At 38.1% G+C, this 234,543-nt stretch overlaps 10 protein-coding genes, 1 long non-coding RNA gene and 1 pseudogene across 25 annotated transcripts; 6 read left to right on the top strand and 6 right to left on the bottom strand.

Annotated features, from left to right (window-relative positions):
* Nucleotides 1-9,743: 9,743 nt before the first annotated feature.
* On the bottom strand, nt 9,744-23,580 carry LOC108699547 (ovarian cancer G-protein coupled receptor 1). Of its 2 annotated transcripts, none has more exons than XM_041573040.1 (2): nt 23,288-23,580; nt 9,744-10,971 (listed from the first exon to the last, which is right to left on the bottom strand). In XM_041573040.1, exon 2 carries the CDS (start codon nt 10,907-10,909, stop codon nt 9,791-9,793), a length of 1,119 nt encoding a protein of 372 aa, XP_041428974.1. In that variant the 5' UTR covers nt 10,910-10,971; nt 23,288-23,580; the 3' UTR covers nt 9,744-9,790. The 2 variants fall into 2 exon arrangements, with proteins under 2 accessions (XP_041428974.1, XP_018087131.1); XM_018231642.2 differs by lacking the exon at nt 23,288-23,580 and adding an exon at nt 13,436-13,763.
* A 5,922-nt stretch (nt 23,581-29,502) lies between these two features.
* Nucleotides 29,503-31,055, top strand: LOC121397087 (protein ALP1-like). Its single transcript, XM_041573039.1, has 2 exons — nt 29,503-29,545; nt 29,897-31,055. Exon 2 carries the CDS (start codon nt 29,988-29,990, stop codon nt 30,774-30,776), a length of 789 nt encoding a protein of 262 aa, XP_041428973.1. The 5' UTR covers nt 29,503-29,545; nt 29,897-29,987; the 3' UTR covers nt 30,777-31,055.
* Nucleotides 31,056-32,585: 1,530 nt separating this feature from the next.
* Nucleotides 32,586-34,820, bottom strand: LOC121397086. The gene is made up of 2 exons (XM_041573038.1): nt 33,777-34,820; nt 32,586-33,515 (listed from the first exon to the last, which is right to left on the bottom strand). Exons 1-2 carry the CDS (start codon nt 34,025-34,027, stop codon nt 32,948-32,950), a joined length of 819 nt encoding a protein of 272 aa, XP_041428972.1. The 5' UTR covers nt 34,028-34,820; the 3' UTR covers nt 32,586-32,947.
* A 5,508-nt stretch (nt 34,821-40,328) lies between these two features.
* Nucleotides 40,329-46,475, bottom strand: LOC108698749. Its single transcript, XR_005963435.1, has 2 exons — nt 46,370-46,475; nt 40,329-40,791 (listed from the first exon to the last, which is right to left on the bottom strand). It is a non-coding gene; the product is annotated as an uncharacterized LOC108698749 (long non-coding RNA).
* Nucleotides 41,925-45,303, bottom strand: LOC121393130 (annotated as a pseudogene).
* On the top strand, nt 46,444-68,579 carry mis18bp1a (MIS18 binding protein 1 a). Of its 8 annotated transcripts, none has more exons than XM_041571883.1 (17): nt 46,444-46,583; nt 48,402-49,099; nt 50,153-50,281; nt 51,044-51,546; nt 52,703-52,776; nt 55,237-55,370; nt 56,168-56,258; nt 58,111-58,817; nt 59,427-59,578; nt 62,162-62,282; nt 63,271-64,186; nt 64,554-64,726; nt 65,787-65,938; nt 67,047-67,192; nt 67,272-67,356; nt 68,035-68,089; nt 68,182-68,579. In XM_041571883.1, the coding sequence occupies exons 2-17, from the start codon at nt 48,427-48,429 to the stop codon at nt 68,304-68,306; spliced, it is 4,236 nt and encodes a 1,411-aa protein (XP_041427817.1). In that variant the 5' UTR covers nt 46,444-46,583; nt 48,402-48,426; the 3' UTR covers nt 68,307-68,579.
* A 3,201-nt stretch (nt 68,580-71,780) lies between these two features.
* On the bottom strand, nt 71,781-152,654 carry fancm.L (FA complementation group M L homeolog). 2 transcript variants are annotated; one of them, NM_001177680.1, is given in 23 exon segments: nt 71,930-72,065; nt 72,147-72,438; nt 73,263-73,641; nt 74,360-74,905; nt 75,634-75,743; nt 76,507-76,663; nt 78,070-78,207; nt 81,842-81,913; nt 82,007-82,089; nt 84,839-86,771; nt 91,456-91,608; nt 92,624-92,769; nt 93,463-93,703; nt 95,390-95,596; nt 96,236-96,423; nt 101,709-101,804; nt 104,494-104,625; nt 105,602-105,734; nt 108,641-108,772; nt 148,376-148,534; nt 150,912-150,989; nt 151,227-151,399; nt 151,555-152,368. In NM_001177680.1, coding segments are annotated over 23 exon segments (6,498 nt in total).
* LOC100189574 (uncharacterized) lies at nt 117,566-144,350 on the top strand. Of its 2 annotated transcripts, none has more exons than XM_018228553.2 (5): nt 117,566-118,220; nt 134,630-134,721; nt 136,348-136,489; nt 137,280-137,463; nt 141,589-142,426. In XM_018228553.2, the coding sequence occupies exons 1-5, from the start codon at nt 117,989-117,991 to the stop codon at nt 141,758-141,760; spliced, it is 822 nt and encodes a 273-aa protein (XP_018084042.1). In that variant the 5' UTR covers nt 117,566-117,988; the 3' UTR covers nt 141,761-142,426.
* Nucleotides 152,655-152,824: 170 nt separating the features above from the next.
* Nucleotides 152,825-159,343, top strand: fkbp3.L (FKBP prolyl isomerase 3 L homeolog). The gene is made up of 7 exons (NM_001135035.1): nt 152,825-152,966; nt 154,904-155,005; nt 156,561-156,668; nt 157,199-157,334; nt 157,484-157,551; nt 157,890-157,987; nt 158,934-159,343. Exons 1-7 carry the CDS (start codon nt 152,856-152,858, stop codon nt 158,986-158,988), a joined length of 678 nt encoding a protein of 225 aa, NP_001128507.1. The 5' UTR covers nt 152,825-152,855; the 3' UTR covers nt 158,989-159,343.
* Nucleotides 159,344-162,008: 2,665 nt separating this feature from the next.
* On the top strand, nt 162,009-176,052 carry klhl28.L (kelch like family member 28 L homeolog). The gene is made up of 5 exons (XM_018230505.2): nt 162,009-163,592; nt 163,674-164,668; nt 168,279-168,722; nt 169,484-169,692; nt 170,810-176,052. Exons 2-5 carry the CDS (start codon nt 163,770-163,772, stop codon nt 170,971-170,973), a joined length of 1,716 nt encoding a protein of 571 aa, XP_018085994.1. The 5' UTR covers nt 162,009-163,592; nt 163,674-163,769; the 3' UTR covers nt 170,974-176,052.
* Nucleotides 176,053-182,527: 6,475 nt separating this feature from the next.
* c14orf28.L (chromosome 14 open reading frame 28 L homeolog) lies at nt 182,528-195,983 on the bottom strand. 2 transcript variants are annotated; one of them, XM_018230503.2, is made up of 5 exons: nt 195,295-195,983; nt 191,110-191,634; nt 185,985-186,074; nt 185,308-185,442; nt 182,528-182,940 (listed from the first exon to the last, which is right to left on the bottom strand). In XM_018230503.2, the coding sequence occupies exons 1-5, from the start codon at nt 195,570-195,572 to the stop codon at nt 182,757-182,759; spliced, it is 1,212 nt and encodes a 403-aa protein (XP_018085992.2). In that variant the 5' UTR covers nt 195,573-195,983; the 3' UTR covers nt 182,528-182,756. The 2 variants fall into 2 exon arrangements, with proteins under 2 accessions (XP_018085992.2, XP_018085991.1); XM_018230502.2 differs by lacking the exon at nt 195,295-195,983 and adding an exon at nt 195,154-195,284.
* Nucleotides 195,396-220,373, top strand: prpf39.1.L (pre-mRNA processing factor 39 L homeolog). Of its 4 annotated transcripts, none has more exon segments than NM_001096111.1 (14): nt 195,396-195,548; nt 199,002-199,313; nt 200,011-200,136; nt 200,753-200,871; nt 201,380-201,547; nt 204,378-204,531; nt 205,545-205,652; nt 208,319-208,483; nt 208,792-208,918; nt 210,028-210,296; nt 210,521-210,705; nt 215,586-215,660; nt 216,391-216,514; nt 219,747-220,373. In NM_001096111.1, coding segments are annotated over 13 exon segments (1,926 nt in total). In that variant the 5' UTR covers nt 195,396-195,548; nt 199,002-199,064; the 3' UTR covers nt 219,804-220,373.
* The last annotated feature ends 14,170 nt before the right edge of the window (nt 220,374-234,543 follow it).

Raw genomic sequence — 234,543 nt, 5'->3', positions numbered from 1 at the left:
ATTCGTAATGGCAATTAAACATTTTTTTCAGCCAAAAAAAGAGACAATGCGATAAGAAAAAAAAAAAAAAAGCCACAATGCCATGTATGTGTGTGTGCGTGTGTACAATTGGTAAATTACATGTTATGTGCGCGTGTGTGCATGTGTGTGTGAGTGCAGTGAGTGTAAGTGACCCCCCCAATCCCCAAAAATGTATGTGTAAGTGTGTGTAAGTGTGAATCTAAGTGTGTATTACTGTAATAAGTGTGTGTTGGTGTGTTTGTGTGTGTAATTGTTGCACTAACCTGAAAAAGTCGCTGGAGACTGTTGCAGGCGATCTGGAAGGGCCCCAGGAAGAGATCTGCGTTGTTATCCGTGTCTCTGTGCTGTGGGGGGCGGAGCTGGATGGCGCAGTGCAGGCTGCAGCAGCAGGACAGGTAAGTAACACGTGCCTGCTACTGCTTTGGGGCCCCTGGGCGATCGCGCCCCAGGGGCCACTTAATCCCCTGCTCTGCTCGTTGCCTAGGGGCAGGGGATCGAAGAGGAATGGAGTGAGCGGCTCTAACAGCCGCTCCTCCGCTACAGAACCCGGAAGTGCTGCAGAACGTAGAATCTACGTTCTGTGGCATTTCAAGTTACTTTTCCACAGAACGTAGGTTCTACGTTCTGTGGCACTTAAAGGGTTAAGGATACAATGTATTACATTGCTTCCTGGCAGATCTGTAGTTGGCCTGGGGTATCAGGTCTCCCTACTCTTTAAAAGGGGAAGTCACCATGTACTCAATCTCTTTGCACCCTGCTTGCTGGAGGGGTGGTTGGTGCCTGAGAAGCTTAATCAGGATGTAGTTCACAGCAGAGGAAGTCAGTGCAGGACCGGATCTACATAGCGGGCACCCCTAGGCCCGCTGACGTGAATCGCCCAGCATCTCCTCCCTTTTAATATGGAAAATGGGGATTGGCGCACTGGAAATTTAAAAAAAAACACTATATCTCCTGCACATCCCAAGTATTTCTGAACCGATGTGGGTGTGGTTGGACAGCATGCTGCCCCCTAAAATCCTGCCACCTTAGGCCCAGCCTTGGTGGCCTTTCCACAAATCTTGGCCTGAGTCAGTGTCAGAAAAGTTCTGATATAGTTCACCCCAAGAGTGAGAAATAGGATCAGGGCAGTTAGAAGATCAGCAAGTGGCTCCAATAAGGAGACCAGAAGAGTTAATAACCTACATATCACCCTCTAGAGCAGTGATCCCCAACCAGTGGCTCGCGATTAACATGTTGCTCACCAACCCCTTGTATGTTGCTCCCAGTGGCCTCAAAGCAGGTGCTTGTTTTTTAATTCCTGGCTTGGAGGCAAGTTTTGGTTGCAAAAAAACAAGGTGTACTGCGAAACAGAGCCTCCTGTAGGCTGCCAGTCCACAAAGGGTCTACTAATAGCCAATCACAGCCCTTAATTGGCACTTCCAGAAATGGTTTTCATGCCTATGTTGCTCCCCCAACTCTTTTCAAATTTGAATGTGGCTCATGGGTAAGAAAGTTTGGGGACCCCTGCTCTAGAGACTCAAGTGATTAGGCTCAGAAATAGAAAACTCCTGGAGTAATTCACCACTGTTATCATCCTTCTAGCACTGGGGTCTTGTTCACCTATAAGTGAGTATTACCTTTGGGTGTTGCTAATTGTATGTTTTTGTTAATACAATGCAGGGGATGAAATGTTTGACATATTTACAAAGTTATTGTGTAATATCTGTGAAGTATCAACCAAGAGGTTGTAAGACCGTTTTTTATTTTTCTCACGTTCCACTGACACCTGAGTTATTTGAAATATCAGTTGTATGTGTGTAAATCTGTTTGTAGTTTATCTTTCCACCACCAGTACAGCAAGGGCCCACCTGAGAGAAAGAATCCCACGAAAATTGAGTTATAGAGGGAGATGCAGAGAATTGCACATTGAGTCCATGTTAGGTAAGGACAAGGAATGTCCTAGGGACCTAGGTGAAGGTGCACCATTTGCTAAAGCTTTTCTAGGCTCTGTTTGTGATTTAATTTATTTATTTGACTTTAACCTCTCTGGGTTTTAGGCTTTTCTTTTTATCCAAAAATACATTTTTGAAACAAGGTGCCTGGGGGGAGCCAAATCATGAAAAAAAAGTAAACTATGTGAGAAAGATAGGAAAGTATTCATTTTTGAATGGAGGTCAGGAAAAGACAGAGGGCAGATTTATTGTCCCAGATAAGCAGGAGAATACAGAGAGCAAGCTAATTATATAGGACTGATTGTTTCTAAAAGATTACAGCAAAGAACAATATAATATGGGTTGATAATAGCAAAGGGATAGAAGGTTTGGCCTGTTTATTGCATACTATTGCAAACTATCTGTCAGTGTGTATCCACTGCATTGCCTTATGCTCTCAAACAGCTTGTTCTAGCAAATGGAGCATAATGTAACAAACAGAACACATAGCTGCTTTAGTCCTCAATCTGTAGCTGTGCAAGGTGTCACGTCACTTACTTTGATATGTGGGTATAATAGATTTCCAATAGATCTTAGTTAAATTACATTCTCTAGTCTAGATGGCAAATTCTAGTAGGGCAGCGAGTGTGCAATACTCTGTAGGTTAATGCACCTTCTTACTGACACTTCTTTCCAGCAGCTGTATTATCACTTTAAATCTATAATGTACACATGACTATATTATTATTATTGCATTTTTAGACAGTTATGCACTACCATATGCCTCAGAAATGTACATAAGTTTATTGAACAACACATTACATATTTCTGTATCAATATATTTGTCACTGGACTTTTCCCTGACCCCCAGGCCATTACAGCATCCTAAATGAACTTGCCCTTTAAAATTTCATTACATCACTTGGTAAATTGGTTGACAACACAAGCATTACAAATGTGATGTATGTGAAACTGTTTCATGGCTAATTACTTGTATGGTGGGGGAGCGTGCAGTAATTAAGTGTTTCTTACATTTTCTTGCCTGAGGAGGTTACTGTGTAATATGCGCATGGTAGGAGATTGTTTACTCTTTACCAATTCATTCAGTAGGCAGGGTGCTGCTTTGGGTTGATAATTAACTCTATATTAAATAACTTAAAATTAATTCTGACTAAATTAATTAAATGTTTTTTTAAAAAAAATATGAGCTCAATGCTCACAACTCATGTAGCACTATTTTTTTATGCATTGTGATATATTAAGAATGGTAGTATTCTTGAGTTAACAATCAAACACTGATTAGCTTTTGAACAAAGCAAATACTCCCTGTATTAAGCAATAAGTACTCCAACACATCAGTATAAATTACATTCTCTGATAATGTTTTACTATTCATAACAAAACCATACAAATAACTTGAGCAGACCCAGATTTCTTTACTTCCTTCTGCTCATGCGAGTACAGAGCAATTCTACCAATTGTTATGTCTCTTCATTCAAAGATGAAGCAAGACTGGCCTCTTGTGGTGGAGCATTGGCATTAGTGAACTCATTCCAGTTTTGTATGTGACTAAAAATGTTAGATTTGCTTTCTGCACTAGATATATTAGGTTTATTCTAAGGATCTTAATCTGAATTTTGAATATGCACTTTAAGGCCAATGATACATAAAGTGGTTTTAACCCATTTTGCCTGCCAATTATTTTTCATTCTTAAAAATAGAACTGAAAAAAGCCTGATGTTGTTTACGGTTGCCCTTGTTCTATACAAGGATTGTGAGGAATGCTTTTGTATCAGCCTTTTTTTTACATAGTTCTCATAGGTTGAACTATAAAGCCTGAAACTTCTTATTGCAGAATGAAAAGCTACAGACTGACCAGCTTGATCCTTTTTTTTTTAAATGAAGTTTAAAGTTTTACCTTCTTATGTCTCCCTGGAGCAGCTCTGGAAAGTGGGTCGCTGACTATTCTAATTTGCTGCATTAGTTGATACATTTTTTATAGTTGGCCCTACTGAACAGAATCCATGAGTTTCATTAAAGGCAGCTGTTAGAATTGATACAATAGTTGCTAATATTTCACAGATACTGCTGAGAAACTAATGTAGAATATTGTAACTGTTAAGAAGCCACACCTCGATTACTGCCAGCCTCAAACACCAAAGACAGGAACATTGAAAACTTGAATTTAATAAACACTGTACTAAAATTAAACATTAAAAATAGAATGCAACTGAAATATGTCTTTATATCCAATCTGAAACCAGCTAAACTAAGGATTGTTTCAGGAGTCAGAGCCAGGAGAGCATAAATGTATTATTCTTATAAATAATTTTTACAAATAACTTTAAGGCCTCATACATGTGTTCTTCCTGCTTTCCCCTGGATTGGATCTTTCACATGTTCTGCAGGAAGAAATGCAGCCTGTACTTTTTAATGAGGTTGTACTCACTCTGCTGCAAGGAAATGCAGAATGCAGGTGGAACCCATCCAGTTGTATTCCACCTATGTTCCATGCGTAAGTGAGTACAACAGTCTGCAGTTCTTCATGCAGTTTCTCACAGTAGAACGTGTGAAAGATTCACCGCAGAGAATCGCATGTAGAAACACCCATGTGTAAGAGGCCTAAAATTACTGAATATTTCTAGTAGATTTTAGGATATTTAGAATTATATTTTCTTGTAAAAAATAAAACACTATTAAAATTGTGTGTACTGCCAGCTGAAATACAATAATTTTTTTAGGCATTTTGTTATCCTGACCACTGCTCTATATGGACCTGTCACACTGCTCTTGTTGTTTTAAATAACAGTAATAATAGTATTGATGGTTTCTTGGCCCAGTTTTATTTTAACTGATCACATATTGTTTGAATGGCTAACTTTATTGGAAACTGGGGTCCAAAAACACACAGAAGTTTGTCCAAATTTACTGGGTGAGTAAGTAGGCTGTATAAAATATTGGCCTGAATGGATGACCAGAATAAAAAAGAGACAGATTATACAGTGAATTATCTGAGCATCTAGTAGCAAATATCTTCCCACCTTATGGACACCTTATTCTATAGATATGAACTCATGTTAAAAGGGTTGTTCACCTTTAGAAGGGTTGTTCACCTTTAAGTTTACTGTAAGTATGATGTAGAGATGGATATTCTGAGACAATTTGCAATTTGTTTTAATTTTTTATTATTTGTAGTTTTTGGGTTATTTAGCTTTTTATTCAGCCGCTTTCCAGTTTGCAGAATCAGCCATCTGATTGTTATGGTTCAAATTACCATAGCAACCATACATTGATTAGTATAAGAGACTGGGATATGATTAGGAGCGGTTTGAATAGACACATGAGTAATAAACTATAGCAATAACAATAAGTTTGTAGCCTTACAGAGAATCTGTTTTTTAGATGGGGTCAATGACCCCCATTTGAAAGCTGTAATGAGTTAGACGAAAAAGGCAAATAATTAAAAAACGGTACGAAATAAATAATGAAGAACTATTGGCGTTAAGAAGAATTTGGCGTTTAACTAACGTAAAAAGTTAAAATTTACAATTTTATATTATACAATGAATTGAAAATTGTCTTGTTTTTTTTACAACACCAACATTTTTTCCTGTCTTAAAGTAGAGTAATGCAATTTTGCCAGTTTAACAGTATCTGTATTTGACATTATTAACTACAGCATAATGCAGATGATAACTCCAAAACTAGAGAGGTACATTTCCTGAAGAAAATGTGAGTGGTGCTTGCCGTGGCAAAACTCAGGCCCCCCATATATGTTGGGTGTCTTGCCCAGTCGCCCCTGGTGCCTAGAGAGTACACAAAGTCGGTAGAATCCGGATTAAACCGGTGAAATTTAAAGCCAACCAAATTTTACCATTGAAATCAATCCAAACAAACTGGCTATTTTTGGCTCCGCCCACTTTTAAAAATTTGCAACCCAGTCACCAAATGGACCAAGTTTGAGCACTCTTACATTAACAGTGTAAGAATGACAGGAATTTAAATATTCCCATTGAATAGCGTTAGGTAAAATTTGATTGGCTGTCTTAAGCTCCGCCCATTTTTCTGAATTTTAACCCCAGTTACCTAGTCATGGTCAGTGCCAAGTTTGGGGCCTCCGGTTTTAAAACTGTGAGAACGGCGGTAATCAAAAATTTTACATTGAAGTCAATAGGTGAAAACGGATTGGCTGTTTATGGCTCCACCCACTTTTCCTAAATTTTGACCGCAGTCACCCAGTGAGTAATTGAGCCAAGTTTGGTACACCTAGCATTTAAACCGTGATAATAGCAGCAGTTTATCATTTTTCATTAAGGTCAAAGGCTGAAATCTGATTGGCTGTTGTTGCCCCGCCCCTTTTTCCCTAATTGTGAACCACAGTCACTCAGTGACTAACATACCAAAGTTTGGGAATGCTGTCATTTAATGTGTAAAAATGGCAGCATTTCTATTTTTTTCTATTGAAAATCAATGAATGAAATTTGATTGGTTGTTGGTGGCTCCGCCCACTTTTTCTAAACTTAAAGTGGAAACCCCCAGCGACCACATTTGTGATATTCAAGGTCCCTGACATCAATACTGAGAGAATGGCAGCCTTCTTAATTTTTCCCATTAAAACCAATCAAAGAAATCTGATTGGTTGGTTTTGGCTCCACCCACTTTTCTTAATTTTAATCCCAGTCCCCCAGTGACCAACTGTGCCAACTTTGAGGAGGCTGCCATTAACCGTCTAAGAGCGGCAGCAGTTTAAAATTTTCCTATTTAATTGAATGGCTGAAATTTGATTGGCTGTTGTAGACTCCGCCCACTTTTTGTAAATTTTGGCCGCAGTCACCCAGTGACCCACGGTGCCAAGTTTGGGAGCTCTGGCTTTATTACTGTGAGAATTACAGCTGTTTACATTTTCTCATTGAAGTCAATAGGGAAAATCTGATTGGTTGTTTGCGGCTCCGCTCACTTTTTTGGGTCCCCAAAATAGGACAGAAAAGTCACAACACCCCATTCCCTAATAAGCTGAACGGTTTGACACCTCATTCATGGGTCTGCGACAAACTAATTATTCGATAAATTCCCCATTATAAGTCAATGGGGCAAATTTGGGGACCTCTCCTGCCCCGGGGGTAAAACTTATACCCTCGTGTGGGGTATCATCTGACACAGGTCGCAAACCTCTTCAAATGTGGTAAATTTAAAGTTTCTACAAGATTCCCCCTCTGCGCTAGAATCCGTCAAAAGTTGGCCTCAATGTTAATCTATGGGACTTTTCGGGGTGGTTAATTGCCCCCGCAAGGGGCAATTAACCACCCACCCCTTAGAAAAGTCATACCACCCCATTCCCGATTAAGCCGCACGATTTGACACCTCATTCATGGGTCTAGGACAAACGGTGCGGGACTAGTTACGCGCCAAACTTTCATACGGAAGAAGAATAAAAATAAGTTTGCAAGATAACAGTAGTGATGCTTTGCTTCGCAAGCACCACTAAAAAAATAAGTTTGCAAGATAACAGTAGTGATGCTTTGCTTCGCAAGCACCACTAATAACTTAACAGTATCACTGGTACTACAGACTCTGTTGACAAGTTGGCATTCTGGGAAGTGTGAAAAAAACTGTATTGATGAAATGGGTTAAGAATTCGAACATGATGTTCTTTTATGTCCAGTTAAATTACAATGCTATTTCTTTTTACATCACTTTTGTAAATACTTTCCTAAGTCTCATGACTCAACAATACATTTTTAAATATGTATGCCATTTATTGAAATGATTTTCTTTTATTGTAGGAGGACATTTAAAATGTCAGTAATGCCAATTTTATATGTAAAGTTTGTATTTGTTCATTGGGCACCTATAAATAAACTATTACTTGGGAACAAATGTCCTAATTTATATCAGAGAACTTTTTATTTTGTAGGTCTGTAAAGAGTCATGAATTACATTTGATACATGCTTTTTAAATGTAAGTTCACACTGATCTGTAAATAACCAAGACATGGTGACATCATGCTGCCTGAAACATTGTGAAATGGGACCCGGCTTCTGTATGTCAATTGTAGGTCTTGGATTGGAAATGCCAGGGTGCACTGTAAATTATGATTTCCACCAGCTCTTGATGTCTTGCCTATCCTTAATCATCCAGTTAGCATTCAAACCTGATCTCTGCTTGAATATTTACGAGACTGTTTGGAGAAGGGAACAGCAGGACTGTTCAGGGAAGCAGTATGTCACTACCAAGCTAGTAGTGACATATAATATAATAATATAATATAGTGGATAATGTACCCCCTACTGTAATTTATAAAGATATTATGTTACCGAGGAGTTATGTGACCATATAAAAGCACGAGGCCGCAGGCCGAGTGCTTTTATACAGGTCACATAACTCCGAGGTGAATATTAATATCTTTATAAATTTTAAGTAGGGGGTACATTATCCATTATAATCTAAAGTTTCTGAGTTCAGCTTTTACTTCCTGAAGATTTCTGTGTTTGCTTTTTACATAATGCCATAATGCCAACTAGTCTATTTTGCTGGTGTCTCCCCTTGTTTATTTTTATCTTTCCCTGCAGCGCTTTGAAAGGGGCTAGGTACCTGTATTATGCTTTCTGCAGGTTCTTTTAAAGTAGCCCGCTCTGTGTGACGTTTCCACTGCATCAGAGATGGCTGAAGGCAAGGGAAGGTGGGGGAAGTTTGATAGTGGGAGGGGGTGGGAGCGGCAGAAGTAACAAGAGTGAATAGTGTCAGGATGTGAAAGCGGCAGAAGGACTGTGACCAGAGAAGGAGGGGGCTTGGGGAGCAGAAGAGGGAGATATACGTAGACGAGCAAGTCTGAAGTTTGTTAGCTGGAGGGTGGTATCGGCAGAACTAACGATCGACCGAAGAGTGACAGGGTGTGGGAGGGGCAGAGGGAGTGGTTGGAGGGAGAGAGAGAGACGCAGACTGAGCGTGATCAGAGGTGGACGGGGGAACAGATGAGGGAGACGGATGCTGAGGGAGGACATGGCAGAGGGTGGGAGAGTGGAAAAAAGTCAGCTAGACTGTAATAGCAGGCACGAGTGAGCATACCACATGATGGAGGAAGTGATAAGTGAGGCGGACAGGAAGGAAGAAAAGCTGCAGGTAGCGTGCGTCAGTGACCACTGCTGACTCATTAAGTTATAAACGGCGCGTTCTGACGCCAGAACGCGCCGTTTATAAGGATATAATTTACAGTCTGGTCCCATAGGGAAATGACCAGACTGTAGATTATAATAATATAATGCATACTATAGGCATGAAATCCATCGTTTGGAAGTATGTCCATCTTCCTAAAGCATTTCTATGGGATAACTAACAATGGTTTATTTGTTTTTGGTATACAAATATGTAACTAGTTTAGTCTTCTCTCCCAGCATGCTAAATGAGGCACAGGCAAACTCATAACATCAAGCCTAAAGTATATATCTGACACATTATATCATCCCCACCACATCCAACTGGACAATAACAGATGTAGCACTTTGTTGCATGTGAAAATTCACCTCTTCTGTGGGCACAATCCATTCATAAATACTTATAAATCTAGAAGAATGGGAATCGAAAACTTTATCATGGAAACATGTGGAAGGAGGCCTTTTGCCAAGATTAAGCCAGAAGGCTGCATGTTAAGTGTTTTACATAAGGTTATCTTTGGAAATGAAAGGTTGTTTCAAATTTTTTTTTGTATGCTTCCCCCTGCAGTAGTTTGGCAATATTAAGTATACTTTTTTCACTTGACAATGTAATCCCCTAAACACAGCACAAAAAAAAAATCTGGTTATAAATAAGCTATTTTTACATCCTTATTTAAGAGGAGAACAGACAGATATTTCTGAAGGTGCTACAGACTGCAGGTAGGGGATTCATCTGCTCCATTTTCAGTACAAGCAATGCTTGAAACCTTCTGTTCATACAATACAACAGCTTCATGCTCTGAAGGGATCTGTTTTGTGTTGATGTCGGTCTGTTCTAGACTGTTTATTGGTTGTTTATTGGCCTTTTTTCCAATCTTGAGATATCTTGTGCATGTAATGCAAGTATCTTTCAACTTTAAGAAGTCTCTGTAGGTGTTTTCACTGGCAAAACAATACAGAACTGGGTCTGCCACACAGTTGAAGCTGGTTAACAGCAAAGAGAAGTGATAGACGTTAAATATTCTGGCAGCAAATACACAGTTTTTCTCAAACATGCTTCGGATGACCACCAAGACATGGTATGGTCCAAAGCAGACCAGGAAAATTATAACAGTGCTTAGAACAAGTTGTCTGACTTGAATTTTTAACTTTCTTTGTGTTCCTTGACTGTGGCGCACTACTTTAAATATACAGCAATAGGAAAAACCAAGCAAAAAGATTGGAAAAAGGAACCCAACAAAGAAGCGATAGTAATTAATGCTGTGCTCCCAGGGTTTCATAGGATAATGTTCAAAGCAGATAATATGGCTTTCAGGATCTTTGGTGAATTCTCCATGTGAGAAGAATAAGTAACTGGTCATTAATTCTTTCAGCCAAATGACTATACTGACCAAAAGTGCAGTCTTCATTGTCCTTAGCTTGTAGAACCTAAACGGGTGCACCAAGGCAAGGTAGCGGTCAACCGAGATGCAGCAGAGGAATGCGATACTAATGTAGATGTTCTCATACAGCAGGATGCCACAGATCTTGCACATCATTTCATTGTAGGTCCAGTTATCATGCTGCAACACATACTGGATCCAGAAAGGCAGAGAGAAAATATAAAGGAGGTCAGCGACAGTAAGGTTGCACAGGTATATGCCAAGTTCATTCTTTGCCTTGATTTGTAAATAGCCATAGTACAAAGACAAGCAGTTTGCAGGAAGACCAACAATTAACACAGTAATATAGACCACAGGGAACAGGGTTTGGTGAATTGTATGGTCTAATGTACAGTTTTCTTCAGTTGAACTGTCATTAAGTGTAAGATTTCCATATCCTGCCATTGCCGATCTGTTTCTCGGAGCTTAACCTGGTTACTGCCGGTTCTTCACAAACAGTAGATGCTCTGTTAACAAAAAAATTAAAAATTAGTCTCTGCTAGAAATTTTGTTATAAAGTCCATTCTTGCAAAACAACTTACTCATGCTCTCCAGCTGGTTTTGCATTACAACTTTCAGATGTTCCAACTCATGTGGCTGCTGAAATAGTTAGCTATCCCTGATTTAAACAAAGTGATTTGTTTGTTAACACTATGTTTGAGAATGAAACCAGGGATACACTAACAAAGTTCATCTATATTCCTTTTTTTTTTTTAAAACTACACACAAATTGCTTATGTACAAATAATTTGGTTATCCTGAATAGCAGAGCTTATGTGATGTGGCTTATACTTACACTGTCCTGCAGAACTACAGTACAGTACTGATAGTTACATGATATCTAAGTAAGGGGTATAGGCAAATTAAGGGGGTTTCAGCTGTACTTACCTGTTTCCATTGCTGGGTATTTCCAGCATTTCCAACATTAGACCACATTCCCTTTACCATTGTGTTATGTGCCACTAATTTATTGGGATAAGGGGAATACAATATAGCTATTGGAAGAAATAAGGAATATTGTGGCCAGACAGCCAATGAGCAGTGGAAACTTGAACAAAGCTCAGGCTATCTACAGAGTCAGTAATAAAGTCATAGAAGTAAAATAAAGCAAACCATGGAAAAATGTATGTATTTTCTTCTCCTAATATTTGTATTAGATAAATATAAAGGGATATTAAAAAAAATCAAAGTAAGTTGGCCCTTCTAGCTATATTATTATGCTCTTAACTCTTTTAGTCCTGCACTTCTCCTGCAACCAATCAGCAGGTACTATTTATCAGTGAGCTGTTTCTATTGAACCCAAGTGAAGTATAATTTAATTGCACATTAAATATATTTTAAAGCAAGCTGAATATGAATTTCTAACTCCATATGTTGCAATGAGCGTGTTCTCATATGGCAAATGCTAGATTGGTAGACTAACATTGGGTGTAAATTCCTGTTCACTACGCTACTAGAATACTATAAAAAATAATGTTCCAGATTTCAGTTCATTGCGTAAAAATGGTTTATCAACCAATGAACACTTCATTGAAGTCTGTGGGGACATGAGGTTATTTTGATCTTTCTGATCAGTCACTTGCTGATGACATCACACCAGTGCACACAATGATGTAATCATGGTGCCAGTGACAGCAAATCTGAAAATAAAAGGGATCCACAGACCCAATTAAAATTCTGACTGTAGGTCTTACTGTGCTAAATTGCTGGTGCTCAATAATTCTTGTAATTTTGGTTTTTGAAGCTCTGCCTGTGTTTGACTATTCTGTTTGCTGCCGACCCTGACCTGTGCCTGAATTCTGATAATGAACTCAACTAAGATACCTCACTACTGAACTTTGGCCTGTTTTTCAGTGTCAAAAGTTTATCACTAATTGAATTTTGCCCATTTATAAGGATTCAATTAAATGAGAAAAATTAAAAATCTTCTAATTCAATTCAAGCTTTTCCCACAACTGTAATGACGAATCATGAGGTTGAAATTGTTTCTTATGAATCTGAATGTGGCCTAATGCCACAGAAGATGGGATAGTCAGTCAGCAGAAGAAAACTGTACTAGTAATACAAGTGGAGGATGCCCAATATCCGCAGCAAGACGGCATCACTATAGGAGGATTCCAATATGTTCACATACAAAGCAGGTTTTTCTAGAAGGTGTGGCTATATTATAAAGAGAAAGGTAAGAAAGGCTGTGCACTATGTAATAAACCTTTACAGTGACATAAAAAATCTATTGCACTATATGGTACATATTATTGTATTTGGTCACTGCTGTTTTTCAACTTTCAAGTTCTTTACATACTTAAATGATATATACAGCTTCTGACTGCAGTTTGTCATGTACATTAGTATCCCAACAATTGGATTCCATAGAGGACATAATAGTAGCCATTGCTTAAACCAGTAAAGAAATGTTTTTCTGCAGTGCTGGTACTTTTGGGTTGGCTTAGTTCATTTAGGTATTCTAACTATAGCTTATTTAATCATAATAATTTCATCAATACTTTGGCTACCACTGAAATTTGCATATTCTTGGCTGAAATGTGAAAACTTTTCACTGGAGGGTATTCACATGTTCAAATGCCTATTGGGGTTATAGTGTTTGTTGTCTAGAAATGCTATTATGTAGATCAATTTGAAATTATTTACTTGGAAATAACTTTTGTTCTCACAAGAATAGTCTGGTAAGCAGTACCCAGTTTTCAAACCATATTTACCAATTTAACACTGTTGTTTTAGACTAGCTACTTGGGGATTCACTGGGAAATCTAAGGCCGGGGATCAACTGCTCTAACCATTTGCTTTTCTTAATTTTTTTCTACTTCTCCTTTGTCTTTCTTTTATATTTTCTTCAGTTTGACCTCTTATTTTTCCTTTTAATGTTGTTCTTCCCCATCCCCACTATAACCCCCTTTTTCTCTCTTCCCTTACCTGTTTTTTCTTCTGTTCTCCTCATGTTCCACAGTGCTTTGCCTTTATTCTTCCAGACATTTGCCTTAAAAGCTGGGAAATGGTAGGAATAGTAGTTTACAAAGCATTCAGACACATGTAATGCTCTCTCTCTCCATTTATCTATGGGGTTACTTTCTAAGATCCGATTTTATCTAATTTTTTTAAATTAAAAAAGCTCAACCAAACTCCCATCCACGATTTTGCTTTATTTATCATTAAAATAATTCGAAAAAATCAGATTGGGAAAAACTCGATAAAATAGAGTGGAAACCCAAACTCCAGCGTATGCTGTAACAAACAGATTGCTTTCTTGCTATTGTCACCACTGTTATTGGGCTTGTATAATTCTATGAATACCACGTAATGTATATGTATAAACATCACTGACGATATGTTTATAAATAAAAATATTTAAAAAAAGAGTGGAAACCCAAACAGTATGATTTTTTTTAGACTTTTCATCCGACTCCCCGTTTTTTTCCTGGTTATTGTTGAAAACCAAATTTGTTGGATTATCTGGCTAAACCCAGTGCAAACCACAATATCTTAATTGGGATAGGGACATCTGCCATTGACTTATACATGACCTAGACAGGTTTGAGATGGCAAATCTTTGGCTTTCGGGCTTTTTGCAGCAGCAACCAGAAAAAAAAACAAAAGCAAATAAGCCCCTGTTGTTGTGATTTTTAAAATTTGAAGAAAGAACTGCTGCTCCTACTACTGGAAACACTGCTATAAATAGTTAAGTAAGCTAAATGGTGATATATGTGTGCAGGGTGTGATGGGGACAAGCTGATATATGAAGGAAGGATGTATTGTTTAAATAAGGAAAGAGTCATTTATAAGACAATATTATTGCCTTTTATAGATACAGTACATGTTGCTATGAGTATAGATTAAGTTAGAGACATACCAGGCAGCAATTTTAAAAACACGTCTTGTTTTCGTAGAAAGCCCTCACACTTCAGAACCATCAGTAACTTTACAAACTTTCTGTATAACAGAACATGTAGACAATGAGCAGATTTATCCTTTCTGTCAATGACACTCTCCTACAAGTCTGGAATTTGTTTCCATTATTCTGTTGTTTCTCCTAACTGATAATTTTTTTCCATTTCAGACTTGTTTAGATATTTCCTATTCTCAATAGCATGGCACCACACCCAACTTATAATAAAATGACTTACATCCTCTGCTTTAAACAAAGAAAAAACTAAAGTTTCTTCCTCTGATTCATCTCAAAACTCTCATTCTGGCATAATCTATGCTCAATAGTAACAATGTAGAAGGGGCATAATGATTGCTGTGTCTGTCCATTAACTCTCTGTTATAATGCTGTCTATAATGATTTTGCAGACTTATATTTTGCAAATTGTGGCTATAAAAACTCTCAGCACCACTAGCTTTAACACTGAGTGTATGTATGCCACCTACCATTTGTGGTATTATCTAGGATCTGGGACATTACATTTTACATATTTCCTAAATGCATATTCATACTGCAGATTCACAAAGAAATAATGAAAGTCACATTGCAAACCCCTGCTCTATTCTCTCACAAAACAAAAATGTCAGGATTCAGATGATGGAAGAAATGTATTACCACTCATACTGATACTGATATAAAATGGAATCGACAAGTAAACTGTGCCAGACCAATTCAGTCAGTTGAGCTAACTACAAGAGGTAGGTAGAACAGAACTCTTAACCAGCTTTTCTAAATTGCAACTCTTTTTGTTGACAGTAAGGTACAGTGTGTTCTAATATTTATATTGACAGTCACACCAGATGCAAGCAAATTGCTTGAATATGACATTATTCACTTGAATTTGGTGTAATTTGTTTTAGACCTAGATATACTGTATGCATTTCAAACTTTTTTTTACCATTTACAATTACATCTCTACTACATCTGTAATATATAGATGTCTAGTGTAAAGTTAGCATATGAGTAAGTGTCCCTGGTGACATGAAACACTTAAGGCTGTTGTCTTTTTTAATCCTAATGTAAAATAGATGTTCCTTTTTTTAAACAACCTTTGCTCCTGGATTCCACATTTTGGTTCGGATTGGTGCCTGCTCGTCACTACGTTTCCAGTAATACACTGCTTGCACTATGATTAAAAGCCCTATTTTTTTTTTGTATACCATGGGGATTACATTACAATGGCTGGGAGGTTATAGCCACTGCTCTGACATAAAATAATAACAAAATTGGAGAGGGTTGTGCAGCGAGGAAGTGACCACTGTTTACAAGCAAACAATAGCATGTTAAAATATCTCAAACTCTCTACATGTCTACGTGTCTGATACCACTCTTCTATCGTTTGTAACTGATATACAACTAATGCACAACCTGCAGGAATGATGGATTCTCACGATAATGGTTATCAAGCAGTCCCCATTTTCTGTGCAGCAGTGAATTTAAGAATATTTACTGTTCCATCCATAGTCTCATTGCTCAAATCCCAACCGTTTCCATGGAAGACTAAATTGTTCTGGGAATCGGGGATAGCTACATAATGGTGAATGGTCATGGGCTGAGTTCTAAGATATCTGACTGATCTTCAATTTGAAAGTATAGGAAACAGACCAGGAACAGGCAGTACTTTAGTCTGCAATCACCCTTTATTGGTGTATTTTCACTCACGACATGTTTCGGGAACCAGTCCCTTTTTCAATCTGACTGATCTTCACCTGTGATAATTGGTCAGAAATTGGGCATATCAGTGTGGATGGCTATCTTGCACTAATTCAGTGGACTCCAAACCACAAGGCAAAAGTATGCAACAGCAGTACTAGGCTTTCTTCCCTAATACATGTCCTGAAATGGGCACATTAGCATACATTTTGTGCTCAGGTGTATCTGTCAAATGAATGATCTTGAAAGACGACATAGACATACAAAACATCGTTTGGAAATGCATAAAGATGTGCATACAATTAGCCAGCTTTAGTAATCACAATACAAAAAAATCAATGCTTGCAATGCAAAGAAAGATCCAAATATCCCTTTAACTAACGTACTTCGTTTTTTTAAAACTGGATCTCACATCTTACCAACAGCACATTTTTTCTGGATATCCTCACAGCTCTAGAGGTGGAAACATCAGTATCATCAGTATATCAAGAAATACAGACTACATATTAATTTAAAGAGATATATACATTATCATCATTAATTTATATAGTGAGAATAAGATACACATTCATTTATAACAAACAGGGGACGTATAATAATTTAACAAACAAGTGTTACAGTATAAACCTAGGATACAGAGAAGCTCCCTCTAGAATTACAGGATTTGCATCAATTGCACATCTGTCAGCTTATTTTTTGCCAGCTCCATCAGGTGTGAAATGTCCAGCTATATATAACATTCATTAAGTGCAGTCTTGGACTGGTCTAGTAATCCTTAGCTACCAAACAGCAATTAGGTCTGGTTGATTCCTTGCAGTAAAATGAATGCAAGCCAAAGCAAACCTCACTGAAAATCAGGTCAACAACACATTCTAAATGCAAAAGACTATATTATTTTATTTATATTATCCCCTACTTTGTTTTTGTTTCATGGAAACTACCACCATTGTCTTAATAATAAAAGTCTCCATAGGAGCCTTATCAGACTACATGCGTCACTATGACAATGGCATCCATGGCAATTGTACCGTCAATGTGCTTTCCTTAACTATCACCATGGGAAAGGTTGTGATGAATGCTTTAAACTGTTGCTATCATACCCATGTAAAGGTTACATGTATCCATAGCAAATATCATAATGCTTTCCGTGGCAACTTTCATTAAAATTTTCATGGCAACTAGCAACTAGAAGTAGATGGGACCATGTCCTCTTTATGATAGAATGATACAATGGCTACTGCTACCACTATCTCTGTGGAAACTGTCACAATGACACTAGTCTCCATGGCATCATTTTGACTTGTTCATAGCAAATTTCCTTGATTTACTTCTAGATAACCTCAACAGTTCAATCAATAACCTTTATGGTAACTGTCCCCTTGGTAACAGTTTCCATGACAAATTTCTCCATGGTAAGAATTTTCCTTCCAATGGTCCTCATTGCAACTGTAACTCTGGCAAGAATTTGCATTGTAATGGTATAAATGTAATTTGCAATGTAATGGCAACTGTCACCATGGTTTCAAACAATCACTATAGCCAAGGTATCCATAGTAACTAACTATAGCAACTATTTTTTTAAGCAACAGACTCAGCGACAAATGTTACTATGCCATGTAGTTAGGGTCTGCATGGCAACTGTCACCATATTATTGGTCTCTGTGTCAACTATCACCATAGAATACATTTCCAGGGGTAATGGTATCCAAGGCAACTGTCACCATGCTGTCAACTATCGCAATTGTATGAGAAACAACATCTTCTCATGCATGACTATGACAACTCAGACTGGCAGGCAGCAGTTGCTATGATAATGGTCACAATGAAATCTAATCCTATGATATCTCGCTGTACAGGGAATGAATACCTTCAGAGACTTCTGTTTGTGGCTGGATTTCACTGCTCCACTCGCAAATAAGCTGGTGGTAACACACACCCCTTAAAATCTCTTGTTAGTGGGCTATAGCCAGCCTCAGGAACAATGGCACCTTAAAGCCTAAAACTGCAAACCAGTAACATGTCCAAGTAAAAAAGCAAAACAAAATGAAAATATTTATATTTACTTCTTTTAATACTCCCATTAAGGGAATATAAACGGTAAAATGGCCCACTTATATGGACAGGACAAATGGAATGAAGATTTAAAATTGACTGTGCCTGAAATGAAACTGTGGTTGATTCAGATACCATTCTCTCCCCACAATATCATAAGTATTACAATATCACTTGTGGTTTTTCCAGTAGGTGAGCCACAGCTGTAGTCAGAGAGTCATTTTGTAGTTCCAGGCATCAATAACTATACATGTTTTGTAAGAAGCATATTCAGCTCCTTATTACTAATCCTTAAACATAAATATTTGTCAACATTTGCTGCAAACTTGTGTAATATAAAGCAGGAGCTATTTATGCCAGAACGATATATTTATTGCATTTAACAAGTAAGAGATTTATTTTCAATTAGCTGCAGCCTGAATTGGGAACATCCAAAGTGTCAGCAAATTCTCCAATGCACCATTAAACATCTGTGATGAATAACTGCACTACATTTGGAAATATGTCAACATTGGCAGCAAGTAAGCACCCTGTACAGATCTGTTATCCAGAATGCTCAGGACCTGGGGCTTTCCAGATAAGGGATCTTGCCCTAAGTCTATTAGAAAATCATGTAAACATTAAATAAAACATTAAATAAACCCAATAGGCTGTTTTTGCTTCCAATAAGGATTAATTACAATATAAATTAGTTGGGCTCAAGTACAAGCTACTGTTTTATTATTACAGAGAAAAAGGAAATCGTTTTTAAAAATCTGGATTATTTGAATAAAATGGAATCTATGGGAGATGGCCTTTTCGTAAATCGGAGCTTTCTGGATAACGGGTTCCCGGATAACGGATCCCTGTAGTACGAGTAAATGAAAAATTGCTGTTTTAATTGTTAACTAGTGAAATATAACATGCTGTTAGAGGTGAGTAATGTTATTCATTCATTGACCTACACATAGGGTAAATCTTACAGATTCCTTTAATAAACAAAGAAAGCCATGATAAATTAAAGGGGTGGTTCACCTTTAAGTTAACTTTAAGTATGTTATAGAATGGCCAATTCTAAATAACTTTTCAGTTGGTCTTCATTTTTTTTATAGGTTTTGCATTATTTGCCTTCTTCTACTGACTCTTTCCAGCTTTCAAATGGGGGTCACCGACTCTAAAAAAACAACTGCTCTGTAAGGCTACACATGTATTGTTAGTCCTTCTTTTTATTACTCATCTTTCTATTCAGGCCTCTCCTATTCATATTCCAGTGCCTTACTGAAATCAATGCATGGTTGCTAGGGTAATTTGGACCCTAAGTGTAAGTGTATGAGTGTAACATATCTGAATCGTGTTCAGTGGGCTCTTCTTTCTATGGATTTCTCAACAAACCTACTACTCTGGATTTACAGGTCCGGACTGGGATTCAAAATAGGCAGTAGCACAGAGGCACAAACAAACCCCATAGGCCCAATAAATAGCAACTGTCTATAGCTTCTTACAGCAGCCCCTTTGGTATTTGCCAGAATCCAAAGATGGAACGTTTCATTAGTCATACATTTTTAATTGCCAGTGCTTCTTGTAACTTTATTTGTGCCTTGCATACAAGGCATGTCAAGTTTATTTTTTAAATTGGAAATTTGCCATTTCTACTGCACAGTACACAACTGCACTCTCTGCTCTGGGGCCCCTCTTGACCCCCTCAAAGCTCTGAAAGGTAAGCATGGGGGTCCTGGAGGAAGCAGAATATTAGCATTACACAAGTAGAAAATGCAATGCATTCACAAATTAGAAACAGTATGGCCATGTGGTTAAATAAGAATTATACTCTGGCCATGTTTATTAAATAAGTATTTAAATATACACGCATTTGTGTAGTTACTAGATGTTTTTGACTATACACAGTTATTGAAACTTTTTAAGGTTTCTGAATGTTATCAATAATAATTCAGAGTGCGGGCACTCTCTGTGACCCGGCATGTTTCAGAAGTGATTCAGTGAGTATGTTATGCAGTTACCTTTATGCATCTAAGATTTCACTAATGTAACTAACATGTTGCAATGTTACTAAAAAGTTCAAAAAAATCATACGATTCGGGTCTTGGCATGGGAGTTTGCTCAAGCTTTTTTATTTTAATTATGAGACTAATTCAAATTTTAGTAAATACCCCCTTAAACTCATCCGTATGGGCTATTAGATAACAACTCAAATCTGGTATTGTTTAGATTGTGTTGAATATAAGCATTTAGCAAAATCTGAATAGTAACTGAAACCTTGTCTCCCTGATGACACGGACTTTGTTGATGTCTTTGTAATATGCATGTCTGCTTTCATAAATTTACTGGAAATGGAAACAGAACAGGGTTTTGGGCATAAAATATTAAATGGCTCCAACAGAATAAATGCTTCTATGCTGCAAATGAATTAATGTGGTAGACTACATATTAATATTTTGTTTGTAAGGTATACATCAGTAGCGTAATTAGATGTTACTAGGCTCCACAGCAAACTCAATTTTGGCCCCAAAATATTGATAAATTTGCATATTCTAGTATGATATACTAAAATTCATTAATTAGGGCCTCAATATACCCCCTATACTCCTGCCCCCTACCCCTGCAACAACCGGGTCTGTGTCCTCTGTATTTATGCCCCTGTATACTATCATGTCGTTAAAGGGATCCTGTCAAACGTGTTTTTTTTCAAAACACATCAGTTAATAGTGCTACTCCAGCAGAATTCTGCACTGAAATCCATTTCTCAAAAGAGCAAACTGATTTTTTTATATTCAATTTTGAAATCTGACATGGGGCTAGACATTTTGTCAATTTCCCAGCTGCCCATGGTCATGTGAATAGAAGAGAAATGCTTTCTGGCAGGCTGCTGTTTTTCCTTCTCAATGTAACTGAATCTGTGGGACATGGGTTTTTACTATTGAGTGCTGTTCTTAGATCTACCAGGCAGCTGTTATCTTGTGTTAGGGAGCTGTTATCTGGTTACCTTCCCATTGTTCTTTTGTTTGGCTGCTGGGGGAAAAAAGGGAGGGTGGTGATATCACTCCAACTTGCAGTACAACAGTAAAGAGTGATTGAAGTTTATCAGAGCACAAGTCACATGACTGGGGGCAGCTGGGAAACTGACAATATGTCTAGCCCCATGTCAGATTTCAAAATTGAATATAAAAAAATCTGTTTGCTCTTTTGAGAAATGGATTTCAGTGTAGAATTCTGCTGGAGCAGCACTATTAACTGATTCATTTTGAAAAAAATGTTTTTTCCCATGACAGTATCCCTTTAACCTTTTCCATGGAAATGCAGTCAGATCAACTGACATTATGCAGCACTTTACAATAGTATTATAACAGCAGGGTACTTACAATAAATTAAAAAGTAAGGGTTACAACATTAAAGACTAGGATTGGAGGGCCCAGTTAAGCTCCCCATAGACGCGAAGATTCTTCTTGCCAAACGACCGATTTTAGGGAAGTCCAACCATTCCTTCAAATTTTTATGATTTTTCGGCCGACATCTGTCAGGAAATTGATCGGCCAGGTCAAGAAATCTTTGTCGGTCCCAGTGCAATCTATCTATGTTTGCAGGGCCAAGTAGGCAGCTCCCCATTGTTTTCCTGGCAAATTGGTCTTTTTAGTTGATGGTCAATTCGTACGATCGTACGATCATTCCGAGAAAATCGTGGTCTCACGATGAGGATCTGATCTTTTAAAAATCTCGACATCTATGGCCAGCTTTACTTACCAATCCGATCTGCTAACTTATATTGGATTTGGATTGCATGCATCACTCATTCACATATTGCACTTGACTAAGGGTAGTGCCACACTGGAAGATTTGTAGCCCGCAATTTTTTTTGTTGCGCGGCTGCAGGAGATAAGTCTCCCAAAAATTTCTCTCGATTGTCAATAATTTATTGGTATCGCTATGCCCAATTTATCACTAAATTTCCCTAAGTTGCCTCTGAAGGAAACTCTGGGCAATTTAGCGATATGTTGGGCATACCACCAGCGATTTAAATTATTCACAATGGAGAGACATTTTTGGGAGACTTGTCTCCCGAAAACGTGCAAATAAAATTTTCCCGTGTGCCACTGCCGTTAAACAGATTTGTAAGCACAATTAAAATCATTCATATCCATGGATAACACATGCCTGACTCTTCCTATTCATGATCAGGAATTAACACTGCCCTGTTTCCACCTTTACATGAATATGAATTTGATTTTCATATGATTAATTCTAATTTTAATCTATAATCAGTGGTGTGGTCTATTGCAAAGTTTGGTACATACAAGTTAAGTCTTCAAAGACTGTAATTCCACCTCCCCTGTCTCTCTTATACTGCATGTGCCTTATGTTTTAACCCCTTCAAACACAGTTTTTGGTTTTCTGAGGTAAAGCACGTGTTCATGGGAGCCCCCTTAAGTCCCACTGTGTGGTTGCAGTCCCCGCAGCTACTGGTGTTTTGTTTCAGACTCTTCATCCCAACTATTCTACATCATGCCCAGGGACAGTTGCCCCACAGATGACAAATAGGTGTATGCCCCCACCAGGGAGGGACTGTGACTGTTGGTGAATATGTGAAGTGGCACATTCGGGTTCTCCAGTCTGCATCATCCAGCTTTTGTTGAACTACAACTCACAGCAGCTGCCACCCGGTAAAGATACAATTTGCATTGCTTACTATAGGTTATCAATCCAAAGCAAAATATAACTGATATCGTTTTTGGTAAATAAGTACAAAGATAATACAAAGATAAATAACAAGATCAGCCATACATTCACATCCTCCCTGTCAGTTTTTCTGCCTGTAACTCCATTGGTTGAGTTTGCTATGGGCTGCATTACACACACAGTGGGGGAAAGGTGGCATGTTAAGAAAGATACACATTCACCATTTCTTTTCCCAAAACTTTATGGCTTTAAAGCACAATATACACTGTTTAGTAGATTGCATTTTCACATTACACACCCAGTTATGAATGTTGGCATAACCAGTGTAACCAGAACACTCTTCGTGTCTATTGAGCCTGCTGGAGCACAGACAATCCGTATGGAAACTATTTATTTATCACCTTGTACTACAGGCACCAAAATTCTCTGTGCTTTCACAAAAATACAAAGGGGAAAACATATTTACAAACCTCAGAGAGTCTGTCATGAAGTGAGCAAGAGTAGACTACTCCTCAGAGTCCAGTTCTCAGCTTCCACTGGCCACAGATATGCTTGCATCTCTTCACACGACACACACTGACAGCTCAGACTGTCCACACACCTCCTTTACTTCTTTTATACTGCCACAGATTTTTCTTAAGCTTTGCACACATCTCCTTCCCTTGTGAACAGATTTCTTTTTGTTGCTTTTAAGGGGATTTCCCTGTAGATCCCAAGACTGAGGAGAAATGTATTCAAACTAACCGTTGCTCTCTCCAGAGCTTCTGTCACTGTCTCAACACTCCCACTCTAGATGAACACTGCTCCTCCCATGGTTAGTCCTTATGTAGATTGTCTGGCAGTCTGTGTTTCTTCTTTTAAACCATCAGTGTGTTTTCCTGAATAAAATCATAGCTTGATGTACTAAAGGGTGAAAAATGTGTGCACCTAGCAAACTAAAATGGACACAATAAGTAACAAATATACCTGTATGGACATCGCAGGAAGGACATGTATTTCACTGCAGGATGTCCTAAAATGCGTTCCGTATACCTGTGTATCTCCCTGTTCATCTTGGCTTCTTTATTTTACCCCTAAATCTGACATGTTGTTTTGTATAAAACAGAACTAGTGGTTCTAAGAGCATCACTGCTATAGTATAAGACAGGCACTAATTCTAGAGCTTTCCTGGGCACTCTGTGGCCTGTGTCGAGTGGCATCAAAGCAGGTACAGATGGCAATTTACTACATTCCACAGGTTTAAAGCAACACACATAGGTACAAGCTGTGGCAGAACTACCTATACAGCAGGGGGGGGGGCAAACTGCGGGGTCTGCTGTATCATAGTCTTCCTCCCCAACCAATGTTTTACTTTTAAAATAGCATCACCAATAGTGTTATTCAGAATGCTTGGGACCTGGTGTTTTCCGGATAAAGGGTCTTTCCATAATTTGGAGTTGTAAACCTTAAGTTTCTCCTGTGGTCTTCCAGAGGCTGGCATCTTCCATCACCCCTTCCCTCGCACAGGGTCTCGCGCATGCCCATCCTTTGTTTGTACGACAGCACTAGAGCCTAGTCCCTAGTGCTGCGGAAGCAACAAACTTCTCGTGTGGCTGGGCACAATGCAGCCCCTTCATTTCTGCCACCCTAGGCCTTTTATGCTCTTGCTCTTGCCACAAATCCGGGCCTGCAGATCAGTAACACAAAAAAATTAAACAGTTTTAAAGTAATGAAAATATCATGTACTGTTGCCCTGCAGTGGTAAAACTAGTTTGTTTGCTTCAGAAAAACTACTATAGTTCATATAAACAAGCTGCTGAGTAGCAATAGCAGAAATTCAAAAGGCTAAATGGCACAGGATAAAAGATAACATTATGTTCAACAGAACGTATCTACTATCTGCTGTGTAACTTGAGCCTTTCCTCCTTTCAATGGCTGCCCCATTGCTACAAAGCAGCTTATTTATTTTAACAATAGTAGTGTTTCTGAAGCAAACACAGCAGTTTTACCAGTGCAGGGCAACACTGCATTACCTTTCTATTACTTTAAAACAAATTAAATTTTTGATGTTACTGTTCCTTTAAGTCTACTAAAATACAATTTAAATATAAATTGAACTCAAAAGGGTTGTTTTGTCACCACAATGGATTAATGATATCTTAGTTAGGATCAAGTACAAGATACTTTTTAAATGTAAAAATATGATTTAATTACAACGGAGTCTATGGGGCAAATTCATTAACCCCCGAAAATTCGCCAGCAACGGCTTCGCTCACAACACAACACTTCTCCAGGCTAGATTTGGCAGGACAACGCTAATTCACTAAAATTCGAAGTTGCGTCCAGGGAGCCAAATGCTGGCGAAGTTGCGCTAGTGTTACTGCGCCAAGTGAAGCGAAATTTGCATACAGCGGGAAGTTAAAGTTCAATGGATGTATATGTTGCAGCTAATACATTACACTACACAAGCTCGGGAAACCTTAATTAAATAAAAACAGTTGTTATATTGCCCTACACATGAGCCCAGTGTATAGTTTATGTGCCATATGTTAGGAAATGTAGGGGGGAAGACGGTTACCCCAAAAAAATCGACTCTCTTTTTCAGCCTATCACCCTGAAAAAGGAAAAGACGCTAGCGTTTTTTTTTAACTATTTTTTTGTAACTCCTAGCTACTATATTGCACTTTGCCTGGTCTGAACTGGCAAAGGCAAGTCTGGTGCAAGAGGTAATGTTCAGTAAAATTTGCATCTTAGTGAATTTTTGTAGTTACATCCATTTGCCAGAGCGCAAATTTGCCAGGCGTTAGGGAGCGATGTACCGATAGAGTCTATCTCTTTCGCTAGCGAAGTTACGCCAGCGACCATTAGTAATTTTCGCCCGCGTTAGTCACTTCACCCTTTAGTAAATTTGCAGGTTGCATGCAAGTTAGCAGGCAGCACATCGTATCAGGGCTGCCATTTGCTGAGAAAAGACATAGAGACTTGTCTGGCAGTTTAGTAAAGTGAAGCAATGTGCCGCTTATAATTTGTTGCCAGTTAACATGTGGTGCAGTATAGATCAAAAAGAAACCCAGAAGTGTAGAATGTACAACACTGGCACGCGGATATTTTTGTGTCAGTGGTATAGATACTAATATGTGCAGCACATAAAGTATTATTGGTGCATATACTCCCATTTAGATTGCAAGCTCTATGGTGTAGGAACCTTCCGTCCTCTTTTATTGTAACTGTACTTTGTATTTACTTGTATTTATTAATGTAATGGCCCTCTGTTTGTTCTATTAACTTATTGTTCTGCTGTATAGCGCTGTGTACATAAGTAATGCTATATAAATAAAAATTATACATACTGTACATTATATCTCAACATAGTTTAGTATGTTTCAAAGAGACACCAAAAACTACAAGGAAAATAATGGTGCCATGTTGCACTTTGCTGAACTAAATGTGCTGCTAAAAGCATCTTTGTGTGTACACCAGCAGCACTTTTTAAATACAAATATACATACCAACATAACCAAGATATTTTTCCCTTTAATGCTAATGCATGCAGTAAGTTGGTACAGCTAACATGTTTACCAAGCATTAGGCTCTCTCCAACACACTTTCCCACTAATGCTCTGCAGACAATAGCCCAGTGGGCTTAGTTATAACGTAATGTATTTCAGAACAGTTCTAAAGAGTAAATAGTAGGGAACCAGAAAGAAAGTCATTGGGTGACTGGACCAGCCATATGCTGTGTAAATGAAACGTGTGCAGTGGCTCTGCTGCCTATTAATTAATATCAGAAAAGACTGACAGACAGACTGACTGAGTTGCTGTGGCTGGTATTAAAAGAAATCAGAATGGAGTGATTTCCAGAACCAGCAGTGCTCTGGGGAATGAACCTGTAAAATGCAATCTGCGGTATATCTTAGGCAGCTATATTTTTCCAGTTTTACAAATGCAGAAGCTTCAACTTATACTGATGATTGTGTTTTGTACTTGTAATCTTTCAATAATATAAACTAACAATCTTAAATGTAATTTCCTTATCCAGTTTGGTGCTTTACACATGGATTTAAAGTGTATGCCATGTGCATCTAAAAGTATGAGCTATATACATTTCTGTGCATTACCTGAAAGCTAACAAAAGGACATTACATAGCATCTGATGCATGCAGCTAGTATTGAGGCATACAGTATATACTTGCATCACCTCCACGTTTAGTATAAGCTAGGCTTTATACCTTATTGCAGACATTTACATTTTGTAAGAAAAGTGAAATTATTGAAATCAATCAAGGGCAACTATATAATTTCGATTTTTTTTTTTAAGCATGATCATAAATGTGTGAAATATACAAATATTTAATTTCTTAACAATGTCCTTTTACCACCAAATATGCCTTACTTGTGATTCCTGGGAAATTTACTCATCTCTAGGGTGGTAGGGCAGGTTGAGCTATATACAATTTGTGCTACATAAATACAAATATAACTAGATGCAAATGCATATTGCTTTACCCACCTGGCTGGAATCCACAGTGCGGCTGCTTTTGTACATTTCTCAACTGTGCAAAGAAATCTGTGCTTCTCAAGTGCCAGAGATCTCTCTGCAGATTGCACAGAGCATTATTTCTGGCTTGAATCATTACTGCTATTGCAAATGCAGAGATACTGCCTTTCTGGCAGTTCATACACCTAGTTTGGAAATCAGGGGGATTTTTTTAAAAAGTTATGTTTCATGTGTATGGCCCAAGCACCCATTAATTTAGCCAGCCCACAAAAAAACAAAATTAAATATTATATATATATATATATATATATATATATATATATATATATATATATATATATACCTGGGGTCTTCCAGATAATGGATCTTTCTGTAATTTGGCTCTTCACACCTCAAGTCTACTATAAAATCCTTTAAACATTAAATAAACACAATAGGCTGGTTTTGCTTCCATTAAGGATTAATTATATCTTCGTTTGGATCAAGTACAAGGTACTGTTTAATCACTAAAAAGAGGAATCGTTTTTTAAAATTTGGATTATTTGGATAAAAATTGAGTCTATGGGAGACGGCCATTCCATAATTCGGAGCTTTCTGGATAACGGGTCTCCGGATAACGGAATATGTATATTTATCTGTCCAAACTAACAAGCATGTGCAAAAACAAAACTTACCAATACAATGTTGTTAAACTGAAAATCTTTGCAGTAACATTGAGTTGAAATCAAAATACAAAACTCCAGATATAGTTGTAAGTCTAGTGACTAATGGGCCATGGAGAAAATCACTGAAAAAATAATAGTAAATCCACTAAAAAGGAAAAATGCCTAGAATGCAGAAATTCCAATGATACTAAGTGGGTTTTTCTTGTAAAGGGCACATCCACATCAAATCAGATCAAATCCAAAGCATCAGATATGGTTGTTTGTCTGTCTTGCTGTTTGGCCATGACAAAGATCCTCTTGCACTGATCAAAATACTGAAAGTGGTAATCTCCTACAGGTATGGGATCCCTTATTTGGAAACCCATTATCCAGAGAGCTGCAAGAATGCCATCTCCCAGAGTCTATTTAAAGCAAATTATTCTAATTTTAAACAATGAATAAATGTAATAATAAAACAGTACCTTGTTCTTAATCCTGACTAAGCTGCATGAATCCTTTTGGTATAACAATCATACTGAGTTTAATGTTAAATGTTGAATGAAATGTGCCCAAAATCTAGAACTTCAGATAGAGATGTCAGTCTCTGGTGCCTCTTATGCCATGGAAGAGAAGAGTCCGTTAATGTGGTTTGATTCCATGTGTAATCCTTACTTTTTGCCAAGAGCTATACATGCAGTTTCCATAGTTAAGACTACAAGCAGATGTTCTCAGATTTAGATCAATGACCCACCCCTAATTTATTTTGGGGGTGGCTGATTACACATGTGCCAGCTGTAAGCAGAACAGAGTTTGTCAAGTAAAATGGGAAACATTGGGGTATATTTATCAAAGAGTGAAGTCAGAGATCTCCACAGTCAACTAGAGTGAAATTCCGACGCTCTCCATTCATTTCTATGGGGTTTTGAAAGGCATAATTATCAATGGGTGAAAGTGAAAATTCATTAGAAAGTAATCAAGTTGCACTCGCACACCCTGGCCTTCTCAAGCAGTGATACCTGGTGCACAGCAATCGAGGAATCGGCTACTCCACTTCCAACGGATCCAAGAAAATTCACTGGCACACAGGTGATACTAGCAGGATAAGGCTAAGGACACACTAGGCGATTTTGCCGCGAAAAGTCGCCCGCGATTTTTAAAAAGAAAGTCGCGGCGACATGGCGATCGTCATTTGCTACAGCGATTTGAAGGAGCGACATTTACAGGAAGCGACTGTTATACCACAATGCCATGCGAAACTAGCACGTCATGTTCACGCAGAAAACGGAAGTCGTCATTGTTCATTCATCGGCGTGTTGTCTCTGCGGCGTGTTGTCTCAGCGGCGTGTTGTCTCCTGCTTCATTATGGAGGATGAGCTGGCAGTATTATTTATGCTTATCTACTTGTATTATTTTTTGCTACAGGAAGAAAGAAAAAAAAGAGCAGCTGCTAGAAAGTATTGGGTACATCCCATAACAAGTCAGCGGCTAAAGAGTGGACAGTTTCATATTTTATACAGTGAACTGCGCCGTTATCCTGAAAAATTCCAAAAATTTTTTTTGATGAGGGATCCGATTTCGCCCGAGGAACGACTATGCTTAACTCTAAGGTTTGTGTGTTGTTTTTATTTATGGTATATGGTATATGATTTGTGACCTGGGGTGATCCGGATAATGGATCTTTTTGTAAGGTAGATCATCATATCTTAAGTGTACTAGAAAGGCATGTAAACATTAAGTCTATTTCGTAATGTGGAACTTTTCTGTATATAAGGTTTCTGGATAACGGGTACCATCCCTTATTGATATTTATAAAAAGGTCAGACAGCTGACCGAAACGTCCGGTTTCCCTGTGTGATATATATATATAGTTATAAATATGGTCATTTATTAATAATACAAGTCTATCATTGTAATATTTTTAATAACTAACCCTTTATCTTTTTCTTTCTTTCTTTCAGATTTTTAGCAACTGGGCAGTCATTTTCCTCTTTATATTTCCAGTTTCTTATTGGTCGATCCACTATTTCCAAAATTGTTAGAGAAACGTGTATGCTTATGTGGTCTGAGCTGAGAAGACTTGTGATGCCAGTCCCAGATGAAAATGCATGGCTGCGCATTGCAGAAGACTTCCAACAAAAAACCAATTTTCCGAATTGTTTGGGGGCCTTGGATGGAAAACACATTCGAGTTACTCTGCCAATCAAAAGTGGTTCAAAATACTTTAATTATAAAAAATACTTTTCCATTGTTCTTATGGCTGTCGTTGACGCAAATTATTGCTTTACACTCATTGATGTTGGAGCCTATGGAAGCACTGGCGATGCTAGTGCTTTCAGGAATTCTTCATTCGGACGCCGACTCTCAGAAGGGGCACTTCAACTACCTCCTCCGAAACCATTGCCTGGGACTGCTGGACCTTGTATGCCTTATGTCTTTGTGGGTGATGAGGCATTTGGCCTTACGGAAAATATAATGCGGCCATACCCAGGGTCACAAAGGGCCATTCAGAAAAGAGTTTTCAATTACAGATTATCAAGAGCAAGGCGTATGGTGGAATGTGCTTTTGGTATTCTGTCCAACAAATGGCGGGTATTCCATACTGCTATACAACTGGAACCTGATTTTGTGGACAATGTGATAAAAGCCGGTTGTGTTTTACATAACTTTGTGCGGCTTCGGGATGGCTACAATTACCAAGACACCCTAACAGATGATATACCAGACATTGATTGGGCCCCTGTTAGAGGTCCTACAGGAGGAATGAGGGTGCGAGATCATTTGGCAAATTATTTTATGTCTCCTGATGGCTCAGTACCGTGGCAGTTAAACCGCATGTAGTCTGTAACCAGGCTAATGTTTTATGCTACCTTTAATAAATTCTGTTTAAAATACTAAGGTTGTTGTGTTGTTTTTCACTCACAGTTTTGTTTATGTTTGTATTGAGAAGGGCTCTTGTTCCTTAAACAAACAGGTTTAAGAAAAGATACAACATTTTTGATACTTAGCACAGTTGAGGGACCCTCCATAAAATACTATAACTTCCCAGTTCCAGGACAAATTTATTGAGCCTCTCACAAACTTTATCTTATCCATCCCTCCCAATATGTATATATACATATACACACACATATATACATACATATACACACATATATACATACTTATACATACACACATATATACATACTTATACATACACACATATATATACACATACTCATTCTGTGCATTCGCATGCGCAAAGACGCATGCGCAAAGACGCACGGCCTCACGCACGGTATTGCGCATGCGTCTTTGCGCATGTAAATGTACTGAACTGCGCAATACGTCGTGTCGTCATGACGTCATTGCGTTATTTAGCCTGCGACATAGAGACATAGAGAGCAAGATGGTGGGCATTAATAGTCTCAATGATGCTCAGGCATGGGAGATTGCAAGCTTTCTTCTTGGGATAATCTCCCAGTTTATGTGACCCGAAAGAGGGCACATAAACAACAAATACTACACCGGCTGAAGCGACGATTACGTCACAGGCATGGCGTCAGCTTTAACCGACGCACCCTCCAAAGGCTCTGGTCAGACCTCAAGTGCAGGGAGCCAGAGTTTATAATGCAAGTTCAGCTGCATGAAAACCGTGAGTAGTTAAGTAACTAAGATACACTACATTATCTATCTCTGGCAATCTCCATATACATATATATACACGCATATATATATACACACACACAGTTGTTTGCAAAAGTATTTGTCCCCCTTAAACTTTTTCAATATTTTGTCACATGACAGCCACAAACATAAATCAATTTTATTGAAATTCCATGTGAAAGAACAAAAATAACTGCAAATTGGGGTGTGCCCCCTTTGGTCTGAGTGCAGTCAGTTGCCCATAGACATTGCCTGATGAGTGCTAATGATTACAGTGCACCAGGTGCTGCTGTCTTGTCAATTATGTAGAATTCCGGTTGTAGTTAACAGCGCACACTGGAATTATTTAAAATATTAATTTATTTATCAAATGTTAAAATTCACATGTATCGACGTTTCGGTCCGGATCTTGGACCGTTTTCAAGATATATATCTGTATATATTAGATTATGTACACATATATATATATATATATACACATATATACATATATTTCGATAGCTAATTTTTTTTTGATATATTGATAAATTTTGATTTTGTACAGGGGCAGATGTAGAGCAGGAGGAGGAGGAACAGCATCTGGAGGCAGAGGAGGAGGAGTCAGTGCAGCAGGAGGAGGAGCTGCAGCCGCTGGAGGCGGAGGAGGAGCAGCAGTCGCTGGAGGCGGAGGAGGAGCAGCAGTCGCTGGAGGCGGAGGAGGAGCAGCAGTGGCTGGAGGCTCAGGAGGAGCTGCATTTAGAGGAGGAGGAGCAGCAGCAACCTGCAGGTAAGTGCAAATTAAATTGCATACCACTTCCCTTCTTTTTCAAAAGTGAAACATAAATAACAATGCAATAAATTTTATATAGGTCGCCAAGAAGATGACTGGGACCACGCTCGACTGGTCGAGGAAATAAGGGAGCTAAAGGCAAGGGTGTTGGCCCTGGAAAACCTGCAGCACCAGCGCCACCCTTAAAAATTTTTTTGTTATTTTATTTTTGTATGTACATATGGCATGTTTTTTGCCTTTTCTTCTAATTTTATATTATAAAAAAATTTTTACTTCTACGATAGTTGTCAGTCCTATTAATAATCATAAACAATAACGTTTCAGTATAAAAAAAGTTTTATTATAATAATTATGGTAAAAAAAAACATTCCTATTCACTTTTCGGACCAAAAGTGCAAAAGTGCAGCCGCCCATCTCCATTCCCGTCAACAAAGGGCAAACATAAAACCACCAAAGTGCATACTTGTCAACAATAGAAAAGAACAACACATAAACATAAAACAATATACAACATGTGCTAAATCTAAATGAAACAGTGTAAGTGTTATATAAATTAAAATTATAAATTAAAGCGCCCTTCTATAGAATTTATAAATTAAAGGTCTGTGTGGGAGTTTTGGGAAGGATGATGATATGGGTCTGAGAGTGTGTTTTGGGATGGATACTGATATTGGTACCAAGAGTTTCCTGTTCCTGGCGTTTGTGGCATGGGGTAATGCTGAGGTGGAATGGGAATGTTCGGTGATTGCACACCACTTGGTGGCACATATCTATAAACAAGTTTTGTCATCTCAACTTGAAGAGATTGTCTTTGTGCCTGCGGAATTGTCATAATTGTGGGCAGTAATCCAGTTAAAAATGAAAATTCTGGAGTCTCCTCATGTTGGTAAGTGTTCTTGGGACCACCTCGGGTAGATAGCGAAGTGCATAGCATAGAGATCATCTCTTTGACATCTCCCGATGCAATTTCAGAGCTGCTCCTTTTTCTTTTCCCTGACTGTTTGTTTGCAGCCTGAGAGAGTCGAAGGGGATGCAAAGTGTTACTGGTACTGGCACTAGGGCTGCCCGATGATGTTCCAGATGATGTTTCTCCAATATTTTCACTTTCACCAACATTTTCCTCATTTTCCTCCTGTTGCTCATTTTCTACATTGCCAGAAGTTCTAAAAGAAAACAATTAAGATAATTTAACATAAAAACAAGAAATTGGTTCCATACATATTTTTGGTATCCTATTAATAGAGAAATAGTGCAAATACGATAATATGTTAGTATAAAGCACAACTGTTCACCCCCCCTTCAAAATCTAAACAAATGGAGGATTTATGTTTGGTTTTAAAAGTGCTGCATGCTAAGCACAACACAACAATAAATTACAGTCTGACATCACAATAATCAAATTATGAAAGTGGATTAACACTTACTGTCTTGTGGTAAAAGTGGGGACCAGGAAAAGCAGCCTGTCAGCATAGATATATTTCTTTCGTCTTGAGGGTGAGGCGCCACTACGTGAATCATTCTTCTGTAAGGAAACTTCCCTACGGAAGCAATCCTTAATATTCTTCCAACGTGTTTGAAGTTCTTTCACTGTAATAAAAATGAGAAAAATATAAATATTTTTACATGGACTAACACAGTTCATGCAGAATGTGTCACATAATTGAAAAATAACCATGACTGGTATGAACTAGGTCTGGACTGGGAATCAACATAGGCCCTGAGATTACCATTCTAGCTACACAAAGGCACAAAAATTTCACACAAAGTCCCCAAAATACATACCTCCCTCCCAACTTTTTTGAAACAAAAAGATGGACAAAAAAAATTTGGCGAGTTACACGACAACAGTGCGGGGATAAGAAGGAATGCACATGGTATGTATACCTAACAAACAGTTACCTTTTTTGTTTTTCTCATCCTCTGCAAGAGATTCCCAGTCTTCTATGAGCAGAAATGCCACCTCCTCCCAAAGTTTCTTCCTGTTTTGCCTATTGTGATATGCACTCATTTCCGTCATATAAAGAGCAGGCCGTTCCTCTACCAGATCAATTAGCCTGTCAGTATCAAAACTATTTTTGAAAAGAAAAGGCATTTTGTCTTGAGTCTTTTCTCAGCGTTTTCTCTCGGCGTCTTGTTTTGTCGGCGTCTCTCGGCGTCTTGTTCTGTCGGCGTCTTGTCTCGTGGTTTTGTGTGGGCGTCTTCTCGTTGCGTCCTCTCGTTGCGTACTTCCGTGTTGACGTAGCGTATTCTCGCGGCGACATTTCATTCCGTGTGTCAGTGTAGAGGCGATTGCCATGTTTGCTAATGTACAGTCTATTTCACCCCTATCGCTCCAAAAAGGGTATGGACGCGATTCGAAGCTATTGGCGATCTGAAATCGCGCTGTGTGTATTTGTCGTGGCGATTTACATTTCTGTTACCGCTACGACAAAACGAACGACTTGTCGCCGCGACCCGCTTTTAAAAGATCGCGGGCGACTTTTCGCCCGGTGTGGCCTTAGCCTAAACCATGCTAATTTATTAAGTGTAGGGGCATATTTATCAAGGATCGAATTTGGAAGTAAAAAAACTTTGAAAATCGACCATCAAATTTGACTACTTCGATAGTCAAAGTATTTTTTCCAGCGAAAACGGCCGTATTCGATCGAAGTAACAAATTTAACCCTTCGAATCGAAGGATTCTAAGGATTTTTTTTAAAAAAAAAAACTTTGACTTCTCAAAACTTGCCCAAAAGCCTCAGATTCTTAGGAGGTCCCCCATAGGCTAAACAGCAATTCTGCAGGTTTAAGGTGGCGAAGTGTCGGAGTTGAAGTTTTTTAAAGAGACAGTACTTCGATTTCAGAGTGGTCAAGTTTTCGAAGGTTTTTCAATTCGAATCGAAGTCGAATTTGGCCGATTCGATGGTCGAAGTGCCCAAAAATTACTTCGACCTTTGATAAATCTGCCCCTTGATAAATTAGCAAGTTTTATCCTGCTAGTATCACCTGTGTGCCAGTGAATTTTCTTGGATCCATTGAAAGTGAAAATTCACCCTTTGATAAATATGCCTTTTTGCACAGGGGCATAGACCGTGCCGAAACCGCTTGCTAAATCTGCATGTGTGTCCGTAGCCTAATAAGAATGGCTTGAATGATTTCTTGGACAGACATAATATCGAAGGCTATTGTGATACTAAACTCTATAGTTATTATAGATATTGGTATATACAGGGACGGAGTGGGCGGAACCCGGGAAAAAAACGTTGGCCTGGCCCCCTCTCCCGAATTGCCGGCCCCACAAAAAAAAAACAATTGTGTGCAGGGGCCCCGGAGGTTTGTAACCCGGTAGGCCCCAATGTCCAGTCCGACCCTGGGTGTGTATATATATATATATATATATATATATATATATATATATATATATATATATATAATTTATGGAAACCTGTTATCCAGAAAGCTTCAATCTAAAGGCCATCTTCTATAGACTCCAATAGTTAAAATTGTAAAAAATTATTTCCTTTTGTGAAAGTATGGAGGGGTGTGTGTATGGATGTTGGGTTTCATTTGGAGGGGTTGAACGTGATGGACTTTGTCTTTTTTCAACCCAATTTAAACTGTGTAACTATGATTTGTTTCTTGGAGAACAAGTTTTATTGCCTGACTTTGACAGAGATGTTGCAAGATGTGTAGAAAAATACACTAATGCTTGGTCAGAAGTGTGTAGTGCCAATAAAATGAGTTATGTAATAAAACATGCCAAAATTGGCTTAGGTGTAGTCAGCCATAGCAACCAGTATCTAGGATTTACTGCCCCCGTTTAAAAGAAAACCTCTTATTGATTGCTATGGGTTACTGCACATGCGCAAACATGCAGCTATTCACATATATCACAGCCTGAATCAAGTGCATTTTATTACATATGGGGAATAGAATCTATCCATCTGTGGATGCTAGAATTGCAGTTTTACCAACCCATTGTGTACTATTAAAGCTGAACACATTGATCAATCCTGTTTTAGCACAGGTATAGGATCCATTATCTGGAAACCTGTTATCCAGAAAGCTTCAATCTAAAGGCCATCTTCTATAGACTCCAATAGTTAAAATTGTAAAAAATTATTTCCTTTTTCTCTGTAATATAAAACAGTATCTTGTACTTGATCCATACTAAGATATAAATAATCCTTATTGGATGCAAAACAGTCCTATTGGGATTATTTAATGTTTAAATCATTTCTTAGTAGATGTAAAATTCTTAGGAGACACCAAATACCGAGAGATTCCTTATTCGGAAAACCACAGGTCCCAAGCATTCTGGATAAGTGGTCCCATACAAGTAATGGGTTAAAGGAGAAGGAAACCCCCTGGGCGCAAAAACCCAGGGGGTTTCCTTCTCCTTTAAAGGGTTGAGGCACTTTAAATTTTAACACAGTGTATGATTTGATTTTTTTTTCATTATTATGCCACTTATTGCACAGCTGGATGTTGTGGAATATTAAATAATTTAAACTTTAGTTGCTATAGTACAGGCACACAAAAAGCCTTTCATTTCTTCGTTTTATTGGTTTTTTTTTTAATTTTTAGAGATAAAAAGAAGAGGCAGCATTAAGAAGGCTTTGAATCTCTTTGGTACACTTTGCACATAATTGAATCCCATTTTGTTGCAGACGAATCCAGTAAACTGGGCAGGCACAAAAACACTGCCCAGTTTACTGGAATGGGATTTACATGGTGTGGCTGCTGGAAGCAATGTGATCACTGACCTGGGATTGGCACATAGTGGCAGACATGCTACATTAGATTTGAATAACTCAAGATAAATGCATTCGAAATTCACATTTTGCCAACTTGGCACTCATCTGAAGCAGAAATACCTGGCCTATATTATGTTTAAAAGCAGAAGGGTTTGCTCTTACAATGTCAATGCTGTTGCCAGTACATTTATTACTGTGGGGGCTGCCTGTTGATTGCGAAAACTCTGTTTGGTTCACTACACTGATCAGCAAAGCCAAAACCAATTTTTCTTGTATGACTGGTACCAACTGGGTGTACATGCTTGAGTGGGATTGGATCTCTGGCTACGCCTGTTTATTGCAGCACAGCTTAAATAGCTTTTTATTAAAAGATAGCTTGAGTCTAGGCACAGACAGCTGCACTGAACTATGTTTATATAAACTCATAAGATAGTGTATAATATGGTTTCCATCTCTAAACAGGATGGCCCAACCCTAAATCCATTACTGACTGCTGCAGCATACATCACTCCTATATACAAGCACAAATGGACAAAAACAAAAATAATTACTGGAAACCTGCAAATAAACTGTGGAAATGCTTGCATTAGTATTTGTTGAACGAATATTTGGGCCTCCTGTGTCTGGCAAAAGATTTTTTTCCAGTTTGTGTCACCTGCAATTACACTGCAATTCTGGGAGAAATGTTGTATTTTGTGTAAAAGAACACATGGTAAATTGTAGTAAACATTAGTAAATGAGTTAAGTTGAAACTGAATATATACAGAGCCGGCACTCAAAAAAGGCAGTCTCCCTACCAGGCGAATAAAATCAAGAAGTTTTTCTTGATTTTTTTTGTAATAAGTTATCCATGGTCCCTGGAATTCCCCTTGAAAAGACTCCCTTGAGTTGCAAAATACAGTACAGACTTGATTTATGTTACATAAAAGCAGCCTTACGTGTTTTGTGTTAAAAACACTTAGGGGCAGATTTATCAAGGGTCGAAGTGAAAATTCGAGATTTTTCTAGTTTTTTTATTGTCAAAACTGTGAAAATCAACTAGGGAATTGTTAAAATTCAATTCGAGTTTTTTTAAAAATTCAAATTTGATTTTTGAGATTTATCATACACTGGCCCTTTAAGAACTCGAATCAGACTATTTGCCACTTTAAACCTATCGAATTGCTGTTTTAGCCTATAGAAGACGTCCCGGGATCAATTTTGTTGCTTGCAGCCTTCCTGACATTCGGAGAAAAAACTCAAATCTAATTCGATTCGAATTCGATTTTCCGGGTCGATCCTATTCATCCAAGTTGAATAGGAGTTTAGAATAACTCCCATGAACTCCAAATTCGAGAATTGATAAATCTGCCCCTAAGAGTAGGACTACACAGATGTTTTCAGCGCGATCCGACGACGCAGCGTATGCATCTGACAGTTGTGTAGCGTCGGATCAACGCTGCGACTTCGTCCAACATTTCTATCGCTTACCTTATTTCCGTTGCATGAGATTTGTTGCAGGCTTTTGGTCGCAGTGCGTCGGATCGCACCGAAAACATCCGTGTAGTCCAACTCTTAGTCATAGGCTCAGCCTCCTCCTTTATTTTTGTGACATAAAGTCTCTACAGTTACACCTGACTTCTTGTCCGCTAACCCAAAAGGTTAACCGCTGTATGGCCAACTATTTAGAATATCTACAAAAAAAGAGCAATTTTTGTCATATTACATTCTACTTCCTGATCCCATTAAGCACAAAATAAATCAACTGCCCAATGAAAAGTCTGTGTATTTAAATGAAAGTCTGCAGGCTGCATCTGGGGTAGGGAAGCAGATTGTATATGTACAGTAAATGGTTTCTCAGTGGACTGTGGATTTATCTTGATTGTGCGCTCTAGAAACATAAAGCAGAAAGTCAGATTACTAAAGGTGCAGAAAGTTTACTTGGCCAGAGAACATAGCTGACATATTTATACATTCCTCATGCATCTGCTGCTGATGGATGAACTTAGTAACAGGGGAAAGCTGGAAAGATATACATAATGAATAATATTTATAATAATATATATAATAATATTTATCTCAAACATGGACAAAGTCTGTCTCTCTCTCTCTCTATATATATATATATATTTATTGAATGTTATTGAAATTTTATTGTACTGTAAATTCAATTACCCACAAATGTAGGTTTATCAAGAACATTAGTGCTGTTTACTGTGCTGTACAGAATAAACCATATCAGACACCTGTTCTCTGAATCAGAACCCTTTCCATGGCTTTTTTTGTTAGAATTTAGTTCACAATGGAGTGTGACCTGGATTTTACTATTGAGTGCTTACCTTGTTTCAGGGAGCTGGGGGGGAGGGTGATATCATTCCAACTCACGGTACAGCAGTAAAGAGTGACTGAAGTTTATCAGAGCACAAGGCACATGACTCGGGGCAACTGTGAATCTGACAAAATATATCTAGCCCCATGTCAAAATTAAATATTAAAAAACCTGTTTGCTCTTTTAAGAAACTTATTTCAGTGTAGAATTCTGCTGGAGCAGCACTATTACCTGATGCGTTTTGACAGTACCCCTTTAAGGTAGCCTTACACAGGCAGATTTAAGATGCCCACTGAGGCCCTTTAGACCAATTCGGCACCTTACCTATATATGGGGTCCTCCGACGGGCCCACTCGACCAAAATCTGGCTGAAAAATAGACAGAAGTTGATCGGGCAGGTTTGATTTTCCCTTTGGATCAAGGACTGCATTGGTATTCCCATGTATGCCCACTGTTATAGGGTATGGCCAGTTTTGGATTGGAACTCCATTGGGGAAGGAGCCAATGTGAATGATGAATAGTCTCAGTAAAGCATCGAGTATATGTGTCAACTAGGAATGGGTGAATTTTTTCGCCTTGTTTTACGTCCATAGACTTGTATGGCGCTGTTTGTGAAAATAAAAAGACGTGGGTCAAAAAAATTTCGTTGCGCAACAAATTTTTTTTGACGCCCATAAACTTTAATGGGCATTGGCGTCAATTCACCGGCAACAAATTTTTGCCAAAACGAAACGGGTCAAATTCGCCCATCCCTAGTGTCAACGCTAACATAATTATACAGAATGCCCTTGGGTGCCTTGAGTATACCCCTTGTTTTGTTAAGCTGGAAGACCTCTGCCACAAATACTGTTTTTTTAATTCAACAGAAAAAAAACTGCTGTAAATATGCAAATGCTTCTTATGCCACTTTAAAAACGCACCAGCGACACAACTTTTTGTAGCTCTTTATTGCTCTTAGCAGATTGCATACAATGACCCTGTTTTATACTTAAATTCTAATTTTATAAATCATGAAAAAAAAAAGATTTTATTTTAAAAATTATAATAAATCCAGGTCTTTGTCCTGATGATTTTGGCTATTGCATAAGATTACAAAATAAATAAAACCAGATTCAAATTCTTTATAAATAGTTTCATAAGCACAGTTTGTCAGCAATCTGAAGTTGTATGTAAAGATGATAGACAAGGAATCCCAACTTTTAGGGAAAATATCTCCATCACCAGCAGCAGTATTTTGCATTCTCACTTGGCTTTTTGAGTATTAAAAAAACTCTGTTGCATGTAATCTTTTTAAAAGCTAGTATAGCTTCTGGAGTCAAATGCTGAGATATCAAGAACTCGCAAAGAGTACAGGTTGTCCAACACCACTAATGCTTCTTCTGTCAGCATGGCATACTGCAATGACAAAGCAAATGTTTGAAAATAACCAAATCACAACAAACGGGAACAAATATGGGAAGCAATTTATGTTCCCAAGTACTTACACAAAGGAAACTATGTCTAATTGTATAGAATTGCAGCGGTTGAAGCTCCACTTTCTGCTCCAACATTTGATAAATGCACAATTTAAGGGGATAAAAGGGAATCCAATTAAAGTAAAACTATATCCCTGAACAATGTAGGTCTCTATTAAAATATATTGCATAAAGCAGCTCATATGTAAAACCCTGCTTCATGTAAATGAACCATTTTCATAATAATATACTTTTTTTAGTAGTATGTGCCATTGGGTAATCATAAATAAAAAACTGCCATTTTAAAAAATAAGGGCAGCCCGCTGGGATCGTATGATTCACGGTGCACACAAACATACCAAACAAACTATACTTGTTAGGTCACATGAGCCAATTAACAGACAGAGTTCTGTCTTTTGCTTCCATACTTCTTCCTGTTACAGTTAGAGCTGCAGTATTTCTGGTCAGCTGATCTCTGAGGCAGCACACAGACCATCATAAAATGGTGGTTCAAGACAAGAGATGTAAAAGGGCAATATTTACTTAAAGGGGAAGGAAACCTCGTCGGCGCTAACCCCCCTCCCCCCCTCCCGTGTATTGCCCCCCCTCCCTCCTGGCCTAACCCTCCCGCTGGGTAAATGCCCCTAACTTGTTACTTACCCTTCTGCGCAGGTCCAGTCCAGGGAGTTCACAGACGACATCTTCTTCCACGCGATCTTCTTCCTCCTTTGACCGGCGTTTTGGCGCATGCGCAGTAGGAGCATTTCGCCGGTACGGATCTACTGCGCATGCGCCAAAAGTCACGCGCATGCGCAGTAGATCGTACCGGCGAAACGATCCTACTGCGCATGCGCCGGTCAAAGGAGGAAGAAGATCGCGTGGAAGAAGATGTCGCCTGTGAACTCCCTGGACTGGACCTGCGCAGAAGGGTAACAAGTTAGGGGCATTTGCCCAGCGGGAGGGGTAGGCCAGGGGGGAGGAGGGAGGGGGGGCAATACACGGGAGGGGGGAGGGGGGTTAGCGCCGACAAGGTTTCCTTCCCCTTTAAATATATATACCAGTTTGGTAAGATTCTTTAATATGCCACTTCATTTGATAGAAACTATCTGTTGCTCAAGTATTCATTTTGGGGGTATAGTTTTCCTTTAAGATTAGGGATTCTTTGAAGTCCTCAAAATAACATATTTTGCTAAATTTTGCTATATTTTAGCGATATCCCCTTCTATACAAGCTCCGATGCTTCTGAAATGAAAGTGGTACCAGCAACTGTTGTGGGAGCTAAATAGAATAAGTATATGTGTGAATTAGCATTCAGAACACTCAAGAGTGATGTTTTATAATTGCATCTAAATAGCTCTTGGTGTGCAAAGGAGACTGTACAGCTGCTAACCAGTTTCATTATAGCAGTTACAAGGGGTAGAGGAGTGCACATCTATTTACATGCAAAATAAAAACAGTCTATCACAAAGTTGCCTATATCTAGCCCCGTGTTAGATTTCAAAATTAAATATAAAAATAATCAGTTTGCTCCAAAATAACATGATTTGAGCAAGGTGTAACTAACTTATCAATAGGGAACAACTGCTGCCAAAGAGCCGCAGCCTCTTTATTATGCAGTTATTATGCCAGTCTTTTAAAACACCCAATTAAAAAATATGATCTTTGAAATGCTTCCCAAATTGAACAATTAACTTTCTTAAATATACAAAAATACATTTGTATACCGTATATACTCAAGTATAAGCCGAGTTTTTCAGCACTCAAAATGAGCTGAAAAAGTCTACCTCGGCATATACTCGAGTCAGTATAAATATATACCTAGCTGATCAACGTGAATGGATGCATGCCCCTGATTGCCAGGTTCTCCATGGCACGTTGCGAGTGATGTCACCGGCTGCGCATTACGTGTGACATCACCGACCAGCACACGCTTGTTTTCCACTTTATTAGCCCCTGCGCCCCACTCTCACACAACAGACTTATATAACAGCCAACCTTTTGCATGTCAACAGTTGCTGAAACAAAACTTCCAGCATCCTGTCGCTGGGTTCTAGGATTCTACTTGTGAAACATTGATATAATATCTGTGGGATATATCAGCTATATCCCACAGTGCTTACCTTAGCTTTTTGGCACAAAACAATGCACATTTTTACCATGTTTTTGAGCATTCACTTGCTCTTTCAGCTAAAAACTGCTGCATTTTTCACCCTAGGTTTATACTCAAGTCAATAAGTTTCCCAGTTTTTGTAGGTAAAATTAGGTACCTCGGTTCGGCTTATACTCGAGTATATACGGTACTACCAGATAACAACTTACCATCAGCTGCTAATGTAAAATTGTCTGGCCAATTAAAGCACAGAGACAGTTTCCATTTATTCATATTGCCAACTGCCAGGGAAAGTTCTTGAAGTTTTGGTAATCTAAAAAGGATATACTGTAAAGCGCTTTCAGGCACAGTGCCATCTTTTGAATGAATGACAAGGAATGGCGGTTTTGAAGTAACACAATGCTAGTTAGTGGGAGGGCATTTGAGAAAAACACGTTGCATAAAGATAAAAAGCTTCTGAAAATGAACAATTTCTGAAAATATATCATGGTCTGACAAATGAGAACAGTCTGTCAAATGCAACTGTTTCAGATTCACAAGTGGTCTTAGCCCCTGGAGGATCTCTCCTTTCAAACAGGAGTCCATTCTGACAGTGGTAAGATCCGGCAATGAAAGGGTCATCTTCTTAAACTGCTTCAGAGTTACTTTGGTCACCTCCACCGAACAGATCTTTCGGCTCTGAAGCATGTCCTAGAATTTAGCATTGAATATTCCTATACTTGTACTGTTTTTCCATAAAGATGAGTGGTCAACCAGAGTCCGTAAATAAGTACACGTAGCCCTAACATTTGCCTTTTCGGATGGTGAAAGGTATGTGAATATGTGCAAAGGGATCTCTTGAGGAAGCTGAAGCCATTGAATGATTGGCATTTTTAAGGGATTGTGCGACATTTTAAGTGCATAATTTTGTCAAAATCCTAAAACACAAAATCAATGAGAAATGTTACAATATTAAAAGCAAAATGGAAGCACGAATTGTGCAATACGTCCCACAAAGGTGTTGCACATCAACAGAGTTTATTATTATTATTATTAATAATGTATATTTATCAAACACCAACATATTTCACAGTGTTCTACAATAAGTCAAAAACATCCAATACATGAGGTAAAGAGGGCCCTGCCCAAAAGAGCTTAAAATTGTGCACAAACACATCATTCAGTACATGCAGTCTCCCACCCCCCTCATGCTGATGTAAGTGTGAAGAAAATATATGTTAATGTTCCTTTAATTTCTTAATGGCAATGCACAAAGATATAACATGTTGTTTTTGGTCAGTTTAGCTATAGTGGCCAACTAAAAGTATTTTACAATTTAAAAAAATATTAAAATATGTATGTTATAATCCCTTTACACCATTTTTTGTATAAAGGTGTTACCAACTCTACCGGCAGATGTTGCATTGGCATGTGGTAACATTGTTTCTGCTTTTTTCCAGATAATCCTTAAAATTTAAGACTAATGTCATTTTCTCGAAAAAGCCTGACTGCTCCAAAAATGTGTATTTTAAGAAAACAGGAAGCTGCTGGGGTTGCCATCTGCCTGGTATTTTACTGGCCTGGCCGGTAAAAATTAAGCTTCATCCCAATGTAATTAATAGGGAAAATGGATAAAAATATAGGAAGGCTGGTATTTTTTTTCAAGAAAAGGTGGCACTGCAGTGTTGGGCTCTTCAATGCCAGTGGACAAACACCATCAGCCTCAAGTCCTACTCTGAAGGTCTATGTCTACACAAACATTGTGATGCCTCTAAACCAAATGCCCTGAACAACCAGCATCCACTTCCTATTCGATTCCCCAAAACACCACTAAATGGGAAGAGGTCCCCTGGTGCTCAGCCTTGTCCAGTTGGAGAAAATCTATCCCTTAAATTGCAGTGTGCGTCAGTCATTAATATTAGCACTGCAGTAGTGACCAGCTTGGGCCTGTAGTACATTATATTGTGCTAATGTATTTTACAGAGAGCTTTAATATCAATACTAACCCCAATGGAGCTTACAATCGAAGGTCTCTATCATAATCACTTATGTTTTGGGAACTGGGCACCTATGCATATACAGTTGAATTTACATTTTTTTTTGTCCCAATGGTTTAAATTAAAGGGGTTGTTCACCTTTAAATTAACTTTTCGTATGATGTAGAGTGTGATATTCTGAGACAATTTGCAATTGATTTTCATTTTTTATTATTTGGGGTTTTTGAGTTATTTGGCTTTTTATGCAGCAACTCTCCAGTTTGCAATTACAGCCATCTGGGTGCTATGATCTAAATGACCCATGCGTTGATTTGAATAAGAGACTGGAACATGATTAGGAGAGACCTGAATAGAAAGACGTAAAATTAATTAAAAGTAGCAATAACTATACGTTCCTAGCCTTACAGAGCATTGGTTTTGTAGATGGGGGTAAGTGACCCCCATTCGAAAGCTGGGAAGAGTCAGAAGAATAAGGCAAATAATTCAGAAACTATAACATATAAATAAAGCTGGCCATAGACGCAAAGATCGGATCGGACGAATCCTCGATTTGTACGATTTTCGGACCGTGTGTGGAGAGTCCCGGCATTTTTCGTCCCACGGATATCGGTCGATTGGACAAGTTTAAAGATTTCTGACGGCTCCCAATAATTTCTCTGCATGTATTGACGATCAGATGATTTTCAGTGGGAAACTGTCACCAGCTTTTGTCGGACATAACTTTCGTACGATTGCCGTCAGGGGCAGAACATCGTCTGATCAGTTCTTTTACTACTTTATTTGATCTAAATGATTAGTGGCAGGTGGGGAGATTGGGAAGTCCGATCGTTCGAGGATTCGAACGATCGGATCTTTGTGACTATGGCCACTTTAACTCTGCTGTAATTACCCTGCAGAAATAGGGGTTGGTAGCACTAGGTAGGTACCGAATACATTCGGTATTTTACCGGCCTCTCGGCCTGGCCAGTAAAAATGATGGTTGATCCCAATGTTATTAATAGGGAAAAAGATAAATATATAGGAAGGCCAGTATTTTTTTCCAGAAAAGGTGGCAACCCAAGGGGTGCCCACACTTTTGTTTTCATCTACACATACAACCGCTTATGCATTTTAACACGGAAATTCATGGGATGAAAAGAAAAAATCTGCAGCTTTGAAGATAAATCATGACTGTACATCCAGACGAGATAGCTACGTCAGTATTCAGCTTTCGCTGGCTTGCTATTTTTCTTCTTTTAAAGTGGATCCAGTTACTTACAGGAAAAGAGCCCAAAAATCAACAGTCGGCCATGTTTGTTTAGGGCACAATAGCCGCACACCTAGTAAACTTCGAGCACAACGTAACAATCTACTTTGGCCAACCTAAACATCATTTAATACGCAGCAAACACACAGCGGTTACTATGTTTCTACTTTGCAGCAAGAAAGGTTACCTAAATAGCAGAAACTACTTTACTTTCCTGCCATCTTCAAATATGGCCGCGACTCTCACAAACCGGATTTTACGAAGCTGTCGAGCGCTCTCCTCTTGTATTCCCGTAGGACGTGACGTTGGGTAATCCGACAGCCAATCGGTGGGAAAGAGGTCAGAGCTTGAAATTGCATTAACCGACGTTTCAAAAAAAAGTGGCGGCAGAGAGCGAGATGGTGAGAGTTGCGGGGATAGAGGGGTGTGGGAAGGAGACACTCTCGGGTATGTTGTCTTGTCCTAACGAGCCCATTTCCGTTCACTTTTCCTCTGCTGAACTCCCAAGTACTCACTGAATAGAACTACTCGGCTACAGCTGCTTCTCCTTATCTGTCCCATTACAGTTCTAGAGTCCAGCCCGGGCAGGATTGAGTATGTTGTCTCCATCTGCCACTTGGATACATTCCACAAGTTACACTCGGTTACCGCTCCCTTAGATATTTACCCCATGAATTGTACAAGTATCTATTATCCGGAAAGTTCCGAATTACGGAAAGGCCGTCTCCAATAGATTCCATGTTATCCTAGTTATTCAATTTTTTAAAAATGATTCCCTTCTGTAATAGTAAAACATTAGTTTGTACTTGATCCAAACTAAGATATAGTTATTCCTTATTGGAAACAAAACCAGCCTATTGGGTTTAATGAATGGCTAACTTATTTTTAGTAGAGTTAAGGTATGAAGATCCAAATTACAGAAAGATCTGTTATCCAGAAAACCGCAAGTCCCGAGCATTCCAGATAACAGATCCTGCACCAATGTCAGTGGTGCTTCCTCCTGTGCCATTTGCAGCTTTACTACTTGTTTGTATCTGAAATTAAGCGACAGATTTAAAAGGTCTGTACTCATCTAAAACACCTTTACATTCTGCCTATTGTTTCTTTTACTTGTATTTCCCCTCATGTATATTTATCACATCACTCACGTTACAAAACAAGTGCCTGGGTGCAGTTATAAAATATAGAATAATTAAACAACAATGTCCGCACTCTCCGGTCTTAAAAAGTGAAAAGGTTATTTATTAAAAAGAATAAATAACCAAGCTGAATCCTTATTTGCGAAATTAAAGGGGAACTCTGGCTTCCAACCCAAAATTTGATAAAGAAACCCCTAATATACTCATCACACTTTTCAAAAAGTATGAATAATGCCATTTTCTATGCTTCAATCCAGCTGGTTAACAGTTCTTCTATTTCTGCATCATTTGAAATCCTGGCAGGGAAGGAGGGACTAAACACTGATGTTACAAATTGTAACAACTTCTCCACAGCTTACAGACAGAATGCAGGAACTACATAACCCACAATGCATTGCACTGAGATGTTCCATTCCTTATTGAAATCACGTGTGCAAGGAATTGTGGGTTTTGGAGGATGCAGGCTGAGGACAGATGGCTGTTGATACAAAGTAACAGTAGTCAGCCAGTTCAACATAGTCAGACAGATCAGGAGGAGAGCAGGGGGCTAGGCTTAGGGAACTGTTCCAAAGCATTAAAATTCAAGAAAAGTCTGCATATTTTTTAATTGATGTATATTGTATATTGCAATGTTGCTTGAAATTGTTTACTGTTTAAAATGCTTAAGTTATGTTTGTGGAGTTCCCCTTTAAATTAGGGTAGAGAAGGAAATTGCGTGACTTCTCATCACAAAACAAGGAAGTAATTTTTTCCACTATTTCCTTTTACGCCCCTAATGTTCATATCCAAATTAGGATTCAGTTCTGTATTCGACCAAATTTTTTATGAACCATTCTGCCGAATCCCAAATAGTGGATTTGGTGCATTCTATCTACCTTTTAGCAAACCCCCCCTCCCTTTGAGCAGCTCATTAATAGGGACTTGCACTACCTTCTGTTATTGGATAATGTAGGTGATAATACACGTCATTGTCTAATATGTGCAGTTGTTTACTGCCTTTTCCATAGCAGTAAGGTGTTAGCCGAGGTTCTTGGATTTGCTAACACATATCCCCCCTTCTCCCCAATGTTTTGTTCCCAGATAGTAATGGAGACATGAGCTTGAAATGAATGCCTATGAAAAGTCTGCACTGTATTGTCTGGTGTTTGACTACGTGAAAAGTAAATCATCTGATATGTTCATAACAACTTCAAACTCTCATCACAATGATCCCCGAGCTTTCAGCAAAGGAGGAATGCATCTGAAGTCTATTCCACTGGACAAAATTCCACCCAATACTTTGACTCCAATCAAAGATCTGGAGAAACTGTGCATAGAAGAGCCATGCTCCTCAAGGACTCAAGCCAAAAAGCCCAATCAGTTGCTTCCCACAACAACAGCTCTTCAGTCAACACTGATTCAAGATGCAACTTGTCCTCTTGAGTTTCCAAATCTCAGTGTTATAAAGCCAAGTGGTGGCCCACAAGAAAATGAATCCTGTAGGAATGATCCAGCACCTCTTGGAACTTTGGGTTATTTTCCTTCCAATGACCATGATTTTGTTCTTGAATCTCCAGCCAAAATCTTTCAGAGGATGAAGGCATTCTCTGCTCAAGAGAAACGGCTTCAAACACCCATTAAAAATAACAGACTCTCTGATCTTATAAACTGCCAACGTGACATGATACTGACGCCTATCACAAATCTATCCGTTTATAGCCGAGAGCGAGGCAGCCGAGAATTTCGTAAGCAATCAATGAATACCAATGGGAAACCTGCCTGTAGTAACATGTATTTAGGTGAGTTGGTTTTTTTTTTTTGCTAGGTTAATAGCTATTTTATTGCAGACATTTTATGCAAATGAAATTAATGTGTGTGTATATTATATTGGTGTTGCTGTATTTAGAAAAACCAAGAGAATGAGGATGCACACAGGCATTTTTAGAAAAATTAAATAATCTTGTTCTTTATTTAATGAACCTCATTCTCTTGGTTTTTCTATCTCGCTATCTATCTATCTATCTATCTATCTATCTATCTATCTATCTATCTATCTATCTATCTATCTATCTATCAAATCACTTTTATTACAAGTATATGGGTTTATTAAAGGGGTTGTTCACCTTCCAAACACTTTTTCAGTTGAGTTGTTTTCAAATTGTTCACCAGCAATAAAGACTTTTTCAATTACTTCCCATTTTTCACTATTTTTCCAAAATCTGATGGTTACTGTCTCTGGTGTTTGAGTCTGGCAGCTCAGTAATTCAGGTGCAGAGTCTAAACTTATAATTTTGCAACATTTAGTTACATTTCTCAGCAGTATCTCTCGAGTATTATCAACTATTGTATCAATTCTAACAGCTGCCTGTAATGAAACTCAAGGGTTCTGCTCAGCAGGGAAAAAGATAATAAATGTATCAACTAATGTTTCAATTTAGAACAGTTAGCGTATGCAACCCCCCCAGAACTGCTTTAGAAAGAAGATAAATTAGACTTTACACTTCAATATTAGAAAAGTGGTCACACATAAAAAAACAAAGTATTTGGAAAAAGCCTTAATTTCTGGTGAAATATCTGAAAGCAACTGAACTGAAAAAAAGTGTTGGAAGGTGAACAACCCCTTTAATTGATATATGAATTGATGTTTTTGATCATTGTGGGATTAATTGCTTCTAATGAATCTGGAGATATTAATAAAGGAAAAAACGATTTACTATTAAACTATAAACTATTTAGTACTAGAGGCTTTATTCTCTTGAAGTACCTGCTCTTTTCGATATAAATAAAGTTTGGCACTCTTGATTAATAAGGCTGCATACATGTATTTACGTTCGTTATTTCTACCTATTTAGACTCGGAAATACCTACCGACATCCTAACTGCATCTCCAGCAAAAATATTCCTCCTAATGAAAGAGAAATCTTTGGAGCGGCAAAAGTTAATCCATAAAGATGCCACACCGAGTCAGAACCCCAAGGGAGGTATGTTGCTTTTCTTGCATAGCTAAAGGGGAATAGCACACTGTATAGTTTTGGGGTCGTAAAGGATGCTGGCATGATGTGTTTTTTTTTTTCTCATTTTATTAATTCCCTCTTGAATTCCGTCAAGATCACAATGACCTCTTGAAGTTCTTGATGAAGCCCTGTGAGAGAATTTTTTCCCAAACAGTTCTGCAACTGTGCATGTTGGTATTACTGGTTGCTGCCCTCTCGGAGTTCCCAAGTTATTGGACTAGAAAAAGCAGCCAAAATAACTGTCTAAAAGATTGAGATTGAGCTAAGGCAGTAAAATAAATCCTGCCTGCAGTTTTAAAGAGTACCATCTAGTTTTCTGTTGGTTAAGTGATCCTGATTTCATTAAGCTGAAAGTTACATGGGATCTTCTGCTTTCACTTGTTTTCATGTATATACAAATGCTGCACAGTTGTCATATAATGGGCATTTAGTCTTTTTTTTTTTTTTTTTTGCTTAGAAGTTTCTCTTTGGTTGCTAGAGCTGGATTGGCATAGCAGCCAAGAAGCAGTTTGGAAATGTATTTAATGATGAATTTTAGATTAGCTTTGCTTACATTATGAGCCTTTTATATGTGATCATAAATGCTGTTATGTTAAAAGAATTGTTGGGAGTAAAGCTTCGAAATCTAATGATAATCTATGATTATCACTGATACTGTGTGTAGGAGAGCCTGTTCAAAGCACATTTTTATTAATGAGAGTCTAAAACTGTTCTTTTCATTTACAGTAGATGTTAATACACCTAACACTGGCTTAAACCTTGTCTCTGCTGCCGAGAACCCTAAGGAACCAGCAAAAAATGCGGATTTCCTGAAAGTTAGTGAAGAGTGTATCGTGAGCAGCACAAATCCCAGCCCAGACATAGCGCTGCGTGAAAAAGGAAATGAGGCAGATGATGAAATGTCTCAACAAAGCCAGTTAAGTTCACTCCAGAATGAAACATTGACTCCAGAAATCTGTAAACTGACAAGTCCAAAAAAGAGCAGGGAGAACATGAAAACCACAAATGAACACTTGAATAACAAAACAGGTTTTATGGTGCAGCCCAAGCTCATGCCAGGAATTGAGACACTGAAGAACCTTGGCATTAAAGGTTCCACCATATGCCCTGAAATGTGCGATATTTTACTAATCTCCCCTAAAATGCATATTCCAAGAAAGCAAAAGTCCAGAGAAGAAGTGCCAGCTGCCGTTCTTTATCCCGATACAAACAGGAGTAATTCAAAAGGAGAGGTAAGAGCATGCGCTGCAAAAGGTTTTGTTTTTTTTGTTGCTGGAGAACTAATAAAGGGTTGCAGGTATATAATGTAGTAACCTAGGCAGTTAGTCACTATGTGGTTCTCAAATCTGCATATTCTTGATTAGCAAGAAGTTGTTTGATGCTTTGTTTTGGCATACTTTTCCAACGGGAGTGGTAACTGCAGAGTTAAACTAAAATCTAGACTATTATACTAGTTTAACCCCTTCACTGGCAGAAGTAATGTCACGCCAAGGCCTTTTTTGGAAAGTACATGTTCTGAAGAATTCAAAATGATCAAATATATATTTCTACTATAAACTACCGAGCTGCAATGTTTTCTTAAATGTAGCTGCTTTTATTAAAAAATTCACAATTTGCACAAACATTAGGATTTGTCTTCATGCACTCTATTTTGTGTATTCCCTATATTATGACAATTGTGAAATGCTTATGTTATTTAGTAAATGTCACACTAATGTTTGACCTTTTATTTATAGTAATATGAATGGTTCTTCAGCCCCCACCAGCTTTGTGCTGCCTTGGGACCAGCATAATGACTGGCAGGGCTGCCATCAGTAATCATGGGGCCACATACTGCTATGCGTGTTCACCATAAAACAGGTTCCGTTGAGCTATGGGCCTGCCCACAAGTAAAATAGGGCCTCTATCCTCACATGGTCATGCCCCTGATAACTCTTTATGGAAAAACCCCACTCATGATCCAACCACCCCCACAAACCCTCTCCTCCTTTGCAACCCACACATAGCACCTTTATCTCTGGGAGATCCACTCTTCCTTTACTTGATTACACTATCAACTCCTGATTGCTGGAGATTAAGGAGAACTGGGAACCAACACAGGCATGTCAATTTTCCCAAGGCAGCAGCAAAAGGCATTAGTATAAGGAAAGAGCAAGAGAAGAACTACTAAGAGAGCCAAGGAATGCACTCTGGCAGAGAAACTCCTGTATATATAATGGAAACAAACTGTCATGGCTGAAACAGATGTTTTTGGGCAATTTCTGCTATAGTATATGAAAGACTGCATGGGCAGATTCTGGACTTTCATTGACAGGGGTGAAGCCACCAGGCCTGACATTAATCTAAATATTTTCTGGAATCCAACTGATCTTTTTCATTTTGACACAGGAAAACATTCTCTTGACTGAGTGGATTGTAACATTTTCCGGTAAAGCTGGTGTGTGCTTAGAGGGGAAGCGAGTGTAAGTATTTTTGTTTATATGTATTCTACTCTTTGCTTCTTCATACTGTTACAAACAAAGCTCTTAGACTTGTGAGATAGATGTTGGTAATTTTTTCCTAACATTATCTGAATAGTTACAAATATATTGATATGGGTATGGGACCTGTTATGCAGAATGCTCTCTGGATAACGGATCTTTCCATAATTTGTATCTTCATACCTTTAAAGAGATGCTGACATCAGAAAATAAACTTTTTTGTTATCTATTATAACATTGTCTTTGAATGCTATTTATAATTTTGCCATAAAAGTATTTGCCTGATGCTTATACATTACCTTTCTTCCTACCCTGTTCCTCTATGAGGGGGCTGCCATATTTGTGCAGCAGGAGTCCATTAGCATTAGAAACTCTAACTGACGTGTTACAAAGGGACAGTCAGGTTTAGAAACTTCAAGTGACAATTACTTACAAAAGCAAGAGTATCCGCAAAAAACAATCAACATGGCCTATAGGTAAATTTTAATGTAGATTAATATTTTGAAAATAACATTTTTGAGTGTCTACTATAAAATAATTTAAACATTAAATAAACCCAATAGGCTGGGTTTGCTCCCAATAGGATTAATTAAATCTTGGTTTGGATCAAGTACAAGGTACTGTTTTATTATTACAGAGAAAAAGAAATCATTTTTTAAAATTTGGATTATTTGGATAAAATGGAATCTATGGGAGAAAGAGAGCCTTTTCGTAATTCGGAACTTGCATGTCGCAAATGCAATATCATAAAATGAAATGCAACCTTGTTTTTGTTTTGTATTTAACTCGCTTAGCAGTTCTGATATTGTTGTTTTGGGTTTGTATATGTGAATATTTAAAAAAACAAATCAATTGAATTGCACAACAAAATACAGAGGAGGAGGACTGTATTGTAATGGTGATAAGTAAATGTACGAATGTAGAAACAGCATATAGAAAAAGGTCCTTTCCCAATGCTCCCTCGTAGGTTCCAAGGTGAAATATACGTTGCTTGAAATAAGAAAGCATGCTTCTTTTTTTTTTTTTTTACTGTATTTATAATAGGAGTATGACAACCCCTCTAGGAAGGTAACTGACATACAAAGCTATTGTGGCAGTTTGGTCGTTTTGCTTTTGAATTTGCCAATCCTAGTCATATGTGAGCAGCTGTTGTTCCTTTAGGATAGGGCTATGTGGAGCTCTTTTTTTTTATTTATTTTTTTGGTAGGTTCATGGGTAGGAGGCAAAACACTCCAAATCCGTCTGGTTCAGTTTTGTGCAGACATTTATGCCCATATTCCTATTTTGTTTCAATAATTGTCTGCATGAATTTTTCCCCAGTGCTTTCTGTTCAGTTTACTGAGGGGCAATTAATTAGGCGCTTTGTACCTTGAAGTTGCTAAACACCAGGGCAAAACACTCTCCAAATCACTGTGTGCCAAGAGCATCAATCATGCAAACATTCTTACTGACGTATGGGCTAATAGAGCTTGCACTCTGGGCTAATAGAGCTTGCACTCTGGGCTAATAGAGCTTGCACTCTGGGCTAATAGAGCTTGCACTCTGGGCTTATAGAGCTTGCACTCTGGGCTAATAGAGCTTGCACTCTGGACTAATAGAGCTTGCACTCTGGGCTAATAGAGCTTGCACTCTGGGCTAATAGAGCTTGCACTCTGGGCTAATAGAGCTTGCACTCTGGGGCTAATAGAGCTTGCACTCTGGGGCTAATAGAGCTTGCACTCTGGGGCTAATAGAGCTTGCACTCTGGGGCTAATAGAGCTTGCACTCTGGGCTAATAGAGCTTGCACTCTGGGCTAATAGAGCTTGCACTCTGGGCTAATAGAGCTTGCACTCTGGGCTAATAGAGCTTGCACTCTGGGCTAATAGAGCTTGCACTCTGGGCTAATAGAGCTTGCACTCTGGGCTAATAGAGCTTGCACTCTGGGCTAATAGAGCGTGCACTCTGCGCTAGTAGAGCGTGCACTCTGCGCTAGTAGAGCGTGCACTCTGGGCTAGTAGAGCGTGCACTCTGGGCTAGTAGAGCGTGCACTCTGGGCTAGTAGAGCGTGCACTCTGGGCTAGTAGAGCGTGCACTCTGGGCTAGTAGAGCGTGCACTCTGGGCTAGTAGAGCGTGCACTCTGGGCTAGTAGAGCGTGCACTCTGGGCTAGTAGAGCGTGCACTCTGGTTGGGGGTAACAATTGTATTTTGTGAAAAATAACCTCCCCCGTTGCACACACTGACAGGGAGGGAGCGCCTGGTGGGGGCAGCCATGTTGGGGCACACATGCACATAATGAATGTGCTGGGTCAAGCAATTTTTGAATGATAGGTGTCCTTTAAATTATCAAAATCAAGTGTTGAAAATTCAGTACTTAGACTAAAAAAAAAGTAGGTTCAGGAAATGTATATCTTTATAATGCCTTATAGAACTGACATGACTACATGAATATACTTCTTTCCAGCAGGGATGCCTCAGGGCTGTATTGGCACAGTAATGTAATAGTAGAACGGATCCAGAGTGATAAAGTGAAGACTTTTTCTGGTCGTGTCTATGAACTGAAAGGGGAGGCTGATAAATCCACTATGCAGTTGGAAGGTAAAAAAAATGGAAGAGTTTTGTATGCTTCAAAATAAAATGTACTGATAATCCTGCACTGGAAATATTTTCTATGAAGATGCTAGTATGTATTTATGGGGCTGTCGTTTCACCTTGATTCGCCTTTGTCCTCCCAGACTACAGAGCAATAGTTGTACCTGTCTGTTTATACAGTGTCTCATAGAGAAAAGGTAGAGCAGGGGCCCACCTGGACACTTGAGTAACATTTATAACATGTATGAAAGAAGCATCATGGGAGTCCTGCACTTAATTCTTTGAGCGTGCTAATAGCGTAGCCCATGTTTTCTAGGCCCCACAAAGTTACTAAAAGGAATAATTAATAAAGCTAAATATATGAAAACATAGCTACATACCTTTTATTAATCTTTTTTTTTTTTGTAACTACCCTACTGAACAACAGAATGGAAACAGCCTCATCTTATAGTTTAAAACAGCGCTGCAAAAAGTGTGCCTGCATGATACAGTTCTTAAACACTGAGCCATTGACAATGTGTTAATCATTTTTATTGACTTTATAGATAACATGGGACAGTCCCAACAGGTTGGTGGTGGGCATGGCTTGTTTTTTTCTGAAACATGGCCTAAAGGTCATAATTCTCTAACTTGAAATATTGTGGGTTGTGTACAGTTATGCCACCTTAGAAAGCCCAAGATGACACTCTAAAAACAATCTGTCTTCTAAATCAACAGCTGGTACTTTGCAGTTAGTAATAAAGAAAACTTAATTTTTTCCCTTCAATATTATCCAAGGTGAATGTTATTTGATCTGATTGCAGGATTCCCCCCTTGGTTTGTGCAAAAGTTTGCTTCAGGCTTTCCAGAGGACTGGAAGACTCATGTGGATCGTGTTCTGAAGGAAAGCCAAAGGTCTGTTGTTAATATAAAGTGACAATTTGCATATCCATTTTTTTATGTTTCTAATGGTCTTATGTAAAGGGATAGTTCACCTTCACATGAGTATTTTTGAAGTTTTTTGTTCTTCAAAAAGTGAGCTTTTTTTCAGTTGCATTATATTATATATTTATATTAACACAGCATTGTCCAACGTTTCGGTCCCACCTGGGGACCTTTATCAAGGATGATGTGCTCTGAGTGAACAATAGTTTAAATACCCTCCCCCTCTTGTGAATTTTGGTGCCCTCATGACATCATCAGTCCTTTTACAGTTGTTTATTTCCACAAATAAAGTTCATGCATTGTCAGTGCAAAGTGTCATTCCCATTTTCCACCATCAGGTGTCAGTGTTGTGTTCCAGTGCCAAGTCTTTCATGTGAATATAGATGCACATACAAGGATACTTTGTTCTTGATTAGAAACAATGTAACAATAAAGATGGAAACATGTTACTTACAGATATTGGAGAACCATCGCACTGTAATAAGATACTTTGTATAAACCCTTCCTGTGGAACAAAAAGTATAAATCAATCTATATAGTTGTTAACTGCAAACATCTTCAGGTTAAGAAGCAATTTAACTGCAGTTGCCTATTCAGTCCCCTGGGCATGACACAATCAAGTTTGTGTATCCAAAAAGCTTCTCGTCTCAACAATATATTATCAAGGTCACCACCCCTGGGCGGTTTAGGTACATGATTGATTGGCATACACTTGAATGTAGATGGATCGTGCCTCGCTTCTTTCCAATGTTTCGCTACAGGTTGTTGTGCTACATCCTGTTTGTTTGCATCAACCTTTCTGTCAGTGTCTAGAGCTGCTCTAATGTTTGCCCTATGCATATTAATCCTCTTTCAATTGCCTGATGGTTTTACCGCAGTAAATCAGGCCACATGGGCATTTGATGACATATATTAACATTGTGGATGTGCACATTAACCTGTGTTTGATTTCATATCTTTTGCCCGTCCTGGGATGTCTGAACTCTTTGCCCACTATTAGAGTATTGCACACTACACAACCTGTGCACTTGTACACACCTGGACGAGAGGATAGAAAATGTTGGACCCTAGGTTGCACATATTTTCCTACTGGGTCGGCGGGGCTTAAGTGTTCTTGGTATTCCTTGAGTAACTTAATTTTGGTTTGTTGGGAATCTTTAGGGTTAGCGCTTCATCTTTGGCCACTATTTCCCAATGTTTAAAGGGATCCTGTCATCGGAAAACATGTTTTTTTTCAAAACACATCAGTTAATAGTGCTACTCCAGCAGAATTCTGCACTGAAATCCATTTCTCAAAAGAGCAAACGGATTTTCTTATATTCACTTTTGAAATCTGACATGGGGCTAGACATTTTGGCAATTTCCCAGCTGCCCCATGTCATGTGACTTGTGCCTGCACTTTAGGAGAGAAATGCTTTCTGGCAGGCTGCTGTTTTTCCTTCTCAATGTAACTGAATGTGTCTCAGTGGGACATGGGTTTTTACTATTGAGTGTTGTTCTTAGACCTACCAGGCAGCTGTTATCTTGTGTTAGGGAGCTGCTATCTGGTTACCTTCCCATTGTTCTGTTGTTTGGCTGCTGGGGGGGGGGGGGTGATATCACGCCAACTTGCAGTAAAGAGTAATTGAAGTTTATCAGTGCACAAGTCACATGACTTGGGGCAGCTGGGAAATTGACAATATGTCTAGCCCCATGTCAGATTTCAAAATTGAATATAAGAAAATCTGTTTGCTCTTTTGAGAAATGGATTTCAGTACAGAATTCTGTGCAGAAATCATTAAAATGTTTTATATGTTTACACTGTCTGTTTTTGAAACTTTAGGGCTGAAGTAAAAGTAAGAATAGTTAACCATATGAAGAGCGCAGATCTTAAACAAAATAGCGTGAAGGACATTCAAGAACGGGCTAAGCATTGCCATTCCAGTTCAAAATCAAAAGAACTTCTGAATCTCCTGCCTAGCTCTCCCACCATGGACTCCAGGTTCAACCTTGGTGATACTGACCAGAGAAAAACCAGGGCCTACAGTGCTTTGCGCACAGAGCCAAAAAGCAATGCATCAAAGACTGTGCAGAGTGGAAGTGCAGATGGCTGGGATTCCAGTAACTCTGATACTGACCGTGAAAATACTAGGAGAAGAAGGAAAATTGTATCAAAGCAGCATACTTCTAAGTTACCCAATAGCCTTTCCACCACCAACGCCCAAACCAATCCTATCCATAGTAACAACTGTACATATGATTTGTCGTCCGAAGAATCACAAGACAATGTATCAACCAACGTTCCAAAAGAAAGGTTGGCACTGGTTAAGAGCAGGAATGCAGTTACAGACCGACAGACTAAGCACCTTTCTGTATCAGAACAATCGCACTCATCACTTCTCCCTAGACCTTTCTCCAAAAGCACAAACCACACTCCCGTTCTAGCAAAAAATTCAACATATGATGTGTCTCCCTCTGAAAGTGATGTCCACATGCATTCGCGCGCCATTAGACGCTCCACTAGAAATTCAGCAAGTGGAAAGCAAAGGGGTATGTATTCCGTGCTTCCTTTATGTAACAAGCACAGCTCTGTTTTAATTTTAGATCTGTTGCTTGTGCCTAGTCTATTTTAAATTAACCAGAGGGTTTGGCAGTCGCAAGGCAAAGCATTCTAGTTTGCAAGCAAAATTAAGGTGGGGCCATCCCCTGGATTCTGGATTGCTTGTTTGGCCACCAAAGATCTGCTTAAACAGACGTTTCCTGTAATATTATTAAATTCCAGTCTGCTTTTTCAAGTCTGAAAATTTAGCTGATGGCTCATTTTAGCTGATTGATGGGGCATTAACCTATCCAGAACTGAAAGGAACTGCATCTTCCAATCAGATTCTTTGAGATAGTCATTTGGGCCATCGGCTTTTATAGGACTAGTTATGTGGACGGCCCAGGCTTTGTTTACCTTAATTTTGCCTTGCAAAAATCTAGAATGCTTTGCCTTGTGACTCGAATGTACAGTGCAACTGTCTGCTTGAATTATTCTAAACTACAGAAGACCTATATATAGGTTTAATGGCTAAGGCAAGCTTGCTAACATTTGTGAACTACCTGTAGCCTTTAGCTGTAACATGATTATGACAATTATATTTTCTATTCACCATTCAGCATCACCGCTGTCTAATGATACCATCGTGAGCCGCAGTGGCCGACTCATTAAACCTGTCCTGAAATACTGGTGTGGAGAAAGAGTGGTGACTGACCGGAACTTAAACTTTGTAATTGATGAAGGATCAACAAATTATCTAGAGGCAGAGACCGTAAGTAACTTTTTGTTATAGAAGATTTGCCTCAAAAATGAATCCACATGTTTTTAGGGTTAGGATGTCTTCACAATTCACACTAAAGAACTGGAATGTTTGCTTGGACTACAACGTTGCTGCACGTAAGGAGAAGTGAACATTTATTAAGAGATTCACAGGAAAAAAGCAGCCATTTTTGATCATGTTATGTATCCTGGGACTCCAGTGTTTTCAAAGCAAGTAATTGAAAACACAACTGGTATATTTAAAAGTATTAAAAACTAATTGCCCTTATAATTTGTAAAGCATTATTTTCCATTTTTAGCAGAGCCAATTTTTAATTCAGACCCATAATTTAAACCTCTTTGTATGGCAGCATTATCAGTTATAACTGCATTAGCAGAGGAACATGAGAATTCATTCTAAGCTTTAACAAATATATGTTTTACCAGGTAAACACTATGTAAATGCATTTTGCAATAACCATAAATGTTTATGGTGAATATCCCAGAGCTATTAACCCCAAGAATGAAGCAAATACGTGACTTGTTCCTCCTTGGAAGCCACATCTGTAAATGATCCGTTTCAGTTTAGTTAAGGTAGAGAAGTCATAATAAGGGGCAGATTTATTATGTGGTGTAATGAAATGGCAGGATAATTTGCAGCACATCACCAGCTTTCAATTGGTTTTCATCTTTTAATATTTGTGGTTTTGGAGTTATATAGCTTTTTATTCAGCAGCTTTCCTGTTTCCTGAGTGTTCTTCTTTCCAGTTGATTTGAGTACCAGACTGGTATATGAACAGAGGGCCTGAATAGAAAGATGAGTAAGCCTTACAGGGCATTTGTTTTTTAGAAGGGGTCAGCAATGCCCATTTCAAAGCTGCAAAGAGTCAGAAAAAAGGCAAATAACTACAAAAAAAAAACATACTAAAAGGTAACTTAAAGTTGAACTACCCCTTTAACAGGCCAGCAGTTCTGGTAGTGCTGCAGCCTTTAAACTGTGTTATGTGAGAGCACTAGTACTACATGGAAATGCTCACTGTTTTCCATTCCAGTAAATGCAGTTACTGGTGCTTGTCTGCTGACAGATACACTCCTGTGTGCCATAGCTTTAACGTTTGAAATAGAAACATTTCAAATTAAAGTGTGATATCTGCTTTTTTTAACTTGATTTAAAGACTGCAATATGTACCTACCTAAATATGCTTAGTATAGAAGAATACAGTGCAAAACATTTATGGTTCACAAAGGCCAGGAGGATATTTGGTAACTTATTGCATAGAGTTGGCCACGAGTTGCAGCCTTCTCCGGGTGTTTTGTCTCGTTTTTAAAGGACCAGTAACGCTTAAAAAAAAAAACATTGTTACCTCCTTCAATAACACCTCCACCCTGCACAAAGTTAAATATTTTAATGCTTTTTTTTTAAAAAAATACCTTGCTAAAATTCTGCTTCTGGTTGTGCAGTGACTTCACAATATGGTGACATGCCCTCTGGTACATTCTACATGCATGCTCCAGGTCTCCTTGCTCCACTTCTTCTAAAATTGGAAGCCAGTTACTGCCACAATTTCAGCATGCCTGTATTATCCTTCAGCATGATTTGTTTCCGTAAGTACTGCGATCAATGAAGGCAGCACCCGGGTCAGCCATAATTCTTCTGAAGACCTCACAAAACCCCCATCATTGTGCTGACTCCTTCACTGCTCACAGTTCTTACAGAAATAAATCATGGCAAGGAGACTGTCAGGCTGGGAGATGATGTAGCCACATGACAACTTTGTTTAGGATTGCAGTATTCGTGGAGAAGACTACAAAGGATTTTTTACTTAAAAACTTTTGGTGTTACTGCTCCTTTAAGTATTATCCGACTAGCAAGAGTTTTAACAAAAGCAGCAGTGTTAAAGGGCCAGTAGGAACTCTTTTCAGCATGAGCTTAAATGAATAGATTTTGTGCTGGACATACTTTTTGCCTATTGTTTTAATAAAGAAGTATCTTTGGTTTCTGATATTTCTGGCACTAAACAAGAGCATGCGGCTGGTTTTACTTTAGTACTTCCTGTCACTTCCACAGAATTCCATGGCTGATTATTTTTATCCGTCCACTAAGAAATCTTTAATAAAGAACTGCTCAAAGACTGCTGATTAGAGAAGGGAGAGGTTTGTTGTGGTAGATTGAGACCTTTGAATAAATTGCCCTGTTTATAAAGAAGGGGGGAAGGTAAATGAAAATAGCCGAAATTAGTGCTTTATAAGAACAAAAAAAAAATAGGAATTTATATTCGGCTTAGTGTTTTAATTTCAAAATTTCCTATTTATTGTGGCTATTTTTATTTTTGTTGCAGGCATATAGTCCCTTCAAGAAAGCAAGAATTAGAGTGCAAGAGAAAGGCATGCCACAGAATATATCTCTTATTATTTTCAGATATTAGGAGCAGCCTTATTCACATTTCACATTGTGGGAATGATGTAAATAAGTTCAATGCATTGCCTGTAGCATAATTATCTATGATTATCTGCAATTATTTGCCCTAGGGGAATATTACTTTTGCATACATTTTTTTAACATAACTTTTTAATTTAACTCTCTTGTACTTTGTAGAGTCTGGTTAAACGAAAGTCTGAAACTAAATGCAAAGAGCCTCTCACTCCCAAGGAGTTGGGCAAAAATTCCCTGAGACTGAACAAATCCAATTTAAACATGGAGCAGCAGCAGAGATCAGGTAAGGTCTTCTGATATATACTGGTTATTCTCTTGTCCATCTCTCTCTCATTTGCAATACTTTTTGATTACTTGATAAAGTTACCTGGCTGTTAAGGGGCAGCTTCACCCACAAGTTTTATTTTGCATAAAATGTAATTGTAAGCAAATTTCAAATAGACACTAAAGGTTTTCAGAAGGTTGAGTTATTTGTAAAGTCAATGGAATTGCTATTTAGTGTTGTTTTTTCTGATTCTCGAAACAAGGGATCAGAAACCAGGTGATTAACAGACCTATAAAGAAGCAAGAAAGGCATTGTGGGAACTGAAGTAGCACTTAAAGGAACAGTAGCACCAAAAAACGAATGTTTTAAAGTAATGAAAATATAATTTACAGGTGCCCTGCACTGGTAAAACTGATGTTTGCTTCAGAAACACTACTATAGTTCATATAAACAAGCTGCGGAAATTGAAAAAAGACTATATGGCTCAGGTTAAATAGTGGATAACGGATAACACTATTAGGTGCTACAGAGTTTATCTGCTATCTGCTGTGTAACCTGAGCCTTTTCTCCTTTGAATGGCTGCCCCCATTGCTACACAGCAGCTTATTTATATAAACAATAGTAGTGTTTCTGAAGCAAACAGCAGTTTTACCAGTGCAGGTCAACACTGCATTATAATTGTATTACTTTAAAACACTTTTATTTTCTGATGTTACTGTTCCTTTAACTTCTGCTACAATGTTTCAAGAGTCCTGAGTACAGAAAGGGACAAACGAATACTGCCGTCAATTGCATTTGTACAGACCATGTACATGTACCATTAACTTTTAAAACTTAAAAACATTGATATTAAAAAAGGGAGAAATTACCAACCATATATCAAAATAAATAAATATACATATATATTCTAGAATTAGAGAATCTTGCAATTGAGTATCTTCTGAATTTTCCTTGGACTCACCGTTTATTGACTTATTATGCTGTGATCTCATTCTTGCTTTTATAGAGACACAACTTAAAAAAACGATTTGGAAAGAGAAGGCTTGCTCAGAATCCCCAAACCCATCACAGACAGAAGAAAGCGACACTGAGGAGCGTCCAAGAAAAGCACAAAAATCTCCTGTGGTATTGCTGACACCAATTCATTCAAAAAGTCAATTACGGGAAAAGTGCGTTAAGCATAATGTCCATTACGAAAGTTTTGAAGAGACTGCCACGGACACAAGTGTCTTTGAAAGTGAAATCGACACACGGACGACACTAGTGAAGAATTCTAATGGGGATGGGATTGCTAAGTCGCCACGTATTGCCCCTGTCATTCTGGGGGATAAATTGTCTGAGACTGAATCATCAGAAGAAGACAGTCCGTCTGCTCATATTTCTGTTAAAAGGAAGCCAAGATCTTTATCCAAAAATAGCATAAATAAATGTAAGCAGGACTTGCACACTGCGGGAGACAAATACGGTTCTGTAGAATTTCTCAATAATTTGAGAAGTTCTCCAAAAGAGTCCCTAAAACAAAAAGACCCTCACCATAAAAGAAGCAGGACATATAAAGCTGCACCACAAAGCAATGATCTTACAAGCTCTGCTGACTCGGATAAGGAGAAAAGACCTAACACACGAAAATCTGCTGTTCAGAAAAATCGGAGATCTCAAAGGAAAGCTAGTCGCTCAGCACGGCGGGCTTGTAGGTCTATCCTTGAGGACTCGGAAGAAACATGCAGTTCAGATAATGATCAGCAGCAGCCAAAGCACCCCACAGCTAGAAGTTCTTTGGGCTCCATAAAAACTCCTGCTTCAAGATTAGTTTTAAGTAAAAAGATAAGGAGTCTACCGAGAAACCAGGGCTCTACTGTGTCCTTTCCAAAAATGAATCATGGGGAGGAATGGACAGAGAAAGAAGTTGAGCGTCTTTACAAGTAAGTGCATTTCATCCAAATTTGGAGGGGCTTTGTTCAACTTGAAATTAACTTTAGTATATTATCTTCAGCTATCGGGCTTGGAATTTAAACGTATCTGGTTAGTAGGGGGTTAATTACAACAGACAACCAGGGAGCAGTTTTGAAGTTAAAGTTGTTGCTGCTTTTGTTGCATTTTCAGTTGCAGCCAGAACAGTAAGGCTAACTATTTAAATCCCTACAATAATTAATAATAGAAAAGTACTTTGATAGGCCCATCTTTAACATAATAAAAGTTAAAGTGAATGTGAACTTCCCATATTAAAATTGTGTTGTGTTAATCCTTAATCTGCATGAGAGGTGTAATCCTTCATTTGTCTCTTTTCAGGGCTGTTTCCTCTCTGCCAAAACATAAAAATGGATTCTGGGTAGACGTGGCTATGTCTGTAGGCAGCCGCTCTGCAGAGGAATGTCAGGAAAAATACCTAGAGAAGCAACAGTCAAAGGCAACCAAAGCCCAATCCAAAAAGAAACCTGGGGCGAGAAACAAAGAAGTAAAGGGTAATAAAATAAATATATAGATCCATTTTACATTGGTATTGGTTTTAAATGCATTTGTAAATGTAGTCCAGTTGAAAGCAGTGTCTTTTTAATCATAACTCTTACAAAAATGAAACCTATTTCTCAAAGAGTAAAATCAGATCTTGCCACAGTCCACCACACACTATCCATTTCTATGGGATTATCGAGGTGTATTTATCACCTGTCTCACCCATTAATAAATATTCTCATAAACTGTAGAAATGGAGAGCAGCAAAATATCATTCTCCCGGACTATGAGGCACTCTCATTTTACTATTTGGTAAATCTGTCCCAGTGTAACAGGAGTCAGGTCTGTTAATCAGATTATTGCAACATTGTTTCAGGAATCTGAGCCAGGAGTTAGTGATGTGCGGGTCGGGTAAAACGTCACAAAAGGGGCGGGGCGAGCAGGTGTGCGGCTATAAAGCTGGAAGCCGGCATTTGCCATTTTGCAACTTGTTTATTATTATTCTTAAACAAGTCAATAATGAAGCAGTACATAAACACAATTACAAAAATTAAATGTAAAAGCGCAAAGCTACAATAGCAAATAAAGCTCTTCATGGACAAACCAAGAGCAATAAGGATCGAACTGAAGCCGGCATTTGAAGGTTGCGGGTGGGGAGAGCAGGAGAAGAGCTCAACCCGTACCACCTGCGAAGAATAGTGCGAGGTCGGCCCATACCCGCCTGACCCACGGCTATCAGGGCCGGCCCACACATCACTACCAGGAGTGGAGAGAAAGTAAACGGACTGTTAATGTAATTCTAACTTTTCCATATACATTCTATCACTCGGTAATATCAGTTTATGGTTAGGGAGTGTAGCAGTAGTTATTAGGTTCTGTTCACTAGCCATTAGAAATAAAAATATATGTTAAACTAAAAATAATAGCTAAGACATATAGTATATGGCATAACGTATGTGGGCCCCCCTTCTAGTTAGTGAAATTGTAGCCACTCGCATTGCTTACCCAGGTGTTAAAGCACACAGGCAGGTAATAAGCATATTAAAATGACATGCCTTTTGTCTATAACAGGGAGTGGCTCAGAGGAGAAGCCAGTGAAAATAACAGCTAAAGTAGGAACTCTCAAAAGAAAGCAGCAAATGAGGCAATTTCTAGAACAAATTCCAAAGGATGACCATGACGACATTTTCACTGCTACACCGTTCCAGACCAAGAGAGTGAAGGTAAGAAAAACACTTTTGTAAGTCAGCAACAGCAATTTGTAAGTTATTTACAATATGGACTCTGATAGTGGAAAGTATGATGGCTACATCCAAATAGACATTACATTGCAACTTTGTTATTGTACTCAAATTTATGTTGGATCCTGTGCCCTTCAAAATATCTTGCTAAATATTTGTAAAACCATGGAATTAATATGCTTACAGATCTGGGGCCTGATTTACAAAGCATCGGTATTCTTTCAGATTTACAAGTTTAATTGTAGTGTGGAAAAATTACTTGCTTCTGAGCTCTAACACCCAATAGAACAGAATAATGCCAAACTGATACATGTGTGTTCTTTCATAGATGTGTCAAAATCAATAAACACTATATGCTGACTGACAATATGTCTATCTGAGCTCTGGTCTCTTATTGCCTGTAATTGTACCTGGCATTTCTCTTGTGCCCTGGGGCTGTTGCAATGCTGTGATCGGCTGCAATATGTAAACATACGCTTTAGCCTTTCAGAGCTTTGTAGAGCCCCAGGCAGCAGTGTATGGCAGAGGAGTAATATAGAGAAGGGCTGCAACTGAAACACCAGAGGTTAGCCTGGGTTATGATATGATTTTTTTTTTTTAGTTTTATTTTGGCCTGAATGATTTTTGTATGTTTAAGCCCTCTTAATTCATAATAAATTGTAAGGAAAGTACTGCATCATTTTGTATAATTATAAAACAGCGATTATTCGTTCATTCTTCTCTTCTTTTTTGGATCTCTGTATCACTAATATTACTTTGTAAGAATAATAAACACTTATTCCTGTCCTATTCCAACCATTTGAAGCATTGCTACCAAAATGACAGTAAAGCTATGAGCACACAGGCTGAAGCATCTGGCTGTTGTCAGCTTGTGTATTTTTCAGGCTGAGAGAAGCAGATCTGCTCAGTTCCCCTGCTCCATTGATTTGAATCTGATCAGCCTGTGTGCACTCACATAGAGTGGAGCTGAAGCTGAGGTCAGCCCAGAGATGCCTTCTTTCAAGTATTTGAACTGTTTGTCCCAGATTATGTGCTGTTTCACCTAATGCTGCCGTTGCTTTATGGTAACGTATGTACTTGTCACGTGCAGTTGCCAACATTTAGAACAAGTCAAGAGGACGATGTCTTCCAGCTGAGCAACACTGACCCAACGACACCTTCTTCAAGTATTTTCCCCTTGGCTTATACTCCCCAGTGTGAGCACATTAGCCCTGGAATGCTGGGCTCCATCAACAGGTAAGTTTATTTCCATCTACCAAATGAATATTCCCCAAATCACTGGGACTTTTCCTCATGTTTTGTGTTCTTTCTACAGATCAAACAATGACAAATATATGTACAGAATGCAGAAAACCACCAAAGGTGCATTATCCGGATGGGGAAAATTAAATAAAAAACCTGTAAGTGTTTACATTTCCCCTTAGGTTCCGCAATTCTTCTTTTGGATGAATTGCATATTCTGGCCTCAATCCATTAGAACACCAGGAAACTGGTTTTCTTTCTTCTTCCCAGAGATCCCATGTGCTGAATGTAGGTGAGGGCATGTACAATACAAAAATCACTAGAGCTTTCGGTTCTGCTGAGGGGGCACAGGGGATCCCTGGGAATAATAAAATATTCCCTTTAGACTAATACTGCACTGGATGATTTCCAAAATGATGAATGTGTGGAATGAAGGAAAAGGGCAGCGTGAAATGAAGGGACAGTTGGGCTAGCAGCCAAATCTAAACTCCTTAGAGAGTTTAGATTTGGCTACTAGCCCAACTGTCACTTCCAGGGTGTGCTCAGCTGACAGACTGATGTGAGCATGAAGGAAGGTTGGGTCTGTTGAGTTAAAGAAAAGAATTAGTTACCCGAGGTGGAAATATCAGCAGAGTAGTAATGTAACGAATTAATTTGCTAAAGATGGGGCACAAGAGTAGGGGTGTAATACTTGTCCTAAACCCTGGGATTCTTTCAACAGACTGTGTGTCAAACACTGAACACAACGTTGGATAGATCTAAGCGACAGAATGGCATAACATATGACAAAACCTATTAACGTGACCGTTTTTGTCTTTTACGTTTTCCATGTTCAGGTTGGTGCTTCATACGCCACTCCAATTTCTCGACGGACAGCAGCACAAGGCAAAGGTATGTGTGAGTTGTGTTATTTGTATCATTGGGTGCACAGTGTGTATATAACTACATTGCTTTTATATTGATCTGCTTATTTTTGTCCCCAGCACACAAAGGCTGCAGAGATACATCGGTCATTGGAAAACTCTTTAAATCTGATGGACCTGCGGCACCAGATGATGATGATGATGATGAAGAAGAGGACTATTATTTTTCTAACCCCTCTCCATAGGCAAAGTAACAACTCGTCTCCTAATTTTCCTGCCTAGAACAAACATTTTATTGCTGATCCTGCCCATTTAAATGCTGTTGATTTCAGTATCTGCAAAAGAAAGAAAAAAAAAAAAGCTTTGTCCCTTTAAAAGCAATATATTGTACATATGTAATCATTCTCCGCTGGGATTCATTTAATAGTGTATATTGTTTCAGGTGGAATTATTGAATAAATTGGCAGCTATTGAATTTATTTCTGTGCTTTGTAGATAAAACATTCATCCATTTTAAATTGTGTTTAGTCACTCGTTTTATTTACCCGTCGGCCCTATGTACTGTATATATTATTGGAAAAGGTCGTCCCATGATATTATGCAGGTCTGGATAAACTTGCACCCATTAAAGGACCAGTAACATCAAAAAAGTTTTAAAAAAGTTAAATACATTGAAAAAAAACCACACACAAATGAAACTTTCAAATTGCAAAGTCTTTATTAAGAAATAACTTGGCGAATCTCTGCTTGCACTCCTCTTAAAAAAACGATTGGCGATCCATCGTGCATCGCTCTATTTCTCCTCCCTGTCTTCCTTATAGGAGATAGCCAGGGAGGAGAAATCGAGCGCTGCACGTTGCAGTGTTGCCTTTTCTGAAGAGCAGCGCAAGCAGATTTTCAGTAAGTTATTTCTTAATAAAGACTCTGCGATTTGAAAATTTGAAGTTTCATTTGTCTTCGTGTTTATTTTTTCAATGTATTCTAATGAATTTTTTTTAAAAATTCATGTTACTGGTCCTTTAATGTACAGGAAAGTTTAAGCATTCCAGATCTGGGAATTCATTGCTAGTGTGTAGCACAGCGGTTTTTATATCATTGATCATGATTTACAATCTATGCATTTGCTTTTATATATGAATCAAATCCTTGATTTAGCTAAAATCAGCAGATTTTGGGGCAGCTCATGTATATTGCTGGGTAAACAGTTGCCCAGCAAATGTCCTTGGAATAAACAAACAAACATACAGCAGATAGACAATAATCTATACAGACAACTTTACATGAGTAGCTTCGCCTCAGACCCATGAGTGGGCGCCAGGATTTGGATCATCACTTGATTATGATGAACCAAAGGTTGTGGCGCTCCCCGATTGTGCTGAATTGATGCAGAATTGGCTATTCTTGTAATTACCATCATTTGATGTTAAGTAAATGTTTTTAAATTGTGTGTGTGTGTGTGTGTGTGTGTAAGTTATTGCTCACAAGCAGTATATCATAAGGTTTAATCATTGATTCTGTATATTTGTATTGATAAAAATGAATAAAATTAATAATATTGATAAGGGTTCACCCCTTTATTACATAGTGAAATGAACAAATGAATTTGCTGCTGTTATACAGGGGCTCCTTTCCCATAGGTAGCGGTTTTCCTCCCTTCATCTTGAAACTTTCTCCTGACAGTTGCAGGACAGTTTGCAGAACTGATCAGCTGGTGCTGCTATTGGTTTCATTGAATTATTATTAATGTGTAACAGTAGAACCCCAGTGTTTACGTTTTCCTGGATAGAAACGTGTACATTTTTGGAATATGTTAAATCCAAGAAAACAAAAATGCAGATTGGCTAAATGCGAGTTTTATGAAACTGTTAAATCTGGGGATGTAAAATCAGCGATTTACTGTATTTATTAAACACCATCATATTCTGCTGTGCTGTACTATATAAATGGGTATTTACATTTAACATACATGATTACATACAAAAAACAATACCTGATGAGGCTCCTGCCCAAAAGAGCTTGCTGTGATTCTATTGATATGAGTGATGGTGGGATGACCATTTTTCAGATGGGTAGATCTGGATCTAAAAAATTGCGTGCAAACATTTATTTATTTATCATATATATATATATATAAAAAAATGAAGCAGCACATGTTGGTTTACACAGGTTTGGAATAATGACAATTTACAACTTTGTCAATTGTGATGTTGCTTCTGGGATACAATGCCATTCTGGCCAATGGCATATTGTGTATTCCATCTCACAGCTTGTATGTGTTTAGATGTTTAAGATTTAATTAGGGGCTTGACATGTAAATGAACCTTAAATTAAAGGGGAGGAGGGGGTCATTCTTCCACTGTACAGCCACATCTAGAATATGTTGTACAGTTTTGGTCTCCAGAACAGGACATTATTGTATTAGAGAGGGTACAGAGAAGGGCAACTAAGCTGGTGAAAGGTATTGAAAATCTTAGCTATGAGGAAAGACTGGCCAAATTGGGGTTGTTCACGCTGGAGAAGAGGCACTTAAAGGAGAACTAAAGCTTAACTAAAGAAGTAGCTAGAAATGTTGTACATTATGTTTTGGGCTTCTGTATCAGCCCAAGGCAGTAAAGATCTGTGTCTCCAAAGATGCCCCAGTAGCTCCCCATCTTCTTTTCTGCTGATTTACTGCACATGCTCTGTGCTGCTGTCACTTACTGAGCTTAGGGACCCACTCACAATATACAGTGCACATAGAATAGAAATGTCACAATATAAGGCTGATTAGTAATTAATACAGATAATTACTACATGGCAGCACAGAAACCAGTGCAACTAGCATCAGAATTTAATAATCAACCCTGTAGCATCAGTTTATTTTACAGGCCAACCGCGTTTTCTGCTTGATAATTAGTGACGACCCCTAAGTTTAGCTTCTCAACAGCTGCTCAGAGCCCACTGAGCATGTGAGTGTCACAGACACTTTCCAAGATGGTGACCCCCTGTGACAAGTTTAAAGTCGTGGATCATTGCTGCTATTGACAAGCTGAAACTTTAGCCTCGTGCAATAAGTTCAATATATTAAACAAAGCATTGTTAGCCATATTCAGTTTTAGGGTTTTCTCCTTTAAGGAGTGATATGATAATATATATAAGGGGATCATATAATAATCTCTCTAATGCTTTATTTGCCAGTAGGTCTTTCCGGCTGATGCATCCATGTTTGGGGCCTTTAGGTGGAGGGGTGAGCAGACCATTATGTAAATAATTGTAGCTGGCCTAGACAGTCTGGCAAATGCAGTGGTGTGTGAAAGTTTGTGACCCCTTGTGATTGTCAGTATCAATAGATTCATGTTTGAAGATCAATGGTATTTGCCCTCCCATATGGATTGCTGATTTACAGTTATCCATGGTTTGTAAAAAGAATGTTTGCCAGGGTTTCAACTCTTTATAATGAATAGAGCTTAAATGTGACCGACATCTGAGGCTGCAGGGCTTAGGGTGAGTAGATGTGGTTTGGGTGGATCATGAGTGTGTTTTAGACAAATGTGCAATTAATTTGGGGCCCAGTTCTATTTAGCTGGTGTTGCCAACTGCCTATGGGTCTCAGGCAGGCAGCATTTTAATAGCTTGTTTCCAATTTTCCCTCAAAGCTGTGTCGCATATACACGGACTGTACTTGTGCTTCAACTGGACATGACTCTTGATGAGCACATGTTTAAAGACGTTCAATCTCATTTCAATGAAATTATCACTTTAATAGAATAAACATGTATTTACATATTTTACAGCAAAATGACAAAGTGCATTTCCTCTGAAGTGGCTTGGAATGAAAAAAACAAAAAAAACACATACAAAAGCACAGTGGAAAAGTCCCTGAATTGTGTTAAGAGACTCTGCTTCGCTTAGTGGGGTTCTCCGGCGGCACCATCTCCTCTTCAAACATGTAATGTACATAGCGATAGAGTTCCTCTGCTTTCTGAGCACTCATGTGGGCCCGGTCAGAGATGACTTGCACAGAGCTGAAACAGGACAACACAGCAGCAATTAATACGACAGATACTCAATACATGATAAAGTGGCAATGGCCATTTCTAATATACCTATTGGCCATCTGTGCGACTGAGTCAAAGTGGTGACACAAGTTGAGTGCGGTGATGTAGCTGACGTTTGGTATTGACAGATAGAACTGCATTGCCTCCTGTTTGTGCCCTTTCACCTCCGTTGGCACATCAATGGCAGTGTTCTTTCTCTGCTCTAATAATGCCAGCTCCTTTAGTAAACTCGCTGTCTCTGCCTGGCTGGAACTGAACAGAACCTGGACACCAGCACTGATTAATGCAGACAATGTGCTGTCGTAATATCTTGTTCTCTGAAATATCCTTGACGTTTCACCTGGAATGCACAATAAACAGATATCATCTATCCATTCACCCCAAAAACAATCCCACCATGTCAGCCTGCACACTCACACCGCTCCAAACACAGTCATCATTCTATCCCATAGTTTCATCCCAGCCTAACAAAACTGGTAAGCAAAAATGTCGACCACTTAGGCTTGGAGTACCCTCGATTCACACAAAACAGCAACCACAAAAGTCTCAGAAATGTGCAGAGTCTCACTGGGGGTCATTTATAAACACTGGGCAAATTTGTACATGGGCAGTAACCCATGACAACTAAAGTTTTTCTCTTAATACAGTAACAAAAACATTTGTTTGTATCCTAGGAAAAAAAAAAACACCAACACATTAAAATCGAAGTCTTTATATAGAAATAACTAACCAAATCTCCGCTTGCACTCCTCTTCAGAAAAGGCGACAGGGTGATGATCCATCATGCGTCGCTCGATTTCTCCTCCCTGCCTTCCTTATAGGAGGTATCCAGGGAGGAGAAACTGAGCGCCGCACGATGGATCACCCTGTCGCCTTTTCTGAAGAGGAGTGCAAGCGGAGATACAGTAAATTATTTCTAAATGTTTCAAAATTTTTAAATGTTGGTGATTTTTTTTCGTAGTATACAAACAATTTTTTTTTTTAAAAATTGGATGTTACTGATCCTTTAATGTTCTATCAGCAACATGCTAATTGCTGATAGGTTGTTATGGGTTATTGTCCAGGTGCAAATTTGGCCAGCTACAATTGTATTTCAGAGACGTTAGTAACACCCAGTCTATAGTTCATTGTAATGTAGCTGCTCCTTTGCTACTAAGGGCTCACCTGGTTTGACTCGGTCCTTCTCTATAACAACACAAACCCTATCGAACAAATGTTGCAAGTGCTGGATCCGATCCACCAGTTTGTTCCTGTTGGCAGCGTTTGCAAATTCAGACTGTGACTTGCGCTCCACTGCTAAGCGATTGCTGACAATATAATCACATCCAGCAAGAGAGCACACCTCCACTTTCACCCCAAGAGCTGTCCTTAGGTAGGAGATGACCTCGGGCCCAGAGGAGATTTCCCGGGTGTCAGCAAGAATGCATGGAGTTGTCCTGATTGGTGTAGGAGCAGATACTTCATCAGTCCTTGGAAAGGAGAGATTTGTTACAGAACTATCCAGGGTCAAGTCAAAGTTAACCACTCCAGTACTGACTTCTCCCTACAAATAGAGCAAAAAAAAAAAGAGAGAGAGAATTAAGAATGTTACATTTGTGTCCCGAGAGTTGGTTTTTCACGCCAAGGCTCCAGTAGCCCCCTCTTCAATGACTTTCTATTAGCTTGTTATAGCAGCTGCACAATGAAAGTGCTTTCAATTTCCCGATTTGCACTCTAGTGGAAGAAAGAAACCTCCTCCTTATATTTCCTAATTCAAAACACAGGCAAAATATAGCTATAATAGAGGTTTAACTAATTTTCAACATGGCAGCAAGGTGCAGGTTTTTCCATGGCTACAAGAGGAAACTGGTCTATCTCAATGGTTATTCGGGGGAATACTGCTGTGAAAATGTTGACAGAACCCTGTTACTTGGTTACCAACAACTCACATATCACATATACTAGTAATACTGATCTGTAAGCTAATGACCAGTATACCGGGTTGTGCAGACCCAATGCTTTTTATGAAGCTCTATATTCTTTGATTTTTCCAGCTCATTGGCGGAGGGTTTTCACATTTGTTGTGCCTGTGATCACTACTGAAACAAAAGGCTCAGTCCTCCCACAGATACAATACAAAATCAGTCCTGTCTCAATAAGCAAGAGATTAAGAACATAGAAGAGACAAAGGGTCATATGCTACTGTGTCTTTTGCACCATTACACAAGTCTAGATAATGTAGGTAAGTGTAATAGGCATAAAGATTAAAGATCATAGGGTACCTTTCTCTCAGAGTGGACAATCCCGCTTGATGTTCTTGATTTAGTGCTACTACTACTTTTACTTGCTGCCTGAAAATCTAGTTCCTCAGAAAGCGAGGCCTTGATATTAATCCTTGCTTGGCATCGGTCCCGCAGAGGTAGATCATATTCATTCCTAATAAGCGTGGGAGCACCTTGGTTCCTAGAAGAAGTGTTACCCAAAGATGGTTTAGAGGAAGGAAAAGTCTTTTGAGGATGAGAAGTATCCTTCAGTTTAGATGTTGCTCCTGTCTCTTCTTCACTAGAGTCATCCTGAATAATAAGCCTTGTTTTCTTTTTGGCAGGTTGTGTATCACTAGGATGTCTTGATTGTGCTTCCTTGAGCTTCAATCTCCTCCTTGTACAGTACTGTTTTTTACCACCAATTATGCTGTCATCTTTTAGGAGGTCAAAGTTAATTTCCACTTCTTCCTCGCTAGATTCCAAGTCATTTGCCTTATCATCATCATCTTCTTCTTCTTGAACACAGAAGCTGTCTTCCATGTAGCTCTCATCTTGCTCTGGTATCTAGGACAAGCCAAAAAACAGAACTGCTTGTAAACAGGGAATGTATGGTCTCATTGTAGATTGTGCTCACTGTAACAGTCATTTCTGCCTATGTCTACGTTATTACAAAATCTGATAAATGCATAACTCAAAAACACCAATTACCAAGAGGAACTGGTTTCCCATATATTTACCCAAGCAATTAACATGATATATCACTTATTAATTTCTCTATTTATTTCTCTACGCCAATAAAAAGTTACAGTTACTTCTGATAATCAAGATGAAAAATGGAGAGTTTTTGACTACAATGGACTGGTGAGTTGTATTGACTACAATGGCCGTTGGGAAATATGACAATAGGTGAGGAGTAAACGTATCAAATGATCTAGGAACAGAGGCAAATGAGTAGAACAATCAGTAAAGAAAAGACAGCAATTCAATTGAGCAGAAGAAAGTTCCAACCCATTCTACACACTCTTCCTCAGCTGGTATGCATTTACAGTAGCCATGCTGTCCATACAGAAGATTCTTACCCCACTGTTAATGTCTGCATTTACATGATGGAGGAGAGGGTTGGTGAGCCCTTTTCGCAGAGATGGAAGCCCAAAAGCACTTTTGAATATTTTGAATTAATCAGTTAAACATTATTGCAATCAAGAATGGATCTTGTTAGGAAGTACTTCAGCTTAGAGTTACTAGGGATAATCATACGATCATCTCTAAATTAAAAAGAGTGCATTTCATACCTGTGAAAAAATAGACATGTTATGTTTCCTCTTCCTGGGTGCCATTTTAAAACGACCACCAAAAGCGGGGCTACGCACGGACTTCAGGTATACTCCCTGCATCTCTGAGTCTACAAAGCAAAGGCAACAGGATCAACTCTCCATACATGTACAAATATTGGTTGATGTATATTGGAAAGAGCATGTTTAAAGCAGTTGTATACATTGTTTATTAAACACAAATGCATGCTGTTGTTCTGCAACAACTGGCATAGAAACATGAATTCCTGTATTGCTCTAGAAAATGTGTAAGAAATGCTTTTTACAGGAAAAATATAGTATAATCAATACTACAACCAAAAATGTGGGGGGGGGGCAATAGATACCTGATTTGTTATAATCACCCAATAAATAATGAAGTAGCGGTTACTCTAATTCATTGCATGATAAAACAACACAATATAGGCATTCTATCATCACTTACATTTAATACATTTTCTGTACAGGAGCAGCTGGAAGTTAAGGGGGTAGAGACAACCCAACTGTGCTACTCTGCTTTTTATCATAAGGTGTGGGGGGGGGGGGGGGAGTGAGAATCTATGGGGTCTGCTAAAGATGTTTTGTTCTCCTTTAACTGTGTATACGAATAGACTAATTTGGCATACCCAGAGTAATGAGTTGATATGTTTAATATAGCACAATATGTATGATTTACAAATGCGTTTAGCTGCTTAAACACTGATTTTGAAGGGGTAGAATCATACATAAGAAGCCTGGTTCAAGTTGGCCAACCTTTGGGCTGCTGCTTTATTTAAAATGACCATTTTGCAGTATAAATGATAGATTGCACCCATCTTTTATGAAAGAAAAGAAAAAGTGCATTTTACTACCCACCATTCAGGACCTGTGAAAGCTGAGTGTCATCATTTAAAAACTCAGCAAGCGACGTGTCCTGTTCATTATCGGAATGAACATTCTCATCGGAGGAAACAAACTCTGCTCCTTCGGAGGAAAGTTCGGCTTCTTCGTCTAGAAAGTGCCTTGCTGTTTGCTACAACATCAGATAAAACCATATGATCACTCAAGGAAAAAACACTGAAAACAGACCACTTATTTTCCTTCTGCTATGAATGAACTTCTTAGCAATTAAAACGTTTTAAACACAATTAAATCAGCTAACGTACAAATTCAGCAAGTGGCCATTTTGTTATGGCTGGAAATATTACTGCTAATACACTAGTAAATGGAATACAGAACCATCAGAATAGCTTCAAAAAGGCACTTAGAGGAACAGTTCAGTATAAAAATAAAAACTGGGTAAATAGGCTATCTAACATAAAAAAGTGTTTCTAAAATATTTAGTTAGCCAAAAATGTATATAAAAGCAAACAGTTATGACCCATATGGCCCCACTCAAGTCACCGATTGGTTGCTGCCTGGTAACCAATCAGTGGAAACCAAGAGAACTGCAAAGCAGGAAGTTAAGTTCTGGCTATTATGTTAGACATCCAGTCACTCCAGCCTTTATACATTACATTTTTGGCTAACTCACTATATTGAAAACGTTTTATTTTGCACAGCCTATCTATTTACCCAGTTTTTATTTTATACTTAACAATTCCTTTAAACCTTTTCAGTAATGTCCCAGTTGAACTTATTTATGGTGTAGGAATGCAGGAATGTACCTTGTACCACATTGAACGAATGAAGTTATATCTTCTTTGCTTATCTGGTCTGTTGCTATCTCACCTGCATGTGGGCAGAGTACTGGCTCATACTGGCTCAAAAAAAAAATCTACCTAGCCTTTTCTCTTTTCAGAAGTTGGCCAATTACAAAAAAGCCTTACATATCTATAGTCTATTTATGAAATAACATAATTGATATAACATATTTGATTTTTTTCTTAAATAACCCCCCAGTTGAATTTTTTAATTAAAAAAACACTATAACCCTCAATTATGGGTTTTAGGCTAGTTCCAGATAAGACAAATCTCAGCCTGCAGAGAAACACAGAGCTACAATCCACTCCAGCACTGCTGCTCTGCTGATGGAAATGCCTGCTCCCGGACACAATACCTCCTCACAGGTGCATGGCGCAGTGGATTTTGGCGAGAATTGCAAAATCTTGCACTACGCACGCAAAGATCTACCTAGTCTGGCCCTAACCTTAGAAGAAAACTGTGATTTCATTAAGTTATACTTGAAATGGTTTTCCCAACAGGAAAAGACGAGGAGAGTGAGAGGGAAAGTGTTAGAACAGAAATTGGGAAATAACAGCATAGATATTACAGAACTGTTTGCAAGATAACAGAGTTTCAGATCATCTAAAAACAAACAGTATTCAAATTTAAAAATTTTCTAATATAGGTCAGATACACAACTAACTATCCTGTGCTGTAGACTAACTGAAGCTAGCTGCAATACAGACAGAGACTGCTCAATACATATCCACTAACCTTTGATCGCTTTCTCTTTTTTGATAGCGCTACTGCTCTGTCCTGATATGATTTTCTAGAAAGGGCAGCAGATTTCTCCTGAACGGTGGAATGTCTTGACTTGAAATCCTTCTCTTCTTCCTCCTCACTTGAGCCAGGCTAATTTATAAAGTAAAAGACAGATACACATGACCCAGAAGAGTGGCTGCACTCATATCTCAGACATATCTCTCATGGCACATATATCTCAGGCATTCACTACTAGCCAAGCAGCTAAAAAAAGACAAATGTGTTATCAATATATGTTAAAGACTGTAAGTTAAAAAAAGCAACAGCAAAACACTGGGAACATATAAAGCTAGTACACGGGCAAAAGAATGGAAAAAAAATGGTAGAACAGAAGCTGCTCAGAGGAGGAGCACAATCCCATAGCAAACCTGCATTTAAAGGAGAACTAAACCCCCCATGATGTTAAGTCCCCTAAATAGAGGAGCATATCATCTGTGTACAGAGATATTTTCTCTACAATTCTCCCGACTGCAAGCCCCTCCACCACTTGGTATCCTCTTAACCGTATTGCCAAGGGCTCTATGGCTAGAGCGAATAGCAAATGGGAGAGAGGACAGCCCTGTCTCGTCCCTCTCTCAAGTTGTATAGTATCTGTGAGTAGGCCATTGACTAGGACTTCTGCTTTAGGGTTATGATATAATGCCCGTATCCAGCCCAGAAACCGCTGTCCAAATCCAAAGGGCCCACAGACGTGTGTGCTTGGATGTAAGCCTTTCCAATTAAATGAGGAAAGACAATAACTTGGAAAGCTGGTTGCAGAGTCATTGATGGTCAGATGGAGTCCCATCCCGATAGTCCACGAAAATCGGGCCTTTAAGAGCAATGTGCTCCAGGGGCTATAGTACTTATTATTTAGCTGTAGTCCAGAACCATATTATCCTGCATAGGAAGAGTCCTTGCTAAGCCCAGAGGCTATGGTTGCCTTTTTGACTCCGATATAGGAGCTTCTATTTTTTTTGCACAGCTGCCGAATGGTCCCTGACTTAGAGATCCGCTCGTTTGCCGATGTCGTATAGATGACTTGGTCTGTCGGCAGCTTTTATCGGCCCGTGTATGGGGGCCTTTATGATAGCAATATTACAAGTTGGCTAATACTATCTTGCCATAAATTTTCTATTGATAGTCACAACAAATCTGTGCAACTATTAATAGCACACGTCCTGCATAATTTAGAGAACCATTTATTTGAGTGCTCTACTCAATGTAATTCCCATTACTTATTAACTAAAGCAGGATGTGTTCTTTATCAGTCCTCAGCACCTAACCTGGTTGGAAAATGTTTTGCAAGAGAAATAAATCACTTGAGTTTTTATATACACAAAAGAGAAGGGATGTCCTGCTTGTTTCAGGTCATCAATATTGTTCTTGGCATGTGGAGCTGTAAATATATACCCTTTTATATAATGTTAACTCACATATCTGCTACAGCCTATACACATAGGTACACGTTGGGCTGGTGGCAGTGACTATGTATTCTCTGTATCTGTTCACAATCTGCAGCAATCAGTTCAAGTGCAGATGATGAGAAAAGGAGTCTCTCATACTGTATATCATTGCAAGGTTTTTTTTTTTTTTTTTCAAGCTCTTTGCAGAGCGTCCAACAGAAAATAAAAATGTAGAAATCCATTTCTGGGAGTGCTGCAGACTGAAGCAAAGTTATAATGATTTGTACAAGGATTATAATATCCCTCTACTCAACAGACGCTAAGTATTCATTTCAGAATGAAATAATCTAAATACTGAAAAAAATGATGTCTAACTGCATAAAAAGAAACAAACATGAATGGGAAGATGTAGCTGCAGTCCTTGAGCTGGGTATGGTTGGTGAGAAGCTTTCTGTTAAGAGTGGCTTGACAATAATAGACGGAGCAGGTCATTGGAGTGGGACAGTTGCAAGGACGCAAGGACTGGAGAGAAGAAAAGGCTTGCCTTTTATCAGAAATGTACAAAGTGGTTGCCTAGGAACGTTCCTACTCTCGTCATCATGCAATCTACTTGCTCAAAAATTCTTTTACTTTATGCTTTTTAAAATCCTCTTCAGCTGTACCATCAGTGTTTGAGGAAACATATTTACATGTTTCAATTAAGTGACCCATCACTACCAAAGAGCAAACTTTATCTCTTAAACAGATGATTAATATTTTTTTAGGGTCGCAGGCAATGAGAAACGCTGGCTGTCAAAGGACTTTGTATTTTATGATAAAGCATAAGGTCATTTGCAATGTGTTCGAAAGGGGGCAACATTAAGAACAGTTTGGCTGGGACATTTCAGTTTATTTTAGGCCTAACTGCCCAAGCCTCTCTTTATGAAGTGCCTCACATTCATTTGATGTAGCCACAATCACAACTCACTCTGAATAAAATGTTATTATAACACATTAGTGCATTTAAATAACCACTATGTGTGGCTAATGCTTTAATGCATCGCAGACTCTCTTTTGGTTGGTTGTGGTCCAGTAATATTCGGGGGTATTTACTGTCGAATTTTCCAAAGCCAGAGAGAGACAACTATTACTGATCGGATGATACCAGTAGAATACGGCCATTTTAGGTACTGATGTGTTTTATGGAACATATCTTCCTACCGTGACAAAATTATGCCTTGTGTGACTGAAAATGATAGTTCCACTAAATAGGAGATAAATTGTCCCACTTGAAAAGCCTAAGCAATCTTCAAGCGTCATCACTTGTGGTATTTTAATTGCAGTCAGAATGTTACCGTGTATGCCATTTACATGAATGGAAAGAACACCCAGGGCGATGGTTTGAGTAATACACTACTAGAGCAGAGATCCCCAACCTTTTTTACCTGTGAGCAACATTCAGATGTAAAAGGAGTTGGGGAGCAACGCAAGCATAATAAATGTTCCTTGGGTGCCAAATAAGGGCTGGAATTGGCTATTTGGCAGCCTCTATGTGAATTACTACCATATAGGAGGGTTTGTTTTGGCAGTACACCTGGTTTTTCTGCAACCAAAATTTACCTCCAAGCTAGGAATCTAAAAATAAGCTCCTGCTTTGAGGCCACTGAGAGCAACATCCAAGGGGTTGGAGAGCAACATGTTGCTCACGAGCTACTGGTTGGTGATCACTGCACTAGAGTGACCAATGGGATATCCCATTCATACTAATGAGAAGCATCTTTGTTGGGCTCAGCATGTGCTAAAACCCTTGATCTGTCTAGTTATTAACACCTCTTCATTGGTATCAGTGAAGGATGCAGTACAGTATCTAATGCCTTAATATGGATTTTATTATAAAATATGGCTAATTACTATAATTAGCTCTCACATTATTATTCTGAACAAAACGTTTATATTTTGCACATTGCACTATTACCAATTGTATAATAAATCCATTACTGGTCAGCAAACGGCTCTTCCATTGAAGACTAATTACAGCTCAGAAGCTGGGCTTATTATATGTTTTGTTGCATGCTTTGATCCAGTACAAAAAGCAGAAAAGAAATGGAAATGTATAATACAGGGGTATAACTACAAAGGAAGCGGGTTAGAGGTATAGAGGGCCCTGTGAGGCCCTAATTAATAAGCAATTTCATTATGTATTGGTAAAACAGGACATCATCTGGATATGTTGGGGGCCCTAAATTAATTTGCTGTGGGGTCCAGTAATATCTAGTTACGCCACTGATATAATATAATGACTTTATATCCCAAACACTACTGTTTGACTAGAGCCCTACAAGCGTAGCCATATAACTTACTGTGTTTAACACGTGTCTGCGCTTCTTGGCATTGGGAATTGGTGAGTCAAAATCACAGTCGCTGCTTGCAGTCTTGAAAACAAATCAGTGGGAAAATGAGAATCAGAAGTGAATTCTTGGTTTCCTACAGAAATGTTGTTTTGATGCTGCATTTCTCTAACTTACCTGTGGCGACATAAGGACGTTGGCCTTTGTCAATTTTCTTTTCCGACAGAAAACAATGTTGTCTTCACTTTCCAGGCTGCTCTCTGTTGAAAGTGGCAAACAAGAGATGCCAAACAATAAAACATAATATGCCAAGAAAACACGGACAGCAAGGCATTGCAATTATATACAAAGCCAGTAATACAAAAAAAAAATGGTGCCAGGACAGGTCTGTGGGCAGCAATTATTTTACAGGATTGCAATAATGGGCGATATTCAGTACTAACGCTCACACATAATAGAAAGTCTCTCCTCTAAGCGGTTGCAGTTTATTTGTTGGATAATAAGAGCAAGGATAAGCTTCTGTCAAAAGCAGTAGGAACTAATCAAGTCAATGAAATAAAAAGCAATCTCACACGGCAGGTAACTGTTTTCTAGCATCGAAAATAAGCAACGTATGTGAACTTTACTCTGCCAAAAAGATTCCAGATACTTGTTCTGACATATAGGTGATTTAACGGCTGTGCACTATAAAATCTGCAGTTTTTTAGACAGATCGCTTCAAACACTCAGGGGCCTGTTTATTAACATTCAAACAAAAAATTTGATATTTATGAAATGTTAAAACCACAAAAAACTCAACAATACAAAATGTTGCCACGTAAAAGCTCTATAAGTCAATGGGAGATGCACTGATGCTTTTTGTTCAATTCGGATTTTCAGATTTTTTTTTGGTAGTAATTGTCCATAAAACTTGAACAATTAGGAGGTTTTCACCATCTTTATATTTTTAATTGGATCGTTAAGCATTTTTTTCATTTCTGGTTTTCGTATGCAGATCTATTAATAAATGACATGGCATTTGTGGTTTTAGGGAAAATTGGTTTATTCTTGGTTTTAAAAACCTCTAAACCCACTAAAATGAGAATGTAGATAAATTGTCATCTCAGTGTTTAACAGCGCAGATTCTGTTTAACGGAGTTCATGGCAGCCATCTTCCGGCTCTTCGGTAATCTTCGGAATGAGAGCGGCAATTCTGCAATTTCCGTGACTTTCGGCACATGCGCAGTTGTCGCAACACAGAAAATTGCTCCAACTGTGCATGCACCGCTACAGCACTTACTTCCGAAGATTACCAAAGAGAAGAAGATGGCTGCCGTGAACTCCAATGGACAGAATTTGCACTGAGGGGTAAGTAAAGTCTTAGGGGCTTTGACCGGGGTAGCAGTTAGGCTGGGGGGGGGGTCTATGTAGGGTAGGGGGGGTAGGGTTTTTTTTACTTGATGGTTGAATTCTCCTTTAAGGTATGAAGATCCAAATTACAGAAAGATCTGTTATCCTGAAAGCCTCAGGTCCCAAGCATTCTGGATAACATGTCCCATACCTGTATATTTAAAAACTGAGTTGTCAAAACCTAAAACTAAATAGCGAATCAGAATATTCATGCATGAGGTCTCTTATACAGAAACCTTATATCCAGAAGCTCTGTATTATGGTAAGGCCCATACAGTCTTCCATTGAGTCTACAACCCCGATTCAAAAAAGTTGAAACACTGTGTAAAATATCAATAAAAAGATAATATGCTGGTCTGGAAATCATAAACTCTATATTTTATTGAAAATATTACAAATACGGGCACCAAATGTTGAAAATGAAAAAATGTATTGTTTTCTAAAAAACAATAAAAAAATGCTCCTTTTGAATTTGAATCCAGCAAAAAAGTTGGGGCATGGGGCATGTTTCCCACTGTATTACATCACCCCATTTTAACAACACTGTAAATATTTAGGAACCGAGGAGACCAATTTCTGTAGTTTTAAAAGTGAAATATTTTCCCATTAGTGCCTGATATAGAATTTTTTGCATTTTGGGGTCTCCTCTGTATTTTTTTCTTTCATAATGCGCCAAATATTTTCACTGGTTGACAGGCCTGGAATGCAGGGCAAATTACTACCCAGAGCCATGCTACTACGGAGCTATGCTGTTGTAATACGTGATGAACGGGAGGAGGGAAAAATATTCCATCAAATGTATTTTTATAGAAATACATTCTCAGTTAATAATTTACGTGCATTTATTATACATGGATGTCTCCATGACAGCTTGTGGTACATAAAGAGTTTCTAAGATAGGCAGGCTGTATTAGTAGATAGGCAGGCTGTATTAGTAGATAGGTGGGCTGTATTAGTAGATAGGCTGCCTGTATTAGTAGATGGGCAGCCTGTTTTAGTAGATAGGCAGTCTGTATTTAGGGTTGCCACCTTTTCTGAAAAAAAATACCGGCCTTCCTATATATTTATCTTTTTTCCCTATTAATAACATTGGGATCAACCATAATTTTTACCGGCCAGGCCGGTAAAATACCGGCCAGGTGGCAAACCTAGCTGTATTAGTCAGCCATGAGCAATTGACTTAAATTTGTAAGTGATGTAAATGCTGAGGCCAACAGTAATCCCTTTTCAATCTTCTCTAAAGGTTTGCTTACACCTCTGGGCAGGTCTGAACGGAGATTCAAAATAGGCCCTGGCATATTATATACAGAGAATTCATATGCGACAGTCTGTGGCATCTTACAGCAGGCACTCTGGCATTAGTTAGAATATACAGATTGCCAATGCTACTGGGTTAAGTGAACATTCTGCTGAAGGCTCACTGCAATGAGATTATTATAAAGTATCTGTCATACCTATATATAATAAAAATGTATAGAATAAAAATGCTTAAATGACCTTTTCTTTGCATTCCATTTACAGAATACATTATAAACATATACCCTTAAAACACAGCTGATAAATATTTTAATTTAGTTACATTTTTAATCTTACTTATCATAGTATAACAACAAAACGTACCTATACATGAGTGCTCTGAACTTGGAGGTGTCTGTCTTCTATTTTCTTGGACAGCACTGCCATCATGAACACTGACATTGGTTGCAGAATATATGCTCTGTTCTCTTGCTTTGGAGGTTTGTGGTCTACCCAAGTCACAGTCATGCTTATTATCTGAAGACATGTGGGGACTTTTGAACTTTTCCTCAAGTGGTGTCAAAAATGATGAGGAGCACAATGACTTTTCAGGCGTTAATGAGAATTTTCCTTTAACTGGTTCCAGTGGTGAAAAGAACTGAATTTGCTTTTCAGCTACTGCTGAAAATGTAGTGTGAATTTTACCAGACATCACAGGTGTTGAAATAGCATTACATCCAATGGCAGTCATGTCATTCCTTTTGAGGGGGTTTGGGACTTTGAAATCCTTAGAAGGGGTCTCAATGATACTATCACTTTCTGAAAGTTCATCATCTTCAATAGAAAACCCTAGATCAAAATTTACAGAAAAGAGTTCCTCAGAGCAATCAAGTTCTTCTTCTAAATTCTCTGATCTAATATCATTGTTTGTTTCTGGTTCTCTCTCAGTTTGTACTTGGTCTTGAAGCAACAGAGATGGATCGAACATGTTGAAGCTTACAGTTGTGTTAGCATCATCAGGTGGCTTATCTTTGCTTTCATGGTTCAAATCAAACTGCCCATAGTCGGCATTATCAGAAAATCCATCCTCTTCAAACAAATCAAAGCTGTCCTCCAAGAAAGAAGGCACAGAATTGATGTTATGGTTCTCATTCTTTGCATATGAACCTTCAGTGTCACCCATGTTAACTTGAGAAGCGAAATTTTCATTTTCTTTATCTTGGCTTTCATAATCAAACATTTCATCCCACTGATCGTCATTTTCTTTCCTACCATCTTGTAAATCTTTGGAGGTACTGGGTTCTGAAGCATCTTCAAATCTTACATTATGATCTGGTGAATGTGCTGCTTCACCATCTACTTTTAGAGCATCAATGTGCTCTTTGTTCTTTATAGCATCAATGTGTTGTGAAAGATTCTCCCTAAAAAGCACGTCATCTTTTTCCCGCTCTCGAAATAGTTTGTCAGCTACGTGGTCAAGCTGTTTCTTGTAATTACTGTCAGCCTGCATTTCCCTTGAATTGATTGTTACAGGTATAGGTGTTAGTGGCCGTAGCAAGAGATCTTCTCTTTTTTCTTTTACAGGACCAGATCGGCAAGAATGATGGGAAAAATCAGAATCTTCCTTATAATCGTCCAAACAATCAAGTTCATTTATTGGGGGTGGGGAATGTAACAAAAATATTTTTATATCTGATAACATTTTCTTTAGCTCACACATCTTATGGTCTACGAATTCTGCAAACACACCATGATTAATAAATGTCTGTGGGGTGTAAAACAAGTTTGATAAAATAGAAGAAGGCTCTTCATTACAACTATGGTAGCCGGAATCCGCTTTGGCAGCTGCATTAATCTGGGATTTTGCTACTGCATTTTCAGAATCACTTAGTAACACATGGTCAGAACCTGATTGATTATTGGTTACAGCATTAGACGTGGAATCATTGCTTTTAGTGCAAATATCACTGAATAAACATTCTTTATCAGGCATATCTTCACCTAAGCAAAACACATGTTCTAACTCTGTACTGCCACTTTCCTCTGTTCCTTGAACATGGATCTTAGAATCTTCTGATGCAAAGTCTGTGGAACGTGATTTTGTGTTCTTCTTAAATGAAGACATAAAATCCTCATCAGGCTCAAGAACTAAAGGTAAAGTTGTAGTTTTACAGCTTTTCCCTCTTTTGCGATGAGTTAACTTATCAGCGACTTTAGTGTTATTGCCTGAAACATTGAGATTAGCTCTTGTGATTGTTGCGTCAACATCTTCTTTGTTCAAGTAAGACATCATTTCCAAATCGTAGTTGCAACCACCCTAATGAATTACAGGAAGAGAGAGTTGTAGATGTAAGATCTGTACAACTATGGATTCTGTTACTTGTACTGAACGTAATACATTTCAGAATTAAAAATCAGAAACATGCCTACAAAAATACAGGTAAAAAAAACTGCACTAATCACATTTAATTTTAATGAATTCGTTTGCAATCAGTGTATACAAGTAACTTGCATTTCCTTCTATGTACAGGCTACTAAAATGGTAACTGGGAACAAACTGTGGCAAACATTCTAGTAGAGCCAAAGGGATCTAGAGTAGGGTTTGCTATAATGATTATGAAGATTTTCATTCATCCAGGTCATGGAATATCTGGTATAGGTAAATCTAAAAACAATTGGACTTGCTGAGTAATTATTGAAGACATTTCACTACTCTTCCGAGCAGCTTCTTCAGTTCAACTGACTGGTGTGGGAAGTTCTCTGCATATAAACTCTTCCACTAATCCAATCACAATGGCACATTGTAACTCTTCACAGAGGTGAAATCTGAAATTCACAGAGGTGTTGCTACAAGGGACTTTGGTAAAATAGGTTTTACTCTTTATGCCTTAATCATAGCACGGACATGAAAGCATGTAATGTTATAAACAAGAAAATGGGTACTCTTATAATGTGCACACATTATTGAACAATGTCTATGTAGAAATGAAAGCCAATTCAGATTATTTAAAGATAGTAGTTCACTAGTCTCATATAACACCCATCGTGCCCTCATTAGTTGCATCTTTGCTCTCATTAGTTGTCATCTATACAAAGGGTTTTCTTTCTTTATGTCTGCTTTTCTCAGAACACTGTGCTAAAGGTTGTTATACAATCGAGTGTAAGAAGAAGCTCAAAACAAATACACAAATACACAATCGAGTGTAAGAAGAAGCTCAAAACAAATACACAAAATAGCATATTAGTTCAGGGTCCATATTCAGATGGAGCTATTTGATAAAAAATTCTAAATGTTTTATACTGTAAAGAGGAGAACAAACACAAAAAAATCAGCAGATCCATTACTGATATAATTCCAGTCAATATTATGCCTCCAGGATACCAAATTATTTGGGGCTGTGAAAAGAAAAATATATGTGGGGAAGTATAGCATTTATATAACTGTTCTTAAACTACAATAAACAGTGTGACACTTGAGAAACCTACTCCTTGCCAATAGAAACGCCAGCTGATTGGAAAAGTAGGTCAATCCACTCTGAAAACAATTTGGTCTCACTCTCAACATCTGGTGATATCGGACTCACTGAGTTGTTCCTAATGTTATTTGCCCAGCTAATGCCTTATTCCAGCTCAACATACCAAGGGATTTCATGCAAGCCTAGGTACGTTTCAGTTGATCACTCTTTGACTAGAAGCTTAGGGGATTTATACACTAAGCCTGGAAGAGGTCAAGGCAAAACTCTGCTAATGAATGCAGCCTTCACTTGCTAGCAAACCACATAACCATTGAAATATTTTCCCCTTGCTCAGGTTCGCTATATGAGCAGACGTATAACGGGAAAAGATCCCAACTATTCTAAAGTTCACAAACAAACAAGGATACACTTGCTGGATACAATTATCCTTTAAGCACTATACTTTGACTGTAATCTTTATTATGTATGTTTTCACTTATTATAATGGCAGTTCCTGCTATATAAGAAAGTACTGAATGAACACAGACAGGTATGCCAGGGATCTAACTTGCTAATATTCTAACTGTTTTAATTATAATTCATAACATACCACCATATTTTGTGAAGCTTTCCAGCTCGGCGCATACAATATTTCACACTAACACTGACAAAAGAGGACCCCTATAAAGACATTTAGCCAAACTGGAGCAAGTCTGATGGAAAACGATGAACAGAAAAGGACCCTATAAAGATACTTAGCCAAACTGGAGCAAGTCTGACTGAGTACAATGAACAACAACTTCTCCATACTAGAAGTTGTAGGTTAGGCCTCACACTTCACTGTGTGCTAAATGCACTATACAAGTAATATAAATCTTAATAAAAACAAATATGTTCAAGATTCATTATTTATACAATGGGAATAATGCTTTTACTGATTTTTACAGACCAGTACTTGGTTGGCCTGGGCACCCTTAGTAGCCTTTCTTTGCACAGTATTTAGAAGTCAGTGGTGGGGAAGGGTCTTAATTTCAGTCTTTCAGAGCCTTTTCAGCAAGATTTGGTTGAATCCAAGAGCCTGGCTAAACTTGCGCCGCAAATTTCCTCCTGCAGCTATGGTTCATATTTTGTTTGCTATTCAAACGAATCCAGAGAGGAGGATTTAGGATTCAGCCAAACCCAGATTAGGGCATCCCTAAATTAAACCCATTACAGCTTAGGCTCTTGAGAAAAATTAGAAGAGCTCCAACTTTAATAGCCTTTACCAAACCAGAAAGTGTAATTAACGACTGACTTATACTCTCCTAAAACTTGCTGTACTGAAAATATTCTTGACCAACTCAATATAGGCCATTTACCAAGTTTGCCAGGTGTTAAACCTATTTAGCAGGCTGAGAGCACCATGCACCATACTCTGTTCTGTCTACCTCCTGTATTGTTGCCTTCCCACATTCACCTCTGCAATCTCTTTATACCCCTCAGCAGCTTTTTCCTGTGAAATCACAACCTGGAATAAAAGATTTGCAGAGATTCTACTGGAGTTCTCCTTCCTTTATTATTTTGGTTTCAGTTCACTTCTATGCATAAATCCTTAATTTCTCAGTAATGTCCTTATTGCAATAAACACCCCTATAATAGTCTGCTATACATAAAATGCTTATTTAAATGTAAGAGGCAGGAGATGGCACATCTATATCATCTATAACCCTATTTATAACACAAGTAAGGATTTTTAATTATTTAAAGGTAGATTTTTCTGCCTGTTTAAATAGTCAAACACAAAGGCTCTCTTTCACTCAGTAATATTTATATCGGGTAATTCAAAGCCACACACTACTAATCATTAAAAACTAGTTAAATCCAAGGGTGGGTAAAAAAAAAATTGTGCTCAGAACAGAAATCTGAAGAATGCCCAAAAGCTTTTGTCTTATTTTTGCACTTTACAGCCACTCTGTTCTATAAATAATCCTCAATGAGTTTTAGGATAAACTGCTCTTCAACTCATTTGCTCATATAAGAACTAGAATAATTTTATTTCTAATAATAACTTACTAGAAGCAACTTTTGTACTGGGTTACATATTCCCTAATATTAATCTGAGCTTAATAACAATGCACTTATTGTGAATTATAAACCTGTATATCTCTATATCTCACCACAGTATGGGTTTGCATGTAATTTATGAACTAGAAAAGGTGACCAAGTAATGATATGGAATCACATAAGAGGGTCACAACCACCCACTAATTCTTCCTTCCTCTCTCCATACCTTCAGGCAGTACAGGGCTTGTCATAAGATCAACATCAGCTATATGCCTTATATTTGGTACTATTTATGAATTTAAGCGGATTCTTATAAAACAGAACAAAGGTCAATATTCAGGCTTTTCTATTTTTACAGATGTGTTTTTCTAGAGCTAAATACACTGAGTGTGAAATCTGTGCTGAAAATGAAAGCTGTGTTTGATGAGTTTTATACAAAATATCTTTATCTTGTGCCTGATTCGTTTCCCATGCTGAATATTGTGCTGGTTTCTTTCCTGGACCGGGACACTACTGCTAGTGAATATCATACACAATATACAAAAATGTTATAACACCCCTACATTTATCAGCTCAAAATGTGAATATCTAGTTAAATTTCACAAGCACAAATTTAGATATTGGGCACAGTAATCCGTGCAGAGCTATAGCAAACAGTATATAGTGCAATAGGGAACAGCCACGCAGCTGATAAAAGCAAGTCCAAAGTGAACCAAAGGGTTAACACAATCCTTATCTTCTATTAATATAGTCACATTCACAGAGCCTTTCTCTGGCTGCATACACGCTCATACAAGGGCTGCTCTGTATTATAAAGAGGCTCTTAAAAAGGCTTCCCTGAAAACCCATTACCAGTCATTCAGCAGAAAGCAGGGTGCATTCATCTATTATTGGTTATGACAAAAAAAGGAGACAAAAAAAAAACAGGCTAATTTGTCATTATAAGTAAAAGCTAGTGACCTGCTACATTATCACAGTTAGTTCTGAATATCCAGAGAGCAAAGGAAATCATCATTTTTATTTTATAAGACAGTCATTTATAGACAATGACAAATTGGTTTGAAGTAAAATGAGGCTTTGAAGGTTTTCTGCAACGGCCAATGGCCTGCCTCAAACAGCACTATTTGTAAGGGAATTATCTTGTTTGTGCAAAGTTAAAAATCAAGGGCAATAAGCAGAGGATTAGCTATCTGGGCTCAAAGCTGTGTGTATATCATACTGTATATACAAGCTCTGCAATCTCAAAATATTTTTGGCCAAAGATCACAAATATTAAACTGTATACAAGCAAAACTACAGACCACAGGCCATATACTAACCAAACTAGCTCAGCAAAGTTAGTAGCTGAAAAGTCATTGATACAAAGGGTTTCATATCATGGAGAATTTACACAGTCGTGCTGTATACCAGCATATCCATTAAGCAAATTAGGTCTTAAAACAAACAAGTAATTTTTTTTACTTGTATAGCAATCACAGTAATCAATAAATATGAAGAACTTACCTCCTCCATTCTCATCAGCTCAATCATCTCCATTACGTCTATGAAGTTTTTGCATCTGTCTGAGTGATCAACTGAGTGGGTAGGGAAGGGTTGGTTTTGCCAGACTCTCCATTCAGTTAGAGAGAGCTCACGTATATTTCCAGATGGGCGTTCCTGATTTATTGTAATTAGGAAATAAAAACAGCAAATTAAGGCAACCCATCTTCCAAGTAAAAGTGGATTTAGTTTACACATTTCCAACAGACAGGATTTTTATTGTATATGCTATTGTGTGGTTTACGTTGGTATCTCATTGATACCTTCATATGATACCAAGCTTATTAATTAGACCTAGAAGCTTCATATAATACAGTTGCAATAAAAGCAAATAACAGTAAGGGGAATGGCATACAAGGAGATGTGTTACCCATGGGAAATACCTTCTGCATTTTTCCCATTCTGCATTTTTTAAGCTGCAAATATACCACTAAGATTTAAGGCATTAACAACAAGGGATCCTCAAACCTTTAGTCATTGTGCTGGTTTTTGAAGGGGTTGTTCACATGAGGCTACCATTTTATTGTTATTTTGTTTTACGTATCTTGCTATTCAGACTGCTTCAGTTCATCTTCCAGAGGCCTTTTTAAACCACTCACTGGTTTCTAGGGTGATTTTGGACCCTAGCTGCTGAAATTATATACTGGAGAGCTGATCTACAAAAAAAAAGCTAAGTACAAGTAAAAGATAAATTATCATGAATGCTTGGGACCTGGGGTTTTCCAGATAAGGGATCTTTCCTAATTTGGAATACCATACATTAGGTCTTCTAAAAAAATATTTAAAAATGAAATGATATATGAAACTGCAAACTATCTGAGAATGTTACAGTCTACAACATACTAAAAGTTAATTTAAATGTGTACTACAAATATCCCTTGTATTCAGACACTTAGGGAGTTCCGAAGCTTTTAGTTCTTAAGCAGGCAGATACATAAGTGCAACCTGTTTAATTCTGCCACATTAGTGCCACATTTCAAGTCTCCTGACCAAAGGTAATGCTTACATTAGAAGCATACTATAGAATGGTTTTGTTATGGTTTAAATAAGATAAACTGCATGTCCTCAGTGAATGTGAATTCAGAAGAAATGAAAAGTAGGGTTACATTAAAAAAGAAGATAAAGTACATACCGTGCTTGGTTCTGCATCTATAAAGTACTCAAATTGAGATTTAGGCAATCTCACATCCATTATTCCATCAGACTCTTGCAGCCGGTACATTCTGTTCCAGGTATCAAATTCAGCATGGGTCAGTTCCCACTCTTCTTTTATGGTATCTGCCAAATAAATGGATCAGTAAGCTTTAATTATATTTACAAAAAGTATCAAGGAAGGCTGCATTGACAAAACCATCTGCTTTCCATATTTCTGATGCCTGCTGATATTTGGAAGATCATTTGCCAGCTAGACTGTTCCTTCCTACAAAGCAAACCCGACACATGTCCCTTGTGAAGATTTGGAGCTGCTTACATGATCCCACCACAGGATGTCAGAACCTGACCAAGGTGAGTATTAGCTAAATGAAGGCACCCTAATCAGCTTGTTGTCACAATATTTTACAGGTCATTAAAGCCCACCAAGATCTGACAAACAAACTTCCCATAAAAAAAGAAACACAGAAAACAAGCTTACTTATAAAACTTCTCCAGATAGGTGTTACTCCAGCCCTATTGGATCTATGAACGAAACTAGTCCCCCAAATTTCTATGCATCGTCCAAACATTAAATCCAAGGTGTTGTGGGACTAGTTTGAAAGTATGAAACTATACTCTCATAGCTGCTGTCCCTCTGCGATGGTACTGCGGCCTTGCAAATTCGTTTTTCTCTGGCTTTAGTACAAGACTACATCCTACAAAATAGTGACCAAAAATGGTTTTTTCATGAGCTTAAACCAAAAATGGTTAAAATAGACTAGCTTTGGGGAACTAGTGTGTTAGGTCAGGTTATGTGACATGATAACCAAAACATACCAGATGCATTAGACAACAATGAGGATTTACGATGCTTTGTACTTGAGCGCCTGTCTTCGTTCATTGGCCGAATGCTCTCTTTGGCTTCATAATTCCCTTGTGTGATGAACATCTTATGCACTTTGGGGTTCAAACCCTCTGGAACCATTCGAGGGCTTTGAGGATGGAGATGTAACATTTTGTTATTGCCTAAAATGGCTTTGTAGATGCTCCGTTTATTGCTTTGGCTCTGGTTATAAGTCTGTTCAAAAAAAATGTAAGATAATTAAAGTCTATAGCACCACATAAGTAACATAAAATCCATAGGGTAAAGAAAGCATACATAAAAAATGCCTTGTAAGGTGGGAAGTAATGTAATGAGGCTGCTAAAAGGCAAGTTATATTAACTGGAGATTTAATATTATTATGAAAGCAAAAATAGACAATAGATAAGTTTTAATTTCTTGATTTAATTTGAACAATTTATCTGCCCAGAATGTATGTGTACAGTACAAAGAAAATGTGTGTATTCATATTTATACAAATTACAAATACTTTGAGTTGCCATACTTTTTCCCTTAGCGGTGGTACGTTTTTCAAAGGGGACTGTATTTCCCAAGGTAATTGAAAAAAGTAATCGTTTTGAAGTAGCGCATCTGTCTTGTGATCCCTCCAGCTATGGCCGATTTATATCCACCAAATCCTTAGGAAGGTACAGTTTAACATCAGAGTTTTAGACTTTCTGCATCATGGTTTATTTAGTCTTTGGCACTCACAACCCGAAGACTGGCCTGCAGAAACTAAATCGATGGCTAAAGTTTATGTGGAGTTTCATAGTTGGGGGGTTTCATTTTTTGTATAAGTCAGTCTATTAAAAGCAGCAGTTAATTGGCTTGCTTTCTATGTCTTTTATTTTGTTTAGCAAAACGCTCCCTCCTCAATTAGTGTCAGCATTGCAACATTTTTACTTTTGCCATTTGAGGAATCTAGCTGTTAAAAATACACAAGATGAATAGTCACTCACTGGGGAAAAACTTACTGCACAATTATGGCAGCCAGAAATAATTCTGCTTTGAACACAAACCAATTTATATAAAAGTGAAGCTGCAATTCAAGCGCTACGTCCCTGATTGAATGCTTCCATTTGGGGTTTCTAGTCTGTCCAGTGGGTAGCTGTGATTAAATGGCATAGCTGTTCACTTCTGCCTGTACATTTATAGTGGTCTTCCATTAATATAAACAACCAAAATGTGGAGGATGCTTACTGATTTTTTTCACACAATGGATTTTTTTTTATCATCAATTTGGTCTATGTATTGTCAGAGCAATCAGTGGTAAATCTGACAGCTGAACCAGTATTTTCTTAATATACTGTATATAAGATTAAGTGTTCTCCAACCACATGTTTGTAAATATATTGCTCTCCATCTTGTATGTTGTTGCTTACAACAAAGTTCCAAGAGTATTTAAATGCAATATGCAAATAAACTCTCCAAAGTGCAAACTCTTGCATTTTGGCAGCAAAACCTGCTGCGTGTGCCTGCACCTGGGCCAGAGTAACGGGTTGGTTCTCGGCCTGCTGGACGACATTTGGGCATGTGTGGCATTAGCCTAAAAACCAAGATAGATCGTTATGGTTCTATAACATAGAATTTCTCACTGCAACATATGTGACACCAGGAAACTTGTTTAGCACCAGGGTATACACACAGAAGGATTCATAACAGATATGTGTTGTCATAAGTTGCATTGTTTCTATAGAGCAAGTTGGCTATCAAGCAAACTACGTGAAATTGAAATTATTTAGTATCTATTTGATGTTAGTCAATGTTTTAGCCATTGTATCTCTGCATGTCTGAAAGAAAGACACTTTTGTGTGAAAAGGCACATTTGTAGGTTTTCTTTGCAAAATAATGGCTTGCCCCTGATATCCTTTCAACCAACATACCCTCTCCTCCCGTCCCTGGCAAAGTATCACAACTATCCGGCCTTGACGTTTCCTCCCAGTGCGGCCCATTCTTTGAACTAGACGAATTGGACTCTTCTGGGCATCAAAACATATGATAAGATCCACTTCTCCTATATCAAGTCCTTCTTCCCCTACACACGTGGAGACCAAAGTGTTAAAACCACCCTCACGAAATCGTTTAACTACCTGTATAAAAAAAACAAAGGAAGACATTAAAAAAACATCCCTGCACAATACGTCATACCTAGGGTTTAAAGACTTGTCTTTCTAGTAATATTAAAAAACTTATAATAAACAAAATGGAATGGTGGTCCTTAATAGTAATTAAGTAATGTTTTAAAAATACTAGCGGATAGGCTTGAAAAACTTCATCACAGAGCAGTGCATTAGAGAGAACTATGTAATTAATACATTAATACTTCCTGCTTTCCTCCAAAGTATTGCCGGAGAATGGTTTGGCCATTGAGAACTAACTATGCTCTCCTGGTTTCTACAAAATATCAGTATACAAGTGTACTAGCTCATATACGGACTAAAAATTTTTTAAATTAAGTTAAATAGAGATTTGGAACAGTCTTAAAACCTGACAAACATACTGCCTAAGAGCTATCACAAAAGATAATGGTTTTAGGTTCTCTGCAACTTTTGACAGTTTATGTTTTAATAAATCTTAGTATTGACAAGCACAGTGGTATTACAGAATACAGAATCAATCTAGAATAAATTGTATGCTTTGAAATACTGTTTTTTTTTCTTGATTGCTTTTAATGACTTTATCAAACACAATGGTGAATATTTACAAGGCCACTTCTGGCTAACAATCACCTCAAGCTGCTCCTTCTGTGTGAAACCCTTGACTCCTTTACCAGCAGATGAATGGCCTACGAATGTCATCACCCTTACAGTAGGGTGGTGATGATTAAGCATTTCTGCAATCTCTTGAACACTGTCTCGAAATGATGAGAAAATCATAATCCGAGTGCCTTCAGGAGTCTGGTTAGAAGAGTTTTGATCTGCAAGGAAGGAAATATTTTCCCCAATGTTACTGGTTCTTAAATATTTATCAGCTTCAAGGTACTCTGATGATAATATTTAATTTAGCTAGTTTAGTGAAAACACATCAATTAACAAAATGCTAATCCTGACTCCCAGTGATAAGCAATCGATAAGAGACTGGACTGAGTGCACTTTTTGAACAATAATAAGTCTCTTAGGGCAAAATAAACAAATCATAGGAATTGATTTTCTTGTAATTTTAGCCATGTGAAATTAGACGCTGTGTGCTGGCCTACATAGCAAAGCCATAGCTCAATAATCATCACAGAAATCATCCAGGACTGAGCTGTTTACCAAGTGTTTTATTTCTCGCTAAACCAATGCTGCACAGATTCAATGCAGTATGAAGAGGTTTTTTCATTACTGAGAGGGTGCAAATTATATTTTTTACTTACAGAATCTTTCTTTGTTGTTTGACTACAGTATAGCATGTCACAAGTTTCACTATTCCAGCAAGAGCATAAAAAAAGCAGTTATACTACAAATACACGAAAAGATTAAAACTTCTAGTTACATTTATTTAATATCCTACATAGAAACTTTTACATAAGCAAAAATAATATAATGATTTATTATTCATTGATGCATTTCCACCACATACATACATTTATTTTTTTAAGTTTCAAGACATGTCCACCAATCAAAGTTAAGTATTCAAAAATGTCTGGATAGCAAGCATATGATAATGTAAGAAAATTCTTTAATATAATTTCGTCTGCCCCTCGATCATCCTATTTGTGGCATTCGATTCAGTAGATTGGGAATATTTATTTGATATATTGTACCATATGGGCTTCCCAATACAGTTTTTAAATTATATCTCTGCTCTCTATAATACACAGACTGCTCAAATTAGAACTCTGGGCCTTCGCTCTCAACCCTTTAAAATACATAGGGGCACGCGCCAGGGCTGCCCATTGTCCCCAACCCTCTTTTTATTGGGCACTTGCAGCTTTAATTAGAGCTTCTTTGGATATATCTGGTATCACTATTGGATCTGTAGGATATAAATGCACCCTATATGTTGACAATTCGGTACTTACCTTGAGAAAGCCTATGACATCTCTTCCTAATTTTACAACTTAATAGGGAAGTTTGGTACAATTTCTGGCTTACATGTTAACTATAAAGCTCTTAATATCAATCTCCCTTCACTATTGCTCAAGTTATTAGAAATTAACTTTGATTTTAATTGAGCGCATCCACATTTAGATTACGTGGGTACTAAACTTATGTCACAATATAATCAAGCTGCTGAAGCAAATTATCTACCTTTGCTTACTAGAGTCAAATCCTCACTTCACAAATGGAAAGGTTTCCCTATATCACTAATTCATGCAGTTAAAATGTGAATCTTACCCCTTGCTGTATACCTATTTCAAACATTACTGGTAGACACTCCCAAGGGCTTTGTCCAGGCACTACAAAAAAAAATATGTATCTGGAAGGATAAACCTCCCTGACTTGCTTATAATGCAGCAATTCGACACAGAACAAAAGGAGGCCTGGGAATCCCTGATTTTACTAAATACTTCCAAGCTGCACGTCTCAGCCAAATAGTTAAATGGCATGTTAACTTAAACTTACAATGGGCAAATATAGAACAAAGCACAATTCCTAATATTCCATTACATAACTTGTTGGGGCTCTCGACAAGGGTCCGCCCCCCCCCCCAATATTGAATCATATTATTGCACATTCCCTAAGGGTTTTATTGCACATTACTTAATGGTCTTTAACATTGTTAAAGACCATTAGGGCTCATATCTGAACACCCCCCACTATTAGCCTAATTGGTAATCCATCCTTTCCCCCCAGGTTCTACACCGAATTCATTTCAATGGTGGATAGAAAGGGGATTAACGACTATCTATAAACTTATTTATGAAGGGAACATCATAGCAATAGCTATGCAATGAGAGAAATATGAATTTCCACAAACAGAATACTATCACTACCTTAAAATCAGAAATTATATCCAATCAATCTCACATATTACAATTTATAGTGCCCCTACCCAATTTGACCTATTTTGTACTAACCAATCTAAGAAACGAATATCCACCTTTTACGATAAATGGACTAATGCTATCCCCGCCCAAAGAACTAAAATATGTAAAAGCTTGGGAAAGGGAACTTAATTTAACTTTAGAGGAAGAGGAATGGAATTCCATCTTCCTTAGAATTGCCCATTGCTCTATTAGCTTGGATATTCAGGAAACCTCATGGTATTTAGTCCCTGCACGAATCGCAAAATGGGTCCATTCCTATAATGCTAACTGCTTTAGAAGATGTCAGGAAGTGCGCACAAAGACTCATATTTGGTGGAGCTGCCCAAACTCAGGTGCCTTTGGTGCAGCGTATATGCTATGTTAGACAGCATACTGGGGGTTACTCCATCTAAAAATCCATGGGAAGCCTTATTGCACAAACCAATAGGTGGTTACGTCTAATTACGTATATATTTAATACTTTGCAATTGTATAAATAAAATACAGATTAACAGGCAGCTTTCTCGTAAAATTAATTAGCAAGTAACCAGGCGCTACAAAATGAAATAGTGGCACAATGTGTATCAGAGAAACTTAATATAAAACCCTTTAATGAAATGTAAAATTCTGGCCTCGGGAACCTGAGGATAGGAAGAGCTTAGTCTTCAATATTCTAAGAACTGCCAAACCGCACAACAGCCGATTAGGTGGCTAGGATTATTGTCAACAAGCAATGGGTATAAAATCTACAGGCAAGAGCAGTAGCTATGAACTCTCACAAATAGCTCAATTCATCCATTCTATAAGAGTTGAAAACACACACACACACACAAAAGCATTTGAAGATTTTACATGTTTTCTAATTATCTGTAGGTATTTATTTAATACTATAAAACAAACAATTGCAGCAGCCTGGTAGACCAACTCCAAACAATTTAACAAAGTTAAAGATAGGTTGATGAGTGCATACTTCTATGAGAAGGAAAATATAAAGAATTTTGTGACATATGGGGTCCTTGGCAAGTCTATTATCAACTAGAGGAGCTCTAAGTCAGAAAACCAATAGATAGCTAAATATACTGTCCAAATGATTTACAGAATTTGACTGTTTTATGAGAGGAATCTCCATTTCTTTTTTCTTTTATTTCTTTTTGGTTTTTCTTTTACAGTTTTTAATTACTTAGTTACATTGTTCCTATTTCAGGATTTGTATGAATAAAAGTATAAATGTAACAGATAGCTTTGATCGGGTATAGCTATAATGTGGTTATATACGTATGTATAAAATGTTGGAATGACCCTGTCTCAGTCTTTTATATGCCATCTTAAAATTTTACTGAAAAACGATTAAAAAAAAAAAAGTCTGATAGGAAAGCCTTTTATATGAATGTTTATACACATGTTCCATTTACACCAAGAATACGCAAAAACGGTGAATATATATATATCTATATATCTATATATATCTGTATATATCTATATATATCTATATATATATATATATATCTATATATAGATATAGATATAGATATATATTCTTCAAAATCAGATTAATTAAAGAAATAGTTCAGAAATAATAAGGAAAATTTGAGAATAAAAGATGAAAATATGTAAATGGGTCAACCAATTTTATAGGGAAAATATACAGGTGTGGGATCCATTATCCAAAAAACTCAGAATTACAGCAAGTCCGTGTCCCATAGACTCCATTTGATCCACATAATCAAAATTTTTAAAAATGATTCCCTTTTTCTCTGTAGTAATAAAACAGTACCTTGTACTTGATCCCAATTTACATATACCGTATATACTCGTGTATAAGCCGAGTTTTTCAGCACTTAAAATGTGCTGAAAAAGTCTACCTCGGCTTATACGCGAGTCACTGGGTGCGCACAGGGGTTTCAAGACTAAGGGACCCGGCGCTAGGACCCTGTGGCAGTGTAGTAGGCGGAAGTGACATGCAGAGCTTGACGAACATGCAATGTTATGCCGGCTGTTTATCTTTGCTTGCCGCAAAGGAAACAAGATCCAGCAGTGCAGAGAGGGAGAAAGCAGCCTGTCAGCAACTGTGAGAAAAAGGGGAAGGTGGAGAGAAGCGGCTTTCAGAGATCGAGCTGTGAGTGAAATGATTCAGAGAGGAGGGGGAGAGAGAAAGACAGCTGTGATAGTAGGGGTGGAGAGGTGGAGAGAACGGACTTTCAGAAGTCGGGCTGTGAGAGGAGAGGTGGACAGAAAATTGGCTTTGATAGAAACGGAGGCAAGAAACAGGGGAAAGAAAACGGATGCAAAACTAACTTTTGTCTTACAGTTTAAAGGCACTGTGACTGGTGCAGAGAGAGGAAGGGAAAGATATGGAAGCAAATGGTTAGAGGAAAGAGTTAAAAAGGGCCCTGTGTGGATACTGTCTCTCCCCGTTGAAATGTAGGAACTTCCCTTTTTAAGTTCAGCATTTATTATTTAGTGTGCCTATAATGTACCCCCTGTTATAAAATATAAGGATATGTTATATCCCAGAGGTTCATGACTATATAAAAGCCTGGGAAGCCAGCACTTATGTGCTCTTACATGCACAGGGACTAGGTTTGCCCGATGCTGCTTGCGCTTCTGCGCTAGGTGACATTTTACCAGTAGCTGCTGCATTTCTCACCCTAGGCTTATATGCGAGTCAATAAGTTTTCCCAGTTTTTGTAGGTAAAATTAGGTACCTCGGCTTATACACGGGTCGGCTTATACACGGTATATACGGTAATTAATCCTTACTGGAAGCAAAACCAACCCATTGGGTTTATTTAATGTTTTAATAATATTCTAGTACATCAGGTATGAAGATCCAAATTATGGAAAGATCTGTTATCCGGAAAACCCCAGGTCCCAGGCATGTCGGATAACAGATCCCATACCTGTACTTTCTTTTTTTAAATAAGCTCATTCAGTTGGGGTTTTCTGGCCAATCACTGTTCTGCTCTGTTTACCTACACTCAGCGCAGATACATGGAGATGCAGAAGAGAGCATCTCATCTCAACAACGCTCTATGTGCCATTGCCCTTAATTGCTATTCATAGGTCCTTACAGCCTAACACCACACCAACAGATAAAAAACAGTTGCTGCAAAGAAATACTGATCATAAGCTTTTTGTCATCTGCAAATAAAATATTTCTTTAAACATTTTCCCTTTACGGTTTTACTTGCAGTTTACAGTAAGTAGTCAACTTTTAAACAGACACCAAATAAAAGCCAAAAAATAATTACCTCCATTTTTCCAAGATTTAAAATGCTGCACAACAACTTCTTCTAGTTTTTTTAACTTTGGGTGGCTATACAAAAATGGCTTTTTGGCATCTGCTCCTAAAAAAAATATTACAGTTATAACAATGTTAAATAATCTAGGATTTTTAAAGAATGACTTCTGAAGGGAAAAAAAGCCTTTCAAAGTGATTGTTATATATTAACAGCAGCAGAGAAGAATCGGAAAGAATTTTTAGAACATGATTCAACATTTTACATGGAAATATCATCTTGATTCAGCATGCTTACCTGATGCCCACATCAAATACACACACAATATGTAAATACGCCTTTTAATAACAGAATGCATTGCTCAAGTTCACAATGCGATCCTCTTCTTTCATTCATTCGTAGGAGAGTGAAAAAGATATATATTTTTTGTTAAAGTTCAGCTTTTTTTTTTGTTAAAGTTTGGCTTTTCATGAGCACCAGCGCAAAGAAGGAAGAAGCAGTAAGAAGTAGAAGAAGTAGTAACTTTTAGCTCCCACCAGTGATTGTGACTTTCATTCCATCATAAATCTTAACACAATTTGCTGGCCTGCTTCTGTGAAAGTCATGGAGTAAACTAATCCGTATCCTGTAATCCGACCCTGTAATCTCATATGGGCCAAAAAGACCTGGGCATTTCATGGGAAAACTACCATTATCTAAAGGATCCATTTACTCAAATAAGTGCTCTACATTGGTTTCTGCATCCACATCTCGACACTTAACTCAAAGCTCTGTGGGACCGCTGCACAGCTGCAAGGGTAAAGATGTTTACCCATATTAGTGGCACTATTGGTAGCAAAATATGAAAGATTCCATAGAATTATAGCAGGCAGATATGGAATATAATCATAATTTCAATATTACTTAATACAAGTGATTATATGAGAAAAGCATGTGAGATTCATAGCGATTGTCCATGCTCAAAAAATACAGTTGGTCTGTAGAAAAATTGTGCTCAGAATACTATAAAAAAAAATGTAATTGTTTTTTTAAATAGTTATAGTAATGTAAGATGGGACAAACCTGATCCCTGTGTTATGATACTTTGCAATATGTATAAATAAAATACAGATTAACAGGCAGCTTTCTCATGAAATTAATTAGCAAGTAACCAGGCGCTACAAAATGAAATAGTGGCACAATGTGTATCAGAGAAACGTAATATAAAACCCTTTAATGAAATGTAAAATCCTGGCCTCGGGAACCTGAGGATAGGAAGAGCTTAGTCTTCAATATTCCAAGAAATGCCAAACCGCACAACAGCCGATTAGGTGGCTAGGATTATTGTCAACAAGCAAAGGGTATAAAATCTACAGGCAAGAGCAGTAGCTATGAACGGTCACAAATAGCTCAATTCAGTCATTCTATAAGAGTTGAAAAAACACACACACACAGGCATGCAAAAGCATTTGAAGATTTTACATTGTTCTCTAATTATCTGTAGATTTAAAAAAAGATGAGTAAATAGTTAGAGAGTTATTATTATACTGGGTTTACCAACCAGTCTGTCAGAATGAAACTAATTTATGGTGAAGAAAAACTTCTTGAGAAATGAGATCCCTGGCGATGCATGTGCAAGCAGGCTGCAGCAAGTCATGCATGAAGGACACAATGTAATAAACTGCAATTTATTCTACCTTTTTTGCCTGATCAAAGAAATGGAGCTTTAAACTGAACAGGTTGCCAAATGTAGTTATTCGTTAAATCTCAACTGTAAAGCTGGCCATAGACGCAAAGATCTTATCGTACGAATCGAGGATTCGTACGATTTTCGAACCGTGTGTGGAGAGTCCCGACATTTTTCGTCCGGCGGAGATCGGTCGTTTGGTCGATCAGACAGGTTAGAAAATTTCTGTCGGCTGCCGATAATATCTCTGCGTGTATTGCCGATCATACGATTTTCAGTGGGAGACTGTCACTAGCTTTGGTTGGACATAGATATCGTACGATTGCTGTCAGGGGCAGAACATTGCTGATCTGTTCTTTAACTAATCTGACTGGTAAGACTTTGATCTGAATGGTTAGTGGCGGGTCGGGAGATGGGAAAGTCCGATCGTACGATGATTCGTACGATCGGATCTTTGCATCTATGGCCAGCTTAACTGTTTAACAGGATTGCTTTCACTACTACTGTACTACAATATATTTAAAAACATAGGACAGGTCTGCTGTAAGGCTTGGGGAGGACAATTCTGCATTTATACAAAAATGATTTACTTTGTATAACTGATGGTGATGATGACCATGATAAATCAAGCATATTCAACAAAACCAACTGAACTATATACAACATATGAAACAGCAAAAACCTTCAGTTAGGAGCGATAGAGTTTTTTCTTTCATAATGCTAGCTGAGGACAAGAAAATAGTGCTCAGTATGGATCTCTACAAAAGATCTGTGAGGTCATTCAGCAACAACAACAGAAAAGCTACATAATAGTAGATTCTTGCATTATATCACTGCATCTGAAAGTTGTAGTTCTGAAGATTATGAGTAAGCAGGCCCGGAATGGCAATCTGTGAGTTCTGGCAAATGCCAGAGGGGCTGCTGTAACATGTCACTGTTTAGTGGGCTGGTAGGGGACTGATTGGGCCTTTGTGCACTTTGAGTGCAAGGGCCTATTTTAAATGCCAGTCCAGACCTGATCCCAAATGAAAAAAAGCTGATCATAAGACATTTTGCAATGTGTAACATTAAGGATTCTAGTGGAAAAGAAAGGTATTAAGCCCTAAAATACAATATGTAAAGGAAACCAACTTAGACTTGAGTTGAAAAGAAGACTTCCATTTCCTTCTGCAACCTTAGTGTCAGAAAACATCTTCTCCAGCTGCTTATATAGTTCCATGAAGTCTCCATTGCGGCTAAGCTCATTCCGTGCACGGGTCATGCCTTTGAGAGACAAGATAAGTCTGGTGGTGAACAAAATATGAGTAGCAGACATATTTTTTACATTTTTATTTAAAGGAACTTTTAGATTTAAAATGTATTATCTTAGGAATAAATTGTTTAGGTGTCTGTATAGCACCTGCCATTAAAATTCCACCACTCAGCAGACATTTAGATGTGCCAGTAAAGAACAGTAACACCAAAAAAATGTAAGTGTTTAAAAGTAAGTGAAAATATTATGTATTGTTGCCCTGCGCTGGTAAAACTGATCTGTTTGCTTCAAAAACACTAGTATAGTTTATATAAACAAGCTGCTGTGTAGCAATGGCAGAAATGGAAAAAAAGGCTATATGGCGGCACAAGTTAAATAATGGATAACAGATAAAACCATTAGATTCTACAGAGTTTATCTGCTATCAGCTGTGTAACCTGAGCGTTTTCTCCTTTGAATGGCTGCCCCCATAGCTACACAGCAGCTTATTTATATAAATAATAGTAGTGTTTCTAAAGCAAACACACCAGTTTTAACAGTGCAGGACAACACTGTATTATATTTTTATTACTTTAAAACACTATTTATTTGATGTTACTGTTCTTTTAAAGTGTCTTCTTAATGATGCAACCCATCAGGATGTGCTACAGAATTCATATCCTCACACTAAAGACCCACATTAAAACTGCAGGCAGCACACCATGCAAACACTTTTTCCTAACATATATCAGTTTAAATATTGGATTGTTGAAAAAAGTTAATAAAAAAACAATTTTAAAATATTGTTTTTTTATTAACAATGAAAGCTTTTTTATGAATATTATGAGATAAATTCAGATTTTTAGTAAATAACCCCTGTAAAAATGTTGCCTTTATGTTTGTTTAAGGGGCAAGAAGGATGCATGGTAGAACATTTCCCACAGCTGCAGCTCAACTGTATATTGCCCCCAGGTGCCCTGGTAGGAAGAATTTGTGAAAAGCACATACCTTTGGAGCCATCGATTATTCCATGAAGATAAGAGTATAAAGAGCGAGTTCCCATTTGTAAGAGCAGTTCATAACCATGGTATAAACTTATACAGAGAGCATAATCTCCTTCTATCACCCCCTGCTGAGCTCCCTAAAAAAGACATATATACACATATAATAAATAACATAATGCATAGGAAATGGATAAAGATATGGCTTATCTTAATAAAATGTTTAAGACCTCTTGCTTTCCATTTAAGGGACATTGACACAGAAGGAGATTAGTGGCCCCCCAATTAATCTTCTCTAGCGCAGACGACTAAGCTCATCCAAATGCTCTCTCACCGGCACAAATGGAAATGAAAAACAAACAAGTCTCGTTGGCCTTCCAAAGTCGCCCGAATTGCCTCACGAGGGGTGACTAATCACGTGGTGTGTCAGTGGCCTAAGGGGTCATAACATAATTTAGAGCATCATTCAGCCAAATCCTGCGTGGCTGATTTTAAATTTGGCCAATCACCAAAAAGTGGGATTCTGTGCATCCCTAACTAAAACCTTACCATATTTTGTGTTACCATCAACATACATTTTTGCATTGAAAAATAACAAAATGATTAACAGTAAAATTAATTTGTTTGAGAAATCTGGATAAGGGGTTCAGCCAATAACAGATGCCATTCCTATGCTTTTAATAAAATACAAGGTTCCTACCCTAAGGTTATCTATCAATCTCTTTCACCTCCCCTTCTGTAAGGTGAAAACACTTAAAGTACTGTATTAAGAGGATAGCAATTAAAAATGTGCATGTTTTTCAGTGCTTCTGGTTCTCTGTACAATGCCAACATTCTACAATATTAATAAAGCAGGAAGATAGCTAGCTTTTTCCCAGTACTGCTGTACTCCAACATAGCATGCCCCATCCTCCAACAGAATCTGATGTAATTCTGCAGTAGAGCGGTACCCAGACTTCATTCAACTTCATTCATTAAAAATTGTTCTTAGAACTTACCATTTGATTTGATAATGGTCTGAATTATTTCATCACATATTGGTCAATTTTAAGATGAATTAGAAATTACACCCTACTAATATTTTCAAAACAATGACTGCTATAATATTTTTACCAATGACTGCTTTTTGCCATGTAATATTATATGGCATGCATTGACTTATATAGCCAGTTGCTTACACCAACTTTGCAAAGCTACATGGTTCAAATGGGAATTTCACCTTTAAATTTAATTTTACTAGGATATGATTCAGAGACAATGGTATTCAATATTTTTTTCTTATATATTTTTGCCTTTTTAAAAAAAAAAAAAAAAAAAATTATACTTTTTTTTTTTAAAATTAGATTTTCATCTTGAAATTTCAGCAGTTATCTGGTTGCTAGGCTCCAACCCTAGAAACCATGTAGTAGTTTGAAGGAAAGACTTCAAGATTAATAGGAGAGGGTCTTAATAGAAGGGTAAATAGTGCACACGTATATTTATTCAAATATCATGCTTTGTTTTATGAACAAAAGGCATTTTCTATTCTAAGGGGGGTTTAGGGTCCAATTGAAAATGCCTTGTGTACAGTTACACAATATGTGGAAGACTCATGATGCCTAGACTTAAATCAGTTGTTATAAAAGATATAATATTTTGATTATTAAGGAGATTAATAGATTTGACCTATTTTCTCTCTCCAATAGAAAGTGGTGGAGCGTTGCTGAAGGAGAGAGGACTCCATTTCTGCATTTAAATATGTAAATGGGGGATGGCATCTTTCTTGCCACAGTAAATTATTTACAGTGTATATCTCCTTAGACTTCATAAGCATATCGCTACCCTAATAAGTCTATGCTTTAAGCTGGTAATATATTAAGGTGGCAATATATTATAAGATCCACTTGTTTGGCAAGGTTGCCAAACGAGTGCATCTTTTCCCTGATATGCCCACCAAAGATGGGCAATATCAGGCTAATCCTATAATTTGGCCCTAGGGATTACAATTACCGCTATATGGGCTGTCGGTATGAGGACCTCATCAACAAGCAGATGCAGCCCTCAATCTGACATCAAAGCGGACAATTAACACCTGCCCGATTCTGACAGATTTTCGGTCATGTAGACCCAATAGGATGGCCCCATACATAGGCAGATAAGCTGCCGACTCAGTCTAAAGGACTTTTATCAGCATCTTAAATCTGCCAGTGTATGGCCACCTTTAGGTCAGACAACTGAACTAAATAGCTCAAGACAGATAAAGGTTTGTTTACATAAATACATTTCTTATCCCACTACTGTTAAACATTATATTATGAATAAGATTCAAAGGCCCCAATACATGAGTAGATATAAACTGGCAACAAATAATTCCCTGATCGATATCTGGCTAAAAGACAGCCAGATGTCGATCAGGCATGGTTAAAATTCCAGTTGGATCAAGGACCGCATCAAGAAACCAATGCGGTATATATATATCTGATCCAACTGCCCGTATGCACAACGTTGTGATCTGATCATTGGGCCTGGAGCTCACGACTGGGTAGGCATATCGCCGAGAGATCCGCTCATTTGGGGAGGTCGGCCTTAAACCCTTAAACAAAGGCATTTATTTATTTGTGCTTTATTTTTCTGAAGTACAGGTTATTCTGTGTCCACTGCCTACCTGCTTCTGTGTTGCAGCGAAGTCTATAATCGAACATGTCTACAAAATATGTCTGCCTGCTCTAAAACATAAGGTTATTCATCACTGGGTGAATGCCACAATGATAACAGAATGGCTTTATACTCCCTAGCACTCTGTGTTAGAGAAAATCAATCATGTGCATCTAAACATAGTTATATGAGTTCCACATTGGCCTCACCACAATGTCACTCCAATGGTCAAATGACCACATGTGCCATAGCCCTAGCAGCACATGTGATGTGTGACCCCCTCCATGAAATGGAATAGAGCAATTGCTCCCTATTATTTCCACTTAATGCAAAAAACAAGAGCCCAGCCTAGCTCAAAGTCAAGAATGTCCCCTCGACAAGAAAGAACTCCAGGAAATACTGAAATACATACAATTATGTTTGCTGGAGGATTCTTCCTGAACTGATCTCGAGACAGAATGATCTGATATTTTGTTAGATTTGGAATATCTCTTCTGGATAGAACGTTGTTTTGAATAAGACGTCCAGCAAATGTATCCAGCAACTACAAAATAAAAACAAAGCATGCCAATTTATCAGATCCAACATTTAGAAATACACATGAAACGAAGCAATGAAATGATGCAGATACAATATCTATAAACCATTAGCAACCTTGTAGAAATAGAACTGGCCTGCACATCTCTACACATTTAACCCTTGTTTAGGGGAATAGATTTGTAAAAAGCATTTCTGAACTGCTTTAAATGTGGAAATCATTTACTTTGATATAAACCCTTAAAGAAACAGTTCAGTGAAATAAAAACAGGGTAAATAGAGAGGCTGTGCGAAATAAAAAATGTTTCCAATATAGTTAGCCAAAAATATAATCTATAAAGGCTGGAGTGACTGGATGTCTAACATAATAGCCAAAAAACTACTTCCTGCTTTGAAGCTCTATAACCTCTTAGTCAGCAGCTTTAAGGGGGCCACATGGGACATAGCTGATCAGTTTGCTTTTGAGCCACAGCATATAGGTCAGATTCAAATCAAACAGTTATGACCCATATGTCCCCCCTAAAGTCACTGATTGGTTAATGACTATTACCAATGAGAGCTGCAAAGTAGGAAGCTGGGCTCTAGCTATTATGTTAGACATCTGGTCACTCCAGTCTTAATACATTACCTTTTTGCCTAACTAACTGTATTTAAAACATTTATTATTTTGCACAGCCTATCTATTTACCCAGTTTTACACTGAACAATTCCTTTAATTCTCTTGTTTCTAGTTAAGGATGGTCTTTCAGTTCTTATCACAGACAAGAACAGAATTTCATTTTCATTATGTACTTTACCGAGACAAGCACACTGCGGGCAAAGGAACACCTGATCCAGTACTCAACAACAAAATAGGTAAGTTATGAAAGAGGCAAGATACATCCACCTGCAGATGAGTAACTTAATCTTTTGGGACAGAAACCATAACTTACTTTAAAGGCTGCTAATCTACTTGCATTTGATACTTTATGGCTGATTTTAGCACAACACGGTAATTAAAACAGGTGTTCTTGGAGGGGGGGGAAGGAATCAAGTTAATGCACACAAACAAATAAAGCACCTGGCAGATAATGTCGCCTTTTAATTAATTTGAATTGATTACCTGGTCTCTGTCCTACCACAGAGCAAATAATCCTGATTTATATTATAAAAAAGGGTCAATCTTTTCAATAAAATATGGCTTAAAATCTCGTGATGCGTATGTCTGTATTAGGGATGCACCAAATCCAGGATTTGGTTCGGGAGTCGGCCTTTTTCAGCAGGATTCAGCCGAATCGAATCCGAATTTGCATATACAAATTTGGGGCGGGAGGAAAATTGTGTGACTTTCTGTCAGAAAACAAGGAAGTAAAAAATGTTTCCCCTTCCCATCCTTAATTTACATATGCAAATTAGGGTTCAGATACGGTTCTTCGAATCGAATTTTCACAAAGGATTCGGGGGTTCGGGCGAATCCAAAAAAGTGGATTCGGTGCATCCCATGTATGTATGTATGTATGTATGTATGTATGTATGTATGTATATATATATATATATATATATTTATATATATATTGATATATATATATTGATATATATGGATATATATATATATATATATATAATGGATTAAAGACATTTTTTTCACGATGAAATGGAGTGTGGTCCTTCTATTACCGGTAAGCTGGATAACAAATTTTGACCATTGCACCCAAAATTATTTATGATTCGAACACAGTATAAAATATATCTATCTATCTATCTATCTATCTATCTATATCTATCAACGAAAAGAGAGCTGAGATACCTGATTATGCAGCAATATTATATATACCTGTATATATATACACACTGTATATATATACAGGTATATATATATATATGTTTGTTTGTATACTCCTGACGAAGATCCCTGTGGGGGATCGAAACGTTGAGATTTAATAAAGAACTTTTTATTTTTGACTAAAAACCCTGTGAGTGCCGCCTTTCTGCATACATATATATATATATATATATATATACATACATACATACATACATACATACATACATATATATATATATATATAATATATATATATAATATATATGTACAGCGGCCACGGTGGCGTAAACGAGTTAAACTCACTCGTCCTTTGAACTCCGTGGATGCTAGTTCAGGGGATTCTGAACCGGAATTAACAACAACGGTAATGTACTTTCTAAACCTAATCTGCGGGAAGCAAGTGACATTCACGATGATCCCCCTTTTTTAGTCAATACTCCGGTAGATTCGGGCAGGCAACCTACGGGAAGGGGCAACACAAGAAGTGCCGCACGCGGAGAGGCCAAAAGGGGAAAAGATCGCAAGACCTAGAAATCCCAATCTTTAACTTGTCCCAACATTCTTTGTCTGAGGGTGAAATGAGTCTTCTAAAGAAGGGACTGACTTTTGTTCCTACTTCTGCCTTGAAACAGTTTGATTGGGACATTGACTTTTTCAAGTTTTGCAGATTGTTATGTCTAAAGGATATTTATAGGGATGGTTCTTCCTCAGCCCCCACTACCAATTTGAAATTAAAGAGTTTATTTAATCCGCCAGTGACCAATCAGGCTATTAAACTGTTTAAGCAAAGTGTTGACAATGAAGTGGGACCCATAATCGGTTCACAGGTATCCTTGAATAATTAAACTAAAGCTGAAACTGCGGCTATTAAATCCTTGTCTAGTGACAGCAATATTGTAATACGCCCCGCCGATAAAGGTGGGGGCATTGTACTGCTTAATTATGTGGATTACCACAACGAAATTGTACGACAACTTTCTGATGTGCATGTTTATAAATTGCTCAAAGGTGATCCTGTGAACCAATTTAAAAAACAGGTGGACCATTATATTAAATTTTCATTTGAGAACGGATATATATCTGATGAATTAAGATCTTTTTTAACCATGGACTTTCCAAAGTGCCCTGTTTTATATACCTTGCCCAAGGTGCATAAAAATCCTTTAGCACCACCTGGACGTCCGATTGTTTCCAGTAGAGATAGCCTTCTTCATCCTGTTGGATTATTCATTGATAATATATTGCAACCTATTGTTCAAGCCACACCCACTTATTTGAGGGACACTCCACATTTACTTAGCCTGATTAAAGACTTTCGGGTCGATCCTGATGAGATAATCACACTAGCCAGTATGGATGTAGTTAATCTATACACCTGTATTCCCCACATACAATATGATCTTTATTCAGGTCCTAACATCGAATGTGTTATGCAATTACTCCATATGTGCCTTACTTTGAATTACTTCAGATTTAAACATGACTACTATATGCAGGTGTCAGGCACCGCGATGGAAGCAGCCATGGCACCTGCATATGCTAATCTTTTTATGCATCAGTTTGAGCAAAATAACATCATGCCTGAATATGGGACTAGTCTTTTATTCTTTAGACGCTACATAGATGACATACTGATAGTGTGGAAGGGCAGTGAAGTGTCCTTCATGTCCATGGTTACCCATCTAAACAATTTGGGGGGTCCCGTGAAATTTACTGCCACTACTAGTTCCGACAGTATACAATTTTTAGATGTGGAAATAAGTCGCAATGGTGACAAATTTGAATATTCTTTGTATAGAAAAGCCACGGATTGAAAACCAAGAAAATTTCTCTTCCTATTTCCCAATTTTGCAGGGTTCTACGAAACAACTCCTCTGAGGACACTAGAGCTATACAACTTAAAGAGATGGAGGATAGATTCCGTGTTAGGGGATACCCACGGAGGTTGCTTAAACAAGCTCTCTATAAGGCCAAAAGGAAGGTAATGGAAAGTGAAAAGAGTGATCGGGCCTTGAATAGGCTTGTTTTTTCCTCACGATTTTCTGGGGTTTCTGGACGAATTAAAAAAAGTCATGCATAAAAACTGGAATATTTTACAGGCTGATAATGGATTGAAATCATTGAAACAGTCCCCCCTTGATGGCTTATAAGAGAGGTGTAAGTTTGCACAATCTTTTAGTTAAGACAGATCCCATTCTGAGTTATCAACAGGTACAGACAGGATGGTTGGCTAACAGGAAGATGGGATGTTTTAGGTGTCCCACCTGTACATCTTGTCGGTATATGAATCCGAGTCAGAGCTTTACACACCCTCATACGGGGAGACGATTTGCCATCAGATCCTACATTACTTGTACTACAATTTATGTCATTTACCTAATTACTTGTCCGTGCGGTCTTTCATATGTGGGAAAGACTGATCTTACTTTGCGGCTCCGGATGGATGCCCACCGCTCGGCTATAAGCACAGCTTTTAGGGACAATCGTACAACTAAACCTGTGGCCAAACATTTTTTGGAGAAGGGACACCGTTTACCCACGTTTAAATATATTGGCATAGACCATATACCACCCCTCCGGAGAGGTGGCGATAGGTCCAAATTGCTTCTGCAGAGAGAATGTTTTTGGATAAAAAAACTTAATACTATGGCGCCTAATGGTCTTAATGAACAGTTGTCCCTTACTTGCTTCCTTAACCAGAGATGATGTCTATATTCTATATTAAATATGATTTTGCCATGTTTTGCTTTTTTGTTCTATAGGACATTAGGATTGACACATAATACCTTACTTGGAGCTGTTTCTGTAACACAAGGGAAGCGCCGATACAAATGTGTAATTATGTTTCTTTAATATATTGGCAAAAGTGGATACAGATGAGCAACATTGTTGCAAATAGTGAATGAACCGCGCTTAGTAAGGTGATAGTCATTTCCTATGTCCGTGTTTGATGTGTGTTGGTGATTTCACTTCCTGTTTGGTGATAAAGGAGGGTATAAAACCTTGGTTTTAAACATATGGTGTATCTTGAGAACGGTCCAAGACCAGGACCGAAACGTCGATACATGTAAAATATTTTTTAAAATTTGATAAATAAATTAAACTTTTAAAAATTCCTGTGTGCGCTGCTTTCTACCAATGGATATCTGAATAATTGACACGGCAGCAGCACCTGGTACTTGATTATCCGAAGGTGTGCGAGAGACTTATTTGGTTTTTTACATATATATATATATATATATATCACTCCGATTTCTTTAAAATTCAGAAGATCTTACAATACAAAGATTGAAGCAAGCGCCTTTATGTTAGGGATATTGTGTGAGCTGCCTTTCAGCTGCCTGGCTCTGAGTTATTGCTCAAAATTGAGGGTCAGCAGCAGCTAGAACATTGTGGGTTGGCCATTCCTCCATAACCTGAGCTACACAAATATAAAAAAAGAAGAAAAAAAAATCATTTGAAATGCTTAGTGTGCCCTCTGAAGGGAAAATAAGGAACACCGATTGCTATTTCAGTACTGGCAACCTTAAAACGCATGTTCATTTTCAAGGTTAGGGCTCCGTGATCTGGTTATGCAGTTCTGTGCCTTGATTATACAAGGGAGAACCTTTGCAGACAGATGACACTGCATGTATTGCAAACAAGGTTTACGTAAGTCCCAAGAGAATGACAAAGTCAAAGATCATTTTGGAAAAAAATTGTGTCTTGGAGAACAATCGCTTTACTTAAAACGGTTGAACAATATTTAATAGGGTTCAATGGGTATGTAAGGTTTATAAAATCAGAGGTATTTGATAACCGTTCAGGGGTAAGATGATCACATTACCTTAAAAATGCCAGGGCTGACACATACATACAATAAATACAAATATTTTACCAAAGGTTCTGGCCCTATTATTGGAATGAGTGCAATGCGCTGATCTTTACAGCTTGGGCTTCGCTACCACAACTGAACATAAATAAGCAGAAGGCAGTCAGGAAATCCAACCTAATGCGGCAAGAAGACCCAACAACAATTGCCCAACTTCTATCCATACGACAACAATGGAACAATAGCCAAATTCGGTTCTACACTAAGCAAAGGACCATTTTATAATAGGAAGCCTAACAAGATTATGGTACCACAGCAAGTAGCAACTGTTCCTTTGTATCTATTTTTGGGCCTGTTTTGACATTATCTCTAAACATGGTTTTGGTGTCTGTGACCAAAGTTCCCTCTAATTTCTTTAGCTGTGTGCACAGAAATTAACTTTCATGCATACTTTTAAAGTCTGAATATGCAGGGAATGGGTGAATAAATATATGGGCTGAATAATGTTTTTTCACATGTTTTACAGTAAATATGTGCACACACAAGGGCATGGCTTAGAGGTATCATTGTTGGCAACCTACTCTATGCTTGAAGGAAACATGAGATCCCCTGTTCTTCTTACAATGGTTTCTTATACTTTTGCATTAAACTTTTTTTGTTTCTTAATTTTTTCCTCTTCTCAAAGAGTGATAACTCCACACACTACCCATGCTCTCATGTTGGCATAATTATTTTCCTTAAGATCATTTTATAAAACCATTTTTTATATATATAACAAGACGGAATGCTGGAAAACAGTAGAAATAATAAATATATCATAAAATACATAATTTTTAATCACTTCAAAGTCAGTATCTAATTCAAGAATATTCGTTTGCGTCGTGGAATTCATATTAAATATTAGATAAACAGATTCGTGTCACATTACATTCATATCATATGAATGTAATGTGACACGAATCTATGTTTATCTAATATTTAATATGAGTTCCACGACGCAAACGAATATTCTTGAATTATATACTGACTTTGAAGCGATTAAAAATTATGTATTTTATGATTTATTTATTATTTCTACTGTTTTCCAGCATTCCGTCTTGTTATATATATAAAAAATGGTTTTATAAAATGATCTTAAGGAAAATTGTCTCAATAATGGTTTTGTAAAATAATTTAGAACTGTGTATAATGATTTGATTTGATTTAAAGAAAATGTATAAGAACAGAGGTTTCGTTTCAGCTGAAAATTTAAATTTTAGGGTTAAAATTTGGGATCACTGATTTGTACGTCATATCCTTTTTACTTGTTTAAATGTCAGTTCACGGCTGTTTTCAATTATGCCTATGACTAAGTATCTTCGGATACGAAACGCGTAAGGTTCATTGTTTTAGCTGTTCCAATAAAGATCTTTTATTATATCTATTGGTCCATGGAGTGCGTGCTTCTTCGCTATCTAAGTAAGCAAATGGCCCCAATCCAAGGTATATTGTCAGACACTACTTGTAGACATGATCAAATCATTAAAGGCAAGAAGTAACTCTTTCCTCATGCCAACAGCTAACTGGGCTGTCAGCAAATGGGATATTGGAGTCTGGAAAAGTCATTCTGTTGCCTGCAAAGCTCCTGGACAAGCTTCCATCAAGGTCAGTAGATAGCTGTGAAAGCTGGAAGGTTGTAAATGCGGGAAATTGCAATCATTTAAAAGCTAAATTAATAAAGTAGTCTGATTAGTTACCATTCCAGGTTGAAGGTAGCCATGACCAACTTACACATGTGAATGCATTCCACTGCATACCGAGCTTTGTTACCTATTATCTGTTTGTCTGTATGTCACTTGTAGTACAGCTCTATTTAAAACACTGCAGAATAAGATGCAGCTCTGCATAAATACATGTAATAATACAAATCTTTTTTTGTTTGAACCTGTCTTTCCACAAAAGTAATAAACTGAATGTAAGCAAGTTGTGTGTTACCCTTTATTTCTTAAAAAAAAATCACATTCCTTAGTCCTGTACAAGACTGTCTCTGCATACAAATGTGAAACTGTGAAATCTTTTTATAGATCCCTATACATGCACTCACATGTGATGATATATACTGTCCAATGATGCATGAAAATCAAAAACAATAATTAGTGTAATGAGCATCACGGCTCAAACTTATAGCTACAGTACAGTATGTTGTAAGGCTGCGTTTCATCAGCATTGACTGGGCTTTTTGTTAAAATAGAAGGATTAATGGATAATGTAAAATAAAGGGAAATAGTGCAAAAGAACCTTTTCTAATCTTCTTAAAACGGAAACCTAAGGGCAATAGCACACCAGGAGATTAGTCGCCAGCGTCTACCACAAGCAACTAATCTCCTGCAAATGCTTTCCTACTGGCAATAATGTAAATCGCTGGTGGGAAAACATATGCAGTGCTTCGTTTTTCCAAAGTCATCCAAAATTTCCTTGTGAGGCAACTTCAGGCAACTATAGAAAAAAACTAAGCACTGCATATGTTTTCACATCGGTGATTTACAAACACCCCTGTCTGATACTGCAAAAGGGATTCAGATTCAAGTAAACAAACCCTAACCTTAATGTTATGTGACTCTAGACAACTGACGGAGTCATTTTTTTCAGATGGTGTAATATTGTTGGATTTTAGGGTCTGATTATGAAAATGGGTTTTGGTCAGATTTCAGAGTATGATGTTATTCAATACATGGAGAGAACTGGGTCGTGCTCTGAATACTTTGCTATGGTCTATACAACATAACATATAACAACACCGACAGCAGTGGTAATATACTTTTACAGCATTTCCATATTAAAATGAAAGACAATGATTGCACTTAAAGAATACGCTTAACTATACACTTAACTATATCGCAATTTTGCTTGCTATCAGCCATCAGCTACACAACGATCTGTTTGATAAAATAGCCTCACAAGCAATCCAGCTAAACTCACAAGGTCTATTTCTTTTCAACGTGAAGCACCAATAGGAATGGGCTGCAGTCTATTTTCTCCTTGTACAGTACTGCAAGAGTTAAAGAGCGGTTTGCACAGCTCTCCTCCCCCTGTCCCTGCCTACATCTCCACCCTCCTATCCAGATTAAGTGAGCATGTGTTTGTATGTATATTTGCCTCTCCCACCCCCTCAAGGTTCCCTCCTCCGAGATGAGCTTTTAAAAGCAGCTGCTGAGAAAACAGAGCAATATCAAAGGCAAACTCAGTTGGGGGAGGCAGCAATACAATAACCATTACTAAACCACTTCTGGTTCGATTTAATGCATCTTTAGTTTTTGCACCCTGAAGACTAAGATTGGGTTGTCTTATCAGCGGATTGCTGGGTAAGTTGCCAGGTTTACAGTTTGACAGATATTCTAATCACTAGATTCAGCAAAAGATTTCAGTTCAACGTTATTTCAGTGACTGAAATTCAGTTGTAGCCTAAGCTGTATTACTCACCAAGGAGCTGAAATTGTGCATGCCAGTTTTAATCAGTTTCTAGGCAGTATGTTCTGAAAGCAAAGGCTGAATGCTTGGCAGAAGCACTTCATTCCTGATACAGCTCTAGACTTCACTTAGGGAGCAAACTTTTGAGTTGTAGTTAAACAATGCAGCGTGAAGGATGTAGGATGAGTGGAGGGGTGCAGGAGCCAGCTGGAGCAGGGATGATAACTTTGGATGATCTGGACAACATGACTGATGAGCTGGGCTCAGACTCTGCATACAACAGCAATGGGAGTATAGAGGAGGAAGCAGAGCCCATGGAGGATGGAGAACAAGACCGACTGCTTAATTACTGGCAAACTATAGGAAGAGGACATCAAGTCGAGGTGCCAAATGGTAAGAACCTCTATGTGTTTTAGTTCATTGTCAGTTGCTTAACCGCTAAAACTTTACTTCCTTAATGAGCGTAATTGTTTACACAGAACACATAATGAGATCTGTCACTTACGGAAAAAAAAAAAAGTTCAGCGAGCTTGCTGATGTCATGGCTGTCTCAAACACACTGCAGGGCATTAAAGGGACAGTAACTTGACAAACAAAGCTTCCCTACATTTTAGAATACTTTATATAGATGCATGTTTATATTAGTATAGATTATATTGCTTTCTTAACCTCAGTTTTAAATCTCCTGACTTTCAATTTTCCCTCATTTTACACTTTTTTGTGGTCCAACTTACAAATTATTCATTTACATTTTCCCAGATTTGACACTACTTTTTTTCTGCTCCATTGAAAAATGTAAAATGGGGGTTCAGTTGTATATGCCTTGGTGTTTGGATAAATCCAAGCATTTTCTGCAGTATTTAGACAAATCCAAAGTGCGCAGCCTGACTTTGAAGCTCTGAAATTTTTTTTCTGACAGCTGTTTGTTCACAACTGATGCAGTTTTTCAATTCTCAAAATGAAATATGTAAATTAGGGTTTGGATTTGACCAAACCCTTTTTTTAGAACACACACTCAAAACCAATAATTATGGATTCAGCGCACCTTAATAAACACTATCCAACTGTAACCCTTTGTTAATTGAAATTAGTTTCATTGCTTGTCTCCCTCTTTATTATATACGTATGGGCATAATAAATATATGGCCTGATGTGTAATGTGTAAAGCATGTGCATTAGTGATGTGCAGGGGAGAGCAAGAAGAAGAGCTCAATCTGGACCCACCTGCCTCCCGCAAATAAGGTTGCCACCTTTTCAGCCAATTTTTACCGACCAGTGGTGGGGGTGATGATGTAAAGGGGCAGGTCATGATGTAAAAGGGGGCGGATCTGCAGGGGGGCGCAACACAAAAGTGGGTGGATCCACTTCACGCAATGGGCAGAAGACAGAGAAAAGTTAAGTTTCCAGCGGAGGGCCAAAGGCTTTTTTAAAGGGTATTACAAATTTAGTGGCAAATATATTGCCGGTAAATTTGTAATACCGGCCCCGGCAGGTGTTTTACCGGTAAAACACCGGCTGGGTTTCAACCCTACCCGCAAATTGGGGTGCGAGGTCGGCCCGAACCCGTGGGTATCGGGCGGCCCGCACATCACTTATGTGCATATAAAATCAGAGCCCAGAGAGAATACATTCATGAACTCTTCTTTCAAACTGACATTTTTTATTTAAAGCTTGGCCATTTTATGCTAGAGTCTCTTTAACTTAACCAATATTGTCCATGCACTTTTCCTTGCTTTCACAACCAATTCATTTGATGGGTTACTAACAGGCCACAGCTCTGAAATACTTCCAGGGGCATTTAAAGATTTCCTTTATATCAATACACAAATGTGTTTATGCGTCACTCTGAAAGCCTGGCCAGAAACCATACTCCAGGGAGATGAGAAAGACCGACAAGATTTTACGATAGCATTTATTAAAGTTACAGCAGCAATTGCAGTCTTCACATCTACATTAGAACGTTTACTTAAGATAATAATAGGATGTTTTGTCTTTGTCTGGGCTGAATAATTTTATTTAATGCAATAATTACTGTATGTCATACTTAAAAAATAACTAAAACAAGTCTGTGATGGATACAAGATACTCAATCGTTTGTGTGTGATTTATGAATGTCCTTTGACCCATCAATAAACGGATTCTGACTTACAGTTTTCTGCTTTATTTGTTAAAGTGACAGCGGCATTCCCCTTTTAACCCCCACAACAAATTTCTATATTATAATATACCATCCCCCAGTTGCATTACAGTAAATTGATGGTGCAGTCACTCAAATTGACTTACCTCCATATATTTTTTTTATTTTGTTGAAAAAAAAAACCAAAAGCATTGAGGAAATATACAGCATGACTATTCTGTACTGATATTCTAGCAAACAATGTATAAATGACTCAGGTCAAGTAATGCACCTTATATTCATTATAACTGCAAACATATATTTCTCTTGAAATTCTACCTTTTAAATGAGTAAAAATAAGTTGTTTGACTTTGTAACCATTGCTGGCTTTTTTATGGAACTCAAAAAATGCTAGTCACTTAGAGGAAACTTTATAAATGGAGAATAAAAGGTTAAATTACTGGGGGGGGTGCCAAAATGTTAGGCACCCCCCAGAGAATATAACTGCTTATATAATACAGGCTGTCCCCAGATTACGGTACGAGATAAGATCTGTAGGTTTGTTGTGAAGTTGATTTTGTATGTAATTTGAAAATATATTTACTTATTAGGGTTAGGCCACACTGGGCGTTTTGGGGAGATTTGGTCGCCTGGCGACTAATCGCCTCGTCTTTGCGGCGACCAGTCTCCCCAAACGCCTTCCCTGACTCTGCGCCGGCTAAAATTAAAAACCGCTGGTGCTAATCACACGCGACGATTCGTTTTCTGAAGTTTCCTCGTGAGGCGACTTCAGAAAACGAATCGCTGCATGTGATTAGCGCCGCCGTTTTTTTCGTTTTAGCGGGCGATTAAATCTCCCCAAAACGCCCAGTGTGGTCTTACCCTAAAATGCAACTTAGACGGAGGTCTGTCTTAACATTTTTACATTTATTTTTACCTTTCTAGGCATATTTATTTTTCCTTTCTGTGCTCTGCAGTAGACAACACACACCAGAGGGGATTGGGGCAGGTGGTTTATTAAAGTTAAATGTTAACAAAAGTCAAGCAAACCATAGTATTGTTACTGTAACAGCCCACGTCTGTAAGTATGAGTTGTATGTCAGTCGGATGTATGTAACTCGTGAACTCCCTGTACCCTGGTATGGTGCTCCTGTTAGCAGAAAATGTCATTGACACAAGGTATGATCTCCCTCCTCTACTGTTTTCTTTTCTTCGGGCCTGGGCAGGCACATGTGCAGTAGAGTGAAAATGGCGGCTTTTTAAGTCTATGTACAACTTTCACTGTACTGCGCATGAGCCTCAGGACTTGAATGAATAGAAGACGGCGATGAGGCGCTTCTTCGGAAATAGCCCTAACTGGTGCAGTTTTTAGTAAATATTAGCAACAGCTTGAGGTATCAAGTAAGCGACTATAATCACCAGAGAGTTGCCTAACATTCTGGCACCCCCAGTGATTTAACCTATTTCTCTTCAAAATTCCAATATTCAGCAAAAAAAATAAAACAACTCATCAATTCAATTTCAATAAGCACAAATGGTAACACTTGGCAGACGTTTTTAAGCAAACTGACACATTTATTAATTAATTTCCCCCTTTTCTCAAAGGGGCAATTTTCCCACAATGGAATTCTATGGAATACTTAAAGAATTGGTACACAACTTTTCTCCTTTACGACAAATCCGTAGTTAGAAATCTCAGAAAAAATGACAGCCATTACAATGCCTTCCTGAAGCCATAATAAAATGTTTATGCTTTTCTTGGGTTCATGGAAATAGCTTGGTAAATTATTGGCAAGCAACATGCCATTATCAACAACACACATCCAGAATATTTTCCATACATGTTATTACTCTGAGAGACTGTCCGTTGCTTTAAAGGGAGTGCACAACATAAACTTTAATTTTAGCTTCTTTTTTGGATTATTATTATTATTATTATTATTTCATTTCACAGTCTGGAATTTAAATGAACAGTTACTTAATTTCATTCTTCCTAGTAACCAGCCACTGGTGAAAATGAAATAAAGCATGATAAACAAAAAAAAAAGTAGTTGCCTCAGATAGTAGCAACCAAATGGCATTTTAAGATGATGTTTAGGTTGTAGAAAGTGAAAATAGAAAGTCAACTAAGTAAATTTAAAAAAATGAAGACCCTCACCAAATATCACCCTGGAGCAAATTATCATTATGTATTTATAAAGCTCCAACACATTCCACATTCCTGCTCATTAATATATATGAAGGTAGATTTTCCCTTGATCTGTACCTGTAGTAAACTGTATAATTGTCAATGGGGATAGGTTAATTATGATTTAGTATTAGGCTAAGCCAGCCATGGGACAATGGTGGGTGTACCCGATAACAGGAACAACTTAAACCGGACCATTTAAAAAAAAAAGTTCTGACTTAACAGCATTAAAACTTAGAACAGCTTTTTGTTAAAAAAAAAAAAAAAAGCATTCAAGGACACACGAGTCAGGAAAATTACACTTTTTGAACAAAATTCTATTCTTTATCCAAAAATGTTTCTGTTACTCAAACATGATACAAACACATGTTTAACAACTAAAATATGCTATGATATTGGTTAAAAGCATTTATGTGCCCTAATGACAGCAAGAATGCTTGTGCATTTAACATGCTAAGCATGCTAGGACATTGTGTGGTAAATCATAACAGATAAATGACTTCAAATCTGGTGTCTGGGCAAAAACAGATTACAAAATCTTACATGTGCCATATAAGAGGTTATTCTTTCAGACCGCAAGTATAGAAATAATTTAACCGTAGCAAGTTATGAGCACATTTACGGCTGAGGGTAGCAACCCAAATCACCTTCGTTACAGGAGGTTATAAATAATGACTAAAATGTACCCAAAATAAGTACTGTAAATGAAAAGAATAATTATCTCTAAAACATTTAAGCATTCTCTTTGTATCTCACTCTCTAGAATGAGAGTGAGATTTACTTTGGCATCTCTTTAAACAGAGCGCAGTCAAGGATTTGCATCCACAGATTAGGCTGGTAAGCTGCTCTTTCGATTTACAGGATAACAGAGTGAACCTAATGACCTATCAATGGAAAACAAGGGCACGTGCATACAAAGCCAACGTCATCTAAACATTAACTACCTTATTTGGAAAGCCACATTTAATCTAGTGAGCTACAAATGGGTTAAACAACGTGGTAAGCCTGAATGCAAAGCAGAGCGATGCCTGTTCTCAAAGTTTACACACACATGTGCAGAGAGTTTAATAAGTGACTGCAAAAGGATAAAAATACGTATTTCCTTGTAAGTCACCTTTAATCATATTGCCATTTATATCCAAGTAAATGTTGTCTTTTTACAACGATAAATTGATTGTCACTTGATGGAAAAGAAATGTAGGTTATAACTTTAACAAAAGTATGTTAGCAAAAGAAAAGCTCTGTCCCATTCATTGGCTGATTTGGCCAGCATGTATGCATGCCCTTGGTTTGTGTGAAAATGCAGAGCCTCATACAGGCCAGAAAAAGCTTTATTTATGTGAAAGTGGTTTATATATGGACTGTTTACTGTGATAGATTCTCACCTTCAAAGTTCAGTGGTACAGCTTATGTTTAACTATGAGGAAGAGGACTTAATGACACCCACGGGGTTAACATTAACAACTGCGGCTCCCAGTGAAGAACATTCTTTGTGCAACAAGAGAGCAGATAACATATGTAGGATATAAGCACTAAAAGCATCCACATTGGCATTGTTACAGGATTGTATACTGTTCTAGGGGCTGTTACCGCGTAGATTGCAACCCACCTCTGCACTATGTTCTGAGCCACAGCAGCTCTCTTTGAAAGCGTTGCAATAAGCGGATTTGGAGAAGGCAAGGAATAAATCTTTTATCCATGCACAAAATGAACAGCACCTATAAATCTGAATTGTCCAGTCAATATTAAGCAGAGTCTAATATTTATTTTATGCGAATGTATCAGGCACTGTTCTGTCAGATAACAATTTTACATTCAATTTATATATGTCAATAAACAAAAAATTGCCTACATTTTGTTTAATGTATGGATGTGATTTAAAGACAAAGACACAGTTATATTGTTTTATTTGAAAAGGTAAGTGTTGCAGCAAGTAAAAAAACAACAAAACATCTTGCCATGTTACAGTCAGCCATATACCAACGCTAGTTAAATCTCTACTGTGATAGACTGGATAATTATGGGGAGATTTACAAAGTTCTGTTCCCTGCTGAAGCTAAAGAAGCTTTACAGCAGCCAAAGCTGCCATTTTAGGTCATACTATTTTGTAGTAATACCAGGGGATTAAATCTTTGTTCCAAGGTCACAAGGAGCTGCGACTGGGAAATTACCCAGTGATTCCATAGTTACAGTCAAATCAATAAACCTTGCCATGCCATACGTTCTAACATAGAAGAGTTGCATTATGAGTACACTGTGAAAGGACTGCTTCTTAATTCTTCTATATATGCTTATATCTTAAGCCAGTGATCCCCAACCAGTAGCTCGTGAGCAACATGTTGCTCTCCAACCCCTTGGATGTTGCTCTCTGTGTCCTCAGAGCAGATGCTTATTTTTGAATTCCAGGCTTGGAAGAAAGTTTTAATTGCATAAAAACTAAGTATAGTACCAAGTAGAGCCTCTTGTAGGCTGCCAGTCCACATAGGGGCAACCAAATAGCCAATCACAGCCCTTATTTGGCACCCCAAGGGACTCTTTTTACATTTGAATGTGGCTCCCGGGTAAAAAAAGGTTGGGGACCCCTGTCTTAAGCACTGTACATAAATAGTGATGGACGAACTTGTCCCGTTTCACCTAAAAATTTGCAAATTCCCCAATTCTGATGCTCAAGTTAAAGTCAATGGGTGTCTGAATAATGTTGACGTGTGACGGTTTTGACGCGAACGACTTTTCCGACGCACTTCCAAAATTTTGACTTGCTCAGGGCAACAATATGCCAACTTATATCTTTGTTCCATGGATATCTGTTGATTTGTTTGGTGGGCTTAAAGGTGCAGCAATATCAGTATGTGTATTTTGAACTGGAGTCTGGACTATATCATTGGAACAAGCTTTTTGGATGGACCACCACTGTAATTAACAATCCAGCGCAGTTTAGAGCTTTATAGTAAGAGGTTTTGGGTTGGACACATTACAAAAAAACTTATATATCAGACTTTTGTGGGTTAAATTGAATGTGGGAAACAAAATGTATCATGCCTCCTAGAAAAAGAATAGCTCCTTATACATAAGATAGATTTACTCCACACAAGTTGTATTACCGTAAGGTGTATTAAAAGAGAACTTGTGTTTAAACTGCATTATTTTCATTTTGATAATTATGTAAAACTAACTATTAAAAGTTATTTTGTATTTAAATGTAGGTCAGCTGTTATGGAACAGACAACAAATTTAAATGTATAATCTGTTGTGCAGTGCTGCAATATATGTAGTCATTTAAAAAAAAAAATACAGGATGATAAAGACTAATTTATCAGCTACCGCATCAGAAACAGAAGGCCGCCTTAATTTTACCTCACTGAGATCAAAATGAACTAAGCCTCTGTGTTTCTAGTTTAAAGAATGCACAGAGTAGATGACATACAGCATGTCCTAAAGCTGAACAGACACCATAAATCAAAAACTGTTGACTTAGTTGAATTCAAATCCATTACATAATAAATCAAAAAGTATCAGAGACGAAAAAAAGAGTACAGGAATGGGACCTGTTATACAGAATGCTTGGGACCTGGGGTTTTCCAGATAACGGATCTTTCCATAGTTTGGATTTTCATACCTTAAGTCCACTGGGAAATAACTTAAATATCAAATAAACCCAATAGACTGGTTTTGCTACCAATAAGGATTAATTATATTTTATTCTGGATCAAGTTCAAGTTACTGTTTTATTATTACAGAGAAAAGGGAAATCATTTTTAAAAATTAGAATTATTTGGATAAAATAAAGTCAATGGGAGAATTCTGACTAATGGGTTTCCAGATAACTGATCCCACACCTGTACTTAGTATAGTAGAATAGAGTTCTATACATCTTGCAGCTACAGGTCATTTTGACGTCTCTAATCTGAAGTGGGAGACCCAACATGTCACTGTAACTATTAAGAAAATGGACCAGTCATCGTGGCTGTCCAATTTATGCCCCATATGAAACAAGAGCGGTATATGGGGAAGACTGATGCTGCAATGCTTGATAAGCAGCCAGACACTTACCTTACCTAATCAAGCCAAGCAATATGACAGACCTCACATAAGTGTAAATAAATTAATCTAAATAAGAAATCAGCAGATATCTATTTAATTAAAAATAATGAAAGATTAAACACTTTGATGAACAAAGTAATAATAATAACAATTGCTGCTGGAAAGGAACTACAACCAACAGCAGAATTGCTCAATATCATATCTTTCCATTTTCCAACATAAATACCACATTTATTAGTTTATAAATAAAAACAACAAAAAGAGGTGGCAGCACCAGTAAAGGCAACATGTTTGCAACAATGCCACAGGTGATTTACTCATTAGATAAATGTAACTTATCATTTGTTTAGGTAAGATTCAGCCCTGCAGTTGCTGTGAAACTACAAATCGCATCATGCTAGGTTAGTTTTCATCAGTTGAATGAAGTGCATACCAGACCTACCACCAAACAACCCAGAAAAGCTTGTAAGCATCATAGTAAAATGCTGAAATCCCCAGTATATCCCTTATAATGCATTATTGCCATTTGCTTGCCTGGAAATCTCAGTGTACCTAAGGAAGGAGGAGAAAAGCCTTGCTCTACCTTCTTCACCAGCAAAATGGGGCTTCAAGGTTTAAAATTACAAACATATTTCCTCCAACATGAACACACCCTGTGATACAATGATTAATCTTCCATTACTTGTACCCACATACAATGACAAAAGCCCTTGCTCTTCCTTATTCATCTCTATCACAGCTACATAAAAACAGGCATAACTGCAATGTTATTATGGAAATGTGTATTTTATTCTGGATAAAATGAAGACACATTCTTTTGCCAGTGATTCTACCCCACAATAATATACCATATAACCTATAAAAAAAACAAACAACTAATCGGCTTATAAAAACAGGACACAAACAACATCATTAGTTTACCTAATTATATTTCAGCATAATTTTAATACACTTGGGATAAACTACATTTTGGTATAATCAATATACAATATGGCCTGACAGTGATACAGCAAGAGACTGAATTTTATCTGCTCTGGAGATGCTATTTCTATAATAAAGTGGGGGCAGAGCCTTTGGGTTTGCTCTTTCTTAAATAAAGCTGCTGCTGGCAACACAGAGCTGTCTGACCTGTTGGTGTGGATACCCTAGGGTTGCCACCTTTTCTGAAAAAAAAAAATACCGGCCTTCCGATATATTTATCTTTTTTTCCCTATAAATAACATTGAGATCAACCATCATTTTTACCGTCCAGGCAGGTAAAATACCGACCAGGTGGCAACCCTAGGATAGCCCCATAAGGAAAAGTTCCTACGGTTGGAGAATTAAAATCACACTGGGGCTCATTTATAAACACTGGGCAAATTTGCACCTGGGCAGTAACCCATAGCAACCAATCAGTGATTAGATTTTTCCAGCCAGCTACAAGGAGAACAATGAAAGCAAACATCTGATTGGTTGCTGTGGGAAACTGCCCAGGTGCAAATTTGCCCAGTGTTTATAAATGAACCTCACTAAGTTCTGCTGTCCATATAATTAAAAGCTAAAGAGATCCCAGAACTGATCATCATACAAACTGTCTTTATGATGAAAAGCTGACACTTGTGAGTGGCACTGACCCTTGATAAACAGGCACTAGAGTAGCTGGTACAGTTATAGGATCTATTATATGGAATGCTTGGGACCTAGGGTTCCAGATAAGGATCTTTCCAAACTTTGGAACACTATTCCTTAAATGAGTTAAAACATTTAAGCATTGACATAACACAAACAGAATTGTTTTGCCATCAATATGGATTCATGCAGCTTAATTACCCTCAAGCACAAGGTATTGTTTTATTTTTACAGAGAAAAAGGACATTTAGAATTTTTAAAAACTTTTTTTTTTTTTTTATAAAATAGAGATGGGAGATGACCTTTGTAATTCGGAACTTACTTGATAACTGGTTAATAATGGATACCATTAATACAAAACCACAAGTTGCTCATACGGCATTCAGATTCTCAACCTTGAATACTGATGCAAGAAACATTCAAGTACAGGTATGGGTACGGTTATCCAGAATTCTAGGGACCTGGGGGTTTCTGGATAATCGCTCTTTCCATAATTTGGATCTTCATAACTCATGTCTACTAGAAAATCATTTAAAACATTAAATAAAACGAATAGACTAGTTTTGCTTCCAATAAGGATCAATTTTGTCTTAGTTGAGATCAATTACACATTACTGTTTTATTACTACAGAGAAAAAGGGATAAAAAGGGATATTTGGATAAAATGGAGTCTATGGGAGACAGCCATTCCATAATTCAGAGCTTTCTGGACAATGTGTGTCTGGATAACAGATCCTATACCTGTACGTATCACGGAAGATATAATGAGGAAGCAAAACATAGAGAGAAAAGTGTTATGGAACATTTATGGTTTGGAAAGCCTTACAACAGGTAGCAGAATTACAGGAGAAACTATATGCAATTTTAATTATTTTTCATATTTTTTGTCCTTAAAGGAAAGGCATCAATACCAATCACAACCCAGGAGAAGCTAGGCTTTTCGGTGTAGGTATTAATGCTATAATTTTAACGGATGAAAAAGCTACTTCATATTATGCCACATGCGTAAACTTTCTAGCATTTATTCCCAGGAATATATCAAGCTGAATAGAAAAAAAAAAAAAGAGGGAAAATGTTCAGATGTCAGTACTGATAACTATATGCTACAATAGTTCTGTAAATCTGACAGTGATCTGAAGAAAAAGCAAATGAAGCGTCAAGCTTAAACATACTCCCAGTGAACAGGTATTCTGCATAAAGCACTGAGCCATTACTTGGCGACCTGTGTAAACATTCACAGCATTCTAATAGCGAGATGTTGCTTGTTTGCTTGGTCCTGAATACTGGAAAAAAAACTAGCTGATCTGATGGGCACGCTGTTGGCATATATATGGCATGTACATGTAGCAGGCTTGTGCTCCATCCCATTTATAGCCTGTAGCAAGCAGCATGTGACTGGCAAACACTTCGATTCTGCTGTCATTTTGCTGCAGCAAAAACCAGCCCTGTAAAGGGTGTTTCTATACACTGAACCGTGATACTGATCCTATAACTAATATTCTAATATTGAACAGGGGTCAGGGATTAAACAAAGAGGGGCAAAATAAAAATAATAAATAATAAAAATAATAATCCCATTGGGAGAGAGCAGAGATCACTGCAGTGAGAAACCGATCGAACACCAATTTTTAATAATTCACATTCAAATAATATCAGCACTTTCTTTTTTAAAGGTATGGGAGCCGTTATTCAAAATTCTTGGGACATGGGGTTTCACAGATAACGGGTGTGATGAAAAAAAAAAAAGGCTTTAGTTCCTTAAATTTTTATGCAATCTTTTTGTTCAACCCACTGAATTAAAGCTGTTCTACTGCATCCGAGTTGTTTCATTTAAAATTCATTGTGGTAATGTACAGAACTAAAATTAGCAAAAAGTTGTCTCTGTCCAAATACTGGTGGACCTAACTGTATCTGCATCTTTAAAGATGAATTTTTGCAAGGATGTGTGAGCTGTACTGATTGTATGGGACTCACATTCTTTGGTACATGATGTACAGGGTGAAAATCCAAATATCTTTTGTTATGCTTTAGGGTAGGGACACACTGGGCGATTTGGGGAGTTTTAGTCGCCTGGCGACTAATCGCCGCGACTTTTCTCCCCGAATGCCTCCCCTCGCTCTGCGCCTGGCTAAAATGAAAAATCGCCTGCGCTAATCACACGCGGCGATTCGTTTTCCGAAGTCGCCCGAAGTTTCCTGAGGCAACTTCGGGCGATTTCGGAAAACGAATCGCCGCGTGTGATTAGCGCAGGCGATTTTTCATTTTAGCCAGGCGCAGAGCGAGGGGAGGCATTCGGGGAGAAAAGTCGCGGCGATTAGTCGCCAGGCGACTAAAACTCCCCAAATCGCCCAGTGTGTCCCTACCCTAATAGCAAGTCCAAGGTAAAACAAATTCTGGCAATATTGATGGCCTGCTGGAAAAAACGGTCTATAAATAAAAGATGAATTTATGGTCCATGGGACACAAGTATTTTTGATTACCAATTTGCTCAATGATGATTTACATTTACAGACCATCAAGATATTTATTATTAAAAACAGCATATAGAAAATGAATTATATTCTATGCTTCTGGGTAATTTAAAAGCATAATAATCTCATTAAGTGCAGAGGGAACGGAGACAAAGGGCTGATAATATATATCCAGAGAGGGTGGGTGTAAAGTACTCTCCTCTATTTAAATTACTGGACACTTTTCTAATTAAAAGTGTAGTCATTACACATTCAACTCACACCTCACTTAGAACATAGGTGAGTTCTTCACTTTCAAAATGAAACCTGAACAGAAGAGATCATATTATAAGCCTTAGACAAAATCAACCTGGAAACATCACAACAAACAAGAACAAAAGCATATTAGATGGACATAACTAGATGGTAGAGTTCTGTCTTTGCCCGCAGAAAACAATATGGCATACTTGCTTTAAAACTGGACACAGAATAACCCACATTTTTCTTTATGGTTATTATAATGTTATAATAAAAAAAAAAAAAAAGTTGCAATTGCCTGGGTGCAGTATCTTCAATTATAATATCTTCAACTATAATATATATATATATATATATATATATACAGTATATATATATATATATATATATATATATATATATATATATATATATATATATATATATTATATTATAGTTGAAGATATTATAATTGAAGATACTTCAACTATAATATATATATATATATACACTGTATATATATATATATATATATATATATATATATATATATATATATATATATACTGTATATATATATATATATATATATATATATATATATATATATATATGTGTATATATATATATATATATATATATATATATATGTGTATATATATATATATATATATTGTATATATATATATATTGTATATGTATACTGTATATGTGTATATGTATATGTGTATATGTATATGTGTATATGTATATGTGTATATGTATATGTGTATATGTATATATGTATATATGTATATGTATATATGTATATGTATATGTATATGTATATGTATATGTATATGTATATGTATATGTATATGTATATGTATATGTATATGTATATGTATATGTATATATATATATATATATATATATATATATATATATATATACTATATATATAGAACTCCCAAAGAGTCAATGGCTTGCCTTCTAACAATAATTACATTACAAAAAATATGGCATATTTCAGGGAGAGGATATCAATGGATAGAGGCAACATCAATGAAAATTAGGGAAAATTCACAGCTACAATACTGTAGTCCCCTCTCATGTGTACATGTGGATGATTTTTTTCTCATGGCGATCAGTCGTTCAGAGAGGTTAGAAAATTTCTGCCGGCTACAGATAATATCTCTGCATGTATTGCCGATCTGACCATATCAGTGGGAGACTTACCAGCTTTTGTCGGACATAACTTTCGTACGATTGCTGTCAGGGGCAGAACATCATCTGATCAGTTCTTTTACTACTTTATTTGATCGGAATGGTTAGTTGCAGGTTAGGAGATGGCACTGAACAATAGTTCGTCCGATATGAAGGTAAATCTGCACGTCTATGGCCACCTTTAGTCGGATAGTATTTTGGCCAACACTGCCTTTTGTCAAAATACCTTCTTTTTTCCCCATGGAGATCTGCCTGTCTCTTTTCTGTTTGCATTGGACAAGGCACTTGCCATTTAATACTATCAGGAGTACAGACAGGAGCACTTTATCCACAAATGACCGCCAGTGTTTTCTGCACATGGCAGTGTAGGACAAAATGCCTGTTAGTTTTATATTTGGCTAAAATGACACACCAAGTTTGGCCAGCAAAAAGAAACAATGAGATTTTGGTTTTGTCTTTCATTAAGCCCTGTAGCAAGACAGGAATAGTCACGCAACTGAACCGTTCAGTTCAGTTCAGAGAGGGTTGTATGTCTATAATTTAAACAATTGTTCAAAGGTGCTTTGATCCCTCTACTCTTAACTTAGTTGCCAGAGGCAAATGTATAGTAAAGGTATTTAGCCTGCATATCACTCTCACTCAGTTACTCACATCGTACAAATGCGTATTCTGTACAACAGGTTATACTAGTTTCAAGCCAACACTTTCAACTTTTCCTAAATACAGTACATTAAGCATGCCTCCCAACTATCCCATTTTTAGAGGGACAGTCTCTATTTTGACAGCTCGACCTGCAGTCCCTCATTTGTACTGAAAAGTCCTGTTTTTCTCTGCACTGAGCAGCCAGATAAAAGAAACAAAGTATCTAACTTAATTGGCTTTTGTCAGAGAGCCCAGAACAGCCACAACAGAAGATAAGATACATTTGTAACAATTCAAATGTATCTAGATAAGCAAATAAGTAATTGTAACAATATAAGATAACAGGTCCCTTGGGAAAAGTTAGAATAACAGCTTAAAGCTGGCACAAACCACAGAAATATGTTCGAACTTTTATAACCTGCGAAATTTTGTAAAATGAACATGGTAATTATGGGGTGTGGCCACAAAATAGGCGTGGTCAAAAAATTGCCATGCTATGCGCAGCAACTTTTTTGTCCCTCTTTTTATTTCCAAAATGTTGGGAGGTATGCATGAAGTATAAAAAAATCATTCAGAGACTGCTACATCACTCTACCAAATTACTTTCAAAGGGAAACTAGCAAGCTTTTAAAGAAAATTACTAATGAGAGAGGTATGTTGAGCCCATAATGAAGTTCAAAATTAAGTCCAAGGCACCTCATCTTGTATTTTAGGCAAAGTTTTCAAAATAATAGTCCAAGGGAATTCCACCATTCAACCCAGTCCATGGGAGTATGTAACAAATTGGAAAATTAAGATATTTGGTGGGCTTTTCCAAGAAAATGTTGCATTTTTAATACATTTTTGTCTTTCATTTTCTTGGAAAAATCCACCAAATATCTTTATTTTCTTATTAAAGAGGATCTCAACCCAAAAAAAGCTTTAGCATTAAAAAATAAAATGTAATTCTTAGAAAACCACCTTTCTTTATATTACTTCATGACACTCTAAAGCAATTGACTTCTACATTGTTTCAGAAGTCAAACCAGTAATGCAGTGTATATAACCAGTAAGATAACCTTAAAACCCCTGAAAATGACAGGATAAATACCCTTGGGGGGGGGCAGAATTGGGGCTTGGAGTCGAGTATGAGAGTGAACGTGCTGGGAAGGTCTGTCCAGAGCCGGGCCAACCCAGCCAGGAGCCCTAGGCAACCTGGCTGGGCACGGCGTCAAAAAGTGCGCTCGAGCGCGCATGCGCAGAAGCGCATTATTACCAAAAAATATGGGGAGAGACGGACCGGACAATGGGGTATAATGGTGTTTTATTTGTAACGTGCCATGTAACCTGTGCCTTTTCTTTTTTCCAACTTGAATGGTAGCCCAATGGGTACACAGCAGCTTGTTTCTATAAATTGTAGTAGTCCTTCTGAAGCAGACACACAACTTTTACCAGGGCAGAGCAACAATACATTATATTTTAATTACTGTGATACACTTTCAGCTTTTGGTGTTGCTGTTCCTTTATGGTTGGAGGTACCATAAACTGAGGAGTCTGAATCAAGGGATTTATGTACCGACTCCACAGCCCTGTGCAAAAGTACATAGATAGCTGTAAAACAAATTAAATTCTATTAAAACAGATATGTTCAGAAGAGGGTTTATGCCCCTTTAAAGTTCTGTTTGTTTCTATAGAGAATTGTATACTTGTAGTGTGCTATACCCCCATACTTTACTGCAAATCCTCAATTTAAAGCAGAAATAAACCAAGTTCATTATTGGGTAGCATTTAATGCCAACATGACCTAAATATCTCAATGATATAAGCAGCTTTGAATCTTAGATGTCCCTGGCAGTGGCTAGAGGCAAAATAATTACTTTGCTGGTTGTGCAATCCATTCTCCAGGAAAAAAATATTATTACAACGAGAGGTTAAAGAATTGCTCTCTCTTGGAAAAATGACGACATTTAGCAGTAAAATCCACACTGAATAATATCTAAAAAAACATTCTCTGAATTCTAACTGATCTGGTTCTAGTTGGATAGCCCATTATCACCTAAATATTAGCCAGGAATAAGGTTAAAATGACTGACATAAAACTGAGAGTACATTCCTGGAGGGGACACTAAACGTAACAACATAAGAGACATAATTTGTTTTGAAGGAGAACTATGCTAAAAAATTTAAATTTAATATAAGTTTATCTCACAGGAAAAATTGATTTGTTTTAGAAATGGTATAGAAGTTCTATACTGATTCTCTACATGAAGTTATGCTCTAGGTTCTCATGCCCAAAGTACATGTATGTAGATATTTGTTATTTTTATTTCAGAAATGGCTGAGCCAATACAGCAGCTAACAAGCCACAACAATACAGAAGAAAAACAGAGGGTCCCTTTCTTAGTGCTGAGTCGTAAAGAAAAGGTAAGATAACATGACTACAGACTAAAGCAGGACCACAATATAACTCCAATCCTCTTATGTTTTAAATCCAAGACAAGGGCCAGACGACTCAGATCTCTGCCTGTGAAGAAAAGCAGGACCGAGAATCCTCTCCTCATCTGTTGCCCTTCTGCCCGCTGTGCCTGCACCCGGATACATTACCTTGTCTCTGGTGCAGGTAGACTCTGCAGGTTTTGTTGCCAAATGCAAAATCTCTCGTTTTGATGTCAAAAAACCTCAATGCCTTCCAAACAGAATCACAGTCAGCTCTACTGTGTCTAGAGTTGATTTATAAACATATCAAGACTTCCAGTCTGTTAAACTGGAATGAAGTAGACAGTTAAGAATGCTGCCGACAGACCGAGTCTGCAGCTTATTGGCCCGTGTATGGGGGGCCCCCACCCGACGGGCTTCCCTCATCGAGATCTGGCCGAAAGTCAGCCAGATCTCGATTGGATGGGACTAAAAATCCCGTCAGATCTGGCCGCATCTGTTCGTTGATGCGGTCCCGCGATCCGACCGCCCGTAAAGCCACCTTTAGGATCCGATCATTGGGCCCTAGGGCCCACGATCGGATCAGCTCGATATTGCCCACCTCAAGGTGGGCATATCGGGGAGAGATCCACTTGTTTGGCGACATCGCCAAACGAGCGGATCTCTCCGTGTATGGCCACCTTTACATGACTACCAGAAAATACACTCCTACCAACACTACAAATAGTTTTTAAAGGAGAACTACACCCTAAAAATGAATAGGACTAAAAATGCAATGTTTTATACACTGAACTTATTGCACCAGCGTAAAGTTTCAGCTTCTCAATAGCAGCAATAATCCAGGATTTCGAACTTGTTGCATTTGCCCCAAAATTCCAGCTAAGTAGGGTATGCTGCTACATGCACACATTTTTGTGTGATCATTAACACAATAATTGTGCAATTCACTAGGCGCAAATCAGTTGTGTATGTAGTCACCACAGGGCTTCCTTGTGTCTGAGGTCTTTTACGCTAGTTCACAACTGTGCGCACTTCAAGTCTGCACAATTTTGCATACTTCCGGATCAGTTTAGTTAGATACACAAGAGGAATTCATAAGGTACAGTTTCTTTACACAGCAAATGCAACCATTGCACTGGGTGAGAGTCATGTGTACCAGATTAGTCACTCCAAAAATTAATACCAGAAAATCAGATTAGCAGTCTGTAATCGCACACTGAGTAAGATGCCTTGCTCTTAAACAGAAAATTACAGTACGTGGGATTTTTATATAAAAGGGGCACAGTTTAAAACAGCACCCCCTGAACGTAAGCAGGTGGTAATTCAGGGGCTCAGCTGCTTGAATAGTTGATGCACTTTGAAAGGCTAGAGTAGCAGGTTTTGCCAAGGCAACATTTTTTGCACAGAAATTAAACCAACCGGCATACAGGTTACAGGATATCACTTTACACTGGAAACTTGGCACATTATTATACAATTATTTGTTATTTTTTTCTGTATAATTATGTAATAATTTCTGTTGCAATGAAAAGGGGGGGGAAGTCTAGAAAAGCAAATTCTGATTTCCAAACGACTGTGTATAACGGACTTCCATGCTATCTCATGTCTCCATAGTGTGGGGAAGTGCTGTACGAAAAACGACAATATGGTCAAGCAAAGTGGGCTTGTATTAAAATGCAAGAAGAGCAATACGAACAGAGCATATGCTTGGGCTTCATGAAGCTTATGAGATATATCTGTGAACAAAACTCTTCAGGTAATATGAATTCCTAATAGAAAACTGTATATAAACATGCATATACTACAAATTTATTTTGTGTTCTTTTTAAAGGGGTTAGCCTAATATAAGCAACTTTTTATTTGGTCTTCATTTTTTATTATTTTTATTTGCTTTCATATTTTGCTTCTTTTTGGCCTGAAACTAAAAATGCTATCTGGCTGTTACGGACACCAGCAACCAAAAAAAAATTAAAAAAAAAAAAACAGATCAGCTGGGAGGGTTTAGTGTTCTCAATATTCTTATTTTGTTTTTACTGCTTTATTTCTATTCAGGCCCTCTACTATTCATCTAACATTCTGACTTCCAAACTGCCACCTGGTTTGTAGGTTACCAGAAAGAAATTAAAACTCTAAGCCTGGCAGTTACACGAATCATGTAAATGATTTAAAAGCAACAAAAGATGAAGGCCAACTTCAGATTGTCTTAAAATACCAGCATCATAGCAAAACTCCAATTTAAGGTGAACTGCAACTTTACAATATCAAAAAAAGAACACAATTCAGTGTATTACTTGTCAATAAGTAAAATGAAAGAATTGGTCAAGTGTAACCTTTGCAAACAAACTGTATAACGGTATAAATTGCCTTTTATAATGTTTTATATACAGATAAACATTGTACTTGTATTAGTGCTTGATTAATAAGCAATCATACTACACTACTTTTGACCAAATATTTGATAAGAGTTCCATTATGTACGTCTATTGCATCAAAACTCTAAACACTGTGTTGGAATACTGAGCCCTGTCTACTGTGATTTCTCCTAGGCTTGTATCTTGGGATGACCATCCCAATTCTAACAGTGGTGCACACAGATGAATCTCAGTCGGAACTTACTCGCTCGGTCACTGTGGCTTATTATATCCCAACCCATCTGCAGGGGCACCCACCTCAGCCAACAGACCAAGACATAATCATTGAAGAATGGCCTCCCACTGTGGTCTTCACTAGGTACCTTCCAATTTACTAGAAAACTAAAAATAATGCATTTCAAAATCCATCTGTGTCCAACATACAGTCATGTTGCTGTCCTCAGCTCAGAATTTTCCAGAAATAGAAAAACTGAAAATCTATATAGAATAAAGATTATTTTTCATTACTATGTAGTACCCATATAAGTATATTAATTGTTGGTCATACCGATGAAATTTAGATTGAAATGTAAAAGTACATTATTTGTGGCACTCCTTGGAAGAAAATGTAGCTTTTATTCTTGATACTATGGGAATATTAGCATTTGTAATAGTAGGCAAGAAGGTTTCTTAAACAGAGAAAAGGAAAAATACCAAAAATAGCACTTTATGTTGTTCACTCAAAAAACACTAAGGGGCAGATTTATCAAAGGTCGAAGTGAATTTTCGAATTAAAAAACTTTGAATTTCGAAGTAATTTTTGGGTACTTCGACCATCGAATAGGCCAAATTCGACTTTGATTCGAATTGAAAATACTTCACAAATTCGACCATTCGAAAATCGAAGTACTGTCTCTTTAAAAAAACTTTGACTTCGACACTTCACCACCTTAAACCTGCCGAATTGATATGTTAGCCTATGGGGACCTCCTAGAACCTATAGCCAGTATTTGGCTAAGTTTTGAGAAGTCAAAGGATTTTTTTGTAAAATCGTACGATCTTAAAAATCAATCGACTTCGAATGTCGGACTACCCTATTCGATGGTCGAATTTCGAAGTTTTTTTCACTTTGAAATTTGACCCTTGATAAATCTGCCCCTAACAGTGCTTATGGTTGATTGGGTTGGAAATGTCATATACAGATAGTAAATCCCTTCTAGTCTAGATCTAATGAATTACTGCAACTATGGTGAAACAATAAGAAAGGAATAATATTTGTTAATATTAAATTGCTCTAGAAACACTTAGACGTTGAGAGCTGAAGTCCTGAATGTCATAAGCACCCTTCAATAAAGACTAAAGCTCCTATTTTCCTTTCCTAATTTATCCTCTTAGGCGGCTGCAGTGCAGTATTAAATTCTGCTATCTATTTATACAAGTCAGATATGCTGGTTCCATTGACAAAATGATGAAACACTGAGCAGACCTGTTATAACTGGCACCAATAAAATACTGCATTAACAGAAATAATAATAATACAAAGATAAATATTCAGAATAGCAGACAGAAATAAAAGATAACTATGCACAAAGGGCGAAAAATTTTATGAGTGGGAGGCAAAGCAACCCATCCTGCTTTAGATGCATTTTTGTCACCATACTAAGCTCATGTGTTGGTTGTGCATTTATGCTGAAGCAATATTAAGCACTGTATACTGGATCCAGCATGTCAGACTGAATGGTCGGCCCCACATATTTTCACCTCACCAAATCTGGCCCTCATTGTAGAAAGTTTGGAGACCCCTGCTCTAGACCTCTTCAAGGCTAACAGGAGGATACATCCATAAAATCTCAAAAGCTGTGACTAACAATTCAAATGCATTCAAAATGGCCTACTGCAATAATTTATTGAACTGCCTTGTTTCAATTCAGTATACTCTTCTGAAATGTATTTTATTCCTCTATAAAAATAAACTGGTGAAGGAACTAATGTGAATGATAAATAATCTCTGTAAAGCCCTCCAAAAATGTGTTGGTGCTATGCAAAATAAAATTCAGTAATCAGTAATAATAAAAAATCTGAATTAGCAAGGGCAAACAGTTTAAGCATAAGGATAAAGTCATAAAGTCAGTTTCTTCTTTAATGCATACTGACATTACTCTTCATCTAAGCAAGGACTGTAGGCTATGTAACAACTGGTAAGTCTTACCTGAAAAATAGAAATCAGTGGCTGCAAAGACAGCATGGGAGTTCCTTATTTCATGTCAATAATCAGAAATTAAACAAAAATGAAAGAGCAAAAAGCCAATTTTTTTCTGTAGACATTAAATGCACTTAAACTAAATGAATTGGTGTGCATTTAGAATGTTTGTTTTTCTGTGTTACTGTTGCTTTTATAATATCTTGGTGCCCGCTCAGTCACCCCAGCGTTATCAACAGCCTCAGAGCTGGGAGAACTGAAAGTAAAGAGAATCACACAGATTTTTTTTGAGAGAGCTGAGTAGGCCAGAGCCCTGCAGCACAGAGGGAAAAGAAAAAGTATAAATCAGCTGACTACCTCATGCAGACTTAGGAATTTGGAGAACGCTAGCATTCTAAACTATCCTGGTTTAACAATCTATTGGTGTTCAAAGCCATTCATCCACATGGAATACAATCACAGCACGCACACTGAAAAGTCCCGATAACCCAAATGCATTAACACAAGCTGGGCTACATGCATTTCAAAAGCAATCAGAGGGGGCAACTGAAGCCATGGGGCATGATAACATCAGTATAAATATTTACATAAACAAATGTTATGAGTCTTTTATTACTACACAATTGAAGCAAACAAGGCCTACCTTTTTATCCTTTGTAAAATTGGAATAGTGCATTCCACAGAATGACAAATGCTGGCAAATGCCCCCAAGTCTTCCCTGCTTTAATAATAAAATAAGTACAAAATAAGAGTATTCTGGGATGAGGTATCAGATATTAATTTTGTTTCCTCCTTCATTACTGGGTACAGTTTACATTCCCATAACTCCCAACTGTCCAGATTTTGACAGCTCAACCCACAGTCCCAGATTGTTACTGAAATGTCCTGACTTTCTCTTTGATCTCCTGCACTGAACATCCAGAAAAAGATACAAAGTTTCTGAAATGTAATTGGCTTTTGGCAGAGATCCCAGAATACGTGGCAGGTGCACTTAGATACATTTGTTACAATTTAAGATAAGCAAAGAAACAATTGTAACAATTTAGGATACGCAGGTCTCTTGGGGGAAACTGTGACTTGAAGCTTAAAGGGCACCAATCATAACTAAAATCATTTACTAAGTAAAGATGCTATGTCAAAGTTCAAGAAATCCAATTTTTAAAATAGTTAGAATTGTTTGTATAATGCAAATCATCAGCTCACTATACCTTCGGAAAAATCTCCCCTATCTCCACTGCACTTCTAGCTGAGGCAGGCATCTTCGATTTCACTGTCTCCTCCTACCTATATCTTCACAGCTCTGAAATTCCTTGGTTGCTTAGAAACCATTCTAAGCTATTTTCAAATCAGCCAAACCTCTGTGTTAGCTGCTGTTCAGTAGTGCTGCCACCTGTCTGGACGTTTGTGTGTGCCCTTCATTTGAATAATAACCACCAAGATAGGGAAATCTCATGATACTGCTAGTGGAGGAGTTTACTAAAACAAGTCATTCTGGGTAGAATACTCAGGGTAGTGCTACATTCTGAGCATGCTCCTGAAATTTGCATGTTATAGTCACTGTTATAGTCACTGTATGGACTCCCTCGGTGAAAGAACCCATTTGACAATGTACGGGATTTTTTAAAACCTGCAGTTTTTTTCAAAAAACTATATATGTAGTTTGATTAAACGTGTTTAGGTTGTACTGGTCAGATTGTTAATATGTGTTTGATTTTGGCTGTGATAGGTGCCCTTTAAAGGGCAATTCACCCTCATTAGCAAATCTGCAATAACAAATAAATCCTGACCCATAAACCCCCAGAAATGTCTTCAAACTTTCCATAACCTGACAAATTTTGTCAAATGGACATTATAATTAGGGGTGTGGCCATAAATGTGCGTTGCCAAAAAATTTCACCATGCTGCAAACCTTTTTGTCCCTCTTTCTATTTTCAAAATGTTGGGAGGTATGCATACCCAAGGTCTCCTCCCCCCAACTAAGTGTAGTTGTTACACTATGGGATATATTGATCATGCTGTTAGAAAGTGGAGTGAAACATTACCAATGATGTTTCTCATAGCAATCAGATCTTTGCTTTTGTTTTTTACCTGTTGAAATCTTTTTTTATTTTTTTACCTGTTGCGTGTTTGTTTTTTTACCTATTGAAATCTTTTTTTTTGGTTGTGGGCATCATCACTGCTAAAGTTTCACTCTATTTTTTACACAGCATGATAAATAAGCCCCTAAATGTGCAACAGTGCATTTGTCTACATTGAGGTTAAAAATTAAGCTTTATTTTTCCCATTTTGTGTTGCTTGCTGCAGGTCTTTTGGTGGAGCAACCAATGAAGAATCCATAATGCGTGAAATTCATTTACTGGCAGAGCTCTTGGAATCTCCAGAGCTGTGTCTGCAAGACACGTTCATTGTGGCTGGATATACAAATCCAGCTGCAGCCAACAGACAGAATGAAATCTGGTTCCTACAGAGACCATGAAATCAGAGAAGACAGAGCAAATTCATTGTCGTCAGCAACATGCCAAAAGGACAGTGAACCATAGAAACACATTGCACATTATACCTGCACTCAGAGACAATCAATGGAATAACACTTACCGTAACATTCTTTTATGTCAAACGTTTGCTGCACTTTTGGGAACAGAGTGTACCATATACACAATGAATGATATAATATGTTCCTTTGCTAGATGTTCCTATGAGTGTTTATTAGATATGATATAGTTTTAACCAATGCCTACATACATACAAATTGTTTTCATGATTCTCAAAATACTTAGTGCCTTCAAATGTAGACCAAAGACAGCAAAGTGCTTCAGCACACACATTTTTCTCCCCAGAAACTACGGTTGTCACCTTTTCTGGAAAAAAATACCTATATATTTATCTTTTTTTCCTATTAATAACATTGGGATCAACCATCATTTTTACCGGCCAGATGGCAACCCTAATAACAACTTAGATATGTTAGCCAACAGAACAGGTAATCTGGGCCCAAAACATCAGCTATTAACACATTACTTTTGTTTCATCTTTGTCTTCTTTTGCATAGTTGCGCGCTGAGTCTGCTGAGAAGCCAACTACTACACATACTGCAGTGAGCATGCATGTGTGTATGGGTTAAATAAAAAGTATTGTTTATTAACTTCTGAGAGTACCAGGTATAAAGGATTATATTTTTATAATACACAAAAGCTATGAATATCTTGTAAATTATATCCTTATAAACGGTGAGTTCTGATGTCATTAGTTATAAATGGTGAGTTCTGATGTCATTTCTTGCAGGCCTTCGGCCTCGTGTTTTTATATGGTCATGAAACTCCTCTGTAACTTATAATATTCTTATATTTTACAAGAGGGGGTACTTTATTCACTATATAAAACACAAAAGCTTTGAATATCTAGTAAATTATATCCTTATAAACGGTAAGTTCTGATTTCATCAGTTATAAATGGTAGTATACTTCATTAAGTGGCAAGGGGTTTGTTCATATTTGGGTTAACTTTTAGTATGACGCAGACAGTGATATTCTGTGACAATTTGCAGTTGGTTTTAATTTTTTATTATTTGTGGTTTTTGAGTTACTTAGCTTTTTATTCAGCAGCTCTCCAGCTTGCAGTTTCAGCAATCTGGTTGCTAGGGTCCAAATTATCCTAGCAACCATGCATTGATTTGAATAAGAGACTGGGATATTAATAGGAGAGGCATGAATAGAAAGATGAGTAATAAAAAGTAGCAATAACAATACATTTGTAGTTTTACAGAACATTTGTTTTTTTAGATGGTGTCAGTGACCCCCATTTGGAAGCTGGAAAGAGTCAGCAGAAGGTGACAAATAATTCAGAAACTATGAAAAATAAAGAAGACCAAATGAAAAGTTGCTGAGAATTGGCCGTTCTACGACAAACAGCTAGCTTAAAGGTGAACCACCCCTTTAAAAGGGAGGTTCCCCTTTAAGATAACTTTTAGTATGTTATAGCATGGCTAATTCTAAACAACTTTTCAATTGGTCTTTATAATTTTCCGTTATTTAACTTTTTTTTTTTACTGTTTCCATCTAAAAAACAAGTGCCTTGAAAGGCAACAAATGTATTGTTATCGATACTTTTTATTACTTATCTTTCTATTCAGGCCCTCTTATTATTTGGATGGATGCTGAAATTGCAAACTGGAAAACTGCTGAATAGAAAGCTAAATTATTTAAAAAAACACAAATAAAAGATGAATACCAATGGCAAATTGTCTCAAAATATCACACATTATGTTTTGGGCTTCCGTACCAGCCCAAGGCAACTACAGCCCTTTAGCAATAAAGATCTGTTCCTATAAAGATGCCCCAGTAGCTCCCCATCTTCTTTTCTGCTGATTCACTGCACATGCTCTGTGCTGTTGTCACTTACTGAGCTTAGGGACCTACTCACAATATACAGTACACATAGAATAGAAATGTCACAATATAAGGCTCATTAATGCTAAAGATGTAATTACTTGTTTTTGCTCAATCAAATAGCCACATGTAATGAAAGATTTACAGGACAGATTATTTAAAACCCCAATATTATGAAAATTGTTGTAATGTGGTAAAAAGTATAGCCTTGTTAGGCATCTTGTGAAAAAAAAATGTTTATTTCATGTTTACAGTAGAAGTCACTTCTATTGCTCAGGGTGGTCGTTTTAAACACACTGTTAGGAGCTCCCACATGCAATTATGTCTAGCAGAAAGACACTTTGTGAAAAGGTGAGATTAAAACCATGGTGTTTCTGTGGCAAACTGTAGCCCTTTCAGTACAGCCAAACGTTTCGAACTTCTGTAGTTATCCGCAACTAATGGCATCATTATTGTGAACCACTGTTTTTGTGATTTGTATAGAAATGAAGCAGGTGAAACGTGAAACACTGCAATTTTACTGCAGATATTGTTAGTTGTTTTTGCTTTACATACATTGTATATAAAACAATAAAGCCTAAATATATTAGGTTATTGTCATTTTGCAGATGATTGACACAAAAGTAGATTTAATGGTTAGCTTTGTGGCTCTGCTTTGAATAAATGTAATTCTGCATACTACTCAGTGTTGTCAAATCACACAATACAGTTATGCTTTAAGGGGTTGTTCACCTTCAAGTTAAAGTGGACCTGTCACCCAGACACACAAATCTGTGTAATAAAAGTCCTTTTCTAATTAAACATGAAATCCAATTTCTATTTTTTATTAAAGCATCCATAGCTGTTATAAGCTCATTTAAAAATCTCAGCTGTCACTCAAATATTGTCTTGCCCCTCCTCTATGCCATAGGCATAGAGGCGGGGCAGACAATAGATTTCACTTTCCATTCAGCACTTCCTAGGTGTCACTGCTCTCCACACATTCCCCGTTTTCTTTACCATTTAATTGGGTAACCAGGGCATGGGAATGGACATCCGGTCCCCCATTCTGGTGCACAAACAAGATTCTGAGATGATGCAAGGCTTTCCTTAAAAGCAGTGTCCACAAAATGGCTCCTGCCTGCTTGCTATCATTTTGAATTCCCAGACTGAAGGAAACCAGATTCAAATTTATATAGTGTAATTAAAGTTAATTTTGCTTGACTAATGTGATAAAATAGGATTTGGAATATTTTTTTTTGGGTGACGGGTCCCCTTTAACTTTTTGATATGTTATAGAATGGCCAATTCTAAGCAACTTTTAATTGGTCTTCAATATTTATTTTTTATAATTTTTTTTTTTTATTATTATTTGGCTTCTTCTGACTCTGTTTTCAAATGGGAGTCATGGATCCCATCTAAAAACAAATACTATGTAAGGCTACAAATGTATTGTTATTGATACTTTGTATTACTCATCTTTCAATTTATGTCATCTCCTATTTATATTCCAGTCTCTTATACAAATCAGTGCATGGTTGCTCCGATAATTTGGACCCTAGCAACCAGATTGTAGAAATTGCAAACAGGCGAGTTGCTGAATAAAAAGCTAAATAGCAAAAACTACAAATAATAGAAAAATAAAAACCAATTACCATTAACCATTATATGTCTCAGCATATCCCTCTCTGCATCCTGCTAAAAGTTAATACAAAGGTGAACAAGCCTTTTAATTATAGGTCAGCAACAAAATTATGCTGGGCACCAGCAGTCTGATAGATTTCACAGCAAAATGCATATGTGTTTGTGTGTATGTGGCCCCTTAAAAAGGTCCAATTGGTCAAACAACCTCTGGTGTATTGACTCAAAATTGATCAACCAAAGTGGGAAACCACAGCTAAAGACTCTATCCTGAATCCTGTATGAGCTGACCTAGACATACATGTGCTGCATTTGCCTGTACTTCCACCAAATGGCTCTTAGTCCAATCATGGTAGAGAGGGGCCCTAAAAGATGCAAAGCTGTGCTTTATGGATTGCAAAGTGGGTGAGAATTGGCTCCGCCATGTGTGTGTGGGGATGAGAGGTATATCAGGGCTATTAATGTGCAGGGCATTTTGATGGTTTTGCCAATTGTAATGCACGCATGTGGAGTTAGTAGTATGGGGTCCATGATTATTGATAGTGGCGACCCTCTCATTATATATGACGAAACTTTGTCCATGTGTGTCCAGCTTTAGCTACTAATTATACATATGAAAAATAATTTTATGAAACTGATTCAACATGCTGACAAGGGGAAATATTTATTCTGCAATGCAGTTATTTATTTATTTTTTAGACTATAACTAATCTGTAACAATAAATTGTTATATACATTATACAGTGCAGTCGCTCTGTTGGGAATCTGCTGGAAGTCAGATGCAAAGGAAAAGTAGCCATGCACTCAGATTAGGAGGCTGCTTCTTTAAAATTTCTATATAAACTATAAAGCTTTTATCACTCTCCATTGTTTCAGCTCCAGAACCTTACTACTTTCAGTAAAATGTGGCACTCCAACATTTGCAGATTTTCTAGGATTCCTTATCTTTACTAAATGGGCAGATTTACAGCTATCAAAATGTACTTTTTACTGTGATTTGAGTTTTGCATGGAAAAATGTGTACTTTTGAGAATTATGAAGTGCAAAAAAATAGAGCACTCAAATGAAAAAAAATCTGCCCTCAATTTAACCTTTTAATACTCATTTGAAAATTGGCAGACTTGAAAAAAAAAAAAGGTAGAATGTGCTTTCTGCATTTAAATGGTTAATTTCACATTTTAAAGTGATCCGGTTTTTGAGTAATTCTTTTTATTATTTAAGTTTTGGATTTTACTAGTCTGCGCTAGTGATGCCTTGAAAGCATGAAAATTGGTGACACATTGCTGTGTTTTTTCCCCCGCTGCTGGTACAAAATAACAGTTCAATTCACTGGTAGGTGGCTAAAATTTGACCCCCCCCCCCCCATGATCGAGGATTTCCTTGTCATTCGTTGTTCTCCCCAAGGTGGATTGCCTGGCACTATTGTGGCCACCCAGCTTCTCTTCTGCTAACAACTCCCTTGTTATAATAAAAAATTTAACAAAAGTTGGTGTATTTCCAGAAGTCTTACCAGCTTCTGTAAAATCTTTTCTTTTATGGCAAGCACAAAAACAAAAAGGTCAGCTATTTTTTATTCCTGCTCTTCTTCCTTTTTCCCCCCACCCAGACTTTTTTTCCCAAGGAGGACACTGTGCCTTAAAAAAAAACCTCATAAAATATAAAAATAAAGCACATGACTGAGCACATGCATTGCACTAACACATTTCAAGCATCTCCGGTGCACAAGTTTATAACATGAATTTTCTGGCATGAATTTCTTGCACCTATTTTTGTCATAGTAAACACATGATCAGACCTACTTGATCAGTAAACCACAGCTGTAGTCATTGCAAGGATATGAAGTCCCTTTAGGCTGGTGCAATAAGCTTATTATATAAAATATGGCATTTTTAGCCATATTAATTTTTAGGGTTTGTTCTCCTTTAAGGGCAAGTGTCTTTATTGCCCAACTAGATTATTTCATATGAGATGGGATTACAATGTATACACATGGTGGACACATGCCCAGCCACTGTGGGTGGAATAGTAAAATATACAGTCCATTTACATTCTCTTGGTGTTTTCTGATTTACAAAGATAGTTTTGTATAAGTTCTTTGCAAAACTGTGCTTTTTAGTGCAATGATTTTAGGCTTATGGCACATTAAGCATCTTTTCTTTTCTGCCGTCTGAGATATATTACCTACTAGTTAATTTAAGGGCTGGGACACACTGGGCGATTTGGGGAGATTTAGTCGCCTGGCGACTAATCGCCGCGACTTTCCACGACCAATCTTCCCCGAATGCTTCCCCTCTCTCTGCGCCTGGCTAAAATGAAAAATCGCCTGCGCTAATCACACGCGGCGATTCGTTTTCCGAAGTCGCCCGAAGTTTCCTCGTGAGGCAACTTCGGGCGACTTCGGAAAACGAATCGCTGCGTGTGATTAGCGCAGGCGATTTTTCATTTTAGCCAGGCGCAGAGAGAGGGGAAGCATTCGGGGAGAAAAGTCGCTGCGATTAGTCGCCAGGCGACTAAATCTCCCCAAATCGCCCAGTGTGTCCCTACCCTTAAGCACCTAACAACCCTCCCTAGAGCATCTTCCATGAGCTGAGTGCCATTACTAGCCCTGTCAGGCATCTGTCATTTAAGTGAAGTTCAGGTGCTCCTCTGACAGGAGCTATATCCCACTGAAACAGCCCTACCTACTTCTATATTAGGCCAAAGTAGTCACACCTTATCACTACAGGGTCTATTTCTTGACTTACTGTAAGGGTAATGTTTTGGAAAGAATAGTATTATTGTTTCAATTTCACATCAATGACAGGACAAAATAAAGTCTAGCAGAGGAAATTTTCAAGATCTGTGAGTGCTGTACTGGGCTAGGTGAGACTGCTCTGTCACTCCAGCCATACCAGCATATTAAAATAATACTGGGAGAATTTAAACATTGTAGAAAGACATTCTTCTGACAGCAAATGTATCCTGTACAGAGTATGAACTCATGTGTAACTGGCTTTGCATAGTTACACACATTTTCTTTCCATTTACATACAAAAAGGAACACTGCAGCTTTTGTTTGGTTATATATAGCTGAAAAGAAGTCTCACCTGTAGGTAGGTTTTCTGCACAGACTCAAGTTCCTCACCAAGTGGCACAACAAACTTCTCAAGCTGCCTTGCATGACTGTAGGGCTGGATATCAGAAGAATCCTCTGACCTCAGTTCTATTTGTGAAATCAACAAGTTGGACACCACCTGTTGCACGGACTACAATAAAAAGAATAAATATCTCAGTCTACAAGCACTATTTAGTGTTTAGCACTATTCATTGTTTACTTATAGCAGCCTCTCCAGCTGTTGATACTATTTCCAATGAAGTGACTAGCATAAAATTGAGTTTGTCTATTAAAATCAAAATTCAGGGTGAAGCATGTGGAAGAATACAATAATAAGGGTAATCACTGCCTTACACAAATGTATTCTCACACCACCTGTAAAATCAAATGTTTAATCTATGTTCTATGCTATGTTATTACATTGTAGTTTCAATATAACCTTTGTCTCAGGCTTGCTAAACACAAACTTGCTTATGATATCTCATTGACCTTCATCCGTATTAAAACCCTTGGTTATCAATGTTCTAATATCAGATCTATATAAAATAACTATTTTAAGGGATAGTTGTACTAGATTATTAGCTCTCCTATATTAGAAAAGGAGAGTGCCTTTGTGACTGTAATGTAGTAAAGTATTATGGTAATGGCATTTTGCCATTCCAGCATTTTCTTCAATGGGAATTGTCAATATTTACCAGGTACAGTACAGTTCCAGACAGATTTCTCTCAAATAGGTACCTGTAACTTGACAGGATCTTGCACATAGTGGCAATGTGCATTCACTTTAAGGGGCAGATTTATAAGGGTTGCATTAGAATTTTCGAGTTTAAAAATTCAGACGTTCGAATTTTAATCCCCCTATTTGAATGTAAGATTTATCACAACTCGACCATGGAAACAGTCCTCATTCTGAAGTTCATGTACAAGTCAATGGCAGAGGTCAGTTAAGCCATTTGGAGATGTTAATAGCCTTCTTGACATTCAAGTTTTTTTTCAGAATAAAAATTTTATTTGTACGAATGGAATATGAATCGAATACAATTTGAATTTTTGGGTCAGAACCATTTGCTCAAACATTAGCCATTCGCATTGTTTCTTAAATAACCTCCCAGTCGAATTGTGAGAATATTTGAATTTAAAAAAATTCACATGAATTCGATCTTTGATAAATGGGCCTCACATTACCCTAAACAAATGAAAATGCAAACATGGTTAGTAGTAGAACATGACTTTATGTGAAATTTTGACAGTATAAATATAGCTCAAATGCAAAGGCAGGAAGGAGTTAGTGAACCAGTGAGTGTGAGTAAGAGAATGCTAATGTAGTGTGTGTGTGAGCTACAGACTGCAGATCTCTAATATTATTATGCTTGAAGAAATATATATCAGTTATTGTCAAAGTGTTTTATAATTAGCTGTTCCCTAAATAATATTTCATACATGCTATCCTTCGAGATATTGGTAAAGTGAGTCATTATTTATTTGCAATAATGAGGAGAACACCACAAGGTAGAATTAATGTTAAGTGAATTTATTGAGGACCATTACAGCACAACATGTTTCAAGCCCCAATGTGCCCTTTATGTGCCAAAAATTATGTCATGATGTACAAATCTTCAATAAATGTACTGCCTTGAGGTACTCCCCCCATTATTGCAAAGAATACACTGTGGTGAACGGCTCCATCTTTTGGTGATTGATGCACCAAGCCTCAACTACAGTAAAGCTGTGAATATGAGTGCCGATTGTTTTATGGAGTTATATGGTTCTCTTTCAATATTTTAAGATATTCTATTTAATAATGTTTCCTTATCAGCCAAGTACAAAGTAATTTTCCCCATGTGCAGTATTTAATCCCCTCTCTGAAAAGTATGTGTATTTCAAGGGGAACTATAGCAAAAATGAAAATTTAATAAAATAAAACTGCATCATACTAAAATAAGAAATTGTTTTAAATATAATCAACTACAAATTCTGGTCCATTTTCATTTGATTATCTCTTCATACAGGAGTTGGGAGTCTGATTTTGAATGACAGTTAGGCTCAATGTAGCCTTGGAGGGGGAGTTACTTTTGACTAGCAGATATAATAGAGCTCACTGTTTTAAAATCACCGGAAATCTAGTTTCTCTACATGCAGTATTTGTGTCAAAGTCAGTTTATTTTTTAGATTTTATTTGCGCTGGAGTCAGTTTTCTGAATGAGCTCCAACACATCTGCTAGTAAAGAACCCCCCTAAAAGATATATTGGCTCTAACTGTCAACCAAAATCTTACACCTATCTCCAGCAAGAAGACAGAATAAAAAGAAACAGATGCTGAGGGCCAGGATGGATGGTACATACCTTTTCATTTAATTTCTTATTGCAGTATGGTAAAGCTTATATTAAATGTTCATTTTCGTGATAGTTCCTCTTTAACACAAAGTCTTTAGCAAAGTTATTCTAAAAAATTGCTTTAGAACTTCAAACATCGTAAAATAATAATCTGCTTTTAATAGCAGGTTCTTTATTTCTGTATATATGCTCACCTTAGTATCACCCCCTGGTGTGGCACTCAGAGCAAGAATACGGAACTGGTTTGTATAGTTGGTCAATTCTCTTACAACCTAAATCAAAAGAAAAGCATTAGGATGAATATATTCAGAACAATTGCAATGTATTTTTCACAGTTATTCAATACATAATGAAAGTATTCTTAAGGTGACTATAACATTTACAGAAAAAGCATAACATAACAGAAGATAATATTCTTGTAAATTTTAGGCATATCGTCACTATAGAAAGCACCAGAGGCCTTTAGCCTCATCCCATAGCTCCCCTTAAAAATACATATATACACTTACTTGACAATAAGCATGGTTACCAAGAGCTTTATGTGCCTCATCAATAACCAGACATTTGATTTCCAAAGCAGGACAAGCACCACGTGTAAGATCATTCACCATAACCTGGGGTGTAAGAAAAAAGACTCTGTGCGTTTCCCAAATGTTTTTACGATTCTGGGCCTGGGTGCTTCCTGAAAAAAAAATATTCAAAGTGAAGAAAAAAGGATTAGCAATGCGGTGAGTGGTAATTGTAATTATATCCCAGTAGACAGGCAATTAAAATATCCCTATAATGAACAGGAAATATTAAACAGAAGAAAAATAAAATATGGTGCAATACATGTACCTGTCATTTCTGCCATATGGCCCTGTGGAATCCCCATAACTCTAAAGCAGGCTTCAATCTGCTGGGCCACCAGAGGCTTGGTAGGAGCCATGAAGACAATCTTGCCAGAAGGATACCAACGGTAGAAGTTGTACATCACCACAGCAGCTATGAAGGTTTTACCCAGCCCAGTGGGCAGACACACGAGGGTGTTTTGCAGCAAAGCCGTGTAAGATATATTAAACTGATAGTCTCGTAGTGGATAATTAGTTGGATAGATCCACAAACTACCAGCTGCCAGATCAAAACCAGGCAGGTTATCAATACTAGTGGCTTTTGGTTGACATTCACTTTCCATGTCCTGATGCTCATGAGTGGTAGGCAAATATTTAGAGCTTCCAAGAGTTCTACATTCATTGCTGGTGTTGCCCCTTTGGTCTCCCTGTAATTGGCATGAAGTTCCAGGTAAGTCAACAACAACAGGGGAAGATGTTTTTCCCAGTTCATCCCATAGCTTGCCTTGCACTGAGTGGGCATTATGCCTGTCATTCCGCTGGAGACCTTCTGCCTGAAGGGTTTGGTTAAATGTTTTCTCTGCCTCATATACAGCAACCACCATTACATCATCATCATCCTCCTCCTCTTGACAGGTCGTAGGTGGTTGTTGCCTAACTGGTACAAGCGGCCTGTGTAGAACCCCTCGAGACACTGACTGTTTCCCACGACCAACTCCATTGGTTTTTCCTTTTCTAGGCTTAATTTCCTTGGTCTTCCTGGGTTCCGGGGGTTGGTTCGTTCCCCACGTCTGAAAAAGTGTTTTCTGTTTCCCACTCATAACCTCAAACTGGTCAGGAACTGGTTCATCATAACCCTCCTTTAGTTTTAATATTACACGAACTACCCATTGGCCTGGATCACTAATTACCACACTACGAAAAGCAGGAGGACATGGTCGATAAAAGTATCCACTAAAAACCTCTAGTATACGATCCTTCTTTATTGTCTATACTCAGCAAGCAAATTTCTCAAACCGAGCGCTTCCAATATAGGTCGTATCCGGAAATGACGCTTTGCGTTTCATTCTGGAACGCATAAAAAATATGTGCACGCTTTAGCCCTCTCAGTTTGTGGAGGCTGCAGACGAGTGCATTAACGAATACAGAAAACACATTGCTTTTGACCACCACAAGTATGGCCGCAGCGCATTCAGGAAACAAGAGAAGAAAGATATGTGGCGATTGGCTGCTGTCATTCGCAGAGAAAACTGAGTTACTAATAAAGTTTTATTTGCCGGATTTTATAAAAAAAGTACGTAAAGTAACATGGCTGCATCCAGTGAACCCGCACGCGAGTGGAGTAATGAACAGCTGAACAGTGATGATCTGCCCAAAAAAGACATCGTCAAATTTCTACAGGATAATGGCTCGGACTCGGTATTTTGCCTGCATTGAATAGTTCCTCTGTTAGCCTCATTTGAGATGTAAAAGATCGCACAGAGACCCTGTGTGTGCTCATAAGGTTGGGAGGGACTTGAGTAGCAACGTGTAGATATAACCTGCTTGTCAATGAACTAGACTAGGGAACAGTGGAAACAATGAGTTAGTACTGTGCAAGGTGTAAATGGCCTCTGCTGCACTGTTGTCTCTATCAAACATATTAGCCTGGGGCTAATTTGTTCCTGCATTAGGGATGCACTTAATACAGTATGCCAATCATGCACCAAAGATGTTGCTACATAGCAAACCTGTACAGTAACCTTCAGCATTTTCAGATCTAATGCAAATCAAAAATGGGCTCATCTGTGAATAAAAAGACTGGAGCTTTACTGTCACACCACTTTGAAAATTCTGATTGGAATTCTAGCATGCCTGGTCTGCATTGAGTTGAAAATGGTGTGAATTAGGGACATCCAGGGGAAAATACGCTTACTCTGGGTTTTGTAGGGTCTGGTACTGACAGTCCTTAAAGGGGACCCGTCACCCCACAAAAATATTCAAAATCCTATTTTATCACATTAGTCAAGCAAAATGAGCTTTAATTACACTATAAAAATTATTTGAATCTTGTTTCCTTCAGTCTGGGAATTCATAATTATAGCAAGCAGGCAGGAGCCATTTTGTGGTCACTGTTATTAAGACAAGCCTTGCATCATCTCAGAATCTTGTTTGTGCACCACAATAGGGGACCTGATGTTCATCCCCATGTCCTGGCTACACAATTAAATGGTAAAGAGAACCGGGGAATGTGGGCAGAGCAGTGACATCTGGGAAGTGCTGAATGGAAAGTGAAAGTAATTGTCTTTCCCGCCTCTATGCCCATGGCATAGAGGAGGGGCAGACAATATTTGATTGACAGCTGAGATTTTTAAATGAGTTTACAACAGCTATGAATGCTTTAATAAAAAATAGAAATTGGATTTCAGGTTTAATTTGAAAAGGACTTTTATTATACAGATTTTTGTGTCTGGGTGACAGGTCCACTTTAATTGAAAGTTTAAGGCATTTGTAATTAGATTGATAACAGCCATGTCATAATATTAAATTGTGTGAAAAAATATCGTAAAACAAGTGTATTACAGTATTTTAAATACAGAAGAAATGCACTCCAAAAAAGTTGTGTTTCAGGCTGTGTTCTAGATTCTCCTGCCTTCTTTCCCAGACTGTGTATGGTAGCCAATGGGCACTGTAGAATAGGATCCAAGCTAGGCAGGGCTGTGATTGGCTATTCCCCTCTTACTGTGCTTCTGGCAGTGACTGTTAGGACACACCTGTCCCTCATTAAAAACTTGGACAGAATTAGCTTTCCCACAAATTCAGTCATTTGGATTCCATGTTTTGTTTCTAATGCAAAAATATTGCAGAGCCAGTAGAAAAGGGCACCTGAATGAACATTTTATTCTCCAGTAAGTGGAACATTTGTTCACTTGATTAAAAATTTGACTTCTATCTGTGCTTATGGTACAAAGTAGGAAGAACAAGCAAGAAACTATGCCCATCATATAACAATCCTGGATAGCTTTGGCTTAGGGAAAATCAGACTTATAATATTATTATTATAATACAAGGGAAACCTAGACCATTAGGAGGAAAAAAAAAAAAGACTGCAGAACTGTATTAACTGTTTTTATGGCCCAGCAGATTATTTCCTGTATGGCCTAGATTTTAATGCTCAAATTCATCACTCACTAAAAGGTGTATTAAGACAACAGTTTTTTGCACATTCAGTAGCCCAGTATGTGGCATTTGTTTCCCTACTATAGTTTGCTCTTTTACTGTTAACTTTGGTTTAGTAGTAAAAAGCGCTGAAGTGAAATTAATATTTATATAAATGCATATAATTTGTGTCATTGCTAATTCTAACCCGTTAATAGTTTCTTGCAGAATATAAATTACTTGGAAATATTAAGAATGTAGTTAAAACTGCAAAGAAAGATCAGCTGGCCACCGCTTACAATAAGCTTTTTGAGACTAAGGTAAGTACAGGATTTTTAATATGAAACACCTAAACCTTTAAAGGTATTTTGACTACTCTTCGTAATAAGTAAATCACTGTTCTGCCTGACTGATACTGCTTCATAAAAGCATGCTTCATATTTTAAAATGTAATTACTAATATATTAATAAAAGAAAAATTGGCAAGTATTCTTTCGATTATCAGTGATAAATTTCTCAAACTCTGGGAACCTTGGGCCCCTTACATCTGCCATCAGAAGCCTGATGTTGGTACTATACTTGTTCTACATGTTTATACATTACCTCTATGAGTTTCTCTATATGTACTCCGCTATATAATCTATACCATGCTCCCATTTGGTTCCAACCAAGCCAGTCTTTATAAGATGCTTGTGTGTGGGAATGTCTCTCATTCTCAGGTGTTTTTTATACTTTACACGTTTTACTACCATGGATGCCTTTTTCCAAAAATTTAGACTGGATGACAAATTAACTAGACAGACACCTTGTTGCTGTCATTCATAGAACCGTTACACATTTTTATTACAGGTAAGGGATCCATTATCCGGAAACCCATCATTATGAAAGCTCTGAATATGGAAAGGCCGTTTCCCATAGACTCCATTTTATCCAAATAATAAAAATGTTTCTCCTTTTTCACTGTAATAATAAAACAGAACCTTGTACTTGATCCAAACTAAGTTATAATTAATCCTTATTGGAAGCAAAACCAGCCTATTGGGTTTATTTATTGTTTACATGATTTTCTAATACACTTAAGACAGAAAGACCCCTTATCCAGAAACCCCCCAGGTAAGGCAACCCTACCCCCAGGTCCCGAGTATTCTGGATAACAGGTCCCATACCTGTACATGACTGAAACCCATATCGAGCTGATGAATACAGAATTGATAAATCTTTACAAACTCTATTTTTCCTTAAAGGAGAAACAACCCCCTTATTAAAAAAACCCTACAATCTACAATCTTTAAAATTGGAAAATAATAATTTAAAAGCAAAGGGGGTTTACTGTCGTTAGGCAGGGGCTTACATTTTTACTGTTTTGGGGTAATGTCATCCCTTTAAGAATAAGGCAGAAAATGCACTTTGAAATTGTAGATGACTGGCTTACAGCAGCAGGAAGAAGGTTTTAACATAGGTCTAGTAAGCAGGGCCTTCTTAGCCTTTTTGTCAGTATTTGCATGTAATCCAACTGGCAGTGTCTGTATCAAACTGGTCCAGTGCGGATATCCCTTGGCATCCCAAGCTGAGTCATAAACACCGCAGAACCAAGCTTTCTTTTTATTTCTCACAGTTTAAAACAACATGCAGCATTACCATGCCTGATGCATTTCGGGCACTTCTGCCCTTAATCATAGCCCTTACAAAACTAAAATAAATGACGACCAACTGAAAAGTTGAATTGGTCATTCTATAACATACTTAAAGTTGTCTTAAAGGTGAACAACCCCTTTAATATAAATTTCAGCAAGTAATAATAGATAATGTACTATAATCAGTTTTGGTACTTTGAATGTTTTTACTGATGTCATGTGATTTTGTCATTTCTCTCAGCGCTTTAAAGGAAGCGATAGTGTTGAGACTGTGACAAAAGACGTGAAAGATGTGAAGCTAACTGATGAAAAGGCCAAAGAAACTAAGCCGGAAGAGACCGTTGAAGAGGTATGTTGTAGACTATTTAAGTTGTATATACAAAATTGGAATGTTGGCTTTAAGGGCCTGTGCACACTATTTGTTCTCTCCGCTGCTTTCAGCCTGCATTTTTTCTGCAGGCAGAGAGAAGCGGATCCGCTCCCTTCTGCATCTCCCTTTTTGTAGGTACATGGAGAAGATTGGAAGTTAAGATGGCCCAAAAATGCCTTTCGCTTTTTTCGGGCAGATCTCTGCTCCGTGTGGCTACAAGCAGGTGGAAGCTCTGATTGTTAGTATAGCTACAAGGAGATGCAGAAGGAAACTTAGTCAATGCTCTGTGTGCCCTGGGCCTAAGTCTGTACAGCAGCTCTGTGTTTAGCTCCAGTGCCATCCTAGCCATCAGACCTCAGCACACCCCTGTTGCAGAAGTGACGTTGTTCGTGTGGCATTACTTCCACCAATGAGCACAAAACCTATACACATTCATGCACAGGTCCCTGAGGTCAGGTTATGTCTTGCGCTCATCTCTTTGTATACTGACTATGATTTTTGTTTTCCAGGGCCCCCCAAAATACACAAAGAATATCCTGAAAAAAGGAGACAAAACTAATTTTCCAAAGAAAGGCGATACAGTGCACTGCTGGTATACAGGAACATTGGCGGATGGAACTGTTTTTGACTCCAACATCCAGACTAGTAAGGATATTGTTTTTTGCTCTGCATGCATATCACTTTAAAACAAATATACACATTGTGCCTTTTTATTTATCACTGTTTTAATATAAAGATGTGCAGTAACTGCGAATTTGGTACGTTGCAATTGGAATTTTTTTTTTTTTCCACAGGTTCCAAAAAGAAAAAAGCTGCCAAACCTTTAAGCTTTAAAGTTGGTGTTGGGAAAGTGATAAGGGGGGTAAGTTGATCAAAACAGGAGAAAACTGCTTGTCTTAACTGTAATTATTAGTGATGTGAATTTTTAAACACCAAACAACCATGTATGAAGGGCTGCAATTGAGCTCTTCTAAAATTTCAGCAAATATATTTAGAACATTACAGATATTAATTGCAGCTTATGGCTCAGTTGTTTATTAAGGCAAAGCCATATAGTCTGCAAAGGAGTCGGTAATAATGGGTCCTATTGCAAATAACCAGTGTTTAGATCATATTAAAAACAAGACATTATAAGATAAACATCTGCTTTACATTTGTTTCAGTTTTTATGGGTATAACATTATGCTTTCTACTCTGCAGTGGGATGAAGCACTCCTCACTATGAGCAAAGGTGAGAAGGCTAAGCTTGAAATTGAGGCAGAATGGGCCTATGGAAAAAAAGGGCTGCCAGATGCCAAGTATCCTTTATTTGCATGTTTCCTTTCTCCATAAATAAATAATAACATTGGCATCAAGCATAATTTTACAGCCAGACTGCAAGCATAGGGACAGTTGTGGCACTTGGGGACTTTTGCTATGTAAAAAGTATAAAACATGGTGTTTAATGGCTCACTACAGCTATACCACTGTTACACTCCTCAAGGCTGCCCTGCTTAACGTACAGATTTGTCCTATTTTATTAATGCATAGTCCTGTGTGCATGTCTGTGCCCTATGTCTTTTGAAATGCAGAAACTGGTTTAGATGTTTAATGCCAATATTTAAGCCCAAGAGCTCTGGTTAATGGCGGTGTCAGCATCTCTAACTGGCTATGCACTTTCTGGGCATAAATCATGTAGATGAAGTCACCCTGTATATGGCCATCTTGGCCTCCCCCAAAGAAAAGGATAACTGAACCCTAAAAATTAATGTGGCTAAAATTCCATATTTTATATACTGAACTTATTGCACCAGCTTAAAGTTTCAGATTCTCAATAGCAGCAATAATATAGGACTTCAAACTTGTCACAGGGGTCACCATCTTGAAAAGTGTCTGTGGCACTCGCATGCTCAGTGGGCTCTGAGCATCTGATGAGAAGCTAAGCTTAGGGGTTGTCTCAAATTATCAAGCAGAAACTGAGGTTGGCCTGTAATAAAAGATGATGCCACAGGGCTTATTATGAAATGTTGGTGCTAGTTGCACTGGTTTCTGTGCTGCCATATACTGATTATCTGCATTAATTACTAATCAGCCTTATTTTGTAGCATTTATATTCCATGTGTACTGTATATTTTGAGTGGGTCCCTAAGATCAGTAAGTAAGACAGCAGCACAGAGCTACAGGGGCATCTTTGGAGGAACAGATCTTCCCTACTAAAGGCTTGTAGTTGCCTTGGATAATATTTTCCTTGATTCAACAACCCAGAATCCCACCAAACGCTAAACTGTTTTTTGAAGTGGAGCTTGTGGATGTCGAATGAGAAATGGCTGAATTTCCATTAGTAATAAATGACAAACACCTTTATTACAATTGTTTTCAACATCTGTATATTGTAAAAAAAAAACATGACTTTCACCTGTGAATTGAGGATATCTTGTGGTTAATAGAAGATCTATTTTTTTGTACTGGGAACAGGCCAGATAGTGAGTGCAGGAAGTAGTACAAACAAATCCAGCTAGCAGGCAATAGTCAGGATGGGGACAATCTGAAATGTTGTTACACATCTGTCACAATAAAGTAAATATCCGTTATACTAATGTTGAGCTTGGTGCAACAGTTTGGACGCATTGGTGCATCAGGCGATTGGGTCTCAACAATAAAAGTATTAAAGCAGAGTATGCTCTCCACAGGGCTACATTATTAATCAAAAAGCTGATTTGAACAGCAGCTTTAAAAACACACACCAACTGTATAACTTGATAAATAAGATACCTTTTCATAGTTTCAGCAAATAATTCTGATTTGTATTTCCTTTTTCCATTGTTATAATGTTCCAAAAGCTGTTGCTGCAATCATATGTTTCTATGAAGACCCTATAGTAGCAACAAGGTAATATATTAAAGTAATACATTACTATCTGGCAACTGACTCTATGGTGAGACCTGCTACATTTCCTGTTATTCTAGCTATAGCTCCTAAGGAATAGATCCTGTAGATGGCACTGCTGAATACTGTGGATATGTTCTATGACTAACACTTTTATTATGGATGCATTCTTGGGTTATTTAAGTTAGCATCAAGATACAAGATGTGTGAAGGTGATCTGCTTTTTGGTGCAAAGTTGTATTCCATAATTAAGAAGGGAAGAAAGAGTTTCTTCTGTGAGAGAAAAGGGAAAGAAGGCAATCTTTAAATTAGCTACTTTTTTAAAGAAGCAGCTCAGTATAGACCTGGGTGATTTTTCCACAAAGGGTAATCCTGGAAAGCAGGTCAAAGTAACCGTTTTATACAGTAAGAGAACAGAGAAGTCCAGCTTCAATAATTCCTAATATAAAGTGAGCTCAGCAGCCAAAACTTCCAGGCTATTTGGGCTCATTCAAGATTCTTTGGAAATGCAGACTTTAAGGGGCAGATTTACTAAAGTTCAAGTTGTGTTTTACATGAAAAGTTTGAGTTTTCAAGGTTATTTTTGAGTCAATAATTGATTTTTCTGGTTAAAAAAAAAAACTTGAATTTTTCAAGATTTATTATACCCCAACCCTGGAAATAGCTCAAATCTGAAAATACACCATCTCAAACATGATAAGGTCATGTAGAAGTCAATGGCAGAGGTCCCTTGAACAATTTGAAGATGTTAATAGCCTTCTTGATGTTCGAATTGATTGAGTTTTCGAGCTAAACCCTCAGAAAAAAATTCAAACTCCCACACTCGCTGGTTCGAGTTTTTTCTTAAATTAGAAAATATTCGAGTTGTGAATTCAATCAAGGTTTTAAAAAAGCTCACATTGCTCTAAAATTTCAACCTTTGATAAATAACCCCTTAAGTGGTTCCTCAAACTGTCCTTCTTCAGCAATATTATATGCAGTCAGGGACACCAAAGTCTCCAACTGTCAAATTAAAGATCCTGGACAACAAAGTTATAGAGTTGAAGGAGAAACACATGGAAAATATTTTGTTTGCCCCTTCTTTCTCTTCAGAAGTCCAGTCTGGAGCCTTCACAGTTATTGTGAATCTCTGATTTATAAATCATTTTCTTTGGTGAAGACATTTTACATGGAATCCCTGTAGCATCATTACTTGACTGTTTCCACTTAGTCTCCAGTATCAGAGTATTGGGGTTTCTTTAGGAACGGGTAGAGCAAGAATCTGGAATCTTCTATATGGCTTTGCATTCCACAGATGCTAGCTAGCTGGGATGGGGAGGGGTGTTAATGCCCAATGTGTATAAGAAACGGATCCGCACACGCTGATTAATGCAGTCGGGAAATATCCCCTTTTATTCAGCCACCAAACATCAACGTTTCGGGGGGGAACACCCACCCATCAGGGGTGTTAATGCACCATTCAGAGAAGGGGAAATGCAAATTGAAGGCAGTGCATGTAGCCTTGATTTATTTAAAAAATGTAATTCAAAACCAGGCCATTCAATTGGCAACAGACAATAAAACTGGTCCCTGGGAGGGACCAAGTCTTTGGTAAATCTAACTTGGGAAATCTTCCCTGGGCTCAGGATAATTTAGAGGACCTAACAGCCATCTTTATTTTGTCAAATAAGGCATAAATTGGCCTATCCATGGATAGATATAATGGCCTCAGCCTCAAATGTCAAGGTGAAGAGGTTCTGCAAGTGGGTCCCTTGTAAGATAGTGATGTAGGTGAATACTTTGTTTCTTCTTCAAAAAAAAAGACTGCACACCCTTTATACAGTAAACCGGTCAAATGGTTCATAGCTCCTTATCTCTCTTTGAACAAAAAAAATGAATGTGTTTCCTAAGCCTTAACTTTGGAGCAATTATTAGAGGGCTACTCTGTCAGGAAAATCAAGAAGTTCAAAGTGAAACTAGTTTAAGAGGAGATTTACCCCACTTTTTTTACACAAGCTCATTCAATTGGGCTTATGTAGGAAAAGTGAAAACAACACCTTTCAGAAATAAATATAAATTAAAATATAAATAAACAGGCCAATCCTATATCAGTGAGCCCTCCAGTTGTCACAGAAAAACAATTTGCTCAAGGGCACATGATATTTGTGTTCGAGAGGCCACCACTCACATGGAGGAAAACATTTTTTTGTCACTATCCAAAACCATATATCTGAAGATTCCCTCCCTCTGTCCATGATGAACTACCTCAAGGTAATGGTGCAGGCATATTTTGTTCTGTAAGGGAAGAATTACATGCTTACATGGAAGAATATGCAATAATTATGGCCCTCCAGGTGTATCTGAATACATATTCAAGGGTGCTGGCAGTTCAGATATGTTCTACCAAACAACAACAACAAAAACATTTTCCTCTATGTAAGCAGATGGTCCTCCATCTTCTACTGTTTCTCACTCAGTTTTATGTGGGACAATGGAAGAACATGGACAAATTTCACTCTGGACGCTGAGCTGAAAAGGATCTATCTGCAGCCCTACTATGACATTTTCAAGAACTAAAATGCGATTTAAAACATATTTTTCTTTGCCACTATACATTTATATGAAGGGGGATATAATACTCGGAGATAAGGCTGGCTCATTGTTTTGTTTTTATTTTAATTTTGTATAAAAACAGACGTGGTTCAGGGGCTGCAAACACTGACCAAACCCCAATTTGCAGAGATATTTAAAAAGACACCCATAATTCAGCAAAGCAAATATCCTTAATCTGCTTAATATTCTTAAGTAAAATAAGAAGAACAATAAACAAGTACAACAAAATATTGTAGATACAGTCTTTTACAATCACAATATAATATGGGCTAAGTGTAGTGTCAGAGTGGGAAAGGAAAGAACAAGTGGGGTTTCACCTAAAAACAATTGTCTCAAGGGTTATATTAGGATCTCTGTGTTGATTTTGGTGACATATTAGCATGCTCCTGTAGGTCAGCCAGCGAGTCCAAACTTTATTGAAGGTTTTCTGAGAGTTATCAGTTTCCTGAGATATGTATTGCCTCCTGAGATTCTGTGAAGCTCAAAGCATACCTCCCAACTGTCCAATGTTTCTCTGGACAATCCTGATTTTGACAGCTCAACTTGCAGTCACTGATTGTTAGTGAAATGGCCATACTTTCTCTTTGATCTCCTGCACCGAACTGCCAGATACAACGTTTCTAAAACGGAGGCTTTTTTTGACTGAGAGCTCTGAATGGCAGGTGCACTTAGATACCTTTGTAACAATATATACAATAAGCAAAGAAACTATTGTAACTATTTCAGATAAGCAGGTCTTCTGGGGAAACTGACTTACAACTTAAAAGGGAATTCCCCTTCATTAGCAAAACTGTAATAACACATAAAACCCGACCCCTAAAACCACCAAAAAATGAGTATTTAGGGGGCGTGGTCTTAAAAGGCGCAGTCCAAAAAATTGCTGCGCTATGCGTTTTTGTTTCTATCCCTCCCCTTCTATTTTCTAAATGTTGGGAGTTATGTCAGAGTCCTCCCAATCTATTTAATAAAAGAACCACTCCAAACTTCTCCCATTAAAAACTCAGTCTCCACCATAAGAAGACATCATACAGATACACACGGATATATACAGATTGTACTGGGTCTGGACCTCATGTTCTGTATGTGTTTCAGAAAGTCTCGCTCATGGGGCGACCAGATATAGAGAAAGGTCCTAGAATTTCTGCAGTTCCAGCAACAGAGATCAGAACCAGCAGGTTCGTCGAGGTCCAATACAATCCGTTTATTTATTATATCTTATGGTTTCCATAGCTAGAGAAAAATGCGTTCCATTTCCAACTGGAGGAAGGCGGGTCCAGCCTAGCAACGACTCCCGATTGGACGCAGCCGCTTGATTGCGTCATGTCCGCCTTCGCATGCGCATCGCTCCTTTCAGCAGTGACGCAGGGTCCTCCATAGAGAGTTAGTACGCATGCGCGGACATGCGCGTCCACTCTGTATATAAGGAGGTGTAGTTCATTTTGCAAGGTGGGTAGAAATAATTTTACTGTACGGGTGCCTTTGAACTTCATTTTGAAAACCGGCTATTTGTTTTCTACATTTAAACAGCGCCGGCATATTCGTTTGTTGTTGAATGCCTGAGCTCGGTGGCATCATCCCGAGTCGCTTCCGTTTTCCTTTACCCTCGCTCCTTTGTTGACACCGATGGACCAGTCACCTGAATCGTACATGCTTGCCAACCTCACCCACCTTCATTCAGAACAACTTCTGCAGGGCTTGAATCTCCTCCGCCAGCACCACGAGCTCTGCGACATTGTCCTCCAGGTCGGCGATGTCAAGATCCACGCGCATAAAGTGGTGCTCGCCAGCGTCAGCCCCTACTTCAAAGCCATGTTTACTGGAAACCTCTCCGAGAAAGAGAACTCGCAAGTGGAATTTCAGAGTGTCGACGAAGCAGCCCTTCAGGCCATTATTGAATATGCCTACACGGGAACTGTTTTCATCTCCCAAGAGACGGTGGAATCTCTTCTTCCAGCAGCCAACCTGCTCCAGATGAAGCTAGTGCTGAAGGAATGCTGTGCCTTTCTGGAGAGCCAGCTTGATGTTGCCAATTGTATAGGGATTTCACGTTTTGCTGAGACGTACGGTTGCCATGAACTGTACCTGGCTGCTAACAAGTATATTTGCCAGAACTTTGAGGATGTTTGCCAGACAGAAGAATTCTTTGAACTGTCCAATGCAGAGTTACGTGAAATCGTTTCCAGTGACTGTTTGAATGTTGTCAACGAAGAGACTGTCTTTTATGCCCTCGAGTCGTGGATAAAGTACGATGTGCAGGAGAGGCAAAAATATTTGTCGCAGTTATTGCACTGCGTCCGACTGCCGCTTCTGAGTGTCAAGTTCCTTACCAGGTTATACGAAGCAAATCATCTGATACGCGATGACCACACATGTAAACATTTACTGAACGAAGCTCTGAAATACCATTTTATGCCTGAACACAGACTCTCCCATCAGACGGTGCTAAAAACACAGCCTCGCTGTGCTCCCAAAGTGCTTTGTGCAGTGGGAGGGAAAGCGGGACTATTTGCTTGTCTGGAAAGGTAAGAAGTCCTGATTTGTGTACTCCTATGATGTATACCCTCATGGTTTTATTGCAAAGCATCCGGATGCACACCTTTTTGTTAGAGTTGTATCAAAAGTGGTTTATTAAGCCCGTGTACATCACAAAATGGCAACATTTTGGATAAAGGCTTGATAAAGGGCCCGGAGGGTCCAAAACATTGCCCTTATGTGATTTACATGGGCTTAATAAACCACTTCATACAACTCTTAACAAAAAGGTGTGCAACCGGATTTTTTTCCAATTACTCTACTTACCCTAATGCAAGGGAAGGGTCTTCTGGGTAAGCACGCTGCACTTTCAACAAGTGTTATACATTGGATTGGGTTGAGCTCTCCATCATCGTGCACTACCCTCATGGTTTAGACCTAACTATTTCATACTCTCACAAGTTTACATCTTGACCAGAAAGGCCATAGCTTTCCTTTAAAGGACACATTTTATGTAAAAAAAACAAGACTGTACCAGTGCATTTTACTTATAGATATAGAAGAAATGTGCTTTAAAATGTTGTGTTTCTGATTACTTTATTGTAAATTTCTGGGAAATCCCTATTAGTCCTGCCCATCTGTTTCACTTGCTACTGTCTCCATTTCCAGGCTGTGCAGGGGAGCCGGGCGTCACTCGGCACACTACACTGTAGGATAGGAACCAATCAGCAGCTAACAGGACCTGATAGGGAACTGAAGCTTGTCTTTCCTTGTGTGACTGCAGGGTTGTGATTGGCTGTCTCCCTCCTACTGTGCTTCTGACAGGGACTGTTAGGACACGCCCACCCCTCATTTAAAACACAACAGGGACCAGTGAACATCTATAGGGAGCTCCCATAAAGGTGCTATTTTTAAAGATAATATACATTTTAAGCTCCATGTAAAAGCAACACCATATATTATTCATAATTGCCTACAAAATTAGTATTTTTAATTTATTCTATATGTCTCCTTTAACATATGGCTAAAATCACTGCCAATGGACAAGTAGGAGTAAAAACATTCCCTTATGAAAGAGCAGAAAGTGGCAAGGGGGTATTCAACTTCCAAACAGTAAGTTTAGTTGTTTTCATATAGCACACCAGGAATAAACAAGCACAAATCAGACGGCTCTGCATAAAATTAATTTATTGTAGCAAGCTGCTAAACAAAGAAGCCTTGTTTGTTAAGCAGCTTGCTGCAATAAATACATTTTATACAGACTGCCACCTGATTTGTTCTGGAGTATTGTGCTGCTACAGTTGGGAAGCTGGAGGCTGAGCACTTGGGAATGACTACATAAAAGGGAGCTACGTCAGAGGGATACTAAAGTGGACAGCAAGCTCAGAGCAGTTTTCTGTTTCCACACCAGAAATAAAGACTCTTTTCAGTTGCTCTTTTATTTTTGGTTATTTTTATAAAGTTTAAAGGAGACATATTGTGTGAAAAACAAGAATGTGCCAGTTCATTTGTGAAAGTTCTCATTCATGCAGGTCATGGTATATCTACAGTATAGAAATAAGTCAAATTAACTGGACTTGCTGTGTTTTTCTTGAAGATGTTTCACCAGTCATACAACTGGCTTTCTCAAAGCCAGTTGGATGACTGGTGAAACGTCTTCAAGAAAAACGCAGCAAGTCCAGTTGATTTGACTTATTCCTATAGAAATGTGCCAGTTCATTATGCTCTCTTCAATATAGAAGGAATGTGCTGAGAAAAGATGTGTTTTGACCTGATATATTGAATATATTTCTGTATAAACCCTACTAGCCCCGCTCATATTTTCCACTTCCTGCTGCCTTCTATCCCAGGCTGTGCAGGGAGCCAGCGGCACACTGTACTATATGATAGGAACCAATCAGCAGGTAAGCTGACCTGATAGAGAACTATAGCCAGTCTTTGCTTGTGTGACTGCAGGGCTATGATTGGCTATCCCCCTCCTACTGTGCTCATTATTGCCTACAAGACTAGGGTTTTTTTACTTTAAAAAAAAAAAAAAAAATATATATATATATATATATATTTATTCCAATTGGTGGTATATTATATATAGATATATAGAGATATATAGATAGATAGAGATAGATAGATAGATAGATAGAGATATAGATATAGAAAAAGTAAAAATAGCTGCACTCACTTACTGGAGAAAAAGCCTGGGTGCACACTGCAGAAAAGTCATATAGAATATCTTGTAAAGCAAGGCACTCACAGGTCTTAAAATATGGTGAAAAAGAGATAACGTTACTTTGTCATCCCAATGTTTCGATCTTCCTTGAGACAAAGGTCTCAAGGAATAACACATAAACGTTATGTCTTTTTTACCATATTTCTCACTAGCCACAATAGAAAGGAATTTGATGTGTTTTCTCACCACAACAAAACGCCACATCTGACATTGTCCTTTTGCACTAAAGTAAATCTGCTTTATACAATCCTTCACCATGACTTCAGATAAAAGTAAATACTTTTGTTTTGCTTAAAATGCCTGGGCCAGTTTATTCATCCTTTGCAAACTGCTTGCAGCTTGAGAATCATATGCAACCTCTAGGGCAGGGGTCCCCAACCTTTTTTTTACCCGTGAGCCATATTCAAATGTAAAAAGAGTTGGGGAGCAAAACAAGTAACACAAGTCCCTTGGGATGCCAAATAAGGGCTACAATTGGCTATTTCGTAGCCTCTATGTGAACTGGCAGCCTACAGGAGACTCTATTTGGCACTATACTTCGTTTTAAAACTTGCTTCCAATCCTGGAATTTAAAAATAAGCACCTGCTTTGAGGACACTGAGAGCAACATCCAAGTGGTTGGAGAGCAACATGTTGCTCACGAGCTACTGGTTGGGGATCACTGCTCTAGGGCTTCCGATAATATTCAGTGGGAAGTGGCAATGAATGGGGAATGGCGTTTCACATTGGGAGCTGGGTAATCAAAGCAACATTGTAGATTATTGTAGAATATGATTGCTTTTTTAACTTCTAACTAAAAGAGAATTATGTTGCCTGCCGTCAGACTATGCTCGGACAGATGATTTTCATGCCTGATTTGTAGTGTGCTGGAGATGTGATGCAATACATTCAAACCCAAGAGAGAATTATTTTTTAAATCCATTAAGAATTCCTGCAGTTCTTATTTTGGAAGTCATCCATACGCACTATGACTATTTCAGTGTAGTCAGTTACTTCCAGCAAATCAAAAATAATTTGACTAGCAAAGTTAAGATGAAATGTGTTGATTGACTCCCAATGCATTAATTATGAAATAACTCTTACAGTGGAACAACAGGCTTATCCCGCTGTTTGCTTTAGTCTGAAGAAAGCAACTGACTATATAGTAAGGAATGGCAGTATCCACTTTATCAGCTTTAAAGTTCTCTAGTATAAAGACAGTTCTTCGAGAAGAACGATATTTGTACACTCTTTTGCATACTTTTTTGCAGAACAAGAAGTTGCCTTTCCTGTAATTGCCAGGCTGTTGCAATTTAGTTCTACATTTTGGGTCTAAAACTACTTCTGAATATTTAATGAATGTAGTTTAGCATTTACATACATTGATTAAAGATTTGCTCAACTAAATTGTCAGGTTTGATTTTATCTAATTCATATTTCGTTTTTTTTTTCAGCATGGAGATGTATTTTCCTCAGGATGATTCATGGATAGGGTTGGCCCCTCTAGGCTCCCCACGATATGAGTTCGGACTGTGTACCCTGGACCAGAAAGTGTATGTTGTGGGAGGGATTGCAACTCACATGCGGCAAGGCATCAACTACAGAAAGCATGAGAACTCTGTGGAATGTTGGGATCCTGTCACAAATAAGTGGACATCAATTGAGAGAATGAACGAGTGTAGAAGTACCCTTGGAGCAGTGGTTTTAGCTGGTGAAATGTATGCCTTGGGTGGTTATGATGGACAGTCTTGTTTGCTGTCAGTGGAAAAGTACATACCAAAAGCTAAGGAATGGCATCCTGTGGCACCGATGATTAAAACAAGAAGTTGCTTTGCCGGTGCTGTATTGGATGGCATGATATACGCCATTGGCGGCTATGGTCCAGCCCACATGAATAGGTATGTTGTATGTCCACTGTTGATAAGTATACTGGGTTACAATGTTATGTTTGTTAATATGATGGTGGTGTAAAGCACAGTAAGTCTCTAGGTAGTAATCAGTATGGGATTTCGTTTCAGATAGACTCTAAAAATAAGTAGCTGGTACGTCAAATTGTAAAAAAAGTTTTTTTACAGGGAACTTTAAAGCAATATACTGGAGTAACTCTGATTTTCTCATTTATGTTTTTAATTTGACATTTTCAAAGACATTTTAATGATACTATAGGGCTTAATTTTTTTTGCCCAAACTGCAATTTTTTTTTTTTTGCAGTTGCTGCTGTCATTACCAAAAATTGTACCCAGTTCAATCGCAAAGATTTGCACGTACATGCATGGGTTGGATGTGGCCATCTCTTTACATAACCCTTCTTAGCTCACCATTCAGCTAATATAACATTGAGCACTTGTAGTTACAAAATACCTGCTCAATACAGGGGATAAGTAGTGGGCACAATGAGGACAGACAGGGGTCACAATTTATCCTTGAGTGTGCTTGCATCATGGTTGAGGGCCCAGCAGTATGGTGCAGTTTCAATATATAATTGTAAGACCGGTAATTTTCCTTTCGTTTTGTGGGAACTGAAGTGATTTGGTACCCAGTAACCTTTAGTTACCCACTGTAAAGTTTCCTCTTATTTTTATGTATACCAAGTATCTTTAAGAAAAAAAAATATATATATAAATCCACTTCTCTTTTTTTTTTTTTTTTTCTTGTGTAGTGTGGAGCGCTATGATCCCAGTAGAGACTCCTGGGAGATGGTGGCCTCAATGGAAGATAAGAGAATCAATTTCGGAGTCAGTGTAATGTTGGGCTTTATTTTTGTAGTTGGCGGTCACAATGGTGTAGCCCATCTGTCAAGTATTGAGAGATATGATCCCCATCAAAATCAGTGGACGGTTTGTAGGCCTATGAAGGAACCCAGAACAGGTAAGAGAGAAGTATTGTTGTAGACTAATGATGATAAAACGGATTGCCTTCACACTAGGATCAAACACTATGAGACAGGAAACAGTGTGTCATATAGTTAGTCCCACTGGTTCTCCCCAAACAAGTTTTCAAGCTTGAAAAAGGGCCTGTGATGCCCAATGCTGGTTGTGAGTTGCAATAAAGTTACAGTAATACCGTGGTTGTCCTTCTGTTCCCCTTCCCCGTTATAACACGATTGCCACTTTATATTATTTTATATGTTGTGCATAGCTACTATGCAGACTTCATGCTGCATTTCTTAATGTTTTCCCAGATGACTCAATGTTGTATTTACATCTAATATTTAATAGCTTTGTAACCATCAGTTACCAACCTCTTAATTTAGACTGGTCTCATGGTAATTGTGAACAATTCTAAAAGTGCACCGCATGATGAAATGATCAATCTCCTGGGGCTAGCCTACAGAGAGCCTTTATTCCAACTTTTGCATACCTGTACTGACTGATATTACTATTTCTGTTTGCTTCACACATACCATTATTTTATATGTATATATGTATGTATGTATGTGTTTATTATGTAGAATTCAAAATGGATATTCAAAATGTGTGTATATGTATGTATGTGTTTATTATGTAGAATTCAAAATGGACCAGCACTCCAATAATCTTCAAACAAATGTGTTTATTGAGTCATCACTCGTGTAACCAACGTTTTGGCCCTCATTGGGGCCTTTATAAAGGATAAAGGGGCCCCAATGACGGCCGAAACGTTGGTTATTTACGTTGGTATTTAGCCTAGAATCAACATTGCAGGGTGAAAAGGGTTAACCATTTGAAAACTAGTATTATGCAATGTAATAAAGTAAAACCAAACAAAGGTTTTAGAAAGCAGAGTTTACTCTTTACTATCGGGATCATGTGTGTGGGGCTTTTAAAAGCTTGCAGGAAGGAAATCCCTAAACCATTTATATTATTGAATGGCGTCTTCCCACCAGATTCCCAGTTAGCAAGGAACACATATTGTGTTGGACGCACCATATTTACTTGTATGTAAGTGCTTTTATCTGGTGTATAATATGGCATTTTCATTTAAAACTTCCCCTTCATCTCTACAGGAGTCGGTGCTGCTATTGTCGATAACTACCTCTATGTAGTTGGGGGTCACTCAGGGTCATCTTATCTGAATAATGTACAAAAATATGACCCTATCTCAGACACATGGCAGGACCTGGCAGGAATGGCATATTCCCGATGTAATTTTGGTCTCACTGCCCTTTGACGAAGACGCAAGCAAATCATGTGTGATCTATTTCTGCATGAATGGATGCCCAAAGATTTCCGAGCTGGTTGCTGCAGTAGGAACACCAAAAGGCAGCAGGAACCTAACCTACAAACATGACATGTTCCTACAGACTGAAGTCGGCCTTCATGCAATATGAAGAAACAGTTGGTCATCCGCAATAGTTGAATCATGGAGAAAGCATGAAGCTACGGCAAAAACTGTGCGGAATCTCTAACAAAAATGAGAAATCCAAATTAGTTACACATTTGCAGCTGTTACTGTGAGTAGGCATGTGAAGAATATTCAGTAGGCTTTGCAGGTTCTTAACATTAATGCTAGCATTTAAGAACTTAAGGAGAGTGAATCAAATAATGTGAAAAAGTATTGCGAGTGAAAAGCTATACATCCAAATAAAAACCTATAGTGGCAAAATATATAACAGTGCATTATAGAAAATGTGTTGCTGTAATTAGAGAGACTAAAACATCAGACGTACAGTAAAGCTGTTATTAGCACAGAGATGTTCGACCTGCAGCCCTTCTGCTGCTAAACGACAACACTTGCCCTGTCCGTGTGTTGCTGAGGATTCTGGGTGTTGTATTTCCCCAGTTGAAGGCTATTAGCTTGACATTCCTGTTCCAGCAGGTACTATGACTTAACCAATTTCCTGTTAGAGGTGCAGGCTCTTCTTCCAGTAATGAGGTTAAAAAGTCTATGTGAAATATTCAGTGCCATCCTCAGCCAACCTATATTTAGAGGGGTCTAAAGCTGCAATGGAAGTCTGTTTACGTGTCTCTGTTCTGCATCTTTTCCCATTTTATTAAAAATGTAAACTGTTAGTCTTAATAGAAAATCCGGACAATTAATAGTCCTACATGGGTTTTTTATGCCAATTACCTTTATTACCTATTTCAGCTTAATGAACTACAGACATTAGTTTTTTTTTTCCTTCCATCTGGTGTGCTAAGACAGAAATAAGTTTGAATGTGTAGTTATACATGCATTCCTTTGTCTAAAAGAAGGGATGATAATTCAGTGCTTCTCAATTTTTTATATAGTGAATAAAGGGCTGCTTTTTCCTATAACTCAAGGCTTGTAAATAGTAAATGCCATAGTGTATTGCCTGTATGCTGTTACAGGTCGGAAGAGTTGAGATCTATTTGTACATTTAGTGTCATATTTGTATGAAACATGAGAAGTCTCTTAATATAGATGAAAATTAGAGTCTTTTTTGTTCTATTGTTTGCTTTATGATAACCAACTGTATCCTAGGTGAATGAATTTGCAATGTCACCATCTCTTTCTGAAAGATTGGTGAAAATATATTTGTTTGGTTCCTGTATGGTTTTCCTAAGCCTTCACCTTACTAAGTTGGTCTATAATGATCCAGACAAGCCTATTTGGGTGATGATGTTAAATCTTCCTGTCTTTGGTGAATGCATTGATTGTACGAGCGTCATAGAGTTGAACTGTAAATATGCACACAAAGCTTTAGAAAAACACAGTGTGTACATGCAAAAGACATTCTCAGCCCTGCAAGATGTATTGACAAAGACATTGTTTTGTGTGTGTGCGTTTGTGTGATTTAAAATTATGGTGCTAATTGCAGGACTTAAGAAATGCTGTTACCATATATTTATATCTACAGTCCTAGAGAATGCAATGGTCTTAAAATGTTTTTGTTACAATTTTATATTGCTATATTTTTATTTATGTCTAATGTACGCTTTTCTGTAATAACAGTTCTTTCTTCATCACGTTTGTGTCAGAGTGAAGCCGATGAGAGGAATACTTTGTTATTGCTGATGCATGTGCTCTTATTCTGCAATCTGCTCATGCCAATGGCATGTCGCTACATAGATAATGTTTTGTTTCTTTTCAGAGAACATGTTGTGGGGCATTCAAAAAAATAGTGAAGCTCTTTGAAACAACAGATCTGGGGTTGTAGGTGGCCTGGGAATTTTAATTTACACCCCTGAGTCATTCAGTACCTTTAGCAGTATTTTTAGCAATGATTAGCAAGCAGGATTTTCACCCCCCAATAGCATGATGCAAAATGGCACTATATTGTAGAATGCTTTGAAAATATTTAGATATATATGCACAAACACACACATTGATGTGTTTTCTTATGAGAAGGAGAAATTGTAGAAAATAATCTGCTACCCTTGCTGTAATTTAGTGACACTGTTTCATTATCATTATCTCCAAAACTGGGTTACTTGTTGCTTTGAAAAATAGGATTGGCTGTTGATGTGTATCATCTCCCAGCATGCCTTGACAGCCATTAAATTACAACTTTTGACCGTCAGGGGGAATGATACAAGTAGTGGTTCAGCAAAACGAGTGCCGCAGTTCCATATGCCTGCACTAAAGTATAATTGAAAGAGGATCTACATTATAAAATGGATGTGCTACTCTGCAGCATAACAAGCAACTGTGTAATCTATGTTCATTTGTTTTTAAAAGAGAGCTGCTTGTTCTCTCATCCAAAGGTTAAAGAAAAACCAAGGCAAAACAATAGGGTTTACACTTCTGTACTGGCCCTAGGCCACCACAGCCTTATATATACAATATGAGGTTGATTAGTAGTTAATTCAGATTTCCATTTCATAGCAATATATTATCCGTTTATTCTGCATCATTATCAGTAGCATCAGCTTGCTTGACAGATATAACCTCAATTTCTGTTCCAGTTTTGATGATATTAGAGGATTACTAAACTTTGTTTTTCAACAGCAGACCATAGCACACTGAGCATGTACAATGTCCCTGACACGCAAAAGATCATAAGATGGTGTGCTGATGTGAAAAACATTGAAAGCCTGGGTCATTACTGTTAAAAGGCTGGAAAACCTTTCTGGTTCAACAAATTCACTATATAAAATTTTACATTTCTAGCCATATTTTATATTGTTCTCCTTTAAACACAAAACTGCTTTAATCCTTTTGTTGGCGGCACTCCTGTCTACTTGGCAGAGTGTCCGGTAGTGGGAAATGAGTAGGTGTTTCTATCCCTGCAGATCATGCTGACTCTTTATTTTATTACCCATCAATTTGCTTTCCAAGTATATTTTAGAGCAATATTTGTCTAGTCTTGACACTGCGCAAAGTTTATTTATTCCATTAAGGAATCGTAAGTAGAGCATCAGTTAAGTTGAGGTGGCCTTGCCCTGTAAACGTTCTAATGTTACAATTGCTAGATGTTTAGCCCATTCAACCTGAAAGTTAAGTACCCTTTCAGAAAATAAGTAACTACAGTAGCCAATCACACTGTGAGAAAACTTACTTCAAACAGCATGAAACATACTTAAAACCATATGTAAATTGCAAATATGTTAACTTCTACAGATTCACGTGTATATATTATATTATATTATATTACACACACCTGGCTGCACAGACATAGTAGGGACTAGTTCCCTAACCCCTTCTTAGGCTCACAGTGTCATGCATCCCCTCCACCTTGTTCCATTGTGAATGATTCTGGAACTTGATGTTTTCCTTTTTTCCAAATAATAATGCACCACAATCAGAGTGACTGCAAGTCCCAGAATCCATAATTTTACAATAAAATAAAGTAAGGGATGGGTTGCATTAGGGTAGAACTACATAGGCGATTTAGGTCCGATCCGACAGCACACGAAATGCTGGCGTCAAGTCGGATGCGCCGGAAATAAGGTAAGAAATAGAAATGTCGGATGAAGTCGAAGTGTGCATCAGACAGTCGTGTCGGATGCACGCTGCGACTACATCTGTGATTCCTACAACTAACTTTATCTTCGTCACATCCGACTTGACTCGTTTCGTCACGTGGTGTTGGATCGGACCTAAACCGCCCATGTAGTTCTACCCTACTGCCGATTTTTGACGCACTGTGCAAAAACGCAGTCGTCAAGTCGGATGCAATGGAAATGTCGGATAAAGTTGCATCATTCATCCGTTGCGACACGACTGTCAGATGCAAACGCAGTGTGCAGCGTCTGCATCCAACAGTCGTGTCGCGTTGGACGAATGCTGCGACACCATCCGCCGTTCCTGTTACTTACCTTATTTCCGTTGCATCCGACTTGACGCCTGCGTTTTTGTGCATCGCGCCGAAATTGCGAATGGAGTTCCTCCCAAACACTGTGAGCCATTGGGGAGGGAGGGGTCAGTTAAGTAACTTAGAATGTTAAACACACAGGAACTGCTTATGATCTAGAATCCCTGCTTTTGTTTGCCAAAAAAGGAAAAATGAGATAAGCACAGGAAATGCTTTCCTCCATGTGCCAATAACTTTTCTCCAAGCGACATTATTTTACACTGCATGTTTAAAGACACAGGTAAATGTAAACCTTTTTTATTCTCATAACAATATCCATTTAACCCCTGCTGGAGAGAACAGGAAGCAAAAACCCTGGTGCTGGTCATTTTATTTTATATTGTGAATATGACAAAATATTACAGTTCAACATGAAACACCCCCTGTAGCATTAGAATTGCAGATTTATTGTAGACCAGTATAGGAACTAATATCTGGAATGCTTGGGGTGCCCAGATTAGGGACTTTTAACCATGCATATAGTTATGCTGATAAGCACTTAAACATGGAAAACACTTATTTTGTCATTAACTTATACACCGTAGGAAGTTGTTGGCTTTCAGACGTTTCTGGTTAATAGATGCCATACCTGTAATATAAAGAGATTTATATGGATAATTCCATATTGTAGAAGTGATGTGTCCTCATTAAAACGGTGTTCTAAAATCTAAAGTCAACTTGAGAATCTTCTAATGCAATTATTACAGCCTGCTATTCTCTTGTTCTAATTGAATGCCATACATACTAATGTGCACCTTTATCTCTGAAGTTGTGATGTGCAATAATGCTACTTGTTTGTTTTTTTTTTTGTGTGGTCTTTTTTTTTTTTTTTTGTTTGTTCATTTAACTTTATAGTGCCAACAATGTACACTGACCATTCTGGACTTGTGGGTAAATGTTTTTGATATCAATGTTTATTTTTGCTTTAAGCCTTTCTTGTTCTTCCACCCCCAAAAGATTTTGAATAAAACTTAACCAGTTGCAATACTGCATCTTGTTGTCTCATGTGACCCATCTTTGCGTAGTGTTTTGCCCTTGTTTCATGCTCAGAAGCTCTAATTAGTGTTACTTATGGTTTTCAATGGGATCTAAACCCAGAAATGAATTGATGTATACTCAGTGGTTGTCAGAATAAGTTTGAAATTTACATTATCTTTCTGTTGTATCTTTGCTATCAAATGACTTCAAGCCTACGTTTCTCCAGTACACTCTAACTTACTTGGGAGCCAATATTAAAATATTGACCATGGACAACTGAGATGGTAACTACTTGGGATGGGACTAAACAGTTGATTGACACTGCAGTATATGTTTTATATAGGTGTCTCTTTTACTGCCAGTAATGTAGATGATACTGCCAGGAATGTTAGTGCCAGCAATGTAGTGTCATCCCTTTTGTATTCCTTTAAAATAGGGGTGTCCAAACTTTTTGCAACGAGGGCCAGATTTGGTGAGGTGAAAATGTGTGGGGCCGACTATTCAGCCTGGCATTCTTTGAACCATTAACATCATTTAACTAATTTAAACAAGGAATTGTGTAGCCGTAGCAATAATATTTGGGCACATTAATGAAATGATCTGCCACTTGGTCTATACTGCTGCTGAAGGTATTAGCAATAGACACGTACTGGCATATAGTGATGCGCCTCTCTTGCACAGGCCCGGACTGGCAATCTGTGGGTTCTGGCAAATGCCAGTGGGGCTGCTGTATGGCTCCATAGAAAGTTACCATATAGTGGGCTGGTAGGGGACTGTTTGGGCCTCTGTACTTGGAATGACGGGGCCTGTTTTGACTCCCAGTCCAGGCCTGCTCTGACTCCCAGTCCAGGCCTGCTCTTGCATACTTCTTTAGTTCACTTTACTGGCACGACAGTACGTCTATTGACACCTTCAGCCCAATAGAAGTATGCGAAAACAGCGCGTCACTACGTGCCAGCAGATGTCTATTGCTAATACCTTCAGCACACAGGCAGCAGTATAGACCAAGTGGCAGATCATTTCACTAATGTGCCCAAATATTACTGCTACAGCTACACAATTCCTGATCTCACTGTGTTGGTGGGCCACATTATTATTAATTTCATGATGGAGGCTGAGGGCCGGTGTAAATTTGAAAACAGGCCACAATTGGCCCCCGGGCCTGACTTTGGACATGCCTGCTTTAAAATAAATGGAATTTTTTTTACAAGGCAATATGCAGCACCTATTATGTTAACTGAGGCACCTATCAAACCCACACGGAGTGATTAGAGAATTAGATGGGCAGTGCATGACTGTATAAGGGCTCTTACACACGTTAGTTTTTTTTCCTGTGCTCCCCTGCGTTGCACTTTCTTCTGTTCAGCCGCAGGGGAGCACAAGAGTAGACAAACTCAATTATTGTGAAGGGGGCTGTACTTACACAAACACAGGTGGGACGCAGCATGTTGCATTTCACCTGCATTCGGCTCATACATGCGTCTGTGGGGGTACAGCCCCCTTCACAATAATTGAGTGTGTCTACTCTTGCGCTCCCCTGTGGCTGAACGGAAGAAAGCACAACACAGGGGAGTGCAGGAAAAAACACCCATGTGTAAGAGCCCTCAAAATCCCTATAGACTGCACTATGTGCGAGAGCTGATTTCTAATTGGCCCCATGTGATGTGGATAGGTGTCCATTACAAGTAGATGCATGTAAACCTCAAACCTTTCCAGTTTGACTGAGGCACAAAAAAAGCTCTTTCAGAGTTTTTTTCCAGTAACTAACTGCAGTGCAGAGTACATAATTATTGCTATAAAAATATACATACTGAATATATTCAGCATACTGAAAGTATTTTTCTAAATATAATCCATTTAAAATTCTGTATTGTTTCTGAAATAATCAAGGTACTCTTTACAGTCCCATTCTCAGCATCGGTCTTCTTTTTGCATAGAAGATATATTACAGCTCACTCTTAAATTCACCAGAAATCCTGTCAATCAACATGCAGGATTTGTGCCAAAGTCGGTTATTTTCTTTGTGGTGGATTCAGTTATTTAAGTGAGCTCTGATACATCTGCTAGGAAACGGATGCTGAGAGGGGGAGAAATGGTACAGAACTTTAACTTGATTATATGTAGAAACATACCTTATATAGAAATAATATATACAATAGTTCCCCTTTAATCATCCTGCAAGGCCTTCCTTCGTGATCATGTTGATATATGATTCCAAAAGCAAAGCATTCACAGACTCAAGAAAATAAAGAAGAAATAAAGCTTGCTATGTTATTTTATATGCATACCAACATGAAAGCTGAACCCCTTCCATTTTCTTATTGCAATCTCTGGCAGTTTGTGCCGCTATTTAAAGTTGGTGTAGTTCATTTTTGTGGGGAGAGGGTACATTGACCCAGTACACCCAGAATAGGCCCCAATTCAATTCTAAATGCTTGCATGAGCAATTTTAGCAAATAAGAATAGGCTCTACAAACAGCTAGTTTTGGTCAAAACGCCCAAATTCGAATTTTGAATTATCTAAACTCGATTCGAGTTTTAATTCGAATTTCGAGATTTATCATACACTGGCAACTTTAAGAACTTAAATTTGACTAATCGCCACATAAAACCTGCTGAACTACTGTATGTCAATAGTTTCCCTTTAAAGATACATGCCCTTCATGGATGCAGGTCTGGACTGGGACTCAAAATAGGCCCTGGCATTCCAAGAACTCAGAGGCCCAAATAGTCCTCCACCAGCCCACTAAATAGTGACTATGTCTATGGGCCATTAGAGCAGCCCCTCTGGCATTTGCCAGAACCCAAATATTGCCAGTCCGGGCCTGCATGGATGTCACCTCAAGGCAGAAGTGCCCTTGTCTGGCCAGGCTAGATTATTGAAATTATTCTGGTCACTTGCTCAATACTAAAAACAAATGATGTAGAATCATTACCAGATTCTGTCCATGGAAGTTGGGGACAGGAGGGGTTTATATTTCAGCCCAACACATGTTCTGGTAGGGAAATGGTTATTATCTTCCAAACCAAAATAGATCTAAAACTAATCTGCACATGTAACTCCAGAATATGATAAGTAACCGAATACCCAGTATGAACTGTAAGAATAGTAAGAGATGTGTTGTGGCTACAAACAGCCTGGGGAGGCACCGTTAGATACCCGCTCATTCTGAATCAAGGTGTATAATGTAACTGTACAGTGCACGCTATATTTGCTGATGTGTATTGTGCTAACATAAAACTTAAAATCAATAAAACTTAAACATTAAAAAAAAAATGTATTTGGCACATCCTTGTTGGAAACAGAAAGCTACATAAGTGATGTAGAGAGTGATATTCTGAGACAATTTGCATTTGGTTTTCATTTTTTATTTGTGTTTTTTTAGTTATTTAGATTTTTATTCAGCAGCTCTCCTGTTTGCAATTTCAACAATCTGCTTGCTAGGGTGCAAATTACCATAGCAACCATGCACTGACTGGAATATTAGTACGGATGCAACCAATCCAGGATTCGGTTCGGGATTTGGCCAGGATTTGGCCTTTTTCAGCAGGATTCAGATTCGGCCGAATGCTTCAGTCTGGCCGAACCGAATCCTGATTTGCATATGCAAATTAGGGCCTGGGAGGGAAATTGCGTGACTTTTTGTCCCAAAACAAGGAAGTAAAAAATGTTTTCCCCTTCCCACCGCTAATTTGCATATAGGATTCGGATTTGGTTCGGCCTAATCTTTCACAAAGGATTTTGGGGTTTGGCCAAGTCCAAAATAGTGGATTCAGTGCATCCCTAGTAATTAGTATCATATGTATAGCTTTATATAGCATTTGTTTTTTGGATGGGGTCAGTGACTCCCTTCTGAAAGCTGGAAAGAGCCTGAAGAAAAAGGCAAATAATTAAAAAACTATAAAAAAAAAAAAATAATGACGATTGAAAAGTTGCTAAGAATTTGCCAATCTATAACACAGTAAAAGTTAACTATATGGTGAACCATCCCTTTAAATGGTAGCTTAAGGGTAGGACTACGCGGGCGTTTTCTGTGAGATCCGACGTGCTGTGCAAAAAATGCAGTCACCAAATCGCATGCGACGGAAATAAGGTAAGTGAATGCATTGTCGGTTGGTGTTGCAGCATTGATATGACGCGATGCGCCACGACTGTCAGATGCAGATCCCGATAGTCATGTCGCGTTGGATCAACGATGCAACGCCATCCGACAATGCATTCACTTACCTTATTTCCGTCGCATTCGATTTGATGCCTGCGTTATTGCACAGCGCGTTGGATCGCACAGAAAACGCGTGTGTACCCTTAACCGAATAGTGGATGAGTGTGCTGCTGAATGTGTTTAACCTCAATCAGGCCCTGGTGTAGCTCACTTTCCTCAGTCTCGCCCACTCCACCACTTGTGTTTCCCTAATGACCTAAAGTAATCCGATTCCTGCTCTTTGCTGTAACTTTGCCAGTCTGCATTTATATATGTCAGTCACAAATGGCAGTGCCAGCAAATGGAAACTTGTGCTAGAAGCAGCTGTGATAAATGCAACAAGCTGTCAGAACATTTCAAGTAAGCCTTTCTGTAGTCCGTGGGCATTTTAAGTTTACTTGTTCCTGTAGTGAGTGCATTGTTCACTTTAGGAGTGCCTTTTGCCTTTTTAACCTGGGACAGGATGGGCAATTCTAAACATGCTATCTCCTTTCATTACCTAGAGCTGTGCATCTTATTACATGTAACAGGCTGATTATTTCTCAGAAAGCATATTAAAGAGGTGGTTCATCTTTATGTTCACTTATAGTATATTATAGAATGGCTAATTCCGTTTTAATTTTTTATTTCTTCAATATTTCGCCTTCTTTTTCTGACTCTTTCCAGATTTGAAATGGTGGGAGGTCACTGACCCCATCTAAAAACAAATGCTCTTTAAGGCTACAACTTCTTGTGATTGCTACTTTTTATTACTCATCATTGCTTCATTCCAGTGTCTTATTCCAATCAGTGCACAGTAGAACCCTAGCACCCAGATTGCTGAAATCTGGAGAGCTGCTGAATAAAAAGCTAAAAAAACGTATATAATAAAAAATGAAAACCCATTGGAATTGTCTCAGAATATCACCCCCTTAAATTAAAATGATAATATTGTACAATCTATGGATCCGTTAAGCAGGACCATATAAATCCTTATCCTTGGCCCGGGGGCCTCCAGTTTTACAGCCCTGGCCTAGAACATGCAGTGGCAAAACAACTGGAAAACTGGAAGTGATACCAAGGAAATAGTGTACACATTCTAGTATGAACCCTGCCACTCACCCAGTGCTAAACTGCCCTTACACATGGGCTTTTCTAAATGTGTTGCATAAGGTGTACCAAGCTCTTCCAACTGATATCAGCTAGATATCTATCTGGCAGGTTATAAAGTCCCTTTTAGTGAGGACAAATATTTATAATTTATATGATCCGATTGTTTGGACTGGGACCCAAATGGGTTAAAGATATACTTGTTTGGTGACCTTCTCATACAGTGTATTATGTTTAATCAGGTATTTTAAAGCAGCCTTGTAGTTAAAGGGGTGGGTCACCTTTAAACTTAACTAAAGAAGTATACCAGAAATTTTGTACGTTATGTTTCCAAAGCAACCACAGCCCTTTAGCAGGGAAGATCTGTACCTCCAAAGATGCCCCAGTAGTTCCCCATCTTCTTTTCTGCTGATTTACTGCACATGCTCTGTGCTGCTGTCACTTACTGAGCTTAGGGACCAACTCACAATATACAGTACACATAGAATAGAAATGTCACAATATAAGGCTGATTAGTAATTAATACAGATAATTACTACATGGCAGCACAGAAACCAGTGCAATTAGCAGCAGAATTGAATAATCAGCCCTGTAGCATCATCTTATATTACAGGCCAACCTCATTTTCTGCTTGATAATTTTCGACAGCCCCTAAGTTTAGCTTCTCAACAGCTGCTCAGAGCCCACTCTGAGTGTCACAGACACTTTCCAAGATGGTGACCCCCTGTGACAAGTTTGAAGTCCTGGATCATTGCTGCTATTGAGAAGCTAAAACTTTAGCCTGGTGCAATAAGATCAGTATAGAAAATATGGCATTTTTAGCCATATTCATTTTTAGGGTTTAGTTCTCCTTTAACTTTTAGAATGTTATAGATTGGCTAATTCCAAGCAACTTTCCAACTGGCTTTCATATTTTCTTTCTTATAGTTTTTGAATTATTTGCCCCTTTCCAGCTTTCACACAGAGGCACTATTGACACTTGATTTGTAACAAGATGGCAGTGGTTGGGAGCTGAACTATACGAACGTGCAATAAGTATACTTGGACTCAAGTACCTTTCATGAAAGTGACTGCAGGGAAATCTGCACTAATGCAACTATTACTGCATATACATACTCTGATGGTGTATATAAATCCATTAGCCTAAATAAAGTCTAAAGAAGTTCTTAGAAAACAAATGCACTGGAATTCAATAAAATTTGATTGACATTTTAATAGTTTCTGTAGAAAAATAAGTATAAAGACATATAAACTTCTGCATAGTTTGTTCCCCAAGCCAAATTCTTTTTTCTTGCCAAGAAAACTTTTTTTTTTGGTAATACATAATTGAACTACTGTAGTCCGAACAGTCCTCTTGGATGCCAAGTGAACACCTACGTTGTAGCCTCAATATACCAGCCACAGCGTGTGTGTGATCCTGCTTCAGTTTATTTCTCTGCAGCTCTTACATAAACTAATGATGACAAGAGAAGCAGCTCTGGAGGTTTATTCAACAAAATTAAGTTGATATTTCGAAGGCCGTCGTAGTGCATCCAATACCCATCAATCTGGAAGGCTGCAGAATAATGATGCTCCTCCTTATTAAACAATGTGGCTCCTTCCAATAGATATCTACAAATAAAACCAAGATATGTAAGAACACGGACTTTGTTATCCTATCCTTTAGTAACAGCTTATCCACCCAATTACAACTTCATTTTGACAGTTATAGCATGGTGAGTCAATGGGTAATCAAACAAGTATATACAGACATACACAAACTACAGTATTCAGGCTCCTGCATTGGTGGTGCAGACCACTAGACATTAGGAAAACATCATACTCTGTATATTAAAAGAGCAGCACACACTATATATAATATGCAGGCAAAAGCTTACCCCATTTATTGTGACTACCTGTGCATCAACCATTACATGGAGGGTAACACTCCCTTTGTTATATACAGTGTGTGTGTATATTTAATATATTGGGTTCAGGTCCGGACTGAGAATTAAAATAGGCCCTGGCATTTTAGGTACACAGAGGCCCAAATAGCACCCACCAGCCCACTAAATACTGACTTTCTATGGCATTTGCCAGAACCCACAGATTGCCAGTCCGGGCCTGATTGGGTTCAGCATTGTTTCCTATGCCAGTGCAAGGGTGCTGAGCTCACTTCAAGCTTGGGTACATTTTCAATAACACTTCGGGGCTGATTCACTAAGGGTCGAATATTGAGGGTCAATTAACCCTTGATATTCGACTGGGAATTGAAATCCTTCGACTTCGAATATCGAAGGATTTAGCGCAAATAGTGTGATCGTACGATCGAAGGATTATTCCTTCGATAGAACGATTAAATCCTTCTAATCGAACGATTCGAAGGATTTAAATCCAACGATCGAAGGAATATCCTTCGATCAAAAAAAGTTAGCCAAGCCTATGGGGACCTTCCCCATAGGCTAACATTGAGTTCGGTAGCTTTTAGATGGCGAACTAGGGGGTCAAAGTTTTTTTTTAAAGAGACAGTACTTCGACTATTGAATGGTCGAATAGTCGAACGATTTTTAGTTCGAATCCTTCGATTCGAAGTCGTAGTCGAAGGTCGAAGTAGCCCATTCGATGGTCGAAGTAGCCCAAAAAATACTTCGAAATTCGAAGTTTTTTTACTTCGAATCCTTCACTCGAAGTTAGTGAATCAGCCCCTTCATGTTTTCATTCGCCAGCTAACTAACGGGCGCTGGCGTAAATTCGCTAGCGAAGTGGACCTACTGTACCGCTACGTCGCACCCTTACGCCAGACAAAGTTGCACTATGGCGAAGGGACGTAACTACGCTAATTTACTAACTTGCGCATTTTACTGAAAGTTACCTCTTGCGCCTGACTTGCCTTCACCACCTCAGATCAGGCAAAGTGCAATAGAGTAGATAGGGAGTGCTTCAAAAAAAGTTGACATTTTCAAAAAAAAAAAGTCCTAAAAAACGCTGGCGTCTTTTCCTTTTTTAAGGGTGATAGGCTGAAAAAGAACGTAAATCTTTTTGGGGGCACCCTCCTTCCCCCTACATTTCCTAACATATGGCACCTAAACTATACAGTGGGCACATATATAGGGAAAATAACACCTCTATTTTATTCTATGAAGCTTTCCCAGGCTTGTGTAGTGTAATGTATTTGCTGCTACATATACGTCCATTGTACTTTAACTTGGCGCCGTATGCAAATTAGGCATCACTAGTATAACTTTGCTTTGCTTGACGAATTAACGATAGCGCAACTTCGCTACCTTTCACCTCCCTGAGCGCAATTTCGGATTTTTGTGAAATAGCGGTGCCTTGGTGAAACTTCGCCTGGCAAAGTGCTGTGAAGGCTGCGCTAGCGCAACTCCGCAGGTTAGTGAATTTGTCCCATAGTTTCAAGGTTAATTAAGAGATTTACATGATTTTAAACTTTTAGTAATGTATAAAAAAGCAGAGTAGGCTTAGCTGCCCAATATATTAGTCACTGTGGCTCGCAGAAAACACTTCAGAGAGGTTATTTCAGTGTGTGATACTCCTCAACGCTGTTTTTAAATGGTACTGTTTTTCTTGTCACCCAGAACCCTCTACTGTCCCCTTATTGGATTTCTTTCTTCATATTCTCTTCATCTCCTACCGTTCACAACATATTTATTATAAAGTGAAAACAGACTTCACCAGACCTTACAATTCTATACATGTGAGAGAGTGGAATTTCTACTCTTTCTCCCCTGATCTTGTTTTCTCCTCTCCTGTCCCCACCCACCTTTTATTTCTCTTGTCTCCATTTATCTTTTGTTTTGATCTACTATTCTGTCACGTATGCTCCTGGGCTCAAGATTAAAGTCCAATACAATACCCACTGTTCCACAAAAAAAAAAAAGGATGTGTTTGCTTATTTTTTTAGATAAACAGTAGCTGTTGTATGTTTTACTGATTTGGCTGCCCTGGGGATGTAACTTCATTTGCAGATAACAAACTTACTTATTATCAGATAATTCTAAGCAGTAGGGCACATATGCAAGCTCTTCTGATTTCCACTGTTCCATATTTAATATAACAAAAGGTGGTGGTCCATGGCAGAACATTCGAGGCAAAAACTCCCTTGAACAGCCACACCTGCAGCAGAGACAAATGTCTTATTTGCCACCATAATATGATAACATATGTACAGTATTAACTTGAAATGTAAACTAAATACATGTATTACAAAGTGGGTGAGTTTTCCTCTCTTCTGCTTATATTATATATTGTTATATATGTGGGGAGATAACATATTGGCAGCCATATCTGAGGCACTCTCAGCTGAAAACAGCTGCTGGTTTCCTCTTAGCTTTGTGGGATAAATGGTAAAAAGAAAAACAAAAAAAATACAGTTTGTTGTGTAATTCACACTAAAGTAAACCAAACATCTAAAGGGGAATCTTTATAAAATGTGAGATTAAAGCTCACCACAATGAAAACTCACTTTCTATTCATTCCTATTGGATTTTTAGAAGTGTAGTTGGAGTTCACCAGTTGATAAATACACTTCTAAAACTCCATAGAAATTAATGTAGGGGAATTTTTGTATGGTAAACTCTAAATTCACATTTTGATAAAACAGCCCCCTAAAGTTATGTGTTACCTGATTTTTATTTATCAACAAATGAATTACCTACCCATACTCCTCGCATGGTTCTGTCCTGGAGCAGAAAAGTTCATCCAATGCTATCTGAATGAGATCCCCATTTGGAATATCATGTGGTGGACTAAAGATAAATAAATAAACCATAAATGTATGTACTCTTTGCATCCCCACTCACTAAGCAAAGATAGTTGGACATCATTGTTAGTAATACTGTATCCCATATATTTAGAAAGGTACAATACATTTTTGTAAATGAGTATAAAAGTATTCTACATCCTTTTCCAACAATAATATACTGTACATAATTATACTAATAAACTTTTTCAGCACAGAAGATTCTAAACTGCAGAATTATGCACGTGTATGCTTTAATAAGTAAACAGGTATGATTTATAAATACTGCCTAACTCCACTAAAGAGACCCAGGCACCTGTGAACATTTAGCACCATCATATGTTTGTCCCCTCTTTAATACATTACCTTAATTCTCCAACCTGGTATGGTTAGTAGTACAGTAGAACCCCCTTTTTACGTTTTTCAGGGGACCAGGAAAAAATTATTTAAAATCCGGGAAAATGTAAAATCAGGGAAATGTGTTAAAGTAACTTTTTCTTCAAGTACAGAAAGGATATAAGCACAGGTGTCAGTTTTACTTTGAGATACAATGTTTACTGTGTTAATAACGAAGGTTAATAAACATTGCTGCTTTAATATTACTCTATGGGGGGCATGTACAAGACTCTCTGTCAGTCACATACACAACCTAAAGCAATAAGTGATTGGTGCAGGACTGTATAAGGGGCAGACTAATTGGAATTGACCATTTACAGGGACAACCATGTCAAAATATACACCGGATTAGTATTTTAAACATTCATAGAGGAAAAAAGCAGTTTTTGGGATCAGGACAAAATTTTTAAGTAAAATCTGGGAAAACTACTTAAAATCAGGGTAATGCACCCATTGAAATGCATTATAAATTAGTGGGACTACAAATAAAAAAATGTAAAATGCAGGAAAACTTAAAATCAGGGTACTTAAAATCGAGGTTTCACTGTATGCTCTATGTGCATTGGGCTTCCAGATGTTAGGATTGGGGGTTCTTTATTCAATCATATATATATATATATTTTTTTATTCTATATATTATGTATTGGGCAACTGATAGCAACCCAGCCAAAATAAATATGCACGCACTCCTGCAGCCATGGCATTAGAGGTTAAAACGTGTAACTTTTATTCCATCTTGTTAAAAAGTATGCGTCCTAACGCGTTTCGTATCAAACGATACGTAATCATAGGCACTTGTTGGCAAACAACCGTTACAGATATTTCAACTTAATTAAAGGAAATGACGTCCGAGCTGACCTTGCATAAGGTACTCCCAGCGGACTCAATAGGTAAAACACAGTTAACTCTTAACGATCAGGAATGAAAAACGTTACCAATACAAAATGTCATAAATTAGAAATACATTGAAGTTTACATCTACTTTGTAATACATGTCTATCATAATAAAACCATTTTCATTGCGTAAATATATATTTGATACAAGTTTAATATAATACAGTGTAAGGGGGTAAAAAACGACACATATTAGATTCTACATGTTTCACTCGAAAGAGGTTGCTCTAGAAAAAAGAGAATATCCTTTACAAATAAGCTACATTGTTATTTTCAGGTGTGGACTCATAAGAGAATTAAGCTGCTAATGCCATCAAATGGGCATAAAAGTTATTTCTATTATTTATATATATTTTTTAAGTCTTAAGTTCTTAACTAAGCCGCTTAAAGATACATCAAACTAAGCCAGCAAGGGGAGATCAAACGATATTGGAAAATTGAAGACTACAAAAAGTTAATTTGGAAATAAAGATTAAAAATCCAAAATCCAAGCTTCAAAGTTGCAAAACAAAATAGATTGCTAAGGACAGTCTCTATGATTGTCTAAAACTACATATATCAAATATAGCACACAACATCAAACCGGAGGTTTAACCCTCTCGGTTGCCTAGTGTCCAATGAAAAAATCCAGTAAGCTTCTCTATAATGAAGTTTTGCGATCTTATCACCACCCCTTGATGATTGGTATATCTTCTCAATTCCCTGGATCTTAAGATTGTTAATGTCACAATTGTTGCATTCTAAAAAATGCCTTGATACTGTAGTGCTGTTACTACGAGACTAGATACTGTGTATATGCTCACGCATCCTACATTGATAGCAACTCAGACCATGTTTGAATTATTTCAATGCTCAAGGGCTGCGGTGGCCTTGATGTAGTAAAGACATCTAAAACATAATGTGTATTTTTTCTAGCCTACTTCTTTTTAAAGATTTTGGTTGGTTGGACTTTTGGCAGCATCAAAATTAGTTTGTACGGTAATATATATAAGGTATTAATGGATAAAGTTATCTACAGAAATTGTTTTATTGATCTTACAATTGTGCCGCCAGCGAAGTGTATGTAGATGGAGGACAGACTATATTCCCCAGAATTTCCTCATATTCCTCAGTGTTGCACAGACGATTAAAGGTGGCCATACACGGATAGATCCGCTCGTTTGGCGATGTCGCCAAACGAGCGGATCTCCCTCCGATATGCCCACCTTGAGGTGGGCAATATCGGGCTGATCCGATCGTGGGCCCTAGGGCCCAACGATCGGATCCTAGCGTTCGCCAAACGGGCGGTCGGATCGCGGGACCGCATCAACGAACAGATGCGGCCGCGATCCGACGGGATTTTTAATCCCATCCGATCGAGATCTGGCCGACTTTCGGCCAGATCTCGATCGGGGAAGCCCGTCGGGGGCCCCCATACACGGGCCAATCAGCTGCCGACACGGTCTGTCGGCAGCTTTTATCGGCCCGTGTATGGCCACCTTAAGGTAAGATCCTGCTTCATAGAAGTTACAAAAAATATATAAGCATTGCAGAGTTATATCATGTTGTTAAATGCTCAGAAGTGTTGGGTCACTAGAAGATTTACTGAATATATAGCATTTATATGCTGAATGCCTATGCATAAACATAATGTTATTGTTCTTCTCTTCAACTGTATCTGAGAGTTAAATAAATTTGCTTCTTACATCACACAATCAGAATTTCTGCATCATTCTGTAGCTAGACCTATATAAAAACAAAAGGGTTGAAATGTGTGGGTGGTTGTCTGTGCAACAGAATTAAAGGAGCAGCAAACCCCTTTTTCAACAAGTGTTCTATGGATAGGGCTTGTGCAGAAATATCTGTTTGCTACTTCTTGCACTGAAAAAGAAACGGAAACGGTGTCTGTGTCAGTTTTTAATTCCCTGGTTCAACCTGGGTTTTTCCACTGTGGATTAAGTTGTAAAATAAGGTCAGTTCAAGGTTAAGCCCTTTTTATCTCAAAGCCTGCAAAGGGTTGGGGGTTTGATTAAACAGAGCTCATTATTACGATTGGTCTAAAGGTTATCAGAGGGATCTCATCCTAGAGACTCTGTTTTGATTTCCTGTGACAACTAGTGACCTTTTACAAGTAACTTAATATACTGCTGTAAAGCACTTGAGGCCCATGGAAAAAACACTATATAAATAATTCCCTGTGGTACTGTACAATAGAGAAGTATATACATCATTTGTAATAAAAAAATAGGCTGAATACATATTCAATAAATGTTCTATTGCACTCATAGGTATAGGTGTATATATATATACTGTAGGTGTATACTGCCCCTAAGATTTGGCATCAACACAAAGCAATAAAATCCGGACTTCAACTTCAAAGACAATATTTTACATGCACAGGTATATCATTTCATATCTTTTTTTAAAACACCAGTAACAACAAGATATCAAATGCTTCACTTAAATGTTGTTTCTGTTGTGAAGGTATAAATGTGATTCATTTGAAGCAGAAGTCTTAAGTTTTTGTTTTGGTCAGATTGCGATCAGCTCTGATGTTTTAAGCCATTTTAATTAAAGTGTTCTCACCCAGCCTTATGAGTTTAGGGAATAATACCAAGCAGCATATTTATTTAGATAAGTTTAAAAGGTGGTGAGGGGTGTAGAGATCTCCTCTGTTAGTTGGCTGCTCTTGTCAGTAATCTTTGATAACTAAAAGGCATTTATCGTGCTTCAGTTATTCTACTGCTTCCACAGATGGTGTCTCTGTACTACTGTCATACATACTTGAACAGCCTGGAGGTCCATATAATTTCTTTAAAGGGCCACATCTAGCCCAAGTGCCCCCCCCCCCAGTTTGCCAGGCTTGATCTTCAGGGTGTTTAAAGTGGGGTTCTCTCTTTTACACAGTCTGTGGGTAGCACTGTAGATAAGGATTCCCCTGGTAATTTCCCTAACACACAAGCAACCATATTTGTGGAAAGCTAAACACTTTTTTTTCTTTTTGTAACTAAGTGCACAGCCTTACATTGACTTTCTGTCAAGAATCCATTACTGTTATTGGTTTACAAGTTTATTTCTTTCAATGACCATTATACTTCATTTTTTCTGAATTATTTTTTTCAGTACAGGGGAAAACCTTATAAACATAGTTCTATGGTATCTATTTTATATTAGTAAACAAACAGTGAGCTTTTTCTGCTGTCGCTGAGCCTGAAAAATATCATATTTTATGAATGTCCAGCTACAGACATGATCATACCATGCACCACTGTCCAGTCTACCATGACCATTACTTGCTACTTGTAACTTGAACCAGTGGCAAAATAGACAAAACTGCAAGTCATAGAAACCAGATGGCAAAATCATACAAAAATGAATTCACCTCTACATATTTCTATTAAGAAAAGCAGAAAGTGAAAACTGAAGGTATCGTGCTGTTTTAAATAGCGCACAAGGTGATTACTGGGTATGCTGTCTGATGCATTAATCCTCACCAAAATCACAGCAAAATGATGTCAATGGGACTCTTATGGGAAAACCATCACTAGGATGATTGACAGAACAAAGACATATTCAGATGCATGTCAACATGGCTGGTGTTTTCATGTGCTTCCCACTGACAACGAACATCAGTAGGGACAATTTTAAGTGAACGGATGTTTTCTTGTTTTTAGGCAATTAAAATCAGATTTGATGAAACACCCAAGAATCACCCCATGTGCTGTAATCCAAACAAGACATGCTATTTTTTGCATATTTTGTTTCAAACCTACTTGATAAGTATTGTATGCATCTGGCTCTCCTGCACACGAGTAAGGCAGTCTGTATTCGAGCAGTAACTCTCTTGTATAGTGGACATAAGATTCTCCAGATTACGAGTAAAGTTCTCATGCTCATTCCCAAACAAGTCTATCTCTAAGGTTGCTTTGTGAATCCCAGACTTGTACTGGTATTTATCCATCTTGTCCCATATCCATAGCAGCTTGACTGTTGTGAAACTATAAGTATCCATTAGATGGAGAAAGCATTCTACAAAATCCCGGCCTAGGTAATGGGAGAGCTCTCTGGGAAAGGTGTCGTTTTCACGTAAGATGACATACAACAACATTAAAAAGCCATCAATTGTGCATGTATTTTTCAGTGTTATCTCAACATACAGTGGTGTAGAAGAGACTGCTTTTCGCCCAGCTTTAATAGTGAAGATGCCACCCCAGGGCAGCACAGGCCTCCAAAATGAGCGGTCGTAATTGCTACTGCTCCTAATTGAAGCTTTAATCTCATCAAACAATGTCTTCATCCTGAAGAGAAGAATATATAATGTATAAGTGTAGCAGTGACATACCATGTACCATCAAACTAATAAAGTGTATAAAATGTATTCTACACTTGCCTGCACCTGGATAGTTCACCCTGGTTTCTGTTACACTATTTCAGACAATGCTTTCAGTAGAAATTACTTTTACAAATGACTTGTGCAATATGTTTTTGAGTGGGCATACCCTTTAAACACCAGTGTAATAAGTACCACAGTGGTGACAGAACAAGATCTCTTTCAACTCAACAGAGCTGGCTACACTAAACAGAACCTCCTGAACAAGTTAATCACCCACGTGTCTTTAAATGGTTTGGCTTCAAAGTAGGAAGACTATGATGTAATAATGTTTTAGTTTCTGGATGTCACAGCTATTTATTCTGTGTAAACCTCCACAGTATTAGGTTTAAACTTTAGGTTAAGTATGCAGATAATATATTTACCTGTGTTTTGATTGAAAGCACAAAACAAGCTAAATGCATAAATGTATTTAATAACATGTTTGTCCCAACTCTCTATACCTAAAATATTGTTACTGTGTTAAGCCTGCAATAAGAAATAATTAATACAATTATTAAAGGGATACTGTCATGGGAAATTTCTTTTTTTCAAAACGCATAAGTTAATAGTGCTGCTCCAGCAGAATTCTGCACTGAAATCCATTTCTCAAAAGAGCAAACAGATTTTTTTATATTCAATTTTGAAATCTGACATGGGGCTAGACATATTGTCAATTTCCCAGCTCCCCCAAGTCATGTGACTTGTGCTCTGATAAACTTCAATCACTCTTTACTGCTGTACTGCAAGTTGGAGTGATATCACCCCCCTCTCTTTTCTCCCCCCAGCAGCCAAACAAAAGAACAATGGGAAGGTAACCAGATAGCAGCTCCCAAACACAAGATAACAGCTGCCTGGTAGATCTAAGAACAACACTCAATAGTAAAAACCCATGTCCCACTGAGACACATTCAGTTACATTGAGAAGGAAAAACAGCAGCCTGCCAGAAAGCATTTCTTTCCTAAAGTGCAGGCACAAGTCACATGACTGGGGGCAGCTGGGAAATTGACAAAATGTCTAGCCCCATGTCAGATTTCAAAATTGAATATAAAAAAAACTATTTGCTCTTTTGATAAATGGATTTCAGTGCAGAATTCTGCTGGAGTAGCACTATTAACTGATGCGTTTTGAAAAAAAACATGTTTTCCAATGACAGGAACCCTTTAAATATGCCATCTGTTACAATGACCTCCTGTCTTACCTTAACTCCACCCATAATACCTGATACAGAATTTAGTGAAAAATATCTACGAAAACTCTTCTAAAATCCTTGGAATATGGCTCTGCTGCAAAGATTGCTCATCATCACTTTAATCTACCTTGCAGTATATAGGCAATATACACTTCTCAGATCTATGGAAGTAGGTGTTAGGTCTACCAACTGCAAATTGCTTCCTAAATTATAAGTGCAGCAAATATTCACGCATAGGCAATGGCAGCTTTAAAATATGCTCAATGTCACGAGTATCTTTAAAAAAAACATTGTGTGAAGTCCCCAATGTCTTTATGCTGTCCGGGGCAGGAGGATGCAGGTATGAGTGATATAGCTGCTTTATTTACCTACTGTCAAGGCATGCCCATCAGCATAAAAATACAGCTTTTCAATCAGAATAAGGTATGTTTAATATATATATATATTGTACACTCGAAAGTTGTTTAAAATTGCATCATTAGACAAATGTTAGTTTTCAGTTTCCAGAAAGGAATTTATTATTAGGGATTAACAAAAGACATTTTTTTTCAGTTTTGGATTGGGATGTGTAGGGGTGGGGAGATATACTGATGAATTGTACCAGTATTTAAAGGGATACTGTCATGGGAAAACATGTTTTTTTTCAAAACACATCAGTCAATAGTGCTGCTCCAGCAGAATTCTGCACTGAAATCCATTTCTCAAAAGAGCAAACAGATTTTTTTATATTCAATTTTGAAATCTGACACGGGGCTTGACATATTGTCAGTTTTCCAGCTGCCCCCAGTCATGTGACTTGTGCTCTGATAAACATTAGTCACTCTTTACTGCTGTACTGCAAGTTTAAGTGATATCACCCCCTTACTTTCCTCCCCAGCAGCCTAACAACAGAACAATGGGAAGGTAAACAGATAGCAGCTCCTTAACACAAGATAACAGGTCCCTGGTAGATCTAAGAACAGCACTCAATAGTAAAATTCAAGTCCCACTGAGACTTATTCAGTTACATTAAAGGGATCCTGTCAACGGAAAACATGTTTTTTTCAAAACGCATCAGTTAATAGTACTACTCCAGCAGAATTCTGCACTGAAATCCATTTCTCCAAAGAAAACAGATTTTTCTATATTCAATTTTGAAATCTGACATGGGGCTAGACATTTTGTCAATTTCCCAGCTGCCCCTGGTCATGTGAATAGAAGAGAAATGCTTTCTGGCAGGCTGCTGTTTTTCCTTCTCAATGTAACTGAATGTGTCTCAGTGGGACATGGGTTTTTACTATTGAGTACTGTTCTTAGATCTACCAGGCAGCTGTTATCTTGTGTTAGGGAGCTGCTATCTGGTTACCTTCCCATTGTTCTTTTGTTTGTCTGCTGGGGAGGAAAAAGGGAGGGGGTGATATCATTCTACCTTGCAGTACAGCAGTAAAGAGTGATTGAAGTTTATCAGAGCACAAGTTCCATGACTTGGGGCAGCTGGGAAATTGACAGAATGTCTAGCCCCGTGTCAGATTTCAAAATTGAATATATAAAAATCTGTTTGCTTTTTGAGAAATGGATTTCAGTGCAGAATTCTGCTGAAACAGCACTATTAACTGATTCATTTTGAAAAAAGATTTTTTCCCATGACAGTATCCCTTTAAGTAGGAGAAATAACAGCTTGCCAGAAAGTAGTTCCATCCTAAAGTGCAGGCACAAGTCACATGACTGGGGCAGCTGGGAAACTGACAATATGTCTACCCTATGTCAGATTTCAAAAATTCAATATAAAAAATTTGGTTAGCTCTTTAGAGAATTGGATTTCAGTGCAGAATTCTACTGGAGCAGCTCTATTAACTTATGCATTTTGAAAAAAAACATGCTTTCCCATGACACTATCCCTTTAAATATTTGTCTTCCAGCAACATAGACATATTTTAATCCTAAACTACAAGTGAAACGAGGCATTAAAAAGGCTCATGTTTCTGTGATTGTTCACACATTGACCCTACACGGTGATACATGGCAGGCTGGTGGGATAAGGCCTGTATTGGGGGCGGGGACAATAGTATACACGCCCGCTACACTGACGCATTTCTCAAATAATATCGCTTGACAAAGCAACACATTTTCAACTAGGTGACCGTGCCTTTCAGATCACAACAAACTAGCTGTAGTAGAAGGGAAGATGATAAAGGCAGGCCTTGTTGTCACAGGAGGAGGGGCCCTTATGTCAGAAATAAACAAGGTGCTTCTGTGGCCCTGAATTAACATCTCACCCGACTTCGCATTCAACAGCGACGACAGGGCGAAGTGCCCCTGAGGGCTCCTCTACCAAACACCTGCATGCAAATGGCAACCCAAATAAAATGGGTAGCTGAAGCCTCCGGCCCGGAGTGACATAAACACTTCCCACTTACAGACGTCTAGAGGGCGCTTGCGTGCGTTCCACTTCGAGGAAATAGGCGCAGGGACGCGCATGCGTGTGGTGACGCCATCGCGTTGCCCCATGCGTACTGGACTTCGACAGGGCGGTGCGGACGCAAGCGGGATAGACTCGTGTTATTCGTTTTCCTTTCGTCTTTGCGGTGGCAAAATTAGAAGCCGTGAAAGTTTTCCTGTCGGCGTTTATAGGAAAGGCTCCCTTTAGGGGTCTTATGGGAGTTACTGGCGGGTAAGTTGTGTTGGATATTTTCATACAGCTCTTCGACGGCTGCAGTTTCAATAAAGCACTTTTGAAAATCCTCTCTAGACCCTAGCGATGTGGGGATTGTAGTTGTACGTGTGTTTATTAAGAAAGTGGGTTACTTGGCTGTTGCTGAGGTGCAACAAGGCGGCTGCACTCGTGAGCGCTAAGTTCTAGGCAGGCGGCACCTATAGGCCTCTCTGTAGTCGCACGCGGGTTTGTTCTACTACACACGGAATAGTTCGGTACAAAGTCGCTTCTTGCTGCGTTAGCCTGTAGTTTACCCCCTTTTAACAAAGATTTCCTATCCCCGGCCTTTCTGTTATTTGCTCTCTGATTCCATTCTTGTGTTGTTTAATTTTGTTAAATGTAAAATACATAAAACTCGACCTATTACAGCAACTGTGCTAAAAGTTCATTGGCTATTGCTCTTCCCTGACATACAGGCCATTCGTCCACCTAAAATATACTCGTTCAGTTGCTTTCAGACAGGTCATCACAAATAAATGCTTTTTTTTTTCTCCAATCACTAATATCGAATTGTAAAGTCTAAATGTTATCCTTTCTCTGGGAGGGGGTCACCCACTCTCTAACAGTTCTAAATTGATACATTGGTTCATACATTTCTTATCTCTGGCCCTGCTAAATCCCTGAGTTTCATGAAAGGCAACTGTTCTGTTCTAATTGATACAGTAGTTGCTAATACACCAGAGATACTACTGAGAAATGTATCAACTCAATGTTGCAAAATTGTAACAGTTCAGAATCTGCACTTGAGCTGCCAGACTGAAACACCAGAGACATGAAACTAAAATGGGAACTCCACAAAAACATAACTTAAGCTTTTTGAAAAGTAAACACAATTTCAAGCAACTTTGCAATATACATCAATTAAAAATATGCAGACTTAACATGATTTTTGGTTTCTGACAGTTCCATAAGCCTAGCCCCCTGCTCTCCTGCTGATCTGTTTGACTATGTTGCTGAGCTGGCTGACTACTGTTACTTTGTATCAATAGCCAGCTGTCCTCAGCCTGCATCCTCCAAACCCCACAATTCTCTGCACACATGATTTCCATAGGGAACAGAACATTGCAGTGCATTGTGGGTTATGTAGTTCCTGCATGCTGTTTGTAAGCTGTGGAGAAGTTGTTACATCAGTGTTTTAGTCCCTCCTTCCCTACCAACATTTCAAATGATGCAGAAATAGAAGAATCGTTAAACAGCGCGATATCGGCATAGAAAATGGCATTTATTCATACTTTTTGAAGAAACCAGTAACTGTAATTAGTATATTAGGTGTTTCTGTTCTATGTGGGCCTCTTTATCAAATTTTGGTTTGGAAGCCAGTGTTCCCCTTTAAACTTAGATTTTGGTAAAAAATAAAAAGCTATTGAAAAAAGTATTTTTCTTTTGAATAATCTGAAAACAACTGGAAAAGTGTTTGGTAAGTGAACAACCCCATTATTTCCCTCTGTCAAGCCTTCATTTTATTTTGACTTTTTCATATTTGTGAATTATGTAGTCTCCACACGCTTTACTCCCAACATATGCCCTTGATCCTATGCGCCTTACAACTTAAGCATTCCAGCTGCTGCCTTACTCAATCTCTAAATAGTTAGGGATGCACCGAATCCAGGATTCGGCCTTTTTCAGCAGGATTTGGATTCGGCCAAATCCTTCTGCCCAGCCGAACCGAATCCTAATTTGCATATGCTAATTAGGGGCGGGAGGGAAATCGTGTGACTTTGTCACAAAACAAGGACATAAAAAATGTTTTCCCCTTCCCACCATTAATTTGCATATACAAATTAGGGTTCGGTTTGGTATTCGGCCAAATCTTTCAGGAAGAATTCGGGGGTTCGGCCGAATCCAAAATAGTGGATTCGGTGCATCCCTATAAATAATACTTATTATTTTCATTCAGAACAAGTTGAATGGATGGGGTGTGGTACATTAGTAGTGGCAGAATGACTTTCGTCACAAAAATTAACAGAGAGACAGCATTAATTTAATAGATAAGTTAGAAATTACAATTTGCATCAGCTATAGCTGAGAGGTCATTTGCAATTAACCATTCCATAGAATACATACTTTCGGCAACGGTATCCAATGTCAGCAACTGTCTTTTCCACTCTACTTTCATATTTGCTTTTGTGCATAATGGTGGAAGGTTTGTAGGTGTTTTTTCCTTTTAAAAACCACATGTGCTTAAAGATTAGTTCTTGTGGTGAATTTAAAAGCAGTTTGGTACTATGTCATAAGTGTTCCAACAGGGGACATGCAGTTGTATAGATTGCTTATGGTTAGTTTCGGGCAAAATAAGTGTTTGTCTAAGTGTCCATCTAGTGTATATCTGTAAGCATCCAAAATATATTCTAAGATTTGTCCTTGGATAATAACTGAAATCCACCCACTAGTGAAGCATCCAATATCCCTGGGGGTTACCCAGTGAAAATTGTTTCCATAAGTTGAGCCTTAAATTTTGTCCACTAAGGAACGATGTTGGAGCAGTTTCATCAATCCTCTTTGTGCAGTTGTTGCAATTAAGCTTTAAAGGAACAGGAATGATTATAATGTACTGTTACTTTGCTTCAGAAAAACAACTATAGTTTATATAAACAAGCTATTGTATAGCCATGGGAGCAGCCATTCAAGCACAGGATACACAATAGATAACTGATAAGTTTTTTAAAGAACCCCTTTGTATACCACAGAGCTTATTTGTTATCTGCTTAGTATCCTGTGCCTTTTCCAGCTTTGGAAGGCTGCCCCCATGGCTATGCAGCTGCTTGTTTATATAACAAGCAAACACACCAGTTTTACAAATGCAGGGCAACAGGACATTATATTTTCATTACCTTAAAACACTTTAATTTTTGGTGTTACTGTGTTATTTAGGAAACACCATTAATATGCATTGTGTAAAGGTGGCCATACACGGGCCGATAAAAGCTGCCTGACAGACCGTGTCGGCAGCTTATTGGCCCATGTATGGGGCCCCCCAACGGGCTTCACCGAAAAGTCGGCCAGATCTCGATCGGATGGGACGAAAAATCCCGTCAGATCGCGGCCACATCTGTTCGTTGATGAGGTCCCGCGATCCGACCCCCGTTTCCCATGCGTTAGGATCCGATCGTTGGGCCCTAGGGCCCACGATCGGATCAGCCCGATATTGCCCACCTCAAGGTGGGTATATCGGGGAGAGATCCGCTCGTTTGGCGACATTTCCAAACGAGCGGATCTCTGTGTATGGCCACCTTTAGACTACTTTTTCTAATTTACTGAGTTAATCTGGTTTTCAAAACATTGATACAGTTGAACAGAGTTGGTAGCAGAGATTTCTGACCAAAACCAAATCTGTATTGCAATGTATGATCATATATTTATTTGCCCTTAGGCATTACTGCATCGAGTAATATTCAAAACACATATATGCAGGCTTCAAAGTGGACCTCTGAAGAGGAAATAGATTTTACTAAAGACATTGTAGAAGTGTTTGAGATGGAAAAGTCTCCTGAGCACTGTGCAGAGGGATCACCTTCTCCAGCAACAGAATCAGCACCTTCAGCAACAGAACCTCCTTTGCCATCAACAGAACCTCCTTTGCCATCAACAGAACCTCCTTTGCCATCAACAGAACCTCCTTTGCCACCTCTTCCTCCTGATTTTGAAAAGTATTGGAAATCTGTGCAAGCTTATCCTGAAGACTTTAATACATGGACATACTTGTTACAGTATGTAGAACAAGAGGTAAGTAGATCTTTGTGAAGAGAGAGCCTGTGTGTGCACAGAGGCGTTAAATCTTTTAAAGTCATCGAGAAAAACCTTCTAAAACAGTTCATCCAATCATAACACAAGGGAAGTCAGTGCAATCTGGTGAAATGGGATGGTTTTCCCATAACATGTCACCCTCTAGTCATCATTATAGATGCCTTTGCTGCCAATTCACAGTGGTAGATGAATGATTAGATGAATATACAATATTGTACCACAGCAGATAATTTCATGCATTATTTTATGATTGCTTTTAGCTTATTCAGCCAATTTATATGAGCTGAACAGGTTATGCAGTCCCACATATTGCACAGTGTCAACTGTGATCACTGGCAGTCCAACCAGAGTTGTGATTTTTTTCCCAGACTATGAAGTGTTGCTTTAACCTGGCCAAACACAAGACAGATAACTAAGCAGTGTGGTTTTTTTTTAACTGATCATTGCTACTTTATTACTCAAAGCTGAAAGACAGGGGCACAATCTGAGCATGTAGGGTATCATGACATTGCAGGCACTTCTGGGTATCTGGTACAATTATAGCTAATATTAAATTTGGAATTCACAGCCCATGTAACAATGCCAAAGAAGAATATGTTATGCTGACATATAGTTAAGTGAAAAATTTCAAATTCAAATTTTCAGCAGGTTTTTTTTTTTTTTTTTTCATCCTTAGAATCATCTGTTTGCTGCCCGGAAAGCCTTTGATGCCTTTCTTGCACATTATCCTTATTGTTATGGCTACTGGAAGAAATATGCAGACTTGGAAAAAAAGAACAATAACATATTGGAAGCGGATGAGGTAAGTTAGTATGGTTTTGACTGGTGAAAATCAATATGGCCATCGTAAGGCCACTTCCAACCCCCATGTAAGGTCATAGGAGTAATCTATTGAAGACATTTGTCACTTCTGTGACATTTCTAGCTAATAATCTCCTTTCTTTGTTGACAGGTTCGTTAATCTTCCACAGTTTGTCAAGCTTTGCAGTGCAAGTTTCTGTTTGTACACTGCAGCTTAACAAGTAGGGCAGGGTTTTAATGTTGCTTATTTTGATTTACCCCCATCCAATGGCAGTTTTATTTTGCTAGTCAATTTTTCTACATGTTATTGATTGAATTTTTGGTCAGACGCTGTGAATGAGTTTCTAATGGGTCTGTGCCCTATGGTCTGTACCCCCAAAGCCAGCACTCAGCTCCTGCTAGGAATACAGCTGCGCCTTGAAGATCAAGACACTCAGCAAGTGGAGCTCAGAACATATGCCATGTTCTATCCAACTCCAATGGTAATGGCAGATTATTTAAATGAAATTCCAAATATAGCATTTGTAAGGTTGACCGGATACAAGTGCTTAAGGTATCATTTTGATTAAAGTATTATTCTCTTTGCTTTATTTTTTCTTTTTTTATTTTATTTCTAGGTATATAGAAGGGGCATTCAAGCTATTACATTAAGTGTTGATCTTTGGATGCATTATCTTAATTTCTTGAAAGAAACTTTAGATCCTGCAGACGCAGAGACAAGTCTTACATTAAGAGGGTGAGTTTATGGACGTGTATACAGAGATACGTTTGTTTTTCATTTATCACAATTGCCAGGGATTGTATTACCAGTGTCGTGATTTTACAAAGTGCCATTAATGCAGTGCTCCAGTTTCCACTCTGCTTGCGTTATTGTTTACCTAAGCAGGTGTATTCTCATATTTATAAATTGGTAGAATAAATCTGATGTAGTTATGTTAAAAAGGGAACCCTAACCAAATGGCACCACCCAGTGAGCAATACTTTCAATCAGGCTTACCTGGTTGGTTCAACAATTGAGTCTGTTTGTTGGCATAGTCTGATGAAGTGGGGTGTACAGAAGATGATTTATATAAATGGTTGTTAAAAAACAAAAAACAAAAAAAAAAACACTTGTTTTCCCTGCATGTACAGCATAAAGAGGCATCAGTTGTCTAAATCTAAGTGAACAAAACAGAAACAGGTTAGCCTCTTATTGACCAGAATATTCTATTTTTAATAATGTTTGTCTTTATTTTTCTTTTTAGAACTTTTGAGCATGCAGTTGTTTCAGCAGGGCTAGACTTCAGATCTGACAAGCTATGGGAAATGTATATTAATTGGGAAACCGAACAGGGAAACTTGAGTGGTGTCACATCGATTTACAGCCGGCTTCTTGGGATTCCTACCCAGTTCTACAGTCTTCATTTTCAGCGGTAAGTTGGGAAAAAGGAAACGCACAGACAGAACCCTTTGCTATAGTGAAGCTGATTTGCTTTAATAAAAATCAAAGTTCAGCAGTTTGTTGCACAAATTTTTTTAAAACGCTTTTACCCATTCAGACTTAATCCATAAATTACAGTCAGACTATAAAGTAACTGCATGTTTCTATATGATGACATATTTTTCTGACAATAGAGATTGACAGATTCAATATTATTTGCAGTTCCACATTTGGCCAGGGCCCTTGATGAAAATTGCTGACTCCCGTGTCCTTTTGACATGATTTTACAGTTATTTGTAAAATTGAGTTTAATAGATGATCCAATAAACTAAATGATAGGTTGTAGGTAGATTAGCAGGCCCATAATGACAGTCAGTAGATTCTGGCAAATGACAGAGGGACAGGGGGTGCTTTAAGATGGATGTCACTATTTATTGGACAGCTGTTGGGGCCTCTGTGTACTTGAAATGCCAGAGCCTCTCTGGATCAGGGCTGTTAGGCTGGAGAACCCAAGCCTTTCCAAGCGCTCCATTTTTAAATGACACCATAAACTACATATAATCTGACCCCTGCATATATGTTGTAGTGAATAATTATATGGCAAAATATGCCAAATAAGTGGATAAAGTTGGAGGCTGGTGTGACAGGCAGTGCCTTTGTTTCATGAGAAAAATAGCTAAAGCTTCCACACCCAAAAAGTTAATTTGCAGCTTTTATAGCTCCTCCTAACAAAAAACTCAAACGTTTTTAAGGGATATTGGTTTGGGAACCGCACCAGGAGCGAGAGTTGATAAAAGGTAACTAATAAGTACATTTTTAATGTTTTTATCCAAGTCGCTTTATATTGAACAGGGCTTGAACAAACATTTATGACAACGGAACTGGCTTCTGTATGCATGAAAGTAAAAACTAATTTGCTGCTCTTGGAAAGTTAGTGCCTATGTTTGTAAATCAGTATTTGTATCTACAGCAGCTTTATACGGGACACTGCTGAACTCAAATATTTCCCTAGTGGCAGTGATCAAATTAATAGAGGAAACAATTTTAATGATCACAATAAAAGACTGATATTTTTATCCTGTATAAAGCACCAGAATATCCAACATTGAACTTTACAGAGATGAATCATTCACATGAGTTACCTCTGTGGAGCTTACAGTCTAATGTAATTATTAGAGTGGTCAATTTTATTAGGAGCCAAATAACCTTATGTGTTTGTGTATGTTTGAGCGTGTGAGGAAACCAGAAGTAACCCACGCAAGCACCTAGTGTCCTGGCTGAAATCTCTGTGCTGCAAGGCAGCAATGCTAACCACTTAAGCACCATACTAGTTTGTTGTAAGTTGCCTTCAGTCCACAGAGTTTCTTACATCTAACCAAGGCCACTCCTGCCATTGTGCTCAATGCACTAGCGCTGCTGCCCCCCTTTGACCTGCTCCGATGCAGCCAGAAGCTGTTTAAAAAAAAAAAATGTGTGAAATGTTAAAAAAATACTATTGTTAGCCTGATCCGGAATGCGGACTCTGTTAGTACACAAGTCCAGTAGAGGATACAATTTTAAGATGATTAGGTACACTTTTGTTAGAATTCACTTTTCAGCACTTTCTCAGTTTTAAACATTTTGCAGAAGATAATTGTAAATGTTATGATACTCTTAAAATGTAAGTTTAAATAAATGTGTGTGAGCTTGTTTCATATCAAGACATGGCACCACAATACATTTTTAGTCCATTTATATCCCTGTGTCCCTTTAGAGTTGTTTTTATTTCTAGAAAGCAAAGAGAAAAGAATTTGTAGGACACAAATTCTTACAAATCACCCCAGTGGCAGATGTAGGAAATAGCAATTATGTACACTAAAAACTTTCCCATTTAAATATATTTACACATAAAGGGCCAATTAAAATGTATAATCCCGTATTCCAGGTTCATGTATTTAAAAAAATATATATAAATTCGGTGTTCAAATCTTGTGATCTAAACTTTTGGACCAGTGTTTGCTAACTTTCTTTTATGTAGGCGGCATAACTTCCTATCCTTTTGTATGAGGAGACCATGTCTGTTAATGTTCTTGCAGTCCAATCCTTTTCATGAAAAATGGCCCTAAAACTTGACAGCTATTCTCTCTGCAAGGCAGGAGATGTGTTAAGGCTGAAAATGACAAATAAGTTAAATGTAGATTGCCAATGAACATATATATATATATATATATATATATATATATATATCTATATATATATATATATATATATATATATATATATATATATATATATATATCACAATTAGTAAATTCCTCTTTACAGATTCATATTACCCTCTAGAATATCATCTAAACATAAGTTTAGAGTAAGTAATCAAAATAATGTCTGTGTTAGTCCACTATCTGAGTTGCCAAGTCAGCAGTCACCAGCCTGTGTACGGCTAGGTTTATTTTTATTCTATTCATAGAATACAAGGGATGTTTTAGCTTTTATGTGACTGTCTTTGCCAGGTAGATTTGTCTGCTTGTCATATTTTCTAACTACATTTACATTCATCTCTCCTTTAAAAAGTAGTTACATATGCGTTATCCTGTTCCCCCTGCTCTATTTGAGATCTATTTCTGGTTCAAACAATCTAACAATGCACTCCGCTGTCATTAACAGAGGTATCGTACCATGCAGAATGTTCAATTTCATGGGGGTGAAGGAGAATTTCCCCTGGACATGAAATGCTGCTTTACAGATTGTGAATAATAGTAGGTTGTATAACCTTCTTTATTTCACTTAATATGTATGCTTGCTTAGTTTAAAAACTTATAATGGATTCCTTGCCTTGCTAGGTTTAAAGAACATATTCAGGGACATTTGCCTAGAGAATTTTTAACATCTGAAAAATTTATCGAGCTTAGAAAGGAGCTTGCTTCTATGACTCTGCATGGTGGAACAAATGATGATATTCCTTCTGGGCTTGAGGAGATAAAAGACCCTGCAAAGGTATATTGTTTAGCTTTTATTTTTGTTTAAAAAACACACTATATGGACACTCCTTTGAGACCAAATCCCTTCATCCACCAGGAACTCCATAGCCTTCCCTTTTCTCTAGCAGATGATGGAACACCACCACGAGCAAGTAGTTGAGACTGAGCAATATAGGTGTACTGGACATATCTCGGACATGGGAATGAAACACATTTCTAGAACTGATGTTGTACTGTTTTTATTTATTTGTATGTTATAAATGCTGAAATGCATTGAAATACTGTAGAATAACTTAATCATTTAAAATGTAGAGTGCAGCTCTTATTGGGTACATGCGTTTGTTCACATCATATAATACACAATATCACGGTGTCTCTCTCAGAGTTGGTTAAAAGAAGTCTTACTACTTCCCAGTTTTCTCTCCAGGTCCATTTTGCGGGTGCATTGCCCAGCATTTTATCCCCAGCACCACACCCTTTGTGCTGTAGTAGGATTGTTCTTTCAGAAGCTGGTAGGAATGCACACTTTATTTGCAGGAACACACAGTCCTGTCAGGTTCTGTAAAAACTGTATTGAGATGGGGGAGGCACAAGTTTTACTTTTTTTTTTTTTTTTTTTTAATACCTTGGGAGAATACTGCATTCTTGTGATTGCAAAATCTAAGGGGGCTCAATTGCAAACACTGGGCAAACTTCCACCTGGGCAGTAACCCAATGCAACAAATAACATTTTTACTTTCATTGTTTTTACTTGCAGCTGGCTGAACAGAACTAATCAGTTATTGGTTTTCATGGCTTGCTATCAAGTGCACATTTGCCTAGTGTACTTAAATGAGTTCCAAGTGGCTCTGAATTTATCCCCTTAAAGAGAACTATTGCTATTTGAAATATGAATGCCTAATATAAAGCAAAGTTTGAACTTTTCTAAATTAAATCTGTCTCCACAATTGAAAATGAGTTGATGAGGAAAATTTGTTATACAATGTATGCATGTCCAGTTCATAACCAAATAAAATGTCTTATTTTTAGCGTACTACAGAAGTCGAGAACATGCGTCATCGTATAATTGAAGTTCATCAGGAGATTTTTAATCTTAATGAACATGAAGTCAGCAAGATATGGAACTTTGAAGAAGAAGTATGTTTAGTTTTTATTTGTTGCATCGAGTATATTACTTTGTTAAATAGTAACTGGATAATAATAATGGCTTAGGCTAATGTAACACTGGTAGAGAAAACATTAATGTTGCCCTATGAGTGTTATGAGAAAATGCACACTTGAGTGTGTTTGCGCAGTTGCAGGTGAAGTGGATGCCATTCATGTCCGTTATAACACATTGCAGTATCTGTGTTTGCATAGTGTGACAATAGCCTTAAAGTGATCGTCATCGGAAAACATGTTTTTTTCAAAACGCATCAGTTAATAGTGCTACTCCAAAATGATATCTAAGGACGTACTTGTACAGCGACGGACTTTCACCCCTCTCATGCATCTTCAATATGGCCAACTCAGTCATTTTTACAACTCTTTGGGAGGAGATAAAGCCTTTATTAGACCATTGACTGATTTCGAAAAGTTATGTACCAGCTCTTCCCCTCCCAAGCATACTCTCTCGTCCATATATAAAGGTCTTATAGGGGCAGGCAAGATAGAAGAGTTGAAATTTATAAAAACATGGACCAGAGAACTCAACATCGTGTTATCAGAAAATGAAACTTTAGATATGATACGCACCTTGTCGAGAAGCTCTAGATGTAGCAGGCTACAAGAGTTAAATTATAAAATCCTAACAAATTGGTACTATACACCTTCTAGGCTACATAAACTCTTTCCGACTGCAACACGCACATGCTGGAGATGTCGAGATGGGGAGGGCACTTTGTTACATATTTTTTGGACTTGTCCTATGATTGAACAATACTGGAAACGTGTTCTCCAAATATGCTCGCACGTAGCTAATGGGAGGGACCTTAATGACCCCTCATATTCTTTATTATTCCACATGTCCCCCGAAGATAGAATAAATTTTACCAATTCAGCACTTCCTCATTTGTTGAATGCTGCTAAACTGTTAATCCCTGGACGTTGGAACACGCAACGTGTGCCCACGATCAGGGACTGGCTAGTGAAAGTAGACGAGATTCAACAATTTGAGGAACGCTCCGCACGTACTGAGAAACAATTGAGAGTCTATTCTGCCCAGTGGATGACTTGGTTCTTATTCAAAGGTGAAAGGGAATACAAGCAGTTCGTACTCTGAATGCAAGTGTATTTTTCTTGTATGGTTTCAAGAAAGGATATTAAAGTACGCTACTAGTGAAGCATGCGCCCCTTCCCCTCTTCTATTCTTCTTTGGAACCCATTTATTTCAGTTATGAGTGACGATGTGCTATTATTAGAAAGTCTCATAATGTATGTAATTTTTGTATGATCGTACATGTTAACACTGCACTGTAATGTTCGTATTGGGTTTTCCTTTTTTTTTTTTTCTCTCCCTTTTTTCCTTTTCTTCGCTTTTTTCTTGTATTACAAATAAACATATATTTGAATAGTGCTACTCCAGCAGAATTCTGCACTGAAATACATTTCTCAAAAGAGCAAACAGTTTTTTTTATATTCAATTTTAAAATCTGACATGGGGCTAGACATTTTGTCTATTTCCCAGCTGCCCCCGGTCATGTGACTTGTGCCTGCACTTCAGGAGAGAAATGCTTTCTGGCAGGCTGCTGTTTTTCCTTCTCAATGTAACTGAACGTGTCTCAGTGGGACATGGGTTTTACTATTGAGTGCTGTTCTTAGATCTACCAGGCAGCTGTTATCTTGTGTTAGGGAGCTGTTATCTGGTTACCTTCCCATTGTTCTTTTGTTTGGCTGCTGGGAGGGGGGTGATTTCACTCCAACTTGCAGTAAAGAGTGACTGAAGTTTATCAGAGCACAAGTCACATGACTTGGGGCAGCTGGGAAATTGACAATATGTCTAGTCAGATTTCAAAATTGAATATCAAAAATTCTGTTTGTTCTTTTGAGAAATGGATTTCAGTGCAGAATTCTGCTGGAGCAGCACTATTAACTGATCCATTTTGAATTTTTTTTTCCCATAACAGTATTCCTTTAAAGGAATTTTTCAGTGTAAAAATAAAAACTAGGTAAATAGCCTGTGCAAAATAAAAAATGTTTCTAATATAGTTAGCCAAAAATGTAATTTATAAAGGCTGCAGTGACTGGATGTGTAATATAATAGCTACAACACTACTTCCTGCTTTTCAGCTCCTGGCTACCAGGCAGTAACCAATCAGAGACTTGAGGGGGGCCACATGGGTCATATCTGTTGCTTTTGAATCTGAGCTGAATGCTGAGGATCAATTACAAACTCAATGAACAGAAATGTACCATGTGGCCCCCCTTCAAGTCGCTGACTGACACAGAGTTATAGAGCTGAAAAGCAGGAAGTTGGATTCTGGCTGTTTTATTAGACATCTGTTCACTCCAGTCTTTATACATTACATTTTTGCCTGCCTAACTATATTAGAAACATTTTTTATTTTGCACAGTTTATCTATTTACACAGTTTTTAGTTTCACACTGAACTATTCCTTTAAGGTAGATTTTGCCTGTTGCAAGTCACGAACCACTGGCTGTGATGATTGCAGATGTCTATTTAAAAGTGGGGGTAACCCAAATGGTTAATTTTATTTAACTTTACTATATCTATATCTATCTATCTGATTGATATTTGCCTGGATTCTACTGCAGTTTTTTCATTTATACCAGACCTGTAATCTGTTCATTTCTTTCCTCTGAAGATAAAAAGACCTTACTTTCATGTTAAGCCTCTGGAGAAAGCACAACTTAATAATTGGAAAGAATATTTGGAATTTGAGCTAGAGAATGGGTCAAACGAACGCATTGTTATTCTTTTCGAAAGATGTGTCATTGCTTGTGCCTGCTATGAGGAGTTTTGGATCAAGGTACAGCATAATTTTCCCTACATATGAACATATTATATATTTTATCTCCTACCTAACCCACCTGTACACTTGTTAAAAATTGTGTTCATCTATAACTATATCTATTGCATTAGGGGATGGTCTGCTTGCAACCAGATTTGACTGCTGCGTAAGCCAACAGCGTTGCCTCTCTTCGCCCTTCCTTAAAGAATCTAGTCTAGTGGTTCAATAAAGGTGCTGATTGGGTTTAAAAATAGAATTTTATTCTTCTCATGCACATTTCTTACATAAACAGAGCCAAATAATGCATTTTATCCTTTTGTGTTTAGTATGCCAAGTATATGGAGAATCACAGTGTGGAGGGGGTGAGACATGTTTACAATAGAGCATGTCATGTGCATCTGGCAAAGAAACCTATGGTTCATTTACTGTGGGCTGCATTTGAAGAGCAACAAGGTAAGTAGGAGACCAGTAAATATCATTAAATAACAGATCATTGACTTTATGTCCATCTTTATTTGCATCAAATTGTATCCTCTTGCCTATACAACTCACTCTTAAAGGAGAAGGAGCCTTGTAGAAAAAAACCTGTACCCACCCATGCAGAGCCCCTCCCCCCAGGCTAACTGCACCTCCGAGGAAATGCTAAACCCTCGTTGCAGATTCTGGCAGCAGACTTCACAGCATCCATCTTCCGTGTCCTCGGTAAGCTGACTGGGAGATCAGTATGTCGGCGCATGCGCAGTTGGAGCAATTTGCCGGTTTCTGACAACTGCACATGCTCCTGAAATTGACGGAGATTGCCTACTTGGGGTGGGTGCTACGAGGTTTTTTTCTACAGGGTTTCCTTCTACTTTAACCAGACAAACGATCGCTTCCCCTCCCCTGCAAGTCTTCTTGTTTACAGGAACCACAGGTTCTTATCGTTAAGCATTACATAGAAAACATTCTCTTATTACTAAGAGAGAATTCTTCTTTCAGGAGAATGCAATCTATAATCAGATTGCAATGCAATTTTCCTATTCTATTAATTATTGCTGTGTCTTATATTTTTTTTAATATTTTTTTTAATTTTTTTTATGTGGTGTTTAAAGAATTCAATGGAATCTCTGAAACCTTCAAAACAAAAAAAATTGCGGGAGCACTCACATACCCCAATATAATGTTCCTTATTAGATAACTAAAGTAATACAAAAGAGGATGAAAAGCGTAAACCTTTATAACTTGTACTTCATACACTGTTTCTATGCTATAGGTGCCTTGTATTAGGACAGATGTTACAAAACCTATAGGCAGCAATATATGTATCATTCTTTATATAGTGACAAAATATTTTGAAGCTCTTTAAAGATTATAGATCATTCACATCAGTCCCTATTGCAAGCCCACACTCTATGGGCAATTTTTATAAGTAGCTAATTAACCTACTTGTATATTTTTGCCAGGTGTTATGTTCTTTGGAACACCTTTTGTCATTACTTGCTCTTATCCCTTTCCAACTTTATTTAAAGGGCAGGTTGTTTCCAACTGGTAGTCATTTATTTTAATGGTCTTTGGTTTCATAGGTAACCTAGAGGAATCGAGGCGGATACTAAAAAATATAGAAACCGCTATAGAGGGCCTGGCAATGGTTCGTTTACGAAGGGTAAACTTAGAACGAAGACATGGAAATGTAAAAGAAGCAGAAAATTTATTGGAAGAAGCCATGAACAAAACAAAAACTAGCAGTGAATCTTCCTTCTATGCTATTAAGCTTGCCCGGCACCTTTTCAAAGTGCAAGCTAATGTTGTGAAAGCAAGGAAAGTTTTGTCTAATGCCATACAGAAAGACAAAGTAAGTGGTGTTCTTTTTGGACATTATGTACTTTTTTGCTCATATTGCTGTGATTTATATCCATGAATCATCTATAACACCTTAGTTGAAAACATTAAACAAACGTGGTGTCTGTATCTAACTCTTGTGTTACATGTAGACAACAGTACCTCTAAACTGACGTTGACTGATTTATTTCTGCAAATTCTGCTCTAATAGGGTCTTGCTATTTATTCTTATTTCAGGAAAATACTAAGTTGTACCTCAATTTGCTGGAAATTGAATATAACTGTGATATCAAGCAGAATGAAGAGAATATTTTAGCAGCTTTTGACAAAGCAATAAAAAGTCCAATGTCTATAGCAATGAGAGTTAAATTCTCACAAAGAAAAGTTGAATTCTTAGAAGATTTTGGTTCTGATGTTAACAAGTAAGTTGAAATGTTTCTGGCACAGATTATAAAAATAAGATGCCATGTCTTATCTTAATACTGCTACACAGTCAGTGATGACATGATTCAGATACGTTGTCTGTCCTGCCTTAAGTATATTTGTATTGCAAAAAGTGTTGCCAACAACTGCCTCTCCAACATCTTGTTCTATGTGGTCTTTCTATGTAGCTATAATAGCCTTTACTATTCTAGGAAAAGTTTCCTGTAGTTAATGGAATATTCTTGGCGGCTTTAGTTTCCATCCAGCAACGAGAGCCTAAGTGAAGTTGGGTAATCAGGCCTGCCTCATGGCTATTCCTATTGATGCTCTAGTAGGGTTCACTTGAGTCAACCCATTATTAAATTCCCATCTCCGCATACAATTGCGTAATAACCAATCTAAACAAGACAGTGACTTTGACAATGTAAATGTATAAAAGGTAATAAATTTGTAGTATTTAAATTTTATAGTCCGCATTACACATTCACGTATTTAGGAATGATACAAATCTAGATAAGATACTAATCTGTCTGAAATCTGCTGGACTTCTATTAGTGATATTCTTTTAGGGATCAGTTTTCAGCAGACTCCACCTCATTTGATTACGAAAAATGAAGGGGCAATGCTGCCGTTGGCAGGATGCAGGGCACTTTGCCACAAGCCCACTGTTTTAAACCTATATTTTTTTTTTTAAATGGAAGCTATACAAAATGGCGCACTGTCCAAACATAAAAAAAACAAAAAATATACAAAAACAAAAATGAGCCATTCGCACACCAACAAATCGCAATACACCAGGTGCTGCCACAATATCGAATATTTAACAGTCCATGAGTAGTTAGCAGCGCACACATGCACAGGAAATGAAGTCACTGAAAAATCACTAACACATAGAACCAGACGGTTGTCACAGTATCATAAATAGTCATTTAAATGTAACAACTCTTAAACATGTTTGTTAAATCAGATACATTATTGTAATCTAAGATAAACAGTATCAATTTAAACATTGTGTAACAACCTCGGTATAGTAGCCAATAGTAGCGCACTCCTGGGAGTTTGTATCTACTATTTCCCAGGAGCAGCACCCGGGTGTGTATGAGATGAATTGCCAAGAGGAGTGCGGATCACAGAGATTGTGTTTTATATATATATCTATATATATATATAGACAAATACAAGATTCCTCTGCACTCAACCCATTATCAATATATTTAAGACAGACATTTTGTGCATACTGCTACTGAAAAATGCCTTACCCTTTAAACAACACAGGGATTGTTTGTCCATATATTGCAATATATTTAAGCTGGCCAACTACATCAAAGTCATCCCATATCTGGCCAGTCCTATGCTCAATTTTCATTTGATTCATTAAGAATTCTATGGTTTCATTATACATTTTATAAAAGGGACGAATGCGTTTTACCTGCAACTTACTAGCTGCTTTCAAAGTAAAACTCCCAAACTTGGCTGCCCTTTTATTAGACACCAGTGGGATCACCTGACTATAGTTGGAGGGGGTGGGAGCTACAACATGGAGCTGGTCACTGCTCTTGTAGAACTATAACAAACAAGGGAAAGTTGTGCTCACCACTAGTTTTTAAAATCATTAGGCGGGGGTGCAATGAGGGTGTGACCACAAAATACATATAGACAAATACAAGATTCCTCTGCACTCAACCCATTATCAATATATTTAAGACAGACATTTTGTGCATACTGCTACTGAAAAATGCCTTACCCTTTAAACAAAACAGGGATTGTTTGTCCATATATTGCAATATATTTAAGCTGGCCAACTACGTCAGTCATCCCATATCTGGCCAGTCCTATGCTCAATTTTCATTTGATTCATTAAGAATTGTTATAGTTCTACAAGAGCAGTGACCAGCTCCATGTTGTAGCTCCCACCCCCTCCAACTATAGTCAGGTGATCCCACTGGTGTCTAATAAAAGGGCAGCCAAGTTTGGGAGTTTTACTTTGAAAGCAGCTAGTAAGTTGCAGGTAAAACGCATTCGTCCCTTTTATAAAATGTATAATGAAACCATAGAATTCTTAATGAATCAAATGAAAATTGAGCATAGGACTGGCCAGATATGGGATGACTTTGATGTAGTTGGCCAGCTTAAATATATTGCAATATATGGACAAACAATCCCTGTTTTGTTTAAAGGGTAAGGCATTTTTCAGTAGCAGTATGCACAAAATGTCTGTCTTAAATATATTGATAATGGGTTGAGTGCAGAGGACTCTTGTATTTGTCTATATGTATTTTGTGGTCACAGCCTCATTGCACCCCCGCCTAATGATTTTAAAAACTAGTGGTGAGCACAACTTTCCCTTGTTTGTTATATATATATATATATATATATATATATAGAGATAGAGATAGAGATAGAGATAGAGATAGAGATAGAGAGAGAGAGAGAGAGAGAGAGAGAGAGAGATAGAGAGATAGAGAGATAGAGAGATAGAGAGATAGAGAGATAGAGAGATAGAGATATATATATATATAGAGATATATATATATATAGATAGATATATATATATAGATAGAGATAGATATATATATATAGATAGAGATAGATATATATATATATATATATATATATATATATATATATATATATATATATATATATATATATATATATATATATATATATATATATATATATATATATATATATATATATATATATATATATATAGAGATAGATATATATATAGATATATATATAGAGATAGATATATATATATAGATATATATATAGAGATAGATATATATATAGTATATATTATAGAGATAGATATATATATAGATATATATAGATAATATAGATATATATATAGATATATATAGATATATATATATATATATATATATAGAGATAGATATAGATATATATATATATATATAGAGATAGATATAGATATATATATATATATATAGATATAGAGAGATAGAGATAGATATATATATATATATATAGAGATAGAGAGATAGAGATATAGAGAGATACAGTGGTGTGAAAAACTATTTGCCCCCTTCCTGATTTCTTATTCTTTTGCATGTTTGTCACACAAAATGTTTCTGATCATCAAACACATTTAACTATTAGTCAAAGATAACACAAGTAAACACAAAATGCAGTTTTTAAATGAGGGTTTTTATTATTTAGGGAGAAAAGAAATCCAAACCTGTGTGAAGAAGTAATTGCCCCCTGAACCTAATAACTGGTTGGGCCACCCTTAGCAGCAATAACTGCAATCAGGCGTTTGCTTAACTTGCAACAAGTCTTTTACAGCGCTCTGGAGGAATTTTGGCCCACTCATCTTTGCAGAATTGTTGTAATTCAGCTTTATTTGAGGGTTTTCTAGCATGAACCGCCTTTTTAAGGTCATGCCACAACATCTCAATAGGATTCAGGTCAGGACTTTGACTAGGCCACTCCAAAGTCTTCATTTTGTTTTTCTTCAGCCATTCAGAGATGGATTTGCTGGTGTGTTTTGGGTCATTGTCCTGCTGCAGCACCCAAGATCGCTTCAGCTTGAGTTGACGAACAGATGGCCGGACATTCTCCTTCAGGATTTTTTGGTAGACAGTAGAATTCATGGTTCCATCTATCACAGCAAGTCTTCCAGGTCCTGAAGCAGCAAAACAACCCCAGACCATCACACTACCACCACCATATTTTACTGTTGGTATGATGTTCTTTTTCTGAAATGCTGTGTTACTTTTACGCCAGATGTAACGGGACGCGCACCTTCCAAAAAGTTCAACTTTTGTCTCGTCGGTCCACAAGGTATTTTCCCAAAAGGGAAATCATTGAGATGTTTTTTAGCAAAATTGAGACGAGCCTTAATGTTCTTTTTGCTTAAAAGTGGTTTGCGCCTTGGAAATGTGCCATGCAGGCCGTTTTTGCCCAGTCTCTTTCTTATGGTGGAGTCGTGAACACTGACCTTAATTGAGGCAAGTGAGGCCTGCAGTTCTTTAGATGTTGTCCTGGGGTCTTTTGTGGCCTCTCAGATGAGTTGTCTCTGCGCTCTTGGGGTAATTTTGGTCGGCCGGCCACTCCTGGGAAGGTTCACCACTGTTCCATGTTTTTGCCATTTGTGGATAATGGCTCTCACTGTGGTTCACTGGAGTCCCAAAGCTTTAGAAATGGCTTTATAACCTTCGAAATTGAACTCAGGTGTGATAAACCACAGTTAAGTTATTTTTTTTCACACAGGCCCATGTAGATTTGGAGTTTTTTTTCTCCCTTAATAACGTAAACCTTCATTTAAAAACTGCATTTTGTGTTCAATTATGTTATCTTTGACTTATAGTTAACGGTTTTTGATGAGCAGAAACATTTAAGTGTGACAAACATGCAAAAGAATAAGAAATCAGGAAGGGGGCAAATAGTTTTTCACACCACTGTATATAGATATATAGATATAGATATATAGATATAGATTTATAGATATAGATAGATATATCTATAGATATAGATAGATATATCTATCTATCTATCTATATATATATATATATATCTCTATCTAGAGAGAGAGATAATCCAGTAAATGGACCCGCACTCGTTCTCAATAGTGAAATAAATGTGCTTTTATTCACAGGTTCATTTCCAACGTTTCGGTCCTCTCTGGGACCTTTTTCAAGGATCCTTATATATATATATATATATATATATATATATATATATATATATATATATATATATATATATATATATATATATATATATATATATATATATATATATATATATATATATATATATATATATATATATATATTTATTTATTTAACAGATTTATATATATTTAACTTGTGCCACATTGAGGCTAACTGTAAATTGTAATACATTACAGGTTGTTGGATACATATAATGAGCATCAGAAGCTTCTTAAACATCAAGATATTGTGAAGAGAAAAGCTGAAAATGGGTAAAACTATTTGAAAAACAATATATATATATCTCGACTATAGTCTGTTTATTCATCTTAAAATTTTCTTTATCTACCTAAAGGGGTAGTTCACCTTTTAGTTAACCTTTAGTATATTATAGAATGGCTAATACTAAGCAACTTTGCAATTGGTCTACGTTTTTTATTTTGTAAAGTGTTTTAATGTTACCTTCTTCTGACTCTTTCCAGCTTTCAAATGGGGGTCACTGACTCCCATCTAAAAAAACAAATGCTTTGTAAGGCTGGAAATTTGTTATTGCTACATTGTATTACTCATCTTTCTATTCAGGGCCTTTCCTATTCATATTCCAGTCTCTTATTCAAATCAGTGCATAGTTGCTAGGGTAATTTGGACCCTAGCAACCAGATTGCTGAAATTGCTTACTGGAGAGCTGCTGAATAAAAGCCAAATAGCTCAAAAGCCACAAATAATTAAAACCAATCGCAGATTCTCAGAATATCACTCTTCGCATCATACTAATTTAATTTAACAAGTCCTTTAAAATGGCAGTACAACCCCTTTTTTAACATGAGATCAATGAAGGAAGAAAATATGGAATTTTATAAACTTAAATGAAGCTGAATATGTACTGCTAATTTTCATCATGTCGAACAGGTGTGTGAATTGCCCCATTAACTTTATTTTTCTCAATCTGTACTTTTAAATGATGTAGATTTCATTAGTGATGGGATACTGTGTGAATTTTAGGTTGGAGCAGCCAGAAGCAAAGCGATTGCATGCAGAAGAAGTGAGCACAGCAGCTTCAGTTCCAGTTACCACTGCAAGCATGGATGCAACTCAGTCAGGATATAACTATGGGAGCTGGTATCAGGTATGAGAACTTACATTTTGTTCTCTTGGTGTAGATTGCTTCTTTAGATCTGGTACAAAAAAAAATCTCCTCCCTGTTAAAATGTTGGCAAACTGTTGGACAGGGAAGAAGGCAGGACACTGATATCAAATCAAGAAAAAAAAAAAAAAAAAAAACCATCCTCTCCTTCTATATTAAAAAACAAAAAAACTTGACTTCCATAGCACATACAAGTTTGGGACCCAAGGGTTTCCTCCAAGGATTTTTTAACTTCTTAAAGGTGAACTCCGACTTCCAAACCAAACCCCTAATATACCCATCATCCTTATCGGTTTCTTCAAAAAGTATGTATAAATGCCATTTTCTATGCTGAAATCCAGCTGTTAATCGAAAATCCCCTTCCATTCATTGGCCCCCTCACTGCTTTCTCCCTCTTTAGTAACTCAGTGGAAAAAGTGTCCCTGTCGTGTACCTTTAGTAGAACAGTCCAGGAAGTACTCTAACACCCTGGCCTTCACCGAAAGCAGAGACCCCTGGTGCACAGCGAAATGGAGGAAACGGCAACATCACTATCCAGTGGTGACAAGAATTCACCGGCACACAGTGATAAAGGGGGTAACCCCGAAACGTTGCATGCTGCAATAAATATTTAGCAAGGTTTAACCTGCTTGCATTACCTGTGTGCTGGTGAATTCTTGTCGCCTGTCATGTACCTTGGCGCCATCTTCTGTATATTCTGGTTCCTTAAGGAAGTGAGCGCTGGCACAGAGCTTTTTCGCACATGCGCAGTTGGGACCATTCTGGTATTCGTGTCTACTGTGCATGCGCTGAAAGCTCCGAAGATTGCCAAAGGAAAATAAGTATCTGAAGATACAGAAGATGGTGCCAAACAGCGCCGCTGTGCAACTCTGCATAATTATAGCAAAGGTACATGACAGATACTTTTTCTACTGAGTTACTAAGAAGGGAGAAACCATTGTGGGGGTCCAATGGACGGAAGGGGTGGAGATTTTTGATTAATGGGGGGGATTAGTTCTCCTTTAACAGTTCTCTTTCTGCATCATTTGAAATCCTGGCAGGGAAGGAAGGACTAAAACGCTGATGTTCAAATTGTAACAACTACTCCACAGCTTACAGACCACATGCAGGAACTACATAACCCACAATGTATTGCACTGTGATGCTCCTTTCCTTACTGTAATCACGTGTGCGGCGAATTGTGGGGTTTGCATGATACAGGCTGAGGACAGCTGGTTGCTGATACAAAGTAACATTAGTCAGCCAGCTCAGCAAAGTAGTCCGAGATCAGAAGAAGAGCAGGGGGCTAGGCTTATGGAACTGTTCAAAACCATTACAGATCAGGAAAAGTCTGCATATTTTTTAATTGATGTATATTGCAAAGTTGCTTGAAATTGTTTACTTTTCAAAAAGCTTAAGTTGTGTTTTTGTGGAGTTCCCCAGTTCATCACAGTCAAGAGGCAATTTCTAGTACAAATCTAAGCCAAGAGAAAAGGAGATTTTTAGTATGTTTACTATTAAAGGAGAAGGAAAGGTTAAAACTAAGTAAGCCTTATCAGAAAGGTCCATCTAAATATACCAGTAAACCCCCCAAGTAATGTTGCTCTGAGTCCCCTGTCAAAAGAAATACTGCATTTCTTTCCTTCTATTGTGTACACATGGGCTTCTGTATCAGACTTCCTGCCTTCAGCTTAAACCTCATTGCCCTGGGCAAGAGCATGCTCAGTTTGCTCCTCTCCCCCCCACCCCTCCCTTCTCTACTGTAATTTAAGCCCAGAGCACGGAGAGACTCAGGCAGGAAGTGATGTCACACCACATTAATACTGCAGCTCCTATTTTAAACAAACAGAGTTTCTAGAGCTTTTTTCTCAGGTATGGTAAAATATTCTACAGAATAAATATAGCATTCTAGCTTGCACTATTGCAGCTAATATACTGGCAATAAAATGCCTCCGTAGCTTTCCTTCTCCTTTAAGTCACTCTCTGGGGGGACAGGACCTCCATATCTGAACAACACTAGTTATTTGTCATCTTTGAATGCTTTTCCTCTTTATTCTGTTCATGGGTTTTTGTTTATGTTTCAGTTATTGGGATTCAGTTATTGCTGTTTAAAAAACTGGATTGGTGGAGCTAAGCCCGAGGAATATAAAAGGAGAGAAGAGTTTTTTGGATTTTTTTTGATAATGATTTTCTGCCTCTGGGGGGGGGAGGAGCTCAACTCTGTACAACTCTGCTCAACACTCAAAAGCTGTGTTATTGGAATCCAAGATAGCAAGCTTATGTGCACATCTTTGACCACATATCTGGTATAGGTAAATCTAAAAACAAATGGACTTGCTGAGTAATCATTGGAGACATTTCACTACTCATCCGAGCAGCTTCTTCAATTCAACTGGCTGGTGTGGGAAATTCTCGACATATAAACTCTTCCACTAATCCAATCACAATGGCACATTATAACTCTTCAAAGAGGAAACATCTGAAGAAATTCACAGAGGTGTTGATTCTGTGTAGTTACTGTGATAGGATTATCCAATGTGTCATGCAACTCCTAGAAAGAGGTGTTACTTGTGAGAGTTGCATGAATGTATGAGTGAAGTGTTCTGAAACCTCCAAGGTACAGATGTTAGAACAGCATTGTATGTAGCAGACAGGTGGTGTCGAAGGCCCCCCGCTTCTGGTCTTCAATGTCCATTTGTTTTTAGCTTTACCTATACTAGATATACCATGACCTGGATGAATGAAAATCTTCATAATGTTTGACCACATGGTTCACTACTGTTCTAGGACTGCTGAATCCCTAAAATATTTTAAGCCATTTGTTTCTTTAGGGTTTAGTTCTCCTTTAGGAAAAATTGATCTATGGCCTGCAGTGGTCCAGTCAAAGCCCGATCTCAATTCAGCTGAGAATCTGATTTAGAAAATGAAGGTGCCAAACTGTCATTCGAACATTTGCCTGAAAACAACGGCCAAAATCGATCCAGTTTGCACAAAGAAGTCTTGAATTATAATTGCAGCCAAATCAGCACCCCCCCTCACCCTCAGTGATTATAACTTTCCTTTAAGTAGTGTATATCAATTGTACTAATCTCAATTAAATCAATTTCATTTCCAGGCTGTAACACAGAGGGGGAATCATGTAAAATAGAAGAGGCACATCCTAAGCAATACAGCACATTGTGTGTACAATTGTTTTCCTTTACTAATGCTCTTGCTGTTTCTATTTTCTTTACAGTACAACTATCCAGCCAACTGGAATTTTGGACAGTACTACAATACTCCATCAACCTGAAGACAAAACCAGCATTATGAAAATTCTATGAACCATCGAGTTGTAAAATGTATAGTTTATTTCTTCCAAATTGGGAGAACTAGGGCACTGGGTACCATCACTGCTGCTGTACACTTAGTGAGCACAGTAAACATTTTTTTCATGTGTCACATTTTTTCCTGGAATCCATGGAATATATATGTACTTTTGCCATTTTTTTTGTGTTGGGGTTAAAATGTCTGCCTATGGGAAAGTTATTACTCGGTATCTGTTCAAAAATGTTTTCTAATATTTTAAGTGATCTTTCATAGAGATTTGGATAAAGAGTTGTTGAAAATCTCTTTACGAGTCTGTGTATAAGAAGGAGAGTGCACATTTCTATCATAAGGGATTCTGCTTAACTTTACTTTTAGTAGATGTTAGAATAGGCAAAATAACTTGAAAAGTAAAATCGGTATTGAACTTTATATTTCCTTTTGGAAGCATTGTGATTTTAGAATTGATGTGGCTTGCATTCAACTCTGTGTACTGTTTTCTCATTCTCTTCAACAGTTGTTGGTTTATTAATAAAGATTTGCCCAACCTACACAACCATCTTTTTTTTTTTTTTCTGGTGGTTCACCTTTAAGCTAACTTTTAGTAAGTTACAGAATGGCTAATTCGATGTATTTATTTTTTAATTATTTGCCTTCTTCCTCTTTCCAGCTTTCTAATGGGGATTACTGACCCCATCTTAAAACAAATACTCTGTAAAGCATTAATTGTTACTGCTTATTTTTACTTAACTTTCTATTCAGACCCTCTACTATTATCTTTCTATTCAGACCCTCTACTATTCATAGTTACATATTGCATAGTTAAATTGGGTTGAAAAAAGATGGTCCATCAAGTTCAACCTCTCCAAATGAAAACCCAGCATCCATACACACACCCCTCCCTACTTTTAATTAAATTCTATATACCCATACCTATACTAACAATAGAGCTTAGTATCACAATAGCCTTTGATATTATGTCTGTCCAAGAAATCATCCAAGCCATTCTTAAAGGCATTAGCTGAATCAGCATCACAAAATCACCCGGCAGTGCATTCCACAACCTCACTGTCCTGACTGTGAAGAACCCCCTATGTTGCTTCAAATAAAAGTTCTTTTCTTCTAGTCTAAAGGGGTGGCCTCTGGTACGATGATCCTCTTTATGGGTAAAAAGGTCCCCTGCTATTTGTCTATAATGTTCTCTAATGTACTTGTAAAGTGTAATCATGTCCCCTCGCAAGCGCCTTTTTTCCAGAGAAAACAACCCCAACCTTGACAGTCTCCCCTCATAATTTAAGTCTTCCATCCCTCTAACCAATTTAGTTGCACGTCTCTGTACTCTCTCCAGCTCATTTATATCCCTCTTAAGGACTGGAGTCCAAAACTGCACTGCATACTCCAGATGAGGCCTTACCAGGGACCTATAAAGAGGCATAATTACTGTATGTTTTCATCCCTTGAGTTAATGCCCTTTTTTATGTAAGACATATTTGCTTTAGTAGCCACAGAATGACACTGCCCAGAATTAGACAACTTGTTATCTACAAAGACCCCTAGATCCTTCTCATTTAAGGGAACTCCCAACACATTGCCATTTAGTGTATAACTTGCATTTATATTATTTTTGCCAAAGTGCATAACCTTGCATTTATCAACATTGAACCTCATTTTCCAGTTTGCTGCCCAGTTTTCCAACTTAGAATAATCACTCTGCAAAGTGGCAGCATCCTGCATGGAACCTATAGTTCTGCACAATTTAGTATCATCTGCGAAAATAGAAACCGTACTTTCAATGCCCACCTCCAGGTCATTAATAAACAAGTTGAAAAGCAAGGGACCTAGTAAAGAGCCCTGCAGTACTCCACTAACAATTAGAAAATGTTCCATTTACCACCACTCTTTGTAGTCTATCTTTTAGCCAGTTCACTATCCAGGTACAAATACTATGTTCCAGGTCAACATTCCTTAATTTAACCAGTAACCTTTTGTGTGGCACTGTATCAAATGCTTTAGCAAAGTCTAAGTAAATCCCATCCACTGCCATCCCAGAATCGAGGTCTCTACTTACCATCTCATAAAAAGAAATTGAGTTAGTCTGGCAAGATCTATTACGCATAAAACCATGCTGGCACAAACTCATAGTATTATGATTTGCTATGAAGTCCAGTATCTTATCCTTTGTTAACCCTTCGAAAAGCTTTCCTACCACTGACGTCAGACTAACTGGCCTATAGTTTTGAGGCTGAGAACGGGATCCTTTTTTGAATAGCGGCACCACATTAGCAATTCGCCAGTCTCTCGGCACTATGCCAGATTTCAATGAATCCTGAAAAATTAAGTAAAGAGGTTTGGCACAGAGCTAAACTTGCTAATTACCCTGGGATGAATACCATCTGGCCCCGGACCTTTGTTAATCTTAACATGTTCTAGTCTCTTTTGAATTTCTTCATGTGTGAACCATGCATCATTAGTTGTATTACTAGAATTGGTACTACAGGTATGGGACCTGTTATCCAGAATGCTCGGGACCTGGGGGTTTCCGGATAACGGATCTTTCCATAATTTGGATCTTCATGCCTTAAGTCTACTAGAAATTCATGTAAACATTAAATAAACACAATAGGCTGGTTTTGCTTCCAATAAGGATTAATTATATCTTAGTTGGGATCAAGTACAAGCTACTGTCTTATTATTACAGAGAAAAAGGAAAACATTTTTAAAAATTTGGATTATTTGGATAAAATGGAGTCTATGGGAGACAGCCATTCCGTAATTCGGAGCTTTCTGGATATCTGGTCTCCGGATAAGGGATCCTATACCTGTATTAAGAAGGAAACCTTCACTTACTGGTTCCTCATTTGTGTAGACAGATGAAAAATATGAGTTCAGAATCTGCGCTTTTATTTTGTTTTCATCAACCAGCTGACCCCTCTCTGATAGTAAGGGTCCCACCCCTTCCGGCTTCATTTTTTTACTATTAACATATTTAAAAAATAATTTTGGATTTTTTTTACTGCTTGCTGCAATATCCTTTTCTATATCAATTTTAGCTTGCCTTATAGCTTCTTTGCATGATTTATTGGCCTCCTTGTACCTTATAAATGATTCGGCTGTACCAGCTTACTTGAATGCCTTAAAAGCACGTCTTTTCTTACCCACCTCAACACCAACGCTTCTATTGAACCAAAAAGGTGTTGGTTTGCAACGACGTTCCTTGCTTACAAGTGGAATATACTGAAAAGTATATTTATTAAGCAGCATTTTAAAGACTTCCCTGTTCTGTGTTTAACCCCGTGAAAAGCATTTCCCACTTAATATGTTACAGAGATGCCCTTATACTGTCAAAGTTTGCACGTCTGAAATTTAGTGTTTTAGTTACTCCCTTATAGAATTGCTTCTGCAACAGAATCTCAAAGGAGACCATGTTATGATCACTATTCCCTAAATGCTCAACCACACAAATGCTAGAGATGAGTTCAGTATTGTTAGTTACTGTATTCAAGTCTTATGCAAATCAGTTTGTGGTTGCTAGGGTAATTTGGGCCCTAACAACCAGATTGCTGAAACTGCAAACTGGAGAGTTGCTGAATTAAAAGCTAAATAACTCAAAACCCACAAATAAAATAATAAAAAATAAAAACCATTTTCAAATTGTCTCCGAATATCATTCTCTACATCATACTAAAAGTTAACTCAAAGATGACAACTCCTTTTTATTCAACAGATTTGCAGTTTCAGCAATCTGGTTGCTATGGCCCACATTACCCTAGCAACCAAGAACCAATTGTGAGACTTGAATATGAATAGTAGAGGGTCTGAATAGAAAGATGAATAATAAAAAGTAGCAGTAACAATAAATGTGTATCCTTACAGAGCATTTGTTTTTAGATGGGGTCAGTGACCTCTATTTGAAAGCTGGAAAGAGGAAGAAGGCAAATAATTAAAAAAAGAAAAAAAAGGCCTACTAAAAAGTTGTTTAGAATTAGCCATTCTGTAACATACTAAAAGTTAACTTAAAGGTGAACCACCCCTTTAAAGAACAATATATAACTTTTAATCCTATCAGCCATCAGATGTTTTGCTATTAAAGTGACTTGGAATAGTTACTATGCAGAGATTTTACAAATGAAAAGCTGCATTGTTTCCATACAAGAAAAATAAATGAAGCAATAAAGCCATGTACAACACACACACACTATTTAAATTGTACTGTTAAACTCGGCAGAGACTTTTCAATTCCTCATTACCGGTTGTAGGTGCTGCTATTTAGTTTCTTGTTCATTCCTGATGATGATCCAAGTAGGCATGGCTGCAGGCCACAAGTAAAGCTGCAAATAATTTTCAGATTGTGTCCCAAGACCCCAGCGCATTTCTACTAAAACCCAGAAACTATGGAGCCAAGTGCACAGACAATAGAGGATATGTAAAGATTATTCATGTTCCCTGTATGCACATTATCTGCTTGGATTCTTTGCATGTTGGAAAGGAACATTCCACAGCTTAGGGGACTGATGGTGTTGGCTAGCTTTATTGCTGATTTGTTTTTAAAGATTATGGCTGGTACTCTTCTTGTATTTTAACATGTTCCCATCTTAACTCAGTGACCCGTTGATGTTATTTACAAGAAGTCACCATTATTTCACAAAAGTAGCAGCTTACCTAGTCAAAAATGAATGGAGCAAGAGTATACTCCGTATTGAGACCTTGGGCCATAGTGTATCTAATTTGTTAATCCAATCAGGACCGGACTGAGAATTAAAATAGGCCCTGACATTTCAGATACACAGATGCCCAATTAGCCCACACAGAGGCCCAAACAGACCCCACCAGCCCACTAAATACTGACTTTCTATGGCACCTTATAGCAGCCCCTCTGGCATTTGCCAGAACCCACAGATTGCCAGTGCGGGCCTGAATCCAATGCATCGCACATAAATTCTTAGTTCAGCCATGGTTTTCTTACTGATTCCAAGGGGCACTGTTGAGGGACACATTCACCTCCAACCATGGTCCCCCAATGGCTTCAAATTTAGGGCATCCACAGGCCTGGTAAGGAGTCAATACTGTATGTTTTTTCCAAAAGTTTAATGCAGGTAGCCCCATAGATTTCCAATATAACAATATTGCTTTTTTTGCATGAAAGAGCAGTTGCTGAAAAGACCATTTTGCCAGGGGTTTCAGTGGTAATATTTCTGTGATACCCAGAAGGCAGAGGCTGGCTGACATTATAGGGAGCTAAGGCAGTGTCTGCATAAGTAAGAACCTCTCGTCAAAATCCCTGTTATTGGGCACCCCCAGAAGACATGGAAGAAGGTACCCACTGCACGGAGGCATTTGAGACACTGGTCCAAAACCCCTGGATAGATTCTAGCTAATCTTTGTGGGGTGAGGAATACTCTATTAGGGATTTGATCTGTATGTATCGGTCCCAACTAGACATAGTAAGTATGGGTATTAAAGCTAGGGCATATTTTGTTTATATATTTTATATCTTTTATATCTAAAACAGTCTATTTCCTATGACGGACAAATGGCTAGTGTCAGAGGGTCGATATCTATTACCCCTGCCCTCTATGACACCATAACGCTATAGGGCCCAAGGCAGGATGGACTATAAGGGCTTATGGTCAACTGTGGACAATGGTCACTCATATAACTTATACTAGGCCATACAAATAAATGATCTCCACTCTGTTACTTAGATTCCAGAGTGTCAGCATAGTGTCAGCATGTCTCATGCCCTTTTGCAGAAGTGTTGCTCAATAGCTTTACCACAATGGCAATGTTTAGCCAAAAGATTTTTACGAGGCTGTGGACAGTTGGAACCAGGAAACTCTTTTGTTGCAAAACTGCACATCTTGCAAGAATGTTTAAATGTATATGCCAGTAAGTCTCCTCGCCAGACCATGCATGGTATTTCCGTGTACCCCTTGTCACAATTACTGTAAATGCCTTCTGAAAGCTATATAACGCTTGGACCAAGAGGTGGGTCTTTGGTAAGTCCTTGGGTGACATTCTGTGTGTTACTCCAACAGCTTACCCAGACAAAACTGTTATGTTGTATTCTGTATGAATAAATTGCCTATTACTATAAATAAAGGTTTTCCTTTACTGAGTTTTGTCTTACATGGGGTCAAAATGGTACTACTAAAAATACCTTCACTTTCCAAGTCTCTTCCTCAAGATCTGGGATATAGTCACACCAGTGTTGTTTGACTTTGTTTAGTTGGATCGCATTTTGGCCAATTCTGGTCAGTGGAGATGAAGTTCCACTGTAGTATCAGTGACCAATAGTAGTCTATGAGGAGATTGTGACTGAAAAAGATGCTTTAAAGGACAATTAAAGGTTAATAAACATGCTTTTTAGGGCAGAGACACACTGTCAGATTTGGGGAGATTAGTTGCCAGGCGACAAATCTCCTCTTCTCCGGGGCGACCAATCTCCCGGAACTGCCTTCTGCTGGCTAGAATGTGGGATTAGCACTTGGATGGCTTTGTTTTCCAAAGTCACCCCGAAGTTGCCTCACGAGTAAACTTTGGGCGACTTTGGAAAACAAAGTGCTCCAAGTGCCATCCCGCTGGAAGAAGAGGAGATTTGTTGCCGGGCAACAAATCTCCCTGAATCTGACTGTGCTTCTGCCCTTAAATGAAAGGCTTTCCCTTTTATCACTCACTGCACCAACGAATACAGCCTGTCTCTTCTCTTTCACATGCAAATGTACTGCCTGCAGAAGTTCAGTCTCCTGGTCGTGTGATGTCACTAAAATTCTTTGGTGTTTCCTCCCCGCTGCCTTGGGCATAGAAGGATCGTATTTCACAGTTTCTAAAGGTCCCCATAGACGTGACAATTCTTCTTGCCGAACGACCGATTTTAGCGAAGTCCGACCAATCCTTCGAAATTATCGTTCGGTTAGTGGGATTTGAACGATTGAACATCTTACGATTTTTCGGCCGACATCTGTCAGGAAATTGATTGGTCAGGTCAAAAAATCTTTGTCAGCCCCAGTGCAATCTATCTATGTTTGCAGGGCCAAGCAGGCAGCTTCCCTTTGTTTTCCTGGCAAATTGGTCTTTTTAGTTGATGGTCAATTCGTACGATCGTTCCCAAAAAAATGGTGGTCTCACGATGAGGATCGGAGCTTTTAAAAATCTCAACATCTATGGCCAGCTTAAAGCTTCTGTAGTCTTCTTGCCTCACATTCATTTGCATCTTCTCCTGCTTGACCCTGTCTAGCCTGCCCACCAGCCAATCCGATTTGATGCATCTCGTCTCCATGACGATGCTCGAGGCTGCGGGCTGGCAGAGAGCTGAGGAAGCAGGAGCTATCATGAGTCTGTGAATGTCTGCTGATCTGTGTTTGATCAGGACCAAGGTGATATTTGGTAAGGGGAGATGCTACAGATGTGGGCGGTCGATTCCGTGCTTCGCTGTGTATAGGTACATATGCTAATGAGGACGCACACCTGCAGACAGGGGGAAGGTATTTGGCACATGTGCAGTTATCAGAAGTGGCGGAATAGCAACTGTACTAAGATGTCGGTGGCTTTCTCTTCAAACCAATGCTACGTAACAAGTGGATTTTTTGAAGAAAATATACATCATTAAAAAAAAAAAAGCAATTCTGGATGTCTATATAAGGACTAAACAATGGGACAAAAAGTAGGTTTTGACTTTTTCATTTTTTTTCCCTTTTAACTGCAGGTACCTAAACACCATATTCACAGAGAGTTGGAATTCGGTTTGGAGCATGTTAAATCTCCATCAGCTATAATAACTCCTAACATGTTGACTCCGACAGCCACTCATCTGGCACTGACTTAAAGTGCAGGAGGTGTTTATTGACCCAAATGGTGGTCCATTTTGACCAAACTTAGGTGGGGGTCATCTATAGGATATATTTTATTATATATTTATTATAATTCACTTTTCAGAGTAATCCCCAAAATTTGTAAGGAGTCGTATAAGGACTTGAGTCCTTAGAGTCTGCCAAGTATTAAAGCATATCACCAGAGTATAATGACACTTCCTCTACCAAATCTCTTAGTTTAAGCCCCACAGTTTCTCTGTCCTACTGTATCTTAATTGCCAAAGGCTCCATAGCCAGGGCAAAGAGCAGAGGTGATAACGAACAGCTGTCTAGTGCCCCGCCTCAGATGTACAACTGGTAGAAAGCACACCTGCCACCAGAACCCTTGCTTGAGGTTGTGCATAGAGTGCCTTGACCCAGCCAATAAATCTGGGCCCGAAGCAAGGACTTCCTACTGATAGGGCCAATATATGGTATTGAAAGCTTTTTCTAAAGCTACCACTATTCTGGTATCTGAATTTCAATGACAAACACATAGGTTGTTAAAAACGTGCCTAATGTTTAAATCCATTGCCTTAGCTGGCATGAACCTTGTCTGGTCCGGGTCTTGGTGTAACAGACCCCCTATCATTTACCTCAGTCTCAGGGTTAGTATTTTAGTGAAAATCTTGACATCACAGTTAAGTAACAATACGGATCTATACTATTCACAATTATAGGGGGATTTAGTTTCAGAGTAATGTGTGCCTTACAGCAAGAGTCAAGGAGGTGTGAATTTAATGTCACATTGCAGCCAAATTGTGTTCAATATACAACAATCAGTTTTGAGAATTGCACCATTCAGGTAAACTGGTCCAGTTGTAATTCCTTAAGAGCCTAGTAGGGCAAGTCTCCCCTGGCTAACTTGGCAAGTAGTTTACTGTTTTTGTCACCCTTATCATACTAGTGGGCAGCCCTGAACAGTTTGGGTATATATTTCCGTATATAGTAAGTTAACATTCGTTTGGCACTCATTAAGTCTATCACATTGGAGTCATTGTTCTCATCCACCATCGCATTTTCAGCCTGTGCCAAATTGTCCTGTGCTTGTAGTAAGGATTCATCATAGTCTTGTTTAGCTTGCTTGATTAAGACATATACATGCCCCTAGTGTAGGCATTCCTGCATCCCAAACAACATTGGCCTGCACTGTGTGTTCGTGTCCCAGTATTGGGACAACAGAGGTGGAAGTTGTTCCGCCACATATTTATGCTGTACCCATTTAGGAGAGAACCTTCCTCTTGGAGTGTGGGCATCCAGATCCTGGGTAAAAGCAACGAATATGAGGGCATGGTATGAGCATACCCAGGGGAGGAACCTACTGGTTTTTAGGCCTTGTAACTGACCCCCAGTTACCAGGACCAAATCAATGCGAGAGGCTGTAGAAGTGTTAGTACAGGGGTCAGCATCCTTTACTATCAAAAGAGACATTTTGCCCCCTCTTCCACTAAAGAAAAATAGTCTGGAGTTGCAAAACATAACACAGCTTATAAACCTAAAAGTTTTAACCTTTTTTTAATTTTAACTGTTACACAGAATGCAACAAACAGAAGTGCAGTATGTATGTGTAGGCCTACTTTGAAATAAATTAAACACTGAATATCCCTATTAAATGCTAGTGTTCTCATCTGTTTAATGTGTCTCTTGTTTTTCGGAACTCCATGCTGATCTTCCCTCCGCAGTAAGGACCATGATGAATCATCTTGGTGCGACTCTGTCTTGCCTGTCACTCCTGGGATGTCTATACAGCCCTCACACCTGCTGGCGGCTTCCCGACCCTTTGTTTACTGCGGTTGCAGGAAGCCATCAGCAGGTGCGAGGGCTGTATAGAGACGACGTGACAGGCAAAGCCACAAGACCAAGCCGCAGCAAGCAGGATGAAGAGCTGCATGAGGCTCGGGAGCCGCAGGTGCCTACCCCTGTGTTAGTATAACATGAAAATTGGTCCATCACCATGTTAAAGTCACCAGCCCAGAGAGTGGGGATGTGACCAATGTTAGCTACCTTTTGGGTAATCTAACGGAATCTAATTTACAAACAGGTAAGGTGACCCTTCTACCTGACCTTTAACCAACAGAAATCTGCTGCCACTTTCAGTACCTGGTCTAGGCAGAAGTTTAGTGATCTACGTATCAGTATTGTAACACCTCTGGAATATGAGGAGAACTCTGCATAAAACATTAGTGGTATCTAGTGTCTTTCCAATGCTCTAACTCATTGCCCTATCAAATGTGTTTCCTGTAGCATTATTATGCCAGCACCAGATTTCCTAAGAGTATTCAACACTATAGACCTTTACATTTTGTCATTCAACCACATAGTGTTCCATACCACTATTATAAAACCGGTAAAACATTTATAAACATATATTGTCTGTGTTGAGGGGCCACATTGGAGCCGCCGCCCACCGGGTCTCCTTGGGTGTGCATCAAGCTCTAAGGTGACCCAGCTCATTTGAAAGGGTCAGAAAGAAGAGGGGAAAACAGATTACAGAACATCCCCAATATTCTCCACTCCTGGTATCCTCCCTCTAGAAGATACATTTTCCCAAACATAGTAAACAGATCAAGGGGCCTGGCCCTCTAGACGGCCACGAACCACAAACTTTACAAATTATCCCAATAGGGGAAAAGCAAAGGCAAGCATGAAAAAGTAAAATTGCCTGTTAAAGTAAACCAAGGTTTCCCTATGTTCAAACAGGTGTGCTGTAACAATAGCGGAACACCGCTCCGGTAAGGACATCTTGCAGGGCCTTGTGAAATTCAATGCAAGGTTGATGGCAGGCCCTGTTTCTAGTGTCCCCAGTCCCTGCGGGGCGATCGCATAAGTGTTACACATGCCCTTCCCCACCATGGCGGTTAAACCGTTGCCCATTAATTGATTTGTTTCCTTCCTCAGATCACATATTAGTGGAACCATAAATGGGACATATCCTCAGACCAAAAATATAGCATTTCCATATTACATCCAGTTTAGTATGTCAGTCAGTCACTGTAGAGGGGAATGAAACTCGAGTTTTAGACCCGCTGGGATTGGGAAACCTGTGGTCCACTTCTTACATTTTTAGTGCTGCGCCCTTGGCAGGCTCTGGGCATTCCCACTCCTCTGTTCCAGCCAATCCAATACCTGTTCTGGACGCTCAAAGAAGTGAAGCTAGCCACCATCCATGACCTTTAGCTTGGCAGGATACAGCATTGCACAATCCAAGCCCAGGCCGTGGAGATTATGTTTGATAACCATATACGAGCTGTAGGTTTTTTTTGTACCGTGGTGGAGTAGTCAGGGTAAAGTGATATCCGAGTGCCCAAATATTGCAGTTCCCCCTTTTTTTTATAACTTCTCTAAATGCTGCATCTCTGTCTCTGTAATTAAGCAATTTAAGCAGGAATGCCCTCAACAGAGCTCCAGGAGGCAGGGGTCTAAAGGGGACCCGGTGTGCAAGTTCCACCATGAACTGTGGTGAGAATGCATCTTGCACAGTAACTCCTTTAGAAGGGTTTCTGTAAACATTTCAGGGTGAGCGCCCTCACTACGCTCTGGGAGACCCAGGATTTGGACATTGGACCGGCGCTGGCGGTTCTCCAAGTTGTCCAGGCAATCAGTCACTGTTTTGAGCTGAAGTTTTGTTTTGGTAATATTTTGAGGCAATTGAGCTGTGCGGTCCTCAACTTCACCCACTCTTTCCTCCAGTTCTCTCCTGTATATTTTGAACATCCTGTTTGATGAGGAAAATATTCACCTTCAAGCTTCATTTCCTCGATTTTAGATGGAAGCATGGAAGTTAGGGTGGTTTGACAATTCAAAATCGCATACATAAGATCCACTGGAGTTGGCCCTGCTGGGCTCTCTGCTGGTGGCTCCTTAGCAGTCATGAGTGGGAGAGAGGCGTTTGGTGTGTGTGTGGGGGGAACCAGCAGCCTCCTGACTGTTATTGCGGGCATACTGTTCCAACCGTGCTGCTGCATTTGATCTCACCTTATGCGTGTGTTCACCCAGAATTAGAAGACCTAAAACACAGATATTCAGACTTGTATGGTATGACTTCTGTACTCAACAAAGTTTGTTACAGACCACGGGTTCAACAGCGAGCAATATGTGCAGATATATTAGTATAAGGCACATGTACAGCACAACCCTGGATTAGTAGGGCATCACATAAGGGCAGAGGTTGCCATCCCTTGCCGGGAAATCCCTTTCTCTGCACCCTGCATCACTTTCTCGGCACCCTGCATGTTAATCAAATTGTTTGTGGAAGAATCAGGCAATGTGAGGACCAAGGCCAAGTGTGTAGTCAGGTATCTGTGCTGCCAGTTCAGACCACTGGAAGGCCCCAGGGTGGGAGGACTGAGGTGAGTATTATGGTGTGCAGCAGGGCGTCCTTAATGCCAGCTGGAGTGTACTGGGGCTATAGCGTATTGAGGACAAGGCCTGCAAGGGGCACTCCTGGGGTCTCAAAGCCACTCACCCACCACTGTGTCCTTCAACCATCCCTCCTGTCCCTGCATCAGAGCACCATAAGGCCAGAAATGAATGGGTAATCTTCAGATAAAAGCTAACATTAATTGCCTTACCATCTTTTTATTCAACAATGCTTATAGCAATGTTGTACTTGTAGCTTAGCTTGATGTTACTATTAACCATGTGTCATAAGGTTTTACAGTGGTGTGTGACGGCACAGACATAATTGTATTTCTTGTAAGTTCTTGTTCCATGCTTTTATTTTTTGCATGTCAGCTTTTCAACAATTCTTTGAAAGCCTATTTGTTTGGGCTTGCCATATTTTTTTGAAGGCAGAGGAATGATGTCTCCTCTAGATTTTTTGGGGGGTTTCAATGAATGGCAATCCATGGTCTTTTGGCATATGTTTAGATGTCATCCACCATTTCTTTAATTTGTTTCTCTAGTTCTCCCACATAAGCTGAACTTTTTAATAAATACACATAGGCCGGAATACTCTGTCTGTGCTATTTTTTTATATAAACTGCAAATATTCTTTCTGAACGTGCCTGGGCTACTTGGCCCTAATTTGCACAAAAGCTTCGGCATAAATTGGGAGAAGAGGTTCTAATGGCAGAAGGTACTGTTGGCAACTAGAATTTTTTTTTTACTTTTTTCTGAGCATAGACAAAAAATATGAATTGTACTTTTTATGCACCCAACATGAAAAAAGAGCATTTTGGTCCCTAAATTGTGAAAAATCTAGCCCTTGTTTGCAAGATTATTGTTATGTTTCACCCATTACAAATTAGCCCATATGTTGTCCCTGTATTAAGAATTAAAATGTTGACTTAAAGTAATACTGACACAAAAAATGTTCTTTTAAAAATATTAATCTAAATTAAAAGTTGCCTATGGGTCATGTTGATGAGAAAAACAAAAAAGGTTATTTTCTGGTGTCAGTATCTTTTCAAGGAGACTATACACAATAAAGCTGGCCATAGACGCAAAGATCTGATCGTACGAATCGAGGATTCGTACGATTTTCGGAACGTGTGTGGAGAGTCCCGACAATTTTCGTCCGGTGGAGATCGGTCGTCTGGTCGATCGGACAGGTTAGAAAATTTCAGTCGGCTGCCGATAATATCTCTGCGTGTATTGCCGATCGTACGATTTTCAGTGGGAGACTGTCACTAGCTTTGGTTGGACATAGATATCGTACGATTGCGGTCAGGGGCAGAACATTGCTGATCTGTTCTAAAACTAATCTGACTGGTAAGACTTTGATCTGAATGGTTAGTGGCGGGTCGGGAGATGGGAAAGTCCGATGGTACGATGATTCGTACGATCGGATCTTTGCATCTATGGCCAGCTTAAGATCTGCTTGTTTGTCAAGGTCGCGAAACGAGTGGATCTTTTCCCGATATGCCCACCTATGGCGTGATATTGGGTTAATCTGAATGTTCGGCCCTAGGGCCAAACGATCGGATTACAACAAAGAGTATAGGCACCGACAGACAGTGTCGGACTGGAGGGGGCCAGGGCCCACCAGACCTGCAGCGTCAGGGGCCCACCACACCATACCCGGGCCCCCCAGTCACAAAGTCCTCAGTCTCTGCACTCCCCCCTCCCACTTGCGCACCTCTATCTAGCGCGCGCGTGCACACCTCTTTCTAGTGAGCGTCAGGGAGGTAAGGAGAGGGAGTTGCAGGGAGCGGGGCCCACCAGGTTTTTTCCCGGCGTCCTAATTCGGCCCTGGCAACAGATTTTAGGACCACATCAACTAGCCGATGTGGTCCAATATTGCAGGGAAAATTAAACCTGCATGATCAATATCAGGCCAATTTTTGGCCTAACAATCGGGAGACCTGTCGAAAGCCCCCCCACATGGGTAGATAAACTGGCAAATCTAAAGTCTAAAGGACTGATATCGGCAGCTTTAATATGCCCGTGTATGGCCACTGTTACTCTTCACATAAAGCACTGGACAAGAACTAAGACAAAATTAATTGGAAGTCTATTTATGGGTAACCTTTGTTACCACTGGAGCGCTCTCAACTGTTCCATAAAATCCCTACCAGCACTGGCCTTCACCAACAAACTTTTGGGGGTAGGAAACCCAAGAAACTTACACACTTCATAGTTAGGACTAGGAGTAAAAAGTTACTTTTAGTCAATTTCACCAGTTGTCTTCCACAAAATTGTGTAAAGTTCGAGGACCCTCCAGTGAAAAAACAAAAGCCCAAAAATGTCAACCCTTGTCTTCGGTGAACAATCTGGCCTTTGATTGCAAAACAATACTAGGACCCTCAGATTGCAAATATGTAATAAGATGAAAGTAATTTCACCCTGCTCTACTTCACACAAAAAACCCTCTCCTTTTTTGATCAAACTGGGAGAAGAGACTGTGATAGCACCACCTCCCTGGACTGAAAACAAGAA

This window comes from Xenopus laevis, chromosome 8L (assembly GCF_017654675.1).
Source record: "Xenopus laevis strain J_2021 chromosome 8L, Xenopus_laevis_v10.1, whole genome shotgun sequence".
Taxonomy (NCBI): Eukaryota; Metazoa; Chordata; class Amphibia; order Anura; family Pipidae; genus Xenopus; species Xenopus laevis.
The sequence above is the reverse complement of the archived record's forward strand: the minus strand, read 5'-3'. Positions and strand labels throughout refer to the sequence as shown.

What these genes read in the sequence shown, in the direction of transcription:
- LOC108699547 (XM_041573040.1), bottom strand. Translation starts at nt 10,909, where the DNA reads ATGGCAGGATATGGAAATCTTACACTTAATGACAGTTCAACTGAAGAA.
- LOC121397087 (XM_041573039.1), top strand. Translation starts at nt 29,988, where the DNA reads ATGCTTATGTGGTCTGAGCTGAGAAGACTTGTGATGCCAGTCCCAGAT.
- LOC121397086 (XM_041573038.1), bottom strand. Translation starts at nt 34,027, where the DNA reads ATGGTTATTTTTCAATTATGTGACACATTCTGCATGAACTGTGTTAGT. An exon ending in CCCACTTTTACCACAAGACA is followed by an intron (nt 33,516 to 33,776) that starts GTAAGTGTTAAT and finishes GTTTTCTTTTAG; the next exon opens with AACTTCTGGCAATGTAGAAA.
- mis18bp1a (XM_018228571.2), top strand. Translation starts at nt 48,427, where the DNA reads ATGAATGCCTATGAAAAGTCTGCACTGTATTGTCTGGTGTTTGACTAC. An exon ending in GGAGTAATTCAAAAGGAGAG is followed by an intron (nt 51,547 to 52,702) that starts GTAAGAGCATGC and finishes ATTTTGACACAG; the next exon opens with GAAAACATTCTCTTGACTGA. An exon ending in GACAGCAGCACAAGGCAAAG is followed by an intron (nt 68,090 to 68,181) that starts GTATGTGTGAGT and finishes TTTTGTCCCCAG; the next exon opens with CACACAAAGGCTGCAGAGAT.
- LOC100189574 (XM_018228553.2), top strand. Translation starts at nt 117,989, where the DNA reads ATGCAGCGTGAAGGATGTAGGATGAGTGGAGGGGTGCAGGAGCCAGCT. An exon ending in TCAAGTCGAGGTGCCAAATG is followed by an intron (nt 118,221 to 134,629) that starts GTAAGAACCTCT and finishes TTTTTATTTCAG; the next exon opens with AAATGGCTGAGCCAATACAG. An exon ending in CTGTGAACAAAACTCTTCAG is followed by an intron (nt 136,490 to 137,279) that starts GTAATATGAATT and finishes GATTTCTCCTAG; the next exon opens with GCTTGTATCTTGGGATGACC.
- fancm.L (XM_041571873.1), bottom strand. Translation starts at nt 152,368, where the DNA reads ATGAGTGGGAAACAGAAAACACTTTTTCAGACGTGGGGAACGAACCAA. An exon ending in CACCAGGGGGTGATACTAAG is followed by an intron (nt 148,535 to 150,911) that starts GTGAGCATATAT and finishes TTTTTATTGTAG; the next exon opens with TCCGTGCAACAGGTGGTGTC. An exon ending in GAAGGACCGAGTCAAACCAG is followed by an intron (nt 72,439 to 73,262) that starts GTGAGCCCTTAG and finishes TGTGCATTCCAG; the next exon opens with GTGAAACGTCAAGGATATTT.
- fkbp3.L (NM_001135035.1), top strand. Translation starts at nt 152,856, where the DNA reads ATGGCTGCATCCAGTGAACCCGCACGCGAGTGGAGTAATGAACAGCTG. An exon ending in TGACTCCAACATCCAGACTA is followed by an intron (nt 157,335 to 157,483) that starts GTAAGGATATTG and finishes TTTTTTCCACAG; the next exon opens with GTTCCAAAAAGAAAAAAGCT. An exon ending in TTGGGAAAGTGATAAGGGGG is followed by an intron (nt 157,552 to 157,889) that starts GTAAGTTGATCA and finishes TCTACTCTGCAG; the next exon opens with TGGGATGAAGCACTCCTCAC.
- klhl28.L (XM_018230505.2), top strand. Translation starts at nt 163,770, where the DNA reads ATGGACCAGTCACCTGAATCGTACATGCTTGCCAACCTCACCCACCTT. An exon ending in CTATTTGCTTGTCTGGAAAG is followed by an intron (nt 164,669 to 168,278) that starts GTAAGAAGTCCT and finishes TTTTTTTTTCAG; the next exon opens with CATGGAGATGTATTTTCCTC. An exon ending in GGTCCAGCCCACATGAATAG is followed by an intron (nt 168,723 to 169,483) that starts GTATGTTGTATG and finishes TTTCTTGTGTAG; the next exon opens with TGTGGAGCGCTATGATCCCA.
- c14orf28.L (XM_018230503.2), bottom strand. Translation starts at nt 195,572, where the DNA reads ATGAAAATATCCAACACAACTTACCCGCCAGTAACTCCCATAAGACCC. An exon ending in CAAGCGCCCTCTAGACGTCT is followed by an intron (nt 191,635 to 195,294) that starts GTAAGTGGGAAG and finishes TCTTCTCTTCAG; the next exon opens with GATGAAGACATTGTTTGATG. An exon ending in ATGCATACAATACTTATCAA is followed by an intron (nt 186,075 to 191,109) that starts GTAGGTTTGAAA and finishes ATTTATCTTTAG; the next exon opens with TCCACCACATGATATTCCAA.
- prpf39.1.L (XM_041572147.1), top strand. Translation starts at nt 198,996, where the DNA reads ATGCAGGCTTCAAAGTGGACCTCTGAAGAGGAAATAGATTTTACTAAA. An exon ending in TTTGGTTCTGATGTTAACAA is followed by an intron (nt 210,706 to 215,585) that starts GTAAGTTGAAAT and finishes AATACATTACAG; the next exon opens with GTTGTTGGATACATATAATG. An exon ending in ACTATGGGAGCTGGTATCAG is followed by an intron (nt 216,515 to 219,746) that starts GTATGAGAACTT and finishes TTTTCTTTACAG; the next exon opens with TACAACTATCCAGCCAACTG.